General features: G+C 46.5%; 1 protein-coding gene across 1 annotated transcript; it reads right to left on the bottom strand.

Annotated features, from left to right (window-relative positions):
• Positions 1 to 89219: 89219 nt before the first annotated feature.
• SLC25A11 (solute carrier family 25 member 11) lies at positions 89220 to 232652 on the bottom strand. The gene is made up of 8 exons (XM_069643856.1): positions 232522 to 232652; positions 173620 to 173772; positions 172564 to 172770; positions 157778 to 157868; positions 154278 to 154368; positions 150951 to 151050; positions 119292 to 119343; positions 89220 to 89524 (listed from the first exon to the last, which is right to left on the bottom strand). Exons 1-8 carry the CDS (start codon positions 232596 to 232598, stop codon positions 89369 to 89371), a joined length of 927 nt encoding a protein of 308 aa, XP_069499957.1. The 5' UTR covers positions 232599 to 232652; the 3' UTR covers positions 89220 to 89368.
• Positions 232653 to 288358: the final 55706 nt, after the last annotated feature.

Below are 288358 nucleotides of genomic sequence, written 5' to 3'. Positions count from 1 at the left end.
CATTGTTTCCATTTCCCCTACTGGGTAGGTAGGTAGGTAGGTAGGTCATAGGAGGACAGAGTGTGGAATTTGGAGAGACTGATGCTGATGGGGAGAAGTGCAAGGCAGGGAGTGGACAGAGACAAAGGTTGCTAGGGTGTTAACATGGGCAGTCGGGCACTGTTTGCCCCCCAACCGACAAGATACATACCATCCTGCTGTAGCCCACCTTGGCTAAATAACTGAGGCCAGCCCAGCTCTACTTGTTTGTGGCATAACAGGGCCACAGGTTTTATTCTTAAGATTTGACACTATCACTTCAAACCAAACAATAACATATTCAATACTTTTTACAACCCCAGACGATCGGCTGAACCTTTCTGTTCAATGTTCTTATTCCTTGGCACCGCCCTTTTCCTACAGTCAGCTCTCTTTTCCTTATCCATTCATTTCCCAGCATACTTAGGTCTCACTCCCCGAACCTCCCGCTTTGGGCGAAACACATTGGCAGTCGCCGCTCATGGGCTGCAGCGAGTGCCATTATGCTTGCTTTTTCCACCAGCTCAAGCTGGAAGCTGTTGACCACCACGAGGTGTGCCGCTCGACTTTTTGCCATGCTGCCCCCCCGCCGTGCATGGCTACAGGGGGCCATTTACTCTTGGTCCTCTTTACCCTCCATCAGGAGGTTAGATTTGGCACTGCTCGATCGCCTGAGTTACTGCCTGCGACAAAAACACAATCATTAGAAAACCTGCAAAGATAATTACATATCCGGCTGGGACAACACTGATCCTGCTGCAGGGGTAGCGGACGTGCAAAGAGGCCACTCCCCCGGTGCAGGTACTAGATATAGGGGCCATCCTTTATGGTCCCACTTCCTTTTCCTGCCCGCGCCTCCTTCAGGAGGCCGCAGGCGGGGCGGGGTGCAGGACTCGGCCCTGTGCCCTGTTATGCCTTGGCACTTTGAGCCACGATGGCGCCGCTCCATTTGCTTCCTTGCCTAGCAAAACAGATGAGACGCCACCCAACTCGAGATGGAGGTGAAAATATCGCAGGCCTACTATTGAGAGAGTACATGCTGTAAGGAGGAGTTGGATCTTGGTGCAGGAAGGCGGATGTGTAAGGTCGTGTAGGGAGCCGGGTGACGTGGGCAGAGTGAGGGTTCTGCACCCGTTGGTCGGCAGTTGAGGAAGCAGAGTTGTCAGTTGAGGGAGCCGAGTTGGCAGTTGAGGGAGCACAGTTGGCAGTTGAGGGAGCACAGTTGGCAGTTGAGGGAGCAGAGTTGTCAGTTGAGGGAGCCGAGTTGGCAGTTGAGGGAGCAGAGTTGGCAGTTGAGGGAGCAGAGTCGGCAGTTGAGGGAGCCGAGTTGGCAGTTGAGGGAGCACAGTTGGCAGTTGAGGGAGCAGAGTTGTCAGTTGAGGGAGCCGAGTTGGCAGTTGAGTGAGCAGAGTTGTCAGTTGAGGGAGCAGAGTTGGCAGTTGAGGGAGCAGAGTCGGCAGTTGAGAGAGCAGAGTCGGCAGTTGAGGGAGCAGAGTTGTCAGTTGAGGGAGCCGAGTTGGCAGTTGAGGGAGCACAGTTGGCAGTTGAGGGAGCAGAGTTATCAGTTGAGGGAGCCGAGTTGGCAGTTGAGGGAGCACAGTTGGCAGTTGAGGGAGCAGAGTTTTCAGTTGAGGGAGCCGAGTTGGCAGTTGAGGGAGCAGAGTTGTCAGTTGAGGGAGCATAGTTGGCAGTTGAGGGAGCAGAGTTGTCAGTTGAGGGAGCAGAGTTGGCAGTTGAGGGAGCAGAGTTTGCAGTTGAGGGAGCAGAGTCGGCAGTTGAGAGAGCAGAGTCGGCAGTTTAGGGAGCAGAGTTGGCAGTTGAGGGAGCAGAGTTGGCGGAGGCGGGGCTTGCACAATTAAATATAATGATATATACATTATCAGCGTCTCCCGTGTCTGGGGACGCGGGCACTACAGCAGCCAATCCCAGTGTGTGATATGAGGGCCAAAAAACTGACATCACCATCCCGCCTTTTCTAGGCTTGCTATAATGTTCCTGAGACTCAGCCAACCTGGGCAACTAGAGACACTGGCCTATTGGAAACCTGCAGACTCGGACTGGCCTACCGGGCAATGCCCGAACCAAAAACGCTAAATGCTGCTGTGGGCCAGTGTGAGGAGTAACTTCGCTTGAGAGGATAGCTCAGGGACAACGCGCTCGTCTTGGAAGCGAGATAAAGCAGAACAACACAGGTTCGACCCCCGGGGTCCGCGCTTAGAACCCTCTGGGTATTAAGCGCGTTATAAATAACCAATTACCTTGTGGCTAGTAACTTTGAACACTGTTGCTGAATAAATATCTTTCAAATGCACAATTTGCATCACATTTAATCAGAAAACTCCCCCTTGGGTCCTATGCAAACAGTGTCACTAAAGGAATGCATTGCCATTTGCAACTGTGGGCCACTTTTTCACTGGTGCCCGAGACAATGTTCTGCCACAGCCAGGCGAGTTGAACGCAGAGACACTGCACCCTGTGCCCTTGAGCGCCCACTGCTTTCCCAGCTGCTCCCTCCCCGGCCACCTGACCCCTGCGGGCTGCCGTTCCGCTCTCTACCTGTTGTTCTTGGAACGAGTGCGGGATGATGTCATACGCACCTTGTCTCTTTCTCTCTCTCTGGCAGGACAAGGGGGTTCTAATATGATCCCACGACACGCTCTGAACCGCCCCTAATAAGCTTAGCCCCACACGAGGCTTCATGCAGATCACTGACGTCACCTGCCGCCCTGGCATCCAGACTCTAAGCCAGTGGTCTTCAAACTTTTTTGGCCAGGGCCCCCCTGAGCAAAATTTGGGCAGGTCGGGACCCCCCAGAAATGCCAAATGGACAGTATATACTGCGCGCCGTCACCTGCTCCCATCAAAGTCGATGGGCTCCCTCATCCCACTCCTACCCAGTCGCTGGTCTCTCCCCACCCCATCACACACCCAGGGCTCTCCCCACTCTGCTCCCATCACTATCCCATGGTTCCCGCCCATTGTGCTCCCACCATAGTCCCTCGGTTCCCCCATCCCGTTCCCAACACAGTCTGAGGGCCAGTGGCGGCTGGTGAATCTTTTTTAAGTGGAGGGGCATTAAGGGGAGGTTCGGGGGGGTTTCCCCCTGTGAATTATTTTTTAAATAATAGGTTAAAATGTTGCATTGTAGAGCATACTTTTAACAAAAAATGGGTAAATAGCCAAACAGTTTGCAATTGTTGCTGGGAGTCCATGGGGCAGGCATTGATATTTTATTTCTATCGCGCTCGTACACAAGTGTTTCAGAGCGTGACAAGGCAAGGGAGGGGAACAGAGGAGAATAAAACAGCGATCTTACTAGGCCCAGTGACATTGAGAACGCGCAAGTGTGAGGGGAAAAGTGCATGGAAGGGGGGAGAAGTGGAAAGTGCGAAGCAGAGGAGAAACAGATAAATAACAATAAATAAATAATAAAGGCAACAAACAGTGGTAGTGCAGCCAGCAATTTGCAAGTGCTACGTTTAAGGCAGCAGACAGGGTAGGTCTGATAAGTGCAGGAAGAAAGATGGTTCTCCTCAAGTTTTAGAGTGGCAGGGCGCTGTTCCAGAGGGAGGCCCCAGCCGAAGACGGAGATCTACCCCCAGCTCGTTTCTTTGATAAACGACTGACCCTGAGGGAGTTGGAGGTAGAGGAGTGAAGAGCTCGAGAGGGGAGGTATTTGCGGAGGAATAGCTGAAGGTATTTTGGACCCAGGCCCCAGAAAGCCTTGTGGACAAGGCAGAGGGTTTTGAATGATAGATGTCCGGTAAAAAGATACCATCCCTGTCCCCTGGGCCCCACTGGTCCTAACACAATGAACATGATTATGTGTATATGCAAGGCGCTGCACATTCATACAGCAATCACTCTATCATTCACATGAGCATCCATCACCATACACTCACTCATAACGCATCCATACACATGTTTAAATAAAAACAATGAACATAAACGTACCTTCTGCATTGGTCTGTGTGTGGGTGCTGAAACGGCCTGCTCCAGCTGCTCTGTCCGTATGTGCGAGGAGGCGCAGGAGCTCCCCCTCGGACATACAGACATGCAGTGCCCCAGCCAGCATTTCCAATGAGCTATGCAATGCTGGCGAAGCAAAACGCCCCAGCACTTGCATGGCTCAGTGAGCATGTGCGGCTGGGGAACTAAACTGAACTGTCAAAGGGAAACAGTGTTTCCCTTTGACAGTTCAGCCAGCCCAGGAGCACTCCATTAGCTGGATAAAGCAGCTGAGGGAGTGCTCACTGTTTCACTGGGCTGGCTCCTTAGCTCCTCCATAATGGGTGAGGGGCCACTGGGTGGGCGCCTCTTGCCATTATGGATGAGCCGCCAGGCTCGGACAGGCCTATAGGGCAATGCCTGTACCAAAAATGTAAAATGCTAGTTTGGGCCAATCAAAATGGGCCACCATTTTGGCCAATGTGGACCATTTTAATGAGTTACTTAACTATGCAGTTAGTAATGTTGACCATTGTTGCTGAATATATCACAATTTACTTACATTTTAACACAAAGCACCCCTTTGGGTACTATTGAAACAGTGGGCTTCATAACTACTCTGGCGGTAGCTGTGCCGGTAAAACCGGCACGGCTGCCACTGGAGTTGCATCCGGGTCTGGCACCCGCGAATGGGCAATTACTAGGTCATGCCGAGTTAGGCGGACATGATAATTGCCCTTTCGAAGGTGCCGGTAGATCCCCATTCCCATTTGAGCCCCATATGGCTCAAATGGGAATGGGGAGCTCGGATGCACCGGCACCGTTAATAACGGTGCCGGTGCATCCGACGAGCTGAGGTCAGACCTGGCGGGGGCTGTCAAGCACCCACGAGCACAACTCTTACTATGGCGGAACGGTAGCAACGGTGCCGGTAGCTTACCAGCACCGTTGTTACTGGTCCGCCATAGTAGTAATGAGGCCCAGTCTGTGACTAAAGGAATGAATATCCATTTACAACTGTGGGCCACTTTTTCATTGTTGCCTGAGACAGTTTCATGCTTCAGCCCGCCCATGTGGGCCACCCCTGCCCATTTCTTCCAATCTAAAAAAAAAAAAATCTTTTTTCATGCTGAGCTCTCAGGGCCCCCCTGGGATGCACCCGCGGACCCCTAGGGGGTCGCGACCCACAGTTTGAATACCACTGCTCTAAGCCCAGCCTCCACTGGGCTTCATAACACGAGTCAGAACTACATTTCCCAGGCTGCCCTTCGGTTTAAAACTTGAAACACGGCAGTGGGTAATTGCGTTCCCACCTCCACCCAGTTCATAGGTGATCGGGATTCGGAATACCACCCTAACCTGCCACCATCTTTCTTCAGCACTTTTTCTTGCCGTACACTCAAGGCAGCATTTCAAGTGATGGAAAACGTATGTGATAAAATAGTATTTATTACAGGGCGTAGTTTCAGATGCATAACATCTTCTTGGCAGATCGGTACTTTTTGGGTCTCAGCATGGCAACTTGGTCTACACCCGACCTAGAAACATTTTTTCGTGCAGTCAGCGTTGCCCTAGTGATCTCTGCAGCAGCCACATTAACCTACCAAGCTGTCTTACCCGGTTTTAAAACGGTGGCTTGCAGTTCATGTTGATCTCCCTGCAGCAGGTGCATATAGCGACTGAGCTTTCTTAGAGGAGTGCATGCTGCCTGTCTATGAAGCAAGCTAAAAGGAAAGTACGCATGTGGCAATGGCGGTGCGACCCACGCTTCGTGTAGCACAGGCTGGAAATTGTAGACCTGAATGACGTGTAATATTCTAGGTTTTATAAGGTGCACTTCTGCCATTTTGAAGGCCTTCCACGAGTCTCTGAAAGAAAGAGATGGGGTAGGGGTTGTTAATGGGATGAGGGGGGGGGGGCAGGGGGGTGGGGGGGGAATAAAACAAGAGGCGTTAGTAATTCCAGGCTGGAAGCAGCCCTGTCCCGAAGGCTGGCATCTGGTATGGTTGATTTCTGGTCTTCGTATCTAATGCAATTCCATCAACATTTTTCCATCTAAAAAAATGTCCATCTAATGCATTCTTTTTTATTTACTTTTTTTTCTTTTTTGGGTGGGGGGGAGGGCGGCGGTCCCCCGGGGTCCCCCGCCCAACCCCCTGTTTTTTACCCTTTAAAATGCACATGAACAAAAATAAATCTTTTAACCCCGAAAAATATGCATTAGATTGACATTTTTTAGATGGAAACATTTAGATGGAATGGCTTTTGATGCAAGGGCCAGATACCGTATGGTTGGGTTCTGTGTGGTGTGGCAGTGCCATAGCCCACGATTTTCTAAATCACAGCGCTTCGAGGCCAAGATGCAGTCCTGAGGCTGCCACGATCCCAGTTACCCTCATACCCTCCACATTTTGGACAAGGAGAAAGCCTATTAGCTCATCCTTTCTTCCGCCTTCAGTACCGTGGACAGGCAACCGTCCGCACCCTCCTCTATCTGCACTTAGATGGAATAGTTTTACAGTGAATAGCTGCACAGACACCAATTCATGCAAGTGGCCCCGCAACCTAATGCCCCCCAGGATCCTCTGGGGGTTCTCCCGACCAACATGCAGCTGGCTTGCAGATTTACCCAAAGGGAATGGCGTCAGTCCGGTCCCTGAAAGCTTGAATCCCAAGCACCTGCATGAAGGTCAACCCAACATAGACCACATGGATCCACTTAGCATGGACAACCCACAAGGTGGAAGTCACAAATGCCGCAGCAAGCTTTATTGAAGCATCAAGCCAGGAGTTCTCTTACAGGTGAACCGTTTCTCCACCACACCTCATGATTATTCTATGCTGGGTGTGGCTTCCTAAGCACCCGCCCTCCCTGTCAGTGTCTGGAGGACCCTGCCGGGTAGACTCCTCCCTCCCTAGTCATTCCCTCTATACCCATGGCCATTTTTATTTACTTATTTTTTAGTTACTTATTTTTCGTTGTTTTTTATTTTAATTCATTCTTTCCTTCTATTCATGAATTTTCTCTCTTCACATTCTATCCTATTCATTCGTTCGTTCTTCACATTCTACCCTTCTTTTTATTGGTTCTCTTCTCTTTCTATCCTTCTTTTCATTTGGTCGCTATTTACCCATTTCTTTCTTTCCCCACTCGATGCCCATTGTCCCTGTCTAACCCTTCCCCCTTTCCGACATTCCCAAGTCTCTTCTCACTCCTCCAGTGCTTTCATCCCCGTTCGGTTTTGTCCATTCCCCCCCCTTATGGTTTCCTTTCTCAATTCTTTCTGTTCCCCGAATACCTATCATTCCCTTACCAATTTCTTCCTATGCCCCACATTTTAGCTCTCGAAATGCTTCACCTGCCCCCCCAACTCCTTCCATTGCTAATTGATTCCATCCCCAGTACCCTCATTCTCCTTCCCCGGCTCTTCCAATACTCCCATACCCAAGTCTATTCAACCGCCCAATTATTTCCAGACCTGAAATCCTAACACCCCCAATGCCTTTTCATCCTCCAACTCTTCCCATTTCCCAATTCCTTCCCATTACCCCAATTCTTTCCTTACCTAACTCCTTCCTTGCCCCCATTCTTATCCATTCCCCAAATCCCTTCCTTTCCCAATCCTTCCTGTAACCGAATTCCCCCCTTTCCCAAGTTTTCATTCCCCCATTACTTTCCCTTCCCCCATTTGCTTTCATTCCCGTATTCCTGAGCTTCCCACACACACCCCGCATTGGAGTTGGAAGGACTTATAAGCATTGAGATATCACATCTCATGCTATAGGAAGGGTCTCAGTTTTGGTATTAGAAGCATTGCGATTTCACATCTCATGCAATAGTAAGGGTCTCAGGTTTGGAATGGGAAGGAGTTGGATATCACATCTCATGATATAGGAAGGGTCTGAGGTTTGGCAGAAGCATTGAGATATCACATCTCATGCTATAGGAAGCGTCTCAGGATTGGAATGGGAAGCAGTTGGATATCACATCTCATCTATAGGAAGGGTCTCGGGTTTGGTAGAAGCATTGAGATATCACATCTCATGCTATAGGAAGGGTCTCAGGTTTAGAATGGGAAGGAGTTGGATATCACATCTCATGCTATAGGAAGGGTCTCAGGTTTGGTAGAAGCATTGAGATATCACATATCATGCTATAGGAAGGGTCTCAGGTTTCAAATGGGAAGGAGTTGGATATCACATCTCATGTTATAGGAAGGATCTCAGGTTTGGTATTGGAAGCATTGAGATGTCACATCTCATGCTATAGAAAGGGTCTCAGGATTGGAATGGGAAGGAGTTTGATATCACATCTCATGCTGTAGGAAGGGTCTCATGTTTGGAATAGGAAGGAGTTGGATATCACATCTCATGTTATAGTAAGGATCGCAGGTTTGATATTAGAAGCATTGAGATATCACATCTCATGCTATAGGAACGGTCTCAGGATTGGAATGGGAAGGAGTTGATTATCACATCTCATGCTATAGGAAGGGTCTCAGGTTTGGAATGGGAAGGAGTTGGATAACACATCTCATGTTATAGGAAGGGTCTCAGGTTTGGTATTAGAAGCATTGAGATATCACATCTCATGCTATAGGAAGGGTCTCAGGATTGGAATGGGAAGGAGTTGGATATCACATCTCATGCTTTAGGAAGGGTCTCAGGTTTGGTATGAGAAGCACTAAGATATCACATCTCATGCTATCGGAAGGGTGTCAGGATTGGAATGGGAAGGAGTTGGATATCACATCTCATGCTATAGGAAGGGTCTCAGGTTTGGTAGAAGCATTGAGATATCACATCTCATGCTATAGGAAGGGTCTCGGGATTGGAATGGGAAGGAGTTGGATATCACATCTCATGCTATAGGAAGGTGTCTCAGGTTTGGTATTAGAAGCATTAAGATATCACATCTCATGCTATCGGAAGGGTCTCAGGATTGGAATGGGAAGGAGTTGGATATCACATCTCATGCTATAGGAAGGGTCTCAGGTTTGGTATTCTATTCATGAATTTTCTCTCTTCACATTCTATCCTATTCATTCATTCTTTCTTCACATTCTACCCTTCATTTTATTGGTTCTCTTCCCTTTCTATCCTTCTTTTCATTTGGTCGCTATTTCACCATTTCTTTCTTTCCCCACTCGATGCCCATTGCCCCCGTCTAACCCTTCCCCCTTTCCGACATTCCTGAGTCTCTACTCACTCCCCCAGTGCTTTCATCCCCCAGTGCTTTCATCCCCCTTCCGTTTTGTCCATTTTCCCCGTTATGGTTTCCTTTCTCAATTCTTTCTGTTCCCCGAATACCTATCATTCCCTCACCAAGTTCTTCCTATGCCCCACATCTTAGTTCCCGAAATTCTTCACCTGCCCCCCCAACTCCTTCCATTGCTAATTGATTCCATCCCCAGTACCCTCATTCTCCTTCCCCGGCTCTTCCAATACCGCCAATACCCTGGTCTATTCAACCACCAAATTAATTCCAGACCTGAAATCCTTTCTCCCCCAATGCCTTTGCATCCCCCAACTCTTCCCATTGCCCAATTCCTTCCCATTCCCCCAATCAATTCTTTCCTTACCTAACTCCTTCCTTGCCCCCATTCTTATCCATTCCCCAAATCCTTTCCTTTCCCAATCCTTCCCGGAACCAAATTCTTCCTGTTCCCCACTACTTCCCCTCCCTTTTGCCAAGTTTATGTTTCCCCATTACTTTGCCTTCCCCTTCTCCTGAGCTTCCCACACACCCCCCACATTGGAGTTGGAAGGACTTCCAAGCCCCCTAACTCTTGCCCGTTCCCCGGCTTCCCCTGAGTCTAGTACTCCCGGGCGCCGTACTTGTACTTTCTAAGCTATTGGCTGCGCTGTCCCTTTGTGGTATCCGTCAGCGCTTTCTCTTGGGATCGACCTGTGACTCCGCCATGACTCTCTGCTGGTTACCGGCGGCAGAGAGTTCCCCCCCAGACACCAGGCCGTGGCTCGCCCTGGGGCAACGGACTTACCACCAACTTTCGCCTAATGCACACATTCACATTCATCACAACATTGATGCCATCAGAAGGGCCACTCTGGACATGTCCGACGGCGTTTCGAACCTTGGAGAGGGCCTCCCTCCCTCGGCCTTCACCCTTGTGTAAAATCGCCTCTCTTACGGACTACAGCCACTGAGCTCCTTAACCGGAAGTCCTGCTCACGCCATGCGGTGGCTTCATCAACCGTGTCTTCAAAATTGCCTAATCTATTCCAAGCCTGGAGACCCCGTCCCCCCGTCCGAGGATGGCAGCACGTTAACATTAAGAGATTTAAAAGGCCCCCGGCCTACCCAATGTTTCAGTTGCCCTATTCTGTCTCACCCAAAGAACCCATTCTAAATAGACATTTTGCCCTTTTCCAGGCATGGAAGTTTGGTACTTGCAGGTGTGCATCTAATGCATCAGGTGTCCTTGAGCGAATGCTATTAACCGGTGTGCAATAATTTAAGTTTGGTGAAACAAAACAATCCATATAAAATGACCCTTTTATTCAGAGTAAAGCACAACCCCAGTGTGGTTAAAGCCAAATGAATATGCTGATACCCTAAGTAGCAGCACTTAATAGGCTCACCCCTTATCCCCCATAGTTGCCCTCAATGCCCTCAGTGAAAAGGTAATTAAAATATCCTGCAAACATGAAACACTATAACGCTTTGAAACACTTGGTTTTGGGTGCGCTATAAATAAAATATCAAATCATATCACATCATGCACCAACCCTCTTGTCGAGGGTGGTAAAAGACCTGTTATATGTGTACACAAGTTTGGATTCTGAGAACTTTTAGACACACTAAGCAGCATGTCGAAATCAATAACAAAGAGAGGGTTCATGGAGGAGCAAAAACGTGAACGTGCAGCAGTGGATTTTTAGGGACAGAATAGGACACAGATGTTGAACGACGCCTGTGCTTCCCTGTTAAGAAAGCTCAGCAGTTACTAACGTAAAGCATTTTGCTGTTACCACCTGCATTATTATGCATAATTCATTCTTTTGGCAATTGAAATCATGATGCAGGCTTAGTGCTTGCATGCCAGGGGAGAGCGAAGGGTGGAGAGGGGACAGGAGACCAGTCATTCTCACAGCAGTCCTAGTTGAGTACTTTCAGACTTGAAGGAGAGAGTTAACTGCTTGTAACATTGACACTGCCCTAGAATAGTCTCATTAGAAGGTGTAAAGGAGTTAGATGCCCCAACACAAATAAGTCAGCCCCTCCCCCCACCGTCCCTAAGCCCCCCTCTCGAAATGTAGCTTTCACTGTCCCCCTGGTGCTGACCTGTGTCCTTGCTCTTCTGACAACCTATGGTTCATGACAGCTGAAGTTTGTGTGAGGATACATGCGTTTCCAGTAAACACATGCATGAGCAATAAGGGGCAGCCGGGAATTGTTATGTGCTGTACAATGGAGCAATAGAGTGATAGCTGTAGGCCGGAGACGATGAGGGATAATGGAACACACACTGGTGAAGGACTGGCACGGTATGCAAGAAGCTTAGAATAAGTATATAGGTGTACAAGGGCCGGACCTTAAAATTGACACATATCCTAGAAGGCTTAAGCGGATTCAGCCCAGCTTGTCTGCGGCACAGTGTGAACAAACTATGGCATCTAAACGAGTACTCCCCAACACGTGTGTCCCAAAGGAAAACAAAACAAAATATATATACATATATATACATATATATATATATATATATATATATATATATATATTTGGGTATAACATACTCTTTTCTCATTTTTTAAAGGGGACACTTTTTCAGTTTTCTAAAGCCTCAGGTTCTCAGAATGAAAAACCGTAAAGAAAGCTGCACGAGTATATGTCGAATGTCTGGGTCCAAAATAGCAGTTGACTTTGAATTCCGCCCCAGCCAACATCTTTCCCTCTGTCGCCCTACCTATGCTAGTGTGGGATGCCGAGGGAACAGAGCTGCGCCCCTGAGTAAACATGCTATAGAGTATGCTCCCAAACCATGGTACCCCATTGACGCATTAGCAGGTTATTCTCGTGCTGACCACTTTCTTCCCAGTAGAGAAACTGCTGCCACCTGGCAGCTTCCCATGTTGAAACCATGGTCTGAAGCCCTGGAAAGCCTGCACATTGCCACAATGGGAACGTGCGGGATAAGACACACAGGAGCCTGTTTAACATTGCTTAACAAAAGCCCTGGCACAAATATCAAACTCGCTATTGTCACGGGCCTAGTATTCATTACCCCACAGCTCATTCCGCAGTGCTTAACAAACGACAGCCAACCGGAACTGTGCCACAGGCACATAAACCTGCGATTTACTCGCCCCAAGCCCCTTAAATCAGGGAAACAAGGCTGCAGCGTTTGTATGTTGCAAGTAAATAAACATTTATCGCAACACACTTGAACCGTGGTCCTCATTTACCAAAGCATATTGCGCCATACATCTTCCCGCTTAAATACAGTGCACTAAAAAATGTGGTGCCTGCCCCTTTAAGGGCACACACGCGGTGGAGTGACGCAAAACTTGCAGATGTCAAAGATGATAACTAATATCATCTGAAATATTACCGGTTAGCGACTGTAAATTATGAACATATGACCTGCGCGCTTCATAACCTCATTGCATCTTGAAAAGAGGCTGAGAACTGGGCAAAACATTTGCCAGTGCCTCGGTTCAGGATAAGATAATTGTTAGTAATGAGAGGCAGCTTCTGATACATAAAAAGGAAGTGTGTATGTTTAAAGGCCCTGATGAAGCTACAAAACCATTATATTAAAAAAAGACAGTCACAAGGGGGCAGAGAACATCCCGCAACCTCCTTAAATTCTGCGCTTTAAATAAAATGAACGGGGTGGAGAAGCCCTCCAGGACAAGGTATTTTCCTTGCTAGTGACTGCAAAAAGCACCCCTTCTGCGGTACCCCCCCCCCCGGAACAAGTGCCCACCACCAAAACACAGACCACCCGCTAGACAGCCCCTGAGCGGCCCAGCCACCGCAAAAAACAGAAAAACGCAAGACAAAAGGAAAAAGGCTTCCCTCTCAAGCAATTATTCCTGCGGCACACTGGGAAACACATTTAAATCTTCGGAGCAATGACAGGAAAGCAGCCGGCAGCAGACTTTCTGGGTAAATGCACTAATTGTACAGCATTCCCAGAGCACGGTGACCGCCCCCTAATGAAAACATTATGTAAAATGCCACACAGTGCGGCACACCCCCCACAAAATGCATTCAACTAGCAGCATTACTTGGCACCCTGCCTCATATTACTGTGGTACAATTTACCAGCAGACAAAATTGTATTCTATTGGAAGCAAAACCTCTGCGATCTACAACACAGATCTAAGAAATATGTTTGCTGCTAGCATGGGCGGACTGCCCTATTGGACATTCAGCACCCAGCAGACTGCAATTTGGACTTGGGATGGCCTGGGCCAGTTTTACAAGCCACCCTGGGGCTAGTTTGGAATATAACATTATTTTTGTGATTAAGTAACGTAACGTTACTTATTGCTCGGAGTTGTTCGCTGCCGCAGAGTGGACGGGATGTAGCAGGCATTCATCACAGAAAGTTAACACTTAATAAGTGTTCTCTTTGCTTTGATTAAAGCACACAATAGCTGAGGCCTTGCTCGGCACTGTGTGTCCCCAGCCGTCTACCGGCATGGCACCACGAGGCAGCTGCACTTTGATTGAACAACAAATGGTAACAAATTGTCCTGGGTGTTGGGAGGGAGTGAACTGAGTGCTCGACCTCCTACTGTGGGCGGTTCCAGTCCTGTGTTGTGTGCATGTTTGTTTTGGGGGATGGTGGCGGGCGGGGTGGCCTGCCTAGAGTAGAGTCCTCCTTGCTCTGAGCATCGAGGCAGGGGCCAGGCAACTGGCAGGGGCTTGCTGTTGCTATGTGGCTTGGCAGCCAATCATGTGAGTGGGCCGCATGCACATGGTATGTTGTGCTGCTGGGACTGGGTGCGGTCGGTCACTCACCACAACACCCTTGCCCCTCACTTTTGGGAAGCAAGGAAGGGACTGTTTACATTCAGCAGCAGCCTGCAGGCCTCTGGCTCTCTGGCTGTGGCAAAGCAAAGCATGTGCAACTTGCAAGCGTAACAACAACAAGGCCTCTATTCGGAGCTACAGCAGGCGGACAGCAGCCTGCGCCTGGCGCACCCACCCCTGCAGCCCAGCCGAGGTGGACAACAGAAGACATTATTTGTGCAGGCACTTGGGCCAGCGTGATCACACAAAGTAAGTAAAGATAAACACATAAAAAGAAGGGGCCGGTGCCCGCCAGTTCATTTAACCTTTATAGCATTTTTATCCCTGGAGGACTGGACTGGGCTTGTTGACCGTCTGCAAGCCCAGCCCTTGAGGCACGTACACTCCATGCAGAGACCTCTGCTGTAAAGAGACTTAAATGAACTAGCCCTCCCTCCCTCGGCCCTAATATACCTACCAACTTCAGGCCCATTACCACGGTACCTGTCCTGCTTAATATATTGAACCGTGCTGCCTACTTACAGATACAGGAGTATCTGGAAGTTAACAAACTCCTGGGTCTCAGGCAATCAGGCTTTAGGCCTAGGCATGGGACTGAAACAGCCCTCATCGATTTGAAAACACAAATCGAGGACTTAAAAGACAAAGGGAAACTGGCTCTGTTACACCCACTAGATTTATCAGCAGTCTTCGATCTGGTCAACCACCCGATCCTCTGTCAGCACCTCACATCAGCTGCTAACTTCTCTGATTCTGCCACCTCCTGGATCAGATCATTCCTAAACAACAGATCCATGCAGGTCATTTGCCCTTCTGCCGCTGTCGAGCCCTCTCTGGTTCCATGTGGCATCCCCCAAGGCTCTTGTGTTTCGCCGACACTATACAACGTGTTCACAAAACTTTTATTTGATATTCTTGACTATCTGGTTGTCACCTATACGAATTAGGCCGATGACACCCAGATACACCTCCCCATCACTGGAGACCACACAGTGGACACCATATCCCTGAATGATGTCTATTTGGTCATCCAGGCTTGGATGGCTCAACATGAGCTCTGTCTCAACGATGATACGACGGAGCTCTTCGTCCTTGGCTCTCACTATCATCTTAATAAACGTAATCCTGCATTCAAGACCTTTATTATCGATGGTAATACCATCAAGGTCTCCAAGGATACCAAAACGCTAGGCATCTACCTTGACTCCACCCTGTCTGTCACCACACCAGACAAACCAATTCTGTCACTTCAACATCCGCCTACACTTGCAAACTAATTACAGCATGCCGACCCTTTCTTTCTACCGCCAACTCCACCATCTTAGCCAGAACACTTATCATGTCCAAGATCAATTACTGCAATGCTCTATACTTGAGGACGAGCCAACGCAACCTAAATAAACTCCAAGTCACATAGAACACTGCCATCAGGGCAGCACTCACCATTCCAAAATATCAGCACATTTCTGATACCAGATGCAACCTGTGCTGGCTTTCAGTAGCTCAGAGAATCTCCTTTAAAACGCTTGCCCTCACCCATAAGTGTCTTGCTAGTCAGGCTCCTACCTATCTGGCCAGCCGATTTACTCCCCACACATCAACACGCCCTCAGAGAATGGCCCACGTCCACTGCCTCGCCCTTTCCAGGTTCAAGCGGCAGAAAGCAGGTGGAAGCAGCTTCCCTGTGCTAGCCTCCAAACTATGGAATACTCTGCCCACCCCACTTAGGTCAGAACCATCCTTCCACTCCTTTAAAAGCAAAACCAAACTATGGCTATCTGGCCAGGACAACTCCATTAGGTAGCAGCCCGCCCCGCGAACACTACTTGAATCCAACCGGTTACGCACGATTGTATATACGTGTCATTATTTACTTGTAATTATGTCTATATATGACATCTCCTGTTTGTACTGTTTATACTTCCTCTGTACATTGCCTTGTATCATGCTCCTATGTACTTGCTGTCTATGTAACTCAACATATGCGCCCAGATGCCTTTGGGCCAGGCGCGCTATTCAAATAAAGAAATACAAATAGTGATTGCCCTGAAGCCGCTGCCGTCTGAACCTTCTTTAAAACTAATAGAAATGACCCGGTTACACCTTGAAATGGACAGATGTGCTGAGAGTCAAAGGGAGAAAGAAAGCAGAGCTCCCAACCATGCCCTAGACCCATTGTAGCATTGCTGCATTTAGAAGTCACTGTAGGGATATAGCTAAGAGGACACCCTTTATTTTGCAGTTTTGCAATGTACTTTTGTTCTCTTGTAACTAGTATTCCTAGTGCTGCAGGTAAATCTGAAAATATATTTATTTATTCGAAATGTGCCTTTATTAAGTTAACTGAATGAACAAGAAAATAAATCCCAGCACCTGAAAGCAGAGTGTGTATGACTGAAATGACATACTCAGCGGGCCCAATGTACACATACTTCAATGGAACATGACATTACGAAAACAGCCTTTTTAACAGAGTGGAATTTCCCAGTAGCAATCTATATATCTTTAACAAATATATGCCCTAAGACCCCATTTCCTTATCTTTTACAACATTTCTAACAGTGAATACGCTAAAGTGTACGCATGACTGCATTCAATTATTCGTTTAATCTAATACATCTAGTACACTGTCTGTTCCATTCTGTATAGTTCAAGAAATCATGCTCCGAGTCTAGTTTCTTTTTCAAAACAATTAAGTTCCATTGTGCGGCTGGTGCTGCCCATTTCCATAACTCTATCTCTGTATGATTTTGCAGTACATGGAAGTGCGTGAAAACGGACTACACGCCTACACAAATCGGGGCGTTTTATGTTAGTTTAAATCGGCTGAGACCAGGTCTACGATCGCAGAGATGTTTTGGAGGTGCTCGCCCGCCCTGTGCTGAGATCAATTGGAGACGCACACACACACTGCCTATGCATACAAAAAATGTTTACATTTCTAAACTTCCCTTTTACATGAGGTGATCTTCTTTATGGTCAGTGCAGGTCAGCGACACAGCAGGCTCCACATGATAACTAATATCTTGACATGTGCACAAACAATAGTTGCTTTATGTCACCAATCAAATGTTTTCAACATCTCCTTCATGGATAACAATGAGTAGATTCCAGCAATTATTAATCTGCGGATGCATCAGGGCCGGTTCTCTGGGGAGCGTACCTTGTGGTTCGCCAGGGGTAGGTAGGCAGATTGGAGAATGGTGATTCAATGTGTATGCTTCTGATGACAAGATAAGTTGAATTAGTGCATGGAAATGCCGGGCCAAAGATTAGATCTGTGCAGTTTTATCTCTCTTAAAACGTGACTGGTTCAGTCAGCGCCAAGCACACTCCGCACAGTGTTGGCCTAGCACAGCCAGTGTGATGCACTCTTCTTCCACCACTTCTGCTGCAAGTGCTAGCTGTGTGCTGGAGGATCTGAGAGTTGATGGCAATGTGAACTTTGCAGGCATATAGTCCCCGTCTACCGCCGCTCAGCACGTGAGTGTGCTTTACACAGAAATGCCCCAGAAACTACAGGTACCTGCAGTTCACTGCAGATTGTGCTCAACGAGATTGTAAATATGAGACCAGAAAGTGCATTTATTTATTATCCTAATTATGTGAATTTTTTAAGTGGACTCCCTTAAAAGAGCAAAGCTCAGAAGCATCATTGAAACACAAAGTTTAAATATTGTATCTGCTGCTCTTATGATGCAGCTAGCTTTGTGCCAGCAACAGAGCATCACCGACCAAAAGCACATGTTTAAAAAAACGCTCTTCAAGGTTCGTGCATTTCCACTTGAATTTATTTATGCGCTAAGGAGCGACCTGACCGATGGATGGATGAATGGATGGATGGCATAGGTTGGAGTATATATTAATGGATCCATGGATGGATGGGCAGACGGGAGCTGGGCGAGTTGGAGGTTTGTGACAAAGAATCTCCATATCAGATTTTATTACACAATGTATAGTATTGCATGTCTTAAATCACTGAAAGTACAGTGGGGGTGAATAGATTTTTCAGGTTGGCATTATCTTACATTCTGGGACTTACTATTCGGGATGTGAACATTAAAGCCACAATTATATTCTTTTGGTTTAACATGTTGTCATGTGGCTCGATTATGCCATTTCTGTTTTTTGTAAGTAAACTCTATAAAACATTATTACTGAAGGTCTTGAAAGCCAAACGGTTTGTACCCGGTCAAGCTTGGAAGGTATGTGATCAAATTTGAAGAGTGGCAATTTGCTGTTCAGCTAAAGTTTGTGAACCTCCTAGTCCATTCACCCCACCCCCTCCACCAGCTGTTCGGCCATCCCACTCCCTCCCTTTTGGATGCAGCCAGAGGACCATTAGTTTCTTTTTTCAACTTCCACCACTGCACACATCACAGTCCCTAGAATTGTACCACACATGCATTAACCCACACGTGTTCATGCATAGCCTCTTCTTTCTGGGGTGAGTTGTCGCATTGCCTTGGGGTACCCGGTGGCACCACTGGAGAGGAGAGGGGTAGATTCAGACAGCGTGGGCCATCCAAGGTTCTCACATCCAGAACAAGGGACGCATCTGTGATTCTTCTGTTACGGCTGGCGATGCCTGTGCGACACACAACCTAATTTATCAGATTTCTGCAGCAGGTGTGTTCGCCCACTGGATTATCATACCGTGCATGCTAGCAAGCATAGCCTGTCCTTGCAGGAGATATGCCCTGCAAGTTCAGAGAGTTGTGGGATCACCAGTGGTACCAGGTGGCACCAACCAAGTGGGGTAGATGTTGGCATTGTGTGCCAGGAACTCAAGTCCAGCTTACATGTTGTGAGATGCATTTGTACGGCAGGTCACACCTGATACCATAACATGCCTCCACTGATTTCTGCAGCAGGTGTAGTCGCCCATTTGATTATCTTACCGGTGCATGCAAAGTCGTGAATTGACGCGATTCACGGATGTTGGTTTGAGGTCCCCTCTTTTTTGGCGAGGGAAAGGACACTTTTCTTTTAGGTACCTAGGCCTATTTCTTGTCCCAGTCCAACACTGATAAAGCACCATTCAGATTGTTAAGGCGATGGGAAATAACACACTGTAGTCTAAAGCAATGCACCGACAAGAAAGACTAAGTGGAGAAACACCTAAATATCCAGGGGTGACTTCTGCCTTGTGTGTAGGCCCATTATAAATACCCAATAAACAACAATTTTGCCATCAACAAAAGCTGTTACCACCAAGCAAAAACCACTGTGGCATAAGATTGAAACTAAATTAAAGAAGCTGTGGTTTATTTAATTGAGATGCAGTCATTTCAGAAAATTGCGAGCAAACAATCCGACAAACAAGCAGCACAAACTGGCCACACGTAAACCAAACTATTGAAGCACGACCAATGAAAACCAACATCCATTTTATGAACTGCTGTATAACTTTACCAACAGTCCACAAAGGCGCAACCCAGCCGACAAGTTTCGGTTGCATTTCCATTTAAATGTCACCAGGACAATCATATATGACAAAGCAAACGAGCGCACTGAACTGGCATTCCAGCCAGAGGACAATAGCGATCTACTGCTTCTGTTAGGTTAAATAACACTCTTTTTATGCAAAAGCAGATAAAATCCTGGTGCAACATAGTGATAAAGAAAATATGATAGATTGTGTCTCAGAAGGCATAAGTCTCCCTTTGTTTGCAAGTGGATGCGTGCGACACACTGTTGTACATAAACTTGTTGGAAAAAAATGTACTGCTGAGTGGGTTGTTGCAAACACCGCCGTAAATCTCCTACAGGGAAACAAACAAGTGGCGTGATGCCTGCGCTCTCCCACCGTGCTAAAAACACAGATGTACCCCCACAAACCCAGCGTTCTCATCTGTACACCGCAAGGAAGGCATGGTATCAACAGTAAGACAGTAACAGTAAGACAGACACACGTGACCACAGTTCAAGGGTGTTTATTGAACTTCAAAAAGGGTTTGAAAATGCCTAACTAATCCTAAAATCTACAGATGGGTGCAAGCTACTAACATCAAATAATAATGACGCAGTCCTAGTGGTGTCTTGTCAAAATAAAAGATCTATACTAATAAACCTATTGCCAATCCTTACCTCTAAATACAAATAGTGTGGGAAACAGTTCTATGAAAAAGAAAGAACAGTTCACAAAATGATACGTCAGAATGTTCAGGCTGTTGGCCTCTCTTACCCACGTGGACAAAGCGGTACACTCGAGTTTAGCACAGTCTCTGGCTTCTCTAGCATGAGGATACAGTTCAATCATTGGCATCAGGGCATTCCGTGCCCAAGTCTCTTTGACTCTCAAAGTCTCTTCTCTCAGAGGGCCTGATGTGATAAACAAACAATACATTCTTTTCCTCTTAGGATTTCACAAATACTCAATTTCTCAGGCGATTCACTATCCACTTCGGATCCCCCTCAGCTGGGCTCAGATCCTCTCAACACAATGCTCGTAGGATATTCATGCATCCAATTCCTCAGGTGTTTCACGGTTCACCCCGGATCAGCCGGGCTCAGATCCTCTTAACAAAATGTTCAATTAGTCTCCCTCTGCCGGGCTCGGACCAATTTCAATGTAACCTTTTAACTCAAACTTGCTTTAACCTAATGCTCTCAGCTGATCTCCCTCCACTGGGCTCAGATCAACTTCACCTACTTTGTCAACTTTCTTAACATTGAAGACTTGTGTGCATGGGATTTTGCTTGACCCGTTGCAGGACCACTTTGATTCACAATTCTTTGTCACTCTTTCGCTTTTGCCACCTGTTAGTTGGATACCTTACAGAGACTTTCGAATGAGCACACACGCGGTGCCAGACCAATCTGTCTAAGCCATCGGATCTTGGCTTCAAAGTTCAATCACTCATCTGTTGTTCATTTTACTTGCGTTGATTATCACATACACTTCATACAATGTTCACTTCAGCGTTCACTATATAATGTTGCCGCTTGCAACCTTGGCTTCAACACAGACCGGCCTGGTATCAGTCTCCCCAACTCACCGGATGTGCTGACTTCACTGGCGCTGCTTTGTTGTAGGAGCCAATGACAGTACCACGTCGGCAAGTAATTCTCCCTGCCTTGACTATTGACGCAGGAGAGCCCTGGGTACCTCTGAAATACAATGCAGGATTCTTCAGTCTTTTTTCCTGGTATTACGTTTTCTATTCTCAAAGGTTCACGAAAGTAACGGTTCCTCATCTAAAAGATCAAGGGCACATCCCTCCTTGTGATCATCTTCTGTTTTGTGGTTTCTTTGCCATCTTGGAACTGCTGCTTGCTTGTGTGATTTGTATCGCTCACAGTGTGCTCTCGTGCTCCGCCTTTTATCCCTGTGGGGAAGTGTAATGGAAGTCAGCTGTGTGTAATGGTCAGTAATTGCCTGACCCAGCCTGAGAATTTTATTGGGACATGTCAGGTTTGCGGCTCGAGTGTTAGTCCATTTTCTCTCATAGCGAACTGTCCGTGAGAAAGTGGTTGTGTTGGAAAAGGAGTTCCTAAGTATCCTACTTGGTAGGATGGGGTACAGTTGTTATAGGGAAGGGGATACCGCGTCTCACCAGCCAGTGTCCCACTCCCACTCAAAGACCCATAACCCAGGTGATCCTCCAGCACTGGTCCACCACCAGGAACTGTATCCAAAAGCGATGGCCGTGTCCTGGCCACCTGGATGACAGATCGCCAGGGACTAGCGAGTGAGACACTGTCAGGTTTCTCACAACACCCACTGTGAATGATCAAATCCCTTTTAATCTCGTGGGCACACTTCTGTCGGCGCAATCCGCTATCCGGGCCACAGACATATTCAAAGGTGGCCCAAGTCCCACCAAAGCGCTCGCGGGGGACGAATCCACCAAACCCAGCGCATGCGGGGTGCGAAAACGAGCCCTCAGTAAACAAACAAAACAATGGAGTACCGCATTGCCGCACACACCCATTGCCCTGTCGCAACCATCCAGGCTGCACAGCGACCGAACTGGCACAGGTTGGCTGGCCTTGCCAATACATTTAAGCACAGAAGTTGGTAAGGCCTGGGTGGCCCAGACGGCATGGAACCCCTAAAAACCACCATGCTTTTTACAGCGGGCATAGCAGCCCTCTCTTTACTGAGGGCATAAACGCCCCATAGCACACATGGGCGAGGCCCCAGAGCCTTGCAGGAGGAGACGGTAGACCAAAGGCCTCATTGGGAGGGCCAGCGTCCAAACGCCCAATCCCTTTAACTCCATAGGTACCAAGGTACCACAGCTACCATAATCCAATCAACATATCCTCCTAAGGTACTTCATGACTGTGCTCAAAGAGGCACATCTCCACTTCACTGATGAGGCCCAACTAGGCCGAAACACATGTCTGGGGTTGCTGTTGGTATTCTTGTTCAGAGGAGATTTGCCTAGCATTTCGGTGCTGAACTGCCTTTGGGTGGGACAAAGACTGATATGCATATGGACATTTCTCCTCTGTGAAAAGCGCAGCGAGCTAAAGTGTGGTTGAGACTCTCCGTAGGCCATCCACCCAAGAACAGGTCAATGGGCTTTGTTCGTGCTGTTTGAGGGACTCCCAGACCTTCTGTTGAGTATTACCAATTGTTAATGTGATAACGTCCAGCAATATCACGTGCTGTCGCAAGAGTGGCGGGTAATTCAAATGAGGAGTTCTGCAGAGGGAGGAATCGTTTTCATACCTTTACGCATATTGCCTCTAGTGGTCAGGATAGATTGGGATGTGATCCGAGCTTTAAACCTAAATCAGGCACAGCAAACTTCATGAGAAAATGATCCGACCAGGAGCAGAGATATATATGAAAACGGTTGATGATCACACCGAGCGTACGCACCCAATCTTGTGTATGCCCACCTATGTGTGTTGGAGCAGAGGTGTGCTGACGAAAACCAAAATCAGCTGACACTTGATTAAGAGACTCAGCAGCAAGATCCGTGCTATCACCAATCACATAGCTAAAATCTCCAAGTAACAAAACGTTAGACGAAGGTTTAAGTGTTGATGTATCGAAGCCAATGGAGTTTCAAAAAGTGGCATGTTGTCAGCGGGTCTGTATAAAATGTAAACGCTGTAAATTTTACCGGGATTAACTAATAACTTGCTCAATAAGATTTATGTACCTTCCAGGTGCTTCAATTTTTACATCATGAATATTAAGAGTATTGTGGAAAATCACGGCTACCGCGCCACCCCGACTGGGAATCGAACACCCATTGGGGACAGCGAGAGCCAAGTTAGGACCAGCCGAAACACAAAGCTAGGGCAGATAGACTACAAGAACGAGCCGGTAGAGTGCTCGGGTGCAGGTTCGAATCCCGCAAGGCCAAACTCAGCCTTTCATCCTTCCGTGCTCGATAAATGAGCATCACACACCATGGGTAATAGCAGCGCTCAGATACCTGACGGTTCGTAATGTTATATAAATGCAAATTATTATTATTATGCTTTGCCTTCCATATATCATGCTTCCCGTTGCAGACAAGGGGCCTAATTACGAGGAGGGCGGTAAGGGGTTAACGGCGCCGGAGCCGTTAACCCCTTACCGCCCCATTACGAGGTCTGCTCATGGGGAAACCAGGCGTCTTTAGCGGGTCCCGCGAGCAGCCCAGGATGCTAACAACAGGCCTGTCATTAACTGGCCCGTTGTTAGCATCATCCCCAATCCCATTGAGCCCTATGTGGGCTCAAATGGAAATGGCGATGTACCGGGTTCCCTGAATGGGGAAATACCGGGCCCTCCAAGGTTGGAATGGCCCGGTACTTCCTCATTCAGGGAACCCGGACCCGGTACCCGGAATGGAGGTAGCCATGCCACAAAAATCGGCATGGTTACCTCCTTCCTCGTAATGAGGTCCAATGTCATCCTAATTCCCTTGACTTTAATGAGGTTTCCAATTCGTCTGCGTTTTTTTAAAAAGTATGATAGTCTTTGAGATGCGTGCATGGCGCCATGTTGCTTATTTAATCAAAGTATGCTTTCTCCTCGTCTATAACGATTCTGCGCAGGAACAGACGAGGCTGCTTACTAGCAACCTTCAAAAATATTCCCGACTGGGGTCTGGGCGTGCCTTTGCGGGGCGTGCCTCGAAGGAGGGGGTGTCAGCCTGAAAGTAACGATTCTTTCTGAGATCACAAGGCATCATATTTTGAGATTCGATATTCCTCAGTCTTTATTCTGCGCCGATATTTGTGTAGCCGATGCTTTCATATCTGCTTGTGGTAACCGTATGAATGAGAAGGCCGGACCATGATGAAAATAACAGGCCATTCATTCATACGAATTTAGCGCATACCGTCGTTTTGCCGACGGCTTTTCTTCAATGGAATTATTTACCACAAAATCCCGTCGAAAAATCAACCTATAAGGGGGCGATAAAAAGGTACAGGGAGGGAGTTGGGGTAAGTTATAAAATGAAGTGAAGTCGGCTTGGGGGCGAGCCCGGCCCCAAAGGGTAAAAAAAAAAAGAATGCTTTTTGTCGATGGAATTTTGTCGGAAAAAATTCCATCGGCAAACGAACATAGAGCCGTAATTTAGTCGTGTTTTGGGACTGGAGAGTAATATTTCCCTGCGGGGATCAGGCCACTTCTTGAAGACATCGGTCGGAAGTGCAGTGCCCAGCTGTCAGGGGCGCAGAGCAGCTGTCTGGCTGCACACATGGCAAGCCCCCCAACCCTCCCCACCCAGCCCTGAGCAGTGTTGCCAACTCCTCAGTAAGAAAAGTAGCTATTGGCTGTCCAAAAAGTAGCTAGAAGTAGCCAAATGACGTCATTGCCTAATTTACATATTTGGGCAGGTGCATGATGGGCGATTGAAAATCAGAGCGGCAAACATCTGTGAATTTCACTTTAAAAAATCACCCTTCTACGAACGCACCAGTATGTCTCAAAACATGAGGAATGTACTAGGTGTGACTCCAGGTGGCTTAAGGTTGCCTGTCCTGGTGCATAGAGCCGCAGCTAATTCATTACTTTTCCAGATCGAGCCGTATACTGAATTATGTATTGATATTTTATCATAGTACTTCTGGAATAAAAAGTTTGACATTTATTTATGTTTTGCTATTTTCTTTTTTGCAACACAGTTGTTCAAACATGTTTGACTGCAGCCTTGTGAGTTTATTCTGACAAAATGCACCAATGGAGCTTTCTAAAATACACAACTGACCGCACACGATGGAAAGATGTTCAAATCTGTTAAATATTCTTAATGCAAGTGAATATTGAATTCACTGGGGAAAAACCGCAGAGCCGAAAGGCAACGTTTGCCAGTGCCCTGCATCAGCAGCCTGATCAGTGCAGCACTGCACGAAATGGAGTCTGAGCCTGACAGGCTGAGGGATGGGGTCACGCTTTGCTGTTGCATACACTGGTGACCCCACAGCTCTCAAGTCAAGAGTTACGTCCGCATTAGGTCAGTTGCTAGTGAGAAATCTAGCTACTTTTTTTTCATTGGTTTGGAAACCAATAGAAAAAAGTGTAATTCCCAAACCAATGGAAGAAAGTAGCTAGATTTCTCGCTAGGCGCTTTTTTAGCAGAAAGTCGCTAGGGGGGCGCCCTTTCTCGCTAAATATAGCGAGAAAGTCGCCAAGTTGGCAACACTGGCCCTGAGGGTCGGGTGACCGCGGGGACCCTGCTGCTTCAGTAAATAACGCGCCCCCAGTGGCCACTCTACGCGCCACAGGCTTCCCCGCGCACGCGCAGACCGGTAGCAAGGGGTGCCACCCCGGAAACCAGGCCCACGCCCACGATGCGCTGAGACTAACGAGCATTGGCAAAGCCAATGGGTTTGGCGTTTCTGTAGGAGTGAGATATGGCATTTATAACGCGCCTATACACAAGTGTTTCGAGGCGCGACGAGGCAAGGGAGGGAGAACAGAGGGAAGACAACGATCTTCATAGCTCTCAACCATTTGAGTCGCAAAGGCGGGTGAAAACACCCGATTTTAGTTTTGGCGGGTGAGAGGCCAATTGAAACAAATGGGCGTGCAGGAGGCTTGGCGGGTGAGTCCGCTGATTACAAGGCGGGTGACACCCGCCAAAAGCGTGTGTGTTGAGAGCTATGGATCTTACTAGGCCAGGTGAAATTGAGATCGCGCAAGCGCAGGGGAGGGGGAGAGGGTAAGTGCGGAGGGTAGGGGTCAGTGCAATACATAGGATCAACAGTAAGGAATAAATAAAGGTAAAAGTGCGGCCAGCTAGTGGCAAGTGCAGGAGTAAGTGCAAAATCAAGTGAAAAGAGCTGGTGGGGACTGTATGGATACAGAAACAGCCCCCAAGTGCAGGGGTTGCCTAGGTGTGCAGCTGGCGGGGGAGGGGACTTAGGCCCGAGATCAGAAGGTAGCAAGGTACCAGTGCAGTTTCATCCAGGAGTTCAGCGGATGAGAGAAAGCAGAAGCAAAGAGGAAGGTCTTGAGGTGCTTCAGGAACCAGAGATGGTTCTCCTCAAGTTTCAGGGAGGCTGTTCCAGAGGGAGACCCAGCCGAAGAAATAGATCTACCAACAACTCGTTACCTGGATAAGCGACTAACCCTGAGGGAGTTGGAGACAGATGAGCGAAGAAGGAAGATATTTTGGAAGAGAGTGTTGGAGGTATTGAGGCCCCAGGCCCCAGAAGGCCTTGTGGACAATGCAGAGGGTTTTGAACTTAATCCTCGCAGCCACTGGGAGCCAGTGCAGAGATTTCAGTCCTGGAAAGATACGATCCCTGGGCTTGAGGCCAAGGACAAGTCTTGCAGTCCTGTTCTGGATGAGTTGCAGAGGGCGGAGAGTAGAATCAGGCAGATTTAGAAAGAGGTTGTTGCAGTAGTCCAGCCTGCAGAGAACCAGAGCTCTGGAGACAGTGAGCTTCTGGAGGAAGGAGAGGAAAGGAAGAATACCTCTGAGGAGGTGCAGCTGGTAGTGTGACTTCTTAGAGACATCAGAGATGTGAGGAGAGAAGGAGAGAGTGGAGTGGAGGATGACCCTGAGGATTTTAGCCTCACAGGTGGGAGAAGGAAGAAGGCCAAGAGAGGCCGGCCAGAGAGCGACCGGAAAGGAGAGAGTAGGTGTGCTGATGAGGAGAATCTCAGTCTTACTGGCATTAAGACAGAGATCGTTGGCGGTACACAACTCCTGGATAGCGGTCAGACAGTGAGAGATGAACGAAGGAGAAGAGGTGGCAGAAGGGAGCCTGAAAATGAGTTGAGTGATTATCGTAACCAAATCCTTAAGAAAATACGTAAAATGTAAGTATGTATACGAATATGACTAAGTTGAAAGTAACTTGATGCAACCTACCCCATAAGCATATACATATGAGTAAGCCTGAAAGGAACTGGATGCAACCAAATTCATAATGCCCAAGATTGTCCGTTTACCCGTTTGTAACCATATTCTTAAGCATAAGCGCCCAGATGCCCCAGGGTTAGGTGCGCTATACAAATGTAATGAATAAAATAAACAAATAAATAAAATATTACGGTACTACCTGGCCACAAGATAGCAACAGGCGGAAAGTGGTGTGACCACTGTGGGTATGTGACAGCAGTGCCTGGCAAATGCCTATCTAATACCTATACGCAAGCCATGGCAGCCGGTTTGTCTTACAGGCGGCACCAAAACTAGTAAAGTCATGTTTTTATCTAGTGCCTTATGCTGTAGTCCCCCCGCTTCTAAACTGTGCCATAATAGCTGTTAAAGCAAACTTTGTATAAATCCAGTGCTTTACTGGATAAGAGTTTAGTCTCCCTGCCCCTAGCTAGCTAAATTCAAAGATGCCATTTCAGATGTCCTGGTACAAGATGGCACTACAAGCTTGCAGAGCAAGACCTTGCACGGTGAGCTGCACCTCTGTAAACTCTGGGATAATCCATTCAGCATAGCTAGCAACCCCAAAAGTCAAATCAAGTGTGTACATAACATCTTGGCTTGGTCCCGCCTGAAGGATGAATGCCTTAAGACATCATTGGCTCCTCAAAGATGAATCCCTTAAGACATCATTGGCTCCTGAAAGATGAATCCCTTAAGACATCATTGGCTCCTGAAAGATGAATCCCTTAAGACATCATTGGCTCCTCAAAGATGAATGCCTTAAGACATCATTGGCTCCTGAAAGATGAATGCCTAAACACATCATTGGTTCCTGAAAGATGAATCCCTAAAGACATCATTGGCGCTTGAAAGATGCTTAAGACATCATTGGTTCCTGAAAGATGAATCTCTTAAGACTTCATTGGCTCCTCAAAGAAGAATGCCTTAATACATCATTGGCTCCTGAACGATGAATTCCTTAAGACATCATTGGTGCTTGAAAGATGCTTAAGACATCATTGGTTCCTGAAAGATGATTAAGACATCATTGGCGACTGAAAAATGATTGCCTTAAGACTTCATTGGCTCCTGAAAGATGAATGCCCAAATACATCATTGGCTCCTGAAAGATGCTTAAGATATCATTGGCTCCAGAAAGATGAATGCCCAAAGACATCATTGGCTCCAGAAAGCTGAATGCCTTAAGACATCATTGGCTTCTGAAAGATGAATGCTTGAAGACATCATTGGCTCCTGAAAGATGAATCCATTAAGACTTCATTGGCGCCTGAAAGATGAATCCCTTAAGAATTCATTGGCTCCTGAACGATGAACGCCCTAAGACATCATTGGCGCCTGACAGATGAATGCTTTAAGCCATCATTGGCTCCTGAAAGATGAATGCTTTAAGCCATCATTGGCTCCTGAAAGATGAATGCTTTAAGCCATCATTGGCTCCTGAAAGATGAATGCCTAAAGACATCATTGGCTCCTGAAAGATGCTTAAGACATCATTGGCTTCTGAAAGATGAATGCCTAAAGACATCATTGGCTCCTGAAAGATGCTTAAGACATCATTGGCTTCTGAAAGATGAATGCTTAAAGACATAATTGGCTCCTGAAAGATACTTAAGATATCATTGGCACCTGAAAGATGAATGCCTAAAGACATCATTGGCTCCTGAAAGATGCTTAAGACATCATTGGTTCCTGAAAGATGAATGCCTGAAGACATCATTGGCCCCTGAAAGATGATTAAGACATCATTGGCGACTGAAAAATGAATGCCTTAAGACTTCATTGGCTCCTGAAAGATGAATGCCCAAAGACATCATTGGCTCCTGAAAGATGAATTCCTTAAGACATCATTGGCTCCTGAAAAATAAATGCATAAATACATCACTGGCTCCTGAAAGATGAATGCCTTAAGACATCATTGCCATCTGAAAGATGAATGCCTTGAGACATCATTGGTGCCTGAAAGATGCTTAAGACAACATCCTGAAAGATGAATCCCATAAGACATCACTGGCTCCTGAAAGATGAATCCCTTAAGACATCATTGGCTCCTGAAAGATGAATCCCTTAAGACATCATTGGCACCTGAAAGATGCTTAAGACATCATTGGCTCCTGAAAGATGAATGCCTTAACACATCATTGGCCCCTGAAAGATGAATGCCCAAAGACATCATTGGCTCCTGAAAGATGCTTAAGACATCATTGGCTCCAGAAAGATGAATGTCTTAAGACATCATTGGCTCCTGAAAGATGAATGCCTTAACACATCATTGGCCCCTGAAAGATGAATGCCCAAAGACATCATTGGCTCCTGAAAGATGCTTAAGACATCATTGGCTCCAGAAAGATGAATGTCTTAAGACATCATTGGCTCCTGAAAGATGAATGCATTAAGCCATCATTGGCCCCTGAAAGATGAATGCCTTGAGACATAATTGGCTCCTGAAAGATGAATCCCTTAAGACATCATTGGTGCCTGAAAGATGCTCAAGACATCATTGGCTCCTGAAAGATGAATGCCTTGAGACATCATTGGTGCTTGAAAGATGCTTAAGACATCATTGGCTCTTGACAGATGAATGCCTTAAGACATCATTGGCTTCTGAAAGATGAATCCCATAAGACATCACTGGCTCCTGAAAGATGAATCCCTTAAGACATCATTGGCACCTGAAAGATGCTTAAAACATCATAGGCTCCTGAAAGATGAATGCCTTAACACATCATTTGCTCCTGAAAGATGCTTAAGACATCATTGGCTCCAGAAAGATGAATGTCTTAAGACATCATTGGCCCCTGAAAGATGAATGCCCAAAGACATCATTGGCACCTGAAAGATGCTTAAGACATCATAGGCTCCTGAAAGATGAATGCCTTAACACATCATTGGCCCCTGAAAGATGAATGCCCAAAGACATCATTGGCTCCTGAAAGATGCTTAAGACATCATTGGCTCCAGAAGAACAAGTTACTTCTTACCTTGTAACGTTCTTTCGATGGGATGTTCCTCCGACGTATTCCTTATCTACGATATTTGTATCTCCAGCTTGCTGGCCTCGGAAACATTTTTTCCCAGTAGAGAGCGCTGTGCGTCGACGTCCGTCGAGTAGGTGTTCCTCGACAGCCACCGTATCGACGCCAACGTCATCATGCCTATAAATGGCCACGCGCAGCGTCCGTTGCTCAGTTCCGTTTTGTAGAGTAAAGTAGTTATTGCATGAATGGTTACTACCCTTGAAGGAGCGTAAGCTGCAACCACAAGGGAAATGTTACTACGGGGATGGATGGAAGCGGCGATAAGGAATACGTCAGAGGAACATCCCATCGAAAGAACGTTACAAGGTAAGAAGTAACTTGTTCTTCGAAGGGATTGTGTCCTCCGACGTATTCCTTATCTATGATAGACTCCCATAGCAGTGGTATGTGATTGGAGGCGGGAGTAAGAGATGCCATATTACTCTTTAAGAATGAACAGAGTGTAACAAAGCTTTGCCAAATCTAGTCTCTTGACTAGAGGAGGAATCCAGGCTATAAAATTTGGTAAAGGTATGTGCGGACGACCATGTGGCAGCCGCACATATGTCTCTAATTGGTACCCCTCTTTGAAGAGCTGAGGATGCTGCGATACCCCTGGTCGAATGAGCCCTTAGATTTTGAGGGGGCTCCTTCCCTGCCAGTTTGTAGCATTCCAGAATGGCTACAATAATCCATCTGGAGATGGTTTGTTTGGTTATTGGTAATCCCAACTTATGTCCTGCGTAACCTACAAAGAGTTGGTCTGCTTGTCTAATTTTAGCAAGTCTACTGATATAAAAACTCAAGGCTCGCTTAGGATCCAGCCTGTGTAGTCTCTCTTCCTCTTTCCCCGGATGGGGAGGAGGATAGAATGAAGGTAAAGTAATCTTCTGAGTAATGTGAAATTCAGAAACTACCTTTGGGAGGAAGTTAGGCTTCACCTGTAGAACGACTTTGTCCTTGTGAAAAATTGTATGAGGAGGTTTACAAGATAGGGCTTGTATCTCGCTAACCCTTCTAGCAGATGATAATGCTACCAATTAAACAGTTTTGAGGGTGAGAAACTTCAATGAGCAAGAGTGGAGTGGTTCAAAAGGAGCACCCTTTAGGAAGTTTAAAATTAGATTTAAGTCCCATAAGGGACCTTGGAATGGTCTTGGAGGGTAAACATTAGTTAGACCTTTCAGGTATTGTATTGCCAATTGAATTTTGAAATACGATGGCTCCTCTGCAGTGCGCTTAAAGATCGATAGCGCTGCGAGGTAGCCCTTAATAGTGCCAACTTGAAGGCCTGAATTTGCCAAATAAAGTAAGAAGGATAACACCGCAGGTGTACCACATGAAAAGGGTTCGATATTCTTTTCTCTGCACCAGCTGCAAAATTTATTCCAACGGCAGCGGTATGGAGTTTTAGTTGCTGGCCTTCTGGCCGAAAGCAACACCTCCATGACGTCATCTGGAAGGTCCCAATCCTTGTACCTCAACCTTTCAGATACCAAGCGTGAAGGTTGAGGGTCTTGATGGCTGGATGGAGAACCTGACCTCCCTTCTGCGAGAGAAGATCCTCTCTGTACGGTAGACAAATTGGAGGATGGATGGACATGTCCAGAAGGTCCGGGTACCACGTTCTCCTGGCCCAATCCGGGGCAATTAGGATCATGGTCTTCCGAAACCTTCTCAACCTCCTGATCATTTGAGGAATGACAGGGACCGGAGGAAACGCGTACAGAAGTGGGAACTCCCAGTCCACTACGAACGCGTCTCCTAGAGCTCCTCTCGGGGGAAATTCCCTTGAGCAAAATCTGTCGCACTTCCTGTTGATACTGGTGGCGAACAGATCCACTTGAGGGGTTCCCCAAAGGGCGAAGATCTCTTGAAGGACTTCCTGAGCTATCTGCCATTCGTGGGAGACTGTGTTCTGCCTGCTCAGAGCGTCCGCTGTCAAGTTCTTCTCTCCGGCTAGGTGAATTGCCGATAGAGAGATTCCTTCCTGAATTGCCCAAAACCAGAACTGCATCGCCTCTCTGCACAGTGGCAGTGACCCTACGCCTCCTCTTTTGTTGAGGTAGTGCATGGCCACTGTATTGTCCGTCATTATCAGGACGTTTCTCCCCCGTACAGACGGCAGAAAAGCCTTCAGTGCCAGTCTGATGGCTCTCAGCTCCAACAGGTTGATGTGTAGTCTGGACTCCGATGGAGACCAACGACCGCTGATGGTCAAGTCGTTGGCATAGGCTCCCCACCCCGTAAGTGAGGCGTCCGTGACTACTGTTATCTCCGGCCATGGTTGCCAAAACAGTTCTCCTTTCAAGATGTTCTCTGGAGAGGCCCACCATTGAAGGTCGTGGGCTACCTTGTCCGGAATCCGGAGGAGATCTGTCATCCTCCCTGAGAATTGTGACCACTGAGTCCTCAGTACCCACTGAAGGGATCTCATTCTCAGGCGAGCCTCTGGCACAAGGGATATGCAGGATGCCATGAGGCCTAGCAACCTCAAAAAGTCGTAGGCTGGGAGACGTTGGGCCTTTTGAAACCTGGTGACCATCTGCAGAATATCTTGAGCCTTCACCTCTGATGGCGAGGCTTTTCCCAGGGACGTGTCCAGGACTGCTCCAATGAACTGGAGTCTCTGTGATGGTATCATCTGTGACTTCTTTAAATTGAGGGAGAAGCCCAGCTTGTGAAGGGAGCGGCATACATAATCTAGTTGGATCCGAGCATGGCGAAGAAACTGCTCTGATCAACCAGTCGTCCAGGTAGGGGTAGACGTGAATCTCTTCCCTCCTTAGACTTGCAGCCACAACCGACATTAGCTTGGTGAAGACCCTCGGGGCGGAGGTCAACCCAAATGGCAGAACTCCAAATTGATAATGAGAGTTGCCAATTGCGAACCTCAGGTACTTCCTGTGCTTGGGATGGATTGGCACATGGAAATAAGCATCCCGAAGGTCCAGAGATACCAACCAGTCCTGAAGCTGGAGGGCCTGAAGGATCTGAGAGAGAATTACCATCTTGAACTTGTCCTTCCTGAGGAACTTGTTCAATTCTCGTAAGTCCAGGATGGGTCTCAGTCCTCCGTCTTTCTTTGGTATGAGAAAGTAGGGGGAGTACCAGCCCTTGTTCCTGTCCGCTACAGGTACCGGTTCTATGGCACCTTTCTCTAGCAGGTCTACAATTTCCTGCAAGAGGAGCGGATCCGGCACTTTCAGAGAGCTGTACCCGGTGGATGGCTCTGAGGGATGCGTAGAAAAGGCAGGCAGTAACCTTGGGCAACTGTCTCCAATGCCCAAGCATCTGACGTAATTGCCTGCCATTCCGTCAGATGGTGAGTTAACCTGCCCCCTACAGGTGTCTTGTGATGGGAGACCTCAGAGTGGTTTGGGAGCGGCTGATGCAGTTGCCGAAGGTAAAGCGGCTCCTGCTCCTGCTGATGCGGCTTTCTTTCCTTTACCCCGTCCACCACGGGTAAATTTTCCTTGGCCTCTTTGAGCCGGCCGTCCTCTGCCTCTTCCATATGAGGAATAATAGCGGAAGGACCTTCCTCTCCAAGAGGATCCTGAGGGACGAAAATTAGTTTGGCGGATTGCAGCTCCTAGTGACTTGGCTGCTGCTTTTGATGTTTGTAGTTTTTCCAAACTGTCATCTGCCTTTTTACCAAATAGGGAAGAGCCGTCAAAGGGCATATTTAAAAGTCTGGCCTGTACGTCAGAAGCAAAGCCGGACTTTCTCAACCACGCATGCCTGCGGATTGTGGTACTTGCCGCCATGGCCCTGCTGATACTGTCAGCAGAATCAATGCCAGTTTGAAGTGACTCACACATTGCATCTTTACCATCTCTGATGATATTTAAAAATGCGTCCCTTTCTTCTGCTTCCTGGAGGCAGTCAGCCGCTGATGAAGCACACTCCCAAAGAGTGTGGCTGAACCTAGCGAGCGTACAAGTTGCATGAATAGATTTTAAAGCCATGCTACAGGCCGAGAAGACTTTCTTAGCCATGGCATCATATTTTTTATCATCCCTATCCTGAGGAGCAGTGGGGTATGCAGATGTACTGCCTGATGAAGTTGCAGCCTGGACCACCAGACTCTCTGGAGTAGGGTGCTTAGATAGGTATTCAGGGTCAGCATCAGATACTCTATATTTCACTGACAACTTCTTGTTAACCGCAGGGACAACTTCAGGAGTTTTCCAGTTAGTTAAAATCTTTCTTTGTAAAGCAGAATGAAATGGAACCACAGGATCCTCCTGTGGACCTTTATCCAGAATATCTGTGAGGTCATCCTGTTGGAAAACAGGTGAAGGTGCAGACCAACCCATGAATTCCATAATTCTTGACATTAGGGTTATATAAGGGGTATCAGCGTGTTCCCCTGGGTCTGGTTTGACAAAATCCACTTCTGGGGAAGTGTCTAGGCCACTTGCTTCCTGTAATGCATCCTGAAGGTCTTTTAACCTTTCTTCAGAGTCAAAAGTCTCTGGTTCAGGTAATGTGGCTCTCTGCAGCCCAAAAGGCCTTTCTTGATCAGAATCTTCCCTTTCTTCAAAATTGAAGTTAAGGGGGGATGCTCTGGTCTGTGAAATGGTATAAAACCCATCTCTAAGGCAGAGGGAGCCATCATCAGTGGCCTTGAAAAGGTCGATGTCGTCGACGCCGATGTAAAAATCTTCGACGGCGCCGACAAAGGCGTCGAGAAAATTGGAAGAGGCCTCGAAGAACTCGAGAGGATCGGAATCCTGCTCGAGGATGTCCACGACGTTCTCGACGTCGTGTCGGAGGCTCTCGGTGTAACCATTGGCTGTGGAGTAGCCGTGGGTTTTTCTTTTATCGGCGTCGATGTCGACGTCGACTCGATCGACGGATGCGTCGAAGAACCCTTCGATAACGGCGTCGATGGTGCCGTTCTATGCTTCGAAGGGGGCTTTCGACGATGGCGTCGAAGATGCTTTACTTCCCGATGGCTCATGGCGCTTTCGGGTCGACTCTTTCGCCGGGTGCTTCGACTCGCGGCGTTCAGATTTTTTGGGCTTTTCACCTGGGGTATCACCCTCAGCTGTCTTCGTGGGGGTCGAGGCCGCTTTCTCGAAGACGCTTAGCATCTTTTTTCTGAATTCCTCCCACTCAGCTTGAGAGCTGTGTTTTGTGGGGTAATTTACTCTTTCAGGGGAACTAGAAGACAACGATAAAGGGGATCTTCTTCGTCTCTTTTTTGAGTGTCTAGACCTCGACGAGTGGTGGGAGCCACTTCGAGACCTAGATCGAGAATGCTTTCGACGGTGAGGAGACGAATGTCTCGACTCTACCGTGGAAACTTTCGAGGAAGTTAAAACTGACTTACCTCTCTCGAGCTTCCGCTTACGCTCCTTCAAGGCTTTCGCCGTCATGGATAGGCATTCCTCACACTCCGAACACTGGTGTTCGATTCCCAGACACCACAAACAGATCCTGTGAGGATCCGTCAACGTCATTTTCTTCCCACAGTCTCGGCATTTTTTGAAACCGGACCGAGGAGTCGTCGGGTCGGAGGAGGAAGCCATCGAATACGAGTCGGTTTTCTCGAGGAAATATGAATATATATCGACTGACGAACTGAGCAACGGTATTCTGAGGCACACGAAGCGCGGAAAAACGGAACTGAACAACGGACGCTGCGCGTGGCCATTTATAGGCATGATGACATCGGCGTCGATACGGTGGCTGTCGAGGTACACCTACTCGACGGATGTCGACGCATAGCGCCCTCTACTGGGAATTTTTTTTTCCGAGGACAGCAAGCTGGAGATACAAATATCATAGATAAGGAATACGTCGGAGGACACAATCCCTTTGAAAGATGAATGTCTTAAGACATCATTGGCTCCTGAAAGATGAATGCTTTAAGCCATCATTGGCTCCTGAAAGATGAATGCCTTAAGACATCATTGGCTCCTGAAAGATGAATGCCTAAAGACATCATTGGCTCCTGAAAGATGCTTAAGACATCATCGGCGCCTGTAAAATGTATGCCTTAAGACATCATTAGCTCCTGAAAGATGAATGCCTTAAGACATCATAGGCTCCTGAAAGATGAATGCCTTAAGACATCATAGGGTCCTGAATGATGAATGCCTAAAGACATCATTGGCTCCTGAAAGATGAATGCCTGAAGACATCATTGGCTTCTGAAAGACGAATGCCTTAAGACATCATTGGCTCCTAAAAGATGAATCCCTTAAGACATCATTGGCTTCTGAAAGATGAATCCCTTAAGACATCATTGGCTCCTGAAAGATGAATCCCTTAAGACATCATTGGCACCTGAAAGATGCTTACGACATCATTGGCTCCTGAAAGATGAATGCCTTAAGACATCATTGGCTTCTGAAAGATGAATGCCTTAAGACATCATTGGCTGTCCAAAACTAACACAGGCTGTGAGGATTATCTTGACAACATCTGCCCCCAGCTTGCCAGGTCCCTTTATGTTAGGTTTAGGCGCGGTCTTTAACCTCTGGCTCATCTAAGGAAAAGCTGAAACTCAGCAGACTCGGATCTCTGCAGGTTTACAGAATCTCTTCTTGTTTTGCCCAGCAAAAACTGATTTGAGATCCATTTATTGAAAACCTATGTTGATTCACCATGGTATACAAACGACAACAGATGCACGGACTCTTTTGCAAGTCTGCTTCCACCACTGTGATGATCTCTTGTTAGCAAATATATACATGGCTTCATAGGAAAGTATTGACCAGCAGCCTTTCACACTCATGGATACTTGCCCGTCTTTTTAGCATTTTTCCTGTGTATTTATTAACTTGCACATTTTAGATTTGTGACTTTGTATGAATGTTTTATTTTTATTTTCTAAAGTATACTGCTTTTTATGTTTCATGCATTTTTGCGTTGTGGCTTTTGTGACACAAGTCGGATAAAGCAAAGTGATAGATAAAAGAAATATGACCCAGTTTAGTGGAACTCAATCTCTCATCTTCAGGATGAAGGACTGAGTCAAGGACCAAGTACAGGCGAACCCTGTGTCAATGGTTCGGACAGGAGGACGCAACCCTTCTCAGGAAACAGCCACTCGTGAGAAGCAGCATCTCCACGCCCCTCCCATTCCACATATGCACAATGTAAGATGTGAAAACTGTTTAAACTAATGCAATTTCTGGAAGCGTCCCAATGGGACCCCTCCCCCGCCATGTCTAATTTACTTAACTTTTTAATTTACTTTATTTTATATGTATAGCGTGACCATAGACACGAAGGCCTGAGGGTGCAACAAACCAGAGAACATTACAATAAACATGTGAAAAAGCCAAAAGCAAAGAAGTCAGATTAAGTCACTGGCAAGGTAAAAACAGATTAATTAAAAAGATAGGTCTTCAACTTTTTAAAAAAAATCTCAAGCGGTTCAATGGTTCTCAGCTGAAAGGGAAGAGCATTCTATACTGTGGGCCCAATAGCGAAGAAGGCTGAGTTGGCCACCTGTACAGTGTGACATTTTGGAACAAATAGAAGGAGCCGAGTATTGGATCTCAGGATTCTTACGTTAGTTCGTGTAGGGAGGAGGGAGGAGCTGTTGTAAGTAGTCCGGCATTTTACCCGGTAGGGATTTTTGTATAATTGCCAGGGTTCTGAGCAAGATTCTAGCTGGTGTAATATGGTCTCTACGCTTGAGTTCCATAACAAAACAGTGCCATTCTGACATACTTGAAGCTTGTTGAGATCGGATTTATCCAATCCTAATAGAAGACTTGAGCAATAATCGATTTTGGATCCTCTTATAGCTCTAGCAATAGTCTATGTGTTTTCTTGGGAATGGATGGTGGATGGTGATTTGTGGTATACAGTCTCCACCACAATCCATACACCGCTATGCCGGTTCTATGTAGCGCACCTCATGGTCCAGTTTCTCCTGATGTAATAAATGTTCTCCGTCAAGCCATCTGCTGCTACATGGGCCCAGACTCACAATGCTCACAGGGCTTTGCGAAATAGATTCAATAAAATAACATTGTAAAAATGCAGTCAATGGTTGTAATTAAATTTCAGAAAGTCACAGGCCAGATCCTGCTTCATCTCAGAAATTACACAGGATTGGCTACATTCATGCTGATATGGTTAAAAAGCAAATTGATGGTACAATCCAAGTCTGTGTCATTTTAATTCTCTGAAAGCCAAAGACCGGAATCTGTCAAACAAGTTCACCCACCAGAAGCTAAGAGATATTTTACACCTGTGGTGGGCAAGCAATTGCACAGTAACCGATCGCACAGTCACCAGAACAAGGGTACACATGTTGCTGCCCAGATCAGAATTAGGGGAGGGGTCACTAGAGTATAAGAGGGAGGTCCCAGGAAGGGGAGGCTTTGGCTTTTGGAGAAGGTTCTGGAAGAAGTTTGAAGGACATTGATGATTCGGGAAAATGGCTTTGGAAGGAGGAGGCTGGAGCCAAGAGTAGAAGAGACTTCAAGAGGGGTAGGATGGAGACATCGTGAGGGGGCAGGAGGGAGACATCAAGAGGTGTAGGATGGAGACATCGTGAGGGGCAGGAGGGAGACAGAAGGTGGAAGCAGGAAGACTTCAGGAGTTGGAAAGAGAGATACATCAGTTGGAAAGAGGGAGGCATCAGTTGGAAAGAGGGAGGCATCAGTTGGAAAGAGGGAGGCATCAGTTGGAAAGAGGGAGGCATCAGTTGGAAAGAGGGAGGCATCAGTTGGAAAGAGGGACTGGGTTTTTTTTGGAAACTGAGGCTTAAGACAGCACCCAATACAAAATGTTTAATTTAAAAACAAAGGGTCTTAACTCCTCTCGGAAACTCACCCTTTCAGATCTAAACTCATCTATGGGGAGCCATTATGAACTCACCTCCTCGATTGCAACAAATGACACTACAATCTTGATTGAAAAAATATATATATATCTTTTTATTTTATTATTGCATTTAGATTAAAACCTTTTTTAATATATGAAACGTTTTATAAAAAAGACAGTGTAACAACCATCACAAATCCTAATGTGTTGGACAACAAAAAAACAAAGTCAGCAAAAAAAGTTTGCAAAACAAGTTTGTTTAGGAAAAACAGTCCTAGAGTAGGACCTGAAAAGATTCTGTGTCTTAGTAAAGTAAAAACCCATACCATGAAAAAATAGAAAAACAGAAAAACAATTCCTACCTACAGAAAGGGTTTCTCTCTATAGTTTACTGTTAGAATTACAAGACAAAACAAACAATTGTATACCGAAAAAAACATAATATGAAAGAAATGCAACATTAGCATCTAAGATAAAACATACATTTGATGTCTAATCTGGCATCTCTATTTCGATATTGAGACACTTTCAATAATTGTAAGTCCGTAACGGCTATTAGTGCCTTGTTATACTTGTGACAGCATTCTCCCAAAAAAACATTAGCCTGACATGTTTCATTCCCATTAACCTTAAAAAGGATAAGTAACGGGAAATTCTTCAGGGGGTGATATTACAAACATCAAGTAGCATGTCGATTACCGGAGAGATTTCGTATACATTCGGTGACACTTGATGCAAAGGAGGGAGGGTAGCTCATTAAGGATGGCTTCTTTTGCTGTGAAGTACCAACCTAAGGGATGGAAGGAAAAACAACAGAACAAATCAGTTGTATGCCTTCGGAACAAACACTAAAACTAGTGGTTTGTCTGCTTTTGGTACTGTTTAAGGATTAGAGGCTTACCTATCTGCCAATTTATGAGTAGTAGCAGGGGTGATCACATGATCAGCTTGAAAAGGAGGTTTTCTCTCTAGAAGAAAATGAGGCAGCAGGTGGCTTGGTAAATGGTGGTTGGGAAATAACTGAGTGCATTTAATCTTAAAACCAGCTTCACTTTGAAGTATATTTAAAGTTCGAAAATGATACTTCTATGTTCCACTTATTTCTACAGTAAAAAGTGCTATATAAAAAGTACAAAGAGCTGTTGATGGTTTGCTCTCATTTATATTTCAAATGTCTAAAGTCATAGTTGTGGTCTAATAAATCGCAATTACAGCACACAGTGGACCCAACAGGAGATCTAATTGAGCTGTTCGCTGAAGTTTATTAACTGCTCAGTGAAATACACTGGGTCGACAGTAGTCACAAAGACTGTAGCTGCAGGGAAAAAGACTGGTATTTAAAAACACACAGCTAACCTCTTGTTAAGTTTCGTGTTGCTGACACAGCACTTGTGCGTGGGTTACATGAACAGCCGTGTACGGAAATGAATTCCAAAACGCTGTGCCGAAAACATGCACGTCCTTCGCTCCACCTAATGGAAATGACAAAACAAGAAAATTGACTCTTACCAACACAGATTTAAACTAAAGCAGCTTTGAAATCTACATCTCAGAGGCAACTCAGAACGTTACATAACGTTCGCGTATATTTATTTCTATACTCACAACGTGGTTTTTGCGCTATGTTTTCACTCTCTCCCGGTCTCCTCTCGGTCGTGTGTCAGCATCAAGACCACGTGACTGCTTGATGTTGTGACATATCCGATACTAATACGAACGGGACGTAGAAACTGAAAGCGGAGTAAACCTCCAATGCCAGTGAGTGAATATTGCGGGAGCCATCTTGGAAAGAGTCTAGTATTAACTATGTTCATCTTGCGGTTCTAACCGTGAAGCGAAAAAACTATTGGCGTGTCTCTGTGCCACCAGTATGCAATTTGTTGTTTATTAATTTCCTGAAGTAACCTTAATCTTAGTGAGACTTGCTGATATAATAAAACATATTTAATAAGGTACACTAGTCTCTCAATTAATAATTGGGAGCTCTTCTATTTCGATATGTATTTTTGTACATATAAAAACAGTACGTACTGGAAAATATCGAAAAGACTGACCATTGCACTCAGAGTGTATCCTTGAACAGTGGACAAATTCTAGTATTGTGTAGGTAAGCACCTATAACATACCTGACAGAGAATAAATCTGCAGGGCACTGCTCTAGCTGTCCTTCACAGTCTGTTCCAATCATTGGACTCATTAAGACCTATCTCTAGAGAATTACAAAGATATATTAGTCATTGTTCTGTGTCAAATAATCTTTTCTTGTTAGCCGTTGTGTTTTCTTTGTGATTCATTTGTGACAGTACACTCCATGTGAAAGACTCCGGAGTGTGGTCCATGGACAGAAAATGTCCCACCATGGGAGCTGTTATGCTCTTATTTCTAATGCAGCTTTTATGTTCTGTGATCCTTATTTTGATTTTCCCTTCTGTCATTCCAATATACATTTTAGGGCAGGGACACCAAATCACATAAACTACCATCTGTGAGTTACAGTTAGTAAACTGTCTTTGTTGCCAAGGTTTTCTTAAACCTAAGTCGACTTCCTTTGTGCACTTTGTGCTCGAACAGCAACTGCAATGGCCACAGGGTGTGTGTCCAGTGGGTTTTGGCAAACCCCAGGACTCGGTCAAGGTCAGCTGGGGTGATTGAACTGAGATGTCGTTTCTAGTAACCAGGTCTTTAATATTTGGACCTCTCTTAAACACACACAGTGGTTTTTTAATGGGGCATTAGCCAGAGTCTAAAATATGCCAGTTTCGTTTAATGATAGCATTCACTTTGTTCGAAAGTGTGTTAAATGTACTGACAAACACAATTTGATCATTATCTTGTGATTTGTTCCGATTTTCTAAGAGGGCTTCTCTGTTATTGTTCTTTGCTCGTTTATGAGCTCGCCTCACAATCTTATTAGGATATCCTCTTGTGCGCAACTTAAGACTTAGAGTTGTTGCTTCTTCTTCAAAGGTTGCAGTGCTGGAGCCATTTCTGGCCTACTGGTAAATTCTTCCTGATATGGCTAGGATGGCAGCTGTCATACTGTAAAAGGGAGTTCCGATCCGTTGGTTTATGATACGGTTTCACTTTAAGTGTGTTGTCACTGTTGTCTGCCCAGATCGTGATATCCAGGAAGTTGATTGCAGTTGTACTGGTAGTTGCCGTAAATTTTAGGAACGGGTTCTGTCCATTTAACCATTCCTTGAAACTTTCGAACGTGGTTACATCGCCGTCCCATATGATTAGTATGTCGTCTATATAGCGCCTCCAAATCTGAAGATGGTTTAAAAAAGGATTGGAGGGGCTATAGATTACGCTTTTTTCAAAAGATTCGACAAACAGGTTAGCTGCAGAAGGTGCTACCGATGAGCCCATCGCCGTTCCATGAACTTGTTGGAAAAGTTGCTGATTGAAACTGAAAAAGTTTTCTTTTAGGGACATTGACGCACACCAGAGTATAAAGCTGTTAGGACATTCTCCTTCCGTTCTCTTCGCAAGGAGCACTTCTTCCAAAACTTCGAGAGTAAGATCCTGTGGAATGCACGTATACAAAGATACTATATCGAGACTTACTAGTATTTGCCGCTTGTTATCAAAAGGGTAGTTCTCGATTAAAGTTATGACTTCTGTAGTATCTTGTATATATGAGTAGATCTCAAGTACAAACGGTTTTAAGTATTTGTCCGCAAATTTTGAAAGCGGCTCTAACAGTGAACCTACACCTGACACGATTGGGCGGCCTGGAGGGTCAAGTAAGGATTTGTGGATCTTTGGCAGGATGTAGAATTTGGGTATGGACGGTTTCTTTGCTATTAGAAAATCATACTCCTGTTTGCAGATCCAGCCTCTTTCCAGAGCTTTCCTTGTTTTTTCTTCAATTGTTATTTTCAGACGAGGTGTCGGTCTTCCTGTATTTTCTTGTAAAATGATGCATCATCTAGCTGTCTAGTGCATTCCGAGATGTAGAAGTTACGGTTGAGTAGCACAATTGCCCCTCCTTTATCGGCCTTTCTGATTATAATTTGTTCTTTGCTTTTTAGTTGTTGCAAAGCTTTCCGTTCGTCCCGTGTAAAATTTTTAAAGGAATGAGTGTTGATGTTATTCTTTTCAAGTAGTTTCAATTCAGAAAGAACCCATTTTTCAAAAACTATTGCTTCTGGTGTTAGACTCGAGAAAGAAGTATGAAAATCTGAGGAATTTTTTAAGCCGCTGGCATTATTTTCACCTTCATAGCTCTTATCTGTGAAAAACAGTTTTAGGTGGATTTTACAGAAAAGTTGATGGATCTTGGTTCTCATCCTAAAGCCATCGTAGCTTGTGGTTGGCACAAACCCTAGGCCTTTATTCAACAGTTTTTCTCATGTCTGGGTTGGAATGTAATTTGACAAATTCCCTAATAAACCCTGGTGCTCCTTAGTTGGCGAGGTGCATATTCCCAGTCCTCGTTGTGCGTTTCCTCCTCTACAAAACACTGTCTTTGTGGTGGGGTCTGTCTCCGGAAGGTCTGTTATAATTCTGCCCTCTACTGTTGTTCCGTCTACCTCTGCCTTGCTGTCTATCCGGGCGACTGCTGTTCCTCTGGGCTCTAGAATTTGGAAAACTGTCCTCTCCAGAGGATCCTGATGAAAAAGAGGTATTCCCAAAATGGACCTTCCGTTGTTTTTGGAATTGTACTATTTGGTTTTTCAAGGGGTCATACCCTTCTTGGGTATACTTAATCGCTTTCTCATGTGAGAATTCTGTAAGGTCTTTTTTCATCCTTTTTATTCTTTCTTTTGTGGTAAATTCTTTAAAGTCAACCATTTCTTTCATGATCTCTTCTAATCTATGTTTAAAGGTTTCTAACGGGACCAGTTTCTTTATTTCGGCTTCCATCTCTGAGACATCCTTTGATATTTTAATGGACATCTCACTGGCTGTGTCTATAATGGGAATAAGCCAGTCCCTCCCGCACTTATTGGCAATATAGCTCCATTTTATAACAAACTCTTTGTTGTCCAGAAACAACCGGGGTTCATTATGGGCAATCAGACCTTGAGGGAGGGTGCCTGCTCTTAGGTACTCTATCATGATAGAGCCGTGCAACTCTGTCCTAATGAGGCGTTTTTTGAGTTGTAAAAGTTTGTCCCAGTTACTGAGATTCGAGATCAGTGAGCCTTCTCCTTCCTCTGAGAAAATGGAGGCTCTAGCCAAGAGTTCCTCAACATATTTGTCATCAAAACTAATCACTTTTTCAGCACTCATATTTCTAAACTGATATGGTGGCCGCTGAGCCACGTTCAATTTGAGAATAGGGCCACTATCCTAATTCTACTTAAACCATTAACAAGAATGTTCCTAGTATTTGTAAAATTGCATGCTCAAGGTAAGCAACTAGCTAAATTCTGTTAGCACTATGATCCCAACTCACCACCAAAAGCCCTGTCCACCGCACCCTTCCAAGAAGCAAATACTCTGCTCAATTTGACCACAAGGCCCACTTTTGGGGCTAACAACAGAGTCCTGCGGGGATACCGCGCTGGAGACTGAAAAACTTACAGAGGACTGGGGTTTTTTGGAAACGGAGGCTTAAGACAGCGCCCAATACAAAATGTTTAATTTAAAAACAAAGGGTCTTAACTCCTCTCGGAAACTCACCCTTTCAGATCTAAACTCATCTATGGGGAGACATTATTAACTCACCTCCTCGATTGCAACAAATGACACTACAATCTTGATTGAAATATATATATATATATCTTTTTATTTTATTATTGCATTTAGATTAAAACCTTTTTTAATATATGAAACGTTTTATAAAAAGACAGTGTAACAACCATCACAAATCCTAATGTGCTGGACAACAAAAAAACGAAAGAGGGAGGCATCAGTTGGAAAAAGGGAGACATCAGGAGTTGGAAAGAGACATCAGTAGGAAGAGGGAGACATTAGTAGTTGGAAAGAGGGAGGCATCAGTTGGAAAGAGGGAGGCATCAGTTGGAAAGGAGACATCAGGAGTTGGAAAGAGACATCAGTTGGAAAGAGGGACACATCAGCTGGATAGAGGGAGGCACAACTGGAAGGAAGGAGACATCAGGCGTTGGAAAGAGACATCAGTTGGAAAGAGAGAGACATCAGTTGGAAGGAAGGAGACATCAGGAGTTGGAAAGAGAGACATCAGTTGGAAAGAGAGAGACATCAGCTGGAAGGAAGGAGACATCAGGCGTTGGAAAGAGACATCAGTTGGAAAGAGAGAGACATCAATTGGAAGGAAGGAGACATCAGGAGTTGGAAAGAGACGCATCAGTTGGAAAGAGAGAGACATCAGTTGGAAGGAAGGAGACATCAGGAGTTGGAAAGAGAGAGACATCAGTTGGAAAGGGGGAGACATCAGTTGGAAAGGGGGAGACATCCGTTGGAAAGGAGACATCAGTAGTTGGAAAGGGGGAGACATCAGTAGGAAAGAGGGAGACATCAGGAGTTGGAAAGAGGAAGACATCACGAGTTGGAAAGAGTTATAGATCAGTAGTTGGACAGAGACACACATCAGTTGGAAAGAGGGAGACAGTTGGAAAGAGGGAGACATCAGGGAGGGATAGACTGAAGAGGTCACCAGGTGGTAGGAGGAAGACATTAGGAAGTGTTTGGGAACCAAAAGAAAGCACCTGGGCTAGCGAGGTGTTGGCTAGTGAGGGCACGCTTAGCCGAATGCAGGAGGAGGAGTGAGACCCTGATAAGAAAGGATTAACCCCATGCCGGGATGAGAAATGAGTGTGTTGTATGGCAATGAAGAATATCAGAACAGGAGAGGTTACACAGAAGCAACAGAGCAGCACCCAAGAAAGACAGGGAGACAAGGCCCCCTTAAGCTCTTATGGGGCAGGCAACCCCAGTTGAATCTGTCTGCTGCAAATACCTTCAAGATGGCGCCTACACCGAGCTTCTAAAAGGATGCCCAGTAAGTATCTACTCTGCACTATGAATACCTCCCCTGATTTCAAAGTACCATAAATACCCCAACGCAGGTTGCATGGTGCACACCTTGTATTGCTTATAAAGCCTTAGATCAGAGGGAACATAAGGGATGGACATTGTGCTATATTTGAATTCCCAAAGGTCACACATGCATAGCTGTGCGCCGCAAGGCGCCCCAGGGAACCGCAAGCCGCTCCTGCAAGCAGTTTGCATTTCAGATCGCCAGGTTCTGCTAGGCTACAGCATGGGTCAAATGGCGCCCAGATCCCGGCTATTTCCGATCCCTGCAGTGGAACAAGTTTCCAGCAAAATACATGAAGGCTTTAGTGTTTAAAGAACGTCTGGTCAGCCAGTGAACAGCTGTGTTCCCGTAGATCTCTTTCACCCCCAACTATCCTGGCCCCCTCCCTTACTTTATTGTACTCCGCCCCCTCTGCCGCCCTTGAAGAGTTCTTTGTTGCGTACCAGCCAGACTCGGGTGGGCCTACAGGGCAATAGGGCAATGGCCGAACCAAAAATCCAAAACCTGGGTCAAAGTGAGCCACTTTTATGGCCAGTGTGGGACAGTTTCTTTGGTCAAAGTGGGTCACTTTTATCTCTAGTGTGGACCGGTTTCTTTGGTCAAAGTGGGCTACTTTTATGGCCAGTGTGGGCCCGTTTCTTTGGTCAAAGTGGGACCCTTTTATGGCTAGTGTGGGCCAGTTTCCTTGGTCAAAGTGGCCACTTTTATTGCCATTGTGGGCCAGTTTGATGAGCTAATTTACGCTGCGGCTAGTAGTTGTGACCATTGTTGCTGAATACATATTCTTTAAATTGGAAAATTTGTATTTCATTTTATCAACAACTTTCCCTTGGCTACAATTCCAATAGTCTTTCACAAAAGGAATTAATGTTCTTTTGCAACTGTGGACAACTTTGTCATTGGTGCCTGAGACATTTTATGCCCTAATCCGACGACCCTGGTACCAGCTAGGATTGCACTATAGCTAAACCCCCATACAAAATACACATCCATGTTTCTTCCCCCTTCACTGTACACAATCCATGTACACCTTCAGGTGTCTTCCCCCTTCACTCTACATAATCCATGTTCACATCCAGGTTTCTTCTCCCTTCACTGTACACAATCCATGTACACATCCATGTTTCTTCCCCTTCACTGTGCACAATCCATGTACACATCCATGTTTCTTCCCCTTCACTGTACACAATCCATGTACACCACCAGGTGTCTTCCCCCTTCACTCTACACAATCCCTGTTCACAACCAGGTTTCATCCCCCTTCACTGTACACAATCCATGTACACATCCAGGTTTCTTCCCCTTCACTGTACACAATCCATGTACACATCCATGTTTCTTCCCCTTCACTGTACACAATCCTTATACACATAGTGTTTCTTCCCCTTCACTGTACACAATCCTTGTACACATCCATGTTTCTTCCCCCTTCACTCTACACAATCCATGTACACATCCATGTTTCTTCCCCTTCACTCTACACAATCCATGTACACATCCATGTTTCTTCCCCTTCACTGTACACAATCCTTGTACACATCCGTGTTTCTTACCCTTCACTGTACACAATCCATGTACACATCCATGTTTCTTCCCCTTCACTGTAGACAATCCTTGTACACATCCATGTTTCTTCCCCCTTCACTGTACACAATCCATGTACACCACCAGGTGTCTTCCCCCTTCACTCTACACAATCCCTGTTCACAACCAGGTTTCATCCCCCTTCACTGTACACAATCCATGTACACATCCAGGTTTCTTCCCCTTCACTGTACACAATCCATGTACACATCCAAGTTTCTTCCCCTTCACTGTACACAATCCTTATACACATAGTGTTTCTTCCCCTTCACTGTACACATCCATGTTTCTTCCCCCTTCACTCTACACAATCCATGTACACATCCATGTTTCTTCCCCTTCACTGTACACAATCCTTGTACACATCCATGTTTCTTCCCCCTTCACTCTACACAATCCATGTACACATCCATGTTTCTTCCCCTTCACTGTACACAATCCATGTACACATCCATGTTTCTTCCCCTTCACTGTACACAATCCTTGTACACATCCGTGTTTCTTACCCTTCACTGTACACAATCCATGTACACATCCATGTTTCTTCCCCTTCACTGTACACAATCCTTGTACACATCCGTGTTTCTTACCCTTCACTGTACACACACCTTGTACACATCCACATTTCTTCCCCTTCACTGTACACAATCCTTGTACACATCTATGTTTCTTCCCCCTTCACTCTACACAATCCAAGAACACATCCATGTTTATTCCCCTTCTCTGTATACCATATATGTACACATCCATGTTTCTTCCCCTTCACTCAACACAATCCTTGTACACATCAAGGTTTCTTCCCCTTCACTGTACACAATCCTTGTACACATCCAGGTTTCTTCCCCTTCACTGTACACAATCCTTGTACACATCCATGTTTCTTCCCCCTTCACTGTACACAATCCATGTACACCTCCAGGTGTCTTCCCACTTCATTCTACACAATCCATGTTCACATCCAGGTTTCTTCCCCCTTCACTGTACACAATCCATGTACACATCCATGTTTCTTCCCCTTCACTGTACACAATCCATGTACACATCCAGGTTTCTTCCCCTTCTCTGTACACAATCCATGTGCAATCCATGTTTCTTCCCCTTCACTGTACACAATCCATGTACACATCCAGGTTTCTTCCCCCTTCACTGTACACAATCCATGTACACATCCAGGTTTCTTCCCCCTTCACTGTACACAATCCATGTACACATCCAGGTTTCTTCCCCTTCTCTGTACACAATCAATGTTTCTTCCCCTTCACTGTACACAATCCTTCTACACATCCGTGTTTCTTCCCCTTCACTGTACACACTCCTTGTACACATCCATGTTTCTTCCCTCTCACTGTACACAATCCATGTACACATCCAGGTTTCTTTCCCTTCACTGTAAACAATCCATGTACACATCCATGTTTCTCCCCCTTCTCTGTACACAATCCATGTACACATCCATGTTTCTTCCCTTTCACTCTACACAATCCATGTGCAATCCATGTTTCTTCCCCTTCACTGTACACAATCCATGTACACATCCAGGTTTCTTCCCCCTTCACTGTACACAATCCATGTACACATCCAGGTTTCTTCCCCCTTCACTGTACACAATCCATGTACACATCCAGGTTTCTTCCCCTTCTCTGTACACAATCCATGTTTCTTCCCCTTCACTGTACACAATCCTTCTACACATCCGTGTTTCTTCCCCTTCACTGTACACACTCCTTGTACACATCCATGTTTCTTCCCTTTCACTGTACACAATCCATGTACACATCCATGTTTCTTCCCCTTCACAGTACACAATCCATGTACACATCCATGTTTCTTCCCCTTCACTGTACACAATCCTTGTACACATCCGTGTTTCTTACCCTTCACTGTACACAATCCATGTACACATCCATGTTTCTTCCCCTTCACTGTACACAATCCTTGTACACATCCGTGTTTCTTACCCTTCACTGTACACACACCTTGTACACATCCATGTTTCTTCCCCCTTCACTGTACACAATCCATGTACACATCCACGTTTCTTCCCCTTCACTGTACACAATCCTTGTACACATCTATGTTTCTTCCCCCTTCACTCTACACAATCCAAGAACACATCCATGTTTATTCCCCTTCTCTGTATACCATATATGTACACATCCATGTTTCTTCCCCTTCACTCAACACAATCCTTGTACACATCAAGGTTTCTTCCCCTTCACTGTACACAATCCTTGTACACATCCAGGTTTCTTCCCCTTCACTGTACACAATCCTTGTACACATCCATGTTTCTTCCCCCTTCACTGTACACAATCCATGTACACCTCCAGGTGTCTTCCCCCTTCATTCTACACAATCCATGTTCACATCCAGGTTTCTTCCCCCTTCACTGTACACAATCCATGTACACATCCATGTTTCTTCCCCTTCACTGTACACAATCCATGTACACATCTAGGTTTCTTCCCCTTCTCTGTACACAATCCATGTGCAATCCATGTTTCTTCCCCTTCACTGTACACAATCCATGTAAACATCCAGGTTTCTTCCCCCTTCACTGTACACAATCCATGTACACATCCAGGTTTCTTCCCCCTTCACTGTACACAATCCATGTACACATCCAGGTTTCTTCCCCTTCTCTGTACACAATCCATGTTTCTTCCCCTTCACTGTACACAATCCTTCTACACATCCGTGTTTCTTCCCCTTCACTGTACACACTCCTTGTACACATCCATGTTTCTTCCCTTTCACTGTACACAATCCATGTACACATCCAGGTTTCTTTCCCTTCACTGTAAACAATCCATGCACACATCCATGTTTCTCCCCCTTCTCTGTACACAATCCATGTACACATCCATGTTTCTTCCCTTTCACTCTACACAATCCATGTACACATCCAGGTTTCTTCCCCTTCACTGTACACAATCCTTGTACACATCCATGTTTATTCCCCTTCACTGTACACAATCCATGTACCCATCCAGGTTACTTCCCCCTTCACTCTACACAATCCATGTACACATCCAGGTTTCTTCCCCTTCACTGTACACAATCCATGTACACATCCATATTTCTTCCCCTTCACTGTACACAATCATGTACCCATCCAGGTTACTTCCCCCTTCACTGTACACAATCCATGTACACATCCATGTTTCTTCCCCTTCACTGTACACAATCCATGTACACATCCAGGTTTCTTCCCCCTTCACTGTACACAATCCATGTACACATCCAGGTTTCTCCCCCTTCTCTGTACACAATCCATGTTTCTTCCCCTTCACTCTACACAATCCTTGTACACATCCGTGTTTCTTCCCCTTCACTGTACACAATCCATGTACACATCCAGGTTTCTTCCCCCTTCACTGTACACATCCGTGTTTCTTCCCCTTCACTGTACACACTCCTTGTACACATCCATGTTTCTTCCCTTTCACTGTACACAATTCATGTACACATCCAGGTTTCTTTCCCTTCACTGTAAACGATCCATGTACACATCCATGTTTCTCCCCCTTCTCTGTACACAATCCATGTACACATCCATGTTTCTTCCCCTTCACTCTACACAATCCTTGTACACATCCATGTTTCTTCCCCCTTCACTCTACACAATCCATGTACACATCCAGGTTTCTTCCCCTTCTCTGTACACAATCCATGTTTCTTCCCCTTCACTGTACACAATCCTTGTACACATCCGTGTTTCTTCCCCTTCACTGTACACTCTCCTTGTACACATCCATGCTTCTTCCCTTTCACTGTACACAATCCATATACACATCCAGGTTTCTTCCCCTTCTCTGTACACAATCCATGTTTCTTCCCCTTCACTGCACACAATCCTTGTACACATCCATGTTTCTTCCCCTTAACTGTACACACTCCTTGTACACATCCATGCTTCTTCCCTTTCACTGTACACAATCCATGTACACATCCAGGTTTCTTTCCCTTCACTGTAAACAATCCATGTACACATCCATGTTTCTCCCCCTTCTCTGTACACAATCCATGTACACATCCATGTTTCTTCCCCTTCACTCTACACAATCCATGTACACATCCAGGTTACTTCCCCCTTCACTCTATACAATCCACACATCCATGTTTCTTCCCCGACACTGTACACAATCCATGTACAAATCCAGGTTACTTCCCCCTTCACTCTACACAATCCATGTACACATCCAGGTTTCTTCCCCTTCACTGTACACAATCCTTGTACACATCTATGTTTCTTCCCCCTTCACTATCCACAATCCATGTACACATCCAGGTTTTTTCCCTTTCACTGTGCACAATACATGTACACATCCATTTTTCTTCCCCCCCCCACTGTACACAATCCTTGTACACATGCAGGTTTCTTCCCCTTCACTGTACACATCCATGTTTCTTCCCCCTTCACTGTACACAATCCATGTACACCTCCAGGTGTCTTCCCCTTCACTGTACACAATCCTTGTACACATCCATGTTTCTTCCCCTTCACTGTACACAATCCATGTACCCATCCAGGTTACTTCCCCCTTCACTCTACACAATCCATGTACACATCCAGGTTTCTTCCCCTTCACTGTACACAATCCATGTACACATCCATGTTTCTTCCCCTTCACTGTACACAATCCATGTACCCATCCAGGTTACTTCCCCCTTCACTGTACACAATCCATGTACACATCCATGTTTCTTCCCCTTCACTGTACACAATCCATGTACACATCCAGGTTTCTTCCCCCTTCACAGTACACAATCCATGTACACATCCAGGTTTCTCCCCCTTCTCTGTACACAATCCATGTTTCTTCCCCTTCACTGTACACAATCCTTGTACACATCCGTGTTTCTTCCCCTTCACTGTACACACTCCTTGTACACATCTATGTTTCTTCCCTTTCACTGTACACAATCCATGTACACATCCATGTTTCTCCCCCTTCACTCTACACAATCCATGTACACATCCATCTTTCTTCCCCCTTCATTCTACACAAACCATGTATACATCCAGGTTTCTTCCCCTTCACTGTACACAATACTTGTGCACATCCATGTTTCTTCCCCCTTCACTCTACACAATCCATGTACACATCCAGGTTTCTTCCCCTTCTCTGTACACAATCCATGTTTCTTCCCCTTCACTGTACACAATCCTTGTACACATCCGTGTTTCTTCCCCTTCACTGTACACACTCCTTGTACACATCCATGTTTCTTCCCTTTCACTGTACACAATCCATATACACATCCAGGTTTCTTCCCCTTCTCTGTACACAATCCATGTTTCTTCCCCTTCACTGTACACAATCCTTGTACACATCCGTGTTTCTTCCCCTTAACTGTACACACTCCTTGTACACATCCATGTTTCTTCTCTTTCACTGTACACAATCCATGTACACATCCAGGTTTCTTTCCCCACTGTAAACAATCCATGTACACATCCATGTTTCTCCCCCTTCTCTGTACACAATCCATGTACACATCCATGTTTCTTCCCCTTCACTCTACACAATCCATGTACACATCCAGGTTACTTCCCCCTTCACTCTACACAATCCACACATCCATGTTTCTTCCCCGACACTGTACACAATCCATGTACACATCCAGGTTACTTCCCCCTTCACTCTACACAATCCATGTACACATCCAGGTTACTTCCCCCTTCACTGTACACAATCCATGTACACATCCATGTTTCTTCCCCTTCACTGTACACAATCCATGTACACATCCAGGTTTCTTCCCCCTTCACAGTACACAATCCATGTACACATCCAGGTTTCTCCCCCTTCTCTGTACACAATCCATGTTTCTTCCCCTTCACTGTACACAATCCTTGTACACATCCGTGTTTCTTCCCCTTCACTGTACACACTCCTTGTACACATCTATGTTTCTTCCCTTTCACTGTACACATCCAGGTTTCTTTCCCTTCACTGTAAACAATCCATGTACACATCCATGTTTCTCCCCCTTCTCTGTACACAATCCATGTACACATCCATGTTTCTCCCCCTTCACTCTACACAATCCATGTACACATCCATCTTTCTTCCCCCTTCATTCTACACAAACCATGTATACATCCAGGTTTCTTCCCCTTCACTGTACACAATTCTTGTGCACATCCATGTTTCTTCCCCCTTCACTCTACACAATCCATGTACACATCCAGGTTTCTTCCCCTTCTCTGTACACAATCCATGTTTCTTCCCCTTCACTGTACACAATCCTTGTACACATCCGTGTTTCTTCCCCTTCACTGTACACACTCCTTGTACACATCCATGTTTCTTCCCTTTCACTGTACACAATCCATATACACATCCAGGTTTCTTCCCCTTCTCTGTACACAATCCATGTTTCTTCCCCTTCACTGTACACAATCCTTGTACACATCCGTGTTTCTTCCCCTTAACTGTACACACTCCTTGTACACATCCAGGTTTCTTCCCTTTCACTGTACACAATCCATGTACACATCCAGGTTTCTTTCCCCACTGTAAACAATCCATGTACACATCCAGGTTACTTCCCCCTTCACTCTACACAATCCACACATCCATGTTTCTTCCCCGACACTGTACACAATCCATGTACACATCCAGGTTACTTCCCCCTTCACTCTACACAATCCATGTACACATCCAGGTTTCTTCCCCTTCACTGTACACAATCCTTGTACACATCCATGTTTCTTCCCCTTTCACTCTCCACAATCCATGTACACATCCAGGTTTTTTCCCTTTCACTGTGCACAATCCATGTACACATCCATTTTTCTTCCCCTCCACTGTACACAATCCTTGTACACATGCAGGTTTCTTCCCCTTCACTGTACACATCCATGTTTCTTCCCCCTTCACTGTACACAATCCATGTACACCTCCATGTGTCTTCCCCTTCACTGTACACAATCCATGTACACCTCCATGTGTCTTCCCCTTCACTGTACACAAGTTTCTTCCCCTTCACTGTACACAATCCTTGTACCCATCCATGTTTCTTCTCCCTTCACTGTACACAATCCATGTACACCTCCAGGTGTCTTCCCCTTCACTGTACACAATCCTTGTACACATCCATGTTTCTTCCCCCTTCACTGTACACAATCCATGTACACCTCCAGGTGTCTTCCCCCTTCACTGTACACAATCCTTGTACACATCCAGGTTTCTTCCCCCTTCTCTGTACACAATCCATGTTTCTTCCCCTTCACTGTACACAATCCTTGTACACATCCGTGTTTCTTCCCCTTCACTGTACACACTCCTTGTACACATCCATGTTTCTTCCCTTTCACTGTACACAATCCATATACACATCCAGGTTTCTTCCCCTTCTCTGTACACAATCCATGTTTCTTCCCCTTCACTGTACACAATCCTTGTACACATCCGTGTTTCTTCCCCTTAACTGTACACACTCCTTGTACACATCCATGTTTCTTCCCTTTCACTGTACACAATCCATGTACACATCCAGGTTTCTTTCCCTTCTCTGTACAAAATCCATGTACACATCCATGTTTCTTCCCCTTCACTCTACACAATCCATGTACACATCCAGGTTACTTCCTCCTTCACTCTACACAATCCACACATCCATGTTTCTTCCCCGACACTGTACACAATCCATGTACACATCCAGGTTACTTCCCCCTTCACTCTACACAATCCATGTACACATCCATGTTTCTTCCCCTTCTCTGTACACAATCCATGTACACATCCAGGTTTTTTCCCTTTCACTGTGCACAATCCATGTACACATCCATTTTTCTTCCCCTCCACTGTACACAATCCTTGTACACATGCAGGTGTCTTCCCCTTCACTGTACACATCCATGTTTCTTCCCCCTTCACTGTACACAATCCATGTACACCTCCATGTGTCTTCCCCTTCACTGTACACAATCCATGTACACCTCCATGTGTCTTCCCCTTCACTGTACACAATTCTTGTACCCATCCATGTTTCTTCCCCCTTCACTGTACACAATCCATGTACACCTCCAGGTGTCTTCCCCTTCACTGTACACAATCCTTGTACACATCCATGTGTCTTCCCCCTTCACTGTACACAATCCATGTACACCTCCATGTTTCTTCCCCCTTCACTGTTCACAATCCATGTACACCTCCATGTGTCTTCCCCTTCACTGTACACAATCCATGTACACCTCCATGTTTCTTCCCCCTTCACTGTTCACAATCCTTGTACACATCCATGTTTCTTCCCCCTTCACTGTTTTTTCCATTATTTTCGGTTGACTTATAATGGCCGCGAGGACATTATCTTGAGGAAGCAGCAGGTCCTTGCTGTGAGAACACTTCTCGTGGTTTGCGGCTCTAAGGGAGTGGCGACACCACATGAGTATCAGGCACGTGCTATGGCCCCCATGGTCTTTCCACGAAACCTAACCGGATAACAGCAGGTTTTGACAACAGGAAAAGTGTTCTTCCTCAGAGATAAACCGTTACTTAGCCAAGCCCTCATTTTGGTGAACATGCAAGAGTAGTCCTGGGCAAACACGTCTTCCATGTGCAAGGGTAGACAAACGGTTGGCAAAAGATATGCCCCGAAAACAGCGCTCCCAATCAGTATAGAGTGAATTAGGTAAACTGCAGTCTATTGCTCATGCACCTAGAACGACACCACACAAGTCCCTGGCGGATGCCAAGGCCCCGGGAGATTTGAAGGTGGCGACAGCATCGCCTCTTTCAGAAAAGCCAGAGGCAAGTCAAGAAGATTAAAAGCTACTCCCTATAAAAGTTCAAGTCAACAAAGGTTGGGGACGTCAACGTCAAAAGTTTAACCTATTGGTAAACACGAAACATAAAATAGAACCAATATTGTTAGAATATTTTGTTTGCATATTGCTGTTGCATAAGAGATTGTTTTGGGAATGTTGATTGTTTCGTGTGAAAAGTAGTATGAAGGTGGTCTGAAGCCTATATTTTTGTGAGTTAGTTCTTTGTTTAAGCACAAATATTTTTTTTAATTTGATGTGTATATTAAGACCAGCCCTAGAGATCAGAGGTGTATCGGCCACTTTTGCACCCTAAAAATAGGCAAATACTCCCAAAAAATAAAAACTGGGAGTAACAATGCTCTCAACAAAAAATAGCTATCCCCTCAAAGCTCCATGGATATGTTTGGACTATTAGTGTAGCTAGTACCATCGTAAGAAACTACGATTACTACTACCTGATGGGAAGAAGTAAACCTGTACCTTTTTATGTGCATGAATAACTAGCTGCAAAGAAATGATTATGGGAATTCTGGTCTGCAAGTTAGCCCATAAATCTCAGAAAATCATCCAGGCCCTGCCTGACAACATAAACACACTTCTCCTCACTGATGATGACAAATTAGCGTGGGCCCACAAATACCAGGCATTGACAGCCCAGGCCACCCCAGTGGACATAGAGTTACTACGAGACTACCTGGCCCCAGTTGTCTTTAGCCAATGTTAGGAAAGATTTCCATTTGTGTGTAATTTTCCCTCCAGTTGTGAACCCCCCGACCCCCAACTTTTTGCTTTGTTGAAACACCACAGTCTGACATTACCAGAGGAGCGCAGCCTTCTGCTGCACTCTTCTGGGCTCTTCACTCACTTTATTATGGGGTAACTGACACGCCCTTAAAGACATTCATTACTGGGAGACTTTGTTTCCCTTCGTCCTTTCCAATGTTGCAACTTTTCTGCAACATGCAACAAGTGTACAATGTACCTTACAGTACAGTGCACTTGGGTCTAATAGTCATTTCCAAAGTCCCTAGATACTCTCGAAGGATTTTTTAGGAGATGTGCAGATGTGTCACAGACAGGGCTGGTGGCAGCTTAACTTTTCCTATATTTTTAACCCTTTCCTGCCAAGTAAACGCATTAACCGTGTTTGGCACGAACAGGTGGCCTGGCTCCGATATGGCCATGCAATGAGGTTCATTGTCCTGTCTTTTGGCCATCTTGCCCCTTCGCCTTCCCCAGGTTGAGGCAACCTGGGTCATTCCTTATTTGGGCATGCATTCTCCCACGAAACACCAAGCTTTCGCGGGCTTCTGCATACCTTGTGTATGTGCCTCCAGGATGTGGGCTGGGGTGTCTGTCCCCAATACACATCCTGGGTGCCAGAGAGTATGGAGTGCTGTGAATGCCTGGGACCACCGTGGTCCGCGATTGTTCCACGTATGGTATGCCCGAATGTGAGCAGATCTCCCATTGGGTCCTCTTTGCTTTGGTGCGAAGGAGATTCTGGATAAGAGAAGGGCCCACACAGCCTTACCATGTCGATCTCTGGAGTTCTCACTGAACGAAGGATAGGATCCAAGTATCCTGAAACTAACAATCCGAGTCGAGGAATCGCTGGTGATCCCCTGGAAGGTTTGGTACCCTGAGCCCACTGTGGTCCCGCTGGACCCCTCTGCATATGGTTGTTCTAGAAGGTCTGCGAAGATGCTTCGACCCATTGGAATATTAGGACCAACTATTCTCGGCACCTTCATCAAACACTGAAAGTAAGCCTTTTCGGAAGTTTCCCTGGGCCAACCAGTGAACTGATCAGCTTGTACAGAAGTTTTGCCCTGATACTACTGTCATTTCGAGGAGGCCCTCGAAACCTGGTACGTCGCTAGCTCTGTGTTGACGGCACTCTCAACGAATTTCGTACACGTGGCGTTCCGAGGTCTGGAGTAAAGTGACTGCGCCTCAACCGGAGTATACGTGGTTGCTGTGTCGCCCAGCCGTGGTGACAAACTTTGTAGGTGCGCTGCTTTTATACCCCTCTTCCCCCTGAAGCCTGCTGCAGTGAAACTGGCCTGATCCATCCACCAGGAGCGGAGAAATCACCACTGTTCCATTTGGGAATCATCGCTGTATCTTCGACGTTGAAAGCCGCAAAGCCGCCAAATTGCCGCACTTGAACCTGCAACCGAAGTGGACTCGAATGCTGAAGTTTGGTCCGGAGTGTGCCAGGGGCCGGTGAGTAATTACAACCCTAACCGGTGGCCCCTAGTGCCTCCATCCATTTTTACGCACAAGTGGCCCCTGAGGGCCCCTCTCCTTTCCACTGTTAGTGCGAACTAGCAAACTATTCCCAACTCTTGGAATCAACTCTGCCCTCCAGTGGAGGCCCTCCTCGAATAGTGGGAACCTATTCTTCATCGCCTCACACAACTTCCTGAACCGCTACAGACCCTTGAAGAGACCCCGTTTTGCCTCTTTGCATTACCACGTGCGCCAGCATTGCAAGCACATTTGAGCATTAGGCTCTACTCTTCTTAGGGATTGGACTGCCTCTCAGTTAGCGTTGTGTTGGATGCAGAAGGGACTAAAGACTATTTGCACTGCCCGTTTTCTTCCCCTTTTAGGTACAGACCCATTTCGTGCATTAGCCCTTTAGACCCCATTGGTCATGTATATATGTATTTTTTTAGGATTGTGTTGGCTTAAAAGTATTACTATGATTTGATTTGTGTGTTTAACCTCAAAGGCCTTGAAATAAATTATTTGTATTTGTAATAGATATACACCTGACTGGGAGTGATTTGTAAGTGTCCTTTGCTCTGTGTGCTCATTGAGTTCTTTCAGTCACACTCACCCCTTCTGAGACCTAGTCCTGACCGCCGCCAAGTTACCTTGATTGGTCTGGCTTGTCCAGAAGGTTACCCAGTTCCAAGAAACTAGGCTGGCCTTCTGAACCTCTGCCCACCAGGTCAGAGTTCAGAAATCCGTCTTAACAGCTAATATTAATCGACTGGAACAACCAATGGCACCTGAAGTTACTTTAGCAATAAAGTCCTTTAAAAACACCACTCCAGGCCCCGACCGCTTTACATCAGAGTTCTATAAAACGTATTGTGACTTGCTCACTACCCCCTTACCAGATTGTACAACTCATTTCTAGAAACCGGCACTTCCACCCCCACGATGCTAGAGACTGCACCGATCCTGATCTTGAAGCCGGATAAAGACCCCACATCATTAGACTCCTACCGGCCAATCACGCTCATGAACAATGACGCCAAATTATATTAAAAAATTCTCTCCTCCAGACTTATGAAAGTCCTTCCAATTCTGATTCACCCGGACCAAACTGGGTCATTCAACAGCACTCAATTCACGATAATATCATGAAAACTCTCAATCTAGTAGATCTAGTACACATGCTCGAGCTTCCAGCTCAGCTATTAAATCTTGATGCGCACAAAGCTCTTGACCGGCTCGATTTAAGTTTCCTCACTGATGTTCTTGAGCGCTCGGGTTTGAGCCCTAAGTTCCGGCTGGGCCATACTCTCTATTTACTCGGACCCACAGACCTGTGTCTAGTTCAATAGGGGGGGGGGGCTTAATTAAAATTTACAGAGGTACAAGAGAAGGCTGTCTCTTATGTCCCCTTCTCTTTGTGCTTTCAATGGAGCTTCTGACTTTTTGTGTTCCCCTTCTCTTTGCGCTTTCAATGGAGCCTCTGGCTATTCGTGTTCGATCTTGTGCTGCCATCCGAGGCATTCCATTTCAATGACAGATGCAAAAAGTACCTCTGTACGCAGACAACGTCCTTCTCTCACTGACTGAGGTTGATGACTTGGTCCAAGCCCTAATGGCTCAGCTCGAACGCTTTGGATTGGTCTCTGGATTCGCCATTAATTATTCCAAGTCGGTAGGCCTTGCTATCAACTTGACGCCTGCGGCCTTGTCAAGGCTCAACGGCATTTCCTGAATCCAATAGAAACAAGATCACATGGACTACCTACAGGTCAGGATACAGCACACTTAAGTCTTTGTACTCAGTTATTTACTCCCTTGCTACTTGATCACCTTATATCGGACCTCCAGTGCTGGAACACACAAAACATCTCCTGGTTGGGACTAATTACTGCTGTGAAAATGAACATTATTTCCGAAACTCATCTATCACTTTACGGCCCTCCCAATGATGATACCCACACAAACACAAAAGACAAGGGGGGTGGTCTTGCGAGTCTCTCTGCCGTACATTAGTCCTGGTTACGAGAGCCTTACCCAGATTCTTTAGCTCACTATCTTTCACAGAGGAGAACATATCAGTCGTTGTCCTGCCCTGGGGCAGCCCAGCACCGAAATGCTAGGCAATTCTCCTCTGAACAAGAGTACCAACAACAACCCCAGACACGTGTTTCGGTCTGGTTGACCCTCATCAGTAGGGTGGAGGTGTGCCTCTCTAAGAATAGTGAGCAAGGGGTCCACATCTGGATTCTCCTAGTAACTTAGGGTGAGACCCAAAGTTACTTTAATTATGCAAAAAACAAGGGGGTTCCTGGGTGTACCTCTGCCCGACATTAGTCCTGGTTATGAGAGCCTTACCCAGATTCTTTAGCTCACCATCTGTCACAGAGGAGAAATATCCAAAACATATCAGTCTTTGTCCTGCCCTGGGACACAAACTACACGCACTCCAAAAGAAAATCCTAGAGTTTATTTGGCAGCATCGCAAACCACACATTGCTAAGAGGGTCTTGCTCCGTAGGGAGATCTTGGGAGGTCTGGGGATCCCGGATATCTACCGCTATTACCAGCCTCAACACTCTTGCATATCTTTCCCCAGGACCAAGCTGGAGAGACCCCGATCTGGGTTTGAATGGAACAGGCAGCCTCCCTGATCTCTCTGCAGCACTTACCCTTTATTCGGCTGAATGCCAGATGCCTCGGTACCTCTTTCCTTTCCGCTACACTGCACACAGCCTCGTGTTGGGACCCAGCTACTAATAAATGGCGCACCCGGTGGGTCTTGGCCCGCTTTCACCTGTGCTTGGTAATCCAGATTTTGCCCCTGGCTTGTCCCCAGAACCATTTCATGCTTGGGTGTTGGGGGGTCCCTTAGAACTCAGGCATCTTTATAAGAACGGAACCCCACTTACATTTGAGAAATGCAAAAATAGTTTCAAACTACAAGAGGGGGGAGCAATTCCGTTACCTGCAAGTTCGCCATTGGATATCACACCCTACAGTCCGACAGAGAGGTACTAGAGAACTTAATGCATTGGCGCTTACTTTTCCGGCTGGCAAGACTAGGAGTATGATTACTGTGCTCCATAACCTACTAGATCGGTTTACCCCCCTCAAGATCAATTGCCATATATGCAGACCTGGGAAAGGGATCTGGGTTCTCGCATTGATGAGGACTCATGGGGAGTTTTATGGGAACAAAATCACAAGATCATGAGGTGTACCACGGACAAAGAATGTCAATTCAAGTTGTGCTATTGTTGGTACTACCCCCCCGGATAGATTGCACTGCATAAATTCCTCATATTCAGAGTCGTGTTGGAGGGGCAGCCGAGAAAAAGGGATGCATTTTCACATGTGGTGGAGTTGCACTAAGGCACAGATGTATTGGAAATAGGTCCTTGCACACAATAAGGAGATACTGCAAGTTGACCTCCCCTTGCACCCTTTGCTGATTCTTCTAGGTGACACTGGCGATGGGCTATACCCTCTATCGGGCCACAAAGCTAAACTGCTCTCATTTCTCCTCTTGGCGGTCAAGATCACCCTCGCCCACAACTGGAAGTCAGCTGAGGAGTCCATCCTGACCACGTGGTGGAGTAAACTTTGGGAGATCTTGGTCTCAGAAAAAATAATGGCCCTGTCTGAAGATCAGGACACCTCTTATGTGTCCACCTGGCTCACTTTCATCAACTATACACAAGACTATTAATTACTATGGCACCTGCAAGTCTAAACTATACAAATATCTGCCTTTGTATTAACTGTTTGGGGGGGGAAATCGGTGGGCCGGGGTTGAAGTGGGGGAGTCCTGGGGTAGGGGGAGTAACTCTGCATGCTAATCATACCTGTGAATATTGGCCTTCTGTGTTTGGGATTTTGCTCTGTATAGTTGTATATGTTGGATCATGCTGCTGTTTTTCTGCCTTCTAAAAACTATAAAGACGGTAAAAAAAAAGAGAAAGTGGGCCTCGTTACGAGAATGGAGGTAATGAAAAAAGGAAGGCAGAATGGTATTACCGGCATCGCTAAAGGGTCCAGCCCATTACGAGCAGACAACCTGGCAATACCGCCACCGCCTGTACCGTGCCCCTTCATACCAACATGCGTGCATACGCACGCCCCTACACGGAGAAAATATCGAGATGCTGCTAACCGGAGGACATCACAAGTAACACGGTCATGCACTTACCGGCATCCCGAAGGCAGTAAATAGGGCCTGCACGATGGCGGCAATACAGGCATCGCGGACCACCCGCAAATAGCAAACTGCAGTGTAGCCAACTGCCACAGGTGCACACAATCACCACAGGTGGAGTCAATGGAGCCTGTCCCAGCACAAAAGAAGCACACCCACACACCACACCCCTTCCCAAACCAAAATGATCCCACTAGCTGTTGCAAACCTGGGGCTGGAGGACACACCTCTACTGCTACAACAGCAACAACAACAACTACAACAGGCAGCACAGAGGAGACGCAGGAGGAGGAGAGGGAGGGTGAGACAGGCCCAGCAAGTCCCACCAGTGCAGCCAGTGGCACCATGTATGCAGCCACCAATCCCTCGCATCAGAGCCAGTCCATTCAATCTAACCCCCGAGCAGATCCACACCCTGTACCGGTTGGACCGGGGCACCATCACCAACATAGTGGACATGATACACGATGACATCGTCAGCCTGATGGAAATCCGCGCTGCCATCCCCCCTCTACTGAAGGTAGTGACTATGCTCCACTTCCTGGCCACAGGCACCTACCAGCACACAGTGGGGCAGCTGCATGGCATATCACAACCTCTCTTTTCACGCATCTAACCCAAGTGCTGGATGCCCTCCTGAAGCACGCAAGCACCCACATATCCCTACCACAGACTGGCCAGGAGCTTGCTGACACTAAGTAGGCTTCCACGCACTGGCAGGCATGCCCAATTGCATTGGTGCCCTCAACTGCACCCATGTAGAATTGGTGGTCCCTCATGCCATAGAGGCGGTGTACCGCAATCGAGGGCAATACCACTCCATCAATGTGCTGATGGTATGCGACTCCAGCAAGATCATCACACATTGTTGTGCCAGATATCCTGGATCCACACATGATGCCATGGTGTTGCGGAACTCCACGCTACCCCACTACATGGAGCGACATGCTGGACGATGTGCCTGGCTGCTTGGTAAATTGCCTGACAGGCCCATGGCAGTGCAGTGTGGGGCGGGGGTGAGAGGGGTGGGACGCATCATGCTTTAGTTTACGGGGGCTTACGGGGTCACTCACCTCCGTCTCCCGATGTCGCAGCACCAGTCTCCATTTCACCGAAGCACAGTGCTTTAAGTGGGCCGGGGGTCTCCAAAAAGTGGGGCTGAGCCGGGGCCCTGCCGGGCCCCCAGTCCCACCGCACGCAACATTGGCGGGATGCATTATCTCGTCGCGGCTGCAGCCGCGATGGGAGATGCGCCTGCCATGAAGTCAGGCTAGCTGACAGAAGTGGCAGCCAGCTGCAGCGATGCTGTGCCTGCCTGCCACTTCCGTCAGGCATAGTAACTGCCTTTGGTGACCCCTCGCGCCAGGGGTCACCAGAGGCAGTTACTGTCCCTTTGTTTCCCCAGGTCGCCGAGGCGTCTTTAACCCTCGGCGAACCTGGGGATTCCTCGAGGTTTATAAAAGATGGCTTGAAAAGTACACAATTCAAGTCATCTTTTATAAAGCTTTGCCGACGGACAATTTTGTCCGTAGTCATGTAACATATGTTACATATTTCTATGTTTAGAAAAGATGGCCTGCAAAATACACAAACCATAGTAAGGTACGCACACAGATATACAACATGTATATATATTTGTGTGCAGACCTTACGATTTGTGTGCTTTTTAGGCCACGCCCCTCCCAGAAGCCACACCCCCAAATGAGGGCCCCCTCCCGATTTCTTACCCCACTTAAAGCCCTGCCGAAGCCCTCTTATCGACTCCATATTTATCATGGTGCTGCAGGTCTCCTCCCAGCGCATCAGTTTGGTGGGTGATTGGTCCCCGCCACCTGTGGTCATGGCCTCCCTGCGGTTTGATGCTAGAATGTTTCGCACCCGGAGACGTAGGTTGTCCCACCTCTTTTTACAGTCTTTGACTGTGAGTGGGGTGGTGCCAACCGCTGTCACCTTCCGTGCCACCTCCTCCCATATTTCTTTTGTTCCGAGTAGGGCTTCGTGCTTCAAGTTATGCGTAAACACCCCATCCGCATGGGCTGCCAGCGTATCCGCAAGCATGTTGAGCTCCTCGTCAGAGAAGCGCTTCTTGCGCAAACGGGGGGTGGTTTTACGGGTTGCCTTTGACATGATGGGATGTTTGGGCCTGCTCTCCAGTCAGTTGCACTGCTGTGTTGAGAGGTTTGCAATGGATTGTGTTTTTTAAAAATGGCCGCCGGCGCATTTCCCGTTCCGGCGCGATGACGTTACTTCCAGGTCTGGTATTAAGAGACCGGTATTTACATGCTGTTATTACCGTGTCGGTTATTAAGGGGTTGCTCCTTGGCAGAGGTGGTATCGGCGGGTCCCGTGATGGCGCTATCGGGGTGTTGGGGAGGCCTTTAGCAGCATGGCGGTGCAGCCCTTACCGGCATAGGGGTTCGCGCATGCTCACGCACTCGTAATCAGCCGCTATTGGCGGCGTCAAGGGTGCACGGATGCGCTATTACCACCATGCAAACCACTGCCACTCTATCTTACCTCCCAATGACATAGAGTGCCATAATATTAGCATGTCCACACTTAGATAGAATTGTGAACATTATCCTGCATCGCATCTGGATAGGTTTTGATTGAAGGATAGCATGCCCGCGCCCAGATGAAACTTGAAGGTTAGCATGTGCCACACTTATAACACCAGCCTGCGCCGCTCCTAGATAAGATTGTGAGTGTTAGCATGCCCACACCTAGAAAGAACTGTGAACATAGGTCTGCGCCGCTTCTAGATAAGACTGTGAAGGCCAACAAGTGCCACACTCCGAGAGAACTGTGAATGTTAGCATGCTAAACATCAGGTAACCCACTAACCAATATAACCTCAAACTCTGCATACTCATCTCACTCAAAAACTCACACAACCATCTCTCGCACCACAAGCCGCACGCACTTCACAACACTGCAACAACACATAAGTCGGAGCAACAGCACACGCAGACTGACACCGATCCAATACCTGCACCAAAGCTCAGTATCTGGTGTATACCGAGCTGAAGCTGCCAACAGAACACCATTCCTCTCACTATCCTACTCCCTCTTCACCTTACTAACCCATCCCACCCTATCGTTTACAGATCCACCAGAGCGCCTGGGGACCAATTCCGTTGGTGACGGTGCGCGGTACAAATCCCTTTAACATTTAACATAAGGAAGTCAGTCAGAAAGGAGTTCTAGGCATTCAAGAGATTTAAAAAGGCAGAGAACTGTGGCTCCATAGTTCTGAGGCAGCTGGAGCCACTTGTTGGTGGTGTTCGGAGGGTTTTTCAAAGTCACTAGCTGGGATAGGACTTGGAGAAGCCAACCTAGGGTTAGCAAGGTTTGTTGTAACCCCACTTGAGCAAAGCCACTCACTTAAGCGCCAATGACCAAGCAGCATGGCTGAGCTAAGGAGGAAGCGGGCACTGTTGTGTAGTACAATTAACACTGGGCATGATCAGGCAAGTAAAAGACCCACACAGGAAAGTTATACAAATTAAAAATGTTAATTACAATAATATGCTAAGGCACACCTTAGATAGCATGAGGTAGCCGGCACAGCAACGTCCTGGGAGATGTTGGCTGCTGTTCGTTGTTGGAGTGCTGCATACTGTGACAGGCGGGACATCTCCCAAGGACTGCTTGAGCACGGCCGCAATCCTGTGAGTGACAAAGTGGAAGTAAAGGTATTTAAAGGCGTAAGCCTGTGGATAGTGCGACTGGTCTTTGTGCTTTCCCCCTCAAGACTGTATTGTATTTCAAGTGTGTTAATCAGCCCCAGGCTGTGGCTTTGGTATTGGTGCATGATAGTACAATTCTTGCATTCCATTTTCCAAATACTTCAATAGTAACTTTTTTAGCCTGTTACACTCCTGTAGACGAGTGCTCCTACGGCTTTCTGTGCACTCCTCCACTCGTTCACACAGGGCAGGTGGGCAGCAGGGGTGTCAGACTCTGGTTGCTTCTCAAGCCGGTCGGGCGTGCCCCCCTGCGGTCTGTGGCGCCTACCTGGTGTGCAAGGTGTGTGTTCTGTGAATTGTTGCGTCAACGCCGAAGGAGGAGTCATTTTTCTGCATAAGTCTATTCTCCCTTGGCTGAACTCGGATCCCGGAAGAAGAGTCTGTATCGGACTCTAAAGCTAAAACATAGCACAGAGTGTGTGCCGTGTTCCGAGACACTGGATTGTAATCAGATAAGAAAGCCCTACGGCATGTATTTCCTTTTGAAGCATTTCTGGTGAGCTTGGTGTCTTCAAGAGCTTTCACCACCTTATAAGGATAAGTAAACATGAACCTTCAAAGCCATGGAAGGGGTGGGTGCAATGATAATGTTCTAGTAGAAAATGTCTTCCTCTGTCAGTAACAGAGCAAATGTGTAACAATCACGATCTACCAATAAACCGCAGATCTACATTGGTACCAATTCTTGAAACTATAGGGGATTTTCCAGATCAGGAAGATTCCTTTGCAGGAAGAACCAGTCTAGATTTCACCCTAAATGTCTCATTAATACAAAGGAAAATAGGGGAATTGTTCCCAAGTAAACCTTAAAGCCTAATGGAAGCGGCACAATGGGCTTCTCTTCCAGTGGAGTACCCAGCAACTCGATAATAGTGGATCTTCGGAAATAACATGGTGAATCTGGCATTCCTATGTTGGCCGCACTGAGAAATACCTTGTCTAACACCCCAGACCTCTGACACTCCAGCAGAGTTACCAAACTTGAGGGACCAAGACTTAACTTATGCCTCGAATTCAAGTGACTATTCAAACCAACAGACAGGAGATGGGTCCACCTTCTTTGACAGCTTTAAACTTCGTCCTATCATCTTTAGTAAAAGATTTTGATATACTTAAAGGTGAAACAAAGAGAAACTCAGACCAATTGCACACTATCTTAACAATAATGGGGTCTGTTCCCAGAAGGGAGGAAGTGAAGTTCCTTTTTTAAAAATGAGTTCTTAGGTATGGTTGAAAAAATAAAGAACCTGCCCGGGAACATGTTTCTATTCCTTGCAGTTAAAAAGAATTGAACAGTTGATGGAAAGAGAAAATGGGGGTGTGGGTTATGTCTAAGTCAACAAGGGACTCTAATCCTTCTGGGGACATTTTCTAATGTGAGGCTGCTCACCACTCCTCCCAGTTTAATCTAAACATGGATAAACGTGAAACTTATGAGGAAGCGGGGGAAGGAAGTGATTTATTGTCATTTTTTTATCCCACCTCCCCCTGGATGCAGACATGATAGAGGAATTCTTACGATTGGGGTCCTTGGAGGACACTTTTGAGCGATTGTTAATTATTATGGGACTACTGGCCCCTAAAATGCTGTGGGCTACACATGAGCCAAATGGGAAGAGGATGAAAACAAATCGAAGGTCAAGTCCAAGTCAACCAAGTAGGCTTGTGTTGATAAGAAATCCAAAAACCAAAAGACTAAAACAAATAAGAAGTAATTCTTTTAAGAGTTTTGTTAAGACTTTATCTGTCCATCAGGTCTCTCTGTACAGTCTAACCCTACCTCAATACTAAAAGATGGGGTAAAGGTTGCTCCTATATTCCTGAATAAAGGAGACCTTTTGAAATGTATTGGTAGGAAGAACAAGCCTCCCAATATTCCCTGATTGAAAGCAAAGGTCTATTTGCTGTAGATAATGAATTTCTTCAATGAGTAACTCAATTGTCTAAGGGGAGGATTGGGTACAACCTCTTTATAAGGGTGTGAAAAGGCCAGCCCTTGGGGGAGGAGGATGCTCTCTTAGAAGACTGTAGTCTTCAATAAATCGAACTTTTTGGCAGCACCAGTGAAAGTCATTGGGGAATATGTAGAGGACCATCCTAAGCTGGGCGAGTCGTATTCATCTTGGTGCAGGCAAATTGGGGGGGGTTGGTTAGGAAACTAATATCATGAAAACCAAAAGACGGTAAGTATGAATAGAAATAGTGTGTGGTTGGTGCCTAAGGTTAACAAGGATACTTTATTGGCAAGCTCCAGTATGGATGGAATTAATAATCTGTTGGAACATAGTAGGCAACCCAAAAGAACAGGGAAGAGTTTGGCTGAATTAGTAGCCAGCCAGCCACACGAATCAGAGAGGGGGGACGCCTCAGAGCCAAATAGGGATATGTGGCTTTCCGCTCCCAAGTAAGGACATTTTGATGGGAAATCAAACTGGTTGGAAAAGAAGCAACAGGGAATGGGTGAAGAGCCCTCAATATTGGGAGGTGAGAGGGGAATACAACTACGTGAAACATTTATCTTGGAGGCCATTTTTTTTACCCAGATTTTAAGTTCCTAAATAGAACAATGGTATTGCGATTTTACATGATGTTCCGGGTCTAAGGAGGTTGGAGTCCAGGGATATTGATTATATTGAGTTCTGTAATTCAGAGAGGTGGGATATGGTTAAGCTAACAGTTAATTCACGTATAATTAGAGTAGACACATACTCAGTTATTGATTAAATCTGCCAGAGAGGTTTTGATTTGTATAACACAGAGGGCTACCCCTTGTCCCAAACTGCAGCTGACACTAGAGGTGAATTGAAGTATTCCACACAGAATTTCAATCTCCCAGGCGCTCCATCAAAGGAAATCACATATGGGAGCAAGGGGAAGGGAGGATCCAAGATTGCTGGGTTCGAAAAGCAGAGTGACTGGTGTTACCTCCACAGATTGCAGATTTTTGTGATGGGGGAAACTGAGCAGAGGGCTGGTTTTTAGCCTTTGCTCATGGAATACTCGGGGATTCCAACACTTGTTCAATCCTGGTGAGTCTTGTAATTTCCTAACAACATTTGAGCTGGTGTACCTCCAGGAAACATTTTTGTCCAAAAAAGTCATTATGGATGGGTATATAACATGCCAACAACTGGCAGTGTGTGGGACAATAGGTCGCCCGAAACGTACCCTACTGTTAAGTTTCCTCTTCCGGGTGGGATAAAACACCAGTAAGACAGTTTTATGAGTTGAACATATTTTTATTTGAAACTCTTAAAAAATACAAATTTAGTAAACAGGTTCCTTTAGTCAGATGGCGATGGAAAAGGACATTTGGAGATTTGGAGTCTCTTCACGTACTTGTTCTGTTTAATAGTAGAGTCTTTCTCGAAAACCCCTCTTCTTTTCTCAAGAACTACCTTTCTCTCCTCTCAACAGGATCACTCTGTTTACTCTAGAGGTTATGTTTTCACAGTCTTAGAATAATCCGGCCTCTTTTCCTTGTTTCATAGAACTTTAAGGCTTGACTTAACTGTATGATAAGAAAGTTAAAAAAAAACAAAGGATGCTCCTCTCTTTCTTTAATGCCTTTCAAACTCATACTCTTTGGCGGGATATTTCAATTATAGGTGCTGGTTCCCTCTTAAGTAGAATCGTATTTATAGTCTCTCCCCAACTACAGGCTAGCGTGGTTTCACCCCTTCGATATGTTATTCACTCACTTGCACTCCGATGTAGTAGGTTCGCTAGAAGAACGGAGTCAGCTGGACGATTCTTTCTTTGATCCTCCTCTCCCTCGATCGCAGCGTCCTTCGGTGGGCTGGTCCTTCAGTCCCACCTGCTCAGCCAATCACGTCCCGGTTAACTTCTCCCAGCTGTCTCATGACGCTTAACGACGCGTATGACAGTCTCCTTTCACCGGGACTTTTCGTTTAACTCCCGATGGATAACTCCACCCACAGGTCGGTGGGGGCCAGAAAGAGGAGCGGCTGCTCGCTTTCTTCTCCCGACACAGTACCAGCCGATTACTCGGCCGCTCGTACCTCATCGGGTGCGTAACAGACTTTTCTTCACTGTTTCGGCTTCCCGCTCTCAGCCGGGCAGCTTCTCATTCCACTCAGCACAACAGGTGCAAACAAAACGTACGGGCACAACAGGTGCAATGACTTCGTCGCAAGTTTCATAACGTAGTTTTTCTTTCAATAGGCCCACTCGTATGTTGGCCCATCTTCCGCCGTCTGCTCCTGAAAACGAAAAACAAACATCCACATTCCAACGGTCAGTCTTAGAGAAACTGACCCTTCATTTCCATCTCCCATTCCATTGGCTTAACCTTGCTGTCACTCAAGTGCCCATTCCCTTTATGACATCAACCTAATGCTCTAGGATTGCTGTGATGCTGGGTCAGCCCGGAGTTCCCTAGTGTCAGATCTCCCTCCTGTCCTTTCACTTCATCACATATTCCACACAGAATTTCAATCTCCCAGGCGCTCCATCAAGGGAAATCACATATGGGAGCAAGGGGAAGGGAGGATCCAAGATTGCTGGGTTCGAAAAGCAGAGTGACTGGTGTTACCTCCACAGATTGCAGATTTTTGTGATGGGGGAAACTGAGCAGAGGGCTGATTTTTAGCCTTTGCTCATGGAATACTCGGGGATTCCAACACTTGTTCAATCCTGGTGAGTCTTGTAATTTCCTAACAACATTTGAGCTGGTGTACCTCCAGGAAACATTTTTTTCCAAAAAAGTCATTATGGATGGGTATATAACATGCCTACAAATGGCAGTGTGTGGGACAACGTACCCTACTGTTAAGTTTCCAAAGTGACCGTATTCGGTCTGTGAAGGTCATTGATGAATCAATGTATGGAATTCTGGCAATACATGCCACCTGGAAGGGCGAGTTATCCCACACGCTTGTGATAAATGTATACTGTAGCTATGCTGAAAAATCCCACAACGTATTAATGGAGCATATTAACGGGATCTTGACAAGATGGAGGGAAAATCATCCACTCAGTCCAATTATAATAGCAGGCGATTTTAATGCAAATTGTTTAGCCTACTCTTCTTATGCTGATTATCAAGGACATTTAAAAAATGCCATTGCCAAAGACTCGAATGGAATGAAATGGCGGGTCTTTTTTGATGAAAAAATGAACGGGTACATGGGGGAATTGGCTCTAAAGCATCTATGATTGATTTCATTTTCACTTCGGAAGACTTGGAGATAAAGGATCATGCATACAAGGTTTCCAATGGCTATCATAGTGACCATTCTAGATTGACAGTAGTGTTCCCACTTGTAAACCAACATGGTACCTTAAGAAAGAAAACGTCTGAAGTATCTGTCCCTGCCGGTAAAAATAGATCGATTGGGCAGAGAGATGTTAAGGAATTCAATGGAAGAGTTGGGGACGAATTCCGAAATGATGTTGGAGAACATCCCGACTATCAAGAATTGGTATCCTTTTTGCCAAATTTTGTAGAAAATTCCCTTAGGCTGAGAAGTTTATAAGCCCAAAATAATAGGACAGATTTTAACCCAGGATTGCAATAAATCAAAAGAGTACGACGAGATGTAAAAAAGTGCAAAAGGTTAGGTAGACTTCTCCCCCATTATGACGAAGAGCAGAAAATATTAAAACAGAAATACAAAAATAAAATTAGAGCAGTTAAAGCAATGGTTTACCAAAGGAATAGCAAAAGAATTATCTGCACTATAATGGAGAAGAACAATCAACCCGAAGATGCTCTTACAAATTCGGATAGCTTGAACACGGGAGATTGGGTAATTCCACTTTCGGAATCAATGATTGAAAACATTCATAAGCGAAGTAACTTGAGGGCACCAGGTCCAAATGGACTATGCACTAAGCTGATTAAAGCCTAACCAGAATTATGGGCTGAAGTTCTGTAGAGGTATTTTCAGTCAATTATACACTTGAAACAAATACCGTCCTCATGGAAGGGAGATCATATTGTTCCTATTTTTAAGAAAGGAGCAAGAGGTGCCCCAGAAAATTGCCTGATTGCGTTGCTGGATGCAGACTCAAAGATCTTTGGATCAGCTCTACTCTCCTCCCTTGCAGATTGGGCTAATAATGGGGATATTCTGAAGCCAAACCAATTGGGATATAAGGAAGATGTGAGAACAAATATTGCTGGCTGGGTTCTCAATCGTATCCAGCGTCTTGCATGGGAAGGGCGTCTACAAGCAAGTATTTGTAGTTTCTATAGACCTATAACTGGCTTTTGATAGGATTAATAGGAATACGTTATCGGGGAAGCTTTTTGGAATTGGGGTATCCCAGAGGGACTATTAGCCTCCCTGATCCAACTCCATGAACAATCTACCCTTGGGGTCAGGAGGAATGGTGAGGAAGTGTTGTCGGCTGAAATTAAGACCAATAGTGGAGTTCGACAAGGATGCATATTAGCACCTTTTTTATTTAATGCATATTTGGCGGATTTAGGCGCCTACCTTAAATCCGCATTTCTTGTTGCCCCCTAAGGTTCTGGGAACATGCATTCACTGGATAACCTATGCTGACATCATCCTGCTTTATTGTGCAAAGGTGGCCATGCAATGAATGCAGACTAAATTGGAAAAGTATGGCACAGAAAATAATCTAACCAATAATTCAAGGAAAACCCAACTAATGACACTAACAGCAGGGAAGCGATTGAAGAAAAAATCTCTGTGGTTGGGGCGGAGGAGGTCGTAGAGGTAGAAAGCTTGAAATATCTTTGTTATGACACCCTGTCCACTCCAAATAAGAAACGTATGGGGCAGACATCCACCACAGTCTATTAAGCGAGAATGTCTGCCACCTGGAGGGTTCTATCTGGAAAAAAGTGCCAAGGCTCCCTAAGGCAATTCCAATCAGTGTTATTAGGTATGAGCCGGGCCTCCTATCATTGGAAGCCCATGTTATCTGCAAAGGAATGTTGCTATGCTACAAGTTCCAAAATCCCCTCACGCTCTTTTATGCTGTTTGCAGATGTTAATGAAGGAGAGATCCCTCTAAATAATATATTGGTGGACTGCACAGTTAGCAGACTGGAGAAATGGGATTTGGATGCAACTCTCATAAATGGTCCCTCCAGAAGATCCAAACAAAAAGTCTGAAGAGCGGACTGGTGTAGAACCTGCGCTAAGGTACGTTGTTATGAGAGATATCAAAATCTAAGTTGGGGCCATAAAAGAGTGGCAGTATGTGCACAGTACTTGTGTAAATACCAGTCATGAAAGGTGGCATATACATTAATCAGATTCAGACTGGACATCCTGCCAACTAAGGTAAACAATGACGGAAAAAAGAAGAGGGACAGCTGATAGGTGTAGACACTGCAACATAGCTAGGGTAAGCACTCAATGCCTCCTCCAAGAATGGCATTGATTAAACGATCAGTGACTTGTTGGTGCAGCAGGAATGGGTAATTGGAACCTATGTTGGTACAAGCTCCTCTATCATCTGAGTAAACCTTTGTACCAATTTCTTGTATTGAATAACTTAGTTGAGTAAAGGCCTAATTGAAACGGAACGAAGGAGTTTTATTAGGTTTTAAATGCATTGATTTAAATTGGGGTTTTAAAAATGCTTTTAAATGTTTAACTGATGCTTGATGTAATCTTTTTGCTTGGTATATGAATTCTATGAAATATGGCATTAGAAGAAATTGTTTAAGGTTTTAACTTGTTTTAAATCTGTATGCACTGAATAAATTTGGTTTGATAAGGTAAGTAAAAATACAATAGAACAAACATAAAATTCAGTTGAGGTTACGCTCTACTTTAAAATGCTTTAGTATAGACACATTCATGGAGTGCAATCTTTAAAGTAGGGGGAAAGAGATGTTATTATAGACTGAAGCCAGGCCTTATAATTACAGGCAACACAGCACCATATACTAAAGTGTGGAAGTCCAGCCCCAGTCTACCCCGAGTCTCTAAGATGTTTAGGTGTTGCCAAAAGGTTCCTGAGGATGGAGGTGAGAAGCCAGGAGTGAGAATTCAACTAATTCAGGTAAGTACCAAAGTTATGTTAGTGCAGGACAATTGCAGTGGTGCAAAGATAGGGGCTCAGTTCCAGTAAGGAGCAACTACCACCCCGGGCGTTCTTCAGGAGGAGCCCGAGAAGTACTAACCCAGACACCACAGCCCTGGATCAGCCCCAGAGAGCACCAAGGTAAGCAGGACTTTGCACCCAATGCAAACCCTAAGGAGAGGAGGGTGGTTCAAGAGGTCCAAGGGATCTCTGGTCTCCCAAGTTCCTAGCAAGTTAGAAACAGTCCTACTCTACAGTAAATCGCTGGGGAAAGCAAGGCTCACTGTTGTAGCCACTGTGCAGGGTCGTCTGGTCACTGGTTCTAGGTCGGTTACTGCCGGTCGTCAACAGGTTCTTCTGGAGACCACAGAATGTAGGGGAAAAAAACAGATTTGGTTCCACGATGAAGAAGGGAACATCACCGAGATCTTTACGGATGCACTCCTTGCATTGACCCCCAACAGGGATACCAAAGAGGACAGGGGTTGAACCGAAGTTCAACCGCCCAGGCTGCTGAGTGCCTGCTCAGCAACCCGGCCGTTGAACATCCTGCATGCACGTCTCCTGGTGGAGGGCAGCACAGTCCCAGTAGAGCCTCGAGGATGCCTCCCAACGAGTTCCATCTGTTTGGCTAGCCGGAAGACCTTGTAATGACAAATATCTGGTTTCTGGCTTGTAGAGCAAATGCAATGGTACATGCTCCAGCTACGGAAAACAAGCGACAAACCTCGAGCAGGACAGGCAACTGGCTGGTCCCACTATCCTTAGAGAGGAAGGCACCTTGCAGAGGTCTCCCCTGTCAATTTGATGGCTGAGGTGGGCAACACAGTAGTTCTTACTGGGCCCGTACTGGTCACTGCAGCAGTCCTCTGGTGTCTAGAATCACTTCAGGCCCAGTGGTAGACTTGGTTTCTGGGTTCAACTGGTCTCCTTGGATAATATCCAAAATTAAGGACACTCTGCAACATTCATACCTGGAGGTGGCTGTCCAATTGTGGAAAGCCAGCCTCCTAGAATCTGCCCAGCAACAGCCAAGTCTCCTGTAGGAATGCAAATTGGGGGCAGACTGCCTATCAGCACACACACATAGGAAAGCCTTAGCTGGCTTCTTGCAAGAAGCCCACCGAGGTGCATGAAGAAAGAGAGCCGTCCCCCACCTGGAAAGGTAGTGGGTAAGCTGACAAAGTGCAGAACATTGTGTACAGCACTTTAAAGAGGAAGGGGATTCACTTTGATTATATGGTCTCCTTTATGTATCATCACGACTGCAGCAGCACTGTGTGATGCACTCCAATATGTCAAAAAGTAACGACTGCCACCAGCCTGTTCAGAGGATGCCTGAAAAGTATCAACACTGCTACTTAGTACAAAGTTAAGGGCATACAAAGTGTCCCACTGCAGTCCATGGAAGATGGCGTGTGCTGCAATAAGCAAAATGCACTCGTCACAAAAAGGAGGTGACCACTCCTGTACAGGGGAGTCTAGGGGCTCACCAGTGAATCCAAAAGGACATTGCAATAGGCACCCTAGGGGTCCCTGGCAGCACACCACATATGGTCTGGGGTGTTGCCATAGGAAAGCATAAAGCCAAAGGCTAGGGGGCGAGGACTCCCCTCCACTAGATCCGTGTGAGAAGAGTCCAGTAGTCCCAACACTAAAAATTATGCAGGAGGAGGGTGAGATAATAAGCTCTCACTCAACTCTGGAGACAGAAACAATCCCAGGGATTCCAGCAGTAGTGCTGTGAGGCTCAGGACAGAGAGATCAAGATCAGCAAAAAGAAAATCTCCCCAACAGGCGGCATTGCAGGGTCCACAGTGGCAAGAAGGACAGTACCCACAAGCGTCAACAGGCATGAAAAGACAAAGAGCCAAAACAGTACTCGTCATCATGGAGGACTATCATGGAAGAAAGATCTCCCCACGCATGAGAACGAGTCCCATACACACACGCCTTTGTGTGTTTATGATCCATAGTGAAGACTGAATGATTGAGAATGAAAGCAGAAAAGAAAAAAGGATCCAAAAGGTTGATCCTCTTTTCTTTTCTGTATTTAGTGGTGGTTCTGTGCCAGGACCACCGTTCCTCCTCTGCACCTTAAATCCGTTTTAAATCGATTGGTTGAAATATGTAGAAATTAGTGTGCACCAATAACTCTTGGCTTGAGAAGGAAAGCAGACATAAGAAGAGTAAAAACAGATAGAACCCTGCTCTGGAAAGACACTTAATCCGAGAGAACTGGGACAGTTATAAACACAATGAGAACTCCAACTTTCTGACCACAGTGTCGAGGGTGAGGCCATATCCCAAACTGTAACTTCAGAATTCATAGTTTCATCGGACAGAGCAGTTTTGAGGTCCTATTGGTGTTGAACTTCACAAGGCTGAGTGTGTAACACTCACAACCGCTTGCCAGGAGGTTGCATCTACAACATCAGTGTGAAACTCGTTAGTGCTGTTCGGACCACCACTGCCCATTTTACATGTTTTGGCACAGTGCTTAAAACAAAGAACAAGAAGCCTCCAGTGGGCCCCAACAATTCTGCTATAGATTGTAAATTCCTTTCACAAGTTAAAAATCCTGGAGAGGCTGTTCTTCAACAGGAGCTTCATCAACCATGATAACACTTTATTTATTTATTTTGCATAGCGCACAAGGCAGCCCCTGGGCATCGCGGCGCTGTTACTTGTAATTACACTTGGTTACAGAAACGGAAATACATTACAATTCTTGTGCAGCAGGAAACATTTCATAATGCATGCATAGCGGGTGTGAGCAGAGTTTTCCTGTGGTGTGGGCATTGGTTAGATGAAGAGCAGTGTTTTTACCGCTTTCCTGAATGCCATGTGTGAGACTTCACCACGAAGTGGAGGTGGTAGTGCGTGGATGCTAGGTAGGGGAAGCTGATGCCACCAGCTCGTGCTCTGTTGAATCTGGGCACAGAAAGCATGTTGGCCTATGGCGTTCTTGTGGGTCTGGCCACATAGATGGGGTGGATTCTCTCAGAGAGGTAAGAAGGGGCGGCTTGGTGGATGCATTTATGAGTTAAAGCAAGGGCTTTGAAGAGGATTCGTTCTTAGACTGGGAGCCAGTGAGCTTGTTTCCTTGCAGCCGTGATGTGCACCCTTTCGGGATGCCTAGGGCTGCGCCGAGGGCATTGTTTTGAATGAACTATAGTTTGGCCATGTTTATTGTATAGGTTCCTAGGAAGAGGGCATTACAATAGCCCAGTCCAGAGCCAGTGATGGATCGTGCAATGGTAATGGAGTTTTCTTTGGATAGGAATGGTCTCGCTGCTGTCAAGAGTTTGGCGTGGTATGCTGCTGCAGAAGCGATGGCATTGACATGTCTAGTCATTGATAGTTTGGAATCAAGGTACACTCCCAGTGTTTTTACTGCATTAGCAACTGGGATATTGATAGAGTCAAAGTTGAAGTGGCTCAACTTAAGGTCAAGGTTTCTGAGAGTTTCATTTGTGCCGATTAAGAGTAGCTCTGTTTTGTCTGAGTTCAAGCATAGTCCATCCACTGCCATCCAAGCTTGGATGGTGTTGTACATGTCATTCAGGGTTTTACAGTCGGTGTCCTAGTCTCCTGTTAGGAGCGTAGTTAGTATACAAGATACCAAGTGAGTCTAGGATGAGGAAGAGTGGACGAGTAAAGGTATTGTATAGGGTGGGAGAGATGCATGACCCTTGAGGTACTCCGCACAAAATGAGTGGGTGAGGAAGTGGCTGAATCTGAGAAAACCTGCATGGTTCTTCCTTGCAGGAAGGATGAGATCCAAGTAAGGGCGCCTGGTGAGAATTTGGCTGTAGTGGTTAAATGGTGACATAGAACCTTGTGATCCACATGATCGAAAGCCGCCAATAGGTCTAAGAGGAGGAGAAGAGCCAGTTTGCCTGCATCCCTCGCCTCGTCCATCTGGTTTTTAAGGTCCAGAAGGGCGGTTTCTGTCCCATGTCCTGGCTGAAAGCCTGATTGGCGCACTCCTAGGAGCTTATCTTCAATTAATTTTTTAACCTGGAGGTATGCCGTTTTGTCTAGAATTTTGAGCAAAAGGGACACCATGGTGATGGGCCTGTAGTTATTGGGAGAGGATGGATCAAGGGTAGGTTTTTTTTTTTATAAGTGGGCGTACCCATGCTTCCTTGAGGCAGAGGGGGACTTTGCCTGTAGCAAATGAAGCGTTCACGAAAGCTGTAAGGAAGGGAGCGAGAGGCCTAGCGCATTCCTTAATAATTTTGGCTGGGCAAGTGTCTCCTTTACAGTTAGATGGCTTAATGGATTTCATGATGTTGATCATGTCCTTTTCTTCCATTTTACTGAAGGAGAAGGATTTGCAGTTGTCTGGGTGTGGAGGTAGTGTCCTGGCCGGGGTGGTGTTGTGGTCTTCAAAGTTTGTCTGGTAGTTTCAATTTTGTTCTGGAGTGTGTTAATTCTGTTGATCATGGCTGATTGGATTCCCTCGCACCAAGTTTTGTCTTTGCTAAAGTTCTGTGGTGCAGGCGTGGGGGTTTCTAAGTCCCTAAAGATAGAGAAAATCTCTTTGGTCTGGGATTTAGCTTCTCTTCTAGGATCCTAGTTTCAAAGGAGGTGGCTTTTGCTCTAATGATCGCTAGTTTGTATTCTTTGGCGCAAGCCTTAAATTCACATTTAGCTTTTTCCGTTTGTGTGGATTGCCAGAGTGTTAGGGCTGTGCGTTTTTTGGTTCACAGCGCCATGAGGTCGTTGGTGAACCATGCATTGGTATGGCTGGAGGGTTTGGCTTTTCATGGTTTTAGTGGTGCGATATCTTCGACTGCTGCTCTGATGGCATTGTTATAAGCAAGTGTCAGGATCTCTGGGTTAGCTGAAAATGGGGGCCTGAATGCAGGGCCTGATAGATATGGCATCAGTCTTTCCTTTGTAAGTTGCCTGGAGCTTCAGGTGATGGTCAGTGGCATGGGTGGCTCCTGGATATGTTTGTCTCTGGTAGCAGGGATGCCGAAATGGATGATGTGGTGGTCCGACCAAGGGGTGGGTGAATTGGCGGTGATAACCAGGGGGAAATTGTGTTCGGCAATCCAATCAAGGGAACATCATTGATAGTGGGTGGGCCCGGTAACGGTGTTGCTGAATCCTATGGTCTTGAGTGTGTTAATATTAATGTTAAAGGTCATTTGTACCGCGCACTATCACCACCGGAGTGGTCCCCTGGCGCTCTGGCGGCTCTGAAAGAGGGGGGGGATGGTGGGTTAGTGGGTGGAGGCTGGAAAAGTGCAAGATTGCAGTGATGTGCTGTTGGCAGCCTCAGCCCGGTGGTTCCGTCGGCTGGGCCTGGGGTGTGTGCGGCCGGTAGTCGTCGTGTGCTGATGTGCGAGTCTATGTGTTTTTTTGTTTTGTTGTTGCAGTGTAGTGAAGTTCGTGCGGTTTGCTGCGCTAGAGGTTTGTGGTTGTGTTTGGTTTAGAGTTTGAGAGGTGTATGCAGAGAAGGAAATTGTTAATGGTATTCGTTAGTCATCTCTATCCTGGACTGAAACCGGTTGGGCTCGTGTAATCTTACCCGACGGGATGCTTGTACACCCTGAGCCTCAGGAGGTACGTGCCCGATTTTCCATTCGAGGCCGTTTGAGGATCTAGCTGTCCCCTCCGGCCGCTCCCTTAATAACCTTGCATGCTCCTCCCCCCCTCCACATGACTAGCGCCGCTGCTATTGTCCATACACCCGGTTGTGTGGTGATTGGTGGTATCTTGTCTGTTCCACAGCCTCGTGGGACCTAGTTGTGGCTGTGAGGGCGGTGGGGGATGGTAAGGGTTGGCTGCAGTAGTTGTATCCGTTTCTCTGGGTCTTGGCGTTGAGTGCTTTGGCTGCTGGGTCATTGTTGTTGTTTAAGCCTAAATTAAAGGTCTCCTAGTAGTATGGCCTTGGTAGGTTTTTTTAGGTTGTCCGATAGAAGGCGAGGAAGGGCTGTTTGGAAGTCACCTATTGGTCTAGGTGGTCGGTATATAAGTTGTATTGTGATGGTGCAGTTGTGGGGGATGTTTACTTTAGTAAGGAGATAGTCGCAGTTATTGTCTATGACCTTGTCAGTTTTTCTGATGGCTAGTGACTCTTTGGCTATCAGGGCTACTCCTCCACCCTTGGTGAGCCGGTCTTGTCTAATGATGTAGTATGCAGGTGGCAGCGCCAGTGATATGGCGGGACCGGAGGCTTCATGTAACCATGATTCAGTTATGAATAGCATGTCAAGGTCATGGGTAAGGATGAGGTCATTAATGTCAAGAGCATGGGCATTGATTGAACATGCATTGACCAGGGCACATTTTAGGTGTGGGTAAGCACAGTTCTTAATGGTAGGGGGGGAGGCGGTGGGGTGTGGTTTGTCAGTGACAATGTCAGTGGCATCTTTAGAGATGTTATCCTTCAAATCAGGGATAGCATGGTGCATATCTGTGATGGGTTGAAGGTGTTCATGGCGGGAGGACACAACTATGGCTTCAGGCACAAGTGTTGTGGGTGGCACAACATGGGCAGCATGGTGGGGCATATAAGTGGTGCAGGCAGCAATAACATCAGCATTGGGCAAATGGGCATCAACATTGGACACGTGTGGAGCAAGCATCATCAGCACTGGGCAAATGGGCATCAACATTTGACACGTGTGGAGCAAGCATCAGCATTGGGCAAATGGGCATCAACATTGGACACGTGTGGAGCAAGCATCATCAGCTTTGGTCAAATGGGCATCAACATTGGACACGTGTGGAGCAAGCATCATCAGCATTGGGCAAATGGGCATCAACATTGGACACGTGTGGAGCACGCATCATCAGCACTGGGCAAATGGGTATAAACATTGGACACGTGTGGAGCAGGCAACATCAGCATTGGGTGTAAGCGGTTTGGTCATAGTTACAGCTTTGGCTTGCACCACGTGGTCATCATTGTGGGGTACATACGCCTTATGGTCGACACTTTTGTTTTGAGGTTCATTTAGTAGCGCCCGGCTGCCGTTTGTGAACGGGTCTCGGTACAAGCTACATGTGGAGCGTGAGGTGGGGGAGGCGACTTGGCCCGTCTCTTGGGGTCCCTGCAACCAATATTCCAGTTACGGTGAGAGAGAGGGGCCGGGAGCATCAGGTACTGCAGTGGGATTGTACGAGATTGAAGGCGCGTGCGCCTAGTGTGGGTTGCAGGGGCACGACAGTTGTAGGTGGGTAGGTGCAGGCTGCTCACTGGGGTTGGGGAGTATGAGGGATTGCTCACCTTGGTTACACAGCACCGCATCTAGGAGTCTGGAGCATGGGTGGAGCAGTTTCAGGAACACCTTGGAGCAGCGGAGCAGCAGAGAGTGGAGAAGGCCTTTTCCTCTGGCCTTCTCCGCACGGCTTTGCCTGCCGGCGCACTCCCTCTCCCTTTAAGGCAGGAGGGGAGGCGCTGGCAGTGCAGATGGGCCAATCCTGGCCCGATGTGGCGACCGCAGGGCTTCCTGCTTCGATCATGTTGATGCTGGTCTCTATGGTGACCAGGGCGGCCATTTTGTGGCCCGGAGAGACCGCATGGAACGTGGAAGGTGAAACAGGCCGAATGGAGGCACAGTGCTTCTCGGATGGTCCCGGCCTCGTCGGATCAGCTGATTTGTTGGTCTGCTGATGTTGGGATCGCAGCAGAGAAGCAGGGAGTGGAGAAGGCCTGTTCCTCAGGCCTTCTCCGCACGACTTCAAACATCCAATATTCTCTCTACTCCAAACTCTGCAGCTGGCATGCTACAGAAACTGCCGTTAGCCATGGTTAAAATGTCCAGACCTCTGCTCGCCATCAGAAACTCTCTTCCATCTTTCTGGACCGCTTCTCTGCCATGATACTGTGAACCAACCCTCTCTCGGCTGACATTGGAACTCAGGCTACGGCTCTTGACTGGATTGCCTCCTACCTTTCCAACCGTTCCTTCTCCAGTTCTTACAACACAGCTATCCCTGATCCTACATCCCTCCCAGTCTTTGTCGCCCAAGTCTCCGTCCTCAGCCCTCTACCCTTCACCCTTCACCCTTTATAGCTCCACTTTTAGATGACTATCTCCCTTTCGGCTCTTCTATAGTCATCTTTGTGGGTGACACTCAAATCTTTGTTTCCTTCCCTTCTCTTACTTGAGATCTCTGCATGTATTTGAGTCCATCTTGGATTGCCTCTCAGTAATTTGTCACAGTACTGCACTATTTCGTCTCATGCTTAACACCTCAAATTCATCTTCCTCCCAGACTTAAATGCCTCACCATCTCCTCCTATCAGCTACCTCATTTACCCCCAGCTTGCTTTTCTACACTCCTTTCACCCCAAACCCTCCCCAAAGGATCACAACCGAGCACCTCTTTCTGATAGCCATCGCAACATAGACCACTCCATAACGGATGCCGCAAGTGCTGTCAGGATGACAAATCCACCCGACCCTCCAAGCTGCGAAACCTAAGTCACCCCGACTACTGTGCTACCCTCACCTTCAGCGTCCCACTCTACTGCTACTTGCTGTATACAATACTTAACTTCACCAAAGCACCCTGTAGAATCTCCCCCACCCTTCCCACAATTACCAACACTGTTTCCATGCTTGAAGCTTTAGCTCCCTCTTCAGATCCTACAGCCTGTGTCTCAATCCACACTCGGTCTGCCTGAACCAATCTCTAGCTACTTTCCTCACTACAACCTTCAAGCTAGCACCCTGCTGTGGCTCCACTGCTGGAGTCTGGAAGGAGCATCCTAAATATCTCAACAAATCGCCCCGAGGCTGTCTTGGATTAGACTACGTCCTCTCTAATTCCTGGTCAGTCGCACATCACTGCACCACTGAAGCATTGCCCCAAATACTGTTACTGGTGTAAGTGTCCAAAATGCATTCAGAATATAATACGATACGCCAGCTCCCCTATTCCTCCCTCACAAACTCTCCAATGTTTTCCACATTCTGCCAGTAGCAGCACAATTAGAAAAATAAATTTGGCGATTGGCGTTTGATACAAACTTTGAGAATGACCTTAGATCTGTGCACATTTGTCGTTTCCTCTTTATGAAGCGGAAATTGACTGAAATCTCTGTGTAGCATATCAAAATGTGTCAATGTGGTGTTCTTCAATACCGGTCTTAAATTAAGAAAACAGTTCAAGAGTTTTACGGGTAGTACAGCAGGGTTTGAAATTGGGGAGCTATTTAGCTCCTGCATGTATCCTAGAAGAGCCTGGTTAGCTTGATAACAATGGATACCAGGAGCTACTCTTTAGTCCCCAGGCAAACTGATGCCGAAACCAAACACACCTCTGTGAATTCAACTCTGTGCATTTGGTAGAATTTATAAATAAACAATACAGTACATTACGGCACATCTATACAACATTTAAAGCACAAGGGGTTATAAACAATGTGCACAATTATATTTTTGCATTTTATGTGGAAGTTAGATTTGCGGAACGCTATGTACTAGCTCCTTGTTCTCCAGGGGCACTCCCAAATGCTTGTAGCTCCTGCTTCGCCAATCTTATTTTCGAACACTTTATGATGCTATACTACCCTCTGAGAAACAGTGGAGCATGGCTTATCACACTTTATTCGTTTCTAGCAGTATGCGAAAGGGTCATAGGTCGGATCCAATTAAGGGGCAACCAAAGACCCCTCTCATCCTGGGGGACACAGCCTAATAGGGCATCATCAGAGACTGACCTACCCGAGGGAAGATTTGGTGGAGTTGAGCGGACACACTGTCCCATGAGATCTGGTATGTTCAGAGCCATGTATCAGCACTGGTGCTTCTTTCTCTGACCTATTGCCTATCAGTCTCTCTCCTGGTCAGGTCCCTTTCTTTGACCTCTCATGTGGGTTCCCAGAGGTATGGAAGCAGCATGGTGTACCAACACAAGACTCAGCGACTGCAGCGACCAGCATGCACCAGACTCCTCAAAAACCTGGTATGCATTCTGGATCTCCAGAAGCAGCACAACGTAAATAAACGGGACTACAAGTATCACAAATGCACCTGGCATCAACAGACATGACCCAGCCTGAACAGAAGGAGTGGACACTTTGCTCAAATAGAAATGGGTTAGGCTTTCCCATTCAGGTTTCAAATGAGAAACCCAACACCGACCAGAGTCCCCAGAATCACTATAGGGGAAGAGTGGAGCAGCGTCTGTAGAACTGGGGCCTATGGGGAAATGTACAGTAGTAGGGGAGGCCAGGGAACACTGCCAAAAAACCATGTGGACAGTGACTTACTTGATTCAGGCGGATAAGAGAGAATAAGCAATGCAGGGGGCCGCATGGCAAGCTGGGAGAAAATGGGGACTAAAAAGGGGGCGGGGGGCTGAAGGCCCTTATGAAGACTTCCTAGCGAAATTCCAACCCTCAAGGTGGTGGATTTGGGATTACTTCAGACTGATTGGCTCCAGAAAGAAGCCGGCTCTAGTACCCAATGGGAACAGAGCAAACCTTCTAGACAGGAAGGGGGGAGAAGGAGGACTTGATTTAGGGGAGAAGAGGTTGCAAAGAGGTAGAGGGCGAAGAAGACCTTTAGGGAGCAGAGCGCTATATTCCTATGTGTGGGTTGGAGAAGAGAGTTTAGTGAGCAGAACCATGGGGGGCCAGTGAAGTGAGCAGGTCTCCAGATCCCTACAGGTGGTGGGATTTAAATAGAGGTAGGAGCAGTAATATAACAGGATTAGAGGGAAGTGGAGGTGGGGAGAAGAGACAGGAGAAGGGAGAGAAGCAATAAGGTCAGGAGATGGAGTGTAGAACAGCGGCTCACAATCGCACGCAACCTAATAAATGCAGGCCTACAGCTACTTTATCAGGAGAGCGGTCGAGGGCTGGCGGCTACCTCAGGGGCAAGCCCGATTTATTGGGTTGAGCGGGACCTGATGTTTCCATTATTTCACACATTTTGGCACACCTACTATGGATTGGAAATGGAGTTTGGAACACAGAAGTACGATTGAAGCATAAAGCTGCTCACCACTTGAAATGAAAGAAAATGGGGTGTTGTCCACCCCTTGAACAAGGGGCTCTGTGTACCAACCGTGCACTCTGGATCTGTGGGGGAGATCGGAGGACCAGAGCAAAAGAAAAGAGATAAAAAAAAAGAGGGGAAAAGATGTATCTGGGTACCGATGAAGACTTCAATATTTTTGTGATTTGTTTAATTTTTCTGTCGAAACTAGCATTGAGGAAGGTCTAATGAATGTGTATTGTTGTGCACCATGACCTCCATGATTTAAAAACGAAAGGAGGATCGCATAGGATATTTTATGAACATTCATTACCTCAACCGGCTAGCTGACCACATGTTTGAATGATTTCCCTTTTTCGTATATATGGCTATGATTAGGGAACTTTAATTGTTAAGTATGAGTATTTTCCCATCAACAGTGATGTGATTTTTTCCCCTATGTTTTAACATGCATTTATACCATTATTAAATTGAAATAAAATGTTGATCCCATTTGTGTCCTTCCTTTGTTCTGGGTTTTTGCTGGTGCCATTCCCACTGAAGGCCCAAGTAGTGATTTCTTGATGATTTATGGTTTAATATTCATCTCATGCGACACCAGGCCCTTTGCAGTCCTGTCCCTGAAAATCTGGTCACTAGTACTACATTATTTTCGAAAGGTGGCTGTATTTGTAAAGCCGCGCGTTGCTTGGAATTCTTGGCAAATCCATGAACATCTATGCTATAATGCTGAGATGGAGTGCGGCTGGGACCAGGGGGAGATTTACGGTTAGCGCCCATACAACAATATGTTACAGGATTCACAGCACTGTTAACCACGAGGAAAGGAGAATGTACCGACGGCTTAAGGCCTAGTGGAAAAGTCAGCTGCCTAAACCCGGTACCCAAGGGTAAATGTCCAACCAATAAGATTGCATTATTTAATAGACAATGCATAAAAAAAGAGCAACATGTTATTACAGTATGTTTTTTAATAATATATTTCTTGTTTTGCACTGTAAATTTTCAGTTTTTAATAGCACAGCATGACCAATCCGGATGTGCGTTCTTCATAGTGTCCTAAATCTCCCAAACTGAGTGCTTTAAATCGAATTTCGGCCACTCGTAAATCAAAAAACAGCCGAACACAAATACAATGAGCGCGACTGCTGGGAGCTCACAGTACTAGGGTTTCAACGTTTGGGAAGCTGTGAGGTCTGTACCAAACTAATACTAGGAAAACAATAAGTATTTCAAGAAAACAAATGAACAGCAGCCAAACCATGGATCCGGGCCGCACTTGCATGGTGACTGGGGCGAATACACCAGGAAGTGCTGGGGGGTGGGGGGAGAGAGACCTGCATCGCCCCTCTTCTGCATTCTGGCCAGAAGGCGTGCAATCCTGCCTTTACCAGGTCCGAGGAAGTGTCAACAGGGTGGGCTGAAGCATCACGTTTTGCGAGTTTTTGGTTATCTCCGGTCAATGTAGATACATAGCTGCCAACAGGCCTTTAAGCTTGCCAAGGCCGGGCCCCGGGCAGTCTCCAAAAAGAACTTCTGAGCCGGGGCCCTGCTGGGCCCCACCCCAGACTAGCCCCAGCCACGCTGACACCTGAGGCAGCCTGTGTAGCCGAAGCGCTGCGGTTACACCGGCTGCCTACGGGTGTCAGCATTTCAGATTAGAAAAAAGGAAAGTCATTGTCTTTTCTTTTTTCTAACCCGAAGTGTTAACGCCTGCAAGCAGCATGTGTAACCGTGTAGCGCTTCGGTTACAAGGGCTTCTTGATGGCTCTGTACTCAGAAACAGGAGGAGGGCTGGACTGCCCAGCTCTCCTTTTGTTTCGGAGTAAATAGTCATCACACAGCCTGAAGCACCTTGGCTTCAGGCTGCGTAATGACTTTACTCGAAAACAAAAGGAGAGCTGGGCAGTCCAGCCCGCCTCCTGTTTCTGAGTACAGAGCCATCAGCAGCAGGCATCCCTTTCATTCAAGGAGCCCGTGGTTAAAGTATTGCACTATGCGGTTCCTTGAATGAAAGGGCTGCCTGCAAGCTGGGGCACACTGGTGTCACACCTTTGCAATGCTCAGCCGCTTCTTTTGTTTAAAAGGAGAGGCTGGGCGTATCAAAGGGAATAATGCCAGTGGCCCATATTTACTCCTTTTACCCGCCACCCCATCAGGCGGGGGTGGGACTCTCTTTAGGGGGCGTGGCCTACGTACGGGTGTTTTTAGATCACCTCTCCTAAGGAGAGTCCCCCACCCCCCGGATTTCTAATCCCACTTAAAGCACGGGCGCCAACATGATCCATTCCATTGTGTAGGTGCTTATCCAGTCCTGTTTGTTTGCTTTGCATTCTGGCACTTCTAGTTGCACTCCCCCCCTCCTATCGCCCCCCCCCCAATCATCAAGCTCGAACTAAGAAAGCAGTTACAGATTGGAATGGATCCTTATTCACAAGCACTATCTCCTCGAGCCGTTCAGCCAGGTGACTAATTGTACAGCTCCTTCCGATTAGCCCTTCATGGAGCAACACAATCCAGCGCTGCACCTGGCCCCATCTTTTCCCCTCATTATTACACACCCCCAACATCCATGCTTCCTCGGAACATCTATATTCTTTCGAAGGGTCAACACAGTTGTGGGAGTGAGGGGGGCCAGAGTTGTTCTATAAGAGCGTATTCAAGCCAGTGCTGCCAGAATTCAGAAGTAACTTTGGCAACGGTACGCCGCTATAGAGCCCTTAGTTTAAGCTGTCTTGGACTTGCACTGCATACCACTGCAAAGGTACTGCTGTCGAGAGACAGGGCGACAGCCATCTTGGGAGGTAATAGTGATTCTAGCCCACTGAACCAAGAAGACCCTTGTCATTAATTAACAGAAAAGCATCAACTCGGCAATGACCATGTGCAGCCAGTAGGAAGACTGGGATGTGTACAACACTGGCCTATTGCTGTAGGTCTTACAATCATCTCTATAGGGCATTACTCCCAGGAGGCTAAAGCTCTATTGCGATGCCGTTCCGTTTAGCAAACATAAGTGCTTTTTTGTGCCATGTTTGGTGTATAGAAGTCATAATCATTGTTTGCCAACAATTCTAGAGGCCTGTCATGTGCAAGTGAGAATCTGGCATGCACTGGCCGTTCTTTCGTCCCACTCTCTTGTACCCGGATCTTTGGAAACTAAACATTTTCGAAAGCTGGCGGCAAAAAATACCTGCCTTAATTCATTTTGTGTGCATGATGTGGGGGGCGTCACAGGGGAAGTGAGGGGTTGCTTTGTTTTTATGGGGTTTGAAAGGAAAGGTGCCACGCCTTATTCCTCTCTCCCCCACAATCTATACTCCTGCCTGTTACCCACGCTTATAGGGGCGGTGAATGAAATTGCCTCTGCTCACATTTCAACCACCAGAATTGAAATGCCGGAAATGTGTTCCCCAGCCACAGTCAATGCTCTTTAATGCCCATGACCTTTGTCAAGAATAAGACTCTTGGGGAAGTGATGCCCAAAACGTTCTTTCTGCGCTTCCCGTCCGAATTGCCTGAGGAAGCGCGGTCCACACACAACTACATGAGGGAAACTGATTCAAGATAGCCGCTGTCCGATCCACCCGTTCGTCCGTCCGCGTGGTGTAGCGGCTAGTTCTTCACCATCCCAAGCCCTTGATAACCGCCTCACTCTCCCCTTTATTGTTTGTTACAAGTGTTCCGATACCAGCATAAGGAGTGTGGGGAAGAGGGCTGTGGTGGCTGGACAAGGGCCGGTGCCCAGCCATGCTCAGGCACTCAGGAAAAACTGCTTGTAGTATTTGTTCATCTGCTCCAGGAAGATGAAGGTCAGTACGGTGTGGGGCCCCAGCCGGGCATAGTATGGGGTGAACCCTTTCCAGAGACTGAAGAAGCCTTCGTAGCGGATGACTTTCACCAGAACGTCCTGGAAAACAAACAAAAAGGTTCTCACTTTTTACCAGCACCAGAAATGGCAGACAGTTATCACCCACTTCAAGAAAACTAATATCCCTGCATCGTCGTAAAGGGCAGCAGAAGATTGTCTGTTGGCATAAACCAGACACATTAGATCATCGTATACAAATCTCAAATTTTGAAGCGGAGGTGCCAAGCACAGTTTAATAGTCGCCAATGGGTAGACCGGCACTCTATGCAGACTGGGCTGGGTCCAGGCCAATTCCAAATGTTGGGCATTGAATGTGCTAAACACAGCAGGCAGACTGGAAGCTGCTTGCCCATGATTGATACAGAGGGTCTGTGATTCCAGGTTCACACATCATTTCTCGTGAGTGTGGTTTCCTACCAACAGATTAACAATGTAGCTAAGGTACAAAAGCTATTATTAAAATCACTAAATAGGTTAATTCATCGATCAGCTCCATGAGAACGGAGTCATGTTAAAAGGACCTTAGCTGTTATCCAACTTTAAAAAAAAAAAGTTATTTGTGTTTGGTTATAATCAATCTTTACAAAAATGAACAAGTTGCTCTCTAACCTGGTAACGTTCTTTCGATGGGATGGTCCGACGACGTATTCCATATGTGTGACAGGTAATCACCACAGCTGTGCTTGCTTCAGAAAACTTTCGGCTTATGCGTCCTGCGTCGATGACGTTGAGCCGACGTCACCGGATGTTATAAGTAGGATGCCCGTAGCCTCAGTTGTAGCTTTTTCACAGAACGTGTGGCACCAATCTTCTGCCAGTATGACCACAGAAAGCCTTGCGGAAACGTAAGCTGCAATCGCATAAGAAATTCTGTAGCGGGGCAGGTAGGGAGGGAGGGAGCGATATGGAATACATCGTTGGACCATCCCATCAAAAGAACGTTACCAGGTAAGAGAATAACTTGTTCTTCGAGGGGATTGGGTACTCTGACGTATTCCATATCTATGACAGACTCCCAAAGCAGTACCAACGTATGGAGGAGGAAAAAGAATTTAGAATATAGAAATTTAGAATTCCCAATCAAATTACAGAGTAAAGGACCACCTTGCCAAAGGCCAGATCCTGCCCATGGATAGAATCTAGGGAGTAGTGTCTTACAAACGTATGGACCGAAGCCCAAGTGACTGCTTCATAGATGTTACGAATAGGAACACCCCTCTTCATGGCAGTAGAGGCAGCCATACCCCTAGAAGAATGGGCCTGTAAGCCTACCAGAGAGTCCTTACCCGCCAAGTGGTAAAATTCAGAAATTGCCAAGATAATCCATCTGGACAAAGTCTGCTTAGTAACAGCTTGTCCCAAATGCCTTCCAGTGTAACCAATAAAGAGCTGATCGCCCACTATGATTCGGGACATGCGTGAAATGTAGAAACTTAAAGCCCTCCTAGGATCCAACCTATGGAGCCTCTCCTCGTCCGTACCAGGATGCGGAGGCGGATAGAATGCCGGAAGAATGATCTTCTGGCTTAAATGAAATTCCGATACAACTTTCGGAAGAAATGAAGGACAGACTCCAAGGACAACCCTGTCCTTATGAAACACTGAAGGGTGGCTTAACAGAAAGTGCCTGCAACTCACTCACTCTGAGAGCAGAAGTAACCGCAACTAAAAATACAGTTTTAAGGGTTAACAGATTCAAAGGACAAGAATGTAAAGGCTCAAATGGAGCACCCATTAGGAATTTTAGAACAAGATTCAAATCCCAACTGGGCACCTGGAAAGCTGACGGTGGAAACACATTAGTGTGCCCTTTCAGAAACTGAGAAATTAAAGGAATCTTGAAATAAGAACACTCCTCAGACGAGCGCTTAAATATGGACAGCGCTGCCAGGTAACCTTTAATGGTACCCACTTGCAGGCCCTTGTGGGCTAAAGAAAGCAAAAAAGACAGAACCACAGGAATGTCACATGAAAAAGGATCCACATTCTTAACCCTGCACCAGTAGTAGAACTTTCTCCAAAGGCACAGGGACTCTGTTGCAGGCCGTCTGGCCGAAAGCAACACCTCTATCACGTCTTCAGGGAGGTCCCAATCCTTATACCTCAACCTTTCAGAAGCCAAGCGTGAAGGTTGAGGGATCTGACCTCTGGATGGAGAACCTGGCCCCACTTCCGTGAGAGCAGATCGTCTCGGTAGGGAAGACGACGTCGAGGGCAGATGGACAAGTCGAGAAGGTCCGGGTACTACGTTCTTCGGGCCCATGCCGGAGCAATGAGGATCATCCGGGAACCAAACCTCTGTAGCCTCCGCAGCACTTGTGGGATGACGGGGACTGGAGGAATCGCGTATAGCAGTGGGAAGGAGCACTCCACCACGAATGCATCCCCTAAGGCTCCTATTGGAGGAAATTCCCGCGAGCAGAACCTTTCGCACTTCCGGTTGACACTTGAGGCGAAGAGATCTACTTGTGGGGTACCCCAAAGGGCGAAGATCTCCAGGAGAATCTCCTGAGGCAGCTCTCACTCGTGAGAGATCGCGCTCTGCCTGCTCAGAGCGTCCTCCGTCTCGTTTTCGTCTCCGGCCAGATGAACTGCCGAGATCAAAATTTCCTGCTGGATGGCCCAGAACCAGAGCTGCATCGCCTCTCTGCACAGAAGAAGTGACCCTGCGCCCCGCACCCTTTTGTTGAGGTAGTGCATGGCCACTGTGTTGTCCGTCAGAATCAGAACATTCTTCCCCTCGCACAGTCGGCAGAAAAGCCTTCAGGGCAAGCCTGACAGCCCTCAGCTCCAACAGACTGATATGGAGTCTGGACTCCAACGGAGACCAACGACCGCTGACTGTCAACTCGTTGGCATGAGCTCCCCATCCCGTGAAGGACGCGTCTGTCACGATCGTCACCTCCGGCCAGGGTAGCCAAAATGGAGCCCCCCCCTCATCAGATTGCCTTCAACGGCCCACCACAGAAGGTCCTGGGCGACCGAGGACGGCAGCTGAACGGGGTCCGACATCCTGCCAGAGGACTGTGACCACTGCATCTTGAGGGCCCATTGCAGAGATGTCATCCGCAACCTGGCCTCTGGCACCAGAAGAATGCAGGATGCCATGAGGCCGAGCAACCTCAAGAACTCGAACGCAAGGAGACTCTGGGCATGTTGAAACTTGTGCACCATCTGTTGAATGTGATGAGCCCTCACCTGGGGAGGGAAACACTGCCCCAGGGATGTGTCGAGCACTGCTCCGATGTACTGGAGCCGCTGTGTTGGCGTCAAGTGGGACTTCTTTAAGTTGAGGGAGAAGCCCAGCTTGTGTAGGGAGTGGCAGGTGACTGACAGATGAACCAGGACTTGCTCGGGAGAGCACGCCCTGAACAACCAATCGTCCATGTAGGGGTAGACTTGAATCCCCCCTTTCCTGAGATACACTGCCACCACCACCATGGGCTTGGTGAAGACCCTCAGGCTGAGGTCAATCCGAACGGCAGGACCCGAAACTGAAAGTGCGAGTCGCCAAACGCGAACCTCAGGTACTTCTTGTACTTGGGATGAATCGGCACATGAAAGTAAGCGTCATTGAGGTCGAGAGACACCAACCAGTCCTGCAGGAGCTTGATCAAACCGCGCAAGTCCATGAAGGGTCTCAATCCCCCGTCCTTCTTGGAAATCATCCCTTGTTCCTCTCCGCTACAGGCACCAGTTCTATGGCACCTTTCTCCAGCAGGGATTGTGTTTCCTGTGCAAGGATCGGATCCAGACTCTTCAAAGAGAGATTCCCTGGTGGATTGTCGCGAGGCCTCTGCCAGAAAGGAAGACAGTAGCCGTGGGCTATGATCTCCAGAACCCACACATCTGAAGTAATGGCACGCCATTCTACAAGATGCTGCGCCAGCCTTCCCCCAACCGGTGAACCATGGGACATGGTCTCATGACTGAGCTGATGTGGCTGCGGAATTGCCGAGGGTAAAGAGGCAACTGCCCGAGCGGCCTTGGCACCTCAAGTGCCTTGTTTTCCACCTCTGGTACTCCGACGGTTGCCCATTTCACTTGCAGCTCCCCTCGATCTACCAAAAGATGAGTAATATCGAAAGGAACCTCCCCTCCATTGTTGTCCCCTTGGACGAAAAGGCAGAGCTTGGCGAACTGCAGCGCTCAACGACTTCGCTGCAGCTTCAGAGGTCTGCAACCTCTCAAGGCTCTCGTCAGCCTTGCTGCCAAAAAGATGTTCACCATCAAAGGACATGTTGAGGAGCCGGGCTTGTAAAACAGGAGCAAACCCCGATTTCCACAACCTCGCAAATCTGCGCATTACGGTGCTCGTCGCCATGGACCGGCTGACACAATCTGCCATGTCCAGACACGACCGAACGGATTCACACATGGCATCCTTGCCATCCTGAACAAGAGCAAGAAAGCCATCCCGTTCCTCCCCTTCGGGAATGTGTTCAGCCGCCAAAGAGACACAATTCCACAGAGTATGAGTGAAACGTGCTAGGGCACACACAGAGTTGGCAGCCTGTAAAGCCAAACCACAGAAGAAAACAATTTCTTCACCCAGCCATCAAAACGTTTGTCGTCCCCATCAGGAGGGATGGTAGGGTACGAAGCCTGTTTTGCCGGGGCCGTAGCCGCCTGCACCACCAAACTCTCCGGAGTGGGGTGCGTAGTCAAGTAGCTGGGGTCGCTACTGGCTGGATGATATTTCTTCGGCAAAGACTTGCTCACTGCCGGGAGACTCCCCAGAGCAGTCCAAGCTGCTGCCACCATTCTCTGCAAAGCCATATGCAATGGCAGTACCGGGTCAGTTGGTGGACTTTGGTCAAGGATATCCGTCAGGTCATCCTACAGAAAATCCACTGGTGGCGCAAACCACCCCAAGAATTCCGTTACCCTCGACATAAGGGGCCAGTATGAGGACTCAGCGTGGGTGCCAGGCTCAAGCCTACCGAATTCCACCTCCGAAGAGGTGGCATCATACAACGACTGACGCAGGTCTTCAAGCTGGCTATGACCAGACAAAATCTCGTCAGGTACCTCAGCCGGAACCAAACCTTCTTCCTCAGACCCTTCCTCCACCTCAGAAATGTAATCCAGAGGCTGGAATGGGGGCACAGAAAAAGGGACAAAGACTTTTTTAGCTTGGCCAGAGCCTTTCTAGGGGGTTCCACCGTGCCAGGGGGTAACTCCGACAAAGCAGCCTCGAAAGGCGTCGATGGAATCGGCGTCGACGTGGAGCGTGGCGCCGAAGGCTTCGACACAGTCCTCGAGGGTGGAGCCACGAGCATGTCCTTCGACAGCCTGGGCGCCAATGGCGTCGATGGCTTCCTCGGAGGCAGAGCCTCAAGTGAGTCCATCGACGACCTCAGCACCGAAGACGTCGATGTCTTCTTCGAAGACCTCACAGGCTCCGACAGTCTCGAGGGCGTCGCGGACCGGGACCTGGAGCGGGCATGTCTAGAGCGATCCACCTTGTCCGATCAAGACTTCGAAGGTGCTCGATGATCGCGCCGACCACCCGAGCCCGAAGGCGTGCGAGTGGCGGCTCTAGCACAGTCACGGCCGGCGTCTTTCGACGGCGCAGACGGAACAGAGCCCTGCAACTGAAAAATCTCCATCATCTCCTGCCGAAATGAATCCCATTCCGCAGGAGTGGAATGATTGTTGGGACAAGCCGCCGGCCATGGCCGGCGCCCTCGGACGAGGAAGGCGACCGATGACGGCTCGCTTCTGTGAGTGCCTCGAAGAGGCAGAGGAATGGCAGGACCTACTCCGGGACTGAGACCCCCCCGGACCGATGACGACGATGCCCTCGAATCGTCATTCGAAAGCCCAGCGGATCTCGACTTCCGAGGCTTGGCCACCTTACCAACAGAAAGCTTCTTACGCTCCCGCAAGGCCTTCGACGTAAGCGACTGGCAGTCTACACAATCACCCATGTCGTGGCCCTCACCGAGGCACCAGAGGCAGGCGTCGTGCGAGTCCGTCAACGACATCTTGGACCCGCAGTCACAACACTTCTTAAAACCCGGCCGCGGGGTGGAAGAAGACGAAGAGATCATGGAATTCTTCACAACGTACAGGTTTGAAGAACCGAAAGAACAGAACTCAGAAGAACCGAGGCGCGCTGAGATCTCCGAAGCGAACACGTTTGCGGAAAAAACTGAACTGAGGCTGAGAAATCCGTGCGTCCTACTTCTAACATCCAGTGACGTCGGCTCGATGGAGGCCATCGAGGACAGCGTATCAATGTCATCGACGCAGAAAATTTTCCAAAGCAGCACAGCTGTGGTGATTACCCGTCATAGATATGGAATACGTCGGAGGACCCAATCTCCTCGAAACAACTTTACTTAACATCAAATTTCTCTTCATACAACATATAAAAATAAAACACATAAACCCATTAATACAAGACCCTTTGGCAGTTTTAGTTTTAAAAAAGCCGTTATATTCAATGACATTATAAAGATATATCAATGCCATCTTAACTTTCAAATCGAGCAAGCTCTTCTTCAGCAATCTTTAAAAAATTGCCTAATGCTAGAATTAGAGGGTAATATGTTCCATTCATAATTCTGCCCCATAAAAATTCAGTGCGATCAGCAAATTCAACGGTAACAAATTTCATCAAAGAAAGCGAGCGTGAATTTTTAAAATGTGGTCACTCTAGCACCAGATGTTTAAGGGTTTCATAGTGTTCCATACGACTGGGAAACCTACATTCCATAAATTGCATAGCAATTGACAGACCAGTCCATCGGTGACAACGTTCTTTAGTGTGAAATTGATTCATCCTAAAACGCATGAATGAACTTCTTATAATAGGACAAGGAAATATGGCAACAGAGAATACCTGGTACATGTTTTCATAAGAATGTGGCATATTCACAATATGAAGAAGTTTCAGTTGATCTAAAGTGCATATCCAATCTTCTTCTTCACAAAACCAGGTCGAAAGCTTAGATCATCATGTGATACCCCAAGTTGATCTAAAATCACTTGCATGCGGACCTTAAACTTATTAATAGAGCGTACTGATTGTTCTACCATCAATACTTGCAGATCTTTAAATAAACAATTTTTAGGCGGATTCAAAAATTTTGCATAAATGGACAGCAAGCGCCATGACACTCTTCATGATAACGATATCAGACTTAACTTGTGTCTAATCACGCAGTTAGGGATAGACAATGCCATGCGTAATGCTCCTTTGAGTAAACGACCTTGCAAAGAATCGAGGTAGGTTCTTAAATAAAAGGGGAATATTTCAAAGATGTAAATAATGGCAGCTTGCACTTTCATAGTGAGAAAATCACATAGGGGGATTAGTGAGAATTGGCAGTATTTGATGAAAATTAACTTCACTTGGCTTCCTAACGGACAAGCTTTCTGATTAAGCCTCTCTTTCCAAATGCAAATGGAGGAATTACAACTTAGATGGTATCCAAGGTAACGAATCTCAGATTGAAGTTGAACTACAAGATCGCCAATTCTCCAGCGATATGATTTTATTTTTCTGCCAGCATTGAAAACAAGTATGCTTGTTTTGCTAACATTAGGAATAAGGTTTAAATTAAAGGCACATTATTCAAATGTAATTAATTTAGCCTGAAGACCAGCTGGAGTCCATTATAAGCAAATCATCTGCAAATGCTAGCCAATACAATTTAATAGATCCAATTGTTACTGGATACATCCCTAACTCTTCCCACCCCTGTCCCAAATCACAAAGATAGAGATTAAAAAGAATCGCTGGTAAATTGCAACCTTGTTTAAGGCCAAGTTTTGATCGATTCGGTGATGGCACCTTCTCTGGAAAGCTTAAATTTGTAAGCAGTATTAGAATGTAACCTTATTAGCCATTATATTAATTCCGGAGGAATGCCCTGTACATATAGTTTGGCCCAAAGTAGATCCCTTACGACACAGTCAAATGCAGAAGATAGATCAATACTTGCAATGTATAACTAGAAAGATAGCGTGAGTTGAGAGATTAGATCTTTCAGCTGACTGCTCAGATCTTTCCACATTAAACGGATTCCTGACTACTAGTCAGCCTCTTGCGAACTACATATTCCAGCAGCCTTTGAGCTGCAGAAATAGAAACGTCAGACGCTTCAGCGCCGACACTTCTGGGACGGTGCCGGTCTACGCCGGTCCACGGCGGGCATCGGCTATCGGCCCTACACTCTGCCCGATTACATCCATACAGGGTTAACAAAACAGGTAAGAAATGGGCTTTTTAAAATTCCTACAGTTGCTAACTGATGCAAACAAACTTGAAAACGAAAGACTGGTTAAAAGTTTTCTCGACAACAGAGAGAAATCTCTGAGCCTCTCCTTTCAGGCACAGACACCTTGCCAAATGAAACACATTCCCAGACCATTTCGAGACCTACCACCCCCGCTATCACTCACTTAATACCTACTTGCCCTGGAAATGCCACCTTGAAAATTGCACTCCTAAATACCAGGTCACTCAACAAACACTCACAAGATGTGCATGATTACATTACTCAAGATAATTTGGACATACTCTTCCTCACGGAAACTTGGTTGCAGGAACCAATAGGCCCAATTATCGATAGTGCTGTCCCCCACAATTATAACATTTACTATGAAAACCGGACATCAGGTAAAGGAGGGGGGTAGCTATAATAGCTAAACAGACTCTGAAGGCTGTTCACTACTAAAATCCTTTGCACGGGTTGCGAAGTTCGTCATCTAAAACTCACGCCCTCCAACAACCATTGCATCAACCTCATCGTCCTATACAGCCCCCCTTCATTGACCTCAGACTTCAATGACGAATTATGTCACATTTTGAATAATCTGAAGGGAACCAATACTGGGACTATCCTCTTGGGCGATCTGAATAGATGGCGAGGTAACCCCGGCGACAAAGAGGCTATAAGCCTAGAAAACAGCCTAACAAACATTAATTACCATATCGCTAATAAGGGCTCCACTTGCATCTCTGGTAATCAACTTGACTGGATTATCACAAATAACGTTCAATTGCCAGTGACCGATACCATTCCATGCATTTGGACAGATCACTACAAAGTTGAAGCTACATTCTCCCTCACTTTCAAAGCTGATCATTTTGACAATTCCCCTAAACCAGTTCTAAGCAGAAACTTTAAGAAAATCACACATGACATTCTCAAAGAAGGCCTTACTCATGTCATGAACAATACTGCAGATAATGATTCTTGTGAAAACATCATCCGCAAATTCAATAATAATTTCCAGGAGATTCTCGACAAACATGCGCCACTTAAAAATAAACAGGCTCGCCCCAACCCTAACCACCAGCATTGGTACACACCTGAATTGAGCACTTTCAAAATAGCTAAAAGGAAATTAGAAAGAACATGGCACAAAACCCCTTCAGAGGAAAATAAAGTAAACTGGAAAAAATGTGACCTCTCATACAGAGCCAAACTGGTTGAAGTAAAAAAAAGAATACTCTAATACTCAAATTACCAGTGCTTCTAACTCCACTGGAAAATTCTTCCAAATCCTAAAATCCTTAGAAAAACCACCCACTCTCTCCTCACCCTTTCAACCAACCTTGACCGACTGCGAAGCAGTTCAACTTGCCTTTTCGAATAAAATCAAAAAAGCCAGAGACTCCATTATAAATTGCAAAACATTGGATCCATCACCACCTGCGCAACCCAAGGTGACTTATCCTGCTCTAGACATCCCTAAATTCACATTCTCACCAGTTTCCATCGAAGACATGAATGACACTCTTTCTTCCATAAATTGTACCACCTGCGCCGAAAACATCATACCTCCAAAACTGATTCTTGATAATGTTGAAATCTTTTCCCCTTTTCTCTGTCGTATGACAAATGCTTCCTTCAGGGACCGGAAGGTACCGACAGAAATTAAAACAGTCACAGTCACCCCCCTAGTCAAGAAACCGGGACTAGATCAACAAGACCCCACCAACCTCAGACCCATTACTAATTGTAACTTTCTCCTGAAGGTACTCGACAAAATAGCGACCAAACAACTGCAAGATTATGTAGATCAACACAGCCTGCTACACCCCCAACAATCGGGCTTCAGAAGTGCCCACAGCACAGAGTCAGCACTGTTGGACTTGCAGACAGAAATGCTGAGCATCCTGGACAGAGGTAAAACAGGATTGTTAATCCTCTTGGACCTCTCGACGGCTTTTGATTTGTTAGATCACGGAAAGCTCCGAGAGGCCCTAGGCGCAGCTGGTAGCTGCTCCCATGATGCAATAGATTGGGTATCATCATTTCTAGAAGACAGGAATTCAAAACTCAATTGGGCAGGTCATTCCACCTCACCCAAACCTGTAGATTGTGGCGTCCCTCAGGGAGCCAGCTTCTCTCCCTTGCTCTTCAACTTATACATCCGTTGCCTCTGTACACTTCTATCTCAGCTTGGAATCTTTTTCACCAATTTCGCTGAAGATACACAGCTCATTCTAGAGTTGAGTGGAAACCATTCCTTAGACAACGAGAAGTTATCGGTTATTTACAACACCATTGAAAACTGGATGATAACACACTGGATGTGTCTTAATAGCTCCAAAACAGAACTTATGACCTTTGGAAGCGCTAAAGCCTTAAACAATCTTGGCTCGGACTATTCCACCTTCACTATAAAAGACTCCACCATTAAGGTATCAAATAAGTTCAAAACCCTAGGTATTTATTTACAATCTTCCCTAGGTGCAGAAGCCCAAACCGCTTATTTAAAGCGAAATTGTCAATATTACCAAAGGCTTCTCTGCCAGATCAGACCATTTCTAAACATCAAGAATAGTGCCACGATAGGGAGAGCTACCATTCTGTCTCGCTTGGATTATGGGAATGCGTTAATGCTTGGCGCCAGCAGCAACTGCCTGAAACAATGCCAGATTATCCAGAATAATGCTGTCAGGTCCATCACTAACAAATCTAAGCGTGAACACATCACCAAGGACAGAAATGATCTCCATTGGTTGGCAGTGAAGGAACGGATCCTGTTTAAATCACTGTCCCTAACCCACTGATGTCTCTATGGCACGGCGCCAGCATACCTCAGGAAAGAATTCAGCTGGTATGAGCCGTGCCGTAGTTTGAGATCTGCCAAACAAGGACTGATCAATCCCAGCCTTCCAGGTAAAGCCACTGGTCTCGGTCGAGCTTTTCCGAGCCTGGCGACTTACCACTGGAACAAACTGCCTTGCAGCCTTAGACTAGAAAGCAACATCCAACTCTTTAGGAAGCAATTGAAGACCTTTCTCTTCAAATAATTAGGCAACTACTACACCGCATCATGTTGCCATCTTTCTGCTCCTCCTCTCTCTACTCTCTTTTTGTGTCGTCCCGTTAATCTTCGTCCTTGTGTCTTTTTTCGTGCCCTGATGCTTGCGAGCTTCGGCGCATTACAAATAAATAAATAAAATACCGGTTGTCCCCCTATCGTCTTAGTATTAGCAATGATGTGAGACATCAGAGATGCATTCAGAGAGGTGCCCATCTCCTTCCTGAAGCCTATCTGTTCTTTTGCAAGGATATTATTTTCTGTAGTAAAGTTTTCAAGCTTGTGCAGTAAGAGACCCGCAAAGATCTTAGCACTGGTATCAATAAGTGATATGGGACGATAATTGCAGGGATTCATGGCATGACCTTTCTTGTATATTGGGACAATCAAGGAAGTATCCCATATCTCAGGTATGTTACCGGTTTTCAACATTAAATCAAACTAGAGCTTAAGTATAGCTGCCCATAAAACAGGTTCAGATTAATAAATACATGAGGGAATACCGTCCGGACCAGGTGCATTTGAGTGAGATAATTTATTGATTGCCCAATTAATATCCTCCTCACACCAATGAAAAAGCCCATTTTACTGAGCGATTCAACACAAATGCATACGATCTGAAGCGAGCAGGAATGGAGAATTTCTCTAATATATATGATATCCATATGTGCTCAGGTATTATGTTTAGGTTAGAAGCTGTTTTAACCGGAGAGGTATTGCGTATAATAGACCATATATATTTAGAGTCATGTAAACTAAATTTGCGCACAATTTCACAATTAAGCTCATTGGACTTGGCTTTCTGCATAATTCTCAATTTATTTTTAAACAATAATAAAATACGATTTTTAGCAAGTTTAAGTTGAGCATAATCGGGAATTAACTTTTCGATAGTGCGCAATTCTTGATGTTTCTTACGTTTTAAGATCTGCACCTCAGCATCAAAAGTATGAGACCATTGTTGATCTTTTGTAAAGGATTTTACCTGAATGTCTTGAATGGCAGTTGTAATAATGTCACATATTATTCTTTCTTTGTCAAATAGCGACACATAAGGACCCCAATTGAAAACAGCGATGGTACATTCAGATTTTACTATATCCGATATCCACCTGCATAGACCCGGATTCCATCTAACTGATAGCTTGGGTCAATTGATTTCACTCGGAGGAAGCAGGTGATTAGTGTTGTTACAGTTATGTAATAAGGTCCTATTTAGCTGAATTGGAGCATGATCCCCAGTAATCATTGGATGAATAGGTAAGACTAAATGTAACAGTATGTAAAGTACTTGAGAAAGTGAAAACCTTGGGAATGATGATGGAGGCATCCCTAGGAGCAGAAGCTCCGACTCAGTACATTAAAAAAAACATGCAATTACTATCTGAGACTCCTCAGAGCCATTAGACCTTACCTATCAAAGAATAACTGCGCCACAGTGGCCAGAGCAACTTTCCTATCCCGACTGACTATGGGAACGCACTAATGGTAGGAGCCAACAAAAAGAGCCTACAGGCGTACCAGATTATCCAAAACAACGCGGTTAGGATAATCAAACGTAAATCTAAATCCGATCACATCAGTCACTCTAGGAAGGAATTACATTGGCTCAAAGTGGAGAGTAGAACCCACTTCAAGGCTCTCACAATAGCCCACAGATGCATCCATAGGAAGGCACCAGGCTACCTAAAAACCAAAATACGACCTTATGTTCCAAGCCGCACATTAAGATCCATGGATCAAAAGAGGATCACAAACGCATGTCCAGACTGGGAAAATTCTTTCCAGTCATCACAGCAGGTATCTGGAACAGCCTGCCAGTCCACATAAGGAAAGAATCTAACTACTTACGCCTTCGTAAGCTAGTGAAAACGCACCTCTTCAGCTGAGATCGCCATCCCTGACCCACTGATCTTGAGTTTCTATTAGGAACTGTCCTGTCACATTTATGTTATGTCCTCGTGTCCATGTCTCTGCGCCACGAAACTCGCGAGTTACCGGCACATTACAAATAAACAAATTTAAAAAAAATACTGGAGATGGAAAAGAGATCAATCAATGATGTACAGTTGCCACGACTCCATGTATGCTGGAGACCTGCTACCTGATTACTTACAAACAATATCTCCCAATTATCAAAGTAAGCAATCCATTTGGCACCACGACTCTGGGCTCCAAACATTGCCACATTCCCAAGGAAGTTATTATATGCAAGGCTAGAGTAACACATAGAATTAAAGTCACCTGCAATGATGATCTTGGGCAAATGCTTCAGGTTGTGAATATATTCTAAACATTGATCTAAATCATTAAACATCTCCTCTAAGGTTATTTTTAGAGGATTCCAGTATAAGGATAGTACAAAAAGCCAATCCTCATCCTTTTCATGCATCTGTATTTCAATTGCGATCACATTAGAGGACTAATATACCAGGGACGATTTACATCTAATCCTATTACTGATTGCAATTGGAAGTCCTCCCATCGGGCGTCCAAGAATACCTTTCATTGCATGCCTACATACAGTATGGTACCCTTCAACAGGCAAATCAGTAATGCATATTGTTTCCTGTAAGAGGATAATATCAGGATGAAGTTCTGAAGCAAAGCTGGTTAACCCCCCCTCAAGACCATGATATCCACAAGAATTCCACAATATAAAAGATAGATCTGAATTCTTTGTTTGCTAAGTCGTAGTTGGTACCATTTTAAAGGAGGAAATTGATTGTAGGTTAACATTACCCACTGTTAATGCAATGAGCTGTGAAATTCAAGTTTGCTCATTGGTTTTATCCAGCTGGACAGCATTAGACAGAGTAGCGGCTAACTTTGGAGCTGGTTTCTGCAAGAATTCTTGGGCCTCAATTTTAGAATTAAAGGTACAAAGGTACAAAGGGAAAAACCCATGTCGTTTAGTTCTGTTCTAAATCTCCAAATCAACTTTAGGACCATTGCATTGGATACATATCCTAACATTCTATGATTATTTTCAAGGGCCAAGAAGAAGGTTCTCACTTTTTACCAGTGCCAGAAATGGCAGACAGTTATCACCCACTTCAAGAAAACTAATATCCCTGCATCGTCCGAAAGGGGCGGCAGAAGATTGTCTGTTGGCATAAACCTAGACACATTAGATCATTGTATACAAATCTCACATTTTGACAGCTGAGGTGCCAAGCACCGTTTAATAGTGGCCAATGGGTAGGCCGGCACTCTATGCAGACTGGGCTGGGTCCAGGCCAATTCCAAATGTTGGGCATTGAATGTGCTAAACACAGCAGGCAGACTGGAAGCTGCTTGCCCATGAATGATACAGAGGGTCTGTGATTCCAGGTTCACACATCATGCTTCATGAGTGTGGTTTCCTACCAACAAACAGATTAACAATGTAGCTAAGGTACAAAAGCTATTATTAAAATCACTAAATACGTTAATTCATCGATCAGCTTCATGAGAACGGAGTCATGTTGAAAGGACCTTAGCTGTTATCTAACTTTTTACTACAAAAGAGATATATTTAATAGTATATGACACACTCAAATGCCATTAAATGACTTTAAAAGCATCCAGCAGAGTGTCCACACTAATGAAGTTAACAAATATTAATGCATGAAACAAAGTGTATACGTTGCCGCTTTCATTTGAATCTTTTAAGCATTGCACGCAACAGGGATGGTGTGAAGAATCCTGCAGATACCTCACTGAAACCCGGCCTAAAGTCTCCGCCCAGGTGTTCAGGGGAAGGCAGACGCTTCCTGATCCAAACCTGGCAATGGTGTAGTGCGGGGCTCAAGGTGGTAGGATATTACGTGGATGAGACCCAGTATTTTTCCTCTGGAAGGAAGAATCTTCCCAAAGTGCCCAGAGAGGGGAAGGCACAGTGTCATCTTAATGTCCCTAACTCTTATATAAGATCTCAAGTTGCGGACCTTAATGTTGTAAAATCTAGGCAACCATTACCAAATGAAAGACCCATTTTAGTATCCAAAACTAAACACCTTCTTCAAACCCAAGGGTATACTACTATAAAGTAATGTGGAAATGTCTTCAATAAACTAACTTCCTCTGTAAAGACTAATCTTCATATCCCCTCTCTTAGTAACTTTAAGGGAATTAAACATACCCTTATAAGCAACTAAAATCTTCTAAAACGAATTTTGTGGTAAGAAATTACAAGTCCCAGAATCCTAGAGGGACTGAGACGAGAAAGAGAGCCGAAGAGGCATGCAGATGTAGGAAGGCAATTGAGCCAAGTAGCCATTGCAGTAGACAGGCAATTAAGGCTTATATCTTACACCTGAAAACTATTACTGAACCTAGGAGGCATAAACGGCCCCCTCAGGCAGAGAAAGAAGGAAGGAGTGGAAGGAGCTGGAACATGGAGTGCATGCTGCACTAGTGGAAGCAGAAAGAAAACACAAGGCTGGCAAACCAAGCAGAAGAACAAGAGAGACGCCGGGAACGTGGAGACCACAGATTTCACCTGCGTGTTCCGAGAGAATCCTGTCCTCCCAAACTGAAGTGCAGCGGCTACGCTGCGGAATACGTGCTGGAGAAACAGTTTTCCCCATGTGAGCCTGATTCCCCTGGTTTCCGAGCGGCTTGCGTGTCGAACACGGAGGCAAGAAGCATTTGTCAAGTCGAGGTTCTTGGAAGCAGAGGAGACTCCCAAGGCATGTGACTGGACGGAGACACCTGTTCGGGAGACGGGTGTGGGGACCCAGCTAGCCAAAAGCAGTAGAGGATGTAGTTGAAGTTGGAGTGGCAGTGCAACCTGTAGAGCAAACACTTCAGAAGTCTGAGTGAAGCACAGCGTTCTAAAGCATTGCCGGTAGCAGGTACCAGCTCCTCTGCCGGTAGCAGTAACCAGTTCCTCTGCCACTCGCTTAAGACTTTCAGCGAGTAGAAGTGTACTGCTGTATTAAAAATCACTTGTACAATGGAAATGTAACACCCGCGTATAAAGTAAAAGGTTTATTGGTTGCATAGGAAGCCAAAGCTGTTAAACCGATTGTTCCAATAACCGAAGACTATACATTTTTTCAAAGAGTGGTCATGGGTCCTTTATAAAGAGAACGGAACGCAAAGACCATTACAGAACACTTAATGCTGACAATATCAAAGTTACAATCTTTACAGTGGGAAAACTACATTAAGGAATGGTTGCATATGCCTTATTGCGATTCCACAAGGAGGCCTGAACCTATCCTTTGCTTCTATGAGAGTACAATTACACAACAACTTGAAAAACTTGAAAACTACATCAAAGAGTGGTTGTGTGTGCCTAATTGTGGTTTTTCCTGAAAGACTGAACCTTATACTTTGTATAAAATTGACATACCTTTCATTCATAAGAGTATAAAAGACTGAAGAGAACATGCATTGCCTGAGCCAATAGGTACCCCACACTGACATCGAAGCTGAACCTTTCTCAGAGTTTAGAGCAATCCAGCTGCATTGTGAAGTTACTAACAGCAGACAAGCCTAAAATACAAGGGCACAAGTGTTACCTGAAGCTAGGAGAGTGTCACCAATGCTTCTGGGTAATTGTATGGGCTTGTAGCTGGGGGAAAGGCAAGGGTGATGTTGGAGAAGAGGAATGGGCTGCTTGTAAGGACTATCCTGAAGCATACTTAACCTGTAATGCCAAGAAGGTCATGCCAGAGAAAAGGGAGTCTTGAAGGCACACCCAGGTTATTGTCGTCGTGGCAGTTGGACAAGAGAGGTAGAGAGGCTGCCCTTTGAAGAAAGCTATTAAAAGGAAGATGCCTGGTCTACCTGAGGAGGTTGAAGTATCTTGTTGAAGTCCGTCTAAAAATCATTGAAGCTGTAGCAGTAGTCAAAAGCGTTGGAACTAAAGAGGTATAACTGGTTGTCAGTAGATGCTATGTTGTAGTTGTCAAAGCCAAAGTGAAGTACTTTTGGAAAAGAGGTGTCAATTCTCATGGTGAAGCAAGTAGAAGAATCATTATTGAAGTAGAGGTAACAGTATCAAGAAAGTGTCATGGGAAGCAGCGACCCGGTCCCTAACGCCCTTTGAAAAATATCCATCATCAGAATCAGGGGACACACATGTAGTGGTGAAATTATATGCATACACCAAGCAGGGGGAGGAACCAGGGGAAAGAAGATATATGGCAAGTTGGGAAGGGGCAACAGGCCAACCAATAGAAGAAGCAGACTAGAAGCGACTGTGGGCCTACATCCCCAATTTACGAGGTCCCTTCCAATTCAAGAAATATGGGTAAAACTGATGTTACAATTGCACCTAACCCCTGCAAAAATTCATAAAATGTATCTCACAGTGTCAAACCTATGTTAGAGGGAATGCGGAATGCTGGGAACATATCTGGTGGGAATGGCCGCTCATCCAAAAATATTGGGGGGCAATTCAAGGGATGAGGTAGATTTGATCTAAACATTTTACCTAATGGGCAAGTGACCGAATATATTTTACTGAAAATCGAAATTAATATTTTACTTTTTAAACTTTTTTTTAACATTTTTAATGTGGGGGACACCCCGCTTTACCCCCCATTACCCCTTCCTACCCTAACTTTTACCCTTACCCCACACACGCCACCTATTATGCACTACCCATATACAACATTACCTACCATTTTCGGTCAAATAAATCCGTCACTTCTCCTTAGGTAACATTGCATTCAGTTAAATCTAAGGTATCGAATTGAAGAGGCTGTAGAGGAAAACTGGGGGTGATGGGAGGGGGCAACAGAGGTACAGCTTTGATGGAGTCTGGGAGGAACTTTGGACGAATTGCCCTAGAAAGTGGAACCCAAGGTATACAGATCCTAATGATGGCTGGGCGCTGGTAATTGCACAAAAGTGGAAATAAAAGGACCCTCCAAGGACAACATGAATGGGTGGGAAAAATGTGCAAATCAGCAGCTCTGGAATGGGTTTCTTACTCTACACAGAGACTAACCAGGATGTTTGGCAGACTAGGCTCTGGCGTTGAGATTGCGATAGAAAGGAGCCACGGGGAATTGGTGCCCAAGGAGAATGAGACTTCTGGATTTATTGTAATCATGCCAGGCCATTCACCCTAAGGGACACAAGTACGTTGAAACCCTCAAGGATGAAGGAACTAAACTGTCCATCATAAGGGGCTCGAGACAAAGGAGAGAGATGGCATGGAACGAGGAAAGAAAGTGGCTAAGGAAATCTCAAGATCAGACCAAGGGGGCGAGGGGATGTTCTAATTTTGTTGAACAGTGTTGAAAATGTTAATAAAATGTTATTTGGAAGGAAAAGAAAAGGTGTCCTGACAAATATACTTTTTTGAATGTCCCTGGTTCCTCTAAAACTCTCAAGGACCACATTGATACCCTCGCTCCGGCCCTTGCCGACTTCTGCAACCACTCCTTTGCCTCAGGATCCTTCCCCTCCCCTCTTAAGCACTCCCTTGTGCATCCTCTCCTCAAAATCAAAAAACCTACAGCAGATCCCTCGTGTCCGGCCAACTATCACCCAATTTCAATTACTCCCGCCTTAGGAAAACTCCTTGAAAAGCTGACCATCTCTCGGCTAACCCTTCATTCTGATTCTGTTGGCTGTCCCCATGACCATCAGTCTGGCTTCAGATCTGGCAGAAGCATGGAAAATGCTCCCCTGAACATCCGTAAAGATCTGCTTTCCAACCTTGACTCTAGCATTCCCTCTGTTCTCATCCTACTTGATCTCTCCTCTGCCTTCGACACGGTCAACCATACCATCCTGCTCAACCATCTCCGGGATAACTTGGGCATCACCGATCAGGCTCTGGCCTGGCTGACCTCTTTCCTCTCTGATCGACCCTCCCAGGTCCAACTTGGGTCTTTGCTATCATCTATCTTCCTCTCCACCTGTGGTGTTCCTCAGGGGTCTAACCTCTCGCCCTGGCTTTTCAACCAATACCTGGCAACTCTCGCCCGCTGTATTGCCATTTTCTGCTCAAACTTCCAGTGCTACGCAGACAACACCTCATTTTCAGGCTGCCCTCGGCCACCTCCTCCACCTCTCTCATCACTGATTGCCTACCTGCCATTCAAGATTGGTGTGCCGCCAACGATCTTTGTCTTAATGCCAGCAAGACAGAGATCCTCCTCATTGGCACACCATCACCTTCCTTTCCCCTCACTCTCTGGCCGGCCTCCCTTGGCCCTCCTCCTATCCCCACCTGCGAGGCCAAGAACCTTGGTGTCACCTTTGATTCCACAATCTACTTCTCCGCCCACATCGTTGATGTATCAAAAAAGTCAAACAACCTACTGCACCTCCTCAGAGGTATTCTTCCCTTCCTCTCATTCCCCCAGAAGCTCACTGTCTCCCAAGCTCTGGTTCTCTCTAAGTTGGACTATTGCAACAGCCTCTTTCTTAATCTACCTGCCTCTACTCTCCGCCCTTTACAACTTATCCAGAACAGGACTGCGAGACCTGTCCTTGGCCTCAAGCCCTGGGATCGTATCTCTCCAGCTCTGAAATCTCTCCATTGGCTCCCAGTGGATGCAAGGATTACATTCAAAACCCTCTGCTTGTCCACAAGGCTTTCTGGGGCCTGGGTCCAACATACCTTCAGCTATCCCTCTGCAAATACCTCCCATCTCGGGCACTCCGCTCCTCTACCTCTAACTCCCTCTCCTCCTCTCCCCTCTCCATCTGTGCTTGCTGACCCTCCCTTAGCCAACCCCCCCCCACCATCCTTCTCGCCCTTTCCTCTTTTCTCCCCTGAAGAGGTCGCTAGACAAGTCCGATCTATGGAAGCCTTGTCAAAACAGGTTCATCCCTGTTCCTTTAAAACCATCAAGGACCACATCGACACCCTCGCTACGGCCACTGCTGATTTTTGCAAACACTCCTTTACCTCAGGATCCTTCCCCTCCCCTCTGAAGCACTCCCTTGTGCATCCTCTTCTCAAGAAACCCACACCCTTCTTGTCCAGCTAACTATCATCCAATTTCCATTACTCCCTTTCTGGGCAAACTCCTGGAAAAGTTGGCCATCTCTCAGCTTAACCTTCATTCCAATTCTGTTGGCTGCCTGCATGACCACCAGTCTGGCTTCAGAGCTGCCAGAAGCACAGAAACTGCTCTCGTGAAAATCCGTGAAGATCTGCTCTCCAATCTTGACTCAAACTTTCCCTCTGTCCTCATCCTCCTTGATCTCTCTTCTGCCTTCAACGCGGTCGACCATACCATCCTGCTCAACCGTCTCCGTAAAAAACCTGGGTATCACTGATCAGGCTCTGGCCTGGCTGACCTCTTTCCTCTCTGATCGACCCTCCCAGGTCCAACTTGGGTCTTTCCTATCATGTATCTTCCTCTCTACCGGTGATGTTCCCCAGGGGTCTAACCTCTCGCCCTGACTTTTAAACCAATACCTGGCAACTCTCGCCCACTGCATTGCCATTTTCTGCTCATATTTCCAGTGCTACGCTGACAACACTCAACTCATTTTCAGGCTGCCCTCGGCCACCTCCTCTCCCTCTCTCATCTCTGATTGCCTAACTGCCATTCAGGATTGGTGTGCCACCAATGATCTTTGTCTGAATGCCAGCAAGACTGAGATCCTCCCCATCGGCACACCTTCACCATCCTTTCCCCTCACTCTCTGGCCAGCTTCCCTTGGCCCTCCTCCTACCCCCACCTGCGAGGCTAAGAACCTCTGGGTCATCTTTATATCCACCCTTTCCTTCTTCGCCCACATCTCTGAGGTCTCTAAAAAGTCAAACCTCCGACTGCACCTCTTCAGAGGTACTCTGCCTTTCCTCTCCTTCCCCCAGAAGCTCATGGTATCCCAAGCTCTGGTTCTCTCTAGGTTGGACTATTTTAACAGCCTCTTTTTAAATCTATCTGCCTCTACTCTCCGCCCCCTGCAACTAATCCGGAACAGGACTGCAAGACTTGTCCTTGGACCCAAGCCCTCGGATCGTATCTCTCCAGCTCTGAAATCTCTCCATTGGCTCCCAGTGGATACAAGGATTAAATTCGAAACCTCTGCATTGTCCACAAGGCTTTCTCGGGTCTGGGTCCAAAATACCTTCAGCTATCCCTCTGCAAATACCTCCCCTCTCGAGCTCTTCGCTCCTCTACCTCCAACTACCTCAGGGTCAGTTGTTTTTCAAAGAAACAAGCTGGGGGTAGATCTCTGCCTTCGGCTGGGGCCTCCCTCTGGAACAGCCTCCCTGCCACTTTAAAACTTGAGGAGAACCATCTCACCCTGCCAACCTCCCGCACTGCCTTCCGGCTACCCCTTGCACTGGGGTCTGTATCTGTACCCATACAGCCCCCCCCTTTTTTCTTCCTGCACTTATCAGACCTACCCTGTCTGCTGCCTTAAACCTAGCACTTGCAAATTGCTGGCTAACTACCACAGTTTGTTGCCTTTATTATTTATTTATTTATTATTATTTATCCGTTTCTTATCTGCTTCGCACTTTCCACTTCTCCCCCTTCCATGCACTTTTCCCCTCCCCCTCTCCCATGCACTTGCGCATTCTCAATGTCACTGGGACTAGTAAGATCACTGTTTTGTTCTCCCCTGTTCCCCTCCCTTGCCTTGTCGCGCTCTGAAACACTTGTGTAGGAGCGCAATAAAAATAAAATATCAATAGCAACGTCCCAACTCCCCGTGCCCCCCATTCTACACAAACACTGGGCCTAGGAAGAAGGCGACTGAGGGTAGAAAGGCTAACATTTACATATCTCATCAAGCATGTCCCACTAATCAGGTCAGGCACTTGACTTAATGACATACATCTGATACCCATTAGCTCTCCCCACACGGATAGAAGGCGGTACAAAGAGAGACACACTGAGCAAGGTGAAACACAAGAAGGAGCAGATCTTCCGGGGCGAAGGCGAACCCATAGAACGGGACGACCGATCAAGGGACTAGACCAAAGCGTAGAGAAACCCTAAAGTTTCTTGCAGGAAGTCGTTGCCTCCGGGAAGCCGTGAAGGAGACGCAGAGAAAGCCAAAACGCAGACAAGAAGAAACCTGCATTGTGTTTCAAGGACGACAGCAAACCTCCCGGGTGAACGACAGAGTTGGGGAGGGCGAGGCCAAGCCTGTGGTATTAACCCTGACTCGTGAATCAAAGCCCCAGAGAGAGAAGAAAGGAATGTGCACAACCAGTGAGTTATTGAAAGACACAAAAGGCCGGTTTGCGTCAAGGAAAGACTGAGGCTGCAACAGGGCATCTCACAATTGAAGGTTGCGCACATGCTGATGAGACGCGAAAGAAAGCTAACCAGAGATTACCTTTTAAGTGGCCGATAACTGTGAAGCCAAAGATACAGAGTAGCGGAGAGGTCCGGCGAAAGGAAGTAGCCCACTCTAAAGTATCTGTGAAATGTTTGATGTCTTTTTATAAAGTGACAAAGTGAACAAACCCTGAAATGCATAATGGTCAAGAATAACCCCGGTCTAAGGGGAAGTGAAAAGGTGAACTTTCAACTTTTGTTCTTGTGGTATGGAACTACCAAGACCAAGAGACACAAGGCAAATAAAGGGAGAGCTGGAGTCGAAGTGGTCCTGCGGAGGTCTATAGTAAAAGCTTCACATATTCGAAAGTCTTCGACGTCAGTGAAAGTTCTGAGCCCGACTGAGGGAGACCTGGAATATGAAATAAGTTATGGGAAGGGAACCGCAAACGAATGTGAATAAAGCTTGGGGAAGGGACCCCCTGCAAGTGCTGTGATTGTGAGATCCAAGCCAGGCAGAGGGAGACATATGTGAACTATTGATGCCTTGAGAGGTCCGAACCTGACTGAGGAAGACCTACGTGAACTTTTGTTGAACTGTGTAAGAACTTTTCAAAAGCTGGAATAAGTGACGTTAACGGGAAGGCCAAGCCGGCCTTGACCCACGTTTTGAACTGCCTTTTTTTTTTTAATAACCTGAGCCAGAGTGTGTCATCCTGTTTACGGGGGCCACCTTACTCCGTGCTGTCCAATGCGGGGATGAGAGCTGACTCAGCCATCTTGATCCTTTATGTTGTAACACTGATTTTCCCTTGCATACACATTCCCTTTTTCACACTTGTTGTATAAGAGATGGGGCAGGCATTAGGTTTTGTTAGTATAGGCCATTTTGATTTGACAAAGATTGACAAGAACTGTCTTTTCTTTATTGTTTGACGGTAGAGACTACACCCATCATAGCTATAGGGCAGAGTAGGAGTGTTTCTAAACCCCAAGAATTTAATAAAGGCTTTGAAACTTGTAACTTGTGTGTCAGTGTCATATTTGTGATACCATGCCTCCCTTACACAGCCCAGAATAGGAATTTATCCTAAGTGACAAGGAAGGCTTTTGTCACATTTGTTCAAGGAGAGTGACCCCCAAACAGCATGCGCTTAGGCTGACTGCTGATGCAACAGGTAACGTAGGCTTTTGAGAGTGACCACAGACAGCATATCCGCTGAGTGAAGCATCACCCAACAGGCAATTCAGGTGTTTGAAACCTTCCCCTCCATGAGAGTCAACACAAGAGCCTCTTGAATATGCCTCTATTCAACTCTGCTCACTGTTCTGGCTCTTTAGCCTTGGGTCACTTTCTACCGACATCCCAAATTGCCATGTTAGGGGACTTTTCCCTTCCCAAGTCCTCTGAAGCCACCCGTCTTGAACTTCACTCACTTCTCTCTCACCACTCCTACTCCCTCCATGACCAGCCGACATACTCTTGTGGGAACACTCTTGATCTCGTCTTTCTCTCCAACTGGCTCTCCTCTGACCTCTCCAATGACTGTTCTCCCTCTGATCTCTCCCTTGTTCACTTTCACAACTCTATCCCTTCACTTTCACATCTCCGTCCCTCCAGCTTCTACTGATCATCTCCTCTATTAAATGGCTAAGAGTAATCTCAAGCAGAACCTTTGCCCCTTACCTTGATGCATGAGGACTTCTCTCCTGTCCCTTTCCCCTATTCATGCCACTGTCACTTACCATGCATATAATTGTTCTTTTATAACACGCTTAATACCGGGGACCAGTTTCTAAGCGTGAGCCTGGGATTCAAACCTGTGAAACTCGCTTCCAAGACAAACACGTTGCCCCTGAGCTTTCCACCCAGCCCTATGCCTTTAAGACTTCATTTGACCAACACTGTCCTGCTTGTAACGTCACACCTTCCCACCCTTGTCCTAAGGCTTGGATAACCTGTGAAATTCCGACCCTCAAAGCAAATATGCGTCATACCTAAGGCGCTGCTGCAAATCAAGAACCCCTACCCAACTCCTAAGCCTACAAAGATTCCCTTGCTACCCTCACCTCTGTACTGGACTCTACCAAATCCTCCTACTTCACAAACTAGTATTCTCCTTTTGCAATTACCCCACAACTCTCATCTAACCTCCAAGCTTTGCTCACACTTGCCAAGCCAATATCCAATACATCTTACATTTCTGTTAATGAATTTGTTATGTTATGTTACTTGAGCATATAAAGCGCACGGTCGCCGAGGCATCATGGTGCTGCGGAGAGAGCTAATCCCACAGAAGGTGGCCAGGAGGAGAAATTACAACAGGATTGTCTTAAGAGCTTTCCTGAACCCAAGATGACTGGGGGCGTTTCTCAGTGTCGGGGGGAGGTTATTCCAAAGTCTGGCCGCAGCGATGGAAAAGGCTCTAACCCCGATCCTTTCACGATTTAACTTAGAGACAACTAGGAGGCTGGTGGTTGAAGAGCGCAGAGCCCGTGTGGGCACATAGCGAATGAATTTTGCTTGCAAAAATTCAGCTCCTTGGCCATGAACCGCCTTGTGCACAATACACAAGGACTTAAAGAGAACCCGCTGACCCACCGGAAGCCAATGCAATTGGCGGAGTACTGGGCAGATGTGGGCACCATAAGGGATGCCAGTGGCTAGCCTAACCGCCAGGTTTTGCATGCGCTGTAACCGCTGTATGAGACCAATTGGCTGAGATAGATACAGGGAGTTCCAGTAGTCTAAACGTGAGAGCACTAACGCAGCCACCACAGGGGGGCGGAAGGCTTCTGGTATCATAGGTAGGGCTCTCTTAAAGAGCCTAACCTGGTGATGGGCGGCTTGACACACAGCCGTCACTTGATTGGACATGGAAGGGGTGGCGGAAAGTATGACGCCCACATTTCTCACTTTGTCAACTGGGCTCTGGATGGGCCCAAAGAAGAGGGCCAAAAGGCTGAGGTCCACAGTGAGGGGTCCGGAGGGCAACCCACCACCATTACCTCTGTTTTTCCGCCATTAAATTTAAGCCAGTTCTGGTCCATCCAATCCCCTACGGCTCTCAAGCAATCATGAAGACACGACGAGACCCTGCCCTGATCTTGATCGAGATGTATCAGGATTTGGGTATCGTCTGCATAAGAATAGCAATTGAGGCCGTAGGAGTGGATGAGGCAGCCCAATGACCAAATATATATGTTAAACAGAATTGGCGAAAAGTGAAGATCCCGGAACACCACAGGTAAGGAAACAGGGAGACGAAAGAAAGGGAGGCATGGCCAGGGTTTGGGTACGATCTGAAAGAAAAGAAGTAAACCAGGCAAGAACATGGCCAGATATCCCAATCTGAGCCAAACGTGAGAGCAGAATTGGATGGTCGACAGTATCGAAAGCGGCTGACAGACCCAGCAGAATCAGAGCATCTACTCCACCTGCGTCAACTAGTCTGGACACATCGTCTTGTACCGATACCAATACACTTTCCAATAAAGCCAGCCTTAGCGGAGTTAAGAATTTTGGAAGATTCCAGAAAAGAAGACAGGAGAGGAGTGATGATAGACTCAAGTTTAGACAGGAAGGGGAGTAAAGAGATTGGAAGAAAATTAGCAGGGACTGTGGGGTCAAGTGTGGGCTTTTTAAGAAGGGGAATAACCCTAGCTCCAAGGGGACAAACTCCGATTGGCAAGAATCATTAATGGCCGAGGTAATGTCTGGTAATAGATCAGGGGCCATCTTCTTCAAAATGATGACAGGAATAGCATCCTCAAGAGACGAAGATTTAATTTTCAAATTAGCAGTCAAGACCTCTTCCTCACTGAAAAGGGGAAAGTGGACCAGCTAGCTAATTGGTCAATAGGGGGGACAGATGCAGGTGTGATAGCATCTGGTGCCCCTATTGCAGTAGATTTTGCGATATGAGCGAATCACTTCGATTTTGGTGATAAAGAAGGAGGCAAGATCGTCATAAAGCTTTTAAAGGTCTTAACTCTAGAGGTAAGGGCCTCCGAGGAGGCTAGAAAATGTACAATTGAGAACAGGGCTTTAGGCTGGCATAAAGCGTCTTTAATTTTCTGGGGAAAAAAAGGAGGATTTGGCCAGCTTAACCTCAGCCAGGCAATTCGAGAGTCCAGGTTTGTAGGAGTCTCTGAGCACTGGGTTGTAGCTGTTATAAAGTTTTTGGCGGAAGTATTATGGGAGGTGGAGTCACAAGTGTGAAAGTACAGGTTACCAGGTAATGATCAGACCATACCGCTGGTCCGATGGGGCCAGGACATAGCAGTTCGTCCTTGGAAAATATTAAATCAAGCATGTTACCATGAGATTGGGTGGGGGCTTGAATCAGTTGATGTAGATGAAGATCAGAGAAACTGTCAAAAAGGGTAGTGAACTCAATAGATCTTGGTAAATTAAAATATAAGTTGAGATCCCCTAGTACCACTAAATTGTAATATTGCAGATTCAAACCAGCTGTGAGGTCAGCCAGACCTACACAAAAGGAGCCTATAGGACCAGCTGGACGATAAATAAGCAGGAGATGGTACAGAGTGGCGAGATAACCACTTTCAAAAGAAGAGCTTCCATATCAAGTGCATGAGAGCACAGCAATTGGGTGACCGTATACTTGTCCTGGAAAATAACCGCAATTCCACCTCCACGTTTGGGGGGTGGGCGGTCAAGGTGGGTGATCAGGTAAGCGGGGGGGATATCTTGAACTAATTCTGGTGCTGAGCTGGGAGTGAGCCAGGTTTCAGTTAGGCATAAAAAATCACCAGTCTACTGGACAGTAGGTCCCAGATTTCACCAGTGTGCGCTAGTCTAGTGGGATCTAGTGTTCGTTAGCAATAACGTAGGGGCTGCCAGAGCAGGCTTTGTATTATTATTAGCGATTGCAGCAGTGTGAGAAGTAGAAGGTACATCATGACGCCAGCCAGCTGGCCATATGGTGCCTGTTGGGGCAATAGAAAGTAAATAGTCTCTCTCAAGTACTCCCACCCGTCCCATCCCGGAACGGACGGGCACAGACGGGCTTGCCTTTAGCGTGCCTTTGGCACGCTGGCGGCGCGCACCGTGCGCGGACGGACAATCCTGCACATATGTGCAAGGATCGGGCTGAAAGTGAGGCGGGGGGCGGGGCAGAGAACACAGAAAGAGGACTAGACGTTTGTCTTTGCCTCGTAAACACAGCCCTGCCTGCCGAAATTAGTACGAATGTGGCAGCGTTATTAAAAGAAAAAGCAGAGCGCTTCTTCTTTCATCCACATACAGGCACACAAAATAATCCGTAAATGTAGGTAAAATACAAGTGAAATTTGCTCACTAAGTTTCTTCTAAAATCTGTAACATTCATAACACTTTCATTGCCGTCCTCTCTCCTTCGTCCACACTCTTGCCTACCACCTCCTCCTACCTCTTTTGCTCTTAACTACTTTTTCCCTATCTCGCCCATCAAATTAGCACCCATACTTCACAGAGCCACTCAATCTTGAGCTCCCACTGACCCGTTTGCACCCATTGACCTGTTTGCTCTCCAGATGCTCATGGGCTTTTAAGCAATCACGTGCCCTTATTTGTCCAAGCTCTTTAACCTCCCTCTCCCCACTGGGCTCTTTCCTGCCTACTTCAAATTTGCAACTATCCGACCCCTACTGAAGAAAACCTCTGCTGATCCAAACGTCACAGCAAACTATCGCCCAATTTCACTCCTTGACCATTATTCAAAGGTCCTTGAGCAGGAGGGCTTCAATGGGACCACCAAGTACATTGAGGATAATGGACGTGGGGAACCACTTTAATATTCCTTAATAAACGCTCCACCAAGATTGCACACATGCCTGTCTCCCAACTTTCTCTCTGAGGCTCACCACTCCAAACTCTCCTACACATCATTCTGGACCTCAATGCCACTTTAGACAGTAAACAAACCCTCTCTCCTACGCACTATCCAGGATCTTGGGTTAAATAAATCTGTTCTCGCCTGGATTATCCCCGACCTGGAAAGTCGATCCTTTAATATCTCCTTGAATTTGCAACCTTTGGCACAAGCCTTCTCCACATCAGCGTCCCCATAAAGGATCAGTCATTGGAACTGTGTTCTTCACCTTCTATACCTCTGCCCAAGGAAGACTTATCTTGCCCTTTTGTTTTCACTATCACCTCTTTGCCGATGACATTCTAATTTTTTTCTCCTTCACGCCAGTCACCTAGGAACCATCAACTGTGTCACTGCAATCGTCCCTATACGGCTCTCTGATGAATCATGCTTCTCAACTCTTCACAAACAAAAGTCATCCTTCTCCTGGCTTCTAATGGCATCTCTACCCTCCGATCTCCATGTCGCCTGACCTTCTTGTTCTCTCACCAAAGGCTCACAAACTTAGAGTCCTTTATGGTAGCGGTCTCCAACTGCACTAATTCATCACTGCATCTGCAGCACATACAAACCTTCTTAACATTCAGAAAATATGCGAATTTCTTACTAACCACTCCACGAAAAAACTATCTCCACCCTTGTGCTCAGCACACTAGACTACTGCCCGAGCCTACTCCTTGGCCTTCCTGTCTAATCCTTCCTACTTCTAGACAAAGTCCTCAACTTTGCTACTCACACTCTCTGCACCTACCCAGATTCTCTCCCACTTCTACATACTGATAATATGTTGTTTAACACTCATTCACAACAGCTACATTTTCAAGTTACTTCTCCAAGAATACAAAGTTATCAATGGTCTTACTCTTCACAACCTGCCTGCTTGTATCTGGGTCTACTTTCCAGCTCGTTCCCTTCGCTCCTCCTCTGCACTCAAACCTCCCTGTCCCATACCCTCCCTGTAGCTCCTCCTCTCGATTCCACGCTCTCTCCTTATATGTCACGATCCACTGGAATTTGCTGTCAATCACAATCGAAACCAGTGCAACTGTGGAGCTCTTCAAAGCTTGGCTTAAACTGCACTTACTTGCTAAAGTGGGGGCTCTGCCAACCCTCCCTCACCCATTCTCCCTACCTTACCCTCACCAACAGTTAAGCGCTGGTTTCAATCTATCCAGACATGGACACGCGCGGTGATGAAGGCGAGCCTATGAATGAGACATCAAACCATAATATGGGCAAAGTCACTATAATGCGGGAGATGGTATTCACCAGATAGCCCCCTGGGATTAGGAGGGCCGGAGGGACCCATTTTCACAGTATGTATGCACTAGACTCATACACATTGTACAGAGCAGCTAAACTGAGACCATCAATTGTTAGCACAGGCTAAAATAGACGCAGACGTGTGCATATGTGGCAAGGATGGATACTTACAATTCCGCTTTTATACTCTGGCTTCCCGTCGATCATCCTCATGTTTTGGATCCTGAGAAACAAAAACAAAGGCAAGGAAACATCAGCAAGAGGAATGATCAGCACCTGAACAGAAACACACCCTTGGCAGACCCTCGATTATGAAAAGCACAACCTATCCTGTGCAAATGCCATCATTAGAGCTCCCTCGGAAGCAGAGACTCCACAGTACACAGGTGCTGCAGACATGTAGCAACAGCCTGCAAGAGACAGTCGCCTTTCAAAGAAGGATAAATTACGTTTTGCTAATCAAACAGTACAAAACCATAGGTTTGTGCAGAGTAAAAAGCATAAAGAGGGTGGTCCTGATAAAACGGCGTCCCATAAGGCCCACAAAAAGCATTAGGGGATTAAGCCGCGTGGGGATCATGGTAAGGCTAGTGACTCCTCCTCACAAACAGGAGACAGGTCACCTGAAGTGCCCCTACCTCCACAGAATCCTGTGTCATCTGTGGAGCAAGTCATTGTGTGTAGAGGGGGCTCCAGGTGTAAGGGAAAGACCCTGAGGGTGCAATTTGTGAATCTGGCTTTCCATGCATGAGTGAGACACCCAGGCCTTTTTTTCTATGCATTCAGGGAATTGTAGTTTTACCTTTCCCATTTGAAATACAGAAGGCACAAAAGTCAAAGAACACATCCAGGACTGAATGACAGACTCATGAGTGCCATTGGGAAAAATCAGAGCTCGGTAGAGGCGTATCCCAAGGTAAGGAAATCTGAGTGTGGAAGGGAGGCTGAAAAGCAGGTCGGGCTGTGAGGGGGGCCAAAGCACATCAGCAAGCATGAGTAAATCCATTTCTTTTTTTAGGGTAATTCCATTGAAGTCATTGGAGATCACCTTTTTCTGAAGTCTATGGAAGGTATGAGGATTACTGGGATGATGAAAATAAGCTCAAGGTGGGGAGACATCAACCAAATGAGGATGAATTAAGTGGTATGGAGGCAGGATAAAAAGTTATGTTATGTTAAGTTGACTTATACCGCGCACCATTACCATTAGTATGGTCTTCAAGCGCTCATGTGGCTCTGTAAGAAAAAGAGTGCAGGGTGGGTTAGTGGGGGAGAAGGGCTGGAATAGAGGTTGTGCTCCTATGTTGATGCCTGCAGAACCATGAGAAACTGGCATCTGTAGGTGTCCGCTTTCTAGGTGTGCTTTAATTGTGTGCACTCGCTTGTTGTGTCTGGAGGGGTAAGGCCCAGTATCTGGGATGGTTTGCGGATGTTTGTTGTGGTGGATGTGTGGTTTGTGCGTTTCGTGTGCAATAGGGCAGGCCCTTTAAGGCATGTGCAGTATTTAGGGGTATGCTCGAGATGAGCCGAAGCAGGGCGACTGGTACAGTAGCAAGCTTCAGAGTGTAGTACGCTTTCAACATAGAGGCGGGTTTCCGGGGACAGCGGTACCCCATCAATACAGTGTCTAGACTTCAAAATTCAGCTAAATGTAAGGCATTGGCTACCTTCAAATTCTTCAACGTGCAATATAAAGGCTACTCCAGGGATTTATCTGAGTGCAATACACATTTAATTGGCTTCTCTCGAGGATTCTTCTAGGTGCAATACATTGGCTACCCTCAAATGTATGGGCTGTTGGGGGCAGGAACAAACGGACACTGCGTTTGAGGGTGTTGGCCGGGTTACGTTTGTTTTTACTGAATCATTTTCACTGCAATATTTTGTTACTAGAATTTTGTTTTCCTTCTGCAAAATGAGGAGACCACCCCCGCCCCACCCAATGCCCTTGCCCATCCCATATTGCCTCGCACAAAACACCCCTGTATTATTGCACAAACATTCTGTAAATGATTGTGGTAAGAAAGTGAGCAGGGAATATGCTTCAGTAAAAGGACTAGATATTGTTGGCGGGCTTAGGACCCCATGACTCAGCGTTTGCAGGACACCTTAGGAAAGGGGGACAGCAGGTGCGGTGTGTAACGGGCCACTGCACAAGCCTGGTCTAAAACAAACATGTTTCAATGGGTACTCTTAATTCAAAACGTTATTTTCTTTTACTCAGACCGCAAAAAAGTAATAACATTAAAGTGCAAAAAAGTCTAATGTGTACTGCAGAATGTCCTTTCTTTTAACACAAAATGATCAAATGCATGCTGGGATATCTTGTGGACTGTGTTCCCTGTAATGCAGCATGGGGTATACCCCACAGACATAGATACACTGGTGCGCAGTAAATTTTTGTTTTCAATTTCAAAAAATGAAACATTTCATGATAAGAACCGTTTGGTTTCGCTTATTCAGCTCAATACATGAACTATTTAGTCTAAAATGCTGTATACTAACCTGCCGGCGACCGAGGATGCGCAGTCTATGAATACGACAGGGAAGAGGGTGCTGTGCTCACATCATTAACAGCAGAAGGAGGCGGTGGCCATGGTGAGTGTTAGGAAAAGGTTTCCAAAGTCCTACCAAGACTTCATAAAACCATCCATCTGACGCAGTACACAAGCTCCACTCTTAGTAGAAGGCTGTACCACCTGAGAATGAGGTAGCATGGACAGAGTAGCCAGGCTTATTTTAGGAGGGAAAGTGGGCTGCAGCATGGTTCAACGAAAATTGTAGTATACATATGGTCCAAAAAAACACTGAAACACTATGTATTGTAAAATGGTTTATTTAAATACAAGTAGGCCAAGATGAATCTTGGGTAAATAAGTACTTTAGCACATTATATATAAACACATTTATAAAAACCACCTCAATTCTTAAGAGCTGCAACCCAAAGTATTACCTTATTAAGAATAGTAGCCAGCAGTTCAAGGTTAGGTAAATCTAGAGATACTTTCAGAATGCAATCAGCTATTCTTGGGGAGTAAAACCAGGTTACATATTCTTCTTTTAATACAGTCAGTAATTCAAGGCTAGCAGACCCTGTCAGTCATGCAGTGACACTCGGTTAAGAAATCACATAGTAAATAAACCAACCCCGTTACCAGGATAAGTTTCCGAGTAGTGGAACACAAATTCAGGGAACAGTATGAACCTATAACTACATTTATGATAACCTTCAGTTATACCAGGTGAGTAAGACATAGGGCCTCATTACACGGTAGGCGCTAAAAAATGTGAATTACCGTCATGGCGCCATTAGCGTGTCCGCCATCGTAGGAGACCGCTAATAGCGTCACATTACGAGTTAGCGGACACGCGCATAGGGCCATGACGGTAAAGGACCCCACCGCCATGGCGGAAAAGCACCTTACCGGCTCCGACCAAAGTGCTGATAGCACCTCCGCCCTCATGCTACACGCTATTAGCGGCCACCGCTGTTAGCGGTCACTGCTATTAGCGGTCACTGCTATTAGCGGTCACCGTAAAACACCGGAACCGGAAATAGCGTCATCGCACCGGAACGGGAAAGAGCCCGGCGGCCATCTTTAAAAACACAATCCATTGCCATCCCCTGCACTCAGGACCTGCAGCAACACCACGACTGGCAAAACCACATCCCAGAAGAACAAACAATGCCCAAGGCCCTAAAGAAAGCCGATGCGCGCCAGCGCAAAGAACGCTTCTCAAATGAGGAATTGAAAATGCTGGCAGACACCCTGGCTGCAAATGCAGAGGTAGTGTTCGCTAGCGACATGCGGCGCCCGGCACTCCTGAGAAAAAAGGAAATCTGGGCTGAGGTGGCGCAGAAAGTCAGTGCGGTGGGCTCCACCCCCCGCACCGTAAAGGACGTGCGCAAGCGGTGGGATGATCTGCGCCTCCGTGTACGCAGCATTTTATCGGCCAACAGGAATCTGGCCATGGGCACAGGAGGCGGAGGTGGATCCCCGATGAAGATGCAGGAGTGGGAGGAGACATGTGCCAGCACCATTGGCATAGAATCCATCGAGGGAGTGGGCCGAATGGAGTGTGGTGTGGCAACAACGTCAGACGGAGGTGAGTGACCACGCAAGACACAGCAATGCCAAGCATGAGTCCCTCCCCTAAATGTGAATTGGGAATCAGCTAATGGATGGGGTCATCACACACACATGTACACAACCCTGCATATATGCCCTGCACATCCCCACACAACCACATGCATGCAGCACCTCACACACGTGTCACCCTGACACATGTCCGGATGACCCACCCATCTGGCCAACAACCTGCAGGCCCAAAGTAGATGTCCAAATCCAAAGAACTGCAGCAACAACAACATATGCATGATGCACGTTGACCCATCACTGATGTTATCCCTGTCTTGCTCCCCCACAGGGTCACAATCTGACAGTGAGGAGCTGGACGCTGCAACGCAGGCCCCACCACCCAAAAAGCAGGCCAAGGGAAAGGATGCAGGCACCAGGCCCAGTACATCGAGGGGCACTGGGATATCTGGAGTGGCCCAGCGTACAAAAGCCACCCACGCAACGACCACACCAAGGGTCGAAATGCCATCCGACACTGTGGCAGCACCCCCACCACCCACCCCCACCACTCAGGAGCCAGTGCCAGAAGGCACGCCGTCCGCAGCCAATAGCTCCGTTGGGGAAGCAGCAGCCACGGCACCTATGAGTGATGTGGACGACCCATGTCCGACACCGGAAGGGCAGCGTACACCCAGCCCCCAGCTGTCCCCACTCCACAGCCCATGCAACACATCCAATGGCAACATCCATGAGGTGCATGCCGGAGATGCAATGGATGGGTCATTCAGTCCCGTGGCGAGCTCACCTGATGTCGGCCACATGCAGCAAGCTGCGCCGAGGAGTAACAGGGGCAGGGCCGCAGACGACACCATGAGCCTGATACGCCAGCGCCAGGAGGAGCTCAATGCCCTGGTTGCCCGGCAAGTGAGCGAGGCTGCCTCGACCAGGGAGGAGATCCGGGGGTTGTCAAGGGACATGAAAGCTGCCATGGACAGCAACACGACGCGCCTATGTGAGGAGATGGCCGCTGTGAGGCAGGTCCTAACGCGCATTGCTGAGGCGATGGAGAGCATGCGTCACTCACAGGGAGCAGATCAACCAGCCACGCCCTCGTCTACTAGCTCCGACCAGACAACCATCCTGCGCAGGTCCAGCCGGTCCTTGCGGCGGTCAGACTCACAACCCCCCAATGGTGGTAGTGGAGGAGGGAAGTAGGGCCAGCCTGTCCCTGTTGACACTTGGGAACTAATGCAGCACTGATGTGCACACCATGTTCGGTGGAGTTGTGGGGGAAGGGGGGTGAGGGTGTTTGGGGGAGTTGTGGGGGGAGGGGGGTGAGGGTGTTTGGGGGAGTTGTGGGGGGAGGGGGGTGAGGCTGTTTTGGGTGGAGGGTACATGCACGTTTGAATGTCATAATGCTCAATACAGACGTAATGGCATGGATAATCACATGACTGGACATTGATAATTGTGTATGTGTGTTTTATTGTTGAAGGGTGCACTGTGATTATGTCCTCCATACACCCCGTGCCCTGAGCTGAACACCAATTGCACCCTCCTAATCCATGTGCATCAGAAACAATGGTCTATCAGGTGCTGCCGCACAGCACGTCCCTCATGGGCATCGCCACCTGCATGACCTGCAGCCCCCTCTCCTCCATCCTCATCCCCGTCATCATCCTCAGACGGTGGTCGCAGTTCTATGTCAGGGGGCATTGGCACATTCCGTCTGATACACATATTGTGAAGCATGACACATGCCATGGTGATCTTGGCCACCTTCTCATGCCCGTACAGGAGTGCCCCGCCCGACCTGCTGAGGCACCGGAAGCGTTCCTTCAATAGGCCGAATGTCTGCTCGATCACCACGCGGGTACGGGTGTGTGCATGATTGTAGTCCTCTTCGTGCCTGTTCTGTGGGTTCCGCACAGGGGTAAGGAGCCACCTCTTCAGGGGATAACCTGCATCACCTGCATGGGTGCAACAATGGGTATGTGTAAGTGTCTACATAATGTGGAGCGTGCACATGTCACACAAACAAACATTGCATATTCAACGACATCCACTGATCCAAGCACGCATGGCAATCAGGGTAACTGCAATGTGGGAAGGTGAGGTGGTCCTTGCAAGTGGACATGCACCATGCATGCATACAGCAGGGATTGCCATGTCCCGCCAGAGTTTAAGTGATTTGTGTTTCCTGGCCCTGGCAACGTTAGTGCCACACTGCTAGTACACTGCCATTCCTTAGTTGATGTCCCCATGCTGTATGATGGCAATTCTGTGGTGGGGTACGGGTGTGCCTCACCACAATGGCTACAGGGGATCCATTTGTATGCACTCATGTGCGCGGACCATTTCTGATGTAGTTCAGCGTACATTTCAGTTGTGATTTTGATATGCATGTTGCTGATTTGTGTAATGGGGGAATGGTGTGTTGTGCGGTGTGCATGTTGTTTGGAATGGCCTGTTTGGCGTAATGGATTGATATGTTTGCCGTGGCACTCACTTCCGGCATGTGGTTTTGTCTCTGGTCCATTGTGGGCTGCCTCACTGTACAGTGATGCAAATATGTATGTCCATTCTTCTCATGACACAAGTTCACGCCCAGTTGGAGTATGCATCTCCCCCCCCCCCATTCACGGCCAGTTGGAGTATGCATCTCCCCCCCCCCATTCACGCCCAGTTGGAGTATGCATCTCCCCCCCCCCCCATTCACGGCCAGTTGGAGTATGCATCTCCCCCCCCCACTCACAATCCACATCACACTGACATGTGGTCAGCCTGCTACTCACCAAGTAGCCACGAACGTTGTCCAGCATGTCGCTCCATGTATCGTGGTATTGTCGAGTTCCGCAGGACCATTGCATCATGGGTTGAACCGGGATATCGGGCACAGCAATGTGTGATGATCTTATTGGAGTCACATACCATTTGGACGTTGATGGAGTGGTATTGCTTTCTGTTACGGTACACTACCTCATTGGCATGTGGGACCACCAGTTCTACATGGGTACAGTCGATGGCCCCAATGCAACTTGGGATGCCTGCCAGTGTATGGAAGCCTACTTTGGTGTTGGAGATCTCCTGGGCAGTCCGTGGCATGTATATGTGTTGACTTGTGTGCTGCAGGAGGGCATCGAGCACCTGGTTCAGTGTGCGTGAGAATACTGGTTGTGATATGCCATGCATCTGACCTACCGTATGCTGGTAGGTGCCTGTGGCCAAGAAGTGGAGCACTGTTACTACCTTCAGTAGAGGGGGGATGGCAGTACGGATGTCAATGAGACTCACAATGTCGTTGTATATCATGTCTACTATGGTGGTGATGGTATCCCAGTCCAGACGGTACAGGGTGTGTATCTGCTCAGGGGTTAGGTTGACTGGACTGGCTCTGATCCTGGGAATTGGTGGCTGCCTCTGTGGTATCACTAGGTGCACTGGTGGTGCTTGCTGCGCCTGTCTTGCCCTCCTCCTCCTCCTCCTGCGTCTCCTCTGTGCTGCCTGTTGTAGCTGCTGCACAGCAATCATGTCCTCTAGCCCATGTAATGCTGCTAGTATTGCATCCATCTTGGTGTGGGAATGTGTGTGGGGAGGGGTGTGGTGTGCTCTTTTGTGCTGCCAGTCTCCATTGCCTCCACCTGTGCTGATTTTGTCCACCTGTGGCAGGTTGGAACTCTGCTGTGCTCTTTTAACGTGTGGTTCGCGATGCCGGTATTAGCGCCTTGCCGGTAAGGGTTCTTTGGGTCTAGTACATGCCGGTATTGCCATGTACGCATGGCTCGTGATGCCGTGATATTAGCGCTATGCCGCTATTTCCGGTCTGAGGGGCCGCGCGCTCACGGACTTGCCGCTAATAGTGCCACCGTACTTTGCGGTGCCGCTAATAGCGGTATGTCCGGGTCGTGATTGGGGAGGGGATTTACCGATATCGGTAATCCCTTACCGGTAACGGTATGTCCCTACCGCCTACCGTGTAATGAGGCCCATAATGTTGTAATACATTATTCCAGTTGCTTTTTAGATCAGTGGAACACAGATTAAGGTAAGCAATAACCCTTTACACTATTTTAGGATTGCAAACAAAATCCACAGTACACTTATTCAGAATGGCCCACAGCTATTCAAAGGTGTATAAAACCCAACGCAGACTTATTCTAGACAGGCTATCCAGCAGGTCAGGGGAAGCAAGACCCGGTTGGTAAGCGTATACATTTATTTTCTAGAAAGAAACAGGTGACACCAACAGCATTACTTTTGGGAAGAGGGGGGGATCCAATTCATAGGCAAGCTAAATAATCCCATATTATTTTAGGAAGGGCAGAACACATTCTAAGATAAACAATACCTTTTGCAACTGCTCATATTTCAGAGGGACAGTTACCAATACAACTCATAGATCAGTAAAAGACTTTCAAAACTTGATACAGTTCGAGGCAAAGGCCTGATCTTGTAAATTCTTCCCTAATCTTGAAGCATGAGTTTTCCCAGTGGCAGAAGAGGGACTCTAGTGGTCAAGAGGCCAGCTTTTGACAGGGTCAGTATAGGCATAACATGATGAACAGCCAGAGTTCCTGAGTAAGGCTCGTCAAACAAGTAAGTACTTTACTCTAGAGTTGCAGAAGGGGTCCAGGGACTTCAGAGAAGACACGCTAGAGGGATTCCAGCATTGGGCCTGGGTGAAATGGAAGAGGGAGCTCCCAATCACACAAATCACCACCAAAGCTTCACAGGAATCACAAAAGGCTTAAGGTAAGCAATAGCCCAGCCAACACAGTACCTCAGCACAGAAGAATTTGCAGCAGGACGTTTTCATGATCTACAGCCGAAAACCCGGTCCTTGAATTCCTTATCGTGGTGAGTGAAGAAAGGACACTGGACGGGAATCTGCAGCAGGGCTCAACAGGGAAGGCTACAGGCAAGAGATTCTTCGAGGCTGGCTGTAGCATTGTGGTTTTGGCACCCTTTTTCAGGATCCAGGAGAAGACTGAATATCGTTGATCGAATTCTCATCACTTATTGGGTCCAACACTCCGGTGAGGGGATTTCAGAGTCTCTGGAGGTCCAGCAGGATGCCACCAAAGGTCCAGCGAGATTCAGAATTTGGAAGGCCATGTACCGTGTAATGGCTCGAGGTCTCAGGGTATTGGGGAACTGCAGCCCAGCAAGGTCGTAGCATGTCGTGGGGTGGCTCAAAATTTAGGTCGTCTCGAGTCTACTGGATCTCACCAGCCTCTCGGTAGGGGTCGTTGCATTCGGGACACCTAGATCAATTGGAAGGAAGGGCTACAACAAGCTCTGGTTACACAGCAGGCTCTGGGGTTGTTGGAAATTGCTATGGCCGTCGTTTCTTCACCTACATATTTGGTTTCGACCTGTCAGCTGCTTCCAGGTTTGGAGTATTTAACAAGAACCACAGCACAACTTCTGCAATCTCCCCCCTGAATTTTACAGAAAGGGGCGGTCTGGGTGTCCAATCAGTTGGTTCCTTTCAGGGAAGGTGGAAGACAAGGGCTGGAGAGTTTTGGACTCCTCCCTCGCTTCCTGCCTTCTCAGACACTCTGGAGCCTGGGTAGTGAATTCAAAGGATTCCCGCTGACGATTAAAACTTCCACTGAGGTCGTTCCTGCCTAGAATGGCAGGGGAAGACCTCAGAAACAGTAAGCACACAAGAAATGGCGACAAAAGAAGGAGCCTACTATCTTTGCAAAATGGTGGCTCTTCTATGCATTACCAAGGCTGAATTAACAGTCTGCGAGAAATAGTGACAAAAAGTCATAAAAGTAGTTACACTGACACCAGCCATTCGAGTAACCTTGCAATTGTAACAAAATGCGACCAGAAAAGTAAGAAAGGGGATATATTGAAGTCCCCCATCACTCCCCATAAGGTGGGGTGTGCTGGCTCACGTATACAAAATGTAAAGGGGATGAAAATCCCCCTTTGCTACTTAGGTACAGTAATTCACCCAAGTATATTAAAGAGAAATTAACTGGGGAGCCCAAAGGGGCAACCCAGCCTAAACCCAAAAGTTGTAGGAAACTATAACTTCAACCATACACTATAGAGAGACATAAAAAGGTTACCCATAAAAAGAGTAAACGAATAGGTGAGAGGGGAAAAAAAATCTCCTTCACCTAGGGACAAGGTAAAAGAGTTACCAAGTCCAAGCAAAAGGTTCTGGGGTTCATACAGGACAGGAAGATTTATCATAATTATGAACATCTTACCCAACAGTGATAGGAGGAGGAGGAGGATGACGATGGGGGCCCGCAGTACGAAGCAAGGTACAAAGGTCTTAGCCCACCAGCCTTGTACCAGCCCTGCTCCCTTCCTGTTTGTGGGTGGCTTCAGCGAAGTTCTAAAATAAGTGGCGGGAATTCCGTTACCACCACTTTTACCCAGACATGGCTGAAGGTGTGTGGGGGCTCATTTCAATTCGTTGGTGGGGGTCCCCCCATGCTTTAGCAGAAACCAGGCTGAAGCAAAGAAATATAGCCAGGGTAAATAGCCGCTGATTATCACAAGATGGCAGGCCAGCAGGTAGCCGAGACATTAAATGTCCACTGAAAAGCTATAAATCCTTCTTTGTCAGCAAGTTGCTGATGTGGAGAAACTAGTGTTAAAAGGCAACAGGGTGATCTAACACTTCTGTATTCCCCAAGGGAAGTGACAGCCAGAAGGGCTCCAGCAAACGCAGCTTGTAAGGCCAGTGCTGCAATGTGCTAATTTAAAGCCCTCTAATGAAATAAATAATAGGAAGATATTGCTGTGTTATAAGACTGCTGACTGGCAACATGGGGCCAGTTGCTGGGGGCAACCCCTGATGCTCGAGGCCACTTTCAACTGAAAAGGTTCAAAGACCCTGATGCCGTCCGTGCTTTTACTGCAAGGCCAAATATCGAGGCCCTCATCACGAGTTGGACGGTAATACTGCCCAACGCTAATTGCCCTCCTGCAACTCGGACCAGCGCAATGTGCACCGGATCACAAGTTGCTGGGGGGGGCAGTAATTCACCCATTCCTCAATGGGTCCTATAGACCCAATGGGGTTGGGGAGCGCTATTACCGCTGGCACTAATAGTGCTGAAAAAGTCTCAAAAACTGTCATTTTTACCTTCAGCAAAAAGCTGGAAGTAAAAATGCCATTTTGCGATCAACTCGTGATTTGGCAAACCCTCAAATGCGGCGCTAATACAGTTAACCCGCATTTAAGGGCTGAGGCCAAACTCGTGATGAGGCTCCGACTGTGAATGTAAAGTTGGGGATTCGCCTCCAGCTAAAGCTTGGAGGTGAATTCTCCACTTCACCCTCAGTAATGGGTAGATTCCCATTGCGCTCTATGGACTCCTAAAATGGGGATTTAGACGGCCACCCCACCACTCCTAATCTGGCGGATAGATTTCACCCAGCACTGAAACGGATACTGACTGCGTGTTTCCCAGTTGCGTGGGAAGGTCATATGCTACACAAAGAAATCATACTCAGTAATATACCAACATGTTATTTCAGTAATGCACGTCCATGGAACTGACCCACGGATGTACCTGTGGCAATTTTGGGAAAAATAAGTGACAATAATCCCTAAAGGATGTGTATCGCCAAAGAAACTGGAATTTACCAAGTGAAGTTAGTTCTAAGAGACTCGTGCCGTTCACAGAAAAATACAGATCTTTCGGCAAAGCAATGCGTCGGATCCGATGCCCGTGTTCACGGTGAAGCAGACTGGAAATCGTTCTGCTTCATTTTGCTACATGTGTGTGGCGGAGTTGAGGAGGCGTCCGCCTCCATTTCCTGCTCCGTTAGGCACATGCAGGTGAATTAACACCAGCTTGGATTCCCACGGGCCTGCCTGAAACCACCACCCGGTAAAAGCGGAATCCATCGAAAATGCTGCCTGCAGAGAGTATTTTGCAGGCGGTGTTTCCACTAACGTGGTGGAAATGAGGAAAAGGCACAGAGGGGAACTTTTGTACACGAGTGCGCATGGAGGCGGATCGTTCCCCGCAATTGACCTCGGGGTCCAACTATTTTGACCCACAGTTTTGCCCGCATTAGCGGGTGAGGGGAGGAGGGGTCAATTTCGGCACCAAGACGAACACATTTGTTCATCATCTGCGAAACAGCGAAAGAATGGGCTCCAGTACATTTCCGCTCGCGGCACAATGCACCTTTACCATATTTTGAGTAATGTGCGCCACCTAGTGTTAGTGTCCGAAAATGCACATCAGAAGTTAATCAGGGAAAAGTAGGAGAATGGTATGGTCTCGTTTATTTATAAAGCGCCTATACACAGGCAAGTGTTTCAAAGCGCTCAAGGAGGGTGGGAAACATGGAGAAAAAAACAGTCGCTCAGAGCCCTTGAAATTCTGAGATGATAGTGGTCTGCACAGGCAGAGTAAGTGCGTATAATAAGTGCGTATAATACATTTAACAGGTGAGACACAGAAAATAGGCCTGAGGACGATTCTGCAGTTTTACCCAGTGCAATTAAGGGGTGAGGACAAGGGAGAACAGACCATCTTCGCCATTGTTCATTTGGATCGTGCAAGTGCACAGAAGGTCACAGGGAGGGGGATGTCTAAGTGCACCCAGTTGGTGGAGACTGGGGTAAGTGCACGGAGAGCCACTCTCATGGGTTATTTCTCAAGTGCAGTGAAGGGTGGGTGGGGTGCAGGGCCCTGAGACAAGTGCGAGAGAGTACTAGCATGGGTGCCCAGGACCTGTGAGACTCTGAGGTACACCAGGTGGCCAGTCAGCAAGCTGTAAGGAAGAGGAGGGAGGGAGGGCGGGCAAGAGCAGAGAGCTAGGTTATCAGGGTAGAGGGAGAGAGAAGGAAGAGGAGAAGAGAAAGGTCTTGAGGAGTTTCCGGAACTTAAGAAGATCAGGCTCTAGAGCAAGGGTGGGGTTAGGAATACGGGGCCAAACCAAGGATGAACACTTTGGTACTTTATTAAGTATAACTCTATGTGACAGCAGGCACTGCCTCAAGAAGCAGGCACCAACTGACTGATACAGAACACTCTCAAAGCACAACACTCTGAAAAGAATGCATTACCTCACAATAGCATCGATAGGTAATGAAGCAAAGTACCAACTATTGATTGTATGAACACATGACATTCTGAATAACTGAACCTTAAATCAAGTAATAAAAGTAATATCCCAACAGGTGGCATGGAGGCTATTCCAGATGGAGGCACCTGCTGAGGATAAGGATCTCACTCAAAATCTCTGCTTGGAGAACCGGCTCACTAGCAGAAGATTGGAGGTAGATGAGCAGAGGGATCGTGAGGGACAGTATTTAGGTAGGCAACGTTGCAGGTGGGTATGTCCCAGGCCCCAGAAAGCATTGTGGACAATGTAGAAGGTCTGGAACTTGATCCTTGCAGCCACGGGGAGCCAGTGAAGGGATTTCAGCACCAGAGAGATGTGGTCCCTGGGCTTGAGGCTAAGGAGAAGTCTTGTGGTTCTGTTCTGGATGAGTTGCAGAGGGTGCAGGGCAGAAGCAGGGAGGTTGAGGAAAAGGCTGCTGTAGTAGTCCATCCTAGAGAGAACCAGGGCTCTGGAGACAGCGAGTCAATGGGGGAAAGATTTCCCCCCCTTCAACTCCCTCTCTGATCTTCCTCGTGTCTTGTTCTACCCACATTCTCTTCTACCCTCATACCCCCACCGGTTTTCACCTCCTGGCATCCCTCCTTCATCCTCTCTGCTCATTCCCTCTCTCCCACTTCTCTCCACTATCTTTCCCACCTCTTGCCTCTTCTGACCCACCAGGCATCTCACTCTCCACTCCTGACTACCTCAAGTCTGAAATTTCTCCTACTACCCCGTCTTACTCCCTACCCATGCCTTTTTCATCCTATGTCCCGCTCACTCCCCAGTCTCTTCCCTCTCCTGCCACTCTCATACTGACCAACTTCCCCACCCCTCTATTATACACCTAAACTACCCGGCCCTCCACTACCACTCACTCACCCATACATTCCCCAAAACACAGCTACACTGTTTCCACTAGATGCCACTCTTCTCTCTTACACACAATGCCCCAGCTGCACTCCAATCCAACTGCCACACAGATTTCTCAACACACTGCTCCACCCCTTCCATCCTCATCTCTCAGTCCTCCTTCACTTGCCTGACCGCACCCTTAAAATCCCACAAACTCTACAGTCTGTCTTCATAGGCTTTTTATACCTGTGTCTTCCGGGCGTTCCTTCTTCCAGCCCCCAGGGCCCCCGCCCACACCCCCATTGCCTACTTTCTCCACCTGAATCTGAGGTTTAGTTATCTTTCCATTTGCCCAGGGGTGGGCGGTTCCATTTCAAAGACATCTTAGCCCGTTTTAGCCCTGCCCCATTTTCTACATGGCAAATTCAACAGTCTCTGTATGGCTCCCCTTGGAAATTGGGTCGGTGTCTCGTTACCTCACTGCAGTGAGTGCTCCTTTTTCTTGACAGGTGCTGGTTTATTGGAGTCCGTCAGGAAGGTGCTGGTTTTCTTTTGCAGCTTGCTGCGTTCAGTTAATCTGGCAATGCTTTCTGGTCCTGGTAGTTCTGGCAGGAAGGATAAAGACCTTGGCCAGAATGGAGGGTGCATGGTAATCCTTGAAGGTGGTGCCACTTATCACATTTCACAGCATTTCGGGGGCCCTGGGGGATTATAGGGGGTTGAGAGAGAGACTACCCACACCGTCAATGCCCTCTACCCAACTCTGGGGTAATACTGGCTCTGGCATTCGCCCTGGTAGGCCTCCTCCCAAGGCTGGGAGGGGTCCCTGTGTGGTGTGACAAATTAAGGTATTCACCCCTCCTCCTTAAGGGGGAGCCTCCCCCTTTGAGGCTAGAGGGGGGTGCCCGCTCCGCAAGACCCTCCCTTGGTGTCTGGGCAAGGGGCACCTCACTGGGAGAGACTCCCCTTTAGGGGACAAGGACTCCCGTTCCTGTGAGGAACTCCCTAAACCACACAACATGGTAGCATACATGGGACTCTGCTACAAAGTCTAATGTAACATCTGCATATTTGGCTGACGGTAATGTTGGAACCAACCACCCCGGAGAAAGAAAGGAGAATGTCTATTTAAGAGAAGATGTATACTTAACTGGAACAAATGAAGGAACATGTAGAAGCAGATAGCCTCCTATGCAGGGGGAAGCCCCCTGACCTGAGCATGCGGACCAGAGGGGAGCCACATAGCCGTCGGTTTTCAAAGAGCTGCAGAGCACCAGAGTGAGATGCTGGATGCCCGGCGTACCCAACAACGCAGTTGTTGTGAAGCAGGAAAGCAGGAGATGGCGAGACCACATCCATATCCTGGTGGGCAGGACGACCAACGAAACACGCTGAGACCATCAGAGCAGGGAAGTGGGAAATCGAACAGCTTCCTATCGTTAACCCCTGTAGATGGCAGAAGGGAAGCCGAGAACGGGAGACCAACGAAAATGCAGAATGAGGAGGCAACTGGGAACACGAACAGATTCCCATAGTCAATCTCCGTACCCGGCAGAGGCGAAGGCAAGAACGTGAGCGCGACAAAACCAAGGAATGAGAAAAGCAGTATAACAGGATGACCCAAGCAAGTTCCATGGCCCGCAACCTTCCCCCACATACAGAGAGCTAAAAGGTCGAAACGGGGCAAGCGGAAGGCCGCCGTGGCCACCAAATAGAGGAAGAGAAACTCATTTCAGTACATAAACCTGTGCAATTGCAACTGTGTAAAACCGATAAAGAGGAGATTGAACAACCCTGTGTGGGAAGTCTATGAAGACTCCGAACAAATACCAGATAAAGGAGAGAAGAACAAATTACTTACCCCATGTAATGTTCTTTCTACTGGATGTTTCACTCACGGATTCCTCATCTCTGATATATGCGCAAGTGTGCTTGCAGCTTTGGAAACTATAGTAGAGGGTTCCGTGTATCGTCGACTCGTGGTCCTCAATGGCCTCTGTACTGCTCTCGGCCGTGATGTCGACACTGGTATAAGTAGCTTGCGTGGCACCCATGCCTCAGTTCATGTTTTTCCCCCTCCTATGCACAGCCGTCTCAAAGGTTATTAACCAGATGTTGAAAGAGAGGAAGCAGTAACAATGGAAATACTCGCTAATTAGAGGGGCAGGCTGGGAGGGCGATGAGGAATCTGTGGGTGGAACATCCAGTTGAAAGAACATTACCAGGAAAAAGTCATTTGTTCTTCTAGTGGATTGTGTCCTCCCACAGATTCCTCATCTTTAATAGGCTCCCAACGCAGTATGTTGAAGGCGGTGGGAATCCAGAATTTATTGTTGGTTTATGCTGTGAAGCACAGCCTTGCCACATTTAGCTTTCTGACCTGACAAAGAATCCAGACAGCAAGGCTTGCTAAAAGTGCGCAAAGAAGGCAAAGTTGCAGCATTGCATATGTCTTGTACAGGCACCCCTCTCTGAAGAGAGGAAGTAGCAGCCAATTCTTGGGTGGAATGCGCTCTCAAATCATCGGGCAAGTGTTTGCCCGCCAAACCACAGCATTCAGAAATGCATAAAATAATCCTTCGGGAAATGGTTTGCTTGGTTACAGCCTGCCCTTATTTGTGACCCAAATAGCCCACAAAGAGCAGGTCATCTAGTCTGATTTTAAACCTTCCGGCTAATATAGAAGCTTAAAGCCTTTTTAGGGTCTAAACGGTGCAACTTCTCCTCATATTTAGAAGGATAAGGTGGAGGATAAAACCCAGGCAACACAATCTTTTGTACCAAATGGAATTCCGACACTACTTTTGGCAAGAAAGACAGACAGACCCTTAATACCATCTTATCCTTAAAAAAGGTTGTAAATGGTGGTTTCGAAGAAAGGGCTTCAAGCTCGCTCACTGTGCGAGCCGATGTAATTGCAATTAGAAAGATGGTCTTCAAAGTCAGCATTCTCAGTGGACATGAATGCAGAGTTTCAAAAGAAGCTCCCATTAGAAACTTCAACATCAAGTTCAAATCCCAGACCGGTGGCATAATTGGAACCGGAGGAAAGATGTTAGTCGGACCCTTCAGGAACTGTCCACAATAGAAATTTAAAAAAGGAACCCTGTCCAGGAAAGCGCTTAAAATTGAAGGCGCTGGAAGGTTTCCCTTTGCAGTGGAAACCAGCAGCCCCTGATGGGCCAGATCTAGTAAGAAGGAAAACACGGATAGAGTGTCGCAAGTAAAAGGGTCAATGTTCTTAGTTCTGCACCAGCTGCAAAATTTGTTCCAATGGCAGCGGTACAGAACTTTCGTTGCTAGCCTTCTGGCCGAAAGCAACACCTCCATTACGTCTTCTGCAAGGATAGAATCTTTGTATCTTAACTTCTCAGAAACCAGGCGTGAAGGTTCAGAGTTCTGATTTCTGGGTGAAGAAGGCGACATCCCTTTGTGAGAGTAAGTCCTCTCTTTCGGGGAAGACAAATTGGAGGGCCGATGGACACATCTAGAAAGTCCAGGTACCACGTCCTCCTGGCCCAATCCGGACCAATCAGGATCATGGGTTTCCGTGACCTTCCTCAACCTCCTGATGACATGAGGAATAAAGGGGTACTGAAGAAATAAAGGAATGGAAAATCCCAATCCACCGCAAACACGTTCCCAAGAGCTCTTCTTTGAGGAAATTCCCTAAAGCAGAACAGGCCGCATTTCCTGTTGACACTGGACGCAAACAGATCCACTTGCAGGGTTCCCCAAAGGGCAAAGACCTGTAAAAGACCTTCCTAGGCTACCTCCCACTCGTGGGAGACTCTGCTCTGCCTGCTCAGAGCGTCCGCTGCTGTGATGTCCTCTCCGGCTAGATGAACTGCTGACAGAGATTCCTTCTTGTAGTGCCCAGAACCAGAGCTGCATAGCTTCTCTGCACAGTGGTTGCAACTCTACACCTCTCTTGTTGAGTCAATGCATGGCCTCTGTGTTGTCCGTCGCCATCAGGACATTCTTCCCCCATACAGATTGCAGAAAAGCCATCAGCGCTGGTCCGATTGCCCTCAGCTCCAAAAGGTTTATATGAAGTGTGCATTCTGACAGAGACCAAAGACTGCCGATTGACAGGTTGTACATGTGAGCTCTCCCTCCTATAAGGGAGGAGTCTCTCACAACTGTTATTTGTGGCCATGGCTGCCAAAAAGGTTCCCCTTTCATCACATTCTCCATGAAGGCCCACCACAGGAGGTCCTGTGCGACCCTGCACGGAACCTGGAGAAGGGCCGGCATCCAGCCGGAGAACTGTGCCACGGAGATCTGAGGGCCCATTATAGAGACCTCATCCTCAGACAGGCTTCTGGCACCAGGTAAATACAGGATGCCATAAGACCGAGCAACCTCAGAAAATCGAAGGCCGGAAGATACTGGGCACTGATGAATCCTGCAGAGCCCGCACAAAAACCCTGCCTAAGGCACCCCATACCCAAATCTAACCCTGGGGGTGGTATTAGGCACCCCATGCCCAAATCTAACCCTGGGGGTGGTATTAGCCAGGAGGTTCACCTGGGAGTAGAAGGTCACCAAAGGGACTGGGATGACTGTGTTGGGAGAGACGCAGCATTTGTCTTTTTCAGAAGGGATATGTCCAAGTTGCGAGAATACCTAATGGCTTGTCTTCTCAGACCTACCCATTTTGTTGGTAGGAAAATCATTGGGAAAATGCATATATGAAGCAGAATATTAAGACTGACTTCTAATGAGTATAATTCTCCCTTAAATCTAAATCAATCATTACCCTCTCATAAATTCTTCCCCAAAAGTATGTTTACTAAAAAGATTGAAATGATTAATACAAGAGTGAATTGATTAATATGGAGGACTGTATTTGTGATCTAAAAAGAAATCTAAAAAATTGGGTACTTCAAGTCCCACAATGCCGAAGTACTGGGACGAGGAAGAGGGACTTGGAGGCACAAAAGTGCAAGGTGCAGTCTAGTGGTTCTAATGACCCACACCTGAACAGGACCTTTGAATATATTAGGCCCCGTCAGGTGCAGGCTATTAAAACTAGAAGGTGGAGCAGCAGCAGGAGTTGTGAGCCACAGTTGCAGCAGCAGAGAACTGAAGACGTCGGAGCCGCCGCTGTTGTGGAAGCGGAGACTGGTCCTGAGAGGATCTTCAGAGTGTGAACTCTGAACTGCAGAGGTTGCACAGCGGGAAGCGGTAGATTTACAAGCTGTCCCGTGAGAGAGATAGACTCTGTTCATTGTATGCCTTATTCTGATGGCTGGCGAGCACCGGAGTGCAGGAGGAGCAAAGCAGACCCTTTCCTAAGCGCCACAGGCATACGACAGAGGCTGGCAGGAGAAGAAGCAGTGGCAGTGGATTGAGCGGATGCGTGTGAAGAAACCAGCGAGTTTACCTGTATTAGGAAACCCCGGAACGCTCCGTAGTCCAACGCTGACCGCTCGCAACAATTATGTATATCGAACTAATGTAAGAAGGTTGCGTTGGTGCTATACTCACTGTATAGGAAAGCAAGGTTACAACCATAACTGCCAGCATAAAAAGTGGGAAATATTACAGTCAGACAAAAATCCACATTGCCAAAGTCAAGCGGGGTAACACTAAAGAAGACCAATAACCACCATTGCTAAAGTAAAGAGGGGACAATACTTTGGCGTACAAATAGCCTGAATTGGCAATATATGAGGAGTGATATTACAGACAGACTGTAACCTTAGTTCCCACAGTTAAACCACCCACCAACAAGCATTGCTTAAGCCAATGAAACGCAAATGTGATAAAGAAACATTATTAGCAGTTGTTTGATGTGAAAGTGAAAGAAAAAGAATGGGAGGAGAGAACCCTTCCTTGTAAGAGTTATCAAGGAGGAGAGAAACAGAACCTGCATTGCCTGGGGCAAAGACGTCAGTGGAATGAACAGTATCAATGTGTATTGTGTCTTACGAGAAGGAATTGTGATTCCTAAATGCTGTTAAAGGTCAAAGACTTTCATGGAAGTTTGAAGCAAGTCTTACCACAAAGTACATGTAGCAGTGGTAGGAATTTTTGTCCTGGAAGGGGAGTATACCGGGACATGGATTGTTAGTGGTAGTCTTGGCAGATTACCACCAGGGCCAGGAAGAAGACATTAAAGTACTGCATTGTCGTAGAAAGGTAAAGAAGTGGCAAGGTCACTATTGCGGTAGATGGATTGTGGTAAAAATTATCCTGACAAAAGACATTGTTGTGAATCAAGAAGAATTGTTGAATTGTCAATTTTCCAAGAAGTATTACCAGTTTGTAGATTAAGACTTTTGTTTTGATTATGTGGAAAGTTGTCAAGTGGCAAGTAAAAGACTTTTTGGAACAAGAAGAATTTTATGAATAGAACTTGGCTATATATAAAAAGGGAACTTTCTTGTTTGGAATATTGGAAAATCCTGTGTTTGAGCCTGGGCAAGGGAATCTGACCCAAGCTACAAGCATCCAGGTTCATGTTAAATATAATTGTTATTTCTGTTAAACCTGAATTGCCATATTGTACCTCTATGAGTTCATGTATGTATAAGTGTGAGGGATAGATTCCTTTGGTTAGTGTGTTTCCATTAGTCTTGTTTTGATAGGCAAGGAAATCCACTTTAGGTTAGGGATAGTGAGGCACTTGTCACACCCTTTTGAGTTAATAAAATGGTTATTTGTGAAAAACCTTTACCAAGTTGTCCGCCTCACATTTCTGACCCCTCACAGCACTTACACATTATTGGATCATCTGCAGAAGATGTTGAGCCCTTACCTCGGGAGGCAAAATGGAAGCTTCTGAGAAATGGTCATGGTATGATATGGCATTTATGATATGATATGAGCTTTCCCTGCGGAAGAATACAGGACTGCTCCAATAAACGGAAGCTTCTGAGAAATGGTCATGGTATGATATGGCATTTATGATATGATATGAGCTTTCCCTGAGGAAGAATACAGGACTGCTCCAATAAACTGAAGCTTCTGAGAAATGGTCATGGTATGATATGGCATTTATGATATGATATGAGCTTTCCCTGAGGAAGAATACAGGACTGCTCCAATAAACTGAAGCTTCTGAGAAATGGTCATGTGGGACTTCTTTACATTTAGGAAGAAGCCCAGACTGGGGGGGGGGGGGAGTGGCAGGTGTAGAAGATGCTCCAGAAGCTGCTTGGGAGAACAAGCAGCCAATCGTCCAGGTAAAGGTAGACGTGAATTCTGCCCCTCCTTATTTGGGTGCCACCACCGCCATCAGCTTGGGGAAAACCCTTGGGCGTAGGGTAGCCTGAAAGACAGAACTGGTAACTGAAATGGAGACCCCACCAACAGAGAACCTTGGCTACTTCCTGTGCGTGTGATGAACTGGAAGTAAGCATGCTGAAGGTCCAGTGACACCATCCAGCCTGAAGCTGAAGGGCCTGGAGAATCAGCAAAAGAGTGACCATCTTGAACTTGTCCTTACTGAGTAACTTGTTCAAGCGTCCAAAGTCCAAGATAGGTTTCAGTCCTCCCTCTTTCGTGGGAATGAGGAAATGGAGCGAATACCAACCTTGATTCCTTTTCGCCACAGGTACTAACTCTATCCTACCCTTTTCCAAGAGTGATAATCTCCTGAAGGAGGAGCAGATCTGGATCTTTCAATGATTGGTTTCCTGATGGACAATCCAGAGGCCTTTTTAGAACTGGGTGGCAATAGGCACGAGCTACTATTTGCAGTGCCCAAGCATTGGAAGTTATGCTTGGCCAATCTTACAAATGCAGAGTCAGCCTGCCCCCAACCACAGTCTTGTGGACCAAGCCAGCAAAGGGGTTTTGGAGCTGTGGATGCTGCAGTGGGAAAAGTAGTGGCTGAGAGTGTAGTCTTGCCCTGCGTTCTCGCGAACCGCCAGGTGCTCTTCTTTGACCCCTTTGCACAAAATGTCATCTTGACCTTCCCACTGAAGAGTAGTATCGAAAGGGCCGACCTCTCTAACCCGGAGACCCCGCTTGCGACTGCAGAGTCTGGTGTATTGCTGCCTATAGCAACTTTGAGCTGAAAAGCTGACGGCCATCTTTTCCATAGAGGATGCCCCGAAGGCTGGTGGTATGGGTGGTAGGACCAGAGAGCTCAATGACACAGGAACAGTAATATACTGTATCTGGATCGTCCAGGAGGACATGCGGGTATGCCAAGTGAGAAACATCATGACGAACTGCAGAGTGAGACATCAGTTACCAGAAACGGATTTGGTTATTTTACAGATTGGGGGTGAGGGGGCGACCTGGTGCCAATAGGGAGAAAGGATCTACAGCTGGCATTGGTCTCCCCGTTTGGCTGGTTAGTCAACTTTTGCCCACAGGCAGTGATCGTTTGGTCCCAGATCATCCCCAGGACAAATTTGGGGATACCGGGGTCTGCAAGGCCGCGAAACACTTCTGCAAGGAAACTGAACATTGAACTAGCCCGACTGGCGGGAGGACGTTTGCACATACTGGCCAATGAATTGGTGAGAGGAAACGAGAACTTTCATCGTGATGGGGTCCATTTACCGGACCAATACACACGGTGCAAGGATGGTTGGAATACTGTGTGGTCGATAGTTCCGGGGGGGGGGGTCGAGGCCGGTTAGGTAAAGTGGTGAGGGCACGGTCTGCCTCCCACTAGGTTGGCTTTAGCCCGTCAAAAGGGGCCCGATGTGAGACTGGACGGCTAAAGAGTGGGGGGGGCAGGAGGCAGAAGGAGTCAGACAAGGAAAGGATGCTTCCTGGGATCACCCCCCAAACAGAGGGTATGGCGGCGGAGGTCAGCAAGAATGCTATGCAAGTCTCTTCTGATACAAGATGGCCGCCTAGAGCGCGGGCTCCGTTCCGACGAACATCCTTAACAAAACGATCCTAAATTGGAGCACCCCGCGGATGATTTTGAAGAGTGGAGGCTGCAGCGGAACAATCCTGCACTCAACGGCAGAAATCCTGAAGAAAAACGCTATTGTAGGACGGAAATAGAGCGCATGCAACTGTTGGCGGCGAGAGTTGGGAACGCGGGCCGCCTCTCAGATCCACGCGGGCAGTGGAAGCAACCGCAGACGCTCTAGGCGGCAGACCATAGAGGTCCGGCGATCCGACACCGACAAGCGACCACTTCCCACAAGCTGAGGCGACCAACGTGTCTGTGGAGGGAAGAATAACAGTGAAGGTGCGGCAGGAACGGGTGAGAAGTGACCCAAGCGACATGTACCGAACCCGCCATTAAGCTACGTATTGTGAGTGCTTCGGGGAGGAGACGGTGCGATAGAGACTGCTGGCCCTGGCCGCGAGGACAGCACTAATGCCTGATAAACCGACGAAAGGAGCGGGGGCTAGGAAAAGGGGCCCAATGGACTTGTTCACCAACAGCCAAGGAACGGAGTCGATGGCAGAAACATCCGCCGCCCCTAACATCGGAACTGAAGCTGTAAGTGAGGTCGACAAGTTAACCACGATTGTACAAAATGGCTTCCTCGCGATAAACGTGAAACTGGATGATATTGTCTCAACTATTGGGTCATTGAAGGCAAGAGTGGATAAAGAAAGCTCCAGAATAACAGAAGCCAAAGGCAGAATCAGTAACAACGAGGACACTATTGCAAGCCATGCTCGAGACATAACGCAACTAAAAAACGACTTTCTCCGAATACAATCTAAATGCGAGGATCTCGAATCTCACTCAAGAAGAAATAACATAAGAATTGTTGGGGTGTCCGAAAAATTCGGCAAGGGAGCTATGGAACAACAAGTAGAAGATCTCCTACAGACCCTCTTCGGACCTGAAACTTTTTCGGAACACTTTCTGATAGAAAGGGCACATTGCACACTGGCTCCGACACCAAAACCAGGGGCGCCACCCCACACGATCATAGCGCGCCTCCTAAATTACAGGGACAGAGATACGATTCTTAAAAAAGCCTGTGAGCAAGGCACGGTACATTATGAGGAGAACCGCATCCACATACCCAGATTTCTCGGCAGGCGTCCAGGCCAACCGACGATCCTACGAACCAGTGAAAAAACTTTTACGAGCACGTCAGGTCCAGTATGCATTAATATTCCCTGCCAAAATGCGCATTCAGCACGGAGGAAGAGCACACTTTTTTGAGAATCCGGCGGCTGCAATGGCCTATATCGAGTCACATATACCTCTTCCCCCAGTAGGCCGGGGCCCGGATAAAAATGGCGGACCCCGCCCCGAGGCGGACCGATGATACTCTGAGACAGGGGGAATCAAAGTAAGTGCCTACCACAGAAACGGAACAGGAAGAAGTATGCGGTGATGCACCACAGGAAAATGTGGAAGTCGGACTGCGAGCTCGAGCGGGCGGCCACACAGCGGCAACATGGCAACCCCAGGAGATCTCCAACAGTTTGTAAGGTTAAATCATCCAGTTGGGGCGGATGATGAGGGTGGGGGGCGGATGATGAGGGTGGGGGGTGGGGGGGAAGGGGAGAAAATGGAGCTTTTGTTGAAAAGTTGAAAAGTTGTTTTGTTGAAGGTCGAACAGATAATTGCGCCATGCACATTGTACGGTATTTGGATAACACTGTAATAGTGAGCAGATACGATGGCGGGGGGCACTGACAATGGCAAGGGGATGAAAATCAGACTGCTGTCGTGGAACGTCAGGGGCCTGAACAAACCCTCCAAAACTAGGAACTTACATTAATAGACACTCACCCCATATAGTCATGTTACAGGAGACACATACACAAGGCCCCGGCAACACAAGTATAATGGCCGTATGGGGCAAGCAAAGATACCACACAGAATATTCGACTCAGGCACGAGGAGTCATAACCATACTACATCCATCACTGGGATTCCAGACCAAAAGGACATAAAGAAGACCCCCTGGGGAGATATGTACTGATCTGGGGAGAGGTTGCGGGGAAATCGATCGCATTGGTTAACACCTATGGCCCCAATATAGATGACCCGGACTTTTATCTCAATATACTGGAATTACTGATTACACTAGATACTACTAGTATTGTCTGGGGGGGAGATTTCAATTTAATACTAGACCCAAATCTAGACAGATCCTCCAGAGCCAAGCGGGTGCGGTCTAAAGCATCTATAATCCTAGATCAGGTTAGGCCACAGCTGATGCTACGAGATGCCTGGAGGGCGCTGCATCCGGATGCGAAGGAGTACACGTACTATTCAAGCATGCATGACTCGGAATCTCGCATAGATTATTGGTGGGTGTCGGAAGACATGTTGGGAGGGTTAGAAAGCTGTGAAATATACCCACGAACATTATCTGACCACTCCCCAATATCCCTGGACTTGATGTTTGGGGATGTCCCGAAACCGCAGAAAAGATGGAGAATGCCCACACATATACTCAAAGACCCTAATATCGCGGAGGCACTACATATAGAAATGGAAGAATTCTTCAACAACAATATGGGAACAGTGGATAGATATTCAACATTATGGGAGGCTTTCAAGGTCTGGGTTAGGGGAACTCTGATCTCCAAATCCTCTGGGCTGCTTAAAGCGGTGAGACAGGAACTAACTGAAACAGAAACGCGGCTTCGGCAATTAGAGAACTCTTATAGCGAGACCCGAAATAAGGATACATTAGCTGACATAAATCATCTCCTAAAGGAATTTAATAAGCTTGCCATGAGAGAACTGCAATACATAGCAGCCCGAGCCAGGGCACGTAGATATGGGGAGGGGAACAAGGCGGGAAAAGCTCTGGCCAATATCATCAGGGCGGATCGCCAACACACTCCGATAACATGTATTGAAAGCACGGAGAGTGGAATGGTGACCGGGAGTAGATCCATTAATCTTGAATTCCTGTAATTTTACCAGAAACTGTACTCAAACGCAGACGAGAAAACTGTACCGGAAATACAGGCATACTTGAATAACCTTGAATTCCCGACCCTCCCACCAGACACAAAAATGGCCCTTGATAGCCCAATCACGGAGGAAGAAATCATAGAAGCCATAAAAGCATTGCATTCGGGAAAGGCCCCAGGATCTGACGGGCTGGGGGTGGAGCTATACAAAGAATGTGAAAAGGAACTTGCCCCAATCTTGTTAAAAGTATGGGAGGAAGCGCTGGAACTTGGGGAGCTCCCCGGATCCATGCGAGAAGCTGTAATGACAGTTTTACTGAAGCCCCGCCGTCCCCCACAAGATATGTCATCGTACAGACCATTATCGCTCATCAACGTCAATGCTAAAATTTTCTCCAAAGTCCTGGCAAATAGACTATTTACAAGCATGCCGTCACTGATTCATCCAGATCAGAACGGATTCATCCCTACAAGATCCACTGCGTTCAATTTGCGCAGACTGTTTGCAATAATGGCGCAGATCGGCCCAGAGGCTCAAGCTGTGGCGGTGTCACTGGACGCCGAGAAAGCATTTGATTCGGTGTCCTGGGTGTACCTATTTGAAGTACTAGGAAGATTTGGAATGGGTCCCAATTTCATCAGCTATGTTAAATTACTGTACAAAAAAACCGGGGCGAGGGTCCTTACAAACACTGTGATCTCTGAATTCTTTGCACTGGGCAGAGGTACCAGGAAGGGGTGTCCATTCTCACCAATATTGTTTGCACTGACTATTGAACCAATGGCCATATTGATTAGGCTAAAACACGGGGATAAAGGGATAAGAATGTCCGGCCCACCCCAATCGATTTCTTTATATGCGGATGATACTCTATTATACCTTAGGAACCCTGAGACCAATTTGGCACCTGTAATGTAAGATATAAATTAATTCGCTAAATACTCGGGATATAAAATAAACAACGAAAAATCCGAAATACTACCACTGACACCTCAAACCACATGCCCGGGATCCACGGGAAACCTTAAGTGGGCAACCGGACACATCCAGCTAGTGTCCCGTGACAAAAAAACACTCTTTGTAGACAACTATGAAACGATAATGCAAACGTTGAAGGCAAAATTGCAAACATGGGTCAAGCTACCCATATCCCTAAATGGCAGGGTTGCGATTCTTAAAATGGTCGTGCTCCCTAAGTTATTATATTTATTCACTAATATACCAATCTGGCCAGGCAAAACCTTCTTTGAGAAAATAAGACCAATGGTGGTCTCCTTTGTGTGGGACGGGAATATAAAAAACTGAAGATAGATACCCCATATGACCCAGATGTACCCCTTTGGAAATACCCCGGCATACAACCCACATTGGATAAGACGATACAAAGACACTGGGACCCAGACAGGGAAATCCAAATGCGGGACATGTTCCCGAATGGCAGATTTGTAACGCTCGAGGAACTCAGGGAGGCGTTAGGAGGGGGACCAACCAAAACACTTGAATACCATAGGATGAAATCCGCATTTAATGCACGCTGGCCACTCTTCCCGGACGAGCCACCATCCCATCCCTGCGTACAAGCCGCCACATCTGGTACGGGGCTGGGAGTCTCTAAACTTTATGCACTGGTACAACTACACACACCCACCACAAACCAGGTAAAAGCCAAATGGGAGGAAGACCTGAACTTGAATATCCCGGAAGAAAAATGGGCGAAATACTGTATGCTTACCAAAGCTGTATCCATGAACGCAGGGCTCAGACCTATTCAGTTCAAGATCTTAAATAGACTGCACTACACTCCTGCAAAGATGGCCAAGTTCTCAACGACCCACTCGGGGGACTGCCCTAAATGCAAGGCTAGCCAAGCGGGAACATATCACATGTATTGGGAATGCCCCCCAGTTGCTACATTCTGGAGAGAGGTGGCGGGGATACTTGGAGACATTACGCAGGTCCCTGCGGACATGCATCCACCGAAATACTTGTTCGGAGATATAGGCAAACAAGGTGAAAAGATCAGACGACTATTCAATATAGCCTGTGCTGTGGCCAAACGGTGTATACTGAGATGTTGGACAAGTACCTCTCCGCCAAAAACTGAACATTTTATTCGTGATCTGGCCTACATAAACGAATGTGAGGAACAATACACCATGACTGTGACAACGGGATGTCGCCCCAAGGACATATGGGCCTCGTTCAGAATGTACTTGTGTGAAATGGCCTCTGATGAGGAACCGCCTGTGTAAATTGTTTGTATGATCTCTGATCTATGCTTTTGACAATTATTGAAGTGTATGTACCAACGAATGTGGGTGCAATGAGTTTAATCTGTGTTGACCGTCAGTAACAATAAAAAGAGTTTAAAAAAAAAAAAAGAATGCTAGGCAAAACGTCAAAAGGGGGCGGAGTTGGCAGTTACACCTGGGACTGACTGACACAAGGAGGAAACAATGTAAATATGTGTTACGATGTATTGAAATGTCGTTTTGTAGTTTTAACAATGTAGAGCGGTTATTAGGGTCGTGTTTTAATGTTGGCACCAGGCCTCATATTGTTAAATGGATTAAAACGTAGCCGTTTTTACTTTCCAACCCAAGATGTGGTGTGTGGTGTTCTCCGGTCTCCAATGGCACTGCACCCTTCCTAAGCCAACTGGAAGAGGTTGTTAAAAAGATAGCACATGATTTGAAAGTATGAAGGCAGGACCTACACACGTGCCAAAATACTAAAGAGCAGATGTGTTTTTTGCGAAATCAGATATTGACATGGGGAGTTTAAGAATCCTACAGATCTAAAAAGACAGAACTCCTCAGCATAGACCAGACTGGAAAAGATGAAAAAGAAGAAGCATTTTAAGAACAAAACTTGCAAAGTGTTATGAACTAAAAAAAGAACCTACCAAGAGAACACATGTACTGGCACCTTTAGGAGAAAGACTTTCCTACCGGGAAAAATAGGGAGGTGTACAGAGGACAAAAGCATATGGAAGGCCAGTCAGAGGTGTACGAGAAGAGTCCTCCTGCAACAGACATATTTTGAGTAAAATAATTTTGTTCAGGTAGCATGGTAGACAGATATTATTATCAAATTGCCAAGACATAGCTTACACAAGTTTGCAGATTTCCCAAAATTTGAGAAGGGTCAATATCTGGATGGAAGTTTAAAGACCTAAATCCCACCCAGAGTGAGCTTTCAAAGGAAACAAAGGCAGCAGAATGTCAATATGTATCCTGCCTGCTGCATTCGTAAAGATAAATTACTGGTCAAGAGGTTCCCTGTAGGCCTAGATACTGGCAAGTGGTATAATAACCTGATCCTACGTTAAGAGATTATTAAAAGGCTTTAGTAATGTAAAAGGACACAGCCCGCCTATTTTTCAACTTGTAGTTGGAGTTCACAGCCTCTCTTGCATAACTGCATATACATCTCTGCACCCATTCATCCCAAATGTATGGATCCTGCCTCTCACCCCCGCATCTCGCCCCAACACAATGGACCCAACCACTCTCACCATCATGATGCAGCTTTGTTCAATCGAATAGATTTCCATTCACACCAAGCCAATGCATTCCACCACTCACAATATTCCAATGCTTTCAGTCTTTCACCTCAGCCCACAGATCCCGCCTCTCACCCCAGCTCACAGACACCGCCTCTCACCCCAGCTCACAGACACCGCCTCTCACCCCAGCTCACAGACACCGCCTCTCACCCCAGCTCACAGACACCGCCTCTCACCCCAGCTCACAGACACCGCCTCTCACCCCAGCTCACAGACACCGCCTCTCACCCCAGCTCAGACACCGCCTCTCACCCCAGCTCACAGACACCGCCTCTCAATCCATCCCACAGACACCGCCTCTCAACCCAGCTCACAGACACCGCCTCTCACCCCAGCTCACAGACACCGCCTCTCACCCCAGCTCACAGACACCGCCTCTCACCCCAGCTCACAGACACCGCCTCTCAACCCATCCCACAGACACCGCCTCTCAACCCAGCCCACAGACACCGCCTCTCAACCCAGCCCACAGACACCGCCTCTCAACCCAGCCCACAGACACCGCCTCTCAACCCAGCCCAGACACCGCCTCTCATCCCCAGACCACCGATCCCGTCTCTCACCCCAGCCCACCGATCCCGCCTCTCATCCCCAACCCACCGATCCCTCCTCTCGTCCCCAACTCACCAATCCCGCCTCTCGTCCCCAACTCACCAATCCCGCCTCTCGTCCCCAACTCACCAATCCCGCCTCTCGTCCCCAAACCACCGACCCTCTGAGGACCGTCGCCCGCTCTACACACAGTGGCGGCGCCAGCATCTCTGCTTGCTTTCTTCTTCCTCTGCAACTACTCCACCTCCAGGCTCTTCTTCTAATGGCCTGCAACATTCCACCTATTGCTTTTGTGGTTATAGTGTCTCACTATGTGAGAGAGGGTATGTCCAGACGTGGGTCCCTTGCTCGCTGCGCCACAGGGAACCAAGCTGCACCTCACTGAGTAGTCCCAACAAGGCCGAAACATGTCTGGGGTTGCTTGTGTTTTCTGTGCAGAGAGACCTGGCCTAGCAGTTCGGGCTGGGCTACTACCATAGGTGGCAGTACCTGACTGATTTGCACATGGCTAGACCCCTTGCAAAGGCACAGAAAAGCTAAAAATCGGTGATGTGGATGGTTGCCCAGAGCAATGCCAGGGGTTCAGATTCATTCAAAACCTTCCACCCATCACTTATGTGGCTGCACCTGAGGGGGCCATTTATATTCAGAAGTCCTGCTAAGGTGTGGGTCATTGGAACCATTAGCCTGCTTTTGGCAGTTTAGTGCCTCTTTCTCCCTCTTCCTCGTCCCAGTACTTAAGGCATTGTGGGACTTGCAATGTATTCAAGGGGTTTTCCCAGTCTTCTTGACCTGGTTCCCCACTCAAGTGATCCTCCCGCAGGACACCACCACCAAGGTTAGGCTCAGGAAGCGTCTGCCTTTCCCTGGCCACATGAGAAGGGTCCCAGGCCAGGTTTTCTGGGAGAATCGCCTCCGATTCATCACAGTGGTAGCACATCACATATTCTTACAGCATGTAGAAGTGGGAGATCGCCAGCACGCAGCAATATAGATCACACACGTGATATGTCTGCCATTACTATCCTCAAGACCAAAACAATGAAATCCTCCATGATTTCTTCCATGTGAACTTTTCTTATATAATGTCCACTTATAAAGATCATCTGATACCATTACAGGCGCTTATGATAGAAATGCGGAGTGAAAATCAAGACTCTCTGAAATGCATAAGTACTTGGAACGAGTCGGCTCACAGAGAAAGGCTTGGTTTAGTCCTTTAACTTTCCGCGGGCAGGAGACCTATCGATATTCTGGGTGGAATTTAGATGTTTAAACTTCCATCCAGACATTGATCCTTCCCAAAGTTTAAGAAATCTGCGGAGCTAAGAATACAAAGCTATGTCTTGACAATTCAATAATAATGCTCCATCTACACGAAACCATTTCATACACATTTGAAGACATGGTCTTTCTCCTTTTATAACAGCTCAGAAATGCCACAAAGAGATAGGTGGAGAATGGCAAAGCCTTATTGAGAGAACAAAGAAGGACTGCCCGTTAGGCGGGCAAAACAAAATGATGGCTCAAGATTTGCTGATGAACACAAGTAGCATTTGGGTGGAACGGCAGACTACCGATGAGAAGCAGAGTGGCTGGGTAAACAAGGAGCCTTGAGAACCAGGCACAGTGTCTTACACCTACTCAACAGACACCAGTGGAAGGAGCTTGGCGAGGATTCCCTACGAGAGCTCTTTCCTGGTTGGTCTGCTTGTCTTGGGGTTCGCGCTTTGATGTTTTGCCATTGGTTTTCCACGAGCTTCATTAAGTCACCAGCACATAGCGCCCTGATGAAGAGGTTTACTTTATGAGGCTTTCACATCAGCTGAGGCTTTGGGCCATGGTCCATCACATACCTCGTTTTTGCAATGTCCACGGGCATGGAGGCAGCGGTGGTCACAAGCCCGCTGATCATACTCGCACAGAAATGGCAAAGGATATTGTCTCTGAAGTAGCCTAGATGGAAAGAAAGAAGAAGAAGTCAAGTACTCATTCACAGTGAAGATGGCAGACATGGCATGGCATGAACAGTGCTTGCAAGACCCCCTGGGACCACGGATAAGTTCATTGGTCTGTGACAAAAGCGCCAAGCATGTTTCGGCTCTGCTGCAACGTTTGCTCTCCATCGCCTCATCCTAATGTTATCGTTGCATCTAGGAGGACGCATTCACCTCCGAGGTTCATACACCAGTGCACAATACACATTGTGCATGGACGGCCACTAGCAACGACTTCCCTTTCTGAATCTGCCCCCTCCTACTGTGGCATCAAGGCAGGGGAGTAGGGTACTCAGCTGCTAGAACCTCACCAATGCTTGTCCAGAGAAGGGAGAGGAACACAACACCGCTTTTCTCAATAGAAGAATTCATTTTGCAGAACCTTTAATTAGCCACATCTTGTATCAAGCAGTTCGGCATTCCCCCCCCCCCCCCCGCACCCCCCCCACGTGCCATTGTTTAACGTTTTAAAATAACAGTGAAGATAGTTAAATGAAACTGAAAATAATGCAAGTAAAGACTACACAAAGTATTCAAGAAGGTCAGTGTCCTGTGTGACCTTTACATGCCACAGCATGTAAACCCTGGAGTGGAAAGGACCCTTTGCTTTATGTAGCCTGCAGCCTGAAAAGCAATGATGTCGAGCTTCATGTCCCTTCTGTAGCAGCCCTTGCAATACATTGCAAACAGTCATTAGAAGAGAGGGTTCCCCTTGGTACACATTATCAAGGTAACCCCATTCCCCTTCTGTAACAGCATCTTTAACAACCTATAACCACGGATAGTGTAAGAGCCCTTTCCCTTCTGTAACAGCATCTTTAACAGCCTGTAACCACCAAAAGTGTAAGAGCCCTTTCCCTTCTGTAACAGCATCTTCAACAGCCTGTAACCACGGACAGTGCAAGAGCCCTTTCCCTTCTGTAACAGCATCTTCAACAGCCTGTAACCACGGACAGTGCAAGAGCCCTTTCCCTTCTGTAACAGCATCTTCAACAGCCTGTAACCACGGACAGTGTAAGAGCCCTTTCCCTTCTGTAACAGCATCTTCAACAGCCTGTAACCACGGACAGTGTAAGAGCCCTTTCCCTTCTTTAACAGCATCTTCAACAGCCTGTAACCACGCACAGTGTAAGAGCCCTTTCCCTTCTGTAACAGCATCTTTAACAGCCTGTAACCACGGACAGTGTAAGAACCCTTTCTCATCTGTAAACAGCATATTTAGCAGTGTCTGTAACCACCAAAACTGTAAGAATCCCATCTCCTTAGTAAACAGCATATCTAGCACTGTCTGTAACCACAGATAGTGTAAGAACCCTTTTTTCTTCTGAAAACAGTGTATTTAACAGTCTAACTACCAATAGGTAAGAACCCTATGTCTTCCGTAAACAGCATATTTAGCAGTCTGTAACCACGGACAGTGCAAGAACCCTACCTCTTCTGCGAACAGCATATGTGACAGTCTGTAACCACGGACAGCGTTACGACCCTTTCTCATCTGTAAACAGCGTATGAACAGCCTGTAACCACGGACAGTGCAAGAACCAGTTCTCATCTGTAAACAGCGTATTTAGCAGTGTCTGTAACCACCAAAAGTGTAAGAACCCCATCTCTTCTGTAAACAGCATATCTAGCAGTGTCTGTAACCACGAACAGTGTAAGAACCCCATATCTTCTGAAAAGAGCATATTCAACAGTCTGTGTCCAACTTCAACGTACGAATAAGGTCACTTGGTTAAACAGCACATCCACCAATGGGTGTTGCAACCAGTTGCAATGTAAGCCTCTTTTCCCGTCTGTAAAACACATTTAACAGTCTTTAACCAACATCTGTGTAAGAACTATTTAATTTCTATAAACATCCCAGAACCACCAGAACTGTAAAAGTAACATTCTCTTTCCTTCACGCACACAACAGTCTACAATCAAGAACATTTTCAATTCCGTAAGACCCACAGTCAACAGTCTGTTACCATTAGAACTATAAAGAACCACCTCTGGCTTTTAGGCTGTACACTGCATCCTGAACCACCACTATCACTGCCTCAGGCACAATCCAGACCCTCCCCCCACTTTATGAACAGAGCAGTTTCCACTATGGAGGCTACATAACCACTGCTTGGAATGCCCTACCCAAAGAGTTTACTTGAGCAATAAAACCACATTCTGTAACTTCAACAAGGTAAAGAATAGGCTAGGGCCTGTAAGCAGCCCTGGACAATGGAAATGGAGGCTCTCTGGAGTGTGTATCCAGGCTGGAGACCATTGGCCATCAGCTAAATGGCACTAGTCTATGGTTGGCATGGCAGGTCTCTGGTCGCCAAGTGTTCTGCTTAGACGCCCACAGTCCTGCACGGAGTCTTCCATGATATATATGTATGTACCCTGGCTGGCTCCCCGATATGTGAATGGATGACCTCTGGTCCATGGGTATTTTGCGGTCTACATAGTCCCTAGCCAAGCACCCAGAGCATCGAAAGGAGGTTCCCAAAGGGTCACCGTTCTGTTGTTCCTGGGTATTTTCTAGTCCTAGTACAAGGGAGTCCATGGATTCTGGCAGGGGCCCCTATGTCATTAATAGACTCTACCTGAGCGCTGAGTACCCTGCCAAATGCAGCCATCGCCATGAACCGACGCGCACTCCATTATCATGCCCACAGTGCCACTGTGAAACTGAACGGGCTTGCCAATCAGTCTATTTTGGCGGTGCACTGCACTTGCTCTCTGGTTCTACGTAACAAATGCCAGGAGATAACTGCCACCAGCAGAAACAGCACTTTTTTACAGGCTGCGCTCACGCCATATTCTGCTTACTCCTCCCTTCCGCTGCATCCAAATCAAGTCCTAGCTATCCCAATGTATGTGGGGGCGAAAGGGAAGATCACTGCCAGGTGGTATCAGCCTCCAGAATACTGATATGATCCAAATCTCTGTAGCTTTGCTTCCATCTTCACTGCACCACAACAGAGAACCCCACATAAGCAGAGCTTTATTTGCTGTGTATTGCCCCCTTCACTAGAATTCACACTAAGCTAGTAATGCGACGGTGTAAAGTGCATTGAGGGCCACAAAGAGCATCCAATTGGCGCAAGGATCTGTGGTGCCTGATGCCTTCATGAGAGAGGAGAATAAATCCAGTACCAGATAAGCCCACGTGGGTGAAACGCTAGACCTACGTCAGCCACTTACCGGAATCCAACAAGAACTGCTTGGACTGGGAGTAGGAAGCCAGCTGGGCAGCATTTACCACTACCGCTCGGGCCATGGTGGGCACACAACCCTGAAACAGAGAGAGCAAGGGTCAGTGACAAGCGGTGCAATCACTGTGCAGGTCAGAAAGAGAGAGAGGGTGGCAGGTCGGCCTGTCTCGCATGTGGACCACTAATGATGCGATGAGCAAAGCCAGCCATCCTCTGCTCGGGTGTCCAGCACACATGCAGACCAGAATAAAAGAGGAAGCACACTCACACTCACACTCCAAACCTGAAAAAATGATTGACCCTTCAAATTTAAGGAATGATTTATGGCCACAGATTGGCAAAGTGCACAGGCGCAGAGCACATGCTTACGTGCTTACCTTAGGGCTTACACAATAAGAGCAGGGGAGGAGCCGTGGAGGCAGAAATGGAAGGACGCGTTTTCTTCATCAGATTGCTAGAGTAGCGAGTGACAGCAACATGCACTCTCTTTTCAGGCCCTCAGACTTGGACAACTACTGAGCCCACCCTCTGCCTGCCACTGCGCTGTGAGAAGATTGCCTCTCCTGCTGGCAGGCAGTCCTACTGAGCCCACCCGCTGCCTGCCACTGGGCTGTGAGAGGATTGCCTCTCCTGCTAGCAGGCAGTCCTACTCCTGCTGGCAGGCAGTCCTACTGAGCCCACCCTCTACCTGCCACTGGACTGTGAGAAGGTTGCCTCTCCTGCTGGCAGGCAGTCCTACTCAGCCCACCCTCTGCCTGCCACTGGGCTGCGAGAAGGTTGCCTCTCCTGCTGGCAGGCAGTCCTACTGAGCCCACCCGCTGCCTGCCACTGGGCTGTGAGAGGATTGCCTCTCCTGCTAGCAGGCAATCCTACTCCTGCTGGCAGGCAGTCCTACTGAGCCCACCCTCTGCCTGCCACTGGGCTGTGAGAGGATTGCCTCTCCTGCTGGCAGGCAGTCCTACTCCTGCTGGCAGGCAGTCCTACTGAGCCCACCCTCTGCCTGCCACTGGGCTGTGAGAGGATTGCCTCTCCTGCTGGCAGGCAGTCCTACTGAGCCCACCCGCTGCCTGCCACTGAGCCCACCCTCTGCCTGCCACTGGGCTGTGAGAGGATTGCCTCTCCTGCTGGCAGGCAGTCCTACTGAGCCCGCCCTCTGCCTGCCACTGCGCTGTGAGAAGATTGCCTCTCCTGCTGGCAGGCAGTCCTACTGAGCCCGCCCTCTGCCTGCCACTGCGCTGTGAGAAGATTGCCTCTCCTGCTGGCAGGCAGTCCTACTGAGCCCGCCCTCTGCCTGCCACTGCGCTGTGAGAAGATTGCCTCTCCTGCTAGCAGGCAGTCCTACTCCTGCTGGCAGGCAGTCCTACTCAGCCCACCCTCTGCCTGCCACTGGGCTGCGAGAAGGTTGCCTCTCCTGCTAGCAGGCAGTCCTACTCCTGCTGGCAGGCAGTCCTACTCAGCCCACCCTCTGCCTGCCACTGGGCTGCGAGAAGGTTGCCTCTCCTGCTGGCAGGCAGTCCTACTGAGCCCACCCTCTGCCTGCCACTGCGCTGTGAGAAGATTGCCTCTCCTGCTGGCAGGCAGTCCTACTCCTGCTGGCAGGCAGTCCTACTCAGCCCACCCTCTGCCTGCCACTGGGCTGCGAGAAGGTTGCCTCTCCTGCTGGCAGGCAGTCCTACTGAGCCCACCCGCTGCCTGCCACTGAGCCCACCCTCTGCCTGCCACTGCGCTGTGAGAAGATTGCCTCTCCTGCTAGCAGGCAGTCCTACTCCTGCTGGCAGGCAGTCCTACTGAGCCCACCCTCTGCCTGCCACTGCGCTGTGAGAAGATTGCCTCTCCTGCTAGCAGGCAATCCTACTCCTGCTGGCAGGCAGTCCTACTGAGCCCACCCTCTGCCTGCCACTGGGCTGTGAGAGGATTGCCTCTCCTGCTGGCAGGCAGTCCTACTCAGCCCACCCTCTGCCTGCCACTGGGCTGCGAGAAGGTTGCCTCTCCTGCTGGCAGGCAGTCCTACTGAGCCCACCCGCTGCCTGCCACTGAGCCCACCCTCTGCCTGCCACTGGGCTGTGAGAAGGTTGCCTCTCCTGCTGGCAGGCAGTCCTACTGAGCCCACCTTCTGCCTGCCACTGGGCTGTGAGAGGATTGCCTCTCCTGCTGGCAGGCAGTCCTACTGAGCCCACCCTCTGCCTGCCACTGGGCTGTGAGAAGGTTGCCTCTCCTGCTGGCAGGCAGTCCTACTGAGCCCACCACCCTCTGCCTGCCACTGGGCTGTGAGAAGGTTGCCCCTCCTGCTGGCAGGCAGTCCTACTGAGCCCACCCTCTGCCTGCCACTGGGCTGTGAGAAGACTGCCTCTCCTGCTGGCAGGCAGTCCTACTGAGCCCACCCTCTGCCTGCCACTGGGCTGTGAGAAGACTGCCTCTCCTGATGGCAGGCAATCCTACTGAGCCCACCCTCTGCCTGCCACTGGGCTGTGAGAAGATTGAGAAGACTGCCTCTCCTGCTGGAAGGCAGTCCTACTGAGCCCACCCTCTGCCTGCCACTGGGCTGTGAGAAGACTGCCTCTCCTGCTGGCAGGCAGTCCTACTGAGCCCATCCTCTGCCTGCCACTGGGCTGTGAGAAGGTTGCCTCTCCTGCTGGCAGGCAGTCCTACTGAGCCCATCCTCTGCCTGCCACTGGGCTGTGAGAAGGTTGCCTCTCCTGCTGGCAAGCAGTCCCTCTGCAGCACAATGGCAAGCTAAGGAACTGTTCGGACACTCTGGAACCACACGGAGACTCAGTCTGGAGGATGATCTTGTCCCAGAAAGCGCTCTCGTAGGGCGGAAGCAATGCAGTGGCCTGCTGCACCCAAAATTCCACATAATCTGTCCCAGAGTCTCCCAGCCAGACGGGAATACACTCACAAAAATGCCAAAAAAGGACTCTTAAGCATGCAGCAAAAGCTTAGCAAGCTCTGTGCAGGGCTAATGTATCGTCTAAAAAGAAAAGAGAAAGAGAGAGAGAGATTGTGAAAGAGAGAGAAAGAGAGAGAGAGAGAGAGAAAGAGAGAGAGAGAGAGAGAGAGAGAGAGAGACACAGACAGACAGAGACTACGGCGCATAAGCTTGCTGGCCTCCGCCAGGCCTGCCTGAGTAGAATCCCGGCCAGACAAGCTTAATCTACATACCCTGCCATGGAAAAGGCGTTGGTAAAGGTTCACAACTAAAGGACACCAAATTGCTTATAGCTGTAGAACTGGGACCTTGAGCGTCACCCAGCCAAACCAGGAAGGGTTTACCTTGATAGTCTATCATGCTAGAAAAGAGGAGTCTTTCACTACAAAGCTCTCCCCCTCTCCGGGTCAGCTCGGAGTGCAGAGATGGAAACGTCCTTGAAAGTGAAGAGAATAGAGGCGAGACCTCTTGGAATCTGAACCGCATCTGTATAGGTGTAACCCGCCTTCACCTGCTAATGACACAAGGACTCTGAGAAGCACACGTATGTTCAGACCTACCCGCCACATGGTGGTGATCCCCTCTTCCCGGGATATCCGGATCAAGGCATTAAAGACATTGGAATACCCTCGCCTCTGATCCAAGGGCAGCCTGTGAAAAAGAATACAGAAAAAGAACTGAGCATTCACGTGTGTCTGCAGAGCAATAGGCACAAGAACATGTTGCTTAACCAGGAAGACTCTGTGTCTAGTAGTGGTATCTTCATGCGTGTTGGGCTACTGACGCCCTGGGCATGAGGAGGAGGATATCAGATCAATGGACAAGCCCTTGTGAGCGCTTTCTAACCTGCGTAGGGCCAAGCATTTATTTTGTTTGAGCCCCAACAACATCAAAAGCCACCACAATATCTAGAACTCTAACCCCATCTGAGATTTCTTAAAACAACTGGTAAAATGGCAGCATGTGGCATTGCGCAGGTGGGGCAGGACGGTGAGAGGGAAGAAGTGTGCCACATGCGACACAAGGAGAGCCAGACTGGAATAGTATCGATAAAGGGGAGAGTATTCTTTTTCAGCATCACGTCCCCTTTGGAGTTGCCTACCTCCTACAGCGAGGAATTCCCATAGAGGGCACGGGTTTAAGAGCGATCATGGACACAGGGAACTGTCAGGCCAGTTTCGCCCATCTAAGCATCTCTGCAGACACTTGCATTAGTAAATTCTGTCCACTGAACTGTACAAGGATGTTTTCCAAGCTGCAGAGAAGCAAAGGAGCCCAGGAAGGCTACCTTGAACCACCCAATTTACTTGCTATCTGGTGAATAACATTTAGGCTACAATTAACTGTCTTGACACGTTAATGTCCAAGCTATACCCAGATAAGAAACTCAAAGACAGACCTGAAGAAAATGTAACCAATTTACAAGAATATCTACAACAATGAAAGGACGAAACCCCGGATGGGCACAAACGCGCCGGAGGCTGAGCTCCAAAAACAGTAAATGGCTTTTGACTGACTGTGCATGGCTTGTACTAACTCATCTTGCAGTAGTAAACTCAACTAACCAGTCTAACTCCCATTACGAAAATCTTAAGTTACGCTTCAAATTTGCCAAAGGAGCAGCCGCCAGTACCAACTGTATAAACAACACAATTGAGCAAGTTCATGGTAGTCTAACTGCTGAAATAGAAATACTGAATCCTGAGTTTGTCAAAACATGACTCGTGGACACAGGTTTTCTGAAAAAGTCTGTATACTGAATTTATAAAGCATAGGATATTCAACATTAAAGTTGAGTGTGCTGACGGTCGATCGGCCGTCTCCTGCGCGGCTCACAGTGCTTGTCTCACTGAGTTCTCTAGTTTCCTTCCCAAGGGACCTGTAGAGAATGTGAAAGCAAGACAATTTGGTATTTCAAATAGTTGTCATTTGATTTGTATAACTCAGGTACTACACCATGTATGTTTTAATGTTGAATATCCTACGCTTTATAAATTCAAGTGCATCTTTACACTAACTGCACACAATTTGAATAAAAACTGCAGTATACAGACTTTCAAAAAACCTGTGTCTAACCGAGTCATGTTTTGACAAACCCAGGATTCAGTATTTCTTTTTCAGCAGTTAGACTACCATGACCTTCCTCGATTGTGTTGTTTATATATAAGTGTACCTACCTGGGCAGAGCAAGGCAGTAACCAGACGTCCCGTTCAATATTTATGCCAGTACCAACAGGCCATCAGCTCTGCAAGCCTCGAAGACTGATGGCGCTTGGCATGCAGCTGTAGTAATCATGATGAAGTAATGTGGTCCTGGTTTCCTGCGTTACAAAAACTGTGTAGACCACACACAACTTAATTCAAGATCAATTCCTACAGTATTATTACCAGTAATAGCATGCCCAGGGAGGAGGCACACGTTACACTATTAATCACCAGACCTATTTGAAGCAATATGCCTGAAGCGGCCCTCTCTACACATCCCCGCGACATTATAATAAAGAATGCCCGATCATTCGGCCCTTCTGGCCGCATTCTCTGCACCGACACTCAGCATTTGGTCTCTCCTTCCAAGCCGCTTGAACCAAAATAACCTTCTTCCTTCTCCTTTCCTTATAAGTAATGATGAACACCATCAAGGCCCGCTGCGGTGCAGCACATATCTTCCCTCACTGAGGAGTTGGTGGATAAAAATGCTGCCTCATTCCCACAATCTCTAAGGATTTCCTTAACCTCTTCAACGCTCGTCTAGTTAGCTGGATTATATCATATGGGACTAGAAGAGGGTGTTTTTAGTAGTCAGTGGTTTGTACCTTACTATGACTCAATAATGGCTGGATGAAGCATTTGAAAAAAGAACATTCCACAATACACGCATGATTGAAACAATTTATAACTCCAATATATTTTCACAAAATCAAATATGCCCAAAAAACTCAGAGGATAGAATTTGGCCCAAGTTCCAGTCATTCATTCAACCAAGGCCACTTGCCTCAGCAATCTTCCTTCAGGCTTCACAGTCAATCAATATATACAAAAGTACAACTTACCCTCACTAGTTGGGGGGCAGGGATCGGGCCGAGGCACGACCGTCACCAAACTTGGTGTCAAACCTACTCTTTGCATTCAGTAGGGACATGCACGAGATCCACATTGTTCTCAGCGACCTGCACATTGGCCTTCCTCATTGCGCCCACACACACACACGTCTTTTTACCCATGATCTTAGGAACCTACTGTAGTTGATGCGCCTGGTGCATCTGCTGGACATCAATCACTGTTGACTAAATGACAACTGGTCCAGGAACAGCATAAGACTGCCAGAGAGGTTCAATTCTATTGTTAGACGTGCATACGATTTTGTTTTACAATAGCTTCCAATACATTACAGGAGGGCAACTATTCCAAAATAGCTTGGCACATCCAATGACACATTCCTTTGAATTGCAACGAGAGGCTCATACCATGCAAGAATTGGGTGGATTAGCACAGTCTGAAATTTAAATTAACAAAGACAACATAAAACTAACAAATAATGTCAACAGTTCTGCAAATGGTCTCAGTGCCCTACATAGTCTCAATAGGACTCTTTCACAAAATCATGTATATAGTGTGTACTACATGTTGCAATAGCTATTAAATATATGACAAGTTGGTACTCATTTCAAAGTCAGCGATGTTCTTGGAGCTTGCATGCTCTAAAATGACCACCGTTAAATATGGATGAGCCAAGCTTTCACATGACCATAATACGGCCCACACTAGTCAAACCACGCCTCCAAACTTCCCTGGCCTGCAACATTCTCATAATGCTTCAGGACATTCTAGGTTTTAAATTACTAACCATGTACATTCAACACACATCCTCTGAAGTTCTTGCAGGTCCTCCTTCACATAAGATAACCCAAACATTCTATATTTCAACGAGTGTGCGGTCCAAAGTCTCACAGACTCCTCTTTATCCCTGGGTGTAGGTCAAAGCGCGAGTAATGACCGTTCTTTCAAAATATACCAAGCTTCTCAAACTTGGCAAGGGTGCCGTCTCACCCGTTAACTCGGGATTTGCTCCACAAAGGTCAACTCCTGCAGGAGCCACGTGCTCAGGGGTCATGGGAGGTGGTCATGGTCAACGGGTAAGAGTACTTTCAGCTCAAAGAGAAAAGGCCAAAGATTAAAGAAAGAAAATATCCAATAAAGAGGCAGAAAGGGCCAGAAAGGTTCAGCCGACTGGTTATGTCCCAGAACCTACCCAATCCTGTTTCTACATGCTTTTTAGAGAAGCGTGTGCAAAATATGTTTTCGTGTTTTATTATGGAACCCATCTCTCGAAAGGAGCAAAGGTAATTTAATTTTGTTAATTAGCGTCCAAAAAATTACAAGAGATCTTCCTAGGTGCAATACTAAATGTAATATCAATGCTTAAAATGTCTGCCTGGTAGACCCAGAATTTTAAAGAAGCTGTTATTTATTTATTTGTATATAGCTCGAAAACTTTTACAAATTAAAATCATCAAAACCTAAATGTATAAGACATAAAATCAAATAATGCAAGTTATTAACATCACATTTTACACATTACGAACAGGACACTATATAGTCCTTCCAAGTCAGAGAATCCACCCCTTGACACTTATACACGAGGCCAGCCAGGTCCCACCCGGTTGTATAACAGAGGTTAGTTGTTCAGATGTACTTATCATCCCAGGCAAGATCATCACATTGTGTGTTGAGCGAGGTTCCCAGAGCAGATTCCTTAGCGACTAAAAACACTCTTTAAGATTATAAATACTAAAATGTACTAGCCATCAAATAACAGATGATTAAAATAGAGTACAAACTACTACAATACAAGGAATCTACGACATACATATTGTTCCTTAGTGATCCTTGGGTAATAATTTCTGAATGGTACACCAAAGTCTATACGAGGCCAGCTGTACCCTTTCACTCTCCGTGTTGAGGCAAACATTCCAAAATGCATCCAGCTTTATAGACTCAATTAATTGTGCACAAAACCACCCATTGTGGTCATAATAGCTGGTCCCAAGACTGAGCACTCTGCAAATAGATGTTTAGCAGTTTCAATCGAATCCCGGCTATTACAGATGCAACAAGTCCTATACTGCTGATGGATATTAAGGTGAGCCCCACAAGTTACAAACAGTGCGAGTTGATTTATGCAGGACTATCTTTGAGCCGTAAATACAAGTGTGTGACATTTGAGACGCAAGCATATTTATTTATTTTGACATTTATTCACAGCGCACAAAACCCTCACGTATCTAGGCGCTAGTTACAGAAAGTGCTTCATAAGAATATGCTTCGTATACATACTAGTGGAGGCTCTCCCCAAGTGCAAAGAGCTCCAACTGAGATGCATACCACGGACATGGTAAGCGAGAGAAAACATACGGGTAAGGCCTCTCCTCTTGTTGCAAGGGGCTACATCAGACATCATTCAAGGAACATAGTAGGTTAAAATACATGCAGAGAAAGCCTCTCCTTCCGTTGCGAGGAGCCACATCAGGCATACATTCAGGTACAAGTGGGCATAGAACTCAATGCTGGCAAGGCCTCACCTCATGTTGCGGGGAGCTACATCAGGCATACATTCAGGTACAAGTGGGCATAGAACTCAATGCTGGCAAGGCCTCACCTCATGTTGCGGGGAGCTACATCAGGCATACATTCAGGTACAAGTGGGCATAGAACTCAATGCTGGCAAGGCCTCACCTCATGTTGCGGGGAGCCACATCAGGCATACATTCAGGTACAAGTGGGCATAGAACTCAATGCTGGCAAGGCCTCACCTCATGTTGCGGGGAGCCACATCAGGCATACATTCAGGTACAAGTGGGCATAGAACTCAATGCTGGCAAGGCCTCACCTCATGTTGCGGGGAGCCACATCAGGCATACATTCAGGTACAAGTGGGCATAGAACTCAATGCTGGCAAGGCCTCACCTCATGTTGCGGGGAGCCACATCAGGCATACATTCAGGTACAAGTGGGCATAGAACTCAATGCTGGCAAGGCCTCACCTCATGTTGCGGGGAGCCACATCAGGCATACATTCAGGTACAAGTGGGCATAGAACTCAATGCTGGCAAGGCCTCACCTCATGTTGCGGGGAGCCACATCAGGCATACATTCAGGTACAAGTGGGCATAGAACTCAATGCTGGCAAGGCCTCACCTCATGTTGCGGGGAGCCACATCAGGCATACATTCAGGTACAAGTGGGCATAGAACTCAATGCTGGCAGTTGCTGGGAAAGCCTCTCCTACAGTTGCAGGGAGCTACAGATAGACAGATTCAAGGGACATGGTGCTTATCTTGATGGTTGTCACAGGGGTTTCTAAAGTGGATGTTACAAAGAAGGTTTACAGTGTGCTATGCAGGAAAAGAGGCTTGATAAATAGCATAACGCCTCGACTGGGACCAAGATTTAGTAGGACAAGGTAGTACCAAGAAGTTACGCACATTGATTGGTGCACTGCGACATGGGCAGGGGTCACTGCTGGTCATCCCAGGCAGTGCTCGGGAGACATAGGGACTAATGCCTGTTAACAGCATTAATGTAACAGATGCATCACAAACAGGATCAAGTATTTTGAACAGAGTTTCGGTCTTCATCAAGGAATCGTAAAGGCCACGCAGGCACGTGGAGGAGCGGTGATGAAGAGTAACGGAGTGGATGCAGATAGCAGAATGCTAGCATATGGCATAGAGTATTTATGTTAGAGTACAGTTTATGAGGGCGCCGGTGTCGAGGTAACCATGGCGATCCGGGCGTCTTCGCGCTTAGTGCACAAAGGGAAAGGGGAGGTCTGGAAGGTCGGAGGCAGAAATCAGGACAAGGTGCACATCAGGAGTGTAGAAAGCAGGTAGGGACATAACAGGAGAGGCGAGTCGGACAATTTGACGCTCACCTTCGTAATGAGCCGGATGCAAAGGTGAAGATTCAGACCCTAAGAAGGCATTCCGGTGTTGGTCAGCCATGGGCAGACAGGGAGAAGACAGGGACCTTAAACCCGGCCCTTTAATGCCGGCATTTGTTGTGATAGTAAGCCAATTAAGCGGCTCCATACTGTCGGGTGCCTCTCCCTCTCCAGGCATTGCAGGCAGCCTGGATCGAAGCCAAAAGGTGGCTGCCATCTTCAAAAGGGTTGCAAGGTCTGTTGTGGGTAGATGATAAAGCAGACTTTGCCCCACAATGGTAGGGGGCACATCCTTCCTGCAATGCAGCCAACCTGAGAAGACAGGGGCCTTAAACCCAGGCCTTTAATGTGGAGAGGTGCGTATAGTTGTTAGTCCAGTCTCATTGCTTCAGTTTGCTTTTGAATAGATGTTGATTAGGTGTTGCAAAGTAACAAGGCTGGTGTCATGTGTTGAAGTCGGGTGACCAACCAATGTTCTCGTAGAGCATAGTAATTAAATTGTTAAAATGATTTCCTTTGGACATGGTGCACAAACCCGGTGTAGTCGCCATCAAAGAAAGCAGTTGGCATTTAGGCCTGGCATTCATTTTTTAGTTCAACATCCCCTGTTTAAACATTGCCTAGCCTTTCAAAGAACAAACCCCAACTCCAATCTAAGGAACTTGATAGGGGTTGAGGAACGTAATTTAGGCTGCAAGCCAGTGCACCCGCAAGAAGCTCTGTGTTTAGATTTTGTATCGGCCAAATTAATAGTAAGGGACATGTCATGATCACTATAATTGCAAGCAATAACTCCAAGATCCTGTACGGCCAAAAGGCATGCATTATTCCAAAATAAATAATCCAGTGTAACCTGGCTTTTGTTCCCCGCCCAGGTGTATTGCCCTGGGATATCCCCTGTGGTTCTGTCATTCAACATGGGTGAGGTCCCAGCGCCTCAAGTAGTTTACCCTTGTTGTTACTTTCCCACTGTTTAGCCACATAGTAGTATGCCGCGCACTGGACTTCGTCATGGCATCTAGCATTAAAATCCTCACCAAGCAGTACCAGACACTCCTCCCCGTAGTCCCAGGCACTTGCAGCCAGTATTTCTTCCAGCGAGGAGTGAATTTCTTGTGTACATTTAGTACGGGGGATGTTAAGGTTGATGACCAGCATACTCCTAGTATCATACTCCTTGCCAGACCATATCTCCACAACTTGTATTCTACCATAAACCAAAGGCTTACACGCATCAAGTGAGCTTAAAATCAGACTTAGTCCCATGATAAGCCCAACATAGGTGCTTCCCTTGGGGCCTTTATTGGCCAAAGTTTGATAGAGATGGAAAACCTCAACATGTACGAGACAATCAAGCCAGGCCTTCTGTAATGAAAAGACATCATAGGTGGACAAAGTGTGAATGGACCCCTCAGGGTGCAAAGGATGGCTATGCCCGTGGGAGTTCCAGCTAACAAACCTGAGTGGTCAGTTACGGCCCATCAAGATACTGATTCACTTTTTATTTGTTGGTACTCAGTACACTTCTTCAAAGCACGGGTAGGGACGTTGGCGAGTCACCTGTGTAGGGTAAGCGTTATCTAAGCAGTTAGTCCCCTGACTACGTGCCCGGTTAACCAACCCCCTCTGATACTGCACATCAGGGATCTGACACCCAGGTGTTTCAAGCGGTGTACCACACACTAACAATTTCAAACCTAAAGCATCCAGAGCGTCAACACTAGCACACAACAGGGTGAGGCAAAATGTAATAAAACCCAATTGGTGCTACTGTACCACTTTGGCAGTTCCAACTCGACTATGTCGGCAGATGATATGGTAGATAACCAGGGAATCGTAGCCCATAATTGAAGCAAAGTTGTCCTGCTCAAAAACTGACTCAAAGCAGTAGTATGTATCTCTTCGATATTCACAAGTCGTCTGGGCTTTATTAAACCATGAACCCCACCAGGACCAAAGTTAGGTTTGGCAACACTCCCCACCCCAGCCTCATTGTTAAGAGCAGAGACCAAACTCCACTTAAAATTGGTGTCCCGTCGAATGGCCACTTGTGGGATGAGTCCTTCTCTCATCGCCCCAACTTTACCAGTGCCAGTCCGATCGTGTCCATGCGGTTCTACCAAAGGATAATAATTTGTGCGCAGACACTGCTGCTTTGAAGTCCAAATCTTGTCGCTTACATTCAGGGTAAGATCTGGTGCCTTGATAACTTCTTTATTTTTGGAAGAAGTGGGTTTGGGAAGGGCCCACCTGTCCAGAGGCCCATGTAATATTACTGTGCGTTTGGATCCATCAGCCAGTGTTTTCCTTGTTATTTTAGGTATTGTAGGTGCTCCAGCTCCTTCCAACCTTGTGATTGCAAGGGTCCTGTCTTTACCACCAGGCGGAGCTACAGCTGTGAATTGAGTTAACTTAGTTGCAACCACTTCCCTCTGTATCCTCCTAGATATATTACGGTTGGGGCCAGGTGGTGAAGATTTTTCCATCATGGAGATCTCCGCACACAATGCATCTAGCGCATCCTCCTCATTCTCAGCTGCGATGGTTACTGAGTCCTGAGACCTCCAAGAAACTACAGAATCATCAGGGGGAACAAATATCCTACAGCCAGAGTCTCCCAGCACCCCTGCCTCTTGTGAAAAGGTAGCCGTCACCTCACTCTCACTAACAACAGGGATGAGGTTGTGTTGTTTTAAGACAGGCCGGGATGCCCCAGTTGCTTCCACAACCCTGGCCATAGTCAGTTTCAATGCACACTGCTCCTTAGCTGTGTTGGAACAAAGCGCAAACAGAGCATCGGGTTTTGCCAAAAGGTCCTTAAGGTAGTGCTAAAGGGGCCCGCCCACGTGCACAAGGTCATCGGCACAACATATTGGCCTGCTTGCGGACTCCAAGTCGGTTTTAGCACTGAATTCTAAATCTGCCGCCAAGGCCTCTAAATTCGGGCTATTTGAAAGGTTACCTGTCAAGTTTTCGCAGGGCACTTGTGTGGCTGTCCCCAGTGAATTTCTTTGCAGGGTTCTACACAGGTTCAAAAGGGAGCCATTAGTGAGTGGGTGGAGGCAGACAAGATTACAGAATGATCTCCTGTCATGCTAGAATGGGGGAGGAGTTCGTGGTCATGCCTTCCTTTAGACCACTCTGACAGTTTAGGGCTGGGTCCACGTCCCTCTTACGCCCCAGCGATGCTGGCACACTCTGCAGTCCTGTAAAGAAGCCAGAGATGCTAGATTGTATTATGGGTGGGACTCTATGTAATCTTTCTTCCTTTTTGTTGTTTTAGGGGCATCTTCTTGAGTCTTGCGGGTGTGCATTGGACTCTGTAAGCGTTTCCCCTTCCTTGCAGCTTCGCTGCGCAGGCCCACTAGGCCCAAGGGCTTCAACTGCATTGTTAGTTACGATTGCCAGGTCACGGGCTACGGATTCAATTCACGTGGGGTAATCAAGTGTCAAATATACACAGATCCGCCGGTCCTCCAGTCAAACAGAAAGGCACTGAGCTTGAAACTGCCCACGTACACTGTGTAAGCAACAGATAGACAATCACACATACTCACAGTTCCAGGTCCCACGGCTCCACAAACGGCATCTGCCGGCGCGCCGCCTCACTTCTGCAATTCCAAGTCAGTCCACCGCTCACTACTAGTGCCGCTAGCAGTTACTACGGACAGGCTCAAGTGGGCGGTATCATCCAGCCATCCAAAAACCAAAACACTCTGTCTCACTCCGCCCCTGTTATATACAAGATGTGGAGGCTCCATTGGGGAGGGGCAGATAGTTAGAGATAATAACCCTCATACATTTACCAAATCTCTCAATGTGTATTCAACTGGTTTCAGCTCCAAGCTCTGCCGCAAACTAGCCCGAGCCCTGGGCCGGTGCTAAACTGCCTAGGGCAGGGATCTGCAGCCTTTAGCTCTCCATGTTTTAGACTACAATTGACATATGCCCTATCCAGCTTAGTACATGGTAAGGGAGCATGGGAGTCGTCCAACATATCTAGAGAGCCAGAGGTTGCAGAACCATGGCCCCCAGGGAACGCAGGTTTGGCACCAGCATGCAGGATAGGATAGGATAGGATATAAAGGCCATAACAGCAGGCAGTAAGACAAGGGCATAGTAGAGAGAGAGGGACAATGGCAAAAGAGTGCTGTGCTGCAACATAGTTAGTGCAGACATAGGAGAGTGAAGGATCCTGGGCGCCGCCAGTGCACAACAAAAGGTGGTGATCGAGTCTGAATCTGAAATAAAGTGATGGCCTCAAGGCGGAGTATGGGGGAAGGGCACAAAAAAACCAAGAGTTAAAAAAAAAAACAAAAAAAAACAAGTGCAATGGAAAAAGGACTGCTTGGAATCTGAAGGAAAAGGAACCGGAAGGGAAAGGAAAAATCAAACCCCAATGTGTTTACCCTGCAGCAGCAAAATGCTAGGAGAGAAGGACCAGACATCGCCAAATGGGAGCAGCAGGTCCAGAGGGCCTGTCCAGCTGGAAGCATCCGATTATGCATTCTCTGTAGAAGTTGAATAAATGAGTACAGAATTGTGGGAAAACTAGTAAGATACACACCTGTCTGATGTCATTTGAGATTTTTTACCAATGACATATTTAAATATTGGATTGTTTTATATTTTCTTATGTATGATATTCTTTTAGGGTCTGTTTTCGGTTTTGCTTGATTTAGTTTTTAATGTACTAATGTGTATATATATGTATTGTTCTTTATTTTTACATGTGTAAAGTTTGAATTTACTTTCAACCTATATCACATTAAAGAATAAATAAATAAGTAGAAGTTGCATATAAAGTTTGATGCCATGGAGGGCCACTTCTGCCTCTTCAGGAGAAAACAGACTATCACCAGGGGTTGTCAAGAGCGGAAAACGTGCACAGATTCATGAATACACTAAACTCGCAGCCATCAAATAAGTGTGTTGTGGGGACACAAGGCAGGTTTAAGAGTTTCCAGCACTGTTCAGATGAAATATTCTTTCACCAAGACAGAAAAGTGGAACTCCTGGAGAAGCAGGAAACTCATAAGTACTGGTAGTTCACCCAGAAAGGTCCAGGGCTTTTGGACGCAGCAGGAAACCTGGAGAAGAGGTCCATTCAATAGAGAATGCCAACGCATTTCAGAGGGCACAGCAAAGGCCTGCAAGAGGCGGCAAAGGAAGAATTGGTTCTGGCATCACTGCAAGATCCTGCAGGCAAGGGTGACTTCAGTAAAGAGACCACAATATTAACTTAATATTCGGATTTCCCCCGAGCCATCTATCCCAGGAAGACTGACGGAAATTCGTTGGGACTTGGTGGTCATTGTAGTACAGTTATCCATCTAATTCCAGGCAAACGAGGACCTCAGTCAGTGCTGAATCAAGGGACCGACCTGCACACACCAAGCCGGAAGACAGACACAAACTTACAGAGAAAAGCAAAGGATAAAGCCCCATTCGGCTCACAGTCCCCACAGACAGATGTGACCGTTTGTCTGGATATTGTGTTGAGCTACGCATTTATGGGAGGGTGACTCTTAAAGTGTTCGTTTTGATGGCCCTAGCAGACCTAGGTCGTTGCCATGTTCCTTGATTATCCCCCTGCCTCTCCATTATCACCTGCGGGTCCCAAGTGGGATAGGGGAGAGGACGTTTCACTAAATACTGAAAACAAAAAGCTTGTGTGTGCTGTTACAGAGAGGGTTAGGTTGGGGCTGCAATGTAAATAGGGGGTTCAAACCCTTCGTGCATCTCTCCTTGTGCTACCTGTACCTTCTGAGTATATTCTCAAGAAAATGTGCCAAACCCAAACAATGCATAAGCTTCCCTTAAATGCTGCTTTTTAGAACAGCACATTAGTTACCACCACGCTGGGACGAGCTACATTTCCGTTCGCTATACCTCTTTTGTTTTGCTACAGTCACCCCGAGTGGGATGGGTATGCCCAGAAGAGGGGCTCGTGCCTGCTGGGCCTAGGGACCCACGTTACTCCTCACTGATGAGGCCCACCAAGGCTGAAACCTGTTTGGGGATGCCGATGGTCTCATGTAGAAGGGATGCAACCAAGCAGTTTGGGCTGGACTGCCTCTTTTGGGGTGGGTGGGACCAAGCCTGATTTGCATATGGTCTTTCCCCTTCTGTAATGGCTTGGCAGGCGAAGAACGATGGTCTGGAGGGTTGCCCAGAGCAATGCCAGAGGTTAACATTAATTCTAAACCTTCTAGCTATGTTTTACTAGGGTCAAACATTCAGCATGCTACTACTGTAAGCATGTTCTAAAAGGAATTCGTGCAACTTGAGCAGAGCCAAAAAAGGATGATTTTACTGTCTGAATAGCAGATAATGTCCGACATTAGGATCCTGGCTAAAGTGCCTCATAGCCAACTTTGTAAAACAGCCAGCCATTTTCCACTATTCGTGACAAGTCTTCTTCTAAGGGGGAAGATAGCAAGCCTGAAAGCCAGCCTGTTTATCCTTACCCCTCTCATCTGTTCAACTGCATGCCTGCCTTGTCTGGTGCCCCTCTTCAGGCAGCTTAGCTTTGAGAGAGGTTTTAGGGGTGTGGCTGATTTGGTACTGTGTGCAGGAATATTAGGGTGCCCCTGAGAACACAAATGTGGCTTTGAATCGAATCCTGATGTTGAGCTGAAAATACAGGATAATGAAAATAAGAGTGCTAAAGGTAAACCTGTCCTACTTTCTTCCTGCAAAAAAAGTGAACTTTTACACGGGCTAGGGATATGGTTCAACACAAGAGAAAGTAGCACAAGCGGTAAGTATGAGGAAGAAATGCTGAGGGTGTGGGTTCAAACAGGGCGGGAGTGTGCAAAGAGGATGGGTGTGAGATTTGGGCAAAGGGAGGATATGCAGGTTTGCCCATCAATGTCTTTCAGACTGAATAAGAAAGGTGGCGTTGGTCAACAGTGGCATGGGGAGTACCTACCCGATCAAGTTGATGCTGCGTGGTCTGTACTACGTGAGGAAGCATTGGGTGGGCTTTGAAATGGTCCACTTACAAGAGATAACTTTTAGATGTTTCCATTGTTAAATACATACAGTTGACATTCGGGCAGACAACCTTCAAGAGTCTCATCAAAGGTAATTAGGGGGTCGGCCAGGCTGACGGTGGCAAGTAAGGGCATTTTAAGACACAGATGAAATTCAAGATGTAGTAAATGACGTAGACAGAGGCCAGGGGTTACCATATGTGAGAAGCAGGACCAGGGAGCCCCATATTCCGCTGGAACATGTCACAACTTTGGACCGTAAAACAAGTAACTATGCATGGAAACCTCTGCTTACAGGATGGCTCAGTCTGTCATAAAGGCTCTTTGACCGGAGGGAGAAGGGCCCCCTTGTGCTTACAGCTATGAAAATAAATACGAGCATCCCAATCCATGCTGTTTGAGGAAGTTAAACAGGATTACTATTCCCAGGACTATAGCTAACTTTGGCAAATAAAATAAATCCTGTTATGACTGCACGCATTCCAGTCAATATCGTTACTAGTCATTCTTCTTCATTGGTCAATATTTCTTAATTCCCTCCCCTTAAGGCAACCATACTAACGGCTCATGCCACCTTAAAACCTCCGCTTTGCTTCTCCAAGGACACTGCAGTTCTCTGCCTGGATATTTCATGTGTTGACCCCTCAGAGCTTGCCAAGTGATGCTATTTTTACAGTGGCTTTCTCTGCATCACCCCCACCACCTAGTACAAGTGTAGATTACAAAGCCCAATGACCAATCATTGCCATACCCCACTTCTAGGAAACCAGAATATGGCCGAGGAGACCCATGTCAGGCCTTGCAAACGATTACAAATCCCACTAGCTACTTTAGTCTACATACTCAACCTAAGGGAAATGCACTCACCAAAGGGTGACTGGTGACAAAATATTTACCAGTGCTTTTGGTAAAATGGTGCATGCTGCCGTAAGCACACATCATATATGGTGCAATGCTGATAAGCATGCACAGTGAAACTTGCATTTGCCAGTTTTTGCAAAGTGTGTTTGCAGTAAATGCAAACTAAGTTTCTAACATCCCTATACTCGCCAGCAAGGTCGAGTATCCTGCAAATGGTACTCATCCATCATAAAAACTGCTTGCCAATGCCAATGGGCTAGTTGATTTCGCGAGCCCTGCGTGTGAAGGCAGGAATGGGTTACAGTGGCCATAAACAGGGATAGTGTTTCTGTTTATACAGAAAGCAAACAGCCGACATGGAAAGTGCAGCTCACTGCCATCCAATACTCTATCCAATACAGTACTAAACATCAGGATTAGTGCCATTACCTGCTACTTCACAACACCAAACAGCGTCCCTGGGAAACCTTCCTGGTAGGAACTCCATCTAGTCTTGCCCCTTCCTTCGCATGCTGTCCCAATCTCTCAGGTCCAACCAGTCACTCACCTGCCATCTGCCGTCATGCGAATCAGTGCCACTTCTGCCGGAGTGCCTACGAAAGCCCCGGTGGCACCGGCTGTCATACCAATCAGCGCCTTCATGAGGAAGTTGGGAGGGGTGCCATCCGCCTTGGTGAGCTTCTCAAACAGAATTGTGTAGATGCCCAATCGCGTCGTGGTGTAGGTGGCCTGCCTGAGCAAACCTGCAGAGAGGCTGCGAAAGATAAAAAGGCAGTCAGGTAGGAGAGATTAAACTTCACCAATCAAAGCAGAATGCCAACATCAAATAAGGGATCTAATCACATTGTCCCCAGCGAGGCCTCATCTACATTGTGCAAAAACAATGAGAGCAGGCCACACAGTTTTCTTAGTAACTTGGATACAACTAAAAATACATTCCCATCTTGCTAAAAGTGAAAAAGAAACCTGTAGAGTTGCTTTAGCCAATGAAAAAATGAGATGTTGGGAAAGGTATCAAATGCAGGTATACGCAGCTTCACTTTGTTGGTCGCCTACATCATCATCAGTTATGCTAGCAAAAGGGCCCTCTACCAGGCAGTTATAGTGCCAGTAGTTCACCCCCATTAAGTAGTCATTGAAACTGTAATTATGACATATATCAAGTGCCAATATACTGGTGGAAAACCTTATTTGGACAAAATTAACTCTCTACATACCTAGATTATCCATTTGCGAGATGCCAGTCAAACCCCACTTTTATGAGTCCTCTGGGAATTGTAGTACTTGATTTGTAGTGAGGGAAGGTAAAGACTACAATCCCCAAAAAGCAAGACTAGAGAAGCATCTTCCAACTGGATTGGGTCAGGTTTCTGAACATCTTGGAGTGCATGATCTCCGAGGAGATTTACGGGTAAGGAGATGCATTTCCCATATCGCTTGCACCTGCACCTACACGCAATGGACCCAGAACTCATCCCTTCCCATGTGCTCTCAGTTTAGCCGGGAGTAGCATGTTTTACTAATCAAGATCCCAATTGGCATCATACCCTTTGGCTTTGATCTATGTCGTCAATGGCCCCTGATTTGCTTGAGATTTACTCACCCGGTGTAGATGCCGGTTAGGCCCTCATTCCGCAGGATGCTGGCTACCGCATGGAAACTGGTCTTGTACTCCCTCACCTTGGCGCCCTCCCCGCTCAGTTGCATCCGGTTTTTCACCAAGTCCAGTGGTTGCACAAACACTGTGGCGGCCATCCTGCACCCAGACAGAGGAAGGAATAGGAGTTGAGGGAGGCATGGTAAAGAGAAAAAGAGAAACGAGAGGGAGAAGATAGAAAGGCGAAGGAATGAGCAGAGGAGACAGAGGGGTAAATCATTGTTATTGTGATTTATGAGGGAGGCACAACAAAGATGTATTAAAACAACTGTCAATATAATCGTCATGATTCACAAAGCCGCAGCGGTTGTACAGCAGGATTCATATGGCACCTAAACCCCAGCAGACCCTGGATAGGGCACAGTTTCTATGAGAAAGTTCCGAGGGAGTGGACCTCTTGTGTTGAAATCCCATAAAGCTGACTCCTACATAAAAGAGTAAGCAGCAGGAATGTGCTGAACAGGAGCTTGCAGAAATGCCTATAGGCTTCGGTATCATAAATATGCTGCGGGGTTTGGGCCAGTGCGTGTGATATCACAGAACGGACCGGTACTACCGAAGGTCCCTACATTGCATATCTGGCAACCAACCGTTCACTTATATTACAAGCATAGATTTAACAGACTAGCAAATGATTAGCTGCACTGTGGGATGGAGAAGCAAAACCACTAGGGCTTACCTGAAGTAACAGAGTGACTCGTGGTTGCTGTGCTCTGGCTGCTCTTTTTAGACCATGAAGACTTTGAGGACTACAAATCTGAGGTTTTTGGCACCATTTGGACTGCCCATTTTACTGGCGGACAAGCGCTGAAGCAGCGCTTCAGCGGCATGCGCAAACTATGTCGCCATCAAGCCGACACACCGCAAACCAGCTTGGAAGGCTGCAGGACATATTAGTGACAGCAGGAAGGCAGGCAGATCCCGATTCTTCGACTAAATCACTGAAACTAAATGATAAGGTATCTCCGAAAACTACCAATAAGAACTTTTGACCCCCATATGTCCTAAAATGAACCAAACCAAAAAAGACCCAGCTAATTAATCATATGGGAACCACGGCTAACTTGAAAGGTTGTAATGCGGTCGGTAAAATCACTAAGTACATAAGTGTCCCGTCGGAAAAACAGCTAACTTTTCTCAATTGCTGATTTCTTTTTCACTTGGTTAGTCTACTTTTCTCATTTGCTGAATTGATTTTGTATTTATTATTCATTATTTGTATTTGCATAAGAAACTTGTTGTTCATTTATGTTGTTTGTATTCTGTAATGTTGGAATAAAACTTTTAATGCTTGTAAAACAGCTAACTTGACTTTAAATTACCACCTCACTTGTACTATTGCATGCCTGGGATCCAAACTAACGGAATCACCAAGCAATCTGAACAAAAGTCACACTCAATAACGACATGTGACGGGTAGCCATTCCTTTGCCCCTGGAAAGGACTGCGATCAGACACTAGGACATACTGGCTTGCCCTGATGTTGGGGGAATTGACCCGGGTGGCAATGAGCTCGCTTTTGGTGGGGTAATTAAACATCTAGGGAATTAAGAAATCATGCTCCATCACATGAGGGATGAGCTCTTAATAGCTTACTGTGCACACCAGAATTACCTAAACATAATTCGACTCTGGCGGATTCAAACTCACTATTAACGACAGATATTAATCTAGGACGACCTTAATCTCTAACACAAAAGCGTTAATTTGAGTTGAGAATTGTGGGATACAAGAACACCACAAATTCTAGCCAATCAAAGAATTGTGTCAGATCATACAAGTGAATATAATAACTCTTTCATCCGCAAAAATTTAAGCACTCGACTACCTACTTACCTCATTGATAAACCTCATGTGAGAAGATAAATCAAGTTAATGATTGGCATACAGACATACTAAAAACCATCTGTAAACACCTACGAATTACAACACCCTTATTAAATGTTGTGTGCCTGAGGGGGCAAAAAGAAAAAGAAAAAAGCCTTCTGCACAACGTCTACAAATAGATCAAAGCACCAGGGAAGGGCCGCTGTGAATGCCTTGCAGCGGATAGGTTTTACTGAAGCACCCGATGCACAAACAGTCTATCAGGCTTCTAATAACGAATCCAGAGCTACATCAAATATTAAGCCCAGGGAGCCAAGGCCTTCCCTATTGAGGAATAAGCCTACACAGTGCTCCAGTTAAGATTTTGAGGTGGGAGTATTGAACTCCCCATTTCTAAACTTTGAGAGTAAATGTGATTTTAAGAGAGTAAAAATGACTTTTCTCCTTTGCAAATGAGTAAAATGTATGTGACATCCAGCCGACGTGTGCAACAAACTGTATGGAAATCATTACTATGCAGCAGCTTTCTGCATTGCGACAGAATACATCTTTCATTATTTCTCTAAGGTCTGGCCATTTGATCTCCCCTGTATATATTTAAATGTTGAAAACACAAAAACCTAGCCAATTACATAGCAAAGCAAACATGAATTGTATTGTGTGTTTTGATGTTTGATAGCAGAATTGTCTTTTGATGTTTCAAGAAAGTCCTCATTTCCTGGAGCCATTACTACCTTATGGTATGCCAATGTTATGATACAACAGTGCAGAGGGGCAAGGGCTCCATGCTAAATTCTACATCTAATCTCAAGATCAAATGGTTATTTATAAAGTGCTTTTGGCAAAGTGCTTTACATAGTACATATTTAATCACAATTATCACCAAACCGAAGTCGGTACTCCTTTGTCAACCTTGAAAGGATGAAAGGCTGAGTTGCCCTTGCCAGGATTCAAACCTGTAACCTGCAGATCACACAGATCGCAGCAATGAGTGCTCAACCGGCTTTGCTATCTTATTGGCTAACATCCTTTAGAGGTCGGTTAAATGAGTATCGACTGAGGAATAATAATCACAGTGCCTAGATGTTGAACGAACCATGTATGAAGCTCTACATAAAAGTTAAATACCTATCTGGATTATCACAGGGACAGGTTTTGCTGAGTTTCTATTTCAATTACAAATCTAACTTACATTTGTTTGTTTTTTAACAGCGCTCGCGCTTCCTGGAAAGTCAGGTCTTGGATGTTTTAATTGTAGTCTTGAGGATTTAAGAGACTAGAACACCTGGGATTGGTGTAATGACAATAACTCACCCTTGAGCAAAGACTCTGCTGCCACTGACCATTTAAAGTAATGCACCCCATTGACTGCAAGGTTGAATGTATGTAAAATAGGCCATGCATACTTTTACACACTGTTTTTATAATTAGACTGTAAATGAAATTATAAGTGTAAAAATGATCTGCCTCCGCATGATTATGCATACAGCACAGGAACAAATACAATTGTGCAATACTGGTTTGCTTTCACTGGGGGGGAAAAAGCATAATTTGTATGAATTCTCAATAGCAACTTAGTTTTCCATCTTATTAATATTACAACCCTAAAATGCTAGGAAAATAAATATGCATAGTGCTTCTGGTTGCCCCATGAGCAGTGACACAGCAGAAGCCGAATGGAAAGAAACCATTGCTTTTATCAGTGTGCAGTTTCTTTTTTTGAAAGGCTTCAGAGCAATACATTCTGTTTCAGAGGATTTTATTCATGGCTTGCAATTACATCCATGTAGATAAAAATCAAAAGAAGCCTTCTGGTTTCTGTGAAGTAACCTGGTCTTTGCACTACCCTCTGCTCTAAATGTGTGTGTAAATGTACACAGGAAAATAAAGCCATCGTCATGTGTAAGAAGGCCTAGTACGCACCTTATTTGGAGGCCTGAGGGTACAAAATGAAAAAAGAAACGAGATGGGGAAGGTGTAAAAGATCTTCTTGCAACCTCTCTCTTCCAACATCGGATGAAAACTACAGTATCCCGGAAGGATGTGGCCTACTTAGATAATGAATCTACTGCAAAGGGAAGACACTATAGAAAAAAAAGAAAACAATCAGGTGATATTCGGGACCATTTCATAGTCGTGCCGCAATCAAACAAGGATGCCACCCGCTGGACCCAGCATGAGCCAATAGATAATTCAACTAAATTGGAAAGAGTCTTCCTGCTATTCAAGGAAGACAAAACGTTGCAAGCTAAAAGAAAAGCCCATATATATAAAAAATGGGTATAACAACTTCCGGATGCGGCAAAACGAATAACGTTTACATTGTTCAATACCAATAACGCTCTACAATTGAACACAACTGGAGTCATAGTAGATAAGATACCAGTTACCAATTGCTCCAACATAATGAGAAGGTGACCTTAAAATCCAAAGCTTATTTGGGCCTGCCCAATAGCTCATATTAAATCGGAGTAAAGTACTGGCCTTAATGTGTTCAATTTACATTCTTCGCTTGATGGATACTAACGATATTCACATAGTGGAGCAATTGTAATTTGAGGAATTAGCTATTAGCTACCGTAATTGTGTACTTTGACTCTAAAGATATTAGGAATACTGTGTTGAGTCACCATCCCAGTTTCCTAAAGCGAGGAAACGACTGCCGTCCGATTAACACACAATTGAGGCAATGCCCCACAGACATAACACATACAGAGCAAACTGAGAAATGCCTGGAATTGAGACCTAACCAGCTAAATAGAAAAATGAACTTCTCAGTAAATACTCAAGGAGAAAGGAGCACGTATTATAAGCAAATAGCTCTGACTACTCACCAGGCTACAGATATGACAGAATTGTCCTGGCTGACTAGAGTGCTCCAACCGAATAGAATTGGAAGCACCTATTAAGCTAGAACACTAGGGGACACTCAAACTATTATGAAGAAGATGAAATCTGGGACATGTTGTGAGATGTTTGCGGTGGTAGCACTTCAGGAAACGTGGATAGTGGACGAAGTTTACTTTGATGGGAGAAACACAATCCTAAAAAAAGGCCACCAAGGGGAAAACTAGCAGACCAAAGAGTGGCCTATTGATTAGTGTCCTAAATCTATTCACGCTTTTTCCTATAGATATCACCTCTGAACACATGTTAGTGAGCCATATTAAAGAAGAATGTTTAGCAAAAAGTTATTTCTCTGTGATAATAAACATCTATGATCCCCGGGAAGTAGTTACACTCAGACTATTATGGAACATCTTGAAAAACTATTAATTACATTTGATCTGCAAACTGACATCCCGATATTCATCCTATGAGACTTTAATGCTAGAATGCTTGGATCTGAACAAGTTGAGGTGGAAAGATCACCAACTATTCCCTCTTCCAGCGTGAAACAGATTAGTGGTAATAGTAAATGGTTGTAGTTGCTTTCCTTCCTTAGAAGCCATGGGTTCACAATGCTTGAGGGGCACGCCAGGAGAATAAACAAATACACAAGGATTAGTCCCAATAGTGCTACTACTATTGGTTATTGTGTTGTCCAGGTGTGTGATTTCCATTGCATTTTGGGACTAGAAATAGAACAGAGTGGAAAGCGATCACTTTCCTCTCATCATTACATGCAAATCAGTCCCTACATCATGGAAAAGGGACCAGATTGGCAGTCTACACTAGAATAATCAAACCAATAGGATCAACATGGAGACATGGAAAACCGAACTGGGCAATGATTATGTGAACAATGGATGCAAGTGCATCAATAATTATACATCACTATTCGATCCGGGCATATCGATAATAGATATACGCCTTTGATAGACTTTTGGGAATACTTATAACTGAAGCAGTAGACTCACTAACTTTGGAAGGATCTCAGGAGGGCAGCCGAGAGAATTTAATGATAGTGAAGAATTGTAAAGACTTCAAAAGGGAATATAGTCAATGGTCACAAAAATATAACAACAAAAGAAACTGGCAAAATGGAGAGAACAGATAATAACCATTAAGGAGAACAATTCCCGAAGGTCCTGGGACTTGGTTAATGATACCAAAAAGAACAGGAAATTGTTAATTGGAGCCTCCAAAGATGCCTAGGAGTCTTGTATAGAAGCGCCCTGGGACTGAGAGATGAAACCAGAGATGACCACCCAGGGATTGGAGCAGCTTGGGGATATACACAAGCGTGAAAATATCGTGAACTACATCAAAACACATTACAAATTCTAGAGTGCCAGTTCCGGCGATTGTATATGTAATGCACTAATGAAACTCAGCTCAGAGATCTGGAGCACCATTTTACATAACTCATTTCAAATATTAGCCTAAGTGGACTACTCCTGGAATCTTGAAGCAAAAGCATTATGATCCCGATTTTCAAATGTGGGAGTCCTTTAGAAACTGTTAGCTATAGGCTACTAGCCGTACTTGACGCCCCTGGGAAAATGTTCACAAGAATTCTACTGGAAGAAGACAGTGCTTGGACAAAAATAAGATTCTCCCATACAATCACACTGGCCTCAGAAAAGGTAATTCCACCGTGGATAACATCATGGTAGAAAGTGCCAGGATGAGACAAAACTTGACAGTGTACGTGGCATTTGTAGATTTTAGTGTGGCATTCAATACCATTAACAGGCAAAAACTGTGGTGAAATTAAAAAAGTGGGGACTCACCTACGGCTTATTAAACATAAGTACATTGTACTTATCCACCACTAGAGTCAGAATTGATGGAAAAGGTACCCTAACTGATGCTACATCAACTAATACGAGCATAAAACAAATTTGCATTTTGGCCCCTTTATTGTTTAAGGTAAGCATGGCTGACCGATCTATGTCTTTGATGTCACCCACGGCATATCCATCAAGATTTGGCAATATGAATCTAACATGCTTATCATATGCCGATGATCTTTTACTGCTCAGGTATACTCCTAAAGACTTTCTGGGATTGTTAACACTATTATCATTTTATACCACAAATCATCAACTTAAGATAAACACGACAAAAACAAAGACCATTATCTTCAGTAATAAAAGGCACGGAATGATGGAATTTACACCTAAATGGCAATTCGGTCAATGGCCGACTGAGCAAGTGAAAAAATACAAACTTCTTGCAGTGGATATTAATAATAGACGGACGTGAAGACCGAACCTGGAGAAAGATATCCGTCAAGGGCTGGGTGCTACTCATCGATTTATGAATAAGCATGGCGGATATTCACACTCCTGCATACGTACCATCTAGAAGTCTAAGATTGTGCCAAAATTACCATATTGCATTTAGGTAGGGGGCAGGGAGAAAGACAGACTATTTATCAATAAATTGGAATCTACTTGCCTGAAATCCCCGTTTAGTTTACCAACCAGAACTCTGATGGAATTCTTATGCAACAAATTCCTGATAAAATCGACATCGCCACTTGGGGCTACTCGCGACGCTATATATTATAACAAACTGGTCAACTGTGAAGAGAACACCATGAATGAACTGATTCTGGGGGAAGCCATTAAGCTTCCCAAGTTCACAACTACTTGCACCTTGATTGCTGAAGAAGGAGATTGCTGAAGAAGGAATGTACTAGGGGGAAAAGATTCGACACCGACCAGTCTTGAATATAAAAATCTAATGAAAAAGAAAATCCAGGATTGGACCGACAGCAAAACTGGACTGATTTGGCAGCAGAGAGTAGCAGCAGAGACTACGTGGGACAGCGAGAACCTACCCCACGAATGCCTCATTATCTCGCTGCTTTTCAGAACTCATTCCTGCGATCCGGCTACCTAAAAATAAAATTCAACTTGATGAACCCGCTGGAAGAGGTATCCTGTGGTTTCAACGCTTCAAATGACTTCCAAGTGATTTCTTCAAATTACTTCAAAATATATATAGGTGTGGGTTAAGGGATGAAAAGGGGGCTTGAAGGGGTTTGGGAAGAAGTGAAGGGGGGAATGGGGAGCATGGGAAGGGTCCCCAAATAAAATAAAAAATAAACCATAATAATGAAATCGAAGTAACATTTTGAAGTAATCACTTCTAAGTAAGTTACTTCGAAGTCACTGTTTTTGGCAAAATAACAGAACCGGTGCAAGGTGGGGAGGACAGAGAAAATGGAAATGTAGAGTATGTGACTCCAATGAGATGGAGTCAGTAAAACGCCTACTGTGTGACTGCCTTAGAATATCCCAGAAGCCCTTCAGGCAACAGGGGAAATGTACCTGCTGCAATAGAGCGCGACCGCTTATGGCTGGAGTATACTGAAGGCCACCATATTCTGCTCATTTACCACGGAAGTCAGATCTGCGCAAATATTAAAGTGCAACTAGAATTAGAGGTTAGAGCAAGACTGCTAGTGTCGAGATCCTATTGAATTAACACTACTGTCGGGAAGGACTGAATCGATGCAATGGTGGGTGTTTTGGCTTTTATTGGGTTGGTTTTCTTTACATTTTCTAGCATGTTTTATAAAAAGACATTTATGGCTGAATTATAATTTCAGAAAAACGTGTGCGCGCAGGGCCAACCATGTCATCGACGTGACTTCAGCCAATCAGCATTAAAGAGGCATTTTGTACCCTCTCTGAACACAGCTGCTGCTGAATGCCAAGTCCCCGGCCTATTTCCTGTAAGAACAGCAACGATCATTTGGTTCTTTTAGGATCAGGAACAGATCGCCCCATCAGCCCACGTTAGGTCAAAGCTGATGTTACCATCGATTGCAGCGGCCGATGAGAATAGCACATGGGCCCCTTGTAAGTGCAGGGCTGCAGGGGCGCTGGGAATGACCGCTCACGGCTCACGCCAACTCTCCATTTACCAATCCTACTCGTAGACCAGATGCCAATAATTGAACAGCCTGGGCAATGCCTGCTTTTAGTGCTACTTCATCTGTGTAAAGAGGCGCTAGATTTCAAGCGTTAGCCGCGCCTCACAACCTTTCTTACTCGCCAAGAGTTCCTTATTAAGGCGAGTAAATATTTCGTGTCGCGTCTGTGGCATTTGGAACCATGGTCCATGGAGTTGGTATTACTAACCCTCATGTGTATTGATTTAGGGTTGCCATTGGGTTCCCGTTCCTCCACCAGTCGGTGTAAGTGGTTACGAGGGAGGCGTCTGGGCCTGGTACAGTTTTCTAAGCCTTCAGAGCGATTCCAGTGTCAATATAATCACACATGGAACTTGCATATACCAGTCCAAAGCTGCCTCCATGGACTTCTAAGTTCACTCTACATGCAAGCTTACAGGCCTCATCCCTCAGCTATTGCCAATCTGATCTTCATCTCAAAAGGAGGACGCACCTTCTCACCGCGCGGCCGAACCGTAGAACTCCCTCCTGCCCATTCTCTGCCATGAATAAGCTCACCTCATATGTAAAACAATCACAAAGCCAATACATCTGCAATCATTAAAGTGCCCAGGGACAGACTAGCGTATCCAGATATTGGCATCTAAAGCCAGCTCCAGGCCATTATATGCCAGGTAAAGCCATGTGAACACATCTACAGCCAGGACAGGCCTCAAGGAAGCAAACATGTTTGACTGTCGAATGATGCCACATACAAGTCAAATGAATGGTCTAGTTAACAGGCCTTGCAAAAACACAGTTACATATTTTAAGTTATATAAAATGCAAAGTCTCAGTTCACGGCTAGGGCTGTTCAAATTGGAAACAGCACAAATCTTGACTCGTATGCCCAGGTCACGACATCATATGCTAGAAACAACTTCAGGCGTCAAGTTTCCCCGTTCAATGTGTGCGTAGGTCACATACAAGTCATTCTGGGATTTCGAGTCCTCCTTTTAGAGAAACTAATTAAAGCCCTTCTGTCGCAGAATGAGGAACATCAGGACGTGATGGCTTACATGGCTGAATAGTTCCCTAAGCTAACATGTTACATACAAGCTCACATGAATGGGACATCTTCAGAAGGAATAGGCTAGCAGGCGTGGCAGACCAGGTCTGCTTATCGATTACTATAGGGATGAAAGGCGAGAGTGGGTACGGCTAGGAGCAAGAGAGGTGGCCCCTGAAAGCTGGTATTGCTTGAATCAAGCTTCATGGAAGGAGGGGCCTTAAATGACAAGGAATGCGCCCACATGAAAGAGAATATAGCACAGCACCTCTAAAAGTGCACTGAGCCCTCAGACATGTCACTGCCCCTCCTGCCTTACCAGCCCTGCTACACAGATGCCCTCATGAAACAGAGTATAGCACAGCACCTGCAAAGTGTGCACAGAACCACCCATCACCATGTGACTACCCCCTCCTGCCTTACCAGCCCTGCTACAGATACACACAGCACCTGTGCAATGAGCACAGAACCGCCTGTCACCACGTGAGTGCTCCCTCCTGCCTTACCAGCCCTGCCACACAGATGCCCTCATGAAAGAGTATAGCACAGCACCTGTAAAGTGTGCGCAGAACCGTGCACAGAACCACCCGTCACCATGTGACTGCCCCCTCCTGCCTTACCAGCCCTGCTACAGAGTTGCCCTCATGAAAGAGAGTATAGCACAGCACCTGCAAAGGGTGCACAGAACCACCCATCACCATGTGACTACCCCCTCCTGCCTTACCAGCCCTGCTACAGATACACACAGCACCTGTGCAATGAGCACAGAACCGCCTGTCACCACGTGAGTGCTCCCTCCTGCCTTACCAGCCCTGCCACACAGATGCCCTCATGAAAGAGAGTATAGCACAGCACCTGTAAAGTGTGCGCAGAACCGTGCACAGAACCACCCGTCACCATGTGACTGCCCCCTCCTGCCTTACCAGCCCTGCTACAGATACACACAGCACCTGTGCAATGAGCACAGCACCGTGTCACCATGTGACTGCCCCCTCCTGCCTTACCAGCCCTGCCACACAGATGCCCTCATGAAAGAGAGTATAGCACAGCGCCTCTAGACTGTGCACTGAACCGCCTGTCATGTCACTGCCCCACAAAGATACACTTCTAGCACAGCACCTGTACACAGAGCACAGCACCGTGTCACCATGTGACTGCCCCCTCCTGCTTTACCAGCCCTACCCACAGATGCCCGAATGAAAGAGAGTATAGCACAGCGCCTCTAGACTGTGCACTGAACCGCCAGTCACCCTGTGACTGAGCTTTGGGTCTCCAGGGCCCTGGTTGGCATATTAATCCTTGTACCAATGCACTAGCTCTGACTGGGGGGTAGTAAACCAATAATGTCCTATTGTACTACTTCTATTCCTGAATCTAGGCCTGAACCCCAGAATTAAGTGCCATACTAGAGGAGAGTCTTTATGCTCGCTTTTCTTGTTTGGCATTTCCGGCAGGCAATGGCATTAGCTTTGTAAAAGGCAATGGATATTTTCATGACAGCACTATTGAAGTGTATTTGCCTTATACAGGCCAAACTTATACTATGCACTTGGCATTTTTCTGAACGAGACATATGTATGTGCAGCCCTGTTTTTTCCTCTGCATTCTGGAACTTGTAGTATGAGGTGGGCAAAGCCATAAGTACTAGGATTCAAAGGGCATAGGAAGTCGTGCATAGGCTACACACGCCTGGCATGGATCTAGTCGGTGGGTGTTCCCCTAGCACCCACAATTCCAGAACGCGTGTAATCCACATGAGCTCCCATGAGGTCAGGAAGTGACCGAGGCAGGAGAGGCGCCTCTGTGCAAACTTTGCGAAAGATGCACTCTGTAGCCAGACAGGTCTGGCTGTTCCCGCAGCGGAACAGAATGTTCGAGAAAGGCAGGTCATCTGCAAAATGTCACACACTGGAATGCGCCTCAGCCATGCTGACTGGGCTCGTGCAGGGCACTGCCACCAGTCTCGCCAACTCTCTCTTAGCTGAATTGGAAGGTCTCCCCGGGACGCCGACTTAATGGTGTCCTTGCACCTGGGCTTATCAGCCTGGGCACTGCCTAATGGGCTCGGGGTCCACCTTGAGAGATCTTCCTAGCCATGCCTTCTGCACACTCGTGCCAGCCCGTTGATTGAAGGTTCCCTGGGTGCAGAGTTAGGCCCTCTCAGCGGCCCGGTTTATTGGGCTCACGACACATGGCAGTCTGAAGTAGTCAGCGTTCCCGTTTTCCTTCCATGCTCTCGCTCCCAATACCACTGCAATTTCCTGCGCTGCTCTTGTCCGCTCTCCTGCACTTCATTTCATGGCCCCTTTTTAATTTGGGCTATTGGTGCCCAATGTTCAGATTATTTCAGGCTTTTTACATAATTCGCAGGGCTCGGGTTCAAACTACCCTCGGATTCCTACCCCCCGACGTGAGGGTAGTTGGAACCCGAGACCAGCGAATTATGTAAAAAGCCAGCAAAAAACACTCTTCATTGTCCATCCAAACACGCTTGTTTGGTTTATACATTTTGACGTGTATTATATTTGGAAATTGGAGTACAGAGTAATTTATGCAAAGGTCTTGCCCAGCTCTGGGCCCCAAAAAAGATGTGTGGAGACGCACCATTCACTTTCATACCAGCCACTCGATTCCAAAGCTTCATGAAAGCCTTGAGAGCTAGCAACGCTCTAGAGCACGCCAGCTTCTGCTCGCCCTGCAAGTGCAGTTGATCCCGCTCACAGAAGTGCTAAAGTGCAGTGAGCACGCCAGCTTCTGCTCGCCCTGCAAGTGCAGTTGATCCCGCTCACAGAAGTGCTAAAGTGCAGTGAGCACGCCAGCTTCTGCTCGCCCTGCAAGTGCAGTTGATCCCGCTCACAGAAGTGCTAAAGTGCAGTGAGCACGCCAGCTTCTGCTCGCCCTGCAAGTGCAGTTGATCCCGCTCACAGAAGTGCTAAAGTGCAGTGAGCACGCCAACTTCTGCTCGCCCTGCAAGTGCAGTTGATCCCGCTCACAGAAGTGCTAAAGTGCAGTGAGCACGCCAGCTTCTGCTCACCCTGCAAGTGCAGTTGATCCCGCTCACAGAAGTGCTAAAGTGCAGTTTAGGAAGAGGGCCGTTTGTGGTTAGAATCTTCCAATTCCTGAAGGGTGCCAGAAGATACCCTCAGTTTGGCACGACAGTGAAGAACTCTTCTACGGCTGTGCAAGGTTTTCAGTTTCTGCTTCACTCTGGCCTGTCCTTTACGACAGCCAAAGTCTAATTGTGGCTGGCATTAAATCCGCCTCGTGCTTGGAGACGGTTGTCCTTCCAGGCCTGTATTGACACTCTTGCCCCCTGGGTAACTAAACTGGTGCCCCTGGTCCTAAAGGAGTCGTGGAGCAGTCTGCTCCTTAAGAAGAGTAATCATGACCCTAACATAGCTCAATATATTAGCGACCAATCGCAAACGTCCGCTTCTTACTAAACATTTCTGATCGTGTTGCGTATATTCAACTCCAGGTGTTGATGGAGGATAACTTATTGAATCATTGACAATCCGGCTTTAGACGCCTCGCTGGATCCCAAATTCAACACCACCAGCCTTGTGGATAAAGGTAAACCAGCCCCTCCTTTGCTGCTCGACCTGTCCGCAGCCTTTGACTTGGTGGACCATTCTTTGGTAGTTACCAGGCTGAGTGAACAGACGCACTGCTCCAACATAGCATCCCAATTGATCTCATCTTTCCTTGGACCCAGGAGTGCCGGAGTTGCTGTGCAAAATGCCAGCTCAACACTCACACCTGTTACTTGTGGGGTTCCACATGGATCGCTCTGTTATTCAACATTTACATCACACCTTTTCTTGCCCTTCTAGAGGAGCTGGGTGTGCAGTATACCAACTACCCAGATGACACCCAGGCCATTCTAGAACTGCCTGGCTGCTACCGTAAGTACTCTCATGCCTTTGACATCTTTTAAGAATCTATCCAAGATTGGATGATTACTGAAATGTCTAAAAAGGTGAAAATCTTGGGTATTTTTCTGGACGCAAAATTGTCCAGGAAATCCCACGTTGCCTCCGTCCAGGCCTCTTGTGGCTACGTTACAAAACTATTGAACCATATGCGTCCATATATCTATTGGACGCATATAATATATCTCACTGAAAAATAAATCTACAGCCTTGATCAACACCCGTCTCGATTACAGCAACAGTTTGCTGTTTGGGACATCCAAGGCTAACCTCCAGGCAATGCAAGTTGCTCAGAATGGGGCAGTTAGAGCTGTCTATGGTCATGCCAGGAGGGGTCATGTCACGAATACCAGATGTGACATCCACTGGCTTCCAATCAAACATCGGGTTGTGCACAAGCTGCTTTCCCTCACTTTTAAGTGCTGCAACGCTATGGCTCTGCAATATCTGGGCAACTGCCTTACAACAGCCCCACCTGGTCGCTGCTTGCGCTCTTATGAGCCCTCAAAACGTACGCAACCAATGTATAAGCTCAAAACCTTCGGAGGTTCTAAATTTGATGTTGAGGCTCCATTTCTTTGGAACAAACTCCTGCGTGAATTTAGGCAGTCCAACTCCATCTGTGAGTTTAAGAAAAATGTTAAGTTCAACCTTCATCCAGACTAGGCTGTCTCAGCCTCCTCCCACCTCTCTTCTCCCCTATTGCATTTGTTTGTTTGTCACTGTCTTGTTTCTTTGTGCGCTTTGAGGCCCATGGGCAAATAACGCGTTATAAGAATACAATACTAAATATGTATTTATTCAACCTTAGAATCCTCTACATACACACCGTTGGTCCTGGGTGCACCAACACCTCAAGTGTAACAGCTTAAAAAAGGGATGGGTGTGGTTTGACATGCAGCTGTAGGTCCTGGGGCCCCTGACAAGCTACTTGAATTAAAACAACACAATATTCTACAGATGTTAATGTTAATTGTATAGATTCTCTTCCAATCACCAAGTAAACAGTCTGCTGGTTAGGGTGTCAATAGAAGTCATTGTATTCTTAATTGGCAAAGAACAGCAGGGGACGGTATCCTACTCACAGTCAAGCAGGATGGAGCAGTGTAAGGAATCCCACTCTGCCCTAACATAGAATACAGCAGTTGAAGACCTCCTACTCTTCCACGGGCCAGGACTTAGCAATAGAAGTCATTTTTCTCTTCTACCATCCAGTATAGAGTAGGGGGAACGCATCCCGTCAAAGGACAGAGCCGCGCAAGCCAATGTATTCTTTCCAAGTCTAAGGACGGAGTAGTGGAAGACATGGTTGCCTACTCCACCCAACCTCATTTCATATGGCAACATCAGATATGTGAAAGCACACAGAGATGAGGATTAGCAGAGGACTGTAGAATCAGCGTATGGGGGAAGGTAGTGACTGGACAGGGAATGCCTATTCAAATCGTACCTAATAAAATTGTTGATAAGTCAATACATCCTTATATAGTCAGTCATAGCACTAGTGAGCCGTTCTTTACCAACACTGTACGCGCACAAGGAGAATGGTGCTCCTGAGCTATCCGCCCTCACATTGCTACTTCACAGTTTCAACTGGTACTTGGTCTAGAAGAGCTCAGCCACTTAAAAAGGAGGTCTAATCATCCCCTTCTGTGGCTGAGACAATGCCACAGACAGTCTCTAGATATCTTTGCTCTGTGTGTGTGTGCATCTCCGGTCATTCTGATTCAAGTGACTGACTTTCCCCTCAACACTCCTGACTGAGGGTGGGTCCAAGAAATGGCCGTACTTTCTATACCATCTGCACTTAGATTTTCATTCGATTACTTACTCCAAAGCCTGTGCTCAGAGGAACTTTCTAATGGTCACTAGTTGCAGAACCACATTTCTGTATATTCTGCATTTATGAGCAGGTGGTATGCCCCGGGTTCTAGGATAGCTGCTCTCTCCCAACCATACAGATTTGGGTCTTTGCATCTTTAGTGATAAAATCTATTGTGTAATCAGGCCGTTTCGGGACAATGTTTGCCCTTCTGGTTATGCAGACTCCAGAACTAGACACGATGTGGCCTCGCTGATATTAATACATTAGCCTCTGAGCTTCGAGCCAGTGGGCTGGCGTTTGCCCTTCCGGTTATGGGGCACCAGAACTGGGCAGGATGGGGCCTCACTGATATGAATACATACGCCTCAGAGCTTCAAGAGAGTGGGCTGGCGTGTGTCCTTCTGGTTATGTGGCCTCTAGAACTGGACACGATGGGGCCTCACTGATATTAATACATTAGCCTCAAAGCTTCGAGGGAGTGGGCTGGCATTTGCCCTTCTGGTTATGTGGCCTCCAGAACTGGACATGATGGGGCCTCGCTGATATTAATATATTTACCTCAGAGGTTCGAGCGACTGGGCTGTGTTAAGGATTTCAAAGACACAGTACACTTCTGCCCGGGGATGGAGCGCATAATCAAAATACTTTTATTTATTATGAATTCAATTTCAGAAGGCACCCAACCCGTATCACACCCACCTTTACAAATACCCCGGGTCGCAATGGACCATGAACCAGGCCGGTGTGCAAAAATACAATATTGATTTATTTTTAAATTTCAATGAAAATCACATACATTTAATATAGGGCAGCAATCACCAGTGTCGTGATAATTATACTGTAAAATGATCGAACACACTTAGTTTGACCTTTTAACATCGGATATATAATGCATAAGTGAACACAGGCCAGATTATTTTTGGGATGTATTTTCTGATAGCACCACAGTTAGTATTTCCCCCTGCAACGCTCCCTCAAACCCCTATTAACCCAATTTTGTGTGGGTAGAAAGGAGTAGCAAGAAGTCAGGGATACTAGCCAACAAACAGAATGCAAATCTGACCTTCCCCCTCTGAATGGGATTGAAAACCTTTGAAAATTGAGCAAAATAGCACTCGGAATTGCTAAATACTTATTTTACATGTGCGTTTGAATGAATGAAGTCGAAATGAGTATAGCAGTAGCACAGATGTAAGTACACTACCAAACTACAAGGCAATGTACTAACAACGGGCATACAGTTCAGAAAACCGACTTGGGAAGGAAAAACACAGTGCAGCCAAATCACACATGGAGATATTGCAGTTGCTTATTTTCACAGGTTTAAAATGACAAAACAGCTTGAAAAATTGCTTAAACAAAATCGGAATGCGGTTTTGATGCTAATGGACAAAGCGACATCACAGGTATAATATGGACATGAAAGAGTAACTCTGAATAGATCACAGGATGAGATTCTTAACGGGAAAGGAAACTTGGTTTATAAATGGGAATCAGTTGTGCAGGGAAAATCGGTTTGGGAAAGGAAAATGAAGTTTTACTGACACTAGATTTTAGTGGCTAGAAAAGAGAAACGCTGCCCATGGAAATTGTTAAGTTGCAGTCTCAACCCCCCTCAAGCTGTGTGCCTCTTTATGGGGGAATTAATTAATGTATTCAAAATAGTAGTAAGGACTTACATAAGGACTGAAATGAGTTGGAAAGAATGGCGCCAACACTTAGAGATCACTACAGATTTTCCTAACAAGGTACACAGAGGATTCTGACAGTTCAAGGATTTTCTCTAGGGCAGTTATAGTATCTCTATGGGATTGGACCCAATACAAGGTAACAAAGCAAGGGATGCAGCTCGTGGTTGCTGGGGAAGGGAAATGCTCAAAACAAGCACTTGAATGGGGTAGCTTAGACAGCGGACCGGGTTTCTAAACAGCGAGGCAAGGTCTGGTCACTGCACACAGCGGCAGGCTCTCCTAGAAAGGGATGGGCTGGGCCAAGTCTGGTCATTGGATAGCGAGGTGGATCAGCTGGGCAAGCAGGTAGCGGGGCAAAAGCCAGTCTGGTCACAGGATACTCCCCAAAAGGGTACCACAGCTTTTCCCCCTTTCTCCCTGAATTATTGGGATTTTAGTAGGGTTTAATTCTGGATCAGAGGTTCAGCCTGAATAGGGTCAGCTAGCTCTGGCCTGGCTTCTGTATGCTGGAATCTAGTAGGGTGAATATGGAATGTCTGGATCTCTGGATGCGCTGGAGCTGGAAAATCAGAATAGAGTGTCCAGAGCTCCCTATGCCGCCCCTTTATATAAGGCGCATGACATAAGAGTATTTTTACTACGTGGGCTGAACTAAGCTAGGCCTACCTCTAAATCGGACAGGTCAAGCTATACTGTTTCCTCCTTCCTGGAAGTAGGTTGGACTGAAGGAGGTGACTCAGTTTTATGGTATGTGCTTTTTTGATGTACAGGGCCATCCCACAGTTACTGTTGCCAAAATCGGTTATGACACAAAAATGCACCTTTTTACAGTTGTTGTGCTTTTGCAAATCACATAGGCAGATTCCATATTTTACACAGATCCTGTTATTCCAACTCCTAAGTTTGTACGATGTTTAGTCCTTCCAATAATCTTTTGCAACAGTCTCCCCTAAAAATCTACAAATCGGTACACTGAAGCCTATCAATGAAGGACACATTCGCATCTAACTTTCATAACCGTGTCATGTACAATTTCTTCAAGAATGTTATTTTTCTGCCGTTTGCGTCCCCCCCATGATAGAGAGGGCCCGATCGTCTTATTTTAAAGGCTCAAAAATTACATTCAAACTGTTAAAATTTCACATTACTGCGTTTTCAGGTATAAACGTTTTAAGAAAAGTCTTTTGACCCAGGTGAGCCGGCTTTGTCCCCAAAAAGGGGCAGTCTTTCCACCCCCCCAAGCCAAATGCCTCTCTTTGGCCCACTGTCCCAGAAGTTGTCATGATGACTTCTTTGATCCTGGCAGTTGCAGCTGAGGAGAGGTGTCACCAGAATTCACACCTATGTGTCCTTGCAGTCCATTGTCTCATGCTGGAGCAATGCCAAGCAGTCTGATGGAATTGTGAAATCCCCCACTTTGACCCTTTTCATGTCTCCAGGGGGCTGGTCCTTTTGGGGAAGTAATTCTGTCCCCAGGAGAGGGAGGGCAAATTTAAAGATCCTGCCTTGCAAAAACCGATTGGACAGCAGGTTCTGGAGTCTTCAAACAGCTTTTAAACAATTATTTTTCATCTTTCACAAAAGCCAAGTCTTTTTGGGACTAATATGTACATTTTAGATCAACACCCATCTACAATCACCTTTCTGTGCAAGCACTTTTTAAAATTTACTTTTAAAAGAAATGTTCTTGCTTGGCAAAATCACCATTTCATACGTCTGTCACTTTTACAGATGCAATTTTTCCTTGCTTTAATATTCTGAACATTATTTATAGCCCTAGTCAATTTCTACTACACAGAAATCTGTCCAACACAAGGGTTCTCTGAAACTGACATCAAACAAAAGTAGAGAGAGAGCTTTTCTGCAGAGTTTGGACAGTGTTCGATTGTTGCAGAGCGAAAACGTTTGCCGTGCGGCTGGAGTGAATTTCTCTGTTATTTTACAGATTTGGCTTGACACATCATGCCTTTCAGGGAGGACTGCCCTCCTTTGCTGGTGTACAACCTGAAGATAGATGGGCATGAATGTATCTTACTGGAACCACTGTGTCATGTTGAAAAGATGGAAATGGCATCAGTGCCAAGCCATTTAACACAGAATATTTTCATTTCCAGTGGGAGGTTTTGAGCTGGTAGCATAGCAGCGCTGCCTTTGAATTCTTTTCTTTGGTGCACATAAGGAAAAAACTGGCAGCCATTCTCGGGGTGTTCCATCTCGCCCAATATGTGCTTGGCAAAGACAGAGCAGCTGTGATTTTGGTGACTGAAAAATGCAGTTTTAATGCAAGGAATAGCGCTCAGCAGAGCCAGCGCAGCCATTCTGCTTGTAACTGCTGGAATGCAGTTTGGTGGTGTATGGCGAGTTCTGCTTGCTGGGCTGGTGAATGTACCCCACAGCTGGCGTTTGTCGTCCTTGTTAGTTGGCCACCAGAACTGGACATGATGGGGCCTTGCTGATATTAATACATTTGCCTCAGAGTGAGCGGGCTGCAAACTAAATTCAGGTGATGTGTTCATCGAAAAAAACAGAGGACTATTTATTTCCGCATCACGCACACAGAGCCATTCAATTTTAAAAACAGCCAACTACACATTTGAATTCAATGGACATTTTACATATTTGATAGCACAGAACATGAGGCTAGAGTGGAAAGCATTCCACCCCTGTTGTGAAAATAAAAACACCATCTAATCCTCGGATGTGACAAGCTTCACAATTCATGTTTATGTCCATTAAAGTCATAATACAGCAGATATCAAAAGCAAGACAGTATATTAGTGAGAAGAATTGCAGAATAAGAATCTTTGCAGAAAGGCACTTGTGCGAAGTGATGCAGAAGTGACAGTCTACAGAGTGATTTACTGGAGAGTGGTTCTGTGTGGGCAAGCTCATTGTGGCTTATTGGTGTACTGGTGTCTAAAGGAAGTCTCACCTGTTTTTCTACATACACCCCTCTGCAAAGTGGACACAAAGTAATGGAGAGGTGACAGTCTGTAGTCTGCGGTCTGCGCCTGTTTTTTGTTGGTCTATCCCGCTTTGTATCCGAGTCACTGTTCCTGTGAGGATTTCGACCATCCGCACAGTGGTTGTGCGCTCCTCTGGGCTTTTTTGAAATTATAAATGAAATTTGAATTTGGTAAATCAAACTCCGGAAAACGCATGGGGAATAATCCGCACACATTTTCCTATGCTCATCGTACGACATACACATAGATCGGTGAACTCTGGGTGGACACAGCCTCCAGGCGCCGTACCCCTCATCATATTTAGTTAGAATATGACAGCCAAGAGTAGATTAAGAGAGTCTCTGAACCAAGCACAGGACAAGGCCGGTGCCTGCAATACTCTCCTCAGCTTTGGGCCATCCGCCTTAAAGGATGGCACGAGCCCAGTGAAGAAGCTAGGAGGAGTGCATCGACAAGCATCAACCAGCATTCGCTTTAAAGGACATTTTCGAGCCAGTCGAGCTGCAACAGACTGCACCGCTGACAGTTGTCACGCTGCAGTCGCTAACGTCGTCCGAGATGGCCCGACCAGTGCTTCGGAACCACCCTTACAGCCTCACTGCCACCTGATACCCGCAGCTGTCTCCCACCTTCAACTCTGCCGCAGGAGCTGCAAAGTCCCCTGAAACAGATTCAACCCCGTCGAGCACCAAGAACTTCTACAAGCACAATGTACAATGTTGGTCTGTCCCCATGGTCCTTCCCCGGAGGCCCCTAGTGACATTTTACGTCCCATTGCTCACTTTGTGCTGAAACCAAGTATCCTTGAACTATTACGATTAATTACTATACTGACTACCCTCCTGTCAGCATCCAGAGTGCATCCCTTTTCCTTCTTGAAACTGTCTGTCCTCTGCATTCCTTAACAGGGTGGGTTGTATTTTGTAGTGTGCTAGAACTGTCTGTTGTGATAATAAAGTCGAAATTTTTATACAACCTTGACTGGACAGTCCCTTTCATCATTGGGTAATAATTGTATTTACGCTGTGTTGCAACTAACCAAAGATCCATGACCTTGCAAAGATAGGCCTGCCATTCCTTCCACATTACCAGAATTGGACAAGGAGGTTTATAAGTTGCTTGTAATTCCAATCTGTTGGGATCCCTTCTGGTGTGGGGCTGATTGATGGTTTAGAAACAGATATTCATCCTTGGACCACTGGTGCCCCGGAAATTGACTTGCCACAGTTCCCTGCCGGCCTTAGAGGCTATGACTCCAAGTAAGTACTGCTCTTTAATAACTACTTCAGATTTGCTTCACTCTAGTTATTAATAATGGCGGGAAAGAAGAGGGAGGTGATTTACAGAGCGGCCTGAAGGGTGGGTCCCTGACACACAGAACTTTGTTGGACTCTTTGGGTGCACTTGACTTGCCATTCGAGTTGGCCCTACCTCGAATCCTTTGGATATGGCAGGTGAGGTGTCTAAAGCCTGCGCACCAACTTCCTATATTCCCCCGAGATCTCAATTACTACTCTGGGAACCGTTGCTTCTAAGGAAAAAGACACCCATTTGGTCTTCAGCGTTATTACCGGCTATTTTTCCTCTTCAAAGGGGCAACGGCTTTGCAAAACTACAGCCTGGCCCATCCGACTTTGGTACTGGTTTGACTGCAGGGCCTGGCACGGGCGTTCGCAGTCCCATATGGTCTCAGATCAAGAAATATTATCAATAGTTGCTATGGATGGACAGATTGATTGTGGGATAATTGACCTGTACTCGGAGCATGAAGATTTTTAATTAAACACCCAGTAGATATTTTCGGAAGGTGCCGAGACTGTCTGATATGTCGCAAACATCTCATACATCTACACCAACTCAACAAAAGAGATTATCGTTCTCGAGTAAAAATATTGATCAAAGTGTGGCTGATTGCAGAGATCCACTACTGAAAGAAACAAATCGGCTTTGATGCGAATTTTGAATTGATTTGAAAATCTGCAGCATGATGTAAAAACACCTGGGTCTCTCTTGTATTTGATATTAGTGAAACAAAATCAAATGTTGGCAAAATTCAGAGAATCTGTGACACAACAACCTGATACGATAGGTCAGTTAGGGAAGGGTCCCATGACTGATCATGGGCATACAAGAAAGGAAGGACGGCATATTCAGCAAGCTAGGCAAACTCATAGTCGGCTTGTTACTCCAGCTCCCCTCTCCCAGGCCCGATGTTTTTTTTATTTTTAGTAGTGCAAGTCGACTATTATTCTACTAGGTAATCAAAATTTGGCAATGGAGCATAGTAACATAGTAGCTACAGAAATGCTGCCAAAAGTATTACAAATTCTTGTTTTAAAAAAAAAAAAATCAAAAACCTCCCGCATTTAGTAATGGTACCTCACGATCTTTCTGAAGTGAAGTCTATCATCAGATAAGTCGGACATCAGGTAATGATGAGGCGGGAGACGGAGGTTACAAATGGAAACTTCTTTTATTAAGTTATAGTTAATTATAATGAGGGAAACAGGAGAGCAGTGGGAGAACATCCATTTCTAATTGGCACCCATCCTGCACATCACTTGGTTCCATGACAAGTCGAACATTCCACCCATGAGTCCATACGGACAATCGTTGTATATATTGTGTGTACTGAACACTACGCTTTCCAATTGGGAAGGGTGATGTGGGTTGAGAAAAATTAGGCTGTATCCAGAACTGATGCAGCTGCTGTTACATCTGGCCCCTCTGTAAGAGAAAATTGGCCCCAATAACTCACTACTATACCGAGAGGAGCCCGGAGTTCTGACTTTACTGGAAATCAGAGTGATCCTATTTCTGGGGCATCTAAAATGCTGAATTCCCAGAATAGGAAAGATGTACCCGAATCTCAAAAAAGAGGGAGATCGATACGGAAGGCTGGCAAATTGGAGTTGACAGTTTACTTGCTGAATATCGCCACGTGGTATTAAAATCGGTCTTGTATTCTTTCATTGCTTTCAGAAATTCCCCTCTTGCAGGCTATTTCTTCTAAATATCTCGATTGTGTTGATTTTATAACTAGAGCAAGGACGGATGTGGCAATTACTATTACTCTATTACAGGAAACCTGGCTAGCGGACTGTCTGGTCTTGGGTGGCTTTTCTACATTCGCCCAAGGGGCCCTATGGTTTTCCGAGTAGGCCCTCCGGGGGTCTGTTTTGCCATCAAATCGACATGTGATATTTTTGATAGCCTCAGAAAAAGGCTTTTTTGGCAATCCAGGTCTCCATTTTGTTTAATGGAGTAAAACGTACATTACTTCTATTAAATGTGTATTCGCACACTCATGTATGTCAAATTGATGTAATAGAAGACAATGCGTCTGCCTGTATAATGTCCTGGTTGGAAAGTGTGGATTTTGGATTTTGAGAGGGGATTTAAATTCGACATGTGTAGAAACGTCCCCTCAGAGAGAAAAGTCGGATTACGTGGGTCAAGATACAAAGTATAAGAATGGTCCCAAATGGTTAACATGCATGAGGGAATTAGGTCTTCGTTGACTTAACGGAGCTGTGTCTGGTGGCATTCCGAGCCAATTTACTTGGTCTAGGGGAAGCAAGCGGTCAATTTTGGATGACATGTTCACTAATGATGTTCTGTTTAGTTGTTGTAGGATAGGAATGTAAGTGGAGTGATCATGATATGTTGTCTGCTCACTTTGAAATTTTGAGGAAAAATAGGATAGCAAATGGTTTGATTGCGTTGCAGGGGCAAAATTAAATCACTTGGACAAAACATAAGGAGGCGTTATTGAACAACACTGAATGATTCCATGCATTCCAATGCTTTGGATTGGAAACTTGAAATGTTTAATCTAATGACATTTGACCACTTTATTGAATACCATTTGAAGGGGTTTGTATCTAAAACCTCAAGAACTAAACATATAATTTTGATTGGCAGGTGCCACTAGAAAAGCATAAAACTAGAGACATCACTGAGCATGGGGGCAACGGGTGTCTAGTTGTGAGAAAATCAAAAAGGTGAAACAATCCTACCGCAACTGGCCTCAGTTATAAAGCAGTTATTACAAAGGGATGCGGAAGCCATCCTGGATTTGTTGTGCAGAAGGGATTCTTCTTATTGGAAATAGCTTAATAATTGTGGTAGGGATCAGGTCGACCTGCTGTTGAATGCCATTACTGAAGTTAAATGGGTGGAACATTTTAATAAAGCTTTTGGGCAAATAAACGACGAGGCTGCAAACTCTGCTTTTCTAGAAGGAATTAAGTTTTCTAAATGGAATCTGGGGATTGAGTAAGATAAGGTTTATAATGTCATCATGAGAAGTAGTCCCTTGAAAGCTCCAGGTCCAAATAATATATTGAATGGTATGTTTAAATACAATCCACTCATGTGGTCTTGTATCTGAAAGAGTTATTTTAAGCAAATTATCGCTTCTCAGATGTTACCCAAGTGTTGGCATACTGCTTTTGTGGTCCTCAATTTTTAAAAGAGGTATCAGTACGGACCCTAGGAACTATAGACCAATAGCTATTTTGGATGAGGATTGTAAAGTCTTTGTAGCTGGAACATCTAATGGCATGGTCTTTGGCAACAGGGAAACTTCAGAAATAGCAGACAGGTTTTCGCAAGGGACATTGTACAACTGTCAGCCGCTTTCTTTTGAGATCGGCTCCGAATTTAGTTAAGAGCAAAAAAGTCGATTCCTTGTTTGTTGTTTCTTTTGATTTAACACAAGCTTTCGATAAGGTGAATAGGAATCTCCTATGGAAGGAACTAGATAATTGGAGATTGCCCTGGGGACTATCGAGTCCAATAATTGCACTATACACCAACTAAAATATTAGGGTTAGAGTTAATAATCAGGGTGGATTATCACAGAAGATTCTGATTCTCACTGGTGTTAGACAGGGATGCTTATTAGCTCCAAGTCTATTTAATATAGGTTTGAAGTATTTCCTCTTTGAAATGTTTATGAAGATCTTTTTGTAGGATTGCTGGGATATATTCATATTGTAATGAAATGGATAAGTAATCATGTATTTTATATATTAATGTAATCTGACTTACTTGTTAAAGGTTGACTGAGAACCAAGAACAATAAAGAAAAGAAGAAAAAAAGAAAAGCACCTTGGTTGTCAGAAGTGAGGGTTTGGACTTGAGGGAGTGAAGTTGGGTTCATTGCTCTACCTGTGGAACAGGATTACCAGCATTCCACATGCTTTGTTTTGTATCCTACTCGCAATCTCCTTGCCAACAGTTTTGCAAGATGATGCCAACCATCACTACAGCCTAGGTCTCGACACTAAAATGAGATTGCAGTAAGACTGCCTAATCACACCCCCTTCACTTTTAGAAATCAAATGAAATTGATAAAGATGGCTTCTGTAGAGATGACCAATAGCACCAGAAAGGCCACCAAGAAGCAGTAACCATGATATGATAGGTTATTTATAACGCGCTTAATACCCAGAGGTTTCTAAGCGTGGACCCGGGGATCTAACCTGTGTTGCTCCGTGTCGTCTTGCTTCCAAGGGGAGCATGTTGCACCTGAGTTATCCACCCGAGACATCAAACAAATGACGCAAGTCTCAGTGTGGGGGTGGAAGTGGCATTATAAAGTCAGTGAAACAATGGCAAGTTTGCAGCAAACTAAACTAAAAGCCTCAAAAGTGTTACATCTTGATCATACAGGGTGGATTCACTGTACCATGTTGGATCCTTTGGTAATCATTCATTGAATACAGTTGGCAGAGTCTGTAGGATGCCAAAGGTGCAGAGAAGATCAAATTTAAAACCATATCACAATATTTGAAATGCCCAACACTCAAATACTCAACTTGATTGGGGCAAGGTTTGAGGGTCCTGGGTGCGAACCATCCACCAAACGTTTTAGAACGGTTGATCCAATTTCAATTGAAACATATTTGATTTAGGTGTTAGTCCAAAAGTGTGTCAGAGGCGCAGGCGCAGGCCTGTTGCATCTATGAAAATGAATTTTGGGAATAATTGACTTTGTTCCTATGACTTCCTCTCCCTGCTGTGCAACAGTTTATCCGGTTTACCCACCTTAATCCCAACCACCAAAGGAGTCAAAGTGGTGGAAATAGCAGTGGAACGAACCTTTATTGGTCCCCATGACGAATCCCTCCCATCTCCCTGGCCATCTGCAGTGATTTGAGAGCAGTCTTTGCATGGTCGATTCCAAGGAATGCACAACATAGTGTGTGCAGGAACAAGGGCCAGGGGAGGCCCACCTTGACCCGGTCTATAGGTGGTGTGAGGGTGCAGGAGTAAGAGTCGGACACAAGGGTGGCATGTTGATTGGCAGAGACTTAAAAGCAAAAACAGGGGGGGGGTTGAAATCCTAAGAAGCTCTAACTCTAGGAGGCGTTTTCCTGCTTCAACAAAAACAACTACTGAAACTGTGTCAGGATGTCCAACTCAAAGTCCACCGTCCTCTGTCCAGAAGTAAAGTTCCAAAGGTGTGGAAAACAAACAAAGTTCACTGAAGCTCAAAGGTTTGTCTCCCTTCCCTGAGTCTTCTCATGTTCTTTCAAACTGAAGAGGGTCCAGGCTCATATAAGCAGATTGGCTTCCATGTACTTGGGCAAAGAAGAACAGTCTGGATGCCTTTTTCCAAGCGGTGTTTAGGGTCCCAGACCCTAGTGAGCAGACCCAGCATCCAGGTACTGCGACGAAGAAGAACAGCATGAATGCCTTTTCCAAGCTCTGAGAGTCCCACACCCTTAAGAGCAGACCTGGCATCCAGGTACTGCGACAAAGAATAGCCTGGACTCTCTCCCAAGATAAGGTGGGTCCCATACCCTTGTGATGAGTCCTGGTTGCTCTTAATCAGGTACTGCAACGAGTATGAGTAGCTTGGATGCTCCACCAAGCTAATGAGTGTTCCTCTCTACATTCTATCGTTGTTGGGGTACCAGACACTCCTGTTTCTGGCTTTCAAATGGGTGCAGGTCTCAGACTCGCAACATGTTGTCCTGCTAGCTTGGTTCACTCTCCTGCCAAGGTTTTGGGTTCTCCAACACTCATATAAACTGCTTCTCAAAGGGGCGCAAGTCCCAGACTCGCAATCCTGCGTTGTGGTAGGTTGGTTAACTCTCCTGCCAAGCGTACCACTGTTCCTATTTTTCAGTGTCTGGGTCCCAGACCCTCCGGTGTACCTTTGCTGGTGGTCCGCGATGATAATGGGTGGTCCTTTTCCTCTGTATACTAGAGAGCAACTTCCACTGCTGTTCTGTGGAGGCCAGCAGCTCTGCTGTGTTGGACTTGCTGTTGCTGGACCATCTGTCCACCTGTCCTGCAGTAGGGAAGTTTGGAGCCTCCTTCTGGACCCAAGCTCCATGTTCCCTTCTCCCCGGGTCAGCTTGCCAGCGGTCTCTTCCTCGAGCAGCTTCCCGGATTGCCTTTCTTCTTCCCAGAGAGTCCATGGACTCGCAATTCCTCCTTTGTGTAAATCCTTTTCCTTTTAACTAATCCTAGGTTTGATTGGCTGACTTAAACCACTAGAATGGCCTGTGTGGTTCTGATAGGTATTCCCTTTACCTCCACTCCTCCTCTTCGTCACAGTACTTAGTTGGTTAAGATGACATAACTCCTTTTCGATCTTCATTCATCTCAGTTGTTCCTATTTCTGTGGGACTGCAAAAATACATGGGAGCGGAGGGTAATGGTGCAAAGGAGGGTTTTAAAGGAGAGGTGTGGATATTAAAGGGATACTGCATTCTCCCAACTTCGTCACTGCTCGCCCGGGGGCGGGGAGGTCGTTCTCCCATCCCATGAGATCCTATGAGACTATCAGGTAGCAGCCTCACTTCCCTGGCCTCATGGGAAGGGGGCTCCCCCATCAGAAGCAGAAACGATACCTTTTGGGTTCGTCACAGTGGTAATTTGGGGGCAGGGTGCAGTCAGTGCTGCACACGATAGTCTTTGCAAGACAATTGAGTGAACAGAAGTGAAGGTAGATGCTATAGCTACCAGCTTTGTGGGGTGGATGTTTCTGGGACTGAAAGACAGGGCCATGTTGCTCCAGTTAAATGTCCCACAGAACCAGATAATAAACTAAAACACCATTATCATTAAACAAGGGTCTACTGGTAGAATATGAGATAATTTCGCTTTTTTAAGTTAATGTAAAACTAGGGGTATTGTGAAAGGGCTGAGTTGACCAGTGTTTAAGGCCTTGCCCATAAACAGTGGGTAACAGCGACTATGAGTAATGAAAATTACTGATAATCTATTAATTACTTCCACATGCCTCTTCCTCACCCACGTAACCTATGTGGCATACCCATCCCAGTAATGGAGGGGGCTCATGACAAACCAGAGACCAATTTATATGTTGCTGTACACCCCATCCCCATTTACTGTCACATAGTCCTGCAACCCTGTATTCAGTGCAGTATCTCCATCTCACCAGAGCCGTCGCATGGGATTTGGCAGCGGGACATTTTACAGAAGCAGATGTGGAGCAAGTAGGGGCAGGGATGTAAAATAAGAGGCATACGGGTTGGGAGCTAAGAGGTTTGCCCCAACCCCCATAGAAAGGTTGCAATAAATACAGTGCAGTTGGGTAGATCCTTCAGTCCATTCCAGAGTGCAAAACGGTTGTGCTAAGAGAACCTGCAGCCTGACTGTATGTTTACTAAACATGTTCGGATCAGCCCAAGTTGCTGCCCTGCACAATTCCTGCTGGTAAACCGCTTCATATCAGCCCATGAGGTCGCAATACTGCTGCTAGATCTACCCTGGATATTCACAAGTCTTCCTGCTGCTGAATCGACCCTTGTGAACACTGATCTTATCCAGCAGCTGATGGAAACCACAAAGGCCTATCTGTCGACCCAAAGTGCTCCAAACATGACCAACAAATTGTTAGTTTTCCTGGAAATCTCGGTCCTCTCTTGTGTATTCCAGAAAAGCATTCCTCACATCCAGACATCAATGCCAAGCGTACTCACCCGGAGAGAAGGGATTCTGAGAAATGGCAGGCAAAATGATGTCCTGGAATTGATGAATGAATTCGACTTTTAGCAAGAGGCTGGATCACACCTCATCACTAATGTGTCTGACTGAACCTTCAGATAGGGAGGTCTGCATGGAGGCGGGAGTGGGAGCACACCCATCTCCCCAGCTAAAGCGGTTAATACCACCAAAAATGTTGTCTTCCTTGTTAGATATTTTATGTCAATTGAATCCATCAGCACAAACCAGGCCACCTGCAATGATATGATATATGATATTTGGCATTTGTAACGCGCCTATACACAAGTGTTTCAAGGCGCGACGAGGCAGGGAGGGGGGAACATGGGGAGACAGACAAACGATCCTACTATGCCAGGTGTCATTCAGATCGCACAAGTGCATGGGTAGGGGGGACGGTAAAAGTGAAAGGGGGAAAGGGAGAGGGGAAAGTGCAGTACAAAGTGATTAATAAAATACAAGATAAATAATAAGGGCCAGCTGGTGGCAAGTGCAGGATAAGTGCAGACAAATGCTGGGAAGGGGGGGCTGTATGGATACAGAGACAGTCCCATAGTGCAGGGGTTGCCAGGGAGGCAGTGCAGGGGAGAGTGGCTGGGCCAAGGGCCGAGATTGGCGAGTGGCCCAGTTGCTGATTCAGTACAGTTTCAGTGATTTAGCAGGGGAGAGGGGGAGAGAAAGCAGAAGCAAAGAGGAAGGTTTTGAGGTGCTTCCGGAACCAGAGATGGTTCTCCTCAAGTTTCAGGGAGGCAGGAAGGCTGTTCCAGAGGGAGGCCCCTGCTGCGGAGAGAGATCTCCCCCCAACTCGTTGCTTGGAGAAGCGACTGACCCTGAGGGAGTTGGAGGAGGATGAGCAAAGAGCTCGAGAAGGAAGATATTTAGAAAGAGAGAGTTGAAGGTATTTTGGCCCAAGGCCCCAGAAGGCCTTGTGGACAATGCAGAGGGTTTTGAACTTAATCCTCGCAGCCACTGGGAGCCAGTGTAGCGATTTCAGTCCGGGAGAGTTACGTTCCCTGGGCTTGAGGCCAAGGACAAGTCTCGCAGTCCTGTTCTGGATGAGTTGCAGCGAGCGGAGAGTAGAGGCAGGCAGATTTAGATAGAGGCTGTTACAGTAGTCTAGCTTCGAGAGAACCAGGGCTCTGGAGACAGTGAGCTTCTGGGGGAAGGAGAGGAAAGGAAGGATACCTCTGAGGAGGTGCAGCTGGTAGTGTGACTTCTTAGAAACGTCAGAAATGTGAGGAGAGAAGGAGAGTGTGGAGTCGAAGATGACCCCGAGGTTTTTTGCCTTGCAGGTAGGAGCAGGAAGAGGGCCAAGAGAGGCCGGCCAGAGAGCTGCAGGGAAGGAGGGAGTGTGTGTGCCGATGAGTAGAATCTCAGTCTTACTGGCATTAAGGCAGAGGTCGTTGGCGGCACACCATTCCTGGATAGCAGAAAGACAGACAGAGATGAGGGTAGGAGAAGAGGAGGCCGAGGGTAGCCTGAAAATGAGCTGGGTATCATCCCCATAGCACTGAAAGTTGGGGCAGAGAGCAGCGATGCGGTGGGCAAGAAGTGCCAGATAGTGGTTGAACAGCCAGGGAGAGAGGTTAGAACCCTGGGGGACACCACAGGTAGAGAAAAAGATGTCAGAGAGGAAAGACCCCAGTTGGACCTGGGAGGGTCGATTTGAGAGGAAAGAGGTCAGCCAAGCCAGAGCTTGACCAGTGATACCCAGGTTATCACGGAGACGGTTAAGCAGGATGGTATGGTTGACAGTATCAAAGGCAGAAGAGAGATCAAGCAAGAAGAGAACACATGGAATGTTAGACTCAAGGTTCGAGAGTAGCTCCTTACGGATGTTCAGGAGAGCAGTTTCCGTGCTTCTGGAGGCTGTGAAGCCAGACTGATTATCATGAAGGCTACCAACAGCTTCAGCATGGAGATTAAGCTGGGAGATGGCCAGTTTCTCTAGGAGCTTGCCCAGGAAGGGAGTGATAGAGATTGGGCGATAGTTAGCTGGGCAGGAAGGGTCAGAGGAGGGTTTCTTAAGATGGGGGTGCACAAGGGAGTGCTTGAGAGGGAATGAGAAGACTCCAGAGGCGAAGGAGTGATTGCAGAAGTCAGCAAGGGCAGGAGCCAAGGAGTCGATGTGGTCCTTGATAGTTTTGGAGGAACAGGGGTGGACCTGTTTTGACGAGACTTTCATAGATCGGACTTGTCTCCAAACCTCGTCAGCAGAAAAAAGGGGAAAGGCAGAGAAGGAGAGAGGAGGGGTGGCTGCAGAGGGGCCAGAGGACGGGCAGGGAATAGAGGGGGGGAGGTGATAGGAGGAGAGTGAGGACAGGATGTCCTGAGTTTTTGAAATGAAGTGGGAGGCCAGTGCCGTACAGAGGTCCTGGGAGGGGACAGGAGAGGTAGAGACTGCAGCAGGATTGGCCAGCTCCTTGCAGATTTTAAGTTCGGCCGAATTGTTAGATGCCGCAGTGATGCGGGCTTGGATAAGGGCTCTCTTCTTGGTGAGAACGGAGAGCCGGTATTGCCTTTGGAGCAGGCGACAGGCCAGTTTGTCAGAGGATGAACATGAAGCACGCCATTTCTTCTCTGCCACCCTGCACTTGCGTTTAAGGGTGACGAGATCAGAGTCATACCAGGAGTTAAATTTGGCTTTGGGCTTCAGGCAGATTCTCATGACAGGGGCAAGGATATCAAGAGTATCAGATATAGCAGAGTGGAGAGAGGAGAGGGCTGTGTCAGGATGGGAGTCAGCCTAGGGGGGAGGAGGGGCCGAGAAGGTGGCAGCGAAAGCCTCAACTGACACACGCTTCATGGGTCAGATGACCGAGAAGGAAGGTGGCCGTGATGAGGGTGGCTTTGCCTGTGGGGTAGGGAGGGTGAGGTGGGAAGAAAGGAGAAAGTGATCCCTCCAGGAGAGAGGAGTGGAGAGAGGGACAGAGAGGGGAAGGTCAGAAGAGATCAGGGCATCTAGAGTGTGCCCTGCAGAATGGGTCGGCCCACACGGGAGAATAGAGAGTGAGAGAGTCGCAGAGGTCGCAAAAGAGTCCAGAGGGGGGACAGGAGGCATCCAGGTGGATGTTGAAGTCACCAAGAATGAGGAGTTTGCGACAGGAGTGAGGAGGAGAGGTCCGCCCACTCGGAGAGGAAGGAGGAAATTTTACCAGGTGGCCGATAGACAGTAGCCACGGTGAGGGATTGGCTAGTAGAGAGAGAGAGTCGGCAGACAAGACATTCGAAAGAGGAGTAGGTCTGCGTGGGAATAGCCGTGGCAGGAATCCACTCAGGGAAGATAAGGGCCACACCCCCCCACCAGCACGACTGGGCCTGGGCACAGAGAGGATCTTGTAGCCGTCAGGTAGGAGTGTGTCAAAGTTGGTGACAGAGCTGGCCGTGAACCATGTCTCAGTGAGACCGAGTACGTCAAGGTCCAGTTCCTCAAGAAGGCGGCAGATATCAGAGGAATGTTTGACGGCACAGCGAGAGTTAAGAGTGGCAATGTGGAGAAGGTTGCCATCTTTAAAGGACTTCCGGGGAGGGGTACAGATCAGAGGTACGCCCTGCGGAGGTGAAGAAGGAGCAAGGGAGGGGGCAGGGAGGGAGGGTAGAGGCAAGGTAGCCGAGGACAGAGAAGGGGGGACAGCAGGAGAGGGAAGGAAGTTTATGAGGCATGGGAAGCGTCTGTCAAAGACTGAGGGCCTTGGACCAAGACGGTCCCATTAGGGTAGACATTAATGATGGCCTTAGAGGAGTGGAAGGAGGCCAAGAGGACATCCCAACGGGTGCCACCATTAATGGGAGAAGAGGAAAAAGGAGAGAGCACAGAGACCATATGAAGGGTCCATAGGTCAGGTGAAGGCACGAAAAAGAGGATGTCAGTGAGAGTTTCCTTAGATGAGGCACTGGTGTAGGTGTCAGCGATAGGGAGGCCTGGGTTGGGTTGGAGACCAGGATGTCCTTTTTAAACTTTTTCCTACCAGATTTAGTGAGGAGAGCAGGATAGTCAATGGAGAAGCAGTTAGAAAAAATAGGAGAGCTAGAGACCACCATGGGATAGGAGGTGGGGGGGGGGGGGGAGGACAGGACAAGCGCAATCAGACAGGAAGAGAGCGACAAGCCCTAGTTTACCACAAAAATCAGGACACAGTGAACACAGTAATGCTAGACAGGTACCCAGTGGAGAGGCCACCTAGGTTTGAAAATCCTGCGAGGGGAGAGAAAATCCCTAGTTTACCACAAAATCAGGACACAGTGAACACAGTAATGCTGAACAGGTACCCAGTGGAGAGGCCACCTAGGTTTGAAAATCCTGCGAGGGGAGAGAAAATCCCTAGTTTACCACAAAATCAGGACACGGTGAACACAGTGATGCTGAACAGGTACCCAGTGGAGATGCCACCTAGGTTTGAAAATCCTGCGAGGGGAGAGAAGATCCCTAGTTTACCACAAAATCAGGACACAGTGAACACAGTAATGCTGAACAGGTACCCAGTGAAGAGGCCACCTAACCTAGGTTTGAAAATCCTGCGAGGGGAGAGAAAAACCATAGTTTACCGCTATTTGCAGGGCAAGTGAGGTCAGGGCACCATGCAAATGAAGTGAACAGGAGTAGGTGCGGCCGGCCGAGGGAGCAGGTGGAGCTCACAAGGTGGACCAGCGCCAGGCGTCCCCTGCGGACACCTGCAGACACAGTGGGAGCCGCAGCTGTAGGAGCCGCCCTTTGCCTGAGGGGTGCTTAGCCGTGGGGGCTGCAATGAAGTGAGTATTATTGGCACATCCCATGGAGGAGTACCTGCAGGACCAATGGCCATGAGAACGTCCACCCCACTAGTTTCTGCCCTTAATCATCCCTTCAATGCCCTTGAAATTCCTTGCAGGACAACTGGGCTCTTAAGGGTGAGACCGTCAGCCCTTTATAAAAAAAGAAATCCTGGAGGAACTGAAGCACTGTATGAATATTACTTTCAAGTACTTGAATGACATTACTCCTAAATACCTCAGAGATGGCCCAGTACCTTTCATGGCTCTGATGTGTGGCTGGATGTCTGGAGCACTATATAGTGCCTACTAGGTAACCCGTGAATCTGCAACACCCCTCCTCTTAACTTCCCAGCCAACCAATAGCACGGCCCTCGTGACGATAGAGGAGGCGGCCAATTTGAAATGTTCTCGGATTGAGCTATTGATAGTTCTATTAGCCCCAGAAACTGCACCCATGGTTTCTCTCGAGTCCATGGAGAGAAATAGAATTAATGGGGGCAGGGGGCATACAGAGTTCCCTATGAAAATCTAATACCTTGGCATGCACCCTCCTTGGCACTTAAATCGTAAAAGAATTTCCAAGCTGAGCAGTGTTTGGGGAGGAAAGCATACCCATTGTTGGAGTCCTAAACCTTGCACACGATTTCTGAAATGCACCCGGCAGAAGCAACATCTCTTGACAGCATAGGAAAACCATGAATAGACAGTCCCGTTCTCCACCGCCTCCCTCCCCCAGAGGTTAACAGCTTCCAGAGATAACAAATGGTTCCCTTCTCATTGCACAATCTCCTTTGATAACTTCACCAACAATCTGGACCTTGTACCCCCCTGCCAATTTATTTATGTCACACCTAAGCAGTGGTCTGTCCTTAGCACTACTTCCTGATTCTCTACCAGCTTCACGAAGGTTCACAATGCCCTGCCTATTGTTGTTAACTTCCTCCACTTGGAGGTGTGATCCGCCTCCCATGGAGCCCATCTTCATGTGTTCTTTCATCTATTATCTTGCCTCATCCCCCCACACACACCCTATGCAGCTTGCATCTCTGGTCATTATAGTCCTGCATGGTTGTCCCAAACCCCCTCCTTTCCAGAGAATAGATGCCTGAAGCCACCATTGAAGATGGACTTATAATCCTGCGGATTTCGGTATCAGAGTCTCTACCTCCTCCAATGCCAGAATTCAGGGCAGGTGTTTCTGTGGGATACCCACAGCCCACAGTGAAGCCTTACCCAGAGGACCCCAATATCACATGAGGCCATGTTCCTCTGATACTCATACTCATAATAATGTCCTGGCTGATGGTCATCCCCCTGAAGGGCCAAAGCCAAGACGATTGTCAAAATGTATACTGTTGGGTGTGGGAGAAATCAACAATGGCGCACTGGACACAGCAGTCATTTTTAAGAGTACAAATTCTTGTTGCATTATATTATCAATGTTTAATAGCACATGACTATGCATCACTGTGGGAAAGCACTGTTGATTTTGAACATCTGTTTCTGTGGCGGTCGAGAGTGTTTTGACCTTATTTCGGCAGCATACTGGGATGACCTCCAACTGCTCTAATCTACCATTTTTTTTGTTCAACACCAGCATTTCCCCTTTGCTTTTCTTATCTTAGTTTTCATTTTTTTTATTTCTGTCCTGTCTTATTGCTTCATTTCAATGTCCACCTTTCTTGTGCCACTTTGTATTTCTATCACCAAACTACAGTGGGTTTGTGGGAAAAAAGAATTCAAATCACTGTTATTCAGGCGACCTATACCTAGGTTTCAAAAGTAAAAATATCATTGGGTATCCTAGCAATAACTGAGGTACAGCAATTACAAGTTCAACAGCAATCCCTTATCCATATAGTGAGAACCCAAGGTCCATACAGCTGTTGCCAGATTGAGTATTTTTGATTCTCCATGACCTGGTTTAAACACATTTTCATCAGAGCCGTGAATACAGACTGTGCAGTGGGAAGACACCGTCTCCCAGGATTAGGGTGCCCCCAAGTTGCCCAGCCGCCCTTGCAGGTCTTTTCACACATGCGGCTGTGTTAGCTCCTTGGGCTGGTTGCAGCCTGTGGGAATTATATTGGGATACCTCCTGCTCCACAGGGCCTGGAGGAAAAGGAAGCAAATGAACTTCAACCAAAGTTAAGAGAGACCCAGGAAGCAGGGCAAAGTGACAGGGTTGGGAACCCTCCTCCTACGGTAAAACAAACTACACGGCAGCGAGAGAGTGAGCTTTCATTCCCGATTTTTCAAAATCAGAAGAAGCAGCAACGGATGGAAGATCCTTTGATAACTGAAAATCGGGCGAGTGCTCTGAAACCCAGGTGAGGAAGTAAGCCAGAGAAAACATGTAATGGCTCGAGGGCCTTTCTAAGGAACCTCACTACGCCCTCCCCACTTGCCCCTGTGAAAAGCAGAGTGCTCTCAGCAAGGAAGCGAGAGACGAGAAAGGTCCCTGAAGCGCCGCTAAATCTTGTGCCCCTGGGGGAATATTTTCTAACCTCAAGGGAGGAGGTGGATTCTAATCTGTCCATTTGGACAACCTATGATAACTGTTACGTGGAGGAGGACCAGGACTCATTTCAAGAAGGTGGAAATCTCTCAGAGGATGCTGCTTCAATGTCCCTCTGTCAGGTGCTAAATAAGGATCGACTAGGAAAGAAATTTCAGACTTTAGAGAATCGAAGAAAACAAATTGATTGCAAAAGGCTGCCCAATTTTATATCGCCCCTGAGAAAAGGGGACGGTCAGCACAAGGGATCAGGCTCTGCGAGAGAAACGCTGCAAGAAGTTCATTTGATAAAATTCTATAAAAAGTCGAGAAAAGGAGGAAAAGGGCTTGGGATATTCCATTGGAGAATAAACTTCCACTTAAGTTAAGATTGGGAAGACTGATCCCTAAAAGACAGCATAATCCTAAACCGGGAAAACGTAATGAAGCTCTCCCAGTATATTCAAGACTTTCGCTCTTTTCGCTCTGAGGACATACGAATAGTGGACTTCATCAATAAAGAGAAAACAGCAGTTATCCTCCATTTAAAATCAAATTCAGTCAAATCAGCTCTCCTAAAATCTTCCCAAGAACTACTTCCTTGGGGCTTTGAGTTGACAGAACTTCCTCGACGCAAATGTTTTTCCAGTGAACATTGGCAGTCACCGAAAAAGCCAAAAGATTTCCTAGACACAGCCAAAATAATGCCTCCGCAAGGGCCTAAGACCATGTCGGGGCAGACTGAAGAGGAGTGTTCAACAAGGAGGCCCGCTAATCATGGGTTCAAATGTGAGGATCCCCTCAAGGTCACTTTAGGAAGCAGGAATTATGAACAAAGATTGATTTCCCTCACACAAAGGGGGGGAATGGAGAAGTTGGTCCCAAAAAGCAATCAAAGGGGGAAAAGGAAATGCTTTTGTTGTGCACTAACCACAAGAGCGAGGACTAGCCATAGGCTTTTGGGACACTGGAGGATTCTCCCATTTGGCAAGAGACAAGGACATTACCAAAGGAGAATTAGACATCCTCTGCCTGCAGGAAACCTGGCTATCAGTAGCACCTATTTAGGATGGCTACAGTGCTTATATCAACCCTGCTTTGGTGGGTCAGATAGGCAGGCCCTCAGCATATATGCTAATGCTGGTTAGAAATGGCAGAGATTTCTGTGTTCTTGACAGTAAATGCCCCAATAGTTTTGTCCAGGCCACTCACCCCCAGTGTACCTTGCCCAGTTTGCGCCTCCTCAATCATCTACCGGAACCCTAGGGTTATTGATTTATCCAGACTTTTCAAATCGGTTAACAGTCTTATTGATGAATACAAAGGCAAGTTCAAGATTGAGGGCATTTGTTTGGGCAGGGATCTTAATTTGCCTAGTTTGATTCGTGGAGGTGTGGGAAATAGTGGTGTTATTAACAAGAGGACAGAGGACTGGCTGGATTGAATGGAGGCCTGCAGTCTGTCTATAGTCATGGGTTATGATGAGGTTGGTAATCATCCAGCAACTACATGGTCAAACAGCATTTTCTCGTCCACATTGGACTATGTGTTTGTCTGTCCCCAACTTCATAAGAGAATCATCTCCCTCAGAATACACCAGAAGAAATGTATTGATCATTCCATCTTAGAACTGACACTGCAATATAGGGGGCGTGCCTTGCAAAAAGAGGTTTATAACGTGCCCCTGGAGATTTCGAATGGAACAGATAGGCTGAGATTGTGGAGAGGGGACGTCAGCGGCCTTCAATCTAAACTCGGTAAGCCAGGCGAGGGCAGAGAGTCAGTGAATTATGCCCACCTTCTACACAAATTCAGCGCAAAGTCCACTCCCATACCCAATAGAGATGAAGGCTACCTGCATAGCTAGGAAGCTGAAATAGAGATGAAGGCCACCTGCATAGCTAGGACGCTGAAATAGAGATGAAGGTCACCTGCATAGCTAGGACGCTGAAATAGAGATGAAGGTCACCTGCGTAGCTAGGACGCTGAAATAGAGATGAAGGCCACCTGCATAGCCAGGACGCTGAAATAGAGATGAAGGCCACCTGCATAGCCAGGACGCTGAAATAGAGATGAAGGCCATCTGCATAGCTAGGACGCTGAAATAGAGATGAAGGCCACCTGCATAGCTAGGACGCTGAAATAGAGATGAAGGCCACCTGCATAGCAGGGACGCTGAAATAGAGATGAAGGCCACCTGCATAGCCAGGACGCTGAAATAGAGATGAAGGCCACCTGCATAGCTAGGACGCTGAAATAGAGATGAAGGCCACCTGCATAGCTAGGACGCTGAAATAGAGATGAAGGCCACCTGCATAGCTAGGACGCTGAAATAGAGATGAAGGCCACCTGCATAGCTAGGACGCTGAAATAGAGATGAAGGCCACCTGCATAGCCAGGACGCTGAAATAGAGATGAAGGCCACCTGCATAGCCAGGACGCTGAAATAGAGATGAAGGCCACCTGCATAGCTAGGACGCTGAAATAGAGATGAAGGCCACCTGCATAGCTAGGACGCTGAAATAGAGATGAAGGCCACCTGCATAGCTAGGACGCTGAAATAGAGATGAAGGCCACCTGCATAGCTAGAGAAAGAGAAAAGAACAGGTGGAGGAAAGACCTTAAAGCACTGAAGCAAGATAAAGGTGATACAATAGGCAGACTAATGGCGAAGAGGAAATATAAATTTCGAAATTGGGCAGCAGCCCACAAAGCCAAACTACTGCAGGCTGACTCGGAAGCCATACTTAACTCAATAGTAAGAAAAGACGTGCGAGCTACTTGGGAGTCACTTAATCAGGCAGGAATAGGTTGATGATGGCCAACATGGTGTCAGAGGACAAATGGCTGAACTACTATGGGAAGGCCTTTGACAGAAGGGAGGGGGCTCAGTTGGGTAAGTGCAAACAGAAGGGGAGGGCTGGGCCTCACAATTTGATGAGCATGATTTGATCACGCTCATCAAGAAGTACAGCAGGTCAAGGGCCCCGGGCCCGGATGGCCTTACCAATATGATTCTAAAACAGGCACCAGGTGAATGGGTGGCCTGTAAGTATACTTTGTTTAACAAAACCTTGAGATCAGAGACTATTCCAACTGCATGGCAATTGGCTAGTGATTGTCCGGATCTACAAGAGAGACAACAGACTGGATGCCGAAAACTATCACCCCATTGCAGTCTTGGACGTGATGAATAAGATTTGGGGAGGGATTTTACTATTTTGCAGAAATGGATAGCATCTACGGGCAGGGCCAATCCAAGACAAACAGGTTTTACCAATGGCGCGAGGACCGACCTAAACTTGTTTCTCTTGAATATCTTAAAGGGTATAACCGTGGAAAGGGAGACTCGAATATATATGGCCTTTATTGATGTTAAAAAGGCGTTTGACAGCATTAACAGGGAGCGACTGTGGAGAAAAACGGAAAAGGGGAACTGCCCTGCGAGCCTGTTATCGCCGATTACAGAATTATATCAGAACACCAATGTACGAAACAGGCTTATTGCCCAAGGCATATTAACGAGCCCCATCTCCAGGGTTGAAAGAAGGGTGCCCGCTTGCCCAGAGCCTTTTCACCCTGTTTCCATCAGATCTGTCTATTACACTGGAGAAGGTGAATGCTTTCCCTCTGAAATTAGGCAGCTGTAAGATCGGTAGACTGCTTTTCGGGGATGATCTGGTTCTCTTAGATCAGCCCCTATTGGACTGCAGCGATCGTTAAGGGCACTGCGAGATTACATGAGAGTGAATGGCTTAGGAATCAACCCAGCGAAAACCAAGATCTTGACTTTTGGGAGTACCAAGAAGAGCAGTCTATTGAGCCACAAATGGTTCCTAGAAGACGCCCAGCTAATAGAAGCTCAGTCATTGACCTATCTGGGTGCCCTAATTAACAACAACAATTAACAACAAGAAAGAGGATGGCCCCAGATCTACGGCTTTAAAGAAGAAAAACGCAATGCTGGCGTCCCAGGCTACATTGCTTCATAGAAGGTTTGGCAAATATTCCCTAGATCCACTGATCACCTTTTAAGAGGCAAAGGTTTTTCCGTTCTTTTGGAGCAGAAGGTTTTCTGTTCACGCCCTTTAAGGTTTGAGAATCTCTGAAGTGGACCTTTTGGAGAAGGCTTCTAAAAGTTGGCAAATTGTGTGCCAACCTCGAATATAAGGTGGCCTCATCTCGCTAAATGCAAAAACCATTTTGGAAGGCTCTTTCATTATTCAGGAAGCTGGTACCACCAGCCTTACCTTTCGAAATACTTACCCAGCTAGTGGGAGGAGGGGAGCCAGGCGTACTAGTCCAATGCAAGGGGAGGTGTCAGACTCTATTGAAGTCACTGGGCACAGAACCCTTCTTGGCTAACCCCAGAAAAGTTAAAAAGAAAATCTTGACTCAAGATTGGATAAGCACCCTTGAGGATAGAAGTTCTCATAGGTGGCAACAGGCACTATGTAATGAGACCAAGGCTTTTGGCAAATGACCCCGATACCGGAGCCTTTCTCCATCCCCATGGCACAGAACCCAGTTTATGAGACTCAGATTGAAACTGTTCCCTACCAACGAAGTCATGAAGAGGTATGGTAAATCAAATACCGACATGTGTGATTTTGTAAACATGATGATCAGGTTGAAACACTCTGGCCTATCCTAGTGGGATGTAAGGGCCTGACCGAGTGTAGAACAAAGTTCTTGGGAGAATGTCTGATTTCATGACATTGTGAGGAGGTGGATGAGTTTTTGACAAATCTTTTAAGTGGCAAAGATTATGGCCTAATTTTTGCTTCAATACATTTCTCGAAAGAAGTCCTTTTGGGGGAAAAATGATGAATTCATGCCAAACTTGAGGTTGGAAATGTGTTTTTTTTTGCATTATCAGTCAGTGAATTTTAGAGGAATTGATAAAAGTTTGCAAGTACCTATATATCAAATAAAAAATAATAATAAGATACACAGCCTGCTGTACGCATGGGGTGTCCTCACAGTAATCCTGTGAAACTCCAGTAGGAAGACAATATTCTCTATAAGAGAGTGAGATATAGGTTTTCCCATACATGGTCATAGCTAGTGCCTGCCTCGATAAGCGTGCGCTACAGCTGCCAAAATCAGACAAAGCCTGTTTGTGAGGGGTGCCTGAAATAAGGGTTTGAGTCCCCACCTGAGAGAAAGTCCAGAAAGCGACTAAACATGTTAAATGAAGCGACCCTTAATGATTGGTTGGCAAAGAGAGGCTTGAAGAAATGCAACCTTGTGATTGAGAGCAGTTTCGCACTAAGCAGTCAAGCTCCTATTTAGCCTGTGGTTTTGAATCTTTAATGTCGAACTTGAAGACAAATCAGAAAAGACGGGAGAAGGCGCCAGACTCAAGAGGAATAGTGGGGCAGTTTGTTTCCAAGAACTGTTTGGGCGGTGAATCCCAGTCGGTATCTGTGCAGAAAGGAGACCTCTTTAAACCAAAGAGGGTTCAAGCCGTGATGCTCTATTCGCTTAAGTCAGGAGGAGCAGCAAATCTGCAAGCACTCAAGACCCAATGATTCAGGAACGTTTTGTGGCCCGATCACAGTGCAGATCCAACAAGAAGAGGCAGTGGCGCTGGGCACAGCACCATCAACCGAGAGAGCCAATGCCATACAGAGAGCTAAGGTAGATCCAAGTCGCTTACCTTGAACCTTGTGTCCTCCTCTGGAAGACATTCTTACCTGGGTCACTGAACTGACCCAGATAACAACTAACATAGAGCATGTTCACAGAGAACTAACAATCTGAAGTGTAATAAAAAAAGAAAATACATAGTACAGCCAGAGAGGACACTAGGACCAGAGTCCTCAACTCCCAGGAAGGTTCATCTTTGGGAAAACATCAAGTAACCCGGGCAAACTCGGAAGAGAAAACACAAGTCTTGTGAATAGTCATCACTCCTAGAAACCCCAAGAGCAAGCACTGTTTTCTTATTAGCGGCAACAATGTGAATACTACCATAGCAGGAGTGTTACTTTCATTCCGTGGGCATCACTTGGAATCCTGGGAGTTTCTCCTGAAGAGTCCAAGTGAGGTCGTTGAGAGTCCGTCCGCTGGGAGGAGCTTGAGTGGCGGGGATCTTTAGGGGTTATCTACAATACATCCTTTTGCAGCTTCTGTCAGTGTACATGTGCCTTTGTTATGGCACTAGCAACGAGCTTGATAGAAACCCCATCACCTGGAAATCTACATTGTCATCCAGCCAGGATCAGCAGCATTAAGCAGCATCAAGCAGCATCAAGCAGCATATACCACCAAGGCGCACTGTGATGAGCCCAGAAGCCGGCGCCAAGCGGCCATGCAGTTCCCCAGATAAGTCGACACCAAGAAGCACAGATGGGCGGAGGTGGCCAAACACACGCCATGCACCCATATCATAGCAATGGTGCTGTTATGAGTACTGTCCCTTCAAACTAAAGGAAACACTATAAAAAGGCACTGCGGGATGAGGGTGGGAGCCCAGCGTCAGGCCTTAGAGAAGGCCTACACATGAAAAAGCAAAGAAAACGTATCATTACAAGAAAGCCAAGAAAACCATGTGTTACTGAGAAGCCCAATCCAAAGTATGAAAACAATGAGCCACCTATACACAGAAGTAGCGTGACGGAGGACAGAGTAACAATATTCAGTGCAAACCGAGTCTAACCGAGATGTCAATAGTGCCTCCCGAAAGGAACCACTTGGACAAGCCCCTCAACCAACTATCAAAACAACCCAGCACACGGGGCAAACCCAGTCCACAGACCACATCCGTCGCAGAAGCCGGCGATGCCTTAGCTGCACAAACTCAGAGCACTGGAGGCCACCGGCACGACAGAACCATGTAGAAGGTTACTGCACCACACACATTCATAGCATCGACCAGGCGCGCTGCAATCCGTGCAGACGTCACATGAAAGAAAGGATGGACGAGAAGGAAAAGAAACATTGTTGCTGCATTGCCTTGCAACCTACTATACTCACAACAACGCTGGGACAAGGATTACATTCATATGAGAAATAATTCATTGCGTACACGTAAATAGAAACAAAGGGTCATTTGCGGCGTCTACTAAATGAAATATTAACTCGTGTATATGAGGAACATTTTTCTTCTTCAAAAATGATATCCAAGCATTACAAAAATAAATTCAGCCTCATCCTTGAAAGGTGGGATTCTGGAAAGAAAGACAAGAGGAAACAGAGCAAGATGTAAGTGCCCTAGGAGCAGGGCCCAGCATGTGCCCTGGCCTGGATCCATTGGCGAGCTTGGTGCGTAACAAATAGTCTACATGTACTAGGACACTGAGTGGGAGAGGGACCTTTTATTGCAAGCTAGTAGCACACAGCTTGAAGTTGGGCTGCAACGTATAACGTGGGTAACGTGGGACCGCAGGTAGACGAAAGGCTACCAGTTGAGGCTAGAGTGCAGAGAAGGCAAAGTGCAATATGAATTATGTTCAAAGAGTGAGCCAAGCCTAAACGAACTAGTGCCAGTGGCCAAGGGAGGTGACAGGCACATTGCGGTGCATGGAGTTTCTGGAAAGGAAATCCCAGGAGAAGAAGCACCAATACCAGCCGAAGCCAAGACCACTGAAGTTCAGAATACAGTGTGAAGAAAGCAAAGCAATAAACAAGAAACTTAGTAGCTTGAGAGAACAGATCCTACAGAGAGAAGAACGTGCTTCAGCTGCGGTAGCCCATCACACCATGCCAGAAGCGAGGAGTTTCCTGCAATAAACGCAAAGGCCTGGGCCGCATCGCCAAATGCTGCGGAACTTGCAATAGCAACCGTGTTGAGGAAGAGGTAAAATGGCCCATGGATCAAGGGAGAAGGTACAATGGTAACTGCAGCCAAAAGAATACCTATGCACAATGCACTGTGTAATGAGGTGAATAATATTCATCCTCTCGTCTATCAGAGTCAAGACTCCATGGAACAGGCGGGAGAGTTGCACACAGAACTAGGTTTTAATGGTAGAATTGCACAAGGAAAGCAACACTAAATTAGGACCCAAAAGAAATAGTATAAATCAAAAAGGTATTCGAAGGGAGGCACTTAACAACGAAGACTACAATAATGAAAGAAAAATGTTTAAAAAATGTTTGCATGGAACCTGGGGTTGTTCACCCTAAGTTACCTATGGGAACCCAGACGTGGACCCCCTTGCTCACTGTGCTCAGAGAGGCACAGCTACACCTCACTGATGAGGCTCAACAAGGTTGAAACACGTGTATGGGGTTGCTGTAGGTACTCTTGTTCAGAAGGGAATTGCCATAGCATTTCGGTGCTGGACTGCCCATGTGAGTCGGCCAAAGACTGATATGCAAATGGATATTTCCCATCTGTGAAAAGTACAATGAGCAAAAAGCAATGGCAGCGGACTCTCAAGGTGGGAAAAAACCACAGAACAGGTTATCATGCCATGTTGTTTCCGGAGAGGGGCGTCTGCCACCTTTTTTAAAAATACAATAAACTCAAGTAAGTTATCACCAAGGTGAATGAAGGGAACCGATACAACTACCTCCCTCTTTCTGTCTTCCCACCAGCAATTGGGTCCTACACAGAGTCATCAGGGTATTGAACCTCAATAGGGTATCCAAGTTTAAAGGTCAGTGTACACAGTCCACAACCAAGCAAGAGAGTAGGACCGGCACTGCATGTACTCAGCAGCATACTATAAAGAGAGAAGCAGTAGCCCTGTCGAGAGATGAAAGAAACAGAATAAGTAACAAAGGACAAAATACTAAGAATAAAACTGAGCTAAGAGACTATGCGCAGGGACCTCACCCTGGCCTGTTTCCTAGCACTTCTCACACCCAAACTGCGGGTCAATCATTCTACCCCTGCTCTCTTCCCCAGCAGCCAGCCAAAGATAGGAGATGTGGGCATTCCTGTGTATAGCTTCAGCTTACCCTGCTGATTGCAAAAGATACAGTTGGCTAGCCCGCCAGATTGAGGGCCTTCAGGATTTACCTACAATGTATCCGTTTTCAGTTACTCTCAGACTCTGTGTATATAAATTATTCTATCTATTTCTCTAGTATATTTAAATAATGACATCTTGAATTTTGTCAAAATGTATTAATACAATTTTTCTTAAACTAAAAAAAGGTTGCGTCTACGATACATGTAAGCACAGCATCAGGGCAAGGGAGGCTGTTACTGCAAGAAGCAGACACTAGAGTGGATGAGCACATACAAAGGCACCGCAAGCATGCGTGCCTTGCAATGCACTCACGTATGCACCTACATAAAGCTCATATGTCTCCTGCCGGCGCTCCACCATTGGCTTCCGCCACCTGGCTCCTTCTTCCCATCTTCTCGGTAGGCAATCTGCTTACTGCCATATACCTACCGATGCTCCTGACCCTCCCTCTGTCAGCCTACCTCTTCTAGCCACCAAGTCCTAGGCCCTCCTAAACATCCCACTTGGCTTCCATTCCAGTGGGCCACTCATTGCATATGCAGCCCTCCCTTGAACATTCCACCAGTACTTTCATGTCCCGCTCCAGACTTCTACTTTACAGCCAGGTGATTGGTGCGAGTGTGTACATATGACTGTGTAGGTTGTACCGCTACTGGCCTATGCAGCCACCTACTTTTGTGTCCTTCTGGTTTCCTCAATCTCTCAGTGTCCTAGGTCCCACCTTCAGCCTTATTTCTACCAGTACCTTGCACTAGCAACTGTTCTGCTTGCCTGGTTCCAACTGGAGTCCTATTGGAACGCTCTGATGTAAGCCATATCTAGAAATCCAAAGTTCCAGCGTGCCCGAGTACTGCCATCTTGGACCTGCCCAGTTAGTGGAGTAACATGCCACCTTATGTTAGTCTCACTCCCAGGGACACTGAGGGAGGAACTGAGGAAAACCTAGGCAGAATCCTCACTAATGCTCTGCTCCCTAGCTTCAAAATTTCCAGTAACCGTGGCCTGCAAAACTGACCTACTGTATTCGGTTAATCGGTCCACCACCTGCTCCGCAGACATTCCAGTCAGCAACCAGGGCCCTGTGGGTGAATATCACTTCTCCCGATCCTAGAAGGTGTAGTTGTGCATGAGGGTCTGGACAGTGCATTCATCAAGTTCTCTGCAAAGCCAGGTGAGTTTGTTCTCACACCAAATTCAGGGTGACTATTTCTTTTAGGTCTGAATGGTCTAACCTATGGGAGTTGCGTGTGTGCACCATTTCATCTCCAGGGTTTCCGGTGTACCCTTAGTCATTCTCGCTCACCTCCTCAGAGACTACCTTGAGTGCTCGACCGCTGCCACCTCTAGGTGAGCCAGGGATCATTAAGGAACTTGTTTGCATATGTTTAGGAAGGCACACTCACCGCTTTAGCACAAGGGTACGACATAAACAATATTTTCTTCAAGAACGTTTCCTTTTAGTGCTTTTTTGAAACAGAGGTATGTCCAGGAAATCCAACGTATTCTAGTTGTATTAATATTTCCGTCATGTCTACAGCACACTTTCTTGTAGAATTTCAGACCCATGAGCCTAACAGCCACATCCCTCCTAAGTGGTTACCCACAGACCCTGCCATTTGAAGAGAACAGCCTGGCCACTGTTTCTACTTGAATGACTGGTAAACAAGACACGTAAGTGACGAGTGGAATTTAGAAACCTAGGAGTTAATGACAAAGACCCACAGGCTCCATTAGACTGCCCTTTTTCCGCATACGCCTCAGAAAGAGAACCTACATCTCTTCGACACAGAGAGGTACGATTCTTGCACTCGGTCTCTGACATTTTTTTAACTCTTTGGGCGTGCTGTCTTGGACATCAAGGTATAGCTGAATCCAAAATGAAAGACGGAAATACTGAAGCCAAGACTTCTTAAGCACAGCTTACTCCATTGGGTAGCACTTCTTGCCATTGTTTTATATGTGGCCCACTTAGATGTGTCCCACTCACCTACAAATAGGTTTTGACCCAACCTCCAAAAGGAAAGAGTCCAGACTAAGTGACAGGCTAGGCCCGGGAATACAGGCAACTGAACCATGTGCCAGCCCTCGTCACTGATGTGCCAGTAAAGTGTGAAGGGGCCAGAGCAGTAACGGCAAAGAAAAGGTCAAATATATGCTGCAATGCATGCACAACCATCACTTTTTTGGTTTTCTGACACAGCGAAGAAAAGTGAAAGTAATTTGAAAAGGGAAGAGGCGAGAATTAAAGTTAGATTTGCCGATCTTGTTACTTCATGGTTCTATCAGAGAAGACTCACATCATCCACAGAGCAACGCAAGCGATCATAGGAATACAAGAGCTGCATGCTCTGCAAAATGGAACAAAAGCCCATTTCACACACTTCTCATTCGAACCACTAGAATCTGCATCCCTAATTTCAATTGGACATTGATGGCAGTGCCCCGGGTCACCTGCCTATTAATCTCTCACTAAGTGAAGAGCCAAGCCAGTCCCTAAATACCTTATAAAAAGCCCTCGACCATCCACAGAAGGGGAGGACTAACCCGCTAACAGGTGTGAGACGTCCGAAATGAGAGTCAGATACAAAGGTAATGTTTTCCAAGGTTTGCCATTTATTAAATGAAAAAGGATGGGATATGCCTGTCTTTCCTTATCCTAACAGGGAGGCCCTTGCCTAGCAAACTAAAACTAAAGAAAAGTGACCTTGTGTCCAAAATGTCTCTGACCCTTCCACTAATACACCCAACAAAAGTATACAAGGAATGTATGGCTATTTTTAGTTTAACAAAACAATGTATCAGTTCCAACTTAAAAGTTTTGAGAGTACTCCATGCGACCAGGGTTGAAATCCCTTCCCCTGGATCAATTCAGTAAGACCCTGAACAAAGTTTAAATTAAACAAAGCTCAATGTAGCACAAAACGTCTTTTCCATCTGCCATGTCCTTTTCCCTTTTTAAAGCAAATGCCTTTTCCACAATTGTTTGTTCACACAGTTTTCACAATTGACCTCTCCAAAATGCTCAACAACAATTATTTGCATATCGCACCTACTTCAAATGAAATACTTTTGTCAGGATAGCACAACAACTACTTTTGGTGATGCCACAGCTTGTCGAACAAACAAGGTCGATATGTTCTTTCCACCACACCTTTTCGCCACAAACATACTTCTTCAAATGTTGTACTTCTTTCCTGGTTTATTTGCATGCCAGGACTAACTACTATGATCCCTTTCCTGGAGTACTCTCCTGCCAGGAAGAAAACCCCTGCAGCTACAATCATACTTGGTGGCAATATTGGTTCCAAATTCTCCACACCAATATCTCTTGGATAGAAGTTTGAACAATAATGGCCTTTTCTTATAGTCTATTGACTCTTGGTAACGTGGGTTCCAGTTTTCCCCAAACTGGAAACCGAGGATAGGAGAATTGTTCTCAGGTTATCTCTCAACTATTTCTTGGCAGCCTCTTGACTGTTGGTAGTGTGGGTTACAAGCTTTCCCCAATTGGTGTCTCCTATAATGGGAATAATGCCCTTGCCACTTTAGTGTGGTTTCTTCACAGCCTCTTGGCAATGCAGGTCATTGGAGTCCCATGTAAGAAAACGTACATCTGTGCCACTTCTGCTCTGTTTCTTTACTTGTCTGGCATTCGTAATGTGTGGGTTTCAACAATTGTTGTATTCCAAGTGCCCCGGGATCAGTGTTTGCATTTGGTCAACTCACCGGCTTTCTACAGCATATCCTTTTAGCTGTTGGCTGCTGTGGTGAACCTCCTGTGTCCTGCCCACTCTCTATCCAGCTTCCGCATACCTTCAGTGGGCTGCGTGACTCACCACATGAGCTCCGACAGCTCCGGTATCTTCAGCGGCTTCTCGCTCTCCGACAAGCCATGCGCCGAGTTGGAAGCATTTCTCTCCACCACCTAAACATCTTCTCCACACAACGCTTTTCCCTTACGCATTCTCTGCAATACTGCTCACCTTCACTCTTGGTGACAGCATCAGTTGGGTCTTCTCCCTGAGGCAATTCCTGCACCTTGTAAAGACTCTGCTTCAGCTACTACTTCCATACTGCCTCCTATAACTCCAGCTCCTTCCTCATCTCCTTCCTTCAGCTGTATCTAATTTTGGGATTTAAATGTCCCGCACGGGTGTCTTGGCCTGTAACAACTAGACTGCACCTTTTGGTTAATAGCACTTTTAATCTTCACTGCCTCTGAGCCCTTCTCCCTCGACACAGTAGCATACGCATAATGGGTACTGAAGTCCATAGTCGATTTATAGCAGCAACATTAGTTTGTTCTATTTTACAATAAGCCATCAATACTAGGAAGTACAGAGGAATCATGAGGTAAAGGGGCACCAAGTCTCGCTTGTATGAGTCCCCTCCCATGTGATCATCCCACATAATACCACCCCCAGTGCCAGGTTCAGGTAGCGGCTGCCTTGCCGTGGCCAAACGAGAGGAGGTCCATACAGGGGTTTTAGTGATGATCTCACTAGATTCATCATACAGGCTACCAGAGATATCGAAGTTTCTGTGACCGACAAAGCAGGTGCATTTTCAAACCAATGTTTAAAGAACCATTTTGCATACAAAGTTTGTTGACCTTGCCACAAGGCTCTTTGGTAACACAGTCTAACGGCCACTGTAACGCTCACCTGGTATCCACGGGGACGTCACTCAGCCTGTTCTGACCTCTTACGACCTCGAACCCTTCCCTGGAGTCTACTCGACTGGAGACTGGGCCTTGTTTTCTTGGAAAGTGTGCTCTCCATCCTGCTTTCAGCGCAGGGGAGCGTTGATTGATGCGGGCTCGTTGCTGCCTAGTTACTTCACTGGCAAGAGTCCGACAGCTAAGTATAATGAGTCTTTTGAACTGTTCTCTAACTTCGTTCCTTTCCTTCCTTAGATGATGGCCGGCGTCCGGGGATGTCGACGTGCTGCTGAGATGAGTAGCGCTGAAGGTGAGTGAGAGCGCAATGCAACCCTTTCGTATTTGTATTGAACTGAGTTATTTTTCTGTGTCTGTGTCTTTTAGGTGCCGCAACGTTTTCAGCGTGGATGCCGGTTATGAAGAAGAAATGCAGCGAGTAAGTGCGGTATGCGGCACCTAGAAGTTTCCACGCTAACCTGGAGTGTCTTTTCCCTCTTGCAGATGGATGAGAAGTTCCGGAGACAGAGTTCCCCCAGAGCGGCTGGGATTCAGGTAAGCGTTTGAAGCTCGTACAGTCTTTAAAAATAAGTGAAGATTTGCTGAATGCTTACTAATGCCTTTTTTCTGTTCTTTTCCCTTAGGAAGCGGCGTGCCGGGATGGGAATGACACCGCCGAAGATGCCCGCAGAACAGAAGGAGCGATGAATGAAGCGATGCAGAAGCGCCGCAAGCTAAGGCTGTTCTTGCAGGAGCTGAGCGCAGAAGAAAGATGCAGGCCTACTGGAGACCGATCCGAACACAGCGAGTGTCACGCTGCAGGTGCAGAAAACACAAAGCATGTTTCTCAGACTGGGCGTGGCTTAAATAGTCTCTGGGTATCCCAGGTGTCTCTGGGCTGAACCACACCCAAAAGACTAGACTGCACATGCAGTTCTGGGAACCGAAATATGTGGGAGCATCCATCTTGTCCCCATCAATGCACTACAAGTCCAATCCCCAATGTTATCCTATGGGAGTGAGAGGGTCTGGTGCCACAAGCGCCAAGTCTGACTCCAAGTGGGTCTTTGGAGGGATGGAGAGGCCCTTGAGGGTCATGTAGGTGATCGTGGCCTGGCTCCAGCCCGACATCTTGGAGGGCTGGGGATATGAGGGGCAGGAATCATGACAGCCACACTGATCGTCTTGCGATTGATGAGTAGCTATGAACGCCAGTTGCATGAAGAACTAAACCAGAGAGACATCTTTTTGTGCCCTGAAAGACTCAGTGGGCTGCAAGGAGGTAAATTAACCTAGACCGTGAACTGAAGGAAAGATCTTGGTCCATTTGCTGAGAAACCACACACAATCTGAAGCCATGAAACTTAACTTTATAAATGCTCAAAGAGGACTGCGAGGAGTCAGGAAATTCTGCTCCTCCATCTGAAGCAGGAAAGGGTGCACAAGCAAAACAGCTGCTCACCCCAGCAAATGAACTGTCACCACTATTTTGACAAAATCCTGTGTTGTCCCCGACGACAACCAACGAGGTGCGTTTAACCTTTGCTCCTGCTCAATTACATTGTCTCGGCTTGCAAACGTACAAAACTAGGCTTTCTGGTATACCCAGCGTGTGTTCACGCGACAACCTTGGCACATTCCAAGTGGTACTTTTGCAATCATTACAGCCCACCTCGCCTCCGCTGCTGTGATATCCTCCATGATGGTCACCAATGAGTAGCATTTCACAAGCCCCAGGAATCAGTAACTGATGGTGAAAGGCGCTATGTGCTTCCGGGATCTCCTCGTTCTCTGCATCGATAGTCCATCATCAGCAAACATTAGTGCCATTGGGACAGGTGAACTAAACAGAAAGATCTGATTGCAGTCAGTCAGGTGCATGGAGGTGGAAAGCAGACTCACGCAGCTTGCTGTTCACAATCTCCATTTAAGACTAACATGGATATGCATGAAGGAAGATACTCTATGCATATGCACAAAACAGCCACCTTCACCTCAGCCCTCAAATAGATCACTCCCAGACAAAGGTCAAACGATATTCAAGTTATCATTTTTATTTCTTTGTTTAGAGCTCAGACCTAGCTCAGGAGCAGCGGGACGCTGTACAGAGTGTGGTCAGCCAGCATTTGGGCTGACATCTTTGAACAGTTTCGCAGTACTGCAAGTTCAGGTCTTTACATTGGTGTGTCCATAGGAATTAGTCATTGGCCAGGTGGTGAGAGATTTGAGAAATTAGAAATTGTGGGGGGCATTCCGAGCCAACACCGGGAATAGAGATCCAGAGGGTGGGTGCTTGACAAGAGAAGGATTGTTTGTGGGTCATCTCTTTGCAGATGAGTTGTGATTCAAGCCAGTTGCTCGATTTGCTGCGTGAGGAGCATGTGCCACCAGATATGTGGAGCTTAGCTGACAGGTACGTAGGTGTGCTACTCGTGACTGCTTTGTAGAAGAAAGAAGCAGCAGTGAAAGCCATTTGTTGATGTATAAACTTTCCAAAAGGGAAACCACAGAATTACTTTCACAGCAGGGTTCCCCTTTTTGAGTACGTAATCACTAGCAATGAATGGTCAGCCACAAAAAAAAGTTGGAGTGATTATCAGGGAGATAAGTGACCGAATGGCTCCCATGCAGGTTCATCCAAACCCTGCACCATGCTACATGCTTGCCTCGCTTGGGCCTCTTCATTCCACTCCTGCATAAAGGTTAATTACAAACAGGCTCAGCTAGTACCAAGCCTCGACAAGGACGGCAACCGGCTCACATAATTACAACCTCAGCTACTGCACAGACAACAAACAGCAGCCGGAAGAGACATCACAACAGGTTAGTCTGATAGCCACACAACAACAATAAACTGCCGGTAATACAAAAAAATCCGAGCCTGGCTGTCAGGAGAGCTAGCGACACGGAAGGCTCACATTAAAGATTGTTGTTTACAATTTAATATTTAAGAGAAGGCAAACTGTCTCAAGAAAACAATGATCAGATTGAGTACCAGGCCTAAACCTTCACCAGCAGAAGTGACTGCGCTCAAAACTAGACTGCTTTAGATCCAATTGCTGGGTATCAGTCGGGCAATTTAAGAGCTGCAGGAAGGCAGCAAAAAGGGGTTAAAGCTTGGGTACACCTGCGTACATTTTCTGCAGAGTAAAGTGGAAGAGTAGATGTTGATGATCAGGGCATGAAGAAATGACAGGCACTGCAATTAAACAGATGTTGAAGGTTCTCCAACAGGAGTAGATGAGCATATATGAGGTCACATTCTGAATGCTTGACATACAGGGCTCAACATGAATTGATTTACCGTTGTGAGCATACCTGGTCTCACTTTGGGAAGGCGTTCTTCACTGGTCTTAACCAGAGGTTATATATATATAATGAGCATGGAACCGTGTACATATGGGGTGCCTTAAATGGCTATGGATAATTTGAATTAAGGATAATTCGGGTGTGGATACAATGGTTTTCGACAGTAGGCCTAAAGGAAGCTAATGCCCGAAGTCTCTGTAAAACAGCTGCAGCACACATCATCTGGGGAACACACCCTTCCATAAACTCAGGGTCTGAATGGCACAAAAGACACCCACAGGAGCACCCTAAAGAAGCCCACAAACACGAATCACAAATCAGTACTTTTCACAATAAAATAGTAGAGGAGTGCCTGAAGCGCTTTTTGGGAGAAATGTGTGGAAAATGGTGCAAGTTAAAGCCCATTCGCTCATCAACATTGCCTAAACCTCACAGCTATACAGCACATAGCCATTACAGTGATCCACGTTGGCCCACAATGCCCTTTCAGGTTGGCTGTTCCATCACTACTCTGCGGGCGAGTCCAAGCCTGCTTACACCCATAGCCCCACATCTCTCTTCTGCATACCAGGTCGACCCAAGCCACTAATCTGCACATCGAGGCCGTCAGATCCATCCTCTGCAGACCGGTCTGGTACCACAACCCCTCACCTCTCTGTACAGTATGAGCACCCGCCCTGACTGGGGACTAGTAGCACTACAGCACTCCTTTGTGTATTAGTATCACTATACTCTTCCTCTCTAGACCACCACAACCAAACAGCTACTTTGCAGGCCAGTACTCCCGCACTCCTCTTCTGTGGTCCAGTATCACCAGACCCCTCCTCCTAGGACCAGACACACTACACTCCTATATTGTGGGTCAATACTACAGCACTGTTGCTCCTTAGACCAGTTCCCCTGCACTTATCTTCTAGGAAGAAGTACCAGCACAAAGTAGTGCGGCCAAACAAAATCTCGGGACTCGACATTTCTGGTATTTTGTTTAATTACTCGCTTGCAAAATAGAACTCCTGAGCCTCTGTAAGAAAGGTGTGTCTTCGATGTTTCATTTCAAATGGGAAGGGCATCAATCTGTGCTGAAATCATATTTGCACACGAGTTCTTGGAGAAAAGCAGTGATGTTGTTCCTCGCCCCCACACTTCTGGGAGAAACACCCTTTGTATTTTGTTGAATCTGTGCTTGGAGCACCATAAGGAATACGAGAAGTTCCCACTGGTAGAGTGGGAGAGTCTCAAGGGTCCCTTTTGGTGCTTATGCTATCGGCTTCAAAGGGATCCGAGTCATCACACTATGCCCTTTCTAATCTTAGATAAACCTATGATGAATTTCACCAACTAATGTCAGATGGAAAAACAGCATTAATTGCTTCTAAAGTACTTTGTTGTCTCGTCAATTTGCCCTTCATCAAAGCAAAGCAGTTACGTTAGGAACCCCACAACCAAGCAACTCAAAAGCTATAAGGAAGGAAGCTTGCCCAGATTTTATTTGGCAAACAAACTTTTCAAATAAATGATCAGACGCAGGAATGTATGTGATAACTGATGCCAGTGGAGTTATGATAACTGTTAAACACATTGACCGGTACACAAGTGCCAATACTACCCTGTCATGTTTTGCTATGAAGTCTGGTGCGGCTGTTACTTCAGAAAGCAAAATGCACTGAGCTAAAGGTGAACTTACTTTAGGATGTTTGTTAAGGCATCAAGCGAAATCAAAGCCCGGGTGCCCTTTGTGGGTCAATTCTTCAGAAAAGCCATCAGCACCTACACTTCTATGCCTGTGCCAGTACTTGGCTATTAGGGAGGTCCACAGATGCATACTTTTGTGGCTTTGAATGGGCAAAGAGTACATTATAAACTCCATCAACAAAGCTGCTGAATAAAATCTGAACTGAAGCAACTAAGTAGAAATCGAACAAAGTGGCACGTCTTCATTACCTAATCAACGTGTTGGGAATTGTGAATGAATGCATGACTTAGCAAAGATACCCGGTGTTGAGATAATCTAGTATGAGCACAGTCAATAATAAGTAACAGAATAAACTGTAAACAAATCGAACGATATTCCTCTTTTGAGAGACTAAATAGGATTTCTATTGGGGAGAGAGAGACCTACTATATGTCCCTGGAAAAGAATGGGAGCAAATGCACTTAGTACTGAAACTAAGCAAGCCCCACTTATGAAGGTTCGACGGCTAAAGAGAATAAAAGATCGAATATGGGGGCTGCTTATGTAATGCAAACGCACAACAAAGAAACACAATTCTCTCCGCTCTACACAGTGATCGAAAACATTCTTCCACTATTCGTTTTCTGAACTAGTCGCGTAGATTTTTTGCAAAAAGCTCTGTAGGGAATGATGCCTTTTTATTTGAATGTTTTTATCTTTTTGTTACAATGTATTGTATGAAGTTTTAAAAAAATAATCCCTATAGTAAACATCAATACTTATATTGTGCTTCATGCTAAACTCCAGCCTCTAAGCGCACTACCAGGACTGGATACCGAAAAGACCAGAGCGTTGCTGCAGAGCTATCCTTCCGGGTTAATGATGTGATGGCGGAAGACCAAGGATATCACAGATTTACCGACATGTACACACCAGCATTCATTCTAGCAAAGAATCAGGGATTTAAATGGGCAGGGACTGACCCCTGACAGTCTCCCAAAACATGCTGGTGCTCTGCCCAGGGCTCCCACCACCCCAACGGCCACGTCTTCCGACAGCCCACGGCTCCCACACTCCCGACAGCTAGGAAAGACTGCTTTTGCCACCTTTTCCTGTGCTGGGACTAGGGATTCGAACCAGAGCCCTGCAGGTGACAAGTCAGTGTCACATCGCACTGCGCTATTTCGTAGGTGCTGGATTTCTTTTGTTTCATTAAATAGCCGGACAGATAAAGCCTGTATTGAATGAAACAAAATAAATATAGAAAAAAAAATGACTTTCCTCGCTGTCGGGGTGCAAGTGGTAGGTGATTAGAAGGGGAGGCTGCATAAAACTGCATACTGTGGGGGACAATTACACACTAATGGTGGTCATTTAAATGTATATTCTTTCAGCTTCTTTTTTTTTTTTACACTTCAACAACTCAACTGTGGACAGCCTGCAAGTGACAGTGTGCAGCAAAAAAAATAATAAATAAAAAAAGAAAGATTTGGTCACTAAATTATGTTTTTCTATCGTCATACTTTGTAGTAAGATAGACTGGGCACTAATTTGTTTGTTTCGATGTTTCATAATGGCATAAGACTTATACTATTTTGTTAGTTAATTGTTAATGTGTGCATATAGGCCACTTGAGTCCTACACCTTGCACCGACATGCACAGCACACACCCTCACTACAACCCCCTCGATTTCTCACCCCACGTACAGAATTATGTAATAACACTCGGGTGTTCCCTTAGTAATAAATAAAACGCTCCATTGCATGACCACTTTGGTACCATCATTATTTCTGAAAAGCACATTACTTAATGTATTCATTTACAATCAACACCCCTCTCTGCAATGGTCCAAGATTAGAATGCAGCTTCTCCGTTTTGCTAACACATTATATGTTGACTCTGGGAAAAGACCGTGTTGTGGAGAATGCATACATACAGTCTCTGCAAATATAAAACCTGGTGACAGGAACACGATAAGGTTTATCTAAATAAAACAATGCAGCAGAACCCTTATCCGTCAACGTGTGGGGGTAGTACACAGTAACCAAGGTTTCTGAAGCCTGTATAGTGCCCTTTAAGTGCGTAGGAGGCGGTTGTTCAGTGTGTAGGGCAGCCAGGGTCAAGGGCAGTGACACTACTGTGTCCTCGGGTCAATACGCTGCCCTGGAGCTCAGTGTACTGTATCCTGGGGGACTGTGTCATTGGGGGAAGTATAGGCTGCCCTGGAGCTCAGTGTACTGTATCCCAGGGGACTGTGTCCTCGGGTCAGTACGCTGCCCTGGAGCTCAGTGTACTGTATCCCGGGGGACTGTGTCCTCTGGTCAGTATGCTGCCCTGGAGCTCAGTGTACTGTATCCTGGGGGACTGTGTCATTGGGGGAAGTATAGGCTGCCCTGGAGCTCAGTGTACTGTATCCCAGGGGACTGTGTCCTCGGGTCAGTACGCTGCCCTGGAGCTCAGTGTACTGTATCCCAGGGGACTGTGTCCTCGGGTCAGTACGCTGCCCTGGAGCTCAGTGTACTGTATCCCGGGGGACTGTGTCCTCTGGTCAGTATGCTGCCCTGGAGCTCAGTGTACTGTATCCTGGGGGACTGTGTCATTGGGGGAAGTATAGGCTGCCCTGGAGCTCAGTGTACTGTATCCCAGGGGACTGTGTCCTCGGGTCAGTACGCTGCCCTGGAGCTCAGTGTACTGTATCCCAGGGGACTGTGTCCTTGGGGGCAGTATATTAATATTCTGCCCTGGAGCTCAGTGCACTGTATCCCAGGGGACTGTGGCCTCGGGTCAGTATGCTGCCCTGGAGCTCAGGTACTGTATCCTGGGGGAGTGTGTCTTTGGGGGCAGTATAGGCTGCCCTGGAGCTCAGTGCACTGTATCCTGGGGGACTGTGTCCTTGGGGGCAGTATAGGCTGCCCTGGAGCTCAGTGAACTGTATCCCGGGGGACTGTGTCCTCGGGTCAGGACGCAGCCCTGGAGCTCAGTGTACTGTATCCTGGGGGACTGTGTCCTTGGGGGCAGTATAGGCTGCCCTGGAGCTCAGTGTACTGTATCCCAGGGGACTGTGTCCTTGGGGGCAGTATATTAATATTCTGCCCTGGAGCTCAGTGCACTGTATCCTGGGGGACTGTGTCCTTGGGGGCAGTATAGGCTGCCCTGGAGCTCAGGTACTGTATCCTTGGGGCTGTATAGGCTGCCCTGCAGCTCAGTGCACTGTATCCTGGGGGACTGTGTCCTTGGGGGCAGTGTAGGCTGCCCTGGATCTTAGTGTACTGTATCCTGGGCGACTGTGTCCTTGAGAGCAGTATAGGCTGCCCTGGAGCTCAGTGTACTGTATCCTGGGAGACTGTGTCCTTGGGGGCAGTATAGGCTGCCCTGCAGCTCAGTGTACTGTATCCTGGGAGACTGTGTCCTTGGGGGCAGTATAGGCTGCCCTGCAGCTCAGTGTACTGTATCCTGGGGGACTGTGTCCTTGGGGGCAGTATAGGCTGCCCTGGAGCTCAGGTACTGTATCCTTGGGGCTGTATAGGCTGCCCTGCAGCTCAGTGCACTGTATCCTGGGGGACTGTGTCCTTGGGGGCAGTGTAGGCTGCCCTGGATCTTAGTGTACTGTATCCTGGGCGACTGTGTCCTTGAGAGCAGTATAGGCTGCCCTGGAGCTCAGTGTACTGTATCCTGGGAGACTGTGTCCTTGGGGGCAGTATAGGCTGCCCTGCAGCTCAGTGTACTGTATCCTGGGGGGGTCTGTGTCCTTGGGGGCACTACGCTGTGCCCTGTGGGAGGTGGTGGGGCACTGTCCCCTTTCCTGGGAGAGCGGTCGAGAGTGGCCTGGATGAAAGAGGCACTTTACTGGTCATGGGGGAGGGGGGATAATAATGGTTAGTGTTCATTTGAGAGGGAAGCTGGTCGGCATACAGAGGTACCCCGGCGATGTCGCAGATTTCTTACCCTGCCAGCCCCCCGAAGAGGAACTTGATGGCCTTGGGGGAGGTCTTGGGACGAGCGCTCACCTCCGTGGAGCCCATGGTGGTGCGGTGGCAGAGACAAGGTGACAGCGTCTGGGGAGGGAGGCGGAAACACAAACGACGGACTACAGCAGGCAGCCGATTTTCTGGCGCTTGATCTGGTGCCACGTTCATAATCGCCATCTTGGAAAGGAGTTGCATTCATTGCGATACTTACTGCGCCAATGTTCCAGAGACACATTACGTTTATTTTGGACTACTTATTTCCAAAGGTAACATTAGAACAATATTGTTTATTTTTTTCATGAGAGAAACTATAGATTTTAAAATATATACATACGAAAAGAAGATCTATAATATTTTTGATAAATGCATGCTACTTCAGTTAAGTAACGATTAGTAGGTCATGTCATGGTATACGCCGCCGGAGCAAGAGGTGATATAACCTGGACGCTGTTTTTTGCTGGCCTCCTAAAATCTCAACGTTCTTGTCCCTTCTTGAGGTCAGTGGAAGTTTGGTGCTAAACGAGCTCTCGCACCTCAGAGGTGACACCGGCTGGGGGCCTGGGGCTACAGTGGGCCAAAGGAGACAAAACACGCCACAATCCACGAGCTCACTGGGAGAAGTACTTGAGTGTACCAGCCAGCAGAAGAAAGACCTCAAGGGCAACTAGAAATAGCAAACAGATTTCCAGAACAGGAGATCAAGTAGAGGAGATAGGGGAAAATCATATGTGGATCTATGTAAACGTAAACGCAGCAGGGACAATGTCAGTAGCTTTGGCTTTTGTATATTGAATTGTATATTGAATTGGGTGTGGGTGTCATAGTACTCAGGCAGTCTGCCTATCAATCTTCTGACACCTGCCTATATCTGTAACAGGAGGATACACAGGGAGGCGTTTGGAGGTGGGTTTGGGGGGGGGGGGTGATTCTCTGCGCGGGGCTAGGTGGGGCAGGCCTGGATGCGCTACAGCGGGAGTAATGAATGAGACACACACTCGCTATTGGTGTCCGAGCGGAGAAGGCCTTGGTGGGCTTTCCGACTCCCTTTTATTCCCCACATCACATAGTCTCCCCCGACCACGTCTTTCTCATATCATGTGATCATCACATCCCTCCCCAACTTGGACAAACAAACAAAACAACTTTCAAACCATGACTATAGTCTAGTTACAGTCGTCGGAGCGCCAGTCTTGTGCTCTCTAGCTTCCCACCTCCACTGCTCCTCGTTCTTGCTCTCACTAGATAACGCCCGTCGGTAGATGCCATTTAGGATTTACCCATGGAGTCGAATGGAGTGTACCGGCTGAGCGAGTATCGTCCCCCGTCTTCTCTGATCGGGATGGCTGACCTGGCTGGACTCGTTCCTGTATCTCTTGGTTCGGCATTCTGTTATGGTGGAGTTTCTGGAGGTTCTCTCCGCTCTTCAACAGGTGTTGCCTGCTCGGCCGATGTGGGATAGGCTCCTGTGGGGGCTCCTCCCACTTGAGTTTCTTTCCATGTGGTGCTTGGTATCCGCCTGAAGTGGGACACGTTCCTGTTGACTGTCTCTGACCCCCCTGTAGCTGTTACTAACCCATGGTCTCGATGGGTGATAGTCCAGGGCAGAGACTCGTAGGGGAGGGCCATCTTTCCGTGAGGTGCTCGGTTTTTAACTAGTGCGGTGTCCCCTACTTGTAGGTGGTTTGCTGTTGTTTTTCTTGCGTACCCTTCTCTGTTGTATCCGCTCTAGGTCTGCTTGAGAGGGGCGCCAGGAGTGGTAGAGGTGAAGTCCTGCTTGGATGGGCACCCCAAATATCAGGGCTGCGGGGCTTACTTGCATGGCTTAGAGGGGAGTCTGTCGGTACGACCGGAGGAACCGGTACAGTTCTGGTAGCCATGGTCACCCTCTGTCTTTGGCGATCCGTACGCACTTATTGATGGATGCCAGTATGTAGTGATGTGGTGTTTATCGGACTCCCATGTTGTCAATGAAACGCTGAGATTCTTTGTTTTTGAACGGAGGACGATTGTCGCTTTTGAGCGATGAAGGGGAATGCTGTGGACAGCAAACACTTTCTCTAGCACTATTGTGACAGAGATGCATTAGTGGAGTTGACTGGTTCAACCACTGGGTATTGTGTGTATTCATCTACTGCTACCAGGAGGTAGGCTTCATTAGCAATTGTGCAGAAGTCTACACTTACCGTGTCCCATTGTCGTTCACTTCTGGGTAGGCAGGCCATGAGCTCTGGAGGTCCGGGTCGGCAGGTGGCTTGGCATGATGCACAAGTCTCTACGAGGGCTATGACTTCTTGTATTTGCATCATCCATACTCAATGTGATGCTGGAAATGCATTGGATTGACAGGGCCTCCATGTCCTTGTCCTGTAGTCCTTTTATCATGTGTGTTCTGTGTTATTCTCTGTACAGGAGTCCATTCCTCTTTTTGGTTTGGTGTACCCCTAGTGCATGTTTTTATGCACCTGTGTGTGGTCCACACAGCAGGGTATGTGCTGGTGGCAGCTCCATACTGAATTTGACACGTGTTCTGAGTATCATCCATTTTCAGATACCCAGGCCCTGCCATTGGAATCAGTTGATTCCTGATAGGAGACAATATGGCCCCTTTGGCCTCTTGCTTTCTATTGCCCGTTACCTTCTTTTCCCTAAGTCCTGGGAAGCCCTGACTCTGTCCATTCCCCTGACTGGCTGTTGGGTGGAAGTTCCATATATGGTATTGTGGGGAAGTCCAGGCCAGTGACTGTATGTTGTGGGTACACCCTTGCGGTGGGACCTGGGTGAATGGCGTGTGTGACCAATATACATTTCATGTTATGGGTGTCTGGTTTCTGGTATGTGACACAATGACTCAGACAGCTCTGCCCGAAACTGGTATGAATGCAGTGTGGAGTGCTGAATAGCTGCGTACTTGCTGCATACTTGTCCAAATCCACATTCCTTGTTGTGAGTGTCTGGATGGAGAAGAAAGGCCTGAATGCACTGTGAGCCTGATTGGCTGCCTGCCTGCTGAATGTCCTTCTGCATGATTGGCTGCCCGAGCCTGGCTCAGCAGTGTGAATGAGTGACATAACAGTATATCTGGAAACCTCTCACTTATTGGAATTGTTCAGAAGCTGAAGTCGAAACTTGATGCTTAACCTTGAAGCCCAGCTGGAAGAAGAAGGCTTTGCTGCTGCTTTCCTTCGACGCAATCCAAAAGGTGTCGTGTCTCCAAGAACTGATCCAAGAGAGGACCTGGCTAGGAGACTGTTAGGGAGAATTCTCTGTTTAGGCTGAATTTCCTAACCTAGTGAGTCCCCCAGCAGCTTTGCTGGATTTCGGGAGTTTGTTTTTTTCCATCCTGCCAAGAGTGAGACTCTTTTCCTCCCACTCTTGGACATGTATGTGTGTAATTCCTTTGAATGTCAATGTGTTCTATGGGCTATGGGGTCTTTTACTCCATAGGGTCTCATATGTTTTTCTATGTGTGTTACACCGCACCCTATGTGCCATAGCACTGGGGCGTCCTAGCGGACCCCCACCATAGACTCCATACCCGGGGACTGACTACTGTCTCCCCGGGCATGTAAAGTCACCATTGGCTTTACTAGACCTAAATTTACTAACAGAATTAGTACAAACCATCTTATTGTGGACGTACTAGTAGGGGTAATTCGATTATTCCTGGATCTGTTACTCGAGGGGGCACTGTCCCGTCCCCCCTCGTCGAGTTTTGGCTGGTGGCAGTAGAAACTACTTGTTATGTTCCACCCCGAACCTAACCCTATGGGATTCGTCCCATTTTTGGAGATTGATACTTTTCCTCGTTAATCTCTAACGTACCACCGGTCTACTTATCGTAAATAAGTTTATCGGATGGTATTTTCTGCCAGAACTCGGTTTTTAAAAATGGCGTCTGTGTTCGTCTCTGTGACTCCTAAACCAAAGGTTGAGCCCTTTGTTCCACTTTTGGCGGGCCTCTGTACAGAGACCCTCCAAAGTGGTGCCATTCTGTCTGGGTTACCACAGGGGCGTGGGAGGGGGTTTAGGCACCCTGGACATAGTTGCCTTGCCAACTCCGGTCGCACTCTGGAGTGATTGGCCCAAGTGGTGAGCCTTCCCGCTCACCACTTAGCATGTGTTGATTGACAGCTAGGCTGAATGAATGGGGGTTTTCTGCATAAAAGCAGGGCTTTTGGGACTGGATCTTCAGAAGTCGCCACAGGACCTAAGAATCCGACGAGGGTAACGCTGAGCCGACCTGCAACGACGACACCTCCGGTGGAGCCCTGCTGAGCCGACTCACCACTTCCCGACGACAGAGGAGATCTCCCTGCCGGAGAGTCTCTTCCCCTGACTGGTGGGAACAACCAGTCCCCTTTGCTTTTTATTCGCCTCAGGACACAGTGGTCGAATTGCCCGTCCAGCGCTCCTCGGCAACCGGATAGCCACTACCCCTGTACCGCGACCAAAAGGTGGTGCCTTGTGACGGAGCACTCCGCGGCTGGTCTCTTCCCTGGTGGTGCACCGGACTTCACTTTTCTTCGACGACGAGAACATCTCTACTCTTGGCAAAGACCAGACGTGCATCCACCACCAGGAACAACTGCCCCCGCCGGAGCTGCCCTCCACAACAATGTACCGTGTCCTCCTGGCTTCCCTTTCGATCGGTTCGAGTGAGGTGTCTTAATCCTCTCCTTTCCGTTGGGTCGCCTCCAAGCTTTTCTCATTTATTGTTCTGAACTGGTTCAATCTGCCAATAACAATTTGCTACAAAGACTTGAATGCATCTCCACTAGAGACTTTTTGGGACACGTCGCCTTGCCTCTCTCCGAGTGGGCCTGGCCTCTGAACTTTATGATCTATTGTGGTTCTTGCCTTCTTACCGTACATTTTTGCCCGTGAAGTATTGAACTGTGTTGATTTCGTGACCTGCCTATCTTTTTCTCTCCCGTCCTAACTAATATTAGAGTGCCATCTAGGTTGAGGCATACACCTCTGTCTGTAAATAAGTGGTGCCGGTAGAACCTAGACTTGTCGAAATATTGCTAGGGGGATTGATCGTTTCTTCTTCGTAGAGTAATTGTGTTTGATTTGTTTGCCGTGAAAGTGCCATAGTGTTTTTCATAGATGTTTCGTTATAAATAAATACCTTAATATCTTTACACTAAGCCTCGTTGCGTGTTTGCTTGTCTTGCTGTGAAGAATTGCCCTATTTTGTATACTCCACATACTGCTCAACTCTTCTTGAGGGAGGTCTGACTGCTCAGCCACAGCTACCAAGTGAATCTGTGTGGTACAGACTGCTACCAAGTGGGTTCACCGCCAAACACCTGTAGTCCTAAATCTTTTGCAGTGGTCCCAGAGGGAACTGCACAGGTTTCCGCCTAACAGAGACCTCTTCCCGAGCCACGAGGGAACATCGTGCACCAGCAAACCTTCACCAAGGCTCCCTGGAAGTCAGTCCTCGAAAGGCTGCCGACCGGAGACGGGGGCCACTGAGGTATCTGAAGTGAAGTGCCAGGACGTCAAGGCCGGCAACGACCATCACCGTCGACAGAGGTTCGGAGGACCGCTCTAACCTCGTCGACTGGAGCCGCAATGCTCCATTGCCTAAAACACTTTGAAATCAAGGACTCCCTTGCTCATCACCGTTAACCGATTTGTCCTGCTGGAAAAAGTCGAGGTCGCTGACGAACCAAGGAGAATCCACCAGTGGGTTTCCCGCCATCCGAAGTCCACAAAGACGCTAATGAAGATCCGAAAGCCAGCCGCGGTCAAATCCCAATCGTCAACGCCGACGCCCTTGCTGGGCCTACGTTCTTCATTCAGTACTCTATGCGGCAACAAACTCTCGTCATCAAGATGCATGGAACGCCTCGTCTTCGCAGGACGTCCATGATCGATCATCGACGAGCACCGCCAAGGACAAAGCTGCCATCTCAACAACATTGTTCACCTTTTCTTCGAGGAATCTTGACGACCCGTAGCTCCTGCCTTAAAAGGAGTTCACCCAACAGAGATCCGTCGACGACCCGTCGAAGAACTCTGCCAAACCAGGTACATTGGGAAAGTAGAACCTTTTTAGAAGGAAACAAGACCATCTTAAACAAAATATGAATTGGGCTTGTTGATACTTTATTTACAGGCTGACCAGGTGGGGGGATATTCACACAGAACTGTGTCTTTGGTAGGTACCAAGTATTCTGCCATTTGTTTAACCCAACTTGTTTTCCTCTCATGTCTGGTGTTGGTTCACTTTGCTATTAGACTTGTATGTCAATGCAACTGTCAGCAGATGGTGCATTTTAAAGGAGTCAATAGTAAACTGTGGTACCATATAGACATTTTACATATTTACCATATTAGTATTGCCAAAGCACAAAGTGTGTTATTGATTGTGTATATATTCTGAACCTTATTTATGTAAAGAACTGTTTTATCACATAACATAGTGTGTGAACATTCCTTTATGGGGACTTGAGGACTACACAGTACTTAAGAATCAGCCTGCATCACCTCCTGAGAGCTTAAGCCTTGATTGCTCGTCCATTGCTACCCTATAGAGAATCTTGGCTGGGGTGCTCTGTGCTTCTACTCTGCCATATAGAGGGCAGGGGTACAGAATAAAAACCTCCAGTCTTTACACTGGTTGCAGCTGTGTGATGCTTATGGTTTTACGAATCAGTGTGCAACCTTGCCACTTACAAAATATCCACACTTTGTTGAATTTGAGGTTTAGTTGTGTACTAAGATAACTACATTACAAGCAATTGAATCTATTGCAAATGGTAAATTGACTAGGATGAGCCTAGAGGCTCTCCAGAGTGCTTGTGAAGCCAGGGAGTTAGACTTTGAAGATAAATCTAGGGCTGACCTGAGAGCTGCCCTGGTGGACTACCAGACTGATTGTGAAGCTCTTGATGAAGGGGGGATGCAACCATTGAGGACCGTGCCCCTGGGGTTGTTACTGAATCTGTTTCTGGGAGTGCCATCACTCCTGCTGCCTCTATTCCGAAACCCAGCAATGCTTCTTCAGGGAATTTCCTGGAACTTGAATCATTGAAGATGAAATTGGCCTTTGAATATACAAATTTGGAAACTGAAACTGAACTTAAGAAGGAGGAGTTAGCACAGCAGGTGATACTAAAAAATAGGATTCTTGAACCCAAAGACAGGGATCTTGAACTTAAAACAGGGACACTGAATATCAAAGAATCCAGCTACAGAACGCTAGAGTGGAGACTTCAGCCACACCAGTTGAGAGTGTCAGGTCCCTGCCACCAAGTTTATGAAATATTTGGTTGGTGTGTATGTGGAGGGTTCTGATATCCTCCAATGGATTGAAGCGTTTGAAATGGCTTGTGGAATCCGTGATGTTGATAAAAGAGATTGGGTTAAGTGTTTGTTAAGTAGAGGGCCTCAGACTGGTTATGACTGTATTCTGAAACTGAGTGTGGAAGAAAGGGGTCCGTATGAGTGCATGAAATCTGGTTTGATTGCCAAGTTTGGCAAGACACCTACCCATTACCTTAAAAGTTTCAGGGAATATAAGAAAATAGAGAATGTGTCTTGGATTGACTGGATGAGTGCTGCACATATGCACCTCTTGTTTTTTGAGCATTTCTCGGAAGCCTGTTCACCAGAGTTGCGTCAGTATGTTGCTGACCAGAACATTTTAGATCCCTTTAAGCTGGCCAGGCTAGCTGACAAGTGGGTCTCCCACCGGGTGTCCCCTAACAAACCCAGTGGGAAGGATAAGGACACATAAAATGGGGCCTCTCAGAAGTCTGAGGAAATCCCAAAAGCATCCACAGTCAGGTATATCTAAACCTTCCTCTCCTAAGACCCAAAGATCTAGTGGGGTTAAGTCCTATGTGGGTGGGAGTAAGAGTAGTGGTCCTGCTGCTGGAAAGCAGGTGCCCAGTGGCTCCAGTACCGTACACCGCATTCCTGGCACTTGTTGGGACTGTGGGGCTCTGCACCACAAGAACGGTGACCCCAAGTGTAAAGGTAAGGCACTTGGAGTCCAGCCTGTCAGCCCGACCTACCCTTACTTCATGCCTGAGATGGAGGCAACTGTCCTTCCCTCCTCTACAGGATTCACATTTGGTGTACCTGCAGAGATGTCCCTAGTGTCCCTTGGGTCCTGGGACCAGTATGCTGAAGTACTGGCCACAATTGCACAGAACACCCGCCGATTTTTGGGAACTGTCCTCCTGAATGGCCATCCTTCTACTGGCTTGAGAGACACTGGGGAAAGCATGACAGTGGTGGACTGGACCCTGCTCATGCCAGAGGACTATGTAGGTGCTCCTCTGAGAACTACACGTTAGCTGATGGGCCTCCCAAATTATCTCCTGTTGCCCTAGTCACCATCAGAATTGCGGACAAGACAGCAAAGCTTCCTGTCCTGGTTCAGGACCATGTACCTGCTAACATTTTGTTAGGGAATTATCTCGTGGAGTTGGGGTTGATCTCTGATGGTCTCCCCCTGACTGCTGCTGCATTCACTAGGTCACAGGTAACACCGGGTCTGACTGTGAGTCAGGTGCCCAAACTGAAGGGGAAACCCAAGGCAAGATAGAAGAGTAAGAAGGCCACCTCTGCGAAGGGTGCCCTTCTCTTCCTGCTGCTTCGGCAGCATCCACGGGGATTCAGGCTCCGGACGGGCTGGTTCCAGTGGTAACCCAAGACTCAACTCCTGAGGGAGAAGAGCCAGAAGATCCTCCTGCAGGAGAGGTGCTCAACCCAGAGGATCACCCCAACCTTCAGTGCCTGCTGGCTGAAGCAGGGCCCTCTAGGGGAGACTTCTGCAAGGGTCAGAGAGAGTGCCACTCTCTCGAGGGTCTGAGGAAACAGGCTGCGGCCCAGGCACAAGGTGAAGTGCCTAGGTCATTCAAGATCTATTAGGAGGGTGAGTTCCTTTGTGGTGAGCCCACGAAGCCTGAATCTGGTGCCCTCAAGAGGTTGGTGGTACCCCAGGTTTACAGGCCCTTCCTACTGCAGTTGGCACATGAGGTGTCCTTAGCTGGTCATCTTGGGACCAAGAAGACTAAGCAGAGGCTCTGTGCACATTTCTACTGGCCCCAGATGCGAGTAGAAGTGAAGTCCCACTGCAGGACCTGCCCCACTTGTCAGTTGTCTGGCAAGACTGGAGGCAGTGTCATTGCCTCAGTGCAGCCTTTGCCAGTGGTCACCATTTGAGAGTGTGGGTATCGACATTGTCAGTCCCCTTGAAGCTCCCAATTCAGGTGGACATCCTGGTCCTGGTTGATCATGCCACCAGGTACCCTGAGACTATAACCCTTCGGACCATTACAGCCAAGGTGGTTGCCTGGGCTCTCCTGGGCATTTTTACCAGAGTTGGATTCCCTAAAGAGGTGGTCTCTGACAGAGGATCCAACTTCATGCCAAGTTAAATGAAAGCGATGTGGAAAGAGTGTGGAGTAACCTACAAGTCCTCCACCTCCTACCATCCACAGACCAATGGTCTGGTTGAGAGACCCATTAGAATCCATGAAGCAAAAGCTTCCACATCCACAAAATTCTAGTGTTTAACAAGCTACCTTCATTGAACTGGATGCATATATCGTGCTTGTGACCCAAATCCATTAGAATCCACGAAGCAAAAGCTTCCACATCCACAATCTTCTAGTGTTTAACAAGCTACCTTCATTGAACTGGATGCATATATCGTGTTTGTGACCCAAATCCATTAGAAGCAAAAAGCTTCCAAGATGGCCGCCGCCCAGATTTGAACTTTTGCCTGATCTTGTAGCACTGGGTACCTGACCCCCATTGCACTGGATTGGCTGCCACATTTGTTATTAAGCTGGCATAGGAAAGAAAGCCTATGCTGACGGAGCTCACAGAGCGCCACAGGAGCCAGGTGCCATTATGCTGCTGTAAATCTTAGACATGGAATTACTGTCAGGTGAGCACGCTCAAACCCCCTACTAGACTCATACAAACTGTAACATTACTGTCCTGAAGCTGCAGATCACATCCTCCCAAGGCAGTCTTTACCAAAGACTGTACCAACTGCCTTCTTTTGCCAAATGAGTACACCTGTTATGTCCTGGCTATTGTTTATACCCCATGCTTGGTATGGGAGAGTACCTGTATCTCATTAGCAACTAGTATTGTCTGCCTTGCCCATTAACAGTACCTAGATATTTTCACTATTGTAATACAAATGTCTGATTACACATGGATCACTTACAAATGCTATTGCTGACCATGATCCACATTGACTGCATATGTATGCAAAGGCCCACTATTGCAAGCCTGTCACTTTTTTTAAAATCACATTTCTTGGTAGAATGAATATTAAGGATATTTGAAGTGTACTATGCCTGTGATTTAGAGATTCTCCGACAGAACCATACTTAACCCAGGTTATTCTTATCAATGTTTACTACGCCCTGTTTAGCTTGGCCTCCCATTGCCTTATCCTGCCTAGCATCGCCAATCGCTTCTGAGATACTTACACAGTACCAGTTTATAATGTTCGCCATCTTCCTTTACGTGACTGCTCTTAGGCCTATAATGTCATCTATGAGTCTACCCCTTCAAGAGATGACTACTACTAAATGCGCCAACTGCATTTCCAGACTGGATATGCTCACCCCAGGAAAAACACCCTATCCTAACCCATTATAACCAACATTCCTTGCGACCTCATACAAAGGAAAATCCCAAATTACGCTCAAGACTACCTAAAATCCACGAACCGCTAGCCAGGCACCTCAATGCCTTTAGCAGAAGTCTTCAGAAGAACACTACAAAACTAAACCGCTCCTTGCTGAATAACTCTACTAATCACTACTACAAAAGAGATAATGATCATAAATCACAAACTAAGCCAGACAATCAAAACAGACCTGCTACCGCAACGTTACTCACACCAAGCCCTACCCTTACAGGAGCACTTATTAATGCCAAGTCATTAATAGCCCATGCTACAGAAATTGCAGACATTATTCAGTCAGGCAGTTTTGACTTCCTAGCCATTACTGAAACATGGCTACACCAAGCAGCTGGCCCAGCCTTGATGCTTGCGGTACTGACCAATTACACCATTCTCAGGGAAGACAGAACTAACTCCCGCGGAGGAGGCCTAGTCATCATCGCCAAAACGAATCTATCATTCGAATAGAAACACCTATGCACACAAAATCCTGTGAGTCCCTAACTGTCAAGCTCCTAACAGCTAACTCACAAACAGTCAACTTTCACCTCATCTATAGACCACCAGGACCCATTGGGACTATCGAGGAGGACATCTCCACTATCCTTTCGGATAACCTGAAAAACTCCTCACAAGCCCTCTTACTAGGAGATCTGAACCTAGGCTTTAACAATCAAAAAGATGTATAAGCATCAAATATCGCCAATGTCCTGTCAGAGCTGGGCTTCACCCAAAGAGTGACACAGCCGACCCATGAGAAAGGCCGGACACTTGACTGGGTGGCTGACCACAATTGTAACACTACCATCACCGCCGTCTGCCCACAAGCCTGGACAGACCAGGCCCTTATATCCTTTACTGTAGATGTAAAAATCTTCCAACCTCAAAATAATACTCTAGCACCCCCTACGCTAACAAGGAACAAAAATAATATAACAACAGACAGGCTATTACTGTCACAGGTTTCCCCCTTTCTCACCTGAGTTTGCTGCTTGCTGGAATTCTTGGGAGGAGTCTTCTTCCGTACGGTTCGGGGTTTGTGCAACCCTGTACGGCCATCTTCGGGTTCCAGCGTTCGTTCAGCTTCTACGTCCAGGGTCAATTGGAAACTCCAGGAAGTCCAGGATTCGAAGGAGGTGTACTCGGAGGCGGGTACCCGGAGTCCGGGAAGCAAGACAGGATAAGGAGGAAGGAGGATAGTAGGAGGAAGCGGGGGGTCTGGGAACCAGGAAACAACAGAGTTCAGCAAAGGCGAACTACGGAGCACACGTCTAGCCACAGCAATCAGTAGCGTTGAGACGCGTGGGGCCGCGGGTGCGTGGCTTCTTTATAGAGCGTGCTATGTCGTACGTGAAAGCTGGTAGGCAGAGTTATGTGTTTAATGGCCATGTTGAAAGTACAGCAGAGTGTAAGCCCCGATGTGTCAAGGACCAGGAGGTCCAAAAGGGGGGTGTCCGATGGTTTATGACAGCATACCTCCTCCGAAAACCCGTCCCACCGGGTTTGCCCGGGTGTATGAGATGGTACCTTCTGAGTAATCTGGGGTATTTAAGTTTGAGATTGGTTCACAAGTGAGTTCACTGGGAGGGTATCCCTTCCATTCAACCAGGTACTGGTGCTGACCACGTTTGTATCTGGAGTCACATATTCTGGACACTTCATATTCCATTTGATCATTGACAAGTACAGGATTGGGCCTGAGGGTAGTCCGGGAGGACTGGATGTATGGTTTCATTAGAGACGTATGAAAAACTGGGTGAATTTTCTTCCAGGAGTCTGGTAATTTGAGTCGGAAGGCCACTGGGTTAATGATTTCTTTTATGGGAAAGGGCCCATAATACCGGGGAGCCAGTTTATACAGTCGTAGATGTCGGGGCAGTAGTTTCGAGGATAGCCAGACCTTATCTCCTACTGCGTAGGAGGGACCTGGTCTTCTCTTGGAATCCGCATAATGCTTGGCATGAGTTTGGGCCCTTTCTAAATGCTCTTTGACTTCCTTCTGTACATTGATGAGTTTTTCGATCCAGGAATCAACTGTAGGAACAGGTGTAGGATTTGAGAGGACGGAAGGTAGCACCGAAGGGTGAAATCCTTGGCTGCAGAAAAAAGGGCTGGTCTTGACAGCCGAGTGATCCGAATTGTTATAGGAGAATTCAGCCACAGGTATTAGAAGTGACCAATCGTCCTGGACCTTGGTAGTGAAACAATGAAGATATTGTTCCAGGGTTTGATTCACACGTTCGGTAGCCCCATTAGTCTGTGGATGATACCCTGAAGAGAGGGCACGTTGGATTCTAGTATCCGACAAAGGTGTTTCCAAAATTGAGATATGTATTGAGGTCCTCTGTCTGATATGATCTTGCAAGGGAGTCCATGAAGTCTAAATATGTGTTCCAGGAAGATTCCAGAAAGTTCTGAGGACGAAGGTAGCTTATATAATGGTGTAAAATGAGCACATGAGTGAATAAATCTATGGTGACCATGATAGTCGTGTACCCCCTGGAAGGTGGTAATTCCACAATGAAGTCGTTAGCAATAATTTCCCAGGGCCTTGTTTGTAGTGTGGGCTGAAGTAGAAGGCCCGCCGGTCTTTTGTTATCATGTTTGTTTTGACTGCAGACTGCACAGGCTTGGATGTACAGTCGTACGTCAGTTTTCATTCTCGGCCACCAAAATTGTCTTTGTATTAGATGGAGGGTGTTTGTGGTGCCTCGATGTCCGGAGTGAAGGGTATCGTGGCAGAGGATTATTATCTTTTGCTGTAGTGTCTGTGTGGGGATGACTAAACCTTTATCCATGAAAAGATATACATCCTTTGTTCTCAGATTCCATCGGTTCTTTCCTGAAAATTCTTTCCATAGTTCAGAGGACTGGGTTTGTATCTGAACGTCGTCCAGGAGGCTGATTGCTTGAGCTACAAATATCGTATGTGGAAACATTTTAGGGAATGACTGATCTTCAAGAGTTTCGTAGTCGGGACGTCGAGATAAGGCGTCAGCAATTATATTCTGTGTTCCAGGGACATGATGAATCTGGAACTAGTAATGGGCAAAGAAGTAGGCCCAACGGGCTTGACGGCTATTTCTACATTCCAGAGCCTGTAAAACTTGAAGATTACGATGGTCCGTGCAGACCTGCACAGGATGTTTTGCTCCTAGAAGTAGATCACGTCACTCTGTGAAGGCTTGACGGATGGCTAGCAGTTCCTTTTCCAAAACAGAATAATGGGTTTCACTGGGAGTTAGTGTCCGTGAAAGATAAGCAATGGGATGTTCCAGGCTGTCGTCGAATTCCTGTTTTAGAACTGCTCCAATGGCGTAGTTAGAGGTGTCTGTTTCCACTAGGAAAGGTCGATTGATGTCAGGTTGAGCCAGGATTGGAGCTTGTGTAAATCTGTCTTTAACCGTTGGACTGCCTCCTCTTGGGCTGTTGTCCAAAGAAAGGGAGTATCTTTTTTCAACAAGGCAATGATCGGTTGCACTATCTCGGAAAAGGAAGGTATGAATTTCCGATAAAAGTTAGCTAACCCCAGGAAGGATTGGATTTGTTTCACGGTAGTCGGAATATGCCAGGATAGTATGGCTTTTACCTTGGAGTGATCCATTCCAATACCTTCTGGGCTAAGGACAGATCCTAGATAGTGAACAGTAGAGACATGGAAAAGGCACTTCTCGGGTTTAGCCAGGAGCTTCTGTTCATGTAGCCGTTGTAACACTGTCTTAACATGCTCCTCATGCTTAAGATGGTCCTTAGAGAATATTAAGATATCGTCCAGATACACAATGATGAAGAGGAATAACATATCTGAAAACACCTGATCCATGAAGCGTTGTAAGACCGCTGTGGCATTTGCAAGTCCGAAGGGCATGACCAAGTACTTAAAGTGATCAAAGGGTGTTCTAAAGGCTGTCTTCCATTCGTCTCCCTCTCTAATACGGATCAGATGGTAGGCACCTCTGAGAACCAATTTAGTAAAGATTACGGCTCCTCTTACTGCTTCCAGGATATCTGAGATCAAGGACAATGGATAGCGATCTTTCAGGGTGCACTAATTTAAACCTTGATAATCAAGACAAGGGTGAGCTCACTGGTATCCTTTTTTGGAACAAAAAACAGTGAGGCTCCGGCTGGGGATTTGGATGGTCGTTTGGTGCCGTTTTCAAGGTTAGTATCTAGGTATTCACCGAGGGCCCTTTTCTCAGGTTCGGATAAGATGAACATCCTTCCAAAAGGAATCACAGCTGAAGGTCCGGTATCAATAGCACAGTCTTTGGGTCTATAAGGAGGTAAGGCTTGAACAATGGCAGAAGAGAACACATCGGCGTATTCCTGATAGACTTTAGGAATCTGGATGATATTTGAGACTGTGAGCGGGCCTTGATGGTCTGCCAAAGCTCCTTCCGATGGTATCGGAGCGGAATCCAGGAGTAAGCAATGAGACATGCAATGTTCGGAACCCAGAAACAAGGAACCTGCTGCCCAATTGATGTATGGGTTGTGTCTTTATAGCCAGGGCATACCCAAAACCATTGGGTAATGGGCGGACTTTATGATGTCAAACTTTATCTTCTCTCGATGGTGGTTTATTGCGAGCTCAATTTCCTTGGTTTGAAGGGTTATGGGTCCTGAAGAAAGGGGTCTTCCATCGATTGCTTCTACGGGTTGCATGATATCCTGGGTTTCATATGGAATATGGTGTTTAAAGACTCAATCTTGATCTATGAATATTCCCATGGCTCCACAATCCACCAGTGCCAAAATGGGGTAGGTTTCCTTCTTAGATGGCGATAGAAAAGCCTGTAATATTACCAGATTGTTTTGTCCAGGAGAGTTCAAAGATGGAATAGATGTGGAGCAAACATCTCTCTCCCGAAACTGTGCTCCATCTAGGATCGGGAGCTGGCGTTTCCCGAACGCCGTGGATGGGCTATAGGACACTCTCTCACTAAATGTTTGTCCGAGGCACAATACATGCATAACCCCGTATGGATCCTTCACATCCTTTCTTGGGGGGAAATGGGTCCACGGAAAGCCCCTAGTTGCATGGGTTTCGGTTCGTTACTAGCGGCAGGAACAGAATCAGACTTTGAGGAGGTCTTTATAGGGATTTTCTGGAAGGGTATCTTGGTCTTCTTTTTCTCTGCCTTCCTTTCCTGGATGCGGAAGTCAATCTGCAGAGCGAGATCCATAAGGGCTTGGAATGAACTTGGGCAAGCCACTCTGGCTAGTGCATCCTTGATGTCTTCATTTAGCCCTCTTCGAAAAAGAGTGAAGCAGGCTTCTGAGGACCAATCCGCTTCTTTAGCCAATTGTTTAAACTGTGTTACATATGTGAGCATGTCTGGGAGCCTTGTTGGAAATCGAGTCGGCGTTCCTCAGCACTGTAGACCTGTTCTGGGCAGTCAAGCATGGTCTTAAGAGCTTGAATGAATCCGTCATAATCATCCAGGAGGGCATCTCCGGCATTAACTAAAGGTGTGGCCCAGGTTAATGCATTCCCGGAAAGGTGCAAAATAATAAAGCCCACCTTAGCCCTGGGAGTAGAGAAATAATAGGGCTTAAAGGTAAAGTGGACTAAAAAGGAATCAAGGAATCCACAAAGGTTTTTTGCAGACCCATCGTATTTGTCCACAATGCCGTCCAATAGTACGCTTTCTTTCGTGGCAGAGTCGCGGGACAAGACTAATTGTTTTAATGCGCCATTCTCTGCCTTTCAGTTTTGTACTTCGGTCGTTAGTTCTTGCATGCCGCGCATAAGATCTTGAATGGCCGTCTCCATGTCTGTATTGACTTCAGTTAGGTGGCGTCTCAATCTGTCACAGGTTTCCCTCTTTCTCACCTGAGTTCGCTGCTTGCAGGAATTCTTGGGAGGAGTCTTCTTCCGTACGGTTCGGGTTTTGTACAACCCCGTATGGTCGTCTTCGGGTTCCAGCGTTTGTTCAGCTTCTAAGTCCAGGGTCAATTGGAAACTCCAGGAAGTCCAGGATTCGAAGGAGGTGTACTCAGAGGTGGGAACACGGAGTCCGGGAAGCAAGACAGGATAAGGAGGAAGGAGGATAGTAGGAGGAAGCGGGGGTTCCGGGAACCAGGAAACAACAGATTTCAGCGAAGGTGAACTACAGAGCACACGTCTAGCCACAGCAATCAATAGCGTTGAGACGCGCGGGGCCGCGGTGGCGTGGCTTCTTTATAGAGCGTGCTACGTCGAACGTGAAAGCTGGTAAGCAGCGTTCTGTGTTTAATGGCCATGTTGGAAGTACAGCAGAGTGTAAGCCCCGATGTGTCAAGGACCAGGAGGTCCAAAAGGGGTGTGTCCGACGGTTCATGACAATTACCACTAATTCACCCAACCCTAAACTCGCTGCCGGACTCACTAGATCCCTTATCTCTAGTCAACAAATGTAACACTGTCATGACCAATGCCCTGGACACTATCGCCCCATTAAAACTAAGAAATAGCAAACCTAGATCACACTTAAATGCCTGGTTTACCCCTTATCTAAAAACACTAAGGAAAGAAAAACGTAAGTGCGAATCTGCATGGAGACTACTTCCATCAGAAATGAATAAAGCCTCCCTCATTAACATCTCCACAAAATACAAAACAGAAATAAAGCAAGCCAAAAAAGAAAGTTTCAACAACAGAATAATGCAAGCCAAATCAGGAACTAAGGAGCTTTTCACAATCCTGAAGGAACTAGAGAACCCTATCCCAGTCCCATATAATTGTGACAAAAATAAAACATGGTGCTCCAACATCCAGAAGGCCCTAAGTGACAAAATTGCCACACTCCAAATCAAAATCGACAAGAAAAAACTAAACATACCCGCGACAACCATCCAAACTAACAACTCACCTACCAATGCCAAACCAGAACATAACTTTAACTTCACTAAAGTCTCCATACTGGAAGTCGAAAAAATGATCCTATCTCTGAAACCATCAAATTGTCGAGGCGATAACTGCCTGGCTCAAATAATAAAAGACGCTGCCAGAGACCTATCCCCATTCATTACTAAACTTATCAACTCTTCATTCTCTTCAGGCACTACTCCAAGTAACCTTAAGGAATCTTGGGTCCTGCCGCTTCTTAAGAAACAAACACTAGACCCAGCGATAGCAACAAATTACAGGCCCATCAATACAGTGCCCTTTCTGCTAAGGTTCTAGATAGAGTGGCCTATTTACAGATCCAAAAATTCTTGGAGAAGCACCATCTCCTAGGAACTAGGCAATCTGGATTCAGACCACAACACGGTACTGAAACAGCACTTATCAATCTCAAAGCCCAGGTCGATGAGCTGAGAGACCAAGGAAAAACTGCCTTACTTCTCCTCTAGGATCTCTCAGCAACATTCGACCTGGTGGATCACAAAGTGCTCTGCAACCATCTAAAATTAGCAGCTCACTTCTCGCAACAAGCCATAGCTTGCATTAAATCATTCTTAAGTGAGAGAACAATGAGGGTCTTCTCCACCTCAGCAGCTGCCGTCCCTGTGCCCATCACATGCAATGTGCCCCAGGGATCTTGCGTTTCCTCCACCATGTATAACATTTTTACTAAGCCCCTGTTTGATGATTTAGACCATCTGGGCGTCACCTACACTAACTATGCAGATGACACCCAGATTCTCCTCCCACTTTCTGGGGATTACAAACAGGATTTGGCCTTGGTGAACAAGATATACCTTATCATCCAGGCAGGGATGGCCCGTCATGGTCTATGCCTGAATAATGACAAAACAAAACTCATCATACTGGGGTCTACACACAACATCAAGAAACTCAGTCAAGACTACACAACCATCGTCATAGACGGCCACATAATCAAAATTGCCAAGGAGGTAAAAACACTAAGTTTTGACCTCGACGCCAGTTTAACTTTAGCAAAACAAGTGAAAGCTCTGGCCTCATCCACAGCCTACACTTGTAAGCTAAACCCTACCTCTTTACAACTAGTTGCACCACACTGGCACAAGCACTTGTGCTGTCCAGACTGGATTACTGCAACGCTCTCTATCTAGGTGCGAATAAATACATCACTAGGAATCCCCAAAAGAGAACATATCTCAATAATCAGCAGAGAATCTAATTGGCTATCCACGACAAACAAAATTAAACTTAAAAACGGCATCCCTAACATTCACATTCAAATGTCTCAATAATTTAGCACCCAGCTACCTCTCCGAGAGCTTTAAAAGAAGAATCACATCTAGACCCATAAGAACTGCCTATACGAATTGCCTCGCAGTTCCCCCTTTCAAAATGACTACAATTGTAGGGAACAGCTTCCCGGTCAAAGCTGCTCAATTGTGGAACTCCCTCCCGCCGACCTTAAGACTTGACCAAACATACCCACACTTGAGATCAAACTGCATCAAGTGGCTCAGAGAAAACGAGCCATAGGTGAGCCCACCAACCAACTGACCAATAGCCAAACCAACCTTTCCACTGTATCTATCTGCTATGTACATGTATTACCTGCTATATTGTCATTGATCTGCACGTTTTTGTCATTGATCTGTATGTTTTTGTGATTGTGTAACCTTGTAACTTGTAAGCCTAAAGTATTCTTATCTTCGCGCCCCGATACCTTCGGTTTGGCGCGCGTTGCAAATAAAGAAACAAACAAACAAACAAAACTCTCAAGGGCATGCTGGGTGCTTTGGAAGAGCCCCTAAGGAGGTAATGGGTTTTCCTCCTGTCATGTCTGTTGTTCACTTACCGAGAAGTACCCCAAGAGGGTGTTGGTTTCAGCCTTTTTGAGCTCCTCTTTGGACATCTCTTGAGTGGGCCCCTTACCCTGATCAGAGAAGGTTTAGAAGCCACCCCTCCAGGTCCTGCCAAGCAAGTGGGGGACTATGTGTTAGGCCTCAGATGGAGAATGACACAAATGATGGGCCAGGCGACATCAAACCTTAAGGCAAGCCAGGAATTGAACAAGTACTGCCATGACCTTAAAGCATCACAAAAGGATTGTACTCCAGGACAGGAAATCCTTGTGATTGAGCCTACCAAGCCTAGGGCTTTGGTCCTTGTGACGGAACCTACCAAGCCTAGGGCTTTGGCATATAAGTGGACTGGACCCTTCAGGTTAATCTCCAAGATGGGCAAAGTCAATTATTTGGTTGACATGGGAGTCCCTGTGGTAGCCCCTCAGATATTCCACGTCAACAGGCTCAAACCTTTCCATAGGCGAGCAGAAGTCTCATGTCTATTGCTAGCTTCAGAGCAAGAAGAGGATGAGAGTGAGCCCATTCCTGATTTGCTGCATAGCAACCATCAGGATGGCTCAGTGGAGGGAGTGCATCTCTCTCCAGATCTGACACCATAGCACCAGAGGGCCTGCAGGGCTTTGCTCCAGCAGTATGGCCATCTATTCCCACTGAGACCAGGCCTCACCGCATGGTACAGGCATGAAATTGACACTGGTGACTGTGTACCTGTCAAAAGCGGGTGCTACTGAATGTCAGACACGGTTAAAACCCACATCCAGGCTGAGGTCGCCAAGTTGTTGGATATGGGTGTTATTGAACCCTCAATCAGTCCCTGGTCCAGTCCAGTGGTCCTTGTTCACAGGCAGGTACCAAGGATTGGTGGTTCTGTGTGAACTACAGAGGGGTCAATGCCGTCACCAAAACTGACGTGCACCCATTGCCCAGGGCTGATGAGCTTGTGGACACCATAGGTGCTGCCAAATATGTGAGCACCTTTGAGTTTACCTCAGGCTATTGGCAAATAGCTTTGATGGACCATGCGAAGGAAAAGACTTTGTTCTCAACACCTGAGGGGATCTACCAGTTTAGAGTCATGCCTTTTGGGTTATAAAGCGCACCTGCCATCTTCCAAACATTAGTCAACCATGCGCTCAGTGGGCTGGAGGCTTTTTGTGTGGCTTCCTTAGACAATATTATTGTCTACAGTTCCACCTGGGAAGAGCATTTGACTCATTTGGACAAGGTGTTGCAGACCTTGAAAAGGGCTAAACTCACTATCAAGGTCTCCAAGTGCCAGATAGCTCAGGAGAAAGTCACGTATCTTGGTCATGAGGTAGGAGGGGGTCAAATCCAACCTCTCCCAAGTAAAGTACAGGATGCACATGACTGGGAGACTTCCACTACTCAAACCCAGGGAGAGCCTTTTTGGGCCTCACTGGGTATTACCGCAACTTCATGGCTGACCATTGACCATAGCTGCCCCTCTGACAGTTCTGACTTTGCCCAAACAACAAAGGAAGGTTAACTGGACGGAAGACTGTCAGAGGGCCTCTATTGGCTTGAAGGAATGTCTGTGTAGGGGATGTGTGTTGTGTGCGCCTGACTACAGAAAACCCTTCATCGTTCAGACTGATGCCTGCCACACCGGAATTGGAGCTGTCTTGTCCCAGTTAGAGGACAAAGAGAGGGAACATCCTGTCATATTCATCAGTAGATAACTCAAAGGTAGTGCACTTAGTTGGGCTACTGTTGAAAAGGAATATTTTAGCATAGTTTGGAGCCTTAGGCGTTTTAGGCCCTACCTAACGGGGTCTACCTTCAAGGTCCAAACAGACCATAAACCCTTAAAATGGCTTATGCAGATGAAGGGTGACAACCCAAAATTGCTCAAGTGGTCCATTAGCCTGCAAGGGCGAGACTTCACTATTGAGCATAGACCAGAGAAGAGTCATGATAATGCAGATGGCCTTTCCCGAAGGTATGTTGACCGTCTGGATGAGGGTGTCAATCTCGTGGGAGATTAGACACCCTAACCTCAGTCTGGGGACAGGGGGGCAACTGTGATTCTGGAAAAGCATTGGAGGGACAGGGCCTCCATGTCCTTGACCTGTAGTCCTTTTTATCATGTGTGTTCTGTGTTATTTTCTGCACAGGAGTCCATGTGGGACTCCTGGCAGTGCAGCTCCTCCTCTTTTTGGTTTGGTGAACATACCCTTGGGGTACCCTTATGGCACCCATGGGTGGGGGTACAACCTTGTACCCCTAGTGTATGATTATGGGCTCCTGGTGTGTGTCACAGAGCAGGATATGGCCTGGTGGCAGCTCCTTCATGACAGGTGCTCTGCATATCCTCGATTTTGGGACACCCAGGCCCTGCCATTGGAATCAGTTGATTCCTGATAGGAGACAAGATGGCCCCTGTGGCCTCTTGCTTTCTATTGCCTGTTACCTTGTTTTCCCAAAGTATTGGGAAGCCCGGACTCTGTCCCTTCCCCTGACTGGCTGTTGGGTGGAAGTTCCATATATGGTATTGTGGGGAAGTGCAGGCCAGACTGGCTGGAGCCTTCCCAGTGACTGCATGTTGTGGGTACACCCTTGGGGTGGGACCTGGGTGAATGGAGTGTGTGACCAATATACATTTCATGTTATAGGTGTCTGGTTTCTGGTATGTGACACAATGACTGAGACAGCCCTGCCCGAAACTGGTATGAATGTAGTGTGGAATGCTGAATGGCTGAGTACTTGTCCCAATCCATATTCCTTGTTGTGAGTGTCTGGATGGAGAAGAATGGCCTGAATGCACTGTGAGCATAATTGGATGACTGCCTCCTGAATGCCCTTCTGAATGATTGGCTGCCTAAGTCTGGCTCAGCAGTGTGAATGAGAGACAGAACACTATATCTGGGGACCTCTCACTTACTGGAATTGTTCAGAAGCTGAAGTCGAAACTTGGAAGAAGAAGGCTTTGCTGCTGCGTTCCTTCGACGCAATCCAAAAGCTGTTGTGTCTCCAAGAACTGATCCAAGAGAGGACCTGGCTGGGCAACCTCTTCCTGAGCTACGAGGGAACATCATGCACCAGCGAACCTTCACCAAGGCTCCCTGGAAGTCAGTCCTCGAAAGGCTGCCGACTGGAGACGGGGACCGCAGAGGAATCTGAAGTGAAGCGCCTGGACATTGAGGCCATCGACGACAATCACCGTCGACCGAGGTTCGGAGGACCGCTGTAACATTGTTGACCGCAGCCACAACGCTCCTTTAACTAAGACACTTTGAAATCAAGGACACGCTTGTTCATCACCATCGACCGCTTTATCCCGCCGGAGAAGGTCGAGGTCACAGACGAACCAAGGAGAATCCGTCGGTGGGTGTCGCACCATCCGAAGTTCACAAAGACGCTGACGAAGATCCGAAAGCCAGCCGTGGTCGAGGCCCGATTGACTACGCCAACGCTGACGACCTAATGCCCTTGCTGGGCTTACATTCTTCATTCAGTACTCTTTGCGGCAACAAACTCTCATCATCAAGGCGCACTGCACGCCTCATCTTCGCAGGATGTCCACGATCGATCATTGACGAGCACTGCCAAGGCCGACACTGCCAATCCGACGACCTTGTTCACGTTTTCTTCGAGGAATCTCAAAGACCCGTGGCTCATGCCTTTGTTGAGAGTTCCCCCACGAATGATCCGTTGACGACCCATCGAAGAACTCTGCTAAACCAGGTACATTGGGGGTTGTAGAACCTTTTTAGAAGGAACCAAGACCATCTTAAACAAAGTATGGACTGGGCTTGTTGATACTTTATTTACAGGTTGCCCATTGTGGGATCCTCACACAGAACTGTGTCTTTGGTAGGGACCAAGTATTCTGCCATTTGTGTAACCCAACTTGTTTTCCTACCATGTCTGGTGTTGGTTCACTTTGCTATTAGACTTGTATGTCATTGCAACTGTCAGCTGATGGTGCATTTTAAAGGAATCAAGAGTTAACTGTGGTACCACATAGACATTGTGCATATTTACCATATTAGTATTGCCAAAGCACAACGTGTTTTATTGGTTGTGTATATATTCTAAACCTTATTTATGTAAAGCACTGTGTTATCACCTACATAGTGTGTGGACATTCCTTTGTGGGGGATTGGGGACTACACTGTACTTAAGAACCAGCCTGCATCACCTCCTGAGAGCTTAAGCCTTGATTGCTCGTCCATTGCTACTCTATAGAGAATCTTGGCTGGGGTGCTCTGTGCCCCTACTCTGCCATATAGAGGACAGGAGTACAGAAAACCCCCCATCGAGTCTTTACACTTGCGACTTGAGGAAGGCCTGTGTCTTCACAATCCCCTTGTGCCCTTCGTGCACGTGTTGGAGCAATCTCTCTTGCAGGTTGGAGGGCATTACAATGCGGTGTCCCTTAAGGATCAAGCCTTCTGGGGAGACGGATAGCTCATTTTTGATCCCGAATAGTGCTTACATCAGTTCTTGAGCTTGGGGTATCCAGTGGGCGATGGCTGTAAGGAAGGTTTTCCATTTGCCTGTTAGTATGGCTTCCTTGGTGATTTGGAGACAGGGGTCTTTGTTTGTTTCAGCTGCTATTTCCTCCAGCCTAATTGCTCTTGGTTTGGCACAGGAAATGATATGGCATACATGCTCTTCTGTCTGTTTGGCGGCTTCGCATTTCGTCGCAATGGCGGGTCTGGGGTATCGCAACAAAAAGGATGCTGGGTTATCTGCTCGATACTGTATTGCAAGGTCGAACTGCTGCAGTTGGAGCATCCAGCGCTCAATCCTGGCTGGGGGGTGCGGTGGTGACCCCTTGAAGATCAGGACTAAGGGTTTGTGATCTGTCAGTATTTTCACTTTGTGGCCCAGGATGTACACATGAAAATGTCTGCAACCCCATATTATGGCGAGGGCTTCCTTCTTTATGTGGGCATAGTTTCTCTCTGTGGGAGTGAGGGCCATGCTGGTGAAAGTGATGGGGACGACAGTTCCTTCCCGGTCAGTCTGTGTGAGTACTGCTCCAAGGCCAACTGGGGTGGCATCAACCAGCAGTTCTGTTTTTCGCAACGTGTCTAAGAAGGCCGTAGTAGCGTTACTGGATAGAGAGTCCTTGATTTTCTGCAACACCACCTCTTGTGCTTTGCCACACTCCCACGTCAGCTTTGTGTTGGTGAGTTCTCGCAGTGGAGTGGCAATGGTGACTAGGTCGGGGACGAATCATCCGCAGTACGTTGCCATGCCTAGGAAGCTGCATACTTCTGTTGTGTTGGTGTCCTGGGTGTTTTTGATGTCAGCCACTTTGCTGGGATCTGGGAACACCACTCTCTCATTGAATACGTATCTGAAAAAGCTCAATGTAGACTTTCCAAATTCAAATTTTTCCTCATGAAGGGTCAGCCCGGATTCCTCCAGTCGCTGGAGTGTTGCTGCTAGCTGTCTGTTGTGTTCTTCGTCCGTTTTGCCATAGACTAATATATCATCACTGACATTGGTATCATCACTGACATTGGTGACCCCCGGGAGATCCTATAGTACCTTCATGATTTCATATTGGAATACCTCCGCTGCAGAGGGGATTACAAAGTTGAGCCAGAGATATCTTCTTAGTCCGAGGTGCGACGAGAAGGTTGTGATGTACCTTGATTCCTTCGCCAAACGTATTTTATGGTACCCTGATCTTAAATCTAATTTGCTGAAAACGGTGGCGCCAGTAAGGTCTACAATCAATCTGTTCACCGTCGTGCCTTTCTCGCCCAATAGCAACGTTGGGCAGGCGCATGTCAATACATATCTGTACGCTTGTGGAGGTTTGGGCTTCGCTGTCACGACCATGGGGGATACCCATGGTGTGGGGCCTGTGGTTTTTTCTATTATTCTGAGGTCTCCGAGCTTGTTCAGTTCCACCTCAACTGCAGCTCTAATGTGGAATGGGACCCTTTCGTGCTGAATGGCTCTTGGCTCCACCGTGAGGTCGATATGAAGTTTCACTGTCCTCCCCTTCAGGCACCCAATGCCTTGGAATAGCTTCTAGTGTTTGGCCAGCAGTTGGTCAATTTCTCTGGTGTGGATTGCAAATGTGAATAGTATCAGCTCTAGTGTTTCGGTGGTTGGGCAGCTGAGTAGTGTCTCGATTCGGGCATCGAGTATGTAGATGAGTGTTTTTCAACTTTTCCCGCTGTGAGGTTGGTTTTGAAGTACCCTATGACTGTCAGGGGCTTCTTGCATCCATATGCGAATAGCTGTATTGGTTTGTGCCGCATCATTGGCCTGGAGTTTAGCTCGTCGAACTTTGTGGTCGGCATTATATGTACTGTGGCGCTGGTATCAATTATCATTTTCACCGAGATGTCTCTGACTGTTACCGTGCAGCTGCGATGTGATTTGTTGTTGTGGGGTTGTTTGCCATGGGCCGGCTTGACTGCTGAAATCCTGTGTGCTTCTTCTCTCCTGGTCTTGTGGTAGCAGTTTGTGCAGCTCAGGGATGGCTCTCTGATCCATTGCTCGTTGGCGCTGCTGCTGTCAGTGTCGGCGCCTTCAACTGCGCAAACTCATCCTCGGTGCCTGACGTGGGTTTTGGTGGATTGTTTCCACGTGCGGTAATCTAGCTGCCATGGGCGGAATGGCTGTGCTTGCCTGGACCTTGGGTCGCTTTTCCATTCTCGGGCTCTTTCTTGCAGTTGGTGTTCTCTCACTCTCTGGGAGTTCAGGCATACCGATGCATAGTGATTCATTTTGCCTCATTTGTAGCACGTGGTGCTGTATGCTGGGCACGGTTCTCCCGCCGCACCATAGACCGCCTCACCATAGACAATCTTTGGGTTTTGTCTGTGCTGGCTTGTGTTGGGGTCTCTGTTGCTGCAGTCCGTTGATTGTAGTCATGTTGTTGTTTGGCGTTTCTGTATCGAGTGGCAGGCAGCTGATCATCTGCTCCATCTCTTCCATATGCTTGTCGGTTCTCTTGCGCTGTCGTCCCATAGTGAAGATGGTTTCTATCAGGAGGATAGTCTCGAACAGTATGGTCCGGCGAAGCTTCTCAGAGGAGAGGCTGTGTATGACTTGTTGCCTGATGCAAATTCTTCATCGTGAAAATCGTAATCGATGGCCATAGTATCCGGAGACGGCCGTTGAAGTCACCTATGCTTTCTTGCGGGCGTTGTCTCGCTTGACTCATGTTGAAGTGTTCAAAATCCAGCTTAATTGGGGTTGGAATTTTCTGGTGAGTACAGCTTTGGCCGTGTCATAGTCCTCTTCCGTGCCCCTGTTTGGGAGGGGAGTGCGTTGAATAGTCTTAATGCCATGGTGCCGAGGTTGAGCATTAGCAGCGTTCTTTTTTTCTTCATCATCCCTGATTTTCCGTGACTTCAGACTCAGTTCGAACTGTTGGACCCACAGTACCCAACGAAGTGCAGCTTGGGGGCCAAACGGCTCAAAAGGCTTCATAAACGTGTCTTGGGTTGTGTCCAGCCATGTGCTGGAGTCTGGGTTTTGGCTCTGCGGCCTGGCTGCTGATGCTATGGGGTCAGCCGCTATGGTGGAGGGCTGTTCTTGCGCTGGTTATGCTGGGCTGGTGTAGCAGTACTGTGTGTGCACTGGGTGCGTGCTGTGTGTGGCTGGGGTGCTCTGGTGAAGTGTGGAACCTTTGCACACTAGTGTCCTGTGCTGTGCAGGCACTGGCAGATTATGACGTGTCTCTGACACGTGTGCAGTTGCTGGAATGGGCAGATGGCTTTGGAGGGTGATGGCTTCATAGGGGCTGTTAGCTACAGCAAGGCACTGCTGGTTGTGTGCACTGTCAGTGGGCAAGGATGGGAGTGTACTGCCCTTCAGGGTGAGAGACGTGGCAACGCCGGCGCTGGAAGTGTGCTCACGGTTTCAACAGCAGGAGCAGCAGTTGCTTGTGGCACCCAGGCAGGTGTGACAGCAGGCACGACACCACGGGTGAGTCTGCGGGCCTGCGGGTGCCTGGGGTGCTCGTTCAAGCTGACAACAGCTGTGCATGTTCAGGCCGAGGGCCGGGTGTCCTGGGGCTGTTGCTCAAACCGTCCTTGTTGCCAGTGTGATACTCCATGCGGGGCTCGGTGCGGCAGGCCTGGACACGCTACGGCGGGAGCAATGAATGGGGGACACACACTCACTATTGGTGTCAGAGCAGAGAATGCCTTGACAAGCTTTCCGACTCCCTTTTATTTCTCCACATCACGTGGTCTCCCCGTCCACATCTTTCTCATACCATGTGATCATCATGGGGGGGAATAGAATGTCTCAAAAATATCAGCAGTTGCCATTAAACTACCTCTATTACTAGGATGTATAAAATTCCTTTTTGCAGTGTGTCGTAATTGATTAAAAAAATTCCAGACGTTGAGGGTCATCCTGAGTTTGCCGGTATCTTGGCGGTAAATCCGGTATTTACCGCCAGTAATGGTAGGTAAACTGACCTATCATTACTGGTGCCTGATATCCTGGTATTATCGGGCTTTTCCAGGCGCTGGCGACGGTGGTCCTTCCCCATTCCATGGATTCCCATAGGACGCAGAGTGCAAGACGAGTGCTATCTGCTCCCGCTTACCCGCTGGCCACATTGCCAAAACTCTAGGTTTTACATGTTGGAAACCGCATCAGAAGCTATGGACTACTGCCATTAGCTCATGCAACAAGCTTCATTGATTTGATTAAGCCTTACCCAAACTCCCGTCTCTACCTCCAGAAGCGCTATAAGAACTGCCTCCTGCGCGCATTGGCGAGGTGACGAGGCGTGGCCTGGGGACTTCAAGCAAGCTGTATCTGTCCCAATTATCACTGGCTGACATGAATAGCACCTAAAAAGAGAAAAGACTCCAACAGGTAAAATCTCAGACGAGGTAAGACGTATATCGATACTACGCTAACTGCAGAAATTGTTTCCATGACTGTTACACCTGAACTCGAACATCCCGGTCCGGCGGCGGACACGAGCAAACAGAGGGGCAACTTACAGCAGTTTATCCAGTGAATACAGAGGCTTCTAAACCCATTTCCAATATCACGGGATCACTATCGGCCCATTCTAATGACAACGTGTCAGTTCACTGGAGTAATTATTTTTTGTCTTTTGACGATATCGACAACAACTTGTTGCTGAACTTAGCATATAGCCGGAAACAAAACATGGAGGTGTTGGCAGAGGTAGCTCAAGCCGACAATGGATTAACAACGATCGTAGAAGCGCAGGTTCCTATGAGCAGATGACAGGTTTGAAGCAAGTAAAGATATTAATCCTCTATCTAGTTCACCCAAGGTACTGCTAAACTCCACGCCATAAAATTTGATGCAGGGCACCATCCAGAGCCAGACGGCTTATACCGAAATTCAATCTTCTCTAGCCTCGGTGCAGTTTGCCCTAAAGATACTACTGAAGCTTTCTGGTACAATCTTTGAGGCTATAAATCCTCAAGCACCAGCTTCACCTTCAAAGTCCATGGTTGCAGACCTTGCAGAATTAAAGGACCGGGTTGAATCAGTTACCATTGAGACATGCCCTGCAGTGCCAGCAGAGAAAGGCGATGGTAGCCTAGGTAATGACCAACATATACCACCTATATCGCCAGAAGACCCCGATCCATACTACTCTAGGAAGCAGTAGAGATTAACCAAATGGGCGCAGACCAGCCAAGCAAAAACACAAGGCGTATCTGAGGAATCTGTTCCCAGACGACAAAAGAAAGGCTCCAAACGCAGGAAAATTTAATTTGTGCGAGTACAAAACCGCAGCAATTGAAGGCCGGTAATTTGTATAGTTGGCTCAGACCAAAGAGTCATGTCAATGAGGAAGGCCCAGTTTTGGAGCCAATTAACGTATCACAAGAAACGGACTGTTCAACTGACCTGGAGGAGTGAATTAACCTGATAATGATCCCTCAACTACTACTTACTAAAACGCCTGCATGGGCTTCCTTTCAATATTTTTAAATTACCTGAGTCATATACCACAACTACGAGTCCTGCTTAATGATGACTTTATTTTCTTCCAACCGTTGAAATGCAATAACCCAAATGTTTCAATGATCCACTGTAAAAACTGGGAGCGGTTTTGCTATTACGCAGCCACAAAGATATTCTTTTTAGCTCTGGTATTGAATTGGATGCTGACAGTGACTTAATAGACACATTGCTTCCGATAGCTAATTCCAACAATGGCAATGTAGGCCGACATATTAGTCCCTGCTAGGACAAAAATACAGATGGTGCGCAACTGTCGGATATTCAGGCGATGCTGAAATGTTTGGCCGAATCACTACCAGCTGTGATGTCCCGTCATAATTTAAATGTCTCTATTGTGCCTTGGAACACCCGAGGATTTGCTCATTTTCTTGAAACTAGGGACTCACTGGATCTCTTAGCTCAAAGCCAAGTATTCCTTATTCAGGAGTCTTGGCTTTCAGCTGAAATATACATGGATGGGTTTACAGTATATCAGATATGGGTAAATCGTGGTGAAAAAGGAGGACCCTTTGGGTGTCTGCTCTTTGGTGTCAACTGCTGTTTCAAGTCGCGCAGAATTATGACTGGGAACTAGCAATATGTTTTAGCATTGGGGGTCAAATTTTCTCAGACCGCCGTCAGTCGGCCCGTTTGGTTTATTAAAATCTATGATCCTCCTGGCATTCAACAGAGCGATCAAATCCCAAAAAGATTGCAGGATCGCCTCCTTACATGGGCATCAGGGGATGCGGAAGATGCCATAATAATGGGCAGGGACCTAAACACACATTGTATTTGTAATGAGGTGTTGAAACGTTGGAGCACCATAAATGAGCTGAGCCAGATGAGGCAAGTTAATGTTAACCGTGCAGGTCAACTTTGGAAAGGGTTTACAGGCACGTGGGATGGTCGTGTTGTTAGTTCTCCAAATCTACCTCGGGGGGTGTGGATCACTATGCCCCCCTGCTCTTGTATCTCAGGGTAATTGTGCACTGTGTTACTCCTAAGTTACTCATATGCTATGGACACACTAACATAACCACAAAGAAAACACATGAATCAGTTCAACAATGAAAACACTTTTATTCATACACAGCAATGCATGATGCAAACACTACTATAATTCAAATCTCGAATTTGCACCTTTTATGCTCTTGGTGCAAATCTACAATGCAATGCAATAACTGTAATCCTTACAGGCTTCTAATGCAAGCAATCTAATAGCAATTTATCCAGTGTATTCATACATATGGCAAGTGTGCGCATTCAGCATTCCTCTCCAATCCACACCATACTTCACACTTTCTCTCTAAGACAATCCCTGTCTGATTACCCCATCTATCATGTCAGCCAAAGCGCTGTGTGAGTGTCTGTCCTCATTCCCCATTGGCACGTGTCTTATTCAGATCAATTAAGGCCTCATATCAGCAATACTCCCCTCTTGACATGTCTCTCCTCTCCAGATAACTCTACAACGAGCCAGTCAGTCAGGGCCTCTCCTTGGCCTCTCAGTGGTCTGGTCATCCTGCCAACTCTCTCTGCCAGATCGATCTCATCAGCTCTCATCAGAATGCTTCCCCAAGCTTCCTCTCTCAGAGAGCAGCTCCATCCAAACTCCCTCGTTCTCAGAGTCAGCTCCATCCACATCTACATCTAGCAACTCCCAAAGCCTCACCTCTGGTTATACTATTCAATGACGTACATACATCTCTATGGTAACATGTCTCTCTAAGCTAAAATGCACTCTCTTTCTATCAGTCAGCATTTCTAAATCCGAGCAGTACCTGAAAGTCTGTGATGCGCTGCGTGTTCTTTTCAATCACTGCGTGTTCTGGCATCGTGACATTTGTACATCATATCTTGTTCATGCTATCTGTGTTACGTGTTACCATATCATCCATCTCTCTCCATATTTCTCCATTCAATCCACTGAAATCCCTCTCTTCTGTCTCTCTCTGCAAAACACTCCCTGCATGGCCCCCACCATCTCTGTCTGCACACACTAGCCATGCAGTCCTGATAAGCCCATGCCCTTCTCCTCTCTCTACTCGGGCAAGAGTCACGTTATCTGTCTCTGAACAACCAAACTGTTTACGCATTCCTCGTACCCCTGTAACTCAAAACATCTTTCCGCAGAACCAAGTGGCGCTTCTGTTCTGTCTGTCTCATTCAGGATGGCTTCAAAATGCCATAGGCCTCATGCTTTCTAGCGTTTACTCTCTCTCTCACAATGGCAAGCGCTATACATAGTGTCTCAATGCATACTTCTAAGTGCAGACTCATGCGTGTCTCTAAATGCATACATAATACATAACATATCTCTACATGTGTCATGATGCCTACCCCCGGGGAACCAGACCAGGTCCAGCAACCCCGGAAGCAGGCATCAAGTTATTTAGAGCAATCCCAAAAGCCCTTGCTAGGGGCTGTTTGGGTGCGGTCCTGGCGCCTATGGTGCCAGGCTCATATGGAGAGTCAGTCCTGGGGCCATAGGCGCCAGGCTCATAGAGTAGAACCTGATGCAGACCATGCTGCAACCTTACCTGGTGCAGACCATGCTGCAGAGCTCCAAGCCAAATGAGGCTTGGAAGGGACTATTTTACCCAGGGGCTATTTTTTACTCGGGTGGGGCTGGGGAAGAATACTTACCTGGACTACTTTGGAGGCTTTGCGTTATTCTGCATCCAGCAGCGTAATGCTCACTGTGTCTGCAAGCCTGCATCCAGTCTTCTGCCACGCCCGCCTCGAGTCTGCAGCTCTTAGAAAAAGGGAGTAACAGAAGGAGAAAGGTTAGAATAAGAGCAAACCATCGATCCTTACCTGAATTCCGGATCCACCGCACATTCGAGCTGGAAGAAAGAAGCATTTACGTGCGCCGCCTCGCCTGCTGCAGCGCCGCGCTGAACTCACCGGCCTTCGCAGCATCCTCACGATCCACCGCATCCTTCTGCACGTTCCCGCCGCATTCTGGCACCTAAGGGGAACACAAGAACAGCAAAGGTGAGCCAAGGAAATAAACAGAGGCAATAGTAACTACCCCCATAGACTTACCTGATTACCGCCGGGGGTACTATTCCTCTTCACGGGTCGGCGCAGTCTCCATTGCATCCTTGCTGCACCCCGGCCCCTAAGGGGAACAAAAGGACGACAAGGTGAGACAACGGGACAAATAAGGGGAACTCTTCTCACTGCAATAGACTTACCTAATTTTACCGCCAGAGGCATAATTCCCCAAACTTCATATTTTCTCGCCACACCTGAATAAGGGAACAAGCAGCTTACATTCTGGCCTTATTTTATTGAACTGTGTAGGATAAGCCAAATCCTTACCTGAACTTTGTCGGCTACCACGAGGAACTCTTTGCTGGGGTAAAGCTGAAAACTACAAGGAATCGGACAAGAGTGAAAGTCAGACATGTGAACTCTTACAAACTACATATTTTTTGGAGTCAATATTGTTCTGGAACTCACCAATTCCTTCGAGCCAGTGAAGCAACTGGTTATCAACGCGCCCCTGCGCTCAATGCAGGATGGAGAGCTCATCTTTTCAAACCATCAGGTGAGACTATAAGAGGGGACATCAAAGGTGATCTGTGGGAGAACAGCGGGGGTGGGGGGGAATTTACGCTCAACTCCACGGGTGGTTAATTCCCTTTCTCCATTTGCAGAAGAATATTCCTACGGGCCAAGCAAACAAAGCTAGGTGGGCCAGTCCAGTCCGTCATCACGGCCCTATGCGTCACATTGGTGGAGACCGCAGCTGTCCAGTTCAGATCGACGCCTCTGTGGGAGCCAGGTGAGCACAACAGAACGCGAAGCCTACCCACAAATTCCCACCCGGGCGTTATGGATACCTCAGAGACTGACCAATTGGCCCAATTACTAGGGGTACTGAGGGCTGAAGTGCATTCAGCCCGTCAAGAAACTAATGCTCTTAGGAGAGAACTGATTTTGTCAAAGGAGCGAACTGATGACCTTGCTAGGCAACTATTGCAAAGCCAGGCTGGACAAGCACCCCTACCTGGTTCCGGGGGTAATCCAGCTCCTGTGTTATCGAGTAACCCTGTGCAAATAAACCTGCCAGGAAATATTCCATTAGCTCCACCCGAACGCTTTGCCGGAGACCCCAAAAGGTTTGCTGTGTTTATGAACCAATGCCGCCTGCACTTTTTATGCAGACCTGTAGTCTTCCCAAACGACTAAGCCAAGGTGGCCTTTGTATTGTCATATCTCAGCGGCAGTGCAGCTGATTGGTCAATTCCACTAGTCACTCAGGATGACCCAATTGTTCAGGATTTTCAGGGCTTTCAAACTAGCATGGAAAGACTATTTGCCCGGCACTCCCAAGGACAGGCCCTGGATAACGAACTTTTGTCCCTACGACAGGGTAACCGGGACCTTCTATCCTACATCACGACCTTTAATAGGTTGATAGTGGAAACTGGATGGCCTGAGGTAAAACGAATCACGTTATTTCATTGAGGGCTTCGAGGAGAACTCAAGGATGTCTTGGCTCAAGTCGTGAACCCACCTCAAGACTGCGCTGAATATATAGACTTAGTGGTCCAGTTAGATCACAGACTTCAGAACAGAAAGGCTGATCGAGCCAAGTTTGAGAATCGGGTGTTGGTCAAAACTCACGCTAACCCCAAAGGAGCAGATGCTTCAGAACCCATGCAAATCGGAGGGGTTAAAGGACCCTTAACCCAGAAGGAAAGAGAAAGAAGACGACAAATGCAATTGTGTCTATATTGTGGAACATCTGGGCATTTTCTTGGGGATTGCCCTGTGAAACCACCCAAGAAGGTGGTAGGAGCTGCTGATAAAAGTCATATGGAGTCAGACTCGGGAAACGACCACGCCCGACAAGCGTAGAGGTCCACTTGCCGAGCTTGAAGAAGGATACTCAGACCTCGCATTTCATCATACTAATGGTCCTCGTAGATCCAGGGCAGCCATCGCGTATGCACGCAGTAAGGGCATACATTGATAGCGGGGCCATAGGAAACTATGTGGACTATGAATTGGCTTCCAGGATGAATCTACCTCTCTGCCGAAAAACCACCTCAGATGTCATCACCACAGTCGATGGAACTGAAATTGCCTCTGGGCCTGTAACTCATTCCACTGCAGAGATGACACTGTTGGGTCAGGATGGGCATCAAGAGACTATTGTGTTTGATCTAATCAAAGCCCCACAGTTCCAAATATTACTGGGGATACCATGGTTGGAAACACATAATCCTTGTATTGATTGGCGAAAGAAGAGAATAACCTTCCCGGATTGTGCACAAACCTGTTACCCACAGAAAAATCAGAATGTAGGCCTGGCCACAGTAACCACAGCAGTCATGCAACTACCTCCAGAATACCAAGAATTCCAGGATGTCTTTCAAAAGGAACAAGCAAACACCTTACCTCCTCACAGATTGTACGATTGTCAAATCGATCTCATACCCGGTGCACAACCCCTTTGTAGCAGGATCTATGCCCTTACGGAACCTGAGAACCTTCACCTACGACAATACTTAGACCAGTACCTTGCCAATGGCTTTATCCGCCCATCCAAGTCCCCTGCATCTTCAGCTTTGTTCTTCATGCCCAAAAAGGAAGGTGACCTCAGAACGTGCATAGACTACCGCGCATTGAACCAGATAACTGTTAAGAACCGATACCCATTGCCTCTGATCCCTGGACTATTAGACCAAGTGAATGACGCTTGTATATACACTAAATGAGATCTCCGGCGGGCATACCATTTGGTACGTGTAAAAGAGGGCGACGAATGGAAGACTGCTTTCCGCACTAAGTATGGGTTATTCGAGTACCAGGTGATGCCTTTCGGGTTGTGCAGTGCACCAGCAGCCTTCCAATACTTCATGAACGATGTCCTTCGTGAACTCATTGACGTTTGTGTTGTCGTCTATATCGATGATATTCTAGTATACTTCTCTTCAGAATCTGACCATGTGAAGCACGTCCGAGCAGTCCTTGAGAAATTGCGCCAGCACAAACTATACGCGAAACTAGAAAAATGCGTTTTTCATGCCACAGAAGTTGAATTCCTTGGTTTTATCCTGACCCCAAAGGGAGTCCGAATGGACTCAAGGAAGGTAGATGCAATCCTTAAGTGGCCATCACCAAGTTCAGTTAAAGGAGTACAAAGCATGCTCGGCTTTGCCAATTTCTACCGCAGATTCATCGCAGATTTTTCACATGTCGTACATCCCATCACAGCACTCTTGCGAAAAAATAAACGCTTTACATGGACTGAAGAAGCTGAAAAAGCCTTCCAAGAGCTGAAAGCGAAATTCACATCTGCACCTCTGTTAAAGCACCCACGCCCCGAAACTTCCATACATAGTGGAAATTGATGCATCCAGTCTAGCCATGGGAGCTGTCCTGTCTCAAAAGGACCCTGAAACCGGCCATCTTCACCCAGTAGCATTTTGGTCCAGAAAGTTCTCGGCACCCGAGTTAAACTATGCGGTTACCGACAAGGAGTTATTAGCCATTAAATCCGCCTTCAAGGCTTGGCGGCACTATCTTCTCGGTGCCAGGCATACCATTACTGTGATCACCGGAACTTACAGTATTTAAAAACAGCCAAGGCCCAATCGTCACGTCAACTCCGATGGGCATTGTTCTTTGCCGAGTTTGATTTCGTGATAACCTATCGACCAGGTTGTAAGAATGGTAAAGCAGACGCCTTATCCCGAATAGGGATGGGAGAGGCAGAAGTGAACCCAGAACCAGTACCTATAATTCCCGAACAAAGGATCCTTGGCATGACTACTCTACAGACACTAGAGGACATTCAGGTAAAGATCCAGCAACTCTTTGATCCTACAGCCCTGCAGGACTGGGTAAAGAAAGACCCGGACTACTCTGTCACCAATGATTTGCCTTAATACCAAGGGCGACTGTTTCTGCCACACAAGGAACTACAAGAGAAAGTAATTTCCCGTTATCATGATACCCTAATGGAGGGGCACCCAGGTATTGCAAAAACTGAAGCTAAGATTAAAAGACAATTCTGGTGGCCCACCTGGCGAAAGGATATTAAATCATTTGTGATGTCTTGTGGCATTTGCGCCCAAAACAAAAGTCAAAAGAAAAAACCACCTGGACTCTTACAACCTTTAGACATTCCGCCTACACCATGGCACACCTTATCGTTAGACTTTATTACTGATCTACCTCCTTGTAATGGGTTTAACACCATTCTAGTTATTGTCGATCTTTTTTCCAAGATGGCCCACTTTATTCCTTTAAAAGGACTACCTTCAGCCTTAATCCTGGCCAAAGAATTCCTCGAAAACATTGTTCACTTACATGGATTTCCATCCATGTTGGTCTCTGACCGGGGCAGTCAATTCATTTCACATTTTTGGAAGAAATGTTGTCAATTGGCGCAAATTGATGTGAGATTATCGACCAGTCACCACCCCCAGACCGATGGTCAAACGGAGAGGACCAACCAGACTCTTGAACAATACCTGCGTTGTATGTTACATCAAACTGAGAGTAACTGGAAGGACATCCTTTGGATCGCCGAATATGCAAACAATAATTCAGTACATTCTGGAAATGGACACATTCCCTTTTATACCCTATATGGGCACCACCTTCGAACCTCAGACCTTGACTCACCCCAACACTTAGAAATGCCCGCAGTGGACCATCTACACGCTATGATTACACAAGCCTTTAAGGAGGCAACTGCACATTTGAAACAGGCGACGGAGAAATATAAGAAAGATGCTAATCGGCATAGAAGTGATGCTCCACAGTGCCAGATAGGGGACCAAGTAAGGTTGGCCACAAAACACATACCTCTCAAGGGAACGCGGACCTTTAACCCTAGATATTTGGGACTTTACTCTATTAAGGCCATTATCAACCCGGTGGCCGTGAAGTTGGACTTACCTGCCAATATGCGAATTCATCCCGTCTTTCATGTGTCACTTTTGAAGCCAGTGCAACCAGGGACAAGACTAACCAAGCCACCAGACCCCGTCCTTATAGACTGGGAACCCAAATTTGAAGTTAAGAACATCCTGGACTCCAAGATGGTGAAGTCAAAAGTTTTTTATTTAATCGACTGGAAAGGGTACGGACCACAGGAAAGTCTTGGGAACCCAGTGACCACGTGCATGCACCTCGATTGGTGAAAAGATTCCACCGAAATTTCCCAGACAAACCAAAACCACGGGGAAGAACGACTTTAGGAAGGGCCTTGGGGGGGGAGTGCTGTCATGATGCCTACCCCCGGGGAACCAGACCAGGTCCAGCAACCCCGGAAGCAGGCATCAAGTTATTTAGAGCAAGCCCAAAAGCCCTTGCTAGGGGCTGTTTGGGTGCGGTCCTGGCGCCTATGGCTCCAGGCTCATATGGATAGTCAGTCCTGGACTATTTTTTACTCGGGTGGGGCTGGGGAAGAATACTTACCTGGAACTACTTTGGAGGCTATTTAAACCACGCCCGAAGAGCAGCACACGCTTCGCGTTATTCTGCATCCAGCAGCGTAACGCTCACCGTGTCTGCAAGCCTGCATCCAGTCTTCTGCCACGCCCGCCTCGAGTCTGCAGCTCCTAGAAAAAGGGAGGAACAGAAGGAGAAAGGTTAGGATAAGAGCAAACCATCGATCCTTACCTGAATTCCGGATCCACCGCACCTTCGAGCTGGAAGAAAGAAGCATTTACGCACGCCGCCACGCCTTCTGCAGCGCTGCACTGAACTCAACGGCCTTCGCAGCATCCTCACGATCCACTGCATCCTTCTGCACGTTCCCGCCGCATTCTGGCACCTAAGTGGAACACAAGAACAGCAAAGGTGAGCCAAGGAAATAAACAGAGGCAATAGTAACTACCCCCATAGACTTACCTGATTACCGCCGGGGGTACTATTCCTCTTCACTGGTCGGCGCAGTCTCCATTGCATCCTCGCCGCACCCCGGCCCCTAAGGGGAGCAAAAGGACAACGGGACAAATAAGGGGAACTCTTCTCACCACAATAGACTTACCTAATTTTACCGCCAGAGGCATAATTCCCCGAACTTCATATTTTCTCGCCACACCTGAATAAGGGAACAAGCAGCTTACATTCTGGCCTTATTTTATTGAACTGTGTAGGATAATCCAAATCCTTACCTGAACTTGGTCAGCTACCACGAGGAACTCTTCGCTGGGGTCAAGCTGCAAACTGCAAGGAATCGGACAAGAGTGAAAGTCAGACATGTGAACTCTTACGAACTACATATTTTTTGGAGTCAATATTGTTCTGGAACTCACCAATTCCTTTGAGCCAGTGAAGCAACTGGTTATCAACGCGCCCCTGCGCTCAATGCAGGATGGAGAGCTCATCTTTTCACACCATCAGGTGAGACTATAAGAGGAACATCAAAGGTGATCTGTGGGAGAACAGCGGGGGTGGGGGGGAATTTACGCTCAACTCCACTGGTGGTTAATTCCCTTTCTCCATTTGCAGAAGAATATTCCTACGGGCCAAGCAAACGAAGCTAGGTGGGCCAGTCCAGTCCGTCATCTCGGCCCTACGCATCACATTGGTGGAGACCGCAGCTGTCCAGTTCAGATCGACGCCTCTGTGGGAGCCAGGTGAGCGTAACAACATGTCTCTACAAATTTCTACCAAGTTACTTCAAATATAACAGGCCTCCTTCTCTAGCAAATGCAAATGGCTTCATATATGTGAATAATTAATAACTAATATCACACTAATCAGAATGATGGATAACTAATCCCTAAATGGGTAATGATTCTCTAATGATAACAAACCAGGCTTCTCCATACAATCTGGTCTCACAGTGTGGAAGGTGATGTCCTGGGGGCGTTTACAAGGAGACAGGGTCACAAGAGTGCCACCGCAGATTATTTTTTTGTTAACACTAAGTCGGTTCAGTGCGTCATGGAATATTTGGCGCGATCATGCAATGCTAAAATTGACTCTGAAATGTGAAACAAAAAAAGTGGGAAGTCGATTGGTGAAATTCAAGCAAACCACTCAGGAAATCATATTCGTTGGTCGCACCAAAATGTTTTCTGACCAAAGACAACAACCAAGAGTTATGAATCCACTTGGATGTCCATATTTCAGAGTAAAAGCATTGAAGATATGGAAGCGTGGATAAGCGACCTTTCCTATCGACATGCCAAGGTCAACCGTGCTGTGAATATTGGCACGGCAAAAAATTATCCATGCTACGATAAAGTAATATGTGATACAAAGCGCTTATTAAGGCAGGCGTTGCCTGGACTTAAAAATGGTACATGGAACTTGTCTGTTAAATTGACCCAGGTGAAACTAGCAAAAAATGCATGCCACAATTGGATCCGCTGGAGGCGAATGTCCCGACACTGTATCCAATGGCAACGTATGCTAAAGGCGCCAGCTGGTGGCAACTCCAGATCCATTTGGTTGTTGCTGGGGGAGGCCAAGGGTAATAGAGCATGTGTGGTGCAAAATCCCATGAATGAGGAAACATTATAATTATAATTGGTTATTTATAATGCGCTTAATACCCAGAGGTTTCTAAACGCGGACCCGGAGATCAAACCTGTGTTGCTCTGCGTCATCTTGCTGCCAAGGCGAGCGCATTGCCCCTTAGCTATCCTCCCAAGACTTCAACATGGGTCCAACACCTGAGCAAGTCAAGTAATACCATTGGGCAATGAACAGCAAATACATTATATGCTGAAGTTACAGGCCCTTTATTGGTATATGATGAAGATGACATAGAACATATCATTGGCAAGCTAAAATCATCAAGGGTGCCAGGGCCTGATGAGTTGGCCAATATTGTGCTTAAACAAGATCCTAAGTTTTGAGCGGTCCTCCTAAAGATAATGTATGATAAAATCATTAGGGAAGGCAAGATCCCCGGACTCTTGGCAATCATCGATTATGATCCCATTTCTGAAAAAGGGATCTCCTCTTGCCCCTGATAATTATTGGCTACTATCGTTGCTAGACTGTGCGGGGAAGTCTTTTTCTACACTTTTGCTAAAAGACCTGCAGTGATGGGTGGACAGTACCAGAATGTTTGACAGATTCTAGGGTGGCTTTTGCACATGATACTTCACTGCACATAATCGCAGAGTAATGGACCATCTGATTGAGAGAGCCCAACAGAAGGAGGCACCTAACATGTATGCCCTCTTTGTGGATTTTACATCTGCTTCGGACTTGGTGGATAGGTCTAGGCTTTGGGGTAAGATGGTGTACCTGGATTGTCCTTCTAGGATTCTGTACTTTATAAAACTATTTCACGTGAGCACTCTGGTACAGATGAAATTGGATGCAGAGGGAGCCTTGACTACACCTGTCCAAACTAGAGTGGGTGTGAAGCAGGGGTGTGTCTGTGACCCTCTGCTCTTTAACCTATATTTGTCCAATCTTCCAGGGATACTGGCAGAAACAGCGTGCTGCCCTCCAAAGCTTGATACTGCAAAATGACCTATGCAGATGATCTAGTGTTACTAGACCACACTTTTGCTGGGCTCAGAAGCATTGTAAAAGTTTCGGAAGAGAATTCTCTAATAATTAGTCAAGCAAAAACGAAACTAATATTATTTGCATCTAAAAAGGAACACGCACCCATTGTTGTCAGTCAGGAGCGCACCAATTGACTATGTATTAGAGTATAAATACCTGGGTTTTGATTTGGAATCGCGAACAGGCTATGAAGCATGCAAGATTTCACTTATTAGGAAGGCTGCCCAAATGATGTCCATGATGCACTGGTTGTATACGAACTGTTCGTTTTACAACTGTTCGAATGACAATTGACCTTTTCACAATTGACCGAATTGTGAAGGTCAATTGTACCATATATGTGGGGGGAAACCCCCACAACCCCTCACCCAACACCAATATAAAGTCGGTCAATTGTGAAAAGGTCAATTGTGACCCTTTAAATTCGGTCAATTGTTCATTCGAACAATTGTAAACGAACAATTTGGGTAATACCGATGCACTAGATTGTAGTGGGAACTGGGGGATTTGCATTAGATGGAGCAAGACAACTATATCTTCAATGTCTAGTTCCTACAGTCATCTATGAACTGGAAAGTTTGACTATTGTAGATCTTGATTGGCTTCATCGAATTGAAGGCAAATTCTGGAAGAAGAGGCTGATGCTGTGCCCGTGCCTACCACTGGCTATCATTAGACTTGAACTTGGGTTGTCTTCGTTAGAGTCAATGGCAATCTTATACTTATAGGTTAAGAGTCGTATCGAATCGCATTTCATGTACAATCTGGGGCGTGCAACACATAATGGCGAAGGTCGACTGGCTTACGAATCTAGTATTGCTGAATTGTTTGCCAAGGTGGGATGGTCGCCTAATTGGCATCTGTGTATACTCGAATTGAAAAAAGAAGAGTACAGGGAAATTGAGCTTTGGGACTGGGTGGGGGAATTTTTACCCAATTGTCCGCCTCAAGCGCTATGCCTTCTTATCTAAAATGCTACATATGTTTAAGCAGCCACAGGACTATCTAGTCATATGTTGCTTTATTCTCTTGTTGCGTTTGAATCAGTTACCTGTGCTTTTTGTGATGGGATGAAAATTGAGGCTACAGAAAGCTGAGAGAACCTGTTGGTTATGCAAAAACCTGTGAGTCGTGAAGACCCAAAAACACGGGTTGACCAGGTGCCCGATAATGGTCAGTAGCTATATAACCTATTTGGGTGATCATGTCCATTGCCCATACACGATTCAAAGTACCAGCTTTTGGCGTTGATCCTGCATTATGCAGAACAATAGATAGAAGTTAGACTTATACAAAGTCTGGCTGAAGGTGTCTGAGAAATTTCAAGAGATGCTGGTTGGTCGCGGGACCGTGGGCATTGCAAAAAACCTAGAAATAGCACATAAAGTTTAAACTAACGTGCAGGTATGGTATGGTATTGTTTATTTGTAAAGCGCCTATACACAAAGCAAGTGTTTCAAAAGCGCTCAAGGAGGGAGGGAACAAGAGGAAAAAACAACAGCCATTCAGAGCCCTTGAATTTCTGAACGATACAAGACTGCATGGGCAGAGTGAGTGCATGGAACAAGTGCATATAAAACAATTAACGGTGTAGATAACAGCAAATAGGTCTGACGACGATTCTGCAATTTTTCCAAGTTCATTGAGGGTCCACCATGCAAGGAAGGGAAACAAGGGAAAAACAGATAGACGATCTTCAAGGCATGGTGCATTCAGATCGTGCAAGGTAGGTCCAGGCCAGCCCAGGTTGGACTAACTGGGCAGTGTTGGGGACAGCTTCGGGGTCAGTGTGTATGTTTTGTTGCATTTGTAATCTGTTACTTAATCTGTTATCTGAATATGTATTACATTGTAACTTGAATTATTTGATGTAATGATATTGTGGAATTAACTTTTATAATGTATTCTATCTTTCATGTATATTACTGATTAATGTTATGCATAAATGTGTAAAGTTCTATATACTAAAACATATTAAATGAAATAATATATAATAGGACTCCATGTAGAGGGATTCCCGGTATTACCGGCACAGGTAATGATGGGTGTTTTTGCTGATGGGGTCCTGATTTACCTCCAGTTCATGGCTGGAGGTAAATCAGTAAACACCTACCGGCAAACATGTACTCTGCCGGTCCGGAAAAGTGCCGGTATATGGAACTACCAGCACTGTTTCCAGACCAGCTGGGTCGGAATGAGCTGCATTGTTTAAATTCTTGAAATAAAGATGTAGCCCACAAGTGACCGCCCCCATCTCATTCTTAGTTCTATAAAAAGGCATGTTATTGATCCTACCAAATTCTTTTTTAAATATGCATCGGCAAAGCAAACCGTTTTAGCTTTTGTGTAGGCATAGCATAGATATTTGACAGGGACTAACATGATGCTATTATCTAGCCATAAAATAGCAACAGCTGGAAAATGGTGTCGTATCACAGAGGGCCTCAAGAACACCCCAACTCCTGAATATAGTTAAATGTTTTTATTAAAATGTTCAAATAGGGTCTGACTAACGGCTGTCCACTCGACTCCAGCCCCTCTTCTTCCACAGTCACCCTCCTTTTACCCTCTCAATCACCTTTCTCACTTGGCCTCACTTATTCTCCTACACTCTTTCTTAGGCTCAACTCTTACACCGAAGTACCACTCCATCACTAACAACCTTCCTCTGTGATCCTCTGCACCATCCTTCCTCCACCTGGTCTCTCAATCTGTCTTCTCCTCCCTTGACCCCACCCGAACAACCCACACTTCCTAGTTTCCCGTGTCCCCTTTTATGTGCCTCCTCCCTCTCCCGTTGGTCCTGGTGCCTTCATGTTTTCCCAAGACAATCGCTGCCTTGTTCTTTTCCCAGGTCATGTAATAAAGTTGTAAGGATTTAGAGCACCTTATAAGCCCTGCCCCCTTCTCAAACGCAGGGCCGCTGGTGTTTTGCAATAGTGGCCTAGCGGCAAACACAGTCAATCTCAAAGATGTGATGAGCATGGTCTGGAGCGTCCTGGTAGCTCAACTGTTCACCAGCTCAGCTGTTCACCACCAGCTCTCTTGCTTGTGGGTTACGTTCTCCCTCCTTCACCGCAAGGACTTGTGGGCTCTGTAGTCCTGGAAGAGGGGAAAAAGATCACTGACCAGAACAGGAAATGGCAGGTATGGGGTGATAATAAGTGGTACTTGACAGTTACAGCCATGCACAGGTGCAATGGTCAGAGACTGGAGCACTCCCTACTTCTTCTGGGGCAAGACTGGGTCTGGCAAACACCATAGTAGGCCTCCTGCCCCAGGTTGAGAGGGGTCCCATTCTCTCTTGACTGGGTTAGGTCTATGACCCAGGTACAGTATGTATATGATAGCTGTGCTCGGCAGATATTGATTTAATAACCATTCACAAGCCAAAACTGTTGACTTTGCAAATAATTGTATTTTACAGGTATTCAGTGCAAGGAGCAGCCACAAGGCTACACATACTGCTTATAAATGAAGTGGCTGAATGCACACTTGTTTGAGGAGCAAATTTCTCCAGTAGCAAACGTACAATTTAAAGTAAACCATTAACTCCCACAAGACTGCTTAGATATGACAGCATCTATATAGTACAACATTTTATGTTACTGCCTGATTGAGGTAGCCCAAAGAGATACCAGGAATATGGGTTTTGGGCAAGGGGTGACAGGCAGTGGGTGGGGTTGGCCATAGAGATAGGCACTGCCATGGGCAGTCAATGGGCAGGTAAATAACCAAACACCCACAAGCTCTGTGTGCCTTTTCATATACCAACTCCATCTTCTCTGTACTCTCCAAAGTGATAGTTCCCTCCTATAGGTGGCAGGTAAGCCCCATCTAATAGCCCAGTGATCCCCAACGTGTAGCTCGGGAGCAACATGTTGCTCGCAGCACGCTAAAATGTTGCTCACCAGTTGCTCTGGCCATGATGTGGTGGCCAAGAAGGAGACACTGAAGAGTAGAGACCTTGGTAGCAGTATAGCCAGAACAGAGGCCTGAACTGTGCCAGAATGTTGGCCAATGAGCCTGCTGCGGTTCCAGTTGGATTATTTTTATAGATGCAAGATTTTACTTTTTTGGCACCATTCAAATTATGATTCAGAAAATATCCTTACTCATTACAGTGTGATTGTTAAAAAGTTTCCATCTTCCTTTGCCCAGCTAGCATATACATTAATGAGCAAAATAATGTAAACATGTGCCCATGTTTGTGTCCTGGTTATCTTCTGTTCCTTTGTACAGCTAGTAAGAGCAAAATGGCCAAATCGTGGCATGCCTACCCAACTTCCCCTTATTAAATCATTTGCAAATGCTCCTTTTTGTACAAGCAATGTTTTTGTTTGATGCCACCATGTGTTATATTGATCAGACATAATCATTTCAGTGTCACCTGCATTTATTGTTACATAGTGCCCTGGTGGAAAAATTGTTATCATTTGATGCTCTGTCCATCTGACGCGTAAATAATCGGCAGATAAGGAAAATGTTTCCTAGTTAAATAATTTGCCTTAATTCAAATAAATTAAGTTATCATTAATACGTTGTAATTAACAAGCCAATTGAATAAACCAAATACCTAGTTAACACCACCACACCCCTCTAGGGAGTAGTCTTCAAATGCTCAGTGTTTTGACCTATGTTTGCCACTACATTTTGTGAACATCCCAAATCCTTCAGAACATTTTTATGTTTTATTCCTCACCACCTGATTTCATAAAATTCACACAGACAAGCCTGGAACTAAAGAGCAGCTTTAACATATTCAAACAAGCTATAAATATATACATATTGCCCTAACAAAAACTTGTACACTTCACTAAACAGAAACTTTTCACCTCCCCTTTATGCTTCACACCAAAACCGAAAAACCCCTGAAATTCGACAGTTATGGTAAACTAAACCCGCAACCCTGCCACCACCCCTGTGCACTGCTAACACTAACACCCACACCATGAAACATGTCATTTTACATGTCAATGATGACATCAATGACAACATCACTTGTTTAGCCCCTTTCTTTTCCTTCCCTGCCATACATACATATGTATATTCAGTAAAAAAAAATCACTAAAGGAATGTTATACTTCAAATGTTCGCGAACAGCGCGCCTGTTCGACCTATCCACAAGCAATGGAATGTGGGTGCTGTCTAATGTGAAGTAAGACGGATGTGATGTGTGACTGCTGCATCTTTAGAAAATGTGCGTACATAAACAGAAAAGGGTGTTCAAATGATATACTATGTCGGCGTACCGCTTGGATAATACATGGTCGTAGAATACACAAGATGTCCGGAATGGGTGTAAATGAGTTAAAATGGAGTGTGTGAAGTACACTATAGCGGTCCGTATTGGGCGCAGTCAAAATGGTGCCATCCGTAGAACAGGCACGGGGGCCGGCAAGTTCGTAGGCAAACAAAATGGAGTTCTCCTAAGGACACTGGAACTGGCCGTACAGTGAACATAGCATGTGTGCACATGCGCAGTACAAACGTAAGTATTACGAACAGCGCGCCTGTTCCTAACTGTTCGTCTCACTTGTGTGGCACTTTGAAGTAGTTTGAGCACCCGAACACTGTCTGTGGGACACTTGTGCGCATGAGCATGTTTGAGTCTTTGCATTAGCTGTTCAGGGGACTTTCAATATAGGGGCGGATGTGTTGAGGACGTCATCTTGTGATCGCACCTACGCTGAGCGTGGGGACTACTTTCCGCGGGTTGTGTGCTTCCGCAACAATAAAAATGAACTTGTAGACACAAGCCAAAGTATTATGGAGTTTAAAAAAGTTAATTTAACACATCCCAAACAATAGGGCACCTCAGGAGTTGCTCTGTAAAATGTGTGTACCACTTTGTAGGGATGAAGACGGTCACGAAGGCACACCCCTGCAATCCTAGAAAAGGCCACACCCCTGAGCGCATCTTCATTGTCTTGCTAGCTATATCTGATTGAGGTGCGTTGCCTTTACTGCTGTAGTGACCAAAAGGAAAATAATTGGTATGGCTTCCATGGCTGCTGTTGGGTTATTAGCCTCTGTACCACCCCCAAACCCGCCACCATCACCACCTCGGAAAGGACCTGCAGAGAGATATATGTGTGAGGATGTAGAGATTGAGGAAGAAGAGGAGGAAGAGAATGAAGTGGAGGAACTCCCCACTAGGAGCACTCGGCGGGAGTCGTGGGTGTGTCGGTTGTTTTCCGTTTATGGGAACGTACCAAAAGCATTTGCGAACCTGGTGAACTGTAACCAGTGCGATGTGGTGTTGAGTCGCGGGAGATTTGGAGCGTACAGTTTTGGTATGACAACCATGAAGCGACACCTCACTTCGTTCCACACTGCGGATATTCGCAAGGTGGTGCCATGTGAAGAGCGTAGTCGTTTGAGTTCCGCCACATCATCCTTGGAATCCGCTCCTCCCACCACAAGAGAAACTCCTGTGGGCGAGCGCCTCCCTCCAGCTGCTTCGCAAGCCATTCGCAATGCTGTGGACCCTTACCTTTCAAAGGTGACAGTAGTGTGCATGTATTGTGACGCAGTACTCTGCAGGGGGCAAAGTTTTCGAAGTGCTTTTGAGGCGGCAGTAACCGAGCACCAGAAGATTTGCTCCTTACCTAAATAAAGATCACCTGTAATATTTCTCTGTTCAGTTGCCCTTTCTTATCCCCGTGGTTGGTGTCCCTTCCTTAACCTCCTTTCACCCCTTCTCCTAGTGTGTCGAGTGCTGGTAAGCAATGAACGTAAAAACATCAAAAATGACAGAAAAGGCTCTTTTCAGAGCCGCTTTTCACCGTGTAACAATAGAACTATGAAGTGAAGGCCGTAGACCCCTGCGGAGTGCATCAAAAGTTTGCGGACAGTCGTAGAGGGAGAAAAAGGGAGGGTGCAAGCGGCGCAAACACAATAAAGTGTACGTTGGGAGTAAGTGGCGGCTCTGAAAAGAGCCTTTTGGCGGGGTGTGGTGTGGGTCAAAAACAGTGGATTGGGGAAAACAGATTGTCACATAGGTTAGTGTGATTGCAAAAGAGGGCGCAATGCATTTTGTACATTGTGAAGAAACATTTGATTACCAGCATATGTAAGGTGGACGACATCTCTGCAGAAAATGAAAGTGCTACGAAACAAAATGTTTTCAATGGGGAAAGAGGACATGCCAATATCTCTTAAAAAGGCGCACACAGCCTTATTCGCATTGCTTCTCGCTTTCTCCATTTGTGGACCAAATGCAGAGGAACGCAACCATTTTTGTCTTTAGGCAATAGGGGAAAAAAGTATTTGACAATTTGGAAACATGTCCATGAGCTTTGCGAGTCCTTCCTTCATGGCAAATTGTAAAGAAATTCCAGATACATGGTCTAAATTGTTTCCTCCACAATGAATGATGAGTATATCCGGAGGACGCTCTGTCTGTAAAGTAACACAAAGAGGTACCAAGTCCAACCATCTCATGCCACGCACACCATGCCAGTGCACTTCCACATGGGAAATCCGAGATTTGTAGATAAACTACAGCTTTCTGCATGCACCTTCAACCAATGTATCCATGAGTCTCCCACAATCCAGATAATCTGTTTGCGAGCATGGAAAGCCATGGCTGTGTGATGTCATGTGAGGGAGAAGACGGTGTTACTAAAGTACGTCGGTCAGAACACACCTACTGAACTTTATGGACCAATCCCTAGCTTCGCTCATTCTCATTTACATGCGGCTCCACCCTTCTATCCCCGGTGGTGATATGTGCTGGCTGCTAACTACCGCCATGTTCGTGGATATGTACAGGATCAGAGCGTGGCGACGGTACATTAAAGTACTATTCCCCTTTTTCCCCTTTAAGGTAGGCTCTGAAAAGAGCTGTTTATTTTGCCCACATATCGTACAGACATGTGGTATTTTATGTATTTTTTTGTATTTTTTTTCCTTGCTTTACTCTGGCAAACATTACAGAACCTTCTCTAAAGGAAGTCTTATGTTCCAAAAAAACATTGCATTTCCCAAAGAGGATAGCGCAACGCGATCTCCTTCAAAGTAAAGCGCATTGCTTGGAACAATGTTATCGTGGCTACAAAAAAACATACCGACTTGTAGCATGAATACACGCATGCTGCGATTGATGATGCACCTCCCAATGCTTTGATCTGGACAGATAACAGAAGTGTTGGTCCATTGCACTCTCGGGAGTAAAGCAGAAAAAATAACTTTTGATGTTGGGAAGATGGTCATGAGTGCTTCAACCAACTGTGCCAAATCTGCCAACAAAGTACGTGAAGTCAGGAATCCCAAGTGGCAAGTACCGTAGTGCAAAATTACCACATGAGGAGTGGTCATTCGACGCATGTCTCTGCAAATGTGCAGAATTGCCGCAACATTGGCATCAGTGTCAGCGCTCCATACCACCTTCACTCCTCGCACATCGAAATGGTGTGTGACATGCCTACTCTCGGCAAAGTGTTGTAAGCCTTTCACAAAAATGTCTCCAAGCAGTAAAATCCGGACCCTCTGCACCTCTGCCATTTTCAGTGTGCGCACCGTCTTTCGACACAAAAGACTTATGTGAACATCTGATTGGCTAATGCCTACAGTCATCTTCCCATGCAGGATTTGCTGTACAAACCCGTATGTGACACGCACTACCAGCGGACAAGCGTTGCCTACGTGCGGCACGTAACTCTTACCGAGTCCTTCCACCCTTTCTACAGCTGTACCAAAGCGAGTCCCTCATTGGACACAACTAAGCGGGCGCACAATCATCCACCAATCACATAGATAATCGCTAATTTTAACTCCGTCATCAGCATTGTGCACTTCAAAATTACTGTTGATAATTGTTAATGGAAATATCATACCATTGCAAAGCACCTACTTCACAAGCGACTGTGGAAGGATTGCGAATTTCTACGTTCAGCTCCATGCATGTGCACATGCATCAGTATAGAGTACAGGTATGTGCATTTTAATCAGAGTACATGTGGAAGCCTTATGATTTAAAATAGACAAAATAATGGCGGTAAATTTCCATAGGGAACACATAACAATGCTCCCCCTTTTGAAGTGCAAGAAAGCCAATTTGTCATTTACAAATTGCACGACCGCTTAATGTCTTCTGCATAACCTGTACATACGTTGCAAGCATGCCTATTTAGGCATAGCTCGCAAACATTTTTGTGTTAAAGGCGGGTGAAATCAGCAGATTTTGTTTTTGGCGGATGAGACGCCCATTGGAATGAATGGCCGTGCAGGAGGCTTGGTGGGTGAGTTTGCCCTTTACAAGGCGGGTAACACCCGCCAAAAGCGTGTGAGTTGAGAAGTATAATGTAGGGCAGATCTCAATTTAGTATGCGAAAATGTCGGAGTTCTGTACTCGGTACTGCCTACAGTAATGCTACTTGCAATGTGATCGTACGGGAATAGTAATCACTCCCGATTGTGGTGCTGACATGTCCTTCGGAGGGTCTCCCGATTTTTGGACATCGTGCTTTTCATTAACAAGTACAAAATGTTTGCCCATCTACTACTTTACCCTATCGCTTACACACCTCTCTCCTATGCATACTACACTTTGGAAAGAACAAGGCATTTCCAAACCCTTTAAAAATGTAGTTATTTGGAAGAACTTGAAAGTACCATATTGAAAGTAGTATGGAAAGCCTGCACAGAGAAATGTGAAATGTACACGTGGACTGGGTTGAAATATGAAAGTTAAATCCTCTGACGAAAGAAGTAGACGTAAAGTCTGCAGCATCATGACCACTGCAAACACACAAAGTAATTGATATGGTTTTTTTAATTGACAGTGAAGACTACTCTCCTGAGAATCAGCAGCATCTACGCTGCAGATGACATAGCCAAAGAAACCTGGTCATCTTGCACAAAAAAGTAAGTCCAATACAATCTTCATATTGTAACTACTCCTTAAAAAGGCTGCGTGGGTTAATTGTTTATTTTGGGCACCAAAGGAACCATTCATTTGTAAACCATTCTACCTACAAATATTCATGTATGGGACAAAGATTAACAGGTGGAATGGCTGACAAATCCCTGTGAGTTTGGTACTAAAATAACATAGGGAATCCTTAGAGGGTAGATGGTGAAAATAAGTTGCGGTAGGAATTTTCATTTCGGTTATTAGTAATGGTTCTCGTCACAAGTAGGGCACTTTGTACTCTCATCTAAAGCACATTGTACTAGTATACAAACAGTAAAGTAGCCTTACCAAATGATACTTAGAGGTCACTGTGCATGCACACACCATGCCAAAGAGCTTTTCCATCACACTTATACACACATGCACACAGCACACATATATTGGACAACAGACCAAAGTATATATTTTTTTCTCAACAGACACCAAACAATGCCTACCAAAAAGAAGCTCTGTAGAAAGGAACGCAGAATTAGAGCAAATAAAAAGAAAGGTGCCCAATGTAAGCATCCACCTGTTGTAGCGTAGAGTTAGTGGAAAATCTTGGTACACACCACCTAATGCAGCAGTTGGGTAACATAATAGACAAAGTCTCAACTACCGAAACTGTTCCTCCTCCATCAAAAAGTGTCACAAAATACAGAAATGTTGTGAAAAAAACGACTGCCAGTAAAGCTAACAATGTTCCTAATAATCCTGATAGTGTAAGAAGAACCCATAGTAAAAAAAGTATTTCGGCAAAAATGTTTTGTCACAGAGTCCTTCAGAATCTACTAAGAAGAGGACCAAAAGCATCCTCACCCCTTAAAATGTACCATAGAAAGTTAATTCTACAAGCACTCATGGACAGTGCAATCCTTCTCAAAAGGAAGTTGTTCATATTGGTGTTAAAAAGGATGAAAGCACTAACAAGACTAAGTACTAAACTACAAATGAAACTCAGCAATAAACGGAATGTGAACAAAAATAATTGTTTGCATATTTGTGGTGGTGAATGGAGTCACACAACAACCACAGAGCCATATTTTAATGAAGAAGCATACAAACAAAAACAAACAAACACAATTGCCATCCATAGCAGTAGACGAGGGTATGAGAAAATCAATACTACAATCATGGAACAAGAAACACTGCTTACAAAACTATCTTCTGAAAACTCAGAATTACCTCTCGATTCAGCAAAAGCACACCGTCCAGAATACAAATGGCCGTGCACATCAATGTGTGCCATTCCAAACAAAGCTTTCAAATCTTTACGTCAGTTCCTCAATCAATATGTAAAAGATAAAGACAAAAGTAAAATGAAAGTGCTGCAAAATATGGATATTTGTGTAGTGCAGAAAGGAACAGGACTAAAAGGACATTCATTAGCCTGCATTTCTGACCCTATTTGTCAAAGTACCTTCCATGATATCAAAAGAATAGTAGTACATCATTCCAAAGTAAGAAATTTAGTGTATAAAATATACTGTGCAAAAAGTCCAGCTTTAGAATTAGGCAATTTAATTACCACTCTTCTGCATGGTACACCCAAATACTTACAAGAGGAAATGGGCCGTATTCAGAAAAAATATTTTGGAAGTGAGAGTCACGTAGAAAATGCAACAGTTTTAGAGCATAGTAGCGACAATTCTGCACATGGCAACCTTCTATTACACACATACAGAAAAGAAATACTAAAATTTAAAAGGTCATCGGCTGAAGTACCAAACAATGTGTGTGTATGTTGCTGCAGAACGTTTTACAAAAGGAACACAAAAAATGTGGACATAGCATACAAAATAGAAACCAATGAAGAGTCTAAATGGTTTCAATTAGCTTTGTACCTTTTAGCGGAAAGCAAATATGAAATAACTGAACACCAAATATGTTGCAGTTACTGTCTGCAAAATTAGACAGCAACCACGCTCCTTCACGTGCAATTACAAATAATTTGGAATTGTTTCCATTACCAAAAATCCTGCAACAGCTCAATTTGTATGAGAGCATAATAATTCAAACAGTTCATCCATTTCAAGCAATTATACGCCTTCATCCAAAAACAGCACATTTACCTTCCTCTGAATTGGTGAAAGGAATTTGTGGCAAAGTAGTTTACTTGCCATTAGATCTAACAGAGAATGTGCACACTCAAGGAGTGGAGCGTTCAATAGAACATTCTTTAATAGTCTTGGTAAATGGAGTACCAACAAAGGATAAAAAATGTTGCCAACAATTAGTAGACTTACACAAAGTTACACAAGCATTGCAATATCTAAAAGAGAACAATGAATACTACAAGGAAATAAATATTGATGAAAGCTTAAGGCAAACAACTGAAATAATTCAAGAGCCATCATAAACTGGGCAATTCGAACTTCGGGATCCAGCTACAGTATCCACTCTTTTGGACTATTACACAATTCATCCATTGCATTCCAATGAAAGTATAGATGATGCACTAGAAACTTACCAAATGCGACAAACCAAAGCATGTACTTCTATATTTTTTTCCCATATGCTCATTGATGAACCTTTGGTTTGTCGCATTTGGTAAGTTTCTAGTGCATAATCTATGCTGTCATTAGAGTGCAATGGATGAATTGTATAATGGCCCAAAAGATTGGATACTGCAGCAGGATCCAGAAGTTCAAATTGCCCAGTTTCTGATGACTCTTGAATTATTTCAGTTGTTTCCCTTAAGCTTTCTTCAATATTTATTTCTTTGTAGTATTCATTATTGTCTTTCAGATATTGCAAGGCTTGTCTAACTTTATGTAAGTCCACAAGTTGTTGCCAAAATCTTTTGTCTTTGTCGGTACACCATTAACTAAGACAATTAAAGATTGCTCTATTAAACGGTGCACTCCTAGAGTCTGCACATTTTCTGTAAGATCTAATGGTAAATAAACTACTTTGCCACAAATGCCTTTCACCAATTCAGAGGGAGGTAATTTTGCTGTTTTTGATTGAAGGCGTATTATTGCTTGAGATGGGTGTACTGTTTGAATTATGATGCTCTCATACAAATTGAGTTGTTGCAGGGGTTTTGGTAGTGGGAATAATTCCAAGTTAGTTGTGATAGCACGTGAAGGAGTTTGGTTTTTGTCAAGTTTTGTAGTGCAGTAACTGCAAAATATTAAGGGTTCACTTACTTCGTATTTGTTTTCTGCTAAAAGGTAGAGAGCTAATTCAAACCATTTCAAATCTTCTTTGTCTTCTATTTTGTATGTTATGTCCATAGTTTTTGTGTTAGTTTTTTAAAAAAGTTCTGCGGCAACACACACACACATGGTTTGGTACTTCAGCGGATGTACTTTTAAATTTTAGTATTTCTTTTTTGTATGTGTGTAATAGAGGGTTGCCATGTGCAGAATTGTTGCTAGTCTGTTCTAAAGCTACTGGATTTTGTAAGTGGCTTTCACTTCCAAAATATTTTCTATGGATACGGTCGATTTCTTCTTGTAGGTATTTGGGTGTACCATGCAGAAGAGTGTTATTTAAATTGGCTAGTTCTAAAGCAGGACTTTTAGCATAGTACAGTTTATACACTAGATTTCTTACATTTGAATGATGTGTTGATATCAGTTTGATATCATGGACGGTGCTTTTGCAAATGACTCCTGAAATGCAGGATAATGAATGTCCTTGTGGTCCTGTGTATTTGCACACAAGTATCCATATTTTGCAGCACTTTCATTTTGATTTTGTCTTTACCTTTCACATACTGATTGAGGAACTGGTGTAAAGATTTGAAAGATTTGTTGGGAATGCTACACATTGACGTGCACAGCCATTTGTATACTGGACGTTCTGGTTCAGTCGAGTGGAGAGATAATTCTGAGTTTTCTGGGGATATCTTTGTAAGCAGTGTTTCTTGTTCCATGATGGTATTATTAATTTTTTCATATCCTCGTCCACTGCTATGGATGGCAATTGTGTTTGTTTGGTTTCGTTTGTATGCTTCCTCATTAAAATATGATTCTGTGGTCGTGGTGTGACTCCATTCACTTCCACAGATATTTAAGAAGTTATTTTTGTTGACATTCCGTTTATTGAGAAGTTTTTTTGTAGTTTAGTACACATTCTTGTTAGTGGTTTCATCCTGTTTAAAACTAAAATAAATAACTTCCTTTTGAGAAGGATTGCACTGTCTACGAGAGCTTCTAGGATTAATTTTCTACAGTAGGTTTTAACGGTTGTGGATGATTTTGCTTGTGTTCGTATTAGATCCCGAAGGACTCTGTGGCAGAACATTTTTGCTAAAATACTTTTTTTAGTATGGTTACTTGCTAGTCTATGAGGATTTATAGAAGCAGTGTTAGCAGTAGTAGTAGTCAAATTTTTGTTACGCATTTTCTGTTTCGTTTCACATTTTGATAGAGGAGGCAAAGTTTCTGTAGTTGAATCTTCTTTTGTTTCGCTAAATGACGGCATTAGCTGTTTTGTTTGAATGTTTTGTACAAACTCTGGTATAGATGGATGCTTATTTTGGACACTTTTATTTTCATTTGCTCTATTTCTGCGTTGCTTTCTACGGACTTGCTTTTTGAGGTCTGTTGAAAAAAAAGAAGGTATGGGTTGGTTTGTTTTATAATGTATGTGTGCTGTGTGCATGAGTGTATGAGTTTGATGGGTAAGATGTTTGTGGTGGTGTGTGAATGTGCATTGGGCAGTTACAATGAGTTGGGAAGGCTATTTTTCAGTTTGTATGTTACTACACCGTGGTTCAGATGAGAGTAGAAAGTGAGCTAGTGGTGAGGAGAAGCATTAATAGTAAACGTAATGGTATAAAATTAAAACAGTTCTTTGTTTTGTAGTACTAACATTCGTAGGCTTGAGCCATTCTGCCTGTTAATATCTGTTTAATAAATGGGGATTTGTGGGCAGAATGGTTCAGAAATCGATGTTTTTTTTTGGTGCGCAAATTACATGAATGAACAACACAGTCTCTTTGAGGAACAGTAAGAATATAAAGGTAGTATTGTACTTTCTTCTGTGGAATAAGCAGGTTTATTCGGATATGTTGTTTGTAGTTTTGATGCTGTT

This window comes from Ambystoma mexicanum, chromosome 1p, assembly GCF_040938575.1.
Source record: "Ambystoma mexicanum isolate Mex_15411 chromosome 1p, UKY_AmexF1_1, whole genome shotgun sequence".
NCBI lineage: Eukaryota > Metazoa > Chordata > Amphibia > Caudata > Ambystomatidae > Ambystoma > Ambystoma mexicanum.
This window is presented reverse-complemented; position numbering and strand designations above follow the sequence as displayed.

Coding starts and splice junctions, on each gene's coding strand:
- SLC25A11 (XM_069643856.1), bottom strand. CDS start 232,598: ATGGGCTCCACGGAGGTGAGCGCTCGTCCCAAGACCTCCCCCAAGGCC. Junction 172,771..173,619: donor CTAACCGGCATCTACACCGG/GTGAGTAAATCT, acceptor TATCTTTCGCAG/CCTCTCTGCAGGTTTGCTCA. Junction 154,369..157,777: donor GGATCACCACCATGTGGCGG/GTAGGTCTGAAC, acceptor TCTCTGTTTCAG/GGTTGTGTGCCCACCATGGC.